At 38.8% G+C, this 288,358-nt stretch overlaps 1 non-coding gene and 1 pseudogene across 1 annotated transcript; one reads left to right on the top strand and one right to left on the bottom strand.

The window, feature by feature from the left end:
* Positions 1-150,155: 150,155 nt before the first annotated feature.
* Positions 150,156-150,255, bottom strand: LOC138804140 (U6 spliceosomal RNA; annotated as a pseudogene).
* Positions 150,256-231,614: 81,359 nt separating this feature from the next.
* LOC138804141 (U6 spliceosomal RNA) lies at positions 231,615-231,716 on the top strand. Its single transcript, XR_011365180.1, has one exon. It is a non-coding gene; the product is annotated as a U6 spliceosomal RNA (small nuclear RNA).
* The last annotated feature ends 56,642 nt before the right edge of the window (positions 231,717-288,358 follow it).

Here is a 288,358-nt window from a genome sequence, read left to right on the forward strand (position 1 = left end):
TGTTAGCCTTGAGCTGAATTGCCCAGGGACAGGGCCCAGGCTTGATACAAGACACACAACTGGAAAAAAGTAAGGGTTAATCAAAGTACTTTTCTTATCTGCTAATTAGGAGAACATTCCCTGGAAAATAAACGCTGATGTAAACCAGAATTGGAGTCAGAGCTTAAGGTTGAAGTGTAGCAGATCCACTTGTCCAGCCTCTCAGACTCTAGCATTATAACCTTGTGTGCTAAAGGGATCTGAATGGTCCAATGTTGAAAGGCTTAATATGCTCCCCAAGCCCTTTGTGATAAGCAGTTGACTTGTATTGTCAATGTCATTACAGTCCTGAACCTAGCAGAACACCAGTAGCTTACACCCATCAACCTAGCTAAGGAGGCTGAGGTCTCAGGATTACAGGGTGAAGCCAACCAGGGCAGGAAAGTCTATGACACTCTGACTTCCACTTCTGAAAGGTTAGATGTTCAACAGCTTCTTGTGTTTACCTTGGTGATGAGAAGTTACTTGAACTCTAAATGTTATTAGAATTCTTGTGCTATAGAAGAAGGAAAGAAACATCATTGACTCATCCAAGGTTCAAATGAAATTCTCAGGATTCAAGCCCTAGCCCTGTTAGCAGGAAGAACTCCAGTGTAACACTGTATTTGAAGGACAGAAAACAGTATCAAAAGCCAGGCTAGGTGAAGAGACCTAGGCTTGTAGGATTAGGAGGCAGAAGGTACACACTCAACAAGGAAGTGAGCTGCAAACCACTTCATTCATTCATTCCAGGCACACCCAGCAATGAGGGGAAACCTGAAACATTTGTTAGAGTTACACCACGGTCAGTCTTTCTCAGGCTCTTCAAACAATGAATAACCTTCCTCATTTAGGTGAAGGGAGCCTCAGGCTATCTTTAGGTTACCAATAGAGTCAGTTTAGTGAGAGAGAGGGCAGGAACAGGGTAGAAAAACTCTGCTCTCTGTTCTTAGGGAGTGGATTTGTTACATCTGTCAGATTTGAAGGCCCTTCTTACCTCTGCGAGTCCATTCTCCTTCCTTTATTCTCCACATTATTAATGCAAATCCCCAGTCCAAGGACAGGCAGGGCCGTTTCTCTTCTGTTTCCAAGCACCTGAGTTAGAACCTGGCTTTGCCTTGTTGTTTCTGGGGCCTTCATCTGCCTGAGAAGTGGGAAAGAGACAGTCTTCCTGCTCTTTGGTCATGTGAAGGCGATACTGGTATCCTGGCACACTGTAGAAGGCCTCATGACTGGGAATTGTTCCCTTCTTTCCTCCTGATATCCAAGACCAGATTCATATATCATTTTTCTATCTATCTCTCTATCTCTTTCTCCCTATCTCTCTCTCTCTCTCTCTCTCTCTCTCTCTCTCTCTCTCTCTCTCTCTCTCTCTCTCTCTCTCTCTCTCTCTCTCTCTCTCTCTCTCTCTCTCTTTCTCTCTACCTACCTACCTACCTATATATCTCTTTGACATTTCTTGGGATGAACTCAAAGCCAGGGCACTGTCTCTAGCACTCTACTACTTGAGCCACAGCACCAATTCTGGCTTTTTCTCTGTATATGCGACTGAAGAATAGAAGCCAGGGCTTCTTGCATGCTAGGCAAGCACTCTCTCACTAATCCACATTCCCTGCCCCATCTTTTTTCTTAATGATAGTTTTTACATAAGTATGCTACAGTTTGTGTCCCCTAGTGTAATTTTCTGAATACTGGTTATTTCTATAAACTCTGATCTCTTCCCTTGCCTTATTTGTGACTGTTCCTGGATTAGCTTCATAATAAAATGTAACTATAGCTGCTGAGAGCTGCAATGTGCATCTTATAAGGACAGAGGCCTGGAACCCTGGAAGAGCAAAGCAATGGGGCTGAAATAAAGACAATGATGCAGTATGCGTAACAAGCATATCTGAAAAATCAATTAGTATATGAAAGCAAAAGCTTTGCATACAGTCTGTTGGCACTCAAGGAAGTAACATACACAAGTAAGTAAGTAGGGCACTGATACGTAAACTTGGCCTTCTCTTTTTGAATTTTATTTTTTGGACATCTCAGGGCTTAAACTCAGGGTGTGATGTGTTCCTCAGGTGTTTTGCTCAAGGCTGAGCTTCTAATACTGCCATAGCTCTACTTCCAGCCACCTGGTTGTTAATTGGCCATAAGCAACTCAGACTTCCCTGCCTGGTCTGGCCTGTATCTCCTGCTAGGCTTTCTCTCCCAAAACTGGAGCTCTACCCTCTAGGCCACTGCTCCACTTCTGGTTTTCTGGTGGTTTATTGGCAATAAGAGTCTCACAGATTCCTGCTTGGGCTGGCTTTGGAAGGCGATCTCCTGAAGAGGATTCAAGCAGTTTTCTTTAGGGATTTGCCAAGGAGCCGCTCCACACAAAACTTTAATCTAAATCTCAGGAGGTACTAGATAAAAATAGAAATGTGCAGATGCTTCTAGTGTGTCCTAGATAGTTAAGGTTGGAGACACACAACATTCAAAATTATTAGATAATTTTATAGGCAAAACGATCAATGCAGACACTATGAAGATCGCTCCAGCTTTTGGTCCTCTCATCCTAAGATAGTAAATTAACTGCAGCTCATTGCTAAGTGACAGAACTGGCATGTCCTGTGGACATTTGCTCCTCAATCCTGTGACACTCATTTCTCACTTTTGACTTCAAACCTGTGACCAGAGTGGAACATGAGGAGAGAAAATCCTTCTCTGAGAAAGCAGCTATAAAGAACATTGGGTAGTCTCTTGTAAGTTCAAACCATTGGAATGACCCGCTAAAAAGTCAGATTGTCCAGATTAAAAAAATTAAGAAAAGAAAGATGTTACCAGTGGCTGCTGACTGTAATCTCAGATCCTCAGGAGGCTGAGATGTGGAGAATCTGAATTTGAATCCAGCCAGTGTAATAAAGTCCTTGACACTGTTATTTCTAAGAGATCACAGAAAAACCCAGAAATGGGCTTTGACTCAAGCTTAATGCACTACCCTTGAGTAAAAGGAGCTCAGGGACAGCACACAGGCTCATAGTTCAACCCCAGGATCTGCCCCCTCAAAAAGAGCCTTATCTCCACGTCTTTGTCTATGTATGGATGTATTCCTACAGGTGAAGCTCCAGAGTAAGAGGAGCTATGATGAATGGTACCAACTAGGAAATTTGTATTCAATACTATGACTTCATAACACAGAGGTTGCTTTTATGACATTGCATGTTCCAGGGCTCCCCTCACTGCTCCCAGTATAGCCTGAAGGTTGCTCTGCACCCCAGTCCTGCTGGAAGAAGTCTCTCTCATTGTCTGGACAGGCAGACAAAAGGCCTCAATCCTGTACAGCTGTGTAACAAGCTACTCCATATGGGCCACTTAGTGAGGAGGAGTGTGGGCAGGCTCTGAAAGACAAGCTATCCCTCTCCCCAGTGCTCAATTTTGACAGGAAGCCTTCATTTATGCCACCTCCCATGGAAGGCCAAGTTCTGTGCACTTATTCTGCCTCTGTGAGACTATATTCTGATGTTCAGATACAGGGCTCAATATAATTCAGTAGTCCTTCTGGCAGACAACTAGGGCACTGAACCTAATTAAATGTTTCATAACCTGCAATGATGGGCCTATGATGCCTCTCTTAGCTTTCCGGAAGATTCGGATATCCAAGAACATGTCAGATATCACAAAATTTCCTGTCATCTAGGGCTGGTGAAGCTCATCAGGATTTGAAACCTTTGACCTCTCCTAGTTGGGCCCTGAGAGGCTAAGTTTTGGGGTTAAAAACAGGGCATGGGTGATGACCATGATCTCAGAGCAGAAGTCTACAGCTTTCCCATTTTGTGTCACAGCTTCACTTCTACTTTCTGTGTGTGTTTGTGTGTGAGTGAGCGAGAGCACGTGTGATTGTGCATGTGCATACACTAGTCCTGGAGCTTGAACACAGGACATAAGCACTGTATCTAGTTTCTCTTGTACAATGATTGCCCTCCCCTACTTGAAACACAGAGCCATTTCAGGCTTTTTCCTAGTGATGTGGTCCAGAGTAACAAGCCTAGGGTTTCATGTATGCAAAGCACTCTACCCTTAAGGCACATTCTCAGCCCTCTACTTCAGGTTTGTTAGTTTGCTTATGTCTTTTTTGTTGTTGTCAGTTGTATGAGTTGAAGTCTGGTTCTGGGTGCTGTCCCTGAGCAATTCAGCTCTAATCTTGTGCTCTACCACTTGAGCCACCGGTTTTCTGGTGGTTCATTGGAGCTAAGTGTCTCACGGACTTTCCTGCCCAGCCTAGCTTTGAACCATGATCCTCAGATCTCATCCTACTGAGTAGCTAGGATGACTAGCATGAGCCACAAGCACCCAGCTTCCATTTCACGTTTCTTAGTGATGAATTGGAGATAATAGTCTCATGGGACCTTTTGTGTCTGGGATAGTTTGGAACCCAGATACTCTGATCTCAGCCTCCTGAGAAGCCAGGATGACAGACCTTGGCTATACAACCCTAGGCTGTGGCACTCTGCTGCAAGGGGGTCCTTGGCTCCATGTGGTGGAGTGCTGGCCATGAGTCCAAGAGGTAAGGATCAGCGCCTAGACTCTGAGTTGAAGGTTTATGACTGAGAAAAAAGCAAAACCAAACAATTGTCTGGAGTAGACAACTCACTAGACTTCAGTAATACATAATTTTGTCCCTGCCATGGGGACATATCTGAGCCTCAATATTCTTGTCTGCCTAATCATCCAAGTTGTGGAGCTATTACAAGGGCAAGATGAAAGAATGCACCCTTTGAAGGACAAAACACATTACACTCTTTACAGTATTCAGCACCCAGCACCCAGCACCCAATGCAGGACTCAGAACACTGCACATTGTGAAGGACTCAGCACATAGCATCCTGAGCAGGACTCAGCAGACAGCACCAAACGAAGGACCCAGCACCTCAGGAAGAACTCATCACATAGCTGTATCCCACAAGCTGTCATTAGTATTAGGGTGCTTTCATCAGTATCACCATTCTTTCAGAAACACATCACAAACTGCACAAAGTTCACAACTAATGATTGAGGTTGGTGGGGGTTTTTTGGGGGGGCGGAGTCAGCCATAGGGATTGCACTAAAATGTTGGGGGTAGTGTCCTAAGAACTTTTGCTTGAGCCACAGCACAGAGTTTCACAGACATCCTGCCAGGGCTGGGTTTTAAACCCATCAATGTCTGATCTCAGCCCCCGAATATCTTGGATGACAGGGGTGAGCAAGCCAGCAGCATGTGGTTCTGTGGAGCTGGGTTGCAGTGGCATACCTCTGGCTAAGTCAGGTTAGATGGCAGCTGTCAGCACCAGACTCATGGCTTGCTCTGTGATGAGGTATTTGAAGTCCTCTACTTATAGAGTTGCAGCGGTGCCAGTCCTTGGTCTTGAGTAAGAGTCTAGACACAGTCCTTATGTTTTATGCTCAAAGCTAGTGCTCAACTGCTTGAGTGACAGCACAACTTCCGGATTTTTATGTGCATGTGGTAGTGAAGAATCGAATCCAGGGCTTTGTATGTACAAGCCATCACTATACAACTGAGCCCCAGGAATGACAAGTGTATAAACAGATAAATATGTAGATTGATATTTATATATATATGTATATATATATATATGTATACATATGTATAAAACAAGAGGAAGTTGTCTGTATATTATGAAATTACATATATTACTAGTAATTATTAACAAATAAATTATTCCTTCAAGTTTTAAGAACCATGGTTGAATATATAATAAGGTATTAATTGAAAATTAGTCAAAGTAGTATAATTATTTTGTATAATTTTATAGTATACTCATACACTAACTACTAATTTAATTGTTACTTTTATAACATTCCATTTGTATGGATGTATATTGGCATGCATTTCTTAGAATCTCCCAACAATCATTAGTGGCAGACCAGGCCTAAGTTAAAGTTTCGGTTATGGCTTCCCTAATAGCCAGGCAAAGATCAGCACGCAAGGTCATGTACACTTTCTGGGCCTTTTCATTTAGGTCCAGGATTGTCAGAATGCAAAGGGAAAAAAATGTAAAACGACGTTATCGATCTTCTCTGTTTTATCCTTCTTCTTTTTATTTTTTGCCAACCCCGAGATTTGAACTTGGGTCCTAGGATCAAAGGGTCAACTGTGGCAGAGATGACAAAACCTGAGTTCAAGCCCTGTGCTTGGCCAAAGGAAAAATGCCCTGGCTTGGAATTTGGACCACTTTTCTGGCAGGCCTGGGATTTGAACTCAGGGTCTGGGTAACTCTGTGGCACTGTGGTTGAAGGGGAATCTCACCATGCTTGAATACAAGAAATTTTAGACCAGTTCCCAGGGCCTGAATAGAAGCCCCAGAACTGAAAAAAAATAATATTCATATATGAGATTTATTTACATGCATGGGTTTAGTGAGTATGACGTTTATTACACTTATTTATGTAGTATTATTACACACATAATATTTCATTTATTACAACCTATCACACAGGATATATTTGCATATAGATTATATATCATACTGAGACCCAGGATATTTTTCAGGAAAAAAAATGTGTCAAAAGTGGCTTCTTATTCCATGAATAAATTTTTGGCCATGCTGGGATTTCAACTCATGGGCTAGAATGCCCAATCCATAAGTGAGGTCACAGTCTTAGCTCACCATCCTCTGGCAAACTGAGCTGCCAGGAAATGCTGAGGACCTGTGATCAAGCCACAATAGTGCCCAATATATATACTGATAGCTGTGTGTGTATATATATATATATATATATATATATATATATATATATATATATATATATATATACACACACATTTAGAGAGAGAATGTGAGGATATCATTAAATTATATATATATATAGTTACCAATTATTAGTTTAAGTTATGTCTCCATTTAATGAAATATAATGGCTGAATACTTATAAAAGCATTAATTAAAAATTAGTCAATATCCTTCCATTTGAGGAATCATACCATGGTGCTAGAATGGAAGATTTAAGTTCAATAATTTTTCTGTGGCATTCTGAAATAGAATCATGAATTAACTACAAATTTAATTATTACTTTGATTACTTTGATAACATTCCATTAGCATTCACATAAATAGGAATGAGTTTGTCAGGATCTCCCTCCATTTGTGAGTGGCAGTCCTGGCATTCTAACTCCAGGCCTAGATGATTTATTTCAAATGTAAACAATTGGAATAACACTGTGAAGATTTCAGATTGTCATGATTTTAAAAAGAACACAAGAAGAAAAGAAAGCCAGGTGTCAGTGGCTCCTGTATTTAAAGCTAGCTCCTCAGGAGGCTGAGGTGTAGAGAATGCCAATTTGAATTCAGCCAGGGCAGGAAAGTCCTAGACACTCTTATTTCTAAGAGATCACAGGAAAATATGCCCATGGGTTGGGCCTGTGCCTCAAGGGCAGAGCTCTACCCTTGAGCAAAAGGAGATCAGGAATAGGGCCTAGTCTCATATTTCAACCTCGGACCTGCCAAAGAAATAAAAGAATTCAGTAACTCCATGTCTCTGTGTATAGTTTTGGATGATGTATGTACAATGGGCTTTCAGCAGGTTGCCCTTACCCAGAACCCCAACCTGGGCAAGCTGGGAAAAGCCCTCAGAGAGTACTAAGTATGAGCCAGTAGCTTGAACAAAGCATCCTTCTCTGCCATTTAATAAGTGAAACCCCGAAGGCTTGCCTGGGCTGCTGTATGCTACAGGTGCATAACATTCTGGCTGAGGTATCTTATTGGGACATCTAGCAGCCAGCCACTACCTCCAGGGAGGCCACAGTTCCTAGGCTGTAGGAGTTGTGGAAGGTTCTGGCTCCATATTTCTTTTCCCTCTGTAGGATGTGAGCCTAGATCTCTGGGGCCTGGTGGCTATCACACATTCATCATTCCTCATTGCCGAGTCTCAGGCTGGTCCCAAATCCTGGCAAAGATATAAAATGGCCAGCGATTTCTGTGCTGAAATACCACCCTCCTAGATCCTGTTAGAAGTGAGCCTTGGGCTGCGAATTTGGCTTTGTGATAGAGTGCTTACCTAGAGAGCATGAAGCCCGAGGTTCGATTCCTCAGTACTACATAAACAGAAAAAACCAAAAGTGGCACTGTGGCTTAAGTGATAGAATGTACCCTTGAGGAAAAGCAACTCAGGAAGATGCCCAGACCCTTAGTTCAAGTCCATGATTAGCAAAATATGTGAGCTTGGTGAGACATACTCTTCTGGGACTCAGAGGAGGGCCGAGGTTATAGGGAAGAGGGAGATGGCAGGTGCTGGTGGCTCACCCCTATACTCTTTGCTACTCTGGAGGCTGAAATCTGAGGATCATAATTGCAAGACAGTGCATGCAGGAAAGTCTATATGAGAATCTTTTCTCCAATTAAACACCCAAAAAGCCAGAAGGAGAGCTGTGTTCCAAGTAGTAGAGTTCTAGCCTTGAACATAAAAACTCAGGAATAACATCCAGGCCATGAATTTCAACCCAAGGACTGGCCCACAAACACACACAAACACACACACACACACACACACACACACACACACACACACACACACACACACACAAACACACACACCAATATAGAGCATTTGCCAGTCAGCCTACCAAGTTCCATCTCTTGGAACTCAATATTATTTTAAAAAGAGGGAGAATGGAAGGAAGGACTTGCTCCAGGAGGTGATATAACTAGTGCCAAAATTCCACTGGAGTTCTAAGATGTGGAACAGGACAAAGTGCCTCAGGCAGAAGGTACACAGCATGGACAAAGGTCCTGAGGTGTGGTGTAGAGCAGGTGGTATGGGGGGAATGAATGTTCTGTGTGTTCAGACAAGTCTGGCTGAACACTCAAGGCTGGGTCAAGGTTTGTACTTGAGTCACAGGTAGGGCAGAGGGTAGGGTCCAGAATGGGGCCCAGGGGAAGATTAGCTTGACTTTTCACAATGGACCCTAGCCATTTCCTGTGGCTGAACGCCTATTTTTCACAGCCCTTGACCCTAAGGCCTCCTTTGCATGGAGGAGTCAGGGCAAACGCAGGGAAGATCACTTGCTTAAGAAAAGCTTCTACCCAATGCCACCAGTGGCTCATCCTCTGTAAATCCTAGCTACTCAAGAGACTGAAATCAGTGCTCGTGGGTCAAAGCCAGCTCAGGGGAAGAAAGTTAGTGAGACTCTTCTTGCCAATGAACCACCAAAAGCCAGAAATGGAGCTGTGGCTCAAGTGGTAGAGTACCAGCCTTGAGGGAAAATGTTAAGAGACCAGAGCCCAGACCCTGAGTTCAAGCCCCAGTACAGGCACAGAAAAAATAAAGAAGATTTCAGAAGCTCTAAGTCCACTGTGGAGAAAGGCCATTATCAGCTGGGTGAAAGTGGCTCAAGCCTGTCATCCTAGCTACTCAAGGCTGAGACCTGAGGATCAATCAAGATTCAAAGCTAGCCTGGGCAGAATCTTATCTCCAATGACTCACCAAAAAGCTGGGAATTTGAGCTACTGTAGTTCAAGTGGAACAGCACAAACCTAGTGTAAACAAGCTAAAGGATAACATCTAGGCTCTGAGTTCTTGTCCCGGTAAACACACACACACACACACACACACACACACACACACTAACATCATTAGCAGGTGCCAGCAATCCTAGCTACTCAAGAGGCTGAGCTCTTAGGATGGTAGCTTGAAGCCAGCCCAGGCAGGAAAGTCCATGAGACCCTTATAAACAACTAAAAAGATGAAAGTTCAGCTGTGGTTCAAGTGGTAGAATGTTAGCTTTGAGTAAAGGAAGTTCAGGGACAGTGCCTAGGTCCTGAGTTACAGCTCAAAGATTTTTTTAAGACACCCTTTGCCAGCCCCGCAGGCCATAAATCCAGATTTTGGTCATCCTAGATCTCACCTCCATTTCCGCCACTTTGACAGTACTGCCACATGTGGCCAGTGTGTGGCCAACACTGGGTTAAGAAGTGAACGTACACAAGGAGGGAGGGGCATAGGCAGGTCAAGACTAATATCCCAGAACATTGAGTTTTTGGTCATACCAGTCTCATCCCCCAGCTCCTTGGCCCTGGAATCTAAAGTCTGTGCCTCTGTATTCTGGGCATCCGGAATTGTGTAGAAGGCCCAGGTGGGGCCAGAAGATAGACTTTCCTATGATAAAGTACATTTACATTTCCTAGACACTGACCAATATTTCCAAGCCACCTTAGTCTCACCTCCCATGTAGCCCTGGATCCTCCTTGCTCGGGTGGCCTTCAGTCAGCTGTCAAGCTTGAGTTAGCCAGAGCCACCAGCACCCCCCATTCCCCAGTCCACTGCCAGCCTGTTGAAAGGGATGTCATAGGCCCAGCTGAGGAAAAGGACAGGACATCGTATGACTGAGGCCCTCCCTCTGAGGCATGGGAGACCCTATGCCAGCTGGCACTGCTGTACCAGAATCTGCTGGAGGTGGCCAAATATTTGGACAGCCAGACTTGTGCCCCAGAGAAAATATGGAACACAGGCCACTGGCAATTTACGACTCATTGTAGACCCTGATAGGGAGCTAAAGGCAAGGTCAGTGTGGAGGAAGGGCACCATCTGAAGTCAGAAAGAGGAGGATAGGCACCTAAGAAGGGGACAGAGAAAGATGAGGGAAAATTACACACACACACAGACACACAGACACACAGACACATAAACAGACACACACACACACACACACACACACACACACACACACACACACACACACACACGGACATTCCTAGGCCTCAGCGGTTCCTGAGAACAGAACCACGAACTCCCTCCATTTGGATCATATCTGACCTGTGAGAAGATGGCACTATTGTACTCAGTCCAACTGTAGACACAAGATTGAGCCTCTAACATATCTGGAATGTCTCATAACCTAGCATGGAATTTCCTACCATACACACTGCTATGTTGAAAACTCAGCCACCTCTTTGTTTATTGCTGGTCATGGGGTTTGAACTCTGGGTCAGGGCACTGACTTTCAGCTCTTCAGCTGAAGATGATCACTCTACCACTTGAGCCACAGTGCCAGTTCCTGTTTTCTAGTGGTTCATTGGATATGAAGTATCACCAAGCTGGCCTTGAACTGTGGTCTTTACATCTCAGCTTTATGAGTAGCTAGGATGCCAGTTGTGAGCCACCAGCAGCACCCTGCTTTAGCCACGTTCATATACCTAGAGGAAACCCAATTTGTCAGGCCACGAACTTCTTGCAGCCCTTGACTTCAAACTTTGACACTCAGCATCCAAATCCATCCTTCAATGGAGAGAATACAGGCACAACAATCCGACCTCTGCACCCATTCACCCACTCACTGCCTGCCAAAGGCCTCATCCTCTTGAGTACTTGGTAAGGTACTGCTCATCCTACTGTGGCTTCAAACTGGGGAAAACTTGGGGAGTTCTTAGAAGTGTCTGTACAGTGAGGCCAACACCTGGTCTCTCAACCACAGCACCCCCCCCCACACCTCCACATTTTTGCAGGCAAAGATGTTTTACTTTCTTTCTTTTTTTTGGTTGTAGGGTTTGAACTCTGGGCCTGGGTGTTTTCCCTGAGCTCTTCAGCTCAAGGCTTGAGCCACAGCACCCCTTCTGGTTTTGTGCTGGTTTGTTGGATATAAGAGTCTCAGGGCTGGGCGCTGGTGGCTCATGCCTGTAATCCTAGCTACTCAGGAGGCTGAGATCTGAGGATCACGGTTCAAAGACAGCCCGGGCAGGAGAGACCGTGAGACTCCTATCTCCAATAAACCACCAGAAAACCGGAAGTGGCGCTGTAGCTCAAGTGGTAGAGCGCTCGCCTTGAGCTGAAGAGCTGAGGAACAGCGCCCAGGCCCAGAGTTCAAGCCCCACGACCGACAAAAAAAAAAAAAAAAAAAAAAAAAAAAAACTAAAAAAAGAGTCTCAGGGTCTTTCCTACCCAGGCTGGCTTTGAACTGTGATCCTCAGATCTCACCTCCTGAGTACCGAGGATGACAGTCATGAGCTACTGGCACCTGGCTAAAGAAACTTTTCCATGATTGTCATCTTATCTCCTTAGGAGATTAAGATCTGAGGACTGCAGTTGGATGCCACCCTTGGCAACAAGTCCATAAGAACTCTTTATCTCCAATTAAACCCAAAAAAGCTAGAAGTAAAGCTCTGGTTCAAATGTTAGAGTCCTATCTTGGAGCATAAAAGACAAGACAACCCCTAATTTTAAGCATTTCCTAGCAAAGATCCACTCAAGAAAGGGAAGCAGGTGGGCACACGGGTGCTCAAAGCTCACACGTAATAATCAAGACTCTCAGAACAGATCCCACCCTGCTATGATTCTCTAGATAATTTGTCCTACACCATGGCAGTCTTAGATGGGACTGACCATGCAACAAATTAGGACGTTCAAGTATGATCTCATACTGAGGATCCCCTGACATTATCAAAGACTCAGGATCTCTCAGAGTTCTGCCTCAACACTGGACAGTAAAGTGAGATGTAGTTATCCAAACACATGATATGGGAACCAAAGGGTTTCTTGGTCAAGGGACTGAGACTGGGGAGCTCTAGCTCCCTCTCTTGGGAAGGTGAAAAGGGCTGTTCTATCCCAGGAATGTTCCTCTGTTTGAGTATTATCAAAAAAGCAACCCTGCTCAGATCCCAGTGCCTCTGGTTTTCCCACCAGTCTCTACCCAGCCCTGCCCCACCTTCAGCCTGCCCTCTCTGAATCCCAAATCTGCCATCTAGATTAAAGACTGAGCCACCAAAGAGACCCCCTTCTGCCACTGAGAATGGCAGTCACAGGGCCCTAGCACCTTCTCTATGAAGTCTCAGAGCAACATGGGTCCCAACACCCGCCCTCATTCCCAGGCTGTCCTGTGCCAGTGGCATGCTTACCTCTGTCTCTCATGGAGGAATGAACACCAGGGGTGTCATCTTCAGATTGAGCCCGATTGAGCACTCAAAAGCCCCAGCCCCCAAGGATGTACTGCACAGGCATCCTGCAGTGAACAACAGCCAGGTCGTCAACGGTGAAACCAAGGTGCCAGGACTTTTAATAGCATTGTGGCTGGATGAAAGGCTCGATCACCGGTAGTCTGGTTTGTCAGGTGAGATCATAGCTAAAATATCCTGACACACCTGACCTGGGATCATCCTCCCTCTTCGTCTCCCTAATTATCACTTGCCCCAGCCCTTTACACTCCCTCACCCCAATACCTTCCTAGCCCTTGGACACTTTCTTCTTATCTGACCAGAAAATAAACTCGTTGAGGCCAGGGAAACTGGTAACCCACCCTGATCCCTAGGGTCTACTGAGGCTGCTCTGCACTCGGTTGAGCACACAGCTCCTGGATGTCATGAACTTGCTGAGGGGTCAGTCGCTTGATCCAACATACTGGCTTTAATCTCTGAAACTGTCCCTACAGAGCTTGTGAATGGTTGGCTCCCTTGATCCAGGGACACCAAACCTAGTCTTGCATGTTATCCCTTCTTTCTTCCTTTCCTCTTTTTCTCCCTCTGTCTTTCCCTCCTCTCTCTCTCTCTGTCTCTCTCTGTCTCTGTCTATGTCTCTCTCTCTCTGTTTCTCTCTCTGTCTTTCATTTCTTTGTGTCAGTCATGGGCCTTGAACTCAGAGCCTAGGTGCTATCCCTGAGCCTTTTTACTCAAGGCTAGCAGTCTATGGCTTGAGGCATACATCCACTTCTGTTGTTTTGTTTTTGGTAGTTAATTGAAGACAAGAGTCTTACAGCCATTCCTGCTTGGGCCAAAAGTTTCCATCCTTGGATCTCAGCTTCCTAAGTAAGTAGGATGACAGGCCTGAAGCACCAGCATCCAGCTCAAACCAAGGTTTCTTCATGTTCTGTGGAAACAGCCTGGAACCTTTCATTGTCTAAGACCTCCCAGAGCATGGTGCACACTGTATACGTTTGTTGGATAAATAAATGAGCATCTGTCTATGACAATACTACAGAAAAGTCCCATCTGATTCAGGTAAGTATCCCCTGTAATTATTCCTCTGATGAAGCCTGATGTAGCTCTCCCACAGTTCTCTCTCCTCACTCTTCATGCCCTCCTGGTGGCACCACACTTAACTGTTTTGACTCATAGGATGTGAGCTATGATGTACTCAATGTATTCCAGGGCCTCTAGGATGCATATCTTCTCAACGATCTCTGTGCAGTGGCTGACCAGCTCTGTGGCACTCAATTCCCCACTCAGGTATGAACAAGTTTGCCATGAGCTGAAAGACTGGCTCAAGAGGCCTCCTCTCCTCCCCCTGGGACCAGCTAGGATGGTCTACCACATCCCGCCCCCACGTTTCATGTTGCAGACAAAGGATCTTTGAGGCAGCCTGGGGTCTCTGAATCTCCCATAATCCAGTGCAGTTGCTGGGAATCCTCTTTGCTCACAGCTGGCAGGCTGGGGATGGCAAGGTCACAATCCCTGCTCCCCAGGACGTCCCCGACTTAGGTGGTCACCCTAGAGAGAACTGGAGGAGATTCAGCAGCTGCCAGAGAAAGGCTTAGTCAAGGCACAAGGTTCAAAGCAAGAAAATAATCTGGTTTGGGACCTCTGCCTGTGACGCTTTGAACGACATTTTTGGCAGCTAAAAACGTCCATCCAAGGCATTAGTGGAAATTGCCAGCTTAAATAAAAAAAACCTGGAAAATGTAGCATTTAAATTGTCCCAATCAAACTTAAAGGGTTCCAAAATCAGTGGTCCCCTTTTGCTTCCAGACAGCCTACAGCAGGTTACAGAAACTGGCATTCATCGATCCCTATCTAACTGCCATATCCTGATACCAAGCGGGCTCCAGCAGGGGGAATGGACTTGCCTACCATTGTCCAGCATGAAACGTCCCAGACAGGACACCGATTGGAGTCTGCAGGAATCCAGGGAGGATTGACCACTGGTGCACTGCCCCAGGAGAGAATCCATGCCACCAGTGGGGCCCCGGAGCCCTGGGTTTGGATGCCCACAGAGACCATAAACGCCCTAGGTAAGGTTCCCCTCTCATCCTCGGTCATGGTGAAACATCTGCCATGTCACACTGTACTCCAGCACCCAAAACCTCATAGCTTCACAGCCCCTGCCCTACCCTTTCCCCCATCTCCTTCCCTAATTATGTTTGGCAGACACATTCCCAACCCTTGAATTAGCTCCAACTATACACTGAGAGCAGAGTGTCTGTCTGGAAGATTGTGGCTGTGGACACACTTGCCTCACCAAGCTTCTGGCCTGGGATAGAAGGACAGGTGTCCACTCGAGTTCACACAGGTCTCCTAGGGGAGGGCCACGCAGGCCCAGCAGCTATTGTGGGCTACAGGAAAGGGGGAAAAGTGAGGTAGAAAGGGGAGAAAAGGAATGTCTACTGAAATCTTCCATAAAGGATCCATGAAACTGTGAAGGAGAAAACAAAAATTGTGGCTGGGCTCATACTTGGTACTGATGAAAAAAGAACAACAACAAGTACATACACACAGAGAAATAAAATGCTTTTGCTATTTTTAGACATGGTGACACACACACACACACACACACACACACACACACACACACACACACACACACACACACACACACACAAATCCAGAACAGTGACAGAAGTGTCTTCCATGCAGCACCTACAATTTGCCAAATGATCACTCACCTGAGCACAGTCAGGCTGTACAAGGAGAAAGATGATCTCTCTCTCTCTCTCTCTCTCTCTCTCTCTCTCTCTCTCTCTCTCTCTCTCTCTCTCTCTCTCTCTCTCTCTCTCTCTCTCTCTCACGCACACACACACACACAGACACACACAGACACACATACACACACTCAGACTCAGAGTAGTGCCTCTCTTAAGTTTGTTGGTTACTCATCTGGGGCAATGTACAGCTAGATCATGCATGTTCCCATTCCCCATTCCCTTTTCAGAACCAAGGGTTCCCACCCAAGGGGAGCACCACTGTAATGACACAGCACCACCCTGCCTCTCGCCTTCTCCAGGGCCAAACTCTTCCCCTTGGGAACAACCAGCCTTATATCCCCATTCACCAAAACCCTAAGCCAGGACACTGGGTGATGGAATCCCCAGACAGCTGGCTCCTCAGAGCAAGGACTGAAAACAAGCAGGGGGTCATGGGGTCCCCAAGGGAATGTCTAACCTGGGGTGGGCATGGTGTTGAGGAAATGGATGGGGTTCTAAAGGCTACATGCATGGACACACTCCCTATTTCCAGCCTAGATGCTTCTGGGAGACTGGGTGGATTCTTGGAGGGACAAGGAGAACAGATGGACCAGGAGCACCAGCAGATGCTGGAAGAGCTGGGAAATGTGACCAAACTGTGAGTACTGTTGACAGCTGGGGTGGGGGGTATAGGCCAGGTGTATATGTGTCACAGAGAGTGTGTTCCTCCCAGATATTCACCTTTCATCTGACCCCCAGCGCTGTCACCTACCTAGTGTGATTTTCTGATACCCTCCTCAGGTGAGAGGGTGACTGAGAACAGAGGACAAGAACTCACACAGCAAAGGGCCCCTATCTTCGGCATCCAATCCCCCCACCCCCAGAAAAAAGGAAAAGACCTGAGAAGGCAGGTGTGGAGTTGCTGCTCCCCACCTCTTTATAAAGCCACAAAATTCCAACCTAGGAGAGGAAGGGTGAAGATGTGGGGCTATGTGGTTCCCACTGCTCCAGGCCAGGGGTTTGGTGATGCCCCCTTCTCACCCAACCCTGCATCTCCCCATTTCCTGGGACACTGACACTAGGGATGGGGGTGGGATCCTTGAGATGACACCCACTCCCCCCCCACTCCTGGGGAGTATTTGTGGCATAGCCAGGGCTGGCCCCTGGCACAGGTGAGGCAAGGTTGGGATGTGAGAAGGGAAGTGGGAGTCGCGGGTCTGGGTGGGGTGGGGAAGGGGGGTTGGGAGAGGTCACAGGGTGCGGGTCTATGGGACAGCCACTCATGTGTGCTGCTGGCAGATGCTATAGCCTGCCATTCTGGGTGTAGCAGGCAGCAATGGCAGCATCATGGCCGATGCTCAGGCTCAGAGCAGAGGATGGGGGGCCAGGACGTGGTCAGGGCCACAAGCTGGCCTGGGGCACATCACTGGATGACTCAGAGGTCCTGCCGGTCCGAGCCAGCAGCCCATGTTTGAAACGTGATGCCACGGGGACAGCAGGAAAGGGGGCCAGGACAGGGGCAGGCGGGTGGCAGGGTTGAGCCCACCTTAGGCCCAGCTATGCTCATGGCACTGGAATCTCAGATTCAGTGCCTCCTTGGTCTCTGAGCCTCCCAGGGCCTGTGGGGGGATGTGCCTGCTGTGCTGGCTTTGTGTGCTCTGTGCTCCTGGCACAGACCCGTGATCCTACAGCAGCAGAAGCCAGCCATTGATGCCACCTTCCCTGGTGCTTGTGCCTGCTCTTCTCTCTGCTGTCTCTCTCTGACCCCCACTTTTCTCCCGGGCTGCCACACCCACGCTGCACAAGTGAGCCAGCCCCCATGTGCCCCTGGCTGCAGCAGATATGTGTCCCTTCGGCCACATCCTTTCCTCTCCTCAGTCATGCCCCCTCCCCACTCGACCACACCCGCTATCCCTGACCTTGTGGTGCCCTCACTGCCCTAAGGCTAACAGGCCTTAGGAAGAAGCAGCCTCACCTCAGCTCAGGGCTTCCTCCCAACCCCAGCAGCTGCCCATGGCATCGAACCCCTCCCTCTGCCCAACGGCTGGGAGAGACTCTTCTCTATCCACCTCACCTCACACACTAAGCAGGTGCACAGTTACCCTCTGTTAGTGTGTGTGTGTGTGTGTGTGTGTGTGTGTGTGTGTGTGTGTGTGTGTGTGTGTGTGTGTGTCTGATTTTCAGGGATACCTACCTCACAAGGACTCAGAACATAGCACCCTTTTGGATGACAGCACACAACATACTTTAAAAAAATAGCACAAAGAAACCTGTGTAATGGACTCAGCACAATGCGTCTTTTGAAGGACTCAGCACATAACAACCTTTGGGATCCTCATGGTAATCTAATGACCAATAAAATTAGACATGCCATTTTGACATCACCAAGCTTAAATATCATAAAATTATGACAGCATACATCACAGTGAAATTATAGACATATTGTGAATGCCTATTTTGTGATTTCATTCTAGTTCAAGCAAGCAATATTGGTGGATATCAGAAATCCATTGTGACCTCAAAGCCATTGGACTTGAAAATCCTTTTGTGATATCGTAGTGCCATTGTGATATCATTAACCTGTTGTGACATCACAAGGCTGTCCTGTCCATTGTGACCTCCTCACCAATGTGACATCACAAAGCCATTGTTATATCACATTGCTGTTGTGACATTACAATCACCCTGAGACCTCCCAAACCAATTATGACATCTTTAGCACCTTTGAAAAAACACATGGCCTTTGTGACACCACAGTCCCTTTTTGTATCCATATCTTCATTGTGAAATGTCAATTGAGATCAGATATGCCATTGTGATATCACAAACATTTACAATATAATCATACTGTGACATCACATTGTCATTATGACAACATCAGGTCATTATGATATCCCAAATCTATAATGATATCTTACCATTATGACATCACATTTTCATTGTGACATCATATTTACATTATGAATGCCTATTATGTGATTTCATTATATTTCAAATGTGGCATGTGGGTTCATATCAGAAACACATTTTGACTTCATAACCATTGTGACATCACAATCCCTTTGAGACAAAATGTTGCCATTGTGATATCTCTAAACAACTGTGACAACTCAAACATGTCCTGTCTTCATAAGTTTTGACATGTTGCCACTGTGTTATGTTAGGACCATTGAGAGCTCATTCTATTTTTGACCTCATATTATTTCAGGTATGTCATAAAATATTAATAATGTACTGTGACATCTTAAGTATTGTGACATCACACTGCTAGATGTAATAACCATTGTGTCACATTGTCACATTACATATCTATTGGACTTCATCACATTTGTGCCAACAAATGCCTTTGGAATCCTCACAATCCCATTCTAAACTCAGATACTCATTGTGAGCTATTGACAATTGAGGTGTCGAATGCCATTGTCACATCACCAAGCTATTGCAACGTCACAAAACTATTTTGAACTCATCACTATTATGGCATCACCAACTAATTGTGATTATAACAACACTCTTATGACATTATAATTTGACATCATATTACAATTGTGATATTACTGTACCATCATGCTTTCACAAACCTATTACGACCTCATCACATCTTAGAAAATGCATGGCCTTTGGGACATCAAGCTCCTTCTCTGAATTTGTATCATTGTGAACTTGTAGCAATTGAAATTTGAAATAAGGTGTGATATTACAAACTAGTTTGACATCACTTACACATTTTTATATCATTAACACTTTGACAAATGAAACCTGTTAGGAACCTTAGCACTTTTGACAAAAAAAAAACATGGCCTTTTTGTCATCACAGTTCATTTGTGTATGTCATTGTGACTTCATTCTCATATCCTCATTATAAACTAATGGCAGTTAAGATCTGACATGCCATTGTGACATCAAAAATCCTTTGTGACATCATCAAACTGTCATTATGATATCATCAGCTCATTGTGATATCACCAAGCTACAGTGACATCATAGCATTAAGACATCGCATTGCCATTTTGCTGTCATAGACATATTGTGAATATATATCCTGTGATTTCTTTCTATTTCAAATGTGGCATAATAGTTGATATCAGAAACACATTGTGACCTCATATCCATTGTAACATTATAAACCCGGTGTGATGTCATAACCATTGTGACACCATATTGTTGTTATCACATCTTTAGCTTATGGTGACAACACAAAATGAGAATGACATTATAGCATTTGCCATTATGTCATTGTGACATCATATTCATATTATGAATGCCAAATCTGTGATTTCATTGTATTTGAAATGTGGCATGTGGGTTGATATCAGAAACTCATTGTGATGTCATAACCATTGTCACATCAGAATCCCTTTGTGACATAAATTTGGCAATGTGACATCACAATAGCAATATGATGCTACTAAGGCACCATGATATCACAATGGTCATGAACTCACAATGGGTTTCTGATATCAACCGACATGCCACATTAGAAATAGAATCAAATAACATAATAGGCAAACACAACATGTCTATGATATCAGAATGACAATGAGATGTTACAATGCTATGATGTCATTGTAGTTTTACATGTCAAAATGAGCTGATGGTGTCATAATTGCAACATGATATCACAATTATGATAATGTAAGAAAGGATTTTTTAATGTTTAAATAGTATGTCTGATGTCAGTTGTCAGTTCCCCATGAGGATATGGATACAAAAATGTTCTGTGATGTCACAGAGGCCATGTGTGTTTTCAAAGGTGGTAAGAGGTCATAACAGGTTTCAAAGGGAACAATGTGATCCATAATGTCACAATGAAAATGAGATGTCCCATTGGGTTTTTGATGCCACAATGGTGATGAGGTCAAAATGGTTTAGTAATGTCACAGTTTGTAATATCAGAATGATACATCCAATTTCAATTACTCATAATTCAATATGAGGATACCGGGTGATAGAAGGAGCTTCATAGTATGTGGTCATACTATGTGAAAACCCAATGGAACAGTGATTTCACAATGACAATGTGATGTCTCAACATCATGTTATAATAATGTTTTGATGTCACAATTGGGATGCCATACTGATGAGGAGGTCACAATAGATTTGAGATGTCCCAAGGGGTTGATGTCACAATGGCATGTGGGATCTTAATTTTCATTAACTCACCATGAGTATATGAGTTTGGGAAGGGATTCTGATGTCACCAAAATAAATGCAGTCAAGAAAGTGAAGAACTAACAGGTCTGAGATGTCACAAAGTGACACAATGTTTATGATGTCCAGGGGTGTGATATCATGATGTTACATTGGATTTTAGATATCTCATGTCATATTTGAAATATGAAGTCGAACACAGATTTTCAACTCACAAAGGGCCTAAGATATCACAATGGCATTTCACAAAAGTTATGAGGACAGGAGAGGTATTTGATGTCACAGTGGATTAATGATATAACAAATGCAAAGTGCTGTGACAAAGACATTTTGATGTCACAAAGGTTATGAGTTCACAATGATTTCCTGATATCAACCTACATGGCACATTTGAAATAGAATGAAATCAAAGAATAGGCATTCACAATGGGTCTATGACATTAAAGTGACAAGGTGATGTCAAGGCAGCAATGTTTGATAGGATATGTACTCATTACCTTACTCATGTAACTGCAATCCCTCTGTACAGTACACTTACAATAAAAAAAACGTACAGAAGAAAAAAAGAGAAAAATGGTATTGTGTCATTGCGGTTTTGTATTGTCACAATGAGATGATGGTGTCATCATGACAATGTGATTTCACAGTCATATTTATTGTACAAAGTATTTGTGATGCTACAATGCTATGTGTGATCACAATTTTCATTAGTTCACTATGAGGATATGGGTACACAAAGGGTCTGTGATGACACAGAGGTCATGTGTATTTTAAAGGTGCGAAGAGTTCACAATTGCTTTGTGATGTCACAATGTGATTGTGAAGGCACAACAGTAATGTGATATCACAATGGGTTTGTGATGTCACAGTGATGATGAGGTCACAATGAGTTTGTGATGTCACTATGAGTTTGTAGTATTACAATGACATGTCCAATTTCAATTTCTACTAGTTCAAAATGGGATACAATTTCAAAGAAAGAATCTGAAGCTCCAAAGACCATGAACTGTTAGTCATAACGTGTGATATTCTGCCATTAGGATATTTTAGGCCTTTAGTAAGATTATATTCTGTTTTCAAACTCATAATTCAGGCATGACATCTGATATCAGAAATTGACTCTGACAATATGAACATTGTGACATCACATTGATAGACATCAAGACCAGGGTGTCACATTGTGAACTCACAAATGTGTTAGGACCATCATATTTGCCTCAACACATGACTTTGGAGACAACACAGTCCTTTTATGAACTCATATCTTCATTTTGAATTAAAGACATTTGAGAATCGGCATGTCATCGTGACATTTCCAACCAATTGTGACAGCACAAACCTATTATAGTAGAAACACATTGTGATATAATAGCCATTGTGGTAGCACAATCCCTTTGTGACCCCATATTTCCATAGTGATATCACTAACCCACTGTGAAATTCCAATCCTCTCATACCCAATCCAGGTATGAAATGTGATACCTGAATCCAGTGTGACATCTAGATCATGGCGACATCACACTGATAGATGTTATGAGCATTTTGTCATATTCTGACAACACACACCTGTTAGGATTTCATCATTTTTGAGACAATGCCTGACTTTGGAGACATTACAGTCCCTTTGTGAGCCCATATACTCATTGTGAGTTGACAATTGAGATCACATGTGTCATTTTGATGTCACCAACCCATTGTGACATCGCACACCTCTTGTAAACTCATCACCAGTATGGCATCACCAATTGTGGTAACAAAACTTTATTAAGTCATCATATTGCAACATCCCATTGCCATAGCGATATCACTGTTCCAATGTTTTTTCAAAAACCTAGCATGTCTTAGTAGCATTTTAGAAAATTCATGGCCTTTTATATTTCAGTCTTCTTCTGTGAACTTATATCCTCATTGTGAAATAGTAGCAACTGAAATTGGACATGTGAGTATGAGATGTGACTTCACAAAATGTTGATTTCATCACCAATATAACATTACAAACCCATTGTAAGCTTTCATTGCCATTTGATATCACTATCACATTGTGACATCTCAAACCTATTTGGACCTCTCAGCACATTTGAAAAAACACATGGCCTTTGTGAGATCACAGTCCCTTTGTGTAACGATACCCTGATTATGAACTGACAATTGATATAAGACATGCCATTGTAACATCATGAACTCTTTGAGACATCACCAGTGTCACATAACATTCTCATTATGACAGGATTAACTACTTTTGACATCACAAAACTATGACAAGATAGCATTATGAGATCACATTGTCATTGTGATGTTATAGAGAGATTGTGAATGCCTGATTTAATTTTTTTTGTCGGTTGTGAAGCTTGATCTCTGGGCTTTGGTTTTGTCTCTGCTCTTCAGCTCAAGGCAAGCAATCTATCGCTTCAGTCACAGCACCACTTCTGGTTTTCTAATGGTTTTTATTGGAGATAGTCTCATGGACTTCCCTGCCTAAAGTGGCTTTGAAGTGCAATTCTTAGATCTCAGCCTCCTGAGTAGCTTGGATTAGTCATGAGCCACTGGCGCCTGTCCTTTTCATTCTTTTTTCAAATTTGACATGTGTGTTGATATCAGAAACATAATGTGACCTCATAACCATTGTAACATCATAAATAAGCAGTGACATCAAATTGTCATTATGACACCTTCATCTCGTTGTGACATCACCAAACAACAATGGCATCATAGCATGATAAATCACAATGACATTGTTACATCATAGTCATAACAGTGTGAAGGCCTATTCTGTGAATTCATTCTATATCAGTAACCCATTTTGACCATATAACCATTGTGATATCACAATCTTTTGTGACGTCATTAATCTGCTGTGCCATCACAAACCAGTCCTTATAAGTTTTGTGACATGCTGCCATTGTCATATGTTAAGCCCTTTGTTAGCTCATAATCTGTTTTAAATCTCATATTTCTGGTATGACATGTGATATCAGAAATCCCTTGTGACATCATACTGCTATATATCATGAGTATTGTGTCACATTGTGACATCACAAACATGTTAGAACGGCATCACATTTGTGACAACACATGCCTTTGGAGACATTACAGTCCCTTTTTGAAATCATACATTCATTGCCAATTAATGACAATTGAGATCTGCCATGCCACTCTGACATCATGAACCCTTTCTGACATCACAAACTTATTGTGACCTCATCACAAGAATGGCATCAACAACTAATTGTGGTATCAAAGCATTATTTTGACATGATATTGTGGTATTGCCATTGTGATATCACTGTCCCATTGTGTTTTTACAAACTTATATGGCCACATCACATCTTAGAAAATTCATGGCCTTTGAGACTTCAAGCTCTTTCTGTGAACTCGTGTACTTATAACTTCTAAGGCAAATAGAAAACCAGCAAGTCACATTTAGTATAATAATCCAATTTACACTAGAAAGCGGACTGTGATTACCTTATGCTGGAACAGATACCCAGGTCCAAGAGTAGCCTTGACCACCAAACCTCAGACCTTCAATGGGCAGCCCCACCCTTTCTTTATTGGTCCGCAAACCACCAGTCAAAAAATTATGATCTCCAAAACTCCAAACCTCAATGGGCAAGGCTTTTTACTTTTCCATTCCTCCCTCCTTCACTACAGACTTGTCCTTCCTTCCTGGTCTTTCCCTATTTCCCTTCCACCACTTCCTTCTGGCCTCTCCAGTCTCCACAGGCCTGCCCTACTCTGCCCCAGTGAACACTTGCCAACCTTCTGCTCTCCCTCAACTTCCTCTCCTCTCAAGTTTTCCCTTCCTGCTGTCTCACCACTTTCTTCCATCTGGGTTGCTTTCATTTTTATGTCCCCTTCCAATGTTCTGAAAATGCACTTCATATATAGGTTGTACCCCTCCTCACTCCAATGTGTCTTCTGCCTAACAGTTTTCAACTGTCACTTCCCAAACTGCCCAATGTTCAATTACTTCTTGACAACTCACCATGTGAGGCTTGACACCTCCACCTTTGGCGATATTCCCCACACTCTCCGGTGGGCCAGGCCAAGAATTTATAATGATTATCAGCTCCCACAGATAATTCTGGCCTCACTGGTTATTACAGTATCCTCATACTGAATTAGAAGAAATTGAAATTGTATGTCATTGTTATAATACTTGATGAGACATCACTAACCCATTGTGACCTCATCACCGTGGTGACATCACAAACTCATTGTGATATCACATTGCCATTGTGTCACCATGATCACATTGTGACATCTCAATCCTATTATGACCTCAGAAGCTTTGAAAGAAAGCATGGCCATTGTGTCATCACAGGACCTTTGTTCACCCAAATCCTCATTTTGAGCTAATGACAATTGAGATCAGACATGCCATTTTAACATCTCAAAAGCTTTGTGACATCATCACCACTGTAACATCACATTGTCATTAAGACAACATCATCCCATTGTGACATCATAAAACAACAATGACATCATAGAATTATGACATCACATGGTCATTGTGATGTCACAGATACATTGGAATGTTTATTCTGTGATTTCATTCTATTTCAAATGTGGCAGGTGTGTTGATATCAGAAATAGATTGTGAACACATAACCATTATGGCATCAGAATACCTCAATGACTCTACATTGCCAGTATGATATCACTAACCCACAGTCTCTCCTATCTTCATAAATGTTTTGACATGCTGCCAGTGTGATCTCTGACCTCTCTAAGCTCATAAATTGTTTAACTCATAATTCTTCATGTATGACATGTGATATCAGAAATCCACTGTGACATCACACTGACAGATGTCATGACCACTGAGTCACATTGTGACATCACAAACCTGTTAATACTCATTCCACTTGTGCCAACATATGCCTTTGTATACATTATGCCTTGTGAACTTATGTATTTATTGTTAGAGACCTGGCATGAGATTGTGACATCAACATCCCATTGTGAAATCACAAATCTATGTGACCTCATCAGCTGTATGGCATTACCAACTATTTGTGACTTCAGAACAATACTATCCCATGTAATGGTAACATCACATTGCCAGTGGGATATCTCTGTCCCATTGCATTTTCACCAATCTCTTATGTCCGCATAATATTTTACAAAATCCATGGCCTTTCTGACTTCTTGCTCCTTATGTAAATGTGTAGCTTCATTGTGATCTAGTAGAATGAAATTAGATATATAATGGTGATATTACAAATTCATTGTGACATCACTATCCAAGTGTGACTTTATCACCACTGTGACATCACAAACCCATTGTGACATCACATTTCCACAGTGATATCACGATCACATTGTGATATCCCAAATCTGTTGTGACCTCTTAGCACCTCTTAGCAACTGACATCAGACATGCCATTGTACCATTACAAACGTTTTGTGACATCATCTCCAGAGTGAGATCACATTGTTGATAGCATACCATGAGCCCATTGTGATATCCTTAAATGACAATGACACCATAGCATTATGACATCACATATTCATTGTGAGGTCCTAGAGACAATGTGATTGCATATTCTGTGATTTCATTCTATCTCAAATGTGGCATATAGGTTGATTTCAGAAACCCATTGTGACCACATCACCATTGTGACATTACAATCCCTTTGTGACCTCATATTGACATTGTGAGATCATTAATGCAATGTAACATCACAAATCTGTCTTGTCCTTATAAATTTTATAAGAAGCGACTACCTTGACCTGGGCTGGATGCCCAGAGCTAAATGCAGCCTCAACCATGAACCCTCAGAACTCCACAGAGCAGCCCAGCCATTTGTTAACTGGTCTTCAAACAACCAACCCCAAAAATAATGATATCCAAAGCTCCACATTTCAAAGGACAAGGCTTTTTCTTATCTCCTCATCCTCCTTCACTACAGACCTGTCCGACATTTCAGGTCTTATTTTTTTTCCTTCCACCATTCCCTTCTTCTCTTCAGGCTGTTCTACTCTTGACAGGCCTGCCGTGCCCTATCCAGGTGTCCAGGTGCCATCCTTCAGCTCCTGCTCTCCCTCAATTTCCTTTCCTCCAAGCTCTTTATCCTCCTGCAGTCTCATCACTTCTTTCCTTCCAGGTCTTTCCCCTTTTTCTGTCCCCTTCTGCTGCTCTAAACATGCAGCCTATATTTAGGCCGTACCCTTCCCCTACTGCAATATGTTTCCTACATAACAGTTTTCAATCATCACTTCCCAAATGTCCATGCCCAATCACTTCTAGGCAGCTCACCATGTGGGGCTTGACATCCTATCTCCTTCAACAGCATCATACACCTCTCTCTCTGGTGGTCCAAACCAAGAGGCCATGATGACTATCTGTTCCCATGGATTATACGGGCACTGATGGTTATTACACTGTCCTCATGGTGAACTAGGAGCAATTGAAATTGGACAAATAATTGTGATATTACAAACTCGTGACATAACTAACCCATTGTGACCTCATCACCACTGTGACATCACAAAACCATTGTGACAGCACATTGATATTTTTAATACCATTATCACATTGTTATATCCCAAATCTATTATGACCTCTTATGCATTTTGAAAAAATACATAGCTTTGTGACATCGCATTCCCTTTGTGTACTCAAATCCCCACTGTGAAATATTGACAATTAAGAATCAGACATGACATTTTAACATCAAAAACAGTTTGTGAGTTTATCACAATTGTGACATCACATTGTCATTTTGACACCATCTGTTCATTGTGAAATCACAAAACTAAAATGATATGATATATTTATAATTTCACCTTTTCATGTGACATCATAGACACATTATTAATGCCTTTTCTCGTATTTCATTCTATTTAAAATGTGGCCTGTAGGTTGATATCATAAGCAAATCAAGAACTCCTAACCATTGTGACATTAAAATCCCTTTGTACATCACATTTCCATTGGGATATCTCTAACACACTGTGACATCACAAACCCATTCTGTCATCATAACTTTTGTGACATACTGCAATTCTAATACCTTTGGGTTTTTTGTCCTCATAATCTGTGGTCAACCTCATTAGATTTCACATATGACACTTGATATCACAAATTCCCAGTGACATCATGACCATGGTGAGATCACACTGCCAGATTTCATAACCATTGTGTTAAATTTTAACCTCACAAACCTTTTAGGATTTCAATATATTTGTGACAACACATACTTTTGGAGAAACCACAGTCCCTTTGTGAAATCCTATACTTATTGTAAGTTAAAGACAATTGGGAACCATCATGTCATTGTGACATGCCCAACACATTGTGACATCACTAATCTTTTGTGACCTCATCACCAATTGTGACAACACAATATTTTGACATGATGTAGTGAGTTAATATTGCCATGATGCTATCTGTCCCATTGTGTATTCACAAACCTAATATGACCTCATAACTTTAAAAAAATTCATGTCCATTAGGACTTCAAGATCCTTCTGTGAACTTGTATGCACATTGTGAAATACTAGCAATTGAAATTGGACCTGTGTTTGAGATATTACAAAATTATTATGTCATCAAAAACCCTTGGTGAACTCATCACAACAGTTTATCATAAAGCTATCATGACCGTTAAGTACCTTTGAAAACACACATGGCATTTGTGACATCACAGTCCCTTTGTATGCCCATATCCTCATTGTGAACTCATGACAATGGAATTCATACATGCCATTGTAACATCACCATTTGTTACCCCATCACAAATGAGACAACAAATATTCATTATGACACCATTATGTCCTTGCAATGTCACCAATTTATAATAACCTCATAGCATTATGACATTATATTGTCATTGTGAGGTTATAGACACATTGTAAATGCCTATTCTCTTAGTTCATTCTATTTCAAATTTGGCATGTGGGTTGATATGAAAAAACCATTATTATCTCATAAATATATGGCATCACAACCACTTTGTGACATCACAGTGCTATGGTGATATCGTTAACACCCTGTGACAACACAAACCTGCCCTGTCCTCATAAGTCTTGTGACGTGCTGCAATTGTGATGACTTAGGCCCTTTATGAGCTTGTAATCTGTTTTCAACCTTATAATATTTGTTATGATATGTGATATCAGAAATCCACTGTGACATCATGACAATTGTGACATCATACTGACAGATATCATGCACATTGTGTCACACTGTGATATCATATTCCTCCTAGGACTTCATCACACTTGTGAAAACACATGCCTTTGAAGATACCACAGTCCGTTTGTGAACTCATATTCTCTGTGATTTAATGACAAATGAGATCCTTTATGCCATTTGGATATCTCTAACAAATTGTGACATCATAGAACTACTGTGACCCCTTACCTGTATGGCATCACCAACTAATTGTGACATCAAAACCTTTTGTGATGTCATGTGACACGGTGATCATGACATCTGTCAGTGTGATGTTATCTCATGTCATACATGAAATATGAGGTTGAAAACAAATTTTGAGGGCAAAAAGGTCTAAGATATCACAATGTTAGCATGTCACAAAAGTTATAAGGACAGGAGAGTTTTGTGATGTCTCATTGTGTTAGTGATATCACAATGGCCCTGTGCTATCACAAAGTGATTATGATGTCAAAATGATTGTGTAGGCACAAACATGCGTTTCTGATATCAACTCTCATGCCACATTTGAAATACAATGAAATCACAGAACAGGCATTCACAATGTGTCTTTGATGTCACAATGAGAATTGTTGTCATAATGCGATTATGTCATTGAGTTTGGTGATGCTCTCATAATGAAAATGTGATGTCACACTGTTGAGGATGTCACAAACACTTTTTGATGTTATAATGGCATGTCTGATCTCAATTGTCATTGGTTAACAACAAGGATATGGGTACACAAAGGGACTATGATGTTGAAAAAGTCATGTGATTTTTCAAAGGAGCTAATTGATCATAATAGATTTGAGATGTTACAAAGGAATCATGATGTCACAATGACAACATTGTCACAATGGGTTTGTGATGTCGTGTTATGATGATGCCAAAATGATGTCATAATGAGTTTGTAATATCACAATCAAATTTCCAATTTCAATTGCAACTAATTTACGAGGAGGATACTGTAATAACCATCAAGGCCACGATAATCTATAGGGTCCGATAATCAGCCAGGCACCATCACCTGGACAGCTGGAGAGGACAAAGTATGCCACCAAAGAATGTGGGGCATTCTGTGGGAGGGGCTGGTGCATTAATCCCCGTCTATTGAGCTGTTAAGAAGTGATTGGGCTTTGGGCAGTTTCAGATGTGACAGTTGAAAACTGTTAGGCAGATGGAGTGTAGGATGGGTACAGATTGTTTACAGGCTAGTGTTCAGAGCAATAGAAGGAAAGAGAATAAGGGGAAAGTCCTGGAAGAAAGGAAGTGGTGTGATAGCAGAAGGGGAAAGACCTGGGAGAAGAGGAAGTTGAGAGGGGGTAGGAGGTGAAGGATGACAACTGACGACCCAGGCAAAACAGTTCAGGCATTTGGAGAATGGAGAGGCCTAAAGAGAAGAAGGAACTGTTAGAAGGGAAAAATGGAAAGACCTCGAAGGAAGTATAGTTCTGTAGCGAAGGAGAGACAAAGGGAAGGGGAAAAAAAGGCTTGCCCATTGATGTTTGGAGCTTTGGATATCATAATTTTGGGGGTTGGTGGTCTGGAGAACATTTATTATATGTGTCTCAATGGATTCTCTTCCACTATAGAGTTCCTAATTTTCAGAGACCTCATCGAGATCATCCATTTGGATGACATCAGGCCCAGGGAAAAATCTCCATAGGTGAGAGTGTCAACCCTCAGGGTTGAGAGTCTACCTCGAGTTTTTGTCTCCGGAGGACCAACATGGATAAAAGTCATTTAGACTCCACTAGGGGTGCGTCTGTGCAAGCTTGCCAGCCGGTTTTGGGGAACCCTTCTGGAGGTCATTTATGGCATCATTGGGAAGCCATCTGGGAACTCCTTGAGAGGTCATGTAGGGTTTCTTTGGGAAGCCATCTGGAACATTATCAAGAGTACATCTGTGACTTCCTTGAGAAGCCATCTGAGACCTAACCTGGAGGTCATTTGGGGCCTTCTCCAGAGGCCATATTGGGCTTTATGCTGAGGTCATCTGGTGCTTCCTCAGGAGGCCTCCTGAGACCTCTTCAAAAATAGTCATTGGGGCTTCCTTAAGAGGCAATCTAGGACCACCTCTTGAGGTCATCTGGAACTTCTTTGGGAGGTCATCTCGGGTTACCTGGATGAGAAATGTATGACCATCTTCGGACATCATGTGCGACTTCCTTGAGAAGACATATAGGGCCTTCTCTGGAGGTCATCTGTGCTTTTCTCAAGAGAGATATCTGGAACCTCCTCTGGAGTTTTTATGTCTCCTCCTTGAGTGGCCATCTGGGAGCTTCTTGAGAGGTAATCTCAGCCTCCTTGAGAGGACACTATCTTCGGGAGCCATTTTGAACCTCCATGAGAGGTTATCTCGAGCCTCCTACAGAGGACATATGTGACATCCACCAGAGGTCATCTGTGGTCTTCTCAAGAGGCAATCTGGGACATTCTCTCTGTCATCTGGGACTTCCTGTAGAGTTCAACATTGAGTGGTGTGGGACATGTAATTTAAGTGTCTGTGACTATTGGTCTGTGTGTGTATGCTGATAGTTCTGTGTCCTGTATGCACTTCTGCTTACTCTTTTTCTCAGGATGGGGGAACAAGGCCTAAACTTGCCATATCCAAAAAATATTCTCCCCCAGGGTTATAGAGTCCCTCAGAGGAAGATTCATTGATGTAATCTCTCTCCTGTTCTTTGCCATCAGCACCTCTAATGTTAAGTCCTCACATACCAAAAGTGGTTATTTGTACCAGTCTGAGGTGGTACAATGTGGTAAGTTACCCTTATTACCCTTGAGATAGGAGCATGGAGGAGATGGTGGGCAGGCCCCCTTTTTAATATATGTTCCCTTTACAACTAGTGACCTGTATAACTGGAAACAGAAAACTGCATCATTTTCAGAAAAAAAAGAGGGGCTCCTTACTTCATTAGAGACAGTAATTTTCACACACAAGCACATGTTGGATGAGTGTCAGCAAATTTTACAGGTGCTTTTCACCTGGTAGAAAAGGGAGTGAATCCTGCTCGGTGACTTGAAGGTGGTCCTTGGACCAGACATTATCCCAACTAATGTACCAGACCATTTGGAGCAAGTCTTTCCACATACTTACCCAAGCAGAGACTAACAGTGATTGCGGTATGGAAGTGTTTACCTATTATTGACAGGTTCGATTGGCAGGGATACCACAGTGGCTAGAAAGCCAAGTCATCAATCTATGGTGAGTGAGATGGTACAGTTCCTCAGTGAGTACCCAAATGTTCTTCTGAAATTTCTCTGAGAATTCTATAGGATTTATAGGCCTATAGATCTTGAAGCCCTGGAGAATCAATGAGCCTTAAATATGGCCTTTGTTACCCAGTCACCCCCAGATATTAGAAGAAAGCTTCAAAAGTTAGAAGGTTTTGAAAGAAAGGTGTATTTTAAGTTAGAAGTGGTTGGCCAGGAGGTGTTTGATAACAGAGATACCCTGGAAAAAAAGACTCTAAGAAGGGGGGTTGAGTTTTGATAGGAGTACCAGAATAGGGATCAAGAAACCCTTGGCAAAGACAGTACAATTCATTTGCAAATGGCAGTAGGGAACCTCTAGGACTAGATCAGTTTCCTTATTGCAAGCAAAATGTACATTGGGAAAAGCAATATCCAAGGAGGAGAAAGATAGAAAATGACAGCTTATGTATTCACATTAACCACCTGGAAAATGTGTTCATGTCTCTGGAGTAACATGAAAAGGAGCTTGAGGCTCTGAATTCCAATTGTGTTCAATTTAAAAATTAGCCCTCTGAATTTAAGAAATGAGGCAAAGAAAAATTCACACACTTCTATCTCAAAACACAGGCTTATAAAAGACTGAATCTCCAATATGTGCCAGTCCAAACCCACCAAGATTTTAAAAGCACTGGACACTGGAGAAAACAGGGAGAATAATTTGACCTGAAGAAAAGATTTGAAGTTATAAACTTGTGAGAGTCAAAATGAGAAGAAAATCCTCAAAAGGAACCTAGAAAACACTTAGAATAAAATGAAATTCAAGTACATTGGCCTGGGTGAGCATGAGGCAAATTAGGAGACCACAGGTCAGAGGTCGACAGAAGCACAAGACAGCAATGCTGCCATCCTTGCTAACATCAAGTGAGGCCCAAAAGAGATCCTGATGCTGCATTAAGAAATTGTGGCCATGAAAATGGAGGCAGACCTAATATAAGAATGTATTAGGGTGAAGTAAATGTCTATTATAAGCCTTGAAGAGTGTCACCAGAAATTCAAAGCAACAGAGAAAGAGGGAAAAAGTAGCTAGCAGAGAAGACGGGGAAGTGCTGTGTCATAGAAGATGAGGCCAAGAAAATTGAACAGGAAAATATCAGGCTCAAGAAAGAGAGTGTTACTCTTCAGAAAGAGTTAGAGGACCACATGCTCTGATAGACAATGCCAGGCAAAAGGAAAGAGCATTAGGAAGAAAAACAGAAAAGCTAAACAAACAGTTGAAAGATCTGTCGCAAAAATACACTGAAGTCGAAAACTAGAAAGGGAAACTAATAGAGTAAAAGGCCAAAAAGACTGCTGAGATCTTCACCATAAATGTAATGCAGAAACATCTTGTCCCAATGGAACAGGAAGAGATGGAAAAATACCTCTCAATAGCATCTTTGTGAACTTAAGTGAGGAGCTGTAGAGCAAGCAAAGGTGTTGTGAGAAGGAGCAGCAGTTGGCCAGTGAAACGAACTCTCCTGTGACCCTGGGAAAACACTTGTAGGTTAAGGAGGTCATTGACAAGGAGAGTGGGATCAAGAAAGCAAGTTTGAGAGAAAAGGAGAATAATATGGAAGAAGTCTCCAAGGTTCAGAGTACTATACAGGAGTAAAAGAACCTAGAGACCTTAAGATACAGGGAAACATATGAGCTGATCAGGTAGCTTGGGAGACCTCTCTAAAACCAGTGGGGTCTCTAGAGTTACTAGTCGTTAAGATTAAGGGAAGAAACAAATACAGTGGTAATATGTGGTCAAATGTTGACACTGGACTTGTGAAAAATGTAAACACTCTCAAGCTTTCTTTCAGTTTTTTTTTAATTTAATTTTATTTTATTTGAGAACATACTGTACAGAGGGGTTACAATTACATTGGCAGGATAATGCATACATTTCTTACCAAGCATTGCAGCCTCCTCCTTTGTTTACCCTACACCTCCCTTCCCAGCCTCCCCCCTCCCCCCCACCCAATCATACCCCCCACACACACACTGACATTGTAAATCAAGCTTTCTTTCAGTTTACGTGTAGATATTTGCACCCTGGTAAATTGCTCCAGGCAACTGCCTAAAACTGTTCAAAAACCAGTGGGGCCTCAGGCTGACAATCCTTTGTAATATGTGAATGTAATTTCCAAACAGGTAAATGCTGAAAAGCTGGAACATATGGAAAGAATTCTTATGTGAGGAACCTCAGATGGTGAATTTGGGAAAGTGGACTTCACAGAGGTTAAGCCTGGAAAGTATGGGGGTTCGCATCTGTTAGTAATAGTGGACAGTTTTTCAGGCTGAGGTGAGGCATGTAATAATTTCTTGATTTGGCTTACCCTTATTTGTGGTGTACAAAGATGGCCCTGCATTCATGGTCTAAGTTCTCAATTATTAACTAGTGCTCTAGGAATAAATTGGAAGTTACAATCCATTTATAGAACTCAGAGTTCAAGGCATTTGAAAGAATTTAATTTAGTTAAATTAAATTAAATTAAATTAAATACAGAGACTAAATTAAATACAGAGACTGTCCATGGCTAGGTGAGCCTCCTCCACTTTGCTCTCCTTCGAGCAAGATGTAGCCCTTATGTTAAAGCATTTAATCCCTTTGAAATACTTTAGGGTAGACCACCCCCTTTGGTTCCTAAATTTGGGAAGGCTATATTAACAGAAATGTCTAACTACAATCTGCAGGCTTTACAACATATTCTTTTATGTACCTATCCTTTGTTAACTAAGGCCCACCATCCACCTAAGAAAAACTCCACCTGAAGGGAAGAGGCCAAGATGGTGATGGAACAGTAGGTAAACACCACAGCTCTCCCCAACCAAGTACAGTTTGAATTTCAATGCTCAGTTTCTCCAAGTGACCCACAAAAAAAAAGGAGATTACTCAGAGAGGTACAGTAAGTGAAAAAAGAAAAGGGAAAAACCTACACAGACAGTAAAGTGGAAATAACCTTCAGCCACCCCTTGTTGGTGATAGGGTTCCATGCTGAGCAGCTTAAGTAGTGGAGCTTCTTGCCAGGCTGCTTAAGTGGCCTGGCTCTGGACCCTCGGAGGACCACATACCCATAAGCATTTCAAGACTCCCAGAAGACTCTCACCAGCTGGTGCCAACCCAGAGAATACAAACAAATCTCAGAAGGCAGAGCTGGCATGAAGACTCCCCTCAACCTCCCTGGCATGGCGCCTCTTCCTGGCTGGTGCAAGCAGCACCACCCAGTCTGGAGCAGCAGCAGCTGTCTGCAGTGGCAAACGACCCTATGCACATAGCGTGGCACCTCTGTCCTGCTGGTATAAACAACCTAGCCTACCCTGAAGCAGCAGCAGCAGCTGGCAGTAGTGGAAAAGCACTCAGACTCTGGGCACAATGATTCTTGGCTCTAGCTCACAGGAACAGCCCAGACCAGCCCAGGGCTTCAGCGATAGTTGGACAGGGACAGTTGCAGTGAACAAAGCTAGACCCATGTCGCTTTGTGCCTCTCCATACTGGCCCACATAAGCAGCCCAGCCCAGCCTGAGGCAACATCACTGGTTAACACCTGACTCCTGGTGGGGTGGAGGGCCTCTCCATACCGGCTTGCATAAGCAGCCCAGCCCAGCCCATGGTGGCAAAGTTGGTGAACAAACCCAGACATGAGGCAGGGTTTGGTGTTGAACAACCCCAGAAAAAGCCTCATGAACTTTCCTGCCTGGGGTGGCTTTGAACCTGAATACACAGATCTGAGCCACCTGAGTAGCTAGAATTACAGACATTCACACCAGCAGGGTCTTACTCTTCCCAAACCCCTAACTTTTTCTACAATAAATCACAAGGAATTTAAGCAAATACAAAAGGATCGACATAATACCCTGTATTCAATCTGACCATAGTGGAATCAAACTAGTTCTCTATAACAAGGCATAAAGAAGGAAAAACTTAAACACACGGAAATTAAACAGCACTCAGTTGAACAATACATGGGTTACAGAAGAAATTAAAGAAGAAATTAAAAAGTTCCTACAATTCAGTGAAAATGAAGAAACATCACAAAGAAACCTATGTGACCCAGCAAAAGCAGTCCTGAGGGGCAAATTTATTGTTCTCAGTGCACATATCAAGAAAACAGAGACCAAGTAAGCAATCTTATGAAGCAACCAAAACTGCTAGAGAAACAAGAAAAAATTGAACCTAAAGTTGCTCGGCAGAAAGAGATAATCGAAATAAAAGCTGAAATTAATGAGATATAGACTGAGAAAATTATAAATAAAATTAATTTTAAAAAGCTGTTTTTAAGAAAAAAATCAATAAACCTGTTGGACCACTGGCTTGAGTAACTAACAAAATAAGAGAGGAGACCCATATCAATAATATCAGAGATACCACAGGGAAAATTACAACAAACATCCAGGACATTCAAACAATCATAAAGAAATAACTCCAGACTCTACTCACAAAGGAAGGGAAACCTAGCAGAGATGGATATACAGAAATAGAAATTGCTATCCCCCCTTTCCTTTTCAGCCATGCTTCTCCACCATGTATGGTGGGGGCAGCAGTTCGGTAAATAAACGTCTTTTCCTACCTTAATAGTGTGTGGCATTCTCTTCATAGGCTACCGAATGAAACCTACCTTTTTAATATATCGTACATATGGGGCCATGACTTGGATACGGTTTTTGATTTGGAAATGTTAGAATTTCCTAACCACCCCTTTTCTGTGAACCAAACTGCCTTGAGACACCAAGCGAGACTTTTCACCAATACCATTGCTGGCCTTCCCATCCATGTCCACACCACTTCTCTACTCTGGTGAGTGAAACTACTCTCTATGGTTCTCAATCTCTGTTCGGATATGACACCACACCAGAGAACTCCTATGGCCTTTTAGCCAAAAGGCTGGTCACTTCCGAAGCAGAGGATACTTGGTTTTGGGGGCATCGCCATTAATTTCTAGTGGGCTATGGGAGAAGTCAGGACACTGCTTCTGCCTCTTCATCTCTCCTTCACTCATCAGACTGACTATCCTACACATTTAATGGGGTGTTGCGAGTCATGCCTGAACTATGAAACCCCTCTGAAATGCCTCTTGTGCTCCTTGGATAGCAGAGCACCTAATATTTTTATGTTGTTGTCTGATTTAGACAATTTTTGCCTCTGCAATGGTACATGGTCAGAAGTCTGCTTACTGTTAGGCTCTCTTTGCTCTCTGCTATTCATGTCCAACTTTCTATATCTCTTCCTTTCTTTTCTACAATTATTTTTATTGTGCCCTGAAGAGTGTGACATAGGCTAGGTTCAAGGAATCCCCTCTAGATTCCCTCTAAAAGGCTAGCCAAACTAGGCTTGATTTTTTTTTTTTTTGGTCGGCCGTGGGGCTTGAACTCTGGGCCTGGGCGCTGTCCCTCAGCTCTTCAGCTCAAGGCGAGCGCTCTACCACTTGAGCTACAGCACCACTTCCGGTTTTCTGGTGGTTTATTGGTGATAGGAGTCTCACGGTCTCTCCTTCCCCGGGCTGGCTTTGAAACGCAATCCTCAGATCTCAGCCTCCTGAGTAGCTAGGATTACAGGCGTGAGCCACCAGCGCCCGGCTAGGCTTGATTTTTTGTTCAGGCATTCTTTGCATTTTTTAAGAAATTTGCCATCTTGAGTTCGCCATCTTGGCCAAATGGTGGGTTAAGCATTTGGCCCCCTCCAATCCTGACCCTTCCACCAAGCTTATTTCTTCTACATCCATCTGTTCAAATTTGTCCTGCTCACAAGTTGCTCTTTTCACAGACTTTGGTAGCTGAGCCCCAAACATCTGATGTGCTTTGTTACCAAAGATGTCTAAACATTGTTGTCAAAAATTTTAGGTTTTGAGTTTTGCCCTTTTGGTTTTGTGTTGTGTAATCTAGAACTGACTACATGACTCTTGTTTTTTTGGGGGGGGTCTGGTTGTGGGGCCTGAACTCTGGGCCTGGGCGCTGTCCCTCAACTCTTAAGCTCAAGGCTAGTGCTCTACCACTTGAACCACAGGGCCACTTCTGGCTTTTTTTTTCTTTTTGCTTATGTGGTGCTGAGGAATTGAACCCAAGGCCTCATGCATGCAAAGCAAGCATATTAGTATATGTATGCTAAGATTCTCCCATCTAACAATTTTGTCATTGCAGAATATTTGTTGGTCAGTTCTTGATAAGGACCAGGTAAGCTCTACTTATTCCATTTGATATCCTTGTTGCTATAATGGGAAATACCAAAGGCCTTTTGTGGTAAAGATTGCAATTCAAAGCCAGCCTGGGCTGAAAATTCCCTAAAAATCCATCTCGCAACTAACTAACCTGCAAAGAGCCAGTGTGGAAGCATGGCTCGAGCCTCTTATCTCTAACCAGAAAACACTGCAAGTGTTTCTATAACTCAAAATGGTAGAGTGCTAGCCTTCAGCAGAAGTGCTCAGGGACAGTGCCCAGGCCTTGAGTTCAAACCTCCTTGAATACCAACTGGGACAAACCATCCCAGCAATGAGCACCTAGACTCAGCCAGTCTGGCGAACAAGGGAACATGAAGAGGAGTAAGAGGAGATGATATCACATCAGCCATTTTGTGCCTCCCCTTTCAAGACAAACAAGAGCCAGGAGGTCAAGAGAAGAAAGAAGACTGCCTATCTAATGTCCATATCTCTCTACCTTTCAAATGGACAGGAATTTATCTTCTTGCCTTTGTCACTTGACTTCTTCCCTACCTAGTCGCTGGGTGTCAGAAGTAACTAGGGAAATTTCTAACAACATTTCCAGCCCCAAATCCTACCTCTTGCCATTTATTTTCTCTCTAGTATTTTTTTCAGTCCCTCAATGCCTCATGAAACGTCGCCATACTTCATCCAAGAAACTTCTCTCGTCCAGACTTCATCTAAGGACTCATTGCCCAATTGACAGCTGTTGCCTTCTGCCTTCTCCCTGAGGGGATCACATCTCAGCCTTTTACACCTACTGTTGACACCCTTTGCAAAGAGGAAGTAGCTGGAGAGAATCTTCGACCTTTTTTTGGAGCGTGGAGATGATAAATTGGGGGGTTGCTGGTTTGCAAACCAATTAACTATGTGCGGGGCTGCCCATTGGACGTCTGAGATTTGGTGGTTGGGCTGGCCTGTCACAGAGTGTACAGCCTAGAACAAGGTAAATGCAAGCCCATTTCTAGTGTAAATAAAGTTATCTTCAATGTGCCTCAATGGATTGTCTTGTGTTTTATGCATCATAAGTATACAAGTTCACAAGTTAATAGTCTCAAAGGCCACGAGTTTTGAAAAATGTTATATAGTCATAATAGGTTTGAAAAACCCAAAGGGACAGTGATATTTCAATAGCAATATGACATCACAATATCAAGTTATAATAATATTTTGATGGTATAATTAGTTGGTGATGAGGTCACAATAGGTTTATGATGACACAATATGTCACAATAGGTCTATGATGTCAGCCAGAGGCTGTCACTCCCTACAGTGGCCTAGACAAACAATTGAAATTCAGCAAACATAAACCCCAAGAAAGGAACCAAGCTGGGCTCTGTGAGTGTCTCAGGAGCTAGCTCCTCAGGGAAATGCTACTGTTTGCTGAAAGGCCTCAACCCTACCCAGAACCTAGCCTCAACACAGCATCTCCATACTAGAGGAAACAGTCATCTCCCACTTTTGTGATAGTCAAAACTGATCTCCCTCCCACTGAACTAGCCTGGGAGGAGGATCACAAAATCATGCCTAACACAGAGCAGTTTCTGCCTGCCCAAACAGAAAAGAAACCAATCAAGCCATAGGAAAACCAAATATCACAAACAGACCAGAGACTCCACCAAAAAACTGGTTATGGACACAGGGGAGATACAGGTCTTCCCATTCACCCCCCCCACACACACACACAAAAAACCCAAAAAATCAAGGAACTCTTTTTTGAAACTTTTCTTAAACTTTTATTTTTATAGTGTTTTCTGTTGATCTTTTTTTCTCATAATTTTTATTTTCGGTGTAAGTGTATGTATGTATTTGTGTGGGTGTTTAATCTGTTTTGACCTTTTGGTCCGTTTTATTGTTTTCATTTTTTCTCTTTCTTTTTTTTTTGCATGACTTAATTGCTGTTTTGCTCATCCCCAGACATATACCTGTCATCAATTATTAGAACTTATCACCCATTGTGTACATACCTAATCCAGAAATTTATTACTCAATTCACAACTTCTTAGGCTTAACTTCTTTAAGTTAAATTTAAGTTAATTTAAATTTTTTTAATTTTCATGTTTCCTTTCTATCCCTTCTCTCCTCTCATCCTATCCTGTTCTTCTCTCGATATCATTTCTTTAAACTTACATAATTTTTAAGTGTTTCACTTCTTAAATATAAATTTTGTTTTTCCAATTTACTTGTTTTTTTTTTATTCTTTCCTATCAGTCTGTCTAATCCATTTCCCTCTCTGAGATTAGGACGTGGTTAAATTTACTCTCCTTTTACCTCTCCATATCCCTCTAGTCCTATTTGTCCCCACATTTCTTCCTAAAGCTAATAATTTCTGGTTTGCCAAATCCTTTTTTGCTGCTTGTAGCCCATTAATACATAGTTGTTTGATGTTGAATAGATTGTATCTGTTGAACTAGATTGTATCTGCAGCCATTTTGATTTTGCAACTAGAGAACTCTGGTTGATGCTTGCCTTAAAATAGTGTTCTAGTACAAAATTTGTGTTTCTTTCATACCAAATGGGCAGAAAAAGCCGAAAAGCACAAGAAAAAGGCAAGTCCAGGTATCTGACCTCCCACTAATGATAATCAGGTGACAGAATAGTTAATGAATAATCCAGAGGAGTTCCCAAAAAGCTGTGCAAACTCTACTGGTAAACATGGTGAATGGAATGATTGAAAACTTGAAAAGGATTCAGTGTGAGCATGCTAAGGAGCGAGAGGAGTGAAACCAAGGATTAATACAGGAATCTTGTCAGCATTAGGAAGCTACTTAAAGATTTTTTTCTTTTTTTTTTTAGGCTTTTAATATTTTTTGTGAAAATACTGTACAGTGGGGTTACAATTACATGGGCAAGATAGTGAGTACATTTCTTATCAAGCATTGTAGCCTCCTCCTTTGTTTACCCTTCCCATCCCTTCCCATCCTCCCCCCCCCCCCGCACACAATCCTCCTCACCCAAGTTGTAATGTTCGTTTTCGACATGAAAACTTGTACTTCTCATTGTTGCAACAGGTCCGCCTGTATCCTTATTTAAATGATTTTTTCCCCTTCCCCTCCACAAATTATACCGACATCAAATAGAGTGAAATCAGGGGTTATTCTGTGGGGGAGGGACATACAAAGCAACAAAGAAATAATCTTATAATTGTGTTTGAAACAAATGCATGAAAGAAAAAAACATTTAAAATACATATCTTAGGGTTCATTTTCCTAACATCACCTTATCTGAACTTTTCTGCTTGACTCATACATATAATAGATATTGCAAATAAAGGAAATCATGGGACCTATGTTACTTTGGGCTTGGCTTATTTCACTTAATATAATTTTTTCCAAGTCTTTTCATTTCCTGACAAATGGGGCAATGTCATTCTTTCTGATGGAGGCATAGAATTCCATTGTGTATATATACCACATTTTCTTGATCCATTCATCTGGGTTGATTCCAGATCTTAGCTATGGTGAATAATGCTGCAATAAACATAGTTGTGCTGGTAGCTTTAGTGTGGCCTTGTTTGTAAACATTTGGGTAAATGCCCAAACCTGGGACTGCTGGGTCATAGAGGAGCACTATGTGGAGTCTTTTGAGGAACCTCCATACTGCTTTCCAAAGTGGTTGAACAAGTTTACAGTCCCACCAACAATGCAGTCAGGTTCCCTTCTGTCCACATTCCCTCCAGCATCTGTTGTTATTAGAGTTCTTGATTTTTGCCATTCTTACTAGGGTGAGGTGATATCTCAATGTTGTTTTGATTTGCATTTCTTTTATGGCTAGTGAGGTTGACCATTTCTTCATGTGTCTATTGGCCATGCTTCTTTCTTTTTCAGAGAAGTTTCTCTTTAAGTCTTTAGCCCACTTATTAATTGGGCAGTTGTTTCTTTGAGGATTTGTTGTTGGGGGATTTAATTTAGGAAGCTACTTAAAGATTAATGCAGGAATTGCATAAGCATGTTGAGAAGAGTAAAAGAGAAATACAGGAAATGCGTGAGTAGGCTGAGCACAGTCTAGAGAATTACAGGAATTGCATGAACGTGACGAAGATAATCAAAGAGTAATACAGGGATTGAGAGAGCGGGATGAGAATAGACAAAGATCAATAGAGGCATTCATGGAATCCATAAATAGACAGCTGAAACAATTCAGGTAGACCACAAATGGAATGCTGAATGTAGCCCGACAGAAAGAATGGGTTTCCAGGGAAACCATAACCAGTCAACTAAGTGATTTGAGAATAAACACTGGACATCAAATTAAGGAAGTAAAGTTCATACAAAATCTAAAACAAAGTTCCAACAAAGAATTTGAAGCCATCCAAGCTGACCAACTATAAGGAAAATAAATAAAAAAGTAGAAAGTCTTGACAGTAGGTTAGGCCATGCAGAAGATTGAATCTCGGGATTGCAGACAGCCTAGATATTATAGAGAAAGAACATACAAATATCCAAGACAATATAAGAAATATGGTAGATCTATTCAACACTTGGAAGACAACATCAGAAATCATAATCTGAGGATAATGGGTGTAGAGGAGCACCTAGAGAAAGAAGTTAATGGTCTAGGAAATTTATTTAACAGAATGCTAGCAGATAACTTCCCAAACATGCAAAAAGGTAGGCCTATTCATATATAAGAAGCTTATAGGACCCTACATCGACCAGACCAGAGCAGGATATCCCGCCAGTAACATTATAATCTGCACAGGATCATTTCAGACCAAGGAAAGGATCCTGAAATTTCTCAAAGAGAAAAGAACAATCACCTATAAACACAAACCAATTAGAATCACCCCAGATTTTTAGCAGAGACGATTAAAGCAAGAAGAGCCTGGAATGGGAGATGCCATGCGGTAAAGACAAACAATTATCAATCAAGAATACCGAACCCAGCTAAACTCTCCTTCATAACCGAAGGTCAAATAAAAACGGTCCATAGCAAAGAAAAATTAAAACAGTATATCTCCACCAATCCAGCCCTATAAAAGACATTAAAGTTATCCTACACATTGAAAACCATCAAGAGCACAGCAAGAGCCAAGAAACAGCATCCAAGGGAATAAAATTAGAACTCAACATCGAAAGCCAACAAAGAAAGTCCTGTACAACATGGAGGCAGAACAACTGTTGAATCACCAGTGCGTCATGGAAGAGATTAGAAAGGAAATGCAAATGTTCATGATATTCAAAAATAATGAACACACAAATTACTAGCTTCTCTGGGACACAGCAAAGGCAGAACTCAGAGGCAAGTTTATAGCTCTGAGGTCCTACAACAACAAATTAGAGAGATCTGAATCCAACAATTTAATAAGACATCTGAACCTCCTTGAAAAAGAGCAGCAAGATAAACCCCAATCAAGTAAATGGAAAGAAATAATTAAAATTACATCAGAATTAAATGAATTAGAACCCAAAATCACCATAAAAAGAATCAACAAAACAAAGAGTTGGTTCTTCGAAAAAAATAACAAAATTGACATTCTCTTAGCAAATCGTTTCAAAAAGAAGAGAACATACCAAATAAACAAACTCAGAGATGAGAATGGGAATGAGAAGCAACCAAGATTCCGAACATTATAAGAGAATACTTCTCAAACATTTATGCTAATAAGTTTAAGAACCTGGCAGAAATGGACCTTTTCCTAGCCGTTTCCATGCCGTTGAGTTTCCATGACAAAACTCAACCAAGATGAGTTAAATCAACTTAACATGCCCGTATCAAGCATAGCAATAGAAACAGCAATAAGAGACATCCCATGTAAGAGAAGCCCAGGACCAGATGGATTTACAGCAGAACTTCAAAGGCCTTCAAAAAGCCTTCAAAGCAGAGCTCACACCAATACTCCTCCAACTCTTCAATGAAATTGAAAGGGAAAGTTCACTACCAAATTCATTCTATAAAGCCATCATCCCAAAAGCAAGCGGGGACTCAACAAAGAAAGAATTATAGACCGATTTCTTTGATGAACATTGATGAAAAACTTCTCAACAAAATTTTGGCCAATTGCCTTTGACAATTCCTCCAAATAATCATACAGGATTTATTTCCAGGATGCCAATCTGGTTCTATATTTGCAAATCAATTAATATAATTCATCACATCAACAAGAGCAAGAATAAGAACATGGTTATCTCAATAGATGCAGAAAAAGCCTTTGACAAGATCCAACACCCCTTTATGATGAAGGCTCTGGAAAACCTATGAATCCAGAGAACATTCCTCAATACAATAAAACCTGTATATGACAAACCTACAGACATCATTATACTTAATGGTGAAAAAATAATGCCATTTCCTCTTAACTCAGGAACAAGACAAGGATGTCCAATCTCTCCACTTCTCTTCAATTTACTCTTAGAATGCCTAGCTACAGCAATAAGACAGGATGCAAACATAAAAGGGATCAAAATATGGAAAGATGATATAAAACTCTCCCTATTTGCAGATGACATGATGTTATATTTAAATAATCCCACCGACTCAACTCTCAAATTATTCATGTTGATTCAGAACATTGGCAAATAGCAGGGGAAAAATTAACTCTCAAAAATCAATAGCTTTTCTGTATGCCAACAATGAGAAAAGCATGGCTGAAATCAGGAAAGCAATTCCATTCATTATTGCCCCACAAAAAAATAAAATACCTAGGAATTAATCGAAGAAGTGAATGATCTTTATGATGAAAACTATAAAAGCCTGAAAAAGGAAATCAAAACGGAACTTACAAAGTGGAAAACCTTCCCATGCTCGTGGATTGGAAGAAACAACATCGTGAAAATGACAATACTTCCCTAGGCTATCTAAAAATTCAATTCAATACTTATCAATCTTACAAACTCATTCCTCAAGAAAATAGAAGAGGCAATCTAATAATTCATATGGAACAATAAAAGACCCCAGATAGCAAAAATGATCCTTAACAGAAAGAACAGTGCTGCAGGAATATTAATACCAAATTTCAAACTCTACTACAAAGCCATAGTAATCAAAAGAGCTAGGTATTGGCACAAGAACAGACCTCAGGAATACTGGAATAGAATTGAAAAGCCAGAAATGAACCAACAGACCTATAGCCACCTAATCTTCGATAAGGGAGCTAAAAAAATAGAATGGAAGAAAGACAGCCTCTTCAGTATATGGTGCTGACAAAATTGGTTAATCCCTTGTAGAAAACTAAAGCTAGATCCATATATATCACACTGCACAAGAATCAACCCCAAATGGATGAAAGACCTCGGAGTCAAAGCAGACAGCCTGAAAACATTGCATGACAAACTAGGAGATAACCTATGTCTCCTTGGCACAGGCCAAAATTTTCTTAATAGATACCAGAAACACAACAAATCAAAGAAAGGTTGGACAAATGAAATTGTATGACATTGAAGAGTTTCTGCATGGCAAAGGACAAAACTAGCAAAATCAATACAAAGCCCATGGATTGGGAGAAGATCTTCACTAGCCATAAAACAGACAAGGGTCTCATATCTAAAATATACCTAGAACTCAAAAAAATTAAATCCCCCAACAACAAATCCTCAAAGAAACAAGTGCCCAATAAATAAGTGGGCTAAAGACTAAAAAGAAATCTCTCTGAAGAGCAAAGAAGGATGGCCAATAGACACATGAAGAAGTGCTCAAACTCCCTAGCAATAAAAGAAATGCAAATCTAAACTACACTGAAATACTACCTTACCCCAGTTAGAATGGCTATAATGTAATATAACAGAAGCTGGACGGGATGTTGGTGGTACTATAATCTTGTATAACCACGTTGGAAAGTAGTGTGGAGCTTCCTCAATAGACTCCACATAGAGTTCCCCTATGACACAGCAATCCCACTTTTGAGCTTTTATCCAAATAATCACAAAAAGGACCATACTAAATCTACCAGCATAACTATGTTTATTGCAGCATTATTTAACATAGTTCAGATATGGAACCAAGCCAGATGCCCCTCAGTAGATGAATGGATCAAAAAAAATATGGTATATATGCACAAAGGAATTCTTTGCCTTCATCAGAAAAAAATGGCAGGCATTGTACCGTTTGTTAGGAAATGGAAAGCCATGGAAAAAATTATATTAAGTGAAGTAATCCATGCCCAAAGAAACATAGGTTCCATGGTTTCCTTTATTTGCAATAACTAGTATATGTCGGAGATAAACACAAACTGTCAGACAAGTTGATGTTAGGTGAAATGAACACCAAGATAAGGACTCAAATGGTTTTTCTTTCTTGCTATTGTTTCTAGCATATTTACAAGATGATTTCATTGTTGCTTTGTCTGTCCCTCCCCTATGCTTTAACCTCTATTTTCACCGTATTGATGTTGGTATAATTTGGTGAGGGGAACAGAAAAACAACGTGGGATAAAGGTGGACTCATTGCCACAATGACATGTACATGGCGGGGGGGCGTGGTTTGTGGGGGGCATAAAGGGAGATGGGATGGGATGGAAAGGGGAAACAAGGGAGGAGGTAATAATGCTTGATCATACAATAGCACACTAAAGCTACCATCACAACTATGTTTATTGCAGCATTATTTACCATGGCTAAGATATGGAACCAATCCAGATGCCCTTCAGTAGATGAATGGATCAAAAAAATGTGGTATATACACACAATGGAATTCTATGCCTCCATCAGAAAGAATGACATTGCCCCATTTTTAGGAAATGGAAAAACTTGGAAAAAATCATAGTAAGTGAAGTAAGCCAGGCCCAAAGAAACAGGTCCCATGGTTTCCCTTATTTCCAATATCTAGTATATGTATGAGTCAAGCGGAAAAGGTCAGATAATGTGATGTTAGGAAAATGAACTCTTAGATATGTATTTTAAGGTTTTTTTTCTTTCATGCATTTGTTTCTAACGCATTTATAAGATTATTTCTTTGTTGCTTTGTATATCCCTCCCCCACAGTATAACCCCTGCTTTCACTATATGTGATGTCAGTATAACTTGTATAGGAGATGGGGAAAAAAAAGTCGTTAAGGATACAGGTGGAACTGTTGCAACAATGAGAAGTACAAGTTGTCATGTCGAAAATGAGCTTTACAACGTTGGTGGGAGGGGGGAAGGGGTAGGATTGGGTGGGGGGGGAGGCTGGGAAGGGATGTGAAGGGTAAACAAAGAAGGAGGTTGTAATGCTTGATAAGAAATGTACACATTATCCTGCCCATGTAATTGTAACCTCTCTCTACAGTATGTTCACAAAAATAAAATAAAATAAAATGAAATGAAAAAAAAAGAAATGTACTCATTACTTTCTTCATGTAATTTTAGAACCCTCTGTATGTTCACATTAAAAAATCATGAAATAACAAAGTTAAAATCCATGCCAATTTTTTTGTCTTTTGTGGGGCTTGAATGCTGGGTCTGGGCACTGTCCCTCAGCTCTTCAGCTTAGAGATAGCACTTTACCACTTGAGTCACAGTGCTGTTTCTAGTTTTCAAGAGATATATTGGAGATAAAAGTCTCACAGACTTTTCTGCGCAGTCTGGCTTTGAACCACTATCCTCAGATCTCAGACTTTTTTTAAAATTTATTTTATTTTATTTGTGAACATACTGTACAGAGGGTTTACAATTACATGGGCAGGATAATGCATACATTTCTTACCAAGCATTGCAGCCTCCTCCTTTGTTTACCCTTCACCTCCCTTCCCAGCTGCCCCCTTCTCCCCACCCAGTCCTTCCCTCCCCTCCCCCCCCACCGATATTGTTAAGCTCATTTTTGACATGACAATTTGTACTTCTCATTGTTGCAACAGGTCTACCTGAATCTTTAATCGACTTGTTTTTCCCCATCAGACTTTTGGGTAGCTAGGATTACAGGCATGAGCCACCAAAGCACAGATTCAAGACAATTTTTAAAAAGCAAACTTCTGGAGAGAGTTGGGGACGAAGGAGCCAGACGCAGCAGGCGAGCAGATTCTACTCAACACCAGCAAGAACCCACAAGCAGCAGACATCTTCATCCTGCATTTCGCAGACCAGAGACGACCCAGGAACAAAGACTCCGCATGAGTAAAAGCCAGACGTCCTCACTCCTTCTCAGGGAGCAGAGGAGGGAAGGCCACCCATCCCCCCCCCCAGCACCGGTGATCTCCATCCTGGATACTAACAAAGCTCGGAGGAGCTGCTAGCTCCAACTCAGGCCTTGGAAGAAAATGAGTCATTTAGCAGGTCACAAGAACTTAATGGCGGCATGACCTGCCAGACTCAGCTCCACCCAGGAAAAATTAACCCAGCTCGGGCGCCAGCCCGAGGAGTGGGTTTCTTCACTGGGTAATCAGAGCCAGAGGCTGCCCCTCACTCTAGCAGCCTCCACAAGCAATTGAAAATCAGTAAACAGAAACCCTGTGAATGGCTCCAGGATGGGCTCTGTGAGGTTTTCACAAACCAGCCCCGGAAAAGCTACCAGAACCTAGCCTCATCACTGCATCCCCCTCTTTTGTGATACTCAAAGCAGATCTGTCTCCCAATGAACTAGCCTGGGAGGAGGATCACCAAATCCTGGGTAAAACAGAGCATTTTACTGCCTGTTCGAACAAACTGACTTAAGAAACCAACCAAGCCACAGGACCACAAGCAGACCAGAGACTCCAATAAGAGGCTGGTTACGGACACAAGGGAGATATAGGATTTTTCCCACTCCTACCCCCAAAAGAAAAATGAAAGAAATTTTTGGGTTTTCTTTGTTTTTTGTTTTTTGTTTTTTTGTTGTTTTTTGTTGTTTTTTTTTCTTTTTTTTTAGTTTTTACTTTTGGTACCTTATACAAAACAATTTTTTTTCTTTTCTAAAACTTTTTTCAATCTTTAATCTTTGCCTTTTTTGATAAAAAAATGTTTTCGAGAAAGTTTCTTTTCCTCTTATAATTTTTATTTTGGGGATACTTTAGTGTGCGTTCTTGCTTTCTTTTTTTGTCTTCTCATTTTTTTTTTCTCTTTTTAAATTATCTTTTTGTTTTTTGTTTAGCTCTACTGAATTTCTCATCTTTTTCTTCTTCCTTCCTTATCTTTTTCACCTTCTCCTCTCTTTCGTTCTTCTTTATGTGACTTAATCCTTGTCCTGCACACCCTCAGATAAACTTGTAGTTGAGTATTAGACCCTATCCCCCATTGTGTACACACTTAATCCACAAATTTATTACACAAGTTAAAACCTCTAAGACATAAGTTCCCTAATAGCAGTACTACCTCTTTATACCTATATAATATTTTAAGCATTTTTATTTTTAAATTTTTCACATCTACTTTATATCCCTCCCCTTCTCTGAATAAATTCACGTTCTTATCTAAACAGATTGTTATCGAATCTACATAATTTTTATTAATTTCTACCTTTCTATTTTTTCTGGTCTCTTTTCTTTTCCGGTTCCCTTTCTTTTTTTTTTTCCTGTTTTTTCTCTCTCTCTACTTTCATCCTACCCAACCTATTTCCTGCTTTGAGATTAAGACTTAGTTAACTCCCCCAGAGCCTCCCCACATCAATCTATTCCTATTTTTTTACCCACATCTCTCCCTAACCCTAATAATTTCTGGTCTTCCTAATTCTTCTTTGCAGTCCGTAGTCCATTAACGTATATTTGTTTGATGTTGAATAGATGTATCTGTTGAACTAGATTGTATCTGTAGACTATTGACTGTGCAAATTCAGACTTGGGTTGATGCTTCCCTTAAGATAGTGTTCTAGCAAAAAACTGGTGCTATTTTCATCTCAAATGGGCAGAGTAAACTGGAAAAACACAAGAAAAATGGCAAATTCGGGTATCTCAATTCCCAATCCCGATAATCAGGGGACAGAACAGATAATGAATAATCCAGAGGAGAATTCCCAAACAGCTTTACAAACACAGCTGGCAAACATGATAAATCAAAAGATTGAAAGCATACAAAGGTCTCTGTATGAGCGTGATAAGGAGAGAGAGGAGGCATTTCAAAAGTTTATACAGAAATATCATAAGCATAAGGAAGCTACTCAAAAGCTGATATAGGATTTGTATGAGCATCTTGAGAATACTCAAAGAGAAAGACAGGAATGGCATGAACAGGCTGGGAACACTCAAAAAGAACTACAGGAATCCCACGAACAGGAGGAAGCTTATCAAAGATTAATACAGGAATTGAGAGAGAAGGAAGAGAATATACAAAGATCACTAAAGGCATTCATGGAATCCAGTAACAAAGAGCTGAAGGAAGTCAGGGAGACCACAAAGGGAATGCTGAATGGAACCCAACAGAAGGAATAGGAGTCCAAGGAAACCATAACCAATGAAGCAAGTGATCGGAGAATAAACACGGAACATCAATTTAAGGAAGTAAAGAAGTTCATACAAGATCTAAAACAAAGCTTCAACAAAGAACGTGAAGCCATCAAAGCTGACCAATTAGAAGGAAAAGAGATAAAAAACAAAGTAGAAAGACTTGACAGCAGGTTAGACCATGCAGAAGATCGAATCTCAGGGATTGAAGACAGCCTAGATATTATAGAGAAAGAACACACAACCATCCAAGACAAGTCCAAGAAATATGATAGATCTATCCAACACTTGGAAGACACCATCAGAAGGCCTAATCTAAGGATAATGGGTGTAGAGGAGCACCTAGAAACAGAAGTCAATGGCCTAGGAAATTTTTTTAACAGGCACCTAGCAGAGAACTTCCCAAACACGCAAAAAGACAGGCCTATTCAGATACAAGAAGCTTTTAGAACTCCAAACAGACGAGACAAGAATAGGACATCCCTGCGTCACATTATAATCCACACAGGTTCATTTTCCTAACATCACATTATCTGACCTTTTCCGCTTAACTCATACCTATACTAGATATTGCAAATAAGGGAAACCATGGGACCTATGCTTCTTTTGGCCTGGCTTACTTCACTTAATATAATTTTTTTCCAAGAACCCCTAAATATGTATTTTAATGCTTTCGTTTCTTTCATGCATGTGTTTCTAACGCATTTATAAGATTATTTCTTTGTTGCTTTGTATGTCCCTCCCCCACAATGTAACCCCCGCTTTCACTATATTTGATGTCATTATAACATGTGGAGGAGATGGGGACAAACAAGTCGTTTAAGGATTCAGGTGGACCTGTTGCAACAATGAGAAGTACAAAATGTCATGTCAAAACCAGCTTTACAATGTCGGTGTAGGGGGGAGGGGGGTATAATTGGGTGGGGGGGGAGGAAGCTGGGAAGGGAGGTGAAGGGTAAACAAAGGAGGAGGCTGCAATGCTTGGTAAGAATTGTATGCATTATCCTGCCCATGTAATTGTAGCCCCTCTGTACAGTATGTTCTCAAATAAAATAAAATTAAATTAAAAAAAATATATATAATCCACACAGGATCAACTCAGACCAAGGAAAAGATCCTTAAAGCTTTCAAGGAGAAAAGAATCATCACCTATAAAGGAAAACCAATTAGAATCACCTCAGATTTCTCAGCAGAGACAATCGAAGCAAGAAGAGCCTGGAACGATGTATGCCATTCCTAAAAACAAACAACTATCAACCAAGAATACTGTACCCAGCTAAACTCTCCTTCATAACTGAAGGCCAAATAAAAACCTTCCATAGCAAAGAAAAATTGAAACAATACATCTCCACCAAACCAGCCCTACAAAAGATTCTTAAAGATGTCCTACACATAGAAAACCTACAAGACCACAATAAAGGTCAAGAAACTGCACCCAAACTGAATCCAAGAACCATAGGAAGAACCCAGTTTTCGCAACCCCCAAGAAGATGGATAACATGGCAGGAACTCCCAAAAACCTCTCATTCCCTTCTCTTAACGTTAACGGACTGAACTCTCCAATTAAGCGACATAGACTGTCTAGTTGGATTAAAAAACAAGACCCTTCAATCTGCTGCCTTCAGGAGTCACATCTTACCCCTAAAAACAAACACATTTTCAATGTTAAAGGTTGGAACAAAATCTACCAAGCAAACGGCCTCCATAAACAGACAGGAGTTGCAATCCTAATATCAGATAAAATGGACTTCAAATTAAAACTCGTGAGAAGAGATAAAGAAGGTGGCTACATACTAATTAAGGGATCTCACATTAATTGTTGGGGATTTTAACACACAACTATCATGACTAGATAGATCAACTCGGCAAAAACTCAACAGAGATACTACAGTTCTAAACAGCTGCAGAGATCAACTAGATTTAACAGATATCTACCGAACATTTCAACCAGCAGCATCAGAATACACGTTTTTCTCAGCAGCACATGGTACATTTTCTAAAATAGACCACATTTTAGACCACAAAGCAAACTTGTCCAAATTCAGAAACACAGAAATTATACCTTGCATTCTCTCTGACCACAAGGGAATAAAATTAGAACTCAACACCAAAAGCCACCTAAGAAAGTCTGGTATCACATGGAGGCTGAACAACACACTGCTGAATCAAGAGTGGGTCATGGAAGAGATTAGAAAGGAAATTCAAATGTTCATGCTATTTAACAAAAATGAACACACAAATTACCAGCTCCTCTGGGACACAGCAAAGGCAGTACTCAGAGTCAAGTTTATAGCTCTGAGCTCCTACATCAACAAATTGGAGAGATCTGAAACCAATCTAATGACACATCTAAACCTCCTAGAAAAAGAGCAGCAAGATAAACCCCAATCCAGTAGACGGAAAGAAATAATCAAAATTAAATCAGAATAAAAGGAATTACAATCCAAAACAACTATAGAAAGAATCAACAAAACAAAGAGTTGGTTCTTCGAAAAAATTAACAAAATTGACAGACCCTTAGCAAATCTTATCAGAAAAAGAAGAGAACACATCCAAATAAATAAACTCAGAGACGAGAATGGAAACATCACCACGGAAACAACCAAGATTCAAAACATTATAAGGGAATACTTCTAAAACTTTATGCTAATAAGTTTGAGAACTTGACAGAAATGGACCTTTTCCTAGCAAATATTGACATGGCAAAACTAAACCAAGATGAGTTAAACCAGCTTAACAGGCCCATATCAAACGTTGAAATAGAAACAGCAGTAAGAGACCTTCCAGCTAAGAAAATTCTAGGAACCGATGTTTTTACAGCGGAATTTTACAAGGCCTTCAAAGTAGAGCTCACACCAATACTCCTCCAACTCTTCAATCAAATCGAAAGAGGAAGGTCAGTACCGAACACATTCTATGAAACCATCATAACCCTGATCCCAAAACCAGGCAGTGACTCATCAAAGAAAGAGAACTATAGACCTATTTCTTTGATGAACATTGATGCAAAACTTCTCAACAAAATATTGGCCAACCGATTTCAACAATTCATCCAAAAAAATGATACACCATGATCAAACAGGATTCATTTCAGGGATGCAAAGCTGGTTTAATATACGCAAATCAATTAATATTATTCATCACATCAACAGCAGCAAGAATAAGAACCACACGGTTATCTCAATAGATAGAGAAAAAGCATTTGACAAGATCCAACACCCCTTTATGATGAAGGTTTTGGAAAAATTAGGAATCCATGGAACATTCCTCAATACAATAAAGGCTGTATATGACAAACCTACAGCCAGCATTATACTTAATGGTGAAAAACTAAAGCCATTTCCTCTTAACTCTGGAACAAGACAAGGATGTCCACTCTCTCCACTTCTCTTCAATATAGTGTTAGAATGCCTAGCTACAGCAATAAGACAAGATGCAGACATAAGGGGGATCCAAATAGGGAAAGAAGAAATAAAACACTCCCTCTTTGCAGACGACATGATCTTGTATTTAAAGAATCCCATAGACTCCACTCCCAAATTACTCAAGCTGATTCAAAACTTTGGCAAAGTAGCAGGGTATAAAGTTAACTCCCCAAAATCAATGGCCTTTCTGTACACCAACAATGAGAATAGAGTGGCTGAAATTAGGAAAGCAACTCCATGTGTAATATCCCCACAAAAAATAAAATAACTAAGAATTAACTTAACCAAAGAAGTGAAGCAACTTTATGATGAAAACTTTAAAATCTTGAAAAAGGAAATCAACACAGAACTTAAAAAATGGCAAAACCTCTCATGCTCCTGGATTGGAAAGATTAACATCGTGAAAATGGCAATACTACCCAAGGCTATCTATAAATTCAACCCGAAATCTATCAAAATTCCAAGCTCATTCTTCAAGGAAATAGAAGAGGCATTCTAAAAATCCATATGGAACAATAAAAGACCCCGAATAGCAAAAACGCTCATCAATGGAATGAACACTGTTGGAGGAATATCAATACCAAATTGGAGACTCTACTATAAAGTCATAGTAAACAAAACAGCTTGGTACTGGCACAAGAACAGACCTCAGGACCAATGGAATAGAATTGAAAAGCCAGAAATGAACCTACAGAACTATAGCCATCTAATCTTTGATAAGGGATGTAAAAAAATAGAATGGAAGAAAGGCAGCCTCTTCAGTAAACGGTGCTGGCAAAATTGGTTAACTACTTTTACAAAACTAAAGCTAGATCCTTATATATCACCCTGCACCAGAATCAACTCCAAATGGATCAAAGACCTCGAAGTCAAAACAGACACTCTGAAAACATTACAGGATGGAATAGGAGAAACCCTAGGTCTCCTTGGCTCAGGCCGAAATTTTCTGCATAGTGACCCGGAAACACAACAAATCAAAAAAGGTTGGACAAATGGGATCGCATAAAGTTGCAGAGCTTCTGCATGGCAAAAGACATAGCTAGCAAGATCAATAGAAATCCCATGGATTTTGAAAAGATCTTTACTAGCCATACAACGGACAAGGGTCTCATATCTAAAATATACTTGGAACTCAAAAAATTAAACCCTCCAATAACAAATCCTCAAAGAAACAACTGCCCAATAAACAAGTGGTTGAAAGACTTAAAGAGAAACTTTTCTGAAGAAGAAAGAAGGATGTCCAATAGACACATGAAGAAATCCTCAACCTCCCTAGCCATAAAAGAAATGGAAATCAGAACAACATTGAGATACCACCTCACTCCAGTTAGAATGGCAAAAATCAAGAACTCTAACAACAACAGATGCTGGAGGGCATGTGGACAGAAGGGAAATTTACTTCATTGTTGTTGGGAATGTAAACTTGTTCAACCACTTTGGAAAGCAGTATGGAGGTTCCTCAAAAGACTCCACATAGAACTCCCCTATGACCCAGCAATCCCACTTTTGGGCATTTACCCAAATGTTTACAAACAAGACCACACTAAAGCTACCAGAACAACTATGTTTAGTGCAGCATTATTCACCATAGCTAATATCTGGAACCAACCCAGATGCCCCCAAGTAGATGAATGGATCATGAAAATGTGGTATATATACACAATGGAATTCTATGCCTTCATCAGAAAGAATGACATTGCCCCATTTGTTAGGAAATGGAAAGACTTGGAAAAAAATTATATTAAGCGAAGTAAGCCAGGCCCAAAGAAACATAGGCCCCCATGGTTTCCCTTATTTGCAATATGTAGTATATGTATGAGTCTAGCGGAAAAGGGCAGATAATGTGATGTTAGGAAAATGAACCCTTAGATATGTATTTTAATATTTTTTTTCTTTCTTGCATGTGTCTCTAACGCATTTATAAGATTATTTCTTTGTTGCTTTGTATATCCTTCCCCCACAGTATAACCTCTGCTTTCACTATATTTGATGTCAGTATAACTTGTGGAGGAGATGGGGAAAAACAAGTCGTTTAAGGGTATAGGTGGACCTGTTGCAACAATGTGAGAAGTACAAGTTGTCATGTCCATAAAGAGCTTTACAATGTCTGTGTGGGGGCGGGGGGGCCTTGGGGTAGAGAAGGATTGGGACTGGGGTGGGAAGGGGGGAGGCTGGGAAGGGATGTGAAGGATAAACAAAGGAGGAGGCTGCAATGCTTGGTAAGAAATGTACGCATTATCCTGCCCATGTAATTGTAACCCCTCTGTACAGTATGTTCACAAATAAAATAAAATAAATTAAAAAAAAAGTAAACTCATGGAAACTTCTGGCTTTTTCTAATAAACAATATTATATTTTCAGCATTAGTTTATAACTATGTTATTTTTAGATGTAACTTGGAATTTTTAATAGAATCAAATATAAGTTTTATTACTACTCAATATCTCACAGAAATCCACTGTAATTTACTTTCCCTAAAGTCAATTGTTACATACTGTATTACTCATTATTATTATTACACTCTATATTTCATATAATGTGAAATGAAAATAATTTGGACCATTTCGTATAAATTAGTAGTTGATACTTTAGCATTATAAATTCACATCTGTGATTTTAAATAAAGGAAAGAAGATTTTCGAGTTAAAATGAAATATGAATGTGTAATGTGTCCCAACTAAACCAAAAATTCTTAGTTTATGCAGACAAAAATACTTTCTTTCCACTAAAGACTTTGAAGTAATACCATTGGAAATAGTGAGGCAATAGGAGGAAGAATTAAAATCACATCAAACAAGTCTGTTATTCTGCTACCACCTCCATTATGAAAACCTGCCCATTCCCAGATGTCACAAAATTTCAAGTGTCTCTCTTAAAATTCTATTTGGAAAAGTTCTAAATCACTGATTCTTTTCGCAGTTTCTGTTATATGAAACAAATCATTGACACAAAACAATTGAAATAAAATGTGCACATATGTTGAAGTCACTACAACTGGAAAAACAACCAACTTAGTAGAACCCCAGGAACAAAAACATGTTTTGCCCAATTTTTTAAGCACAAAAACCTCAAATACATATTAACTTGGAGTAGAGCCGTAAAGATAACTGTGTCTCATAAATACAGTTGTGTTAATTTGTAATTAAATTCTTCTAGATTAACCTAACATAGCAAATCCCTTGAAGGGATCAAATTGTTTAAAACAAATGTGACTGTATGCGGAGTGAGATATGCACATATTTAAAAGAATAAAATAACAGAATCATAATGTACGTAAAAAAATCAGAAATTTAATGAATAAGTCCAATAGCATCTATACTGAGAACTAATGCCTACTGGTATAACAAGAAAAAATATGCAAATAATAGAATCTGAGCAGTGTCCATGAGTGTCCATAATTTTAAACTACTCCAAATTACACTTTGTAGAAGACTGAATGTGGATTATCTAAGGGAAAACATCAACACATGACATAAATGAAATTAAAAATCTCATGAAAAGAGAGAAGGAGTTTCTGGAAAATAATAGTTTAACAAATGGAAGTTAAAATATTTCTAGTACTGACAAAATTGCATACCTATTCATTTAGATCCAAAAAAGGAACCAAGTTTTTTTTAGCGGATTTGAAACTTTGGCAAAGTAGCAGGATACATCTGTAACATTATTATGGATGTTGACTCTGGCATGGAATTCATTTCCTCTTTGATCTGACAAATGAATATCTGAAAGAACATAAATTCTCTAACTAAATATCAAGACCTAACTAAACATATCACCAGAAAAGTCATCATGTAAGCCATATTGCAACTGGGGTAAAAGAAAAATCTGTCATAGTGATTCTGTATTTATTGTACATGTTGATGTTTTTCATAAATTATTTCCTTTAGTTTGCATTTTCAAACCATTGTGTTACATGATGTATATCTTGGTAACTAATTTTGGATGCCTCCTTAAATTTTGTTCTGAGTAAAATGTCTCACTTCAGTTCCTAACCCATGAAATTATGTTGATTCCAAAAACATTCAAATAACCACTGTATATAATACACAAAATCTCATAAGCATGATACCAGTAAGAATTGGTTATCATTTTGATATCAGGGTCCCATGACTTATAAGGCCTATCTGCATGAGTATCGTTGTACCGAGACTCCTAAGCCTAAATTTAGCCACTGTTAAAAAATGTTTATATCTTCATTTGTCTCCCATCAGAGATTAAATCTGAGTATAAAGCCTAAGGAAAACGATAAAGTAAGAGTTTAGCTTTTCTGGATATAAAGTAAACAAATGCAGCATAGAGTAACTCACTGGTTTAAATTCAACCTGTTTCACCAAAACATTCTAAGCATTACCTTACAATGTGTATTATTCTCATGAAGGGAATGGGGAATTTGAGAAGAGGACTAACCAAGCATTTTCTTCAAATATATATAATTTCGATTTATCTCTAAATTTCTCTATAAACATTTCTGATAAAAACTGAATAATTGATTCTCTGGTCAGCTTTAATATATTTTACTTTCATATACCAAACTATATTCAGAAAATGCAATACAACAATTAACTAAAAAAAATGTCTTGCCAGAAAAAATGACATCTCTTTATTATGTGATGCCTAATTCTTAGGTATTATGTCTCCAGTTAATGAATGTGATTGTTTAAATGCTTCATAAAGTTTTAATTAAAATCCATCATTGTACTATAATTGTGGATAATTTTATCCTAGAATCATTCATGAACTGCCCATTCAATCAAGACATACATCAAATTCATTTGGTATTCATATGCATAGTAATGAGTTTCTTAGGACCTCCTGCCATTTGGAGGTGGCAGGACCAGGATTTGAACTGTGGTCTTCAGCTCCCACCACTTCAAACCGAGGATTGGGAACTCACTTGTCTGTCCAAGAACATCAGCAAGACCAATGATTAAGCAGACACCAGTGGCTCTCAGCAGTCCTCCTTGATACTTAAAAGACTGTGATAGGAGGATCATGGTTGAAGTCACCCTAGGGAGGAAAGTCCTTGAGAGCCCTGTCCAACTTCAAGGCCAACAACGCCAGAAGTATAGCCGTATGGCTCCAGAGTTAGAGGGCTATCCTTAAGTAAAACCAGCTCACAGACTGTGCCCAGATCCTGAGTTCAAGGTCCAGGATTGGCAACAACAGACATACACAACAATCTGTGCAGCCATCCACTTAAAGCAGGTCACTCTCAACAGCCTTTATTTACATTTTATTTTGAGGCCAACGCAGGATGAATCACAAACCAGGCAGGGGAACAGAAGATCAGGTTTGTTAGAAGTAACTGGTATTATGAAAATTAAACTTGGGGACGTAAAATGGTAGCATACTTATGTAAAAATTAACATTAAGAAAAAGATGAAGGTGCTGGGAATGTGGATTAGTGGGAGAATGCTTGCCTAGCATGCAAGAAGCCCTGCGTTCAATTCCTCAGTAGCACATTCAAGAAAAAAACCAGAATTGGTGTTGTAGCTCTAGTGGTAGCTTGCTAGAGACAGTGCCAGGCCTTGCGTTCAACCCAAGAACTGGCAAAGAAATAGCTACTTAGGTAGGTAGGTAGGTAAGTAGATAGATTAGATAGATGATAGATAGATAGATAGATAGATAGATAGATAGATAGATAGATAGATAGATAGATAGATAGATAGATAGATAGATAGATAGATAGATAGATAGATAGATAGATAGATAGATAGATAGATAGATAGATAGATAGATAGATAGATAGAAAGAAAGAAAGAAATATGATAGATGAATCTGGACTTGGATGTCAGGAGGAAAGTAAGGAAGACTTCCCAGTGATTAGGCCTTCTGCAGTGTGCCAGGACACCAACATGGCCTTCACACAACCAGAGAACAGGAAGACTGTCTCTTTCCACTTCTCAGGTAGGCAAGGGCCCCAGAGTCAAGAGGGCAGAGCCAAGTTCTAACTGAGGTGCTTGGAGACAGAAGAGAAAAGGCCTTGCCTCTCCTTGGATGGGGGATTTGCATTAATGTAGTGGAGAATGAAGGAAGGAGAATGGACTGGCAGAGGTAGAAAAAGTGCCTTCAAATCTGACAGATGGAGAGTCAAAGACCCACTCCCTAAGACCAAAGAGCAAGGTTTTCTACTCTGTTCCTGCCCTCTCTCCCAATAAAATGGCTCTCTATTGTCAACTTAAAGATAGCCTGAGGCTCCCTTCACCTGAGGGAGGAAGGTTAGTCATTGTGTGAAGAGGCTGAGAAAAGCCTGATCCTTGTGTAACTCTGACAAATGTTTCATGTTTCCCCTCATTGCTGGCCATGCCTGGAATGTTGAGTGTGTACATTCTGCCTCCTAACCCTGCATGCCTTTTTCTCTTCACCTAGCCTGGCTTTTGTAACTGATTTCTGCATTCAAATATTGTTACATTGGAGTACTTCCTGCAAACAGGACTAGTGCTTGGATGCTGAGAACTTCATTTGAACCCAGGATGGGTCAATGATGTTTCTTTCCTGCTTCTATAGCTCAAGAACTCTAAGAACCTTTAGCGTATGAGTAACGTCTCATCACCAATGGAAACACAGGAAGCTCTTGAACATCTGCCCTTTCAGAAGTGGAATTCAGAGTTTCAGACTTTCCTACCCTGACTGGCTTCACCCTGTGATCCTCAGACTTCAGCCTCCTGAGCTAGGGTGACAGGCGTTAGCTACTGGTGCTCTGCTAGGTTCAGAACTGTAATTACATTGGCATTACAAGTCAACTGCTTATCACAAAGGGCTTGGGCAGCATATTAAGCCTTTCAACAATGGACCTTTCAGAACCCTGTAAGACACAAGGTTATAATGCTAGAGTCTGAAAGGCTGTGTATATGGATGGGCTACACTTGAACCTTGAGCTCTGACTCCAATTCTGGTGTACATGAGCATTCATTTTCCATAGAATGATATCCTAATTAGCAAATAAAAAAAGTACTTCGCTTAACCCTCACTTTTTCCACTTTTGTGTCTCAAACTCAAGGCTGGGCACTGTCCCTGAGGCCTTCAGCTTAAGGCAAACTCTCTACCACTTGCCCCAAAGCACCAAATGTGGTCTTTTTGTGGTTCATTGGAGATAAGAGCCTAACAGGTTTTCCTTGCCTAGGCTGTCTTTGAACTGTGGTCTTTAGATCTCAGTCTCCTGAGAAGTTATGGTTCCAGTTGTGAGCCACAGGCATCTGGCCTATTGTTTTTGACAGTCCAGGCACTTGATCTTAGGCCCTGGGTATGGTTTCTGAGCTCCTTCTTCTCAAGCCTAAGGCTGTGCTACTTGAGCCACTCTGATTACGTTGCACTGAGGATTCAAACCCTAGCATTCATGCATCCTGAGCCAGCTCTCTACCACTAAGCCACATTTCTAGCCCCACTCTTACAATTTTATCCCTCAACTTGCCTATCCCCAAGAAAAGGCTTCTGAGTAAAAGTCATCTAAAAAAATTCCAATAGCAAGGTTCCAAAGATAAAGAACACAAAGCTCATACTTGGGAGAGACTCTAAAATATGAAGACTGTGACAAATGCTTCCATTATTTATGTATCATGTTTCAACACTTAAAATATTAATGAAAAACGAGTCAATGACCTAAATTGTTCTGTATAAATTTATAATAGATGCACAACATGTACTAAATATTATGTGTATAATAATACTAAATACAATGTATACAATAAATAAATGAATCAAGTAAAAAATAAAATAAATACAAAAATCAATAATAAAAATCATAATATGTAATACACATACATATGTATATATATATCATATATTACCCATATATAGAAATATTTTTTTCCATTGCAGGGCCTTCATTCAGACCCTTGTAAATCTAGCCTGAATTTCTTTTCCTCAAGGACAGTAAGCTATGTCTTCACCCATGGTGCAAAAGAGTTACCTGGAGGGTAAGATCAATTCCCAGCAATGATGGAAATACTGGCTCAACTTCCAAGATAGTGACAATTTTTTTAATGGAAGCAGTTATGTTTATTCAGTGACATACTGAACATTTTTTAAAAAGCAGTGTAACATTTTGTACATCTATTCAGACATCTTTCTCTTACCCCCAAAATGCTTCTTTTGAGCACTACTTTTCTTCATTTTTTTTGTTGTAAAAATGTTGTACAGACAGATTACAGCTAAATGAGCATGGTAATGAGTACGTTTCCTATTGAGCATTGTTGTCTCCTCCTTTGTTTTCCCTCCCATCTCACAACTACTCCCTCTGCCAACCTCAGTGACTTAATTTTTATTTTTGGATTTGTATGGGGTTTGAACTCAAGTAGTGGCAACTCTGCACTTTCCCTCACATTGCTACATATTTACCAAGACCCTGAGTTCAAATCCCAGGCTAGGAAAGAAAACTGGTAGAAATTTCAAACCAGGGAGCTTTGTTTCTTTTTTAATTTAAATGATTATTTTTTTATTTATTCTTTATTTTGCCAACATGGGGCTTGAGCTCAGGTACTGGCAACTCTCCCTCAGCTTCAATTGCCCTAGGGTGGGGTACACCCTCGGACCCATAGACAATCCAGGGATCCTAGGTCCAGAGGGATTGCATAAAGAAAAATAAGTAACATAGCCTTAAAAGTGGCGAGCTGCAGAGTGCTGGGTGTTTTACCTTTTTTTATTTGCAGGGTGACCATCCTGGGTCTGAATGACATGGCTACAAAGTGAACCTGACCTGCCATATCTGAATGCTGGAGTGCTATCAGGGAATCCATAGGCCAACTTGTCAACATAGGCCCTGGGTTTAAATCCCGGTCCTGACACCTACCAATGGCAGGAGACCACAAAAGACTCATTCCTATGCATAGGAATACCAGTTGAGAGTATTTCATGCTTTTTTCTAGTCTAAAATTGGAAGCAATAATCCTAGGATGCTGATTGATCTTAATTAATAGATTATTATTCATGGAAAGAATAATATTCCTTCAATGGTGGTATAATAAATGCCTAAGAGTTGGTAGGAACATAGTAAGTGTCCTTCAATCATAGATAGATGGCTGTGGTGCTGTTTACCAATACATATTTATTTGTATACCACCCTCTGCCTATCCATGTATCACTGTTTTGGCCAAACCTGGGACTGGTTCTAAGCACCTGACAGCTTCATTGATTAGAGGCTGCTGTGCTCACACTCATCCATTCATGAATTGGGCTTGCTAATCCCTGAGATCATATCCCAGCATTGCCAAAAATTTAATCTTGGAGTAAGAATCCAAGTATGACACATGTTTTCCTTTTTTGGGAAAGTCCTCGGTGTCAGGCATGATGGAGAACGTATAGACAAATCTGGATGCTGTGATATAAGATGTAAACAATGTAATAAATGTTAGAGGGGTCATCAGAGTCAATAAAATAAATGGAAAATAAATGAATAAAACAAGAAATAAAATGAATAACCACACCCAACAAAATATGGAATATCTGTATGGAAGTATAAATCCTCTCTTTAAAATGGATATAAGGAGTATGTTTTCCAGGCCTGAGGCTTGAATTCAGGCCTAGGGAACAGGCCTGCCTTTCTTGTCTTCAAGCATGGTGAGATTCCCTTCCCTCACGGTGTTGCATATTTATGCAGACCTTGAGTTCAAATCCCAGGCCTGGCAGAAAAAAAATGGCATGAATTGCAAACTAGGGAGCTAAATATGTTTTTTTTTTAATTGCAGGCCATTGGAGAAGCCATAGTCCCTCCCAGCAACATGGGCCTACATTTCGAATACTAGTCATGCCACTTCTGGATGGTGGGAGATACTAAGAGGCTCGTTCCTATCCACAGGAATAACGTTGGAATATTATCAATGTCACAGTTGAATGAGATGCTCATGAATGATATTTGTATACAATTAGACATCATGATTTCAGTCGGTTGATTGATTTTATTTAATATCTTATGAAGCATTAAAAGAAAATTATTTCTCACAAGGTTACAATAATTTCAGGACACTGATTTACTTAATAGTTTATTAAAGATGAAAATAATAACATAAATTACCTGGAGGCATAATAAATACCCAAGAATTTGTAGGAATGTAGTCTATATAAATGAACAATGGATAGACATCTCTGGCACTCCATATATATATATATATATATATATATATATATATATATATATATATATATATATATATATATATATTAACATACTACAATCTGCAAGTCAATCTGTACTTGTTTTGTCAACCCCTTGTTCTCGATCTCAGATCTTGGGAACTGCCTATCAGCTCAATTTGCCCCAGGATGGCATGCTGACACACACCCTTTCATGAATTTGTCCCTGTAGGCCATGAGTTCAGATGCCAGCACACCCAAACAATGAATCATGGAGTAAGAAACTGATGGTGACACGTTTTCCTTTTCTGTGAAAGTCCGGGGTGTCAGGTATAAGTGGAATACATATGCAGACCTATATCCTATTTAATCAATGTAATCAATGTTCTATGTGCCATATTAGTCAATTAAATAGTCAATACATGTTGGATCTTTGTCCACCCTAATAAAAATGGATGGGGTCCAAGGAAATATAAGTGCACTTGCTAGCTGGTTACCCTCCCCCCCCCCTTAGCCCGGGAGACATTCAGACAAAGCTGGGAGACAAGTCATGCAACAACTCATATATTACCACTCAGAAAGCATCTTTTAAAGGGAAAAACAGCGTGGCATGGAAGGGGAGGGAAAGGAACCAACCAATCACTGAAAAGGTCACACCCTATCATGCGCCTAAGCTTTATCCAATCAGATTTTAAGGTAAACAACTAGGGCTGTGACCACTCAACTTCCTCTCACCGCCATCTTTTCTGCCCATGTGCACCACAAATACATGAATCAAACAAAAAATAAAATGAATAACTACACTGAACACAATATGGAGTCAACCTATGAATGTAAATATAAATTATATATTTAAAATGTACACAAATATGATGTATTCTAGTGCTGGGGATCTATTTCAGACCTAAGGAACAGACATGAATTTCTTGACTTCAAGAAGGCTAGCTTCCCCTTTCCACACAGTGCAACAAAGTTACCCAGACCATGAGTTCCGACCCCAGTCATGGCAGAAAAAATGGCACCTTTATACTATGTGACACCCAATTCTTAGGTATTTCATTATGCCTCCAGTTAATGAATGTGATTGTTTAAATGCTTCATAAAATATTGATTAAAATCTATCAGTGTTCTCTAATATAATTGTGTATAAATTTATCCGAGAATTATTTAAGAACTGTCCCTTCAGTCATAACGTACATCACATTCCACTGGTATTCATATAGATAGGAATGAGTTTCTAAGGATGTCTTTCCATTTGCAGGTGGCAGGACCAGGATTCCAACTGTGGGCTTCTGCTCCCACCATTTAATCCCAAGGATAGGGAACTCACTGGTCTGTCCAAGAACAGAATGACCAATGATTAGGCAGGCACCAGTGGCTCTCAGCAGTCCTCATTGATGCTAACAAGGCTGTGATAGGAGGATCATGGTCAAAGTCACTTTAGGCAGGAAAGTCCTTGAGACCCCTGTCCAACTTTAGTGCCAACAAAGCCAGAAGTAGAGCCATGTGGCTCCAGTGGTAGAGGGCTAGCCTTGATCAAAAGCAGTTCACAGACTGCACAGATCCTGAGTTCAAGATCTGGGACTGGCAACAAACAGACATACACAACAATCTGTGCAGCCACCCTCTTGTCCCCAGATCACCCTCTTGTCCTCAACTGAATTGGACAGATTTCCCTGGGAAAAGGGCTGGGGGAGCCTCTGTCATCTTGACTCCACCCATTTGCCTGCATCACAGGTTCCCAACACACCCCCATGCTTTCATTGTTCTTTCTGAGCAAGGGGATACAACAATTGTGGCCACGCCCACATTCCATGATGTCTAGCACCAGGATTCCCTCTGTTGGTTGACACCACCACCAGCAGTTGAGGAAGGTAGAGGTGACTGAGTGGTGAACAAGAGCTCTAGTCCACTTTGGAGTAGAGTCGAAATTGACGTCCTAGTCAGTGAGTGGGAGAGTAGAGGATTTCCCAGGCCCTGGGAACCTGGCCAGCCCATCTTTCCCATCCCAGAACTCAGATGTCTGAAACAACAAGATTTCGTGAGAGCTGTGGGCAAGAAACTACTGCCAGAACACCGGCAGAAGAATTCTCCCATCAGACCTGCAACATTCAAGAAAACAAAGAACAAAAAAAAGAGGGATCTTCAAGACAAACACCAGTGGGGAAGGTGATTCACCAGAGGGTCCAGCCAAAGATGATGCTGACCTTGGGCCTCCCTTACCTTTGGACACAGTCACAGTCACCAGGGTCCAGAGTGTCAAGGGTCCCTATAGCACCAAGGATCTTTAGAGTTGCTACCGACACATGGTGCCTGCCCTGGACCACAGCAAAAGAAGAAACCAGGTACGCTGTGCCAAGATCCAACCACTGAAGCTGGAAATGACAGACCTGCAGGATCGATGGGAGAAAGAGAGGGAGAAGATAGCCCAGGTGCACGAAGCACCAAAAACAGAGCTAGACATCCACAAGCCACCCATACAGAGGTTGGTTTCGGCAGAAAGCAATTTACAATTTGCACTGGGCTAGTGAAACAGGAGGCCAATGACAGAGAAATGGAGCAAGAAGCTCTCACCTGCCACCTCCAGGCCACAGGGTGTAACGTGTTGGAGCTGGAGATGGCAGTCGCTGCTGCACAGAAGGAGACCGAAATGTTCTTTGAACAGCTGAATGATGTGACACTTCAGCTCAAGGAAAAGACCAGAAGCTTCAATGACCTGGAGCAAGTGAACACAGAGTTGCAGGAGAAGCTGGAAGCGATCTGGTCAAAGAAGAGCAACAAGAAAAACAGAATCTGCAAGTTTCAACAAGTGCTGGTGGGGCATGAGGTAAAGAGACTACTGGAAAACCTGAGCTGGATGGTGACCTCAGCAATTCTGGAAAGAGACCCTTGATGGAGAGCCTGAGCATTGAGAGGTCCACATGGAAGGAGGAGGCTCAGTGGCTGACCAAGCAGGTGAACCAACTGACAGAGGAGAAGGAGCAAAGGGCGAGGCAGGTGCTGGCCCTAGAGAATGAGCTGGAGGAAATGAGAAGGACGCTGGCAGAGCCTCGGCCCACCGCAGGACCATCTCAGGCCGAGTGGCAGTTGCAGGCCCAGGCTTACTGCATGCAGATGGAGTTGGAAAACCTGGAGGAACAACTTCACATCCAGGTCCAGGAAAACCTGAGGCTCGGTCTCCAGAATGTGGAGCAGTGGGAGCAACTATGGAGACTGGATGAGAAGGCCAAGGATTGGCAGTAGATCCCTGAGACCCCACAATGCGCATGTGTGTGTGACCCATAGATAGAGCTGGCCCTGCTGTGGGATGCTCTCCACAAGGTGAGCTATGAGAAGGAATTGCTCACCAGAATTCTGGAGCTCAGAGCCACCTGTGAGCAACACATTGCCTCCAATGAGCAGCTGAACTCTAAGAAGGAGGCCTTGCAGCAGCACTTGAAGAGGCAGGCCCAGCTGCTAGAGTAGCTGAAGCAAGTGCAGGGCCGACCAACTGGGGGGAGCAGGTGGTGCCCCCAAACTGGAAGGATACTCCCAAGTTCCTAGAAGTGACCAGACCACAGGAGGAGCGCCTGCAGGCCCAGCTGAGCCTGGCTTTCACCTGGGAGGGGAAGTTGTGAGCCCTGGAGAAGCAAAAGTTGAGGAGGTGACTCCTCCACAAAGTGAGCATTGCAGAGGATGGATACCTGCCCCAGACCTACAAGGATGTGGCTCTGCAAGCGCTCTCAGAGGCTGAGATCCACAGGGGGAAACTCCTGCTGAAGTAGCAGTGACCCCAGTGCAGTTGCATGGCCAACCCGGCAGCTCAGTGTCAGACAGAGATGGAGGCACAGGCACCCCCGCCCCATGAGCTGCCACCACAGCAGGCTTGGGGATGGTAATTGGGACACGTGGGTGTCCGAGAAGAAAATCTGCCTCGTCCATGACTTGTATGATGAAGTGGACATCCATAGTCCAACGGATGAGCTCCACAATCGATGCAGCCAGTTGTTGTAACACATCCACAAATGTCAAGGAGTCCCTTGTGGCATGTAAGGAGCAAATGTTTGTCCTGGATGAGCTGTGTCAAGAGAAAGCCAAGCATGTGTGAAGATGGAGAAGAAGAGAGAGCTTCAGGAGCTGCTGTTACTCCTCGCAGGGGAAGGAGTGGACAGCAGGCTCCAGATCCCAGCACAGGCTGAGCCCTCCCCCCTACTGCTCCAGATGCCTCAGCCTCCAGGGTGGGCAAAATGAGTGAGCAGCACAAAGGTTTTGAAGAATTGCAACTTTAAGACAACTTGGACACTGCCAGAGTAGTGGTCGGGGTTCACTACCTCATAGATGACTCCCCCACAGAGCACGTTCTACAACAGATAACCCACACCCAGAGCAGCCTAGAGCTTGTGGACTTGGTCTAGGAGCACTCCCTCCCATTCTTCTGTAGACTGATGTGGATGATGACTCTCTATGTGAAATACTGACTCTCAAAAGCCAAGGCAGCCACCAGAAGTGGGTGGCCTGGTGGCCTTCTCTCAGGCCTCCATCTGCTGTGAGATGGGAAGGGTAAACTTCAGGTCAGGTAGGGCAGAGGCTACCGGGAAGCGGCCCAAATTCAAGGGACATCTAATGGCCCATTGGTGGCCAGGGAAGAGACCCATGTTATACTTATCCCAAACAATAAATTGTTTTCAAGGGGAAGAAAAGCCTACAACAAAGATTTGTTCTTCCAGTCCTGGGGCTTGAACTCAGGGCCTGGCTACTCTCCCTGAGCTCTTTTTGATCAAAGCTGGCACTCTACCCATTGAGCCCCACCTCCCCTTCCAGCTTTTTCTGTGTGGAATTGAACCCAGGGTGTCAGGCATGCTAGGCGACCACTCTACCACTGAGCCACATTCTCAGCTAGGATGATTCTCTCCCCTCCCAAACCCATATGGCCATTCCTCAGATAAATAGGAAGTAGAGGCTAGGATGAATATGAAGCACAAGTATGGTTCACAGAGAAATACTCCCCTGTCCCCTCTTTGACCCCCTTAGTTGCTTCTACCATTTAGGGATGAGAGAGGGAGAGGGAGTCCCGAGAGAGGAGTACTAAGAATAGTCCCCTGAGCCACACAGCCTACCCCACACAAGTGGTCCTCTAGACTTCAATATTACCTGATTCAATGTGGAGTCTACACTGTCTATCACTTCAATGCTCAGGATGAAATAAAGGTCAGCTTTGTCCTTAGCCCACACACATGGAAGAAGCTCCTAGTCCCAGACCAACTTCCACCTCTGACTGCCCAGCCACAATGATGGCGGTGATGACCTCATGCATAGATTCCAGGAAGAAGGTCTATGGCAAAGGGCAAAAGCAGCAGGGTGAGCAGGGGGAAGGAGCTGGGGCAAGTGTTCTGGGATCTTCCTCCTTGGAGCCCTCCCATCAAGCCTAAGCCATGCTGACCCAAAGCAGGGCCAAGGCCAGAGTGTGAGAAAAGATGGAGGAGCATGGTACTAAAGGAGGTACTGCTTTGTCTTGGAGCACTTGAAAATTCCAATTATATTGGCCCATGCCAACTGGGATTGGCAACATGCAATGCCTCTCCTTGTTGTTGTTGTCCCTGAGTGTTGTCCCTGAGCTCTTTTTCTCAAGGTTGGCACTTTATCACTTGAGCCACAGGGACTCTTCTTGTTTTCTGATGATTCATCGAGGATAAGAGTCTCACACACTTTCTTTCCCAGGCTGTCTTGGCACCATGATCCTCCAGATCTCAGCTTCCTGAGTATCTCAGATGACAGGTATGAGCCACCAGTGCCCAGCATGTGATGCCTTTTGAAGGCATCTTGGCAAGTCTGTAAAAGCAGCCAAAAAGGACCTGAATAGACCATGACCCAATCAAGGAACTGGGATGGGGGAAGACTGACCTTCTAGCCATCCTGTTCCCCAAAATTAAAGAGTGTCGAAATCTCTGATTTTGCATGCATGTGGTGTGTGTTTGTGTGTGTGTGTGTGTGTGTGTGTGTGTGTGTGTGTCTGTGTGTGTCTGTGTGTCTGTGTGTGTGTGTCTCTGTGTGTGTGTGTGTGAGAACTCAGGGCCTAGGCTCTATCCCTGAGTTTTCTTGCTCAAGGCAAGTGCTCTGCCACTTGAGCCACAGCCCCACTTGCTTTTTGAGATTTAATTGTAGGTAAGAGTGTCAAGGACTTTCCTGTCCAGGGTGGCTTTGTAGTATGATCATGGCCCCAGGGAATCAAGAGTAAACAAAACTCATAGGAAAATCCCTATGGAGGGAGACTCCTGCTCCCTGGTGGCCAGATGGGGGACATGCGGGCCCTTACCATAATCCTCTAGAGTTCAATTGGGGGAAGTGACCATGGCTAAGCTGACTCTTGCTCACCCTGAGTGCTGATGCCAGAGCAGATCTGTTCCAATCTAGCCAAAGAGCAGGCATTACCTGGTGTGACAGGTTGCAGCTCTTGCCCCTCCTGGCCCAGAACCATGGTCTGAGACGTCGATTTACTACTGCTCAGATCCATATTGTACCCATGACATGCCATTCTGATGTTCTCCATGCCCCAGACTCTACCCTTCTCTGGTAGTGTGGCCGACTCTGTAGGCAATGGCCTCCAAACAGACTACAAGACTTGTACGACACCTAGACATTGGGAGACCCTCAGGGGACCACTGGAAAGTACTCTGCCTAGAGCCACAGAGCGAGGTCCAAGCAGGCCAAAGGTTGGTCATGGGGCTTGAACTCTGGGCCTGGACTCTGTCCCCCAGCTCTTCAGCTTACCACTTGAACTACAGAGCCCTTCTGGTTTTCTGGAGGTTGCTTGGAGGTCAGAGGCTCCAAGACATCCTCCCCAGGCTGGCTTGGAACCGCAATTCTCACATCTCAGCCTCCTGAGGAGCTAGGAAGACAGGCATAAGCCACCAGTGCCCAGCTGATCTGGCCTTTCACTACAGTGTGCTAGGAGCTCCTGAAAGCTTTTCTTTATTTTTTCTTGCCAGTACTGGGGCTTGAACTCAGAGTCTGGGCTCTGGTCTCAACTTTTTCCCTCAAAGTTAGCACTCTGCCACTGACCCACAGCTCCACTTCTGGCTTTTGGTAGTTAATCAGCAAGAAGAGTTTCACTAACTTTCCTCCCCTGAGCTGGCTTGACCCATGATCTCTGATTTCAGTTTCCTGAGTAGCTAGGATTTACAGCGGTTGAGCCACTGCTGGCATTGGGCTAGAAGCTTTGCTTAAGCAATGGTCCTTCCCTGTGTTTGCCCTGACTCCTCCATGCAAAGGAGGTCTAAGGGACAGGAGCTGTAAAAAATAGGCTTCCAGCCACAGGAAATGGCTAGGGTCCATGGTGAAAAGTCAAGTTGATCTTTCCCCTGGGCCTAATTCTGGGACCCTACCCTCTGCCCTGTGACTCAAGTACAAACGTTGACCCAGCATTGAACGTCCTGCCAGACTTTTCAGTAGTCACAGAACCTTCATTCCACCCATACCACCTGCTCTACAGCATACCTCAGGACCTTTTCCCATGCTGTAACTTCTGCCTGAGGCTTTCTGTCCTGTATCCACATCTTAAAAGTCCTGTTGAATTTTGGCCTTGGTTATATCACCTCCTGGAGCAAGTCTTTCCTTCCCTTCTCCCTCTTTTTAAATATTGAGTTGCTAGAAATGGAAATGGAACTTGTGCAGGCTGACTGGCAAATGCTCTATCATGGTGTGTGTGTGTGTGTGTGTGTGTGTGTGTGTGTGTGTGTGTGTGTGTGTGTGTGAGTACCAGTCCTGGGGTTTGAATTCATGGCCTGGATGCTATCCTATCCCTGAGCTTTTATAATCAAGTCTAGCCTTCTACTACTTGAACCACAGCTCTATTTCTGGCTTCTTGGGTTTTTAATTGGAGAATAGTGTCTCATATAAACTTTCCTGCTTGCAATGGGGATCCTCAGATCTCAGCCTCCTGAGTAGCTTACAGGGGTGAGCCACCAGCACCAGCCCTCTACCCTACTGCTTACCTATATCCTCGGCCCTCCTCTGAGTCCCAGAAAAATATGTCTCACCAGGCTCATTTTTTTGACAGTCTTGGGGCTTGAAATCAGGTTCTGTGCATGTCCCTGAGCTTATTTACTCAAGGCTAGCACTCTATCAATTAAGCCACAGTGCCACTTTTGGCTTTTTCTCTTTCAGTGGTACTGAGGAATTGAACCCAGGACTTAGTGCATACTAGGTAAGCACTCTACCACTAAGCCACATTCGCAGCCCAAATCCCACTTCTATGAGAGTGGGATTTATTGGCATACCTCTTTTGGCATAGAAATAGCTTATTATTTTCTATCTTTGCCAAGATTTGGGACCAGCCTATGACTTAGCAATGAGGAATGATTAATTAGTGATAGCCACCAGGCCCCAGAGGTCTAGGCTCACATCCTACAGAGGGATAGAGAATATGGAGCCAGAACCCTCGACAACTACAATCTAGGAACTGTGCTCTCCTTGGAGGCAGTGACTGTCTGCTATGTGTCCCGATGGGACACCTCAGCCAGAACATAAGACTTCAGTTATTAAATGGCAGAGAAGGATGCTTTGTTCAAGCTGCTGGCTCAGACTTAGTTCTCTCTGAGGGCTTTTCCCTGCTTGCCCACTTTGGGGGGCTGGGCATGGGCAACCTGCTGAATATCCATCATCCATACATCATCATCCATACACAGAAACATGGAGTTATTGCCTCCTTTTGGGGGGGAGGGGGCAGTTCTGGGTTTGTACTATGAGCTTAGGCCCTGTCCCTGAGCTCCTTTTTCTCAAGTGTAGTGCTCTGCCCTTGAGCCACAGCCCCATTCATGTTTTCCTTTCCTGTGATCTCTTAGAAATTAGAGTGTCACAGGCTTTCCTGCCCTGGCTCAGTTCAAATTGGCATTCTCTACATCTCAGCCTCCTGAGGAGCTAGGATTACAGGCAAGAGTCCCTGGCTCCTGGGTTTCGTTTCTTCTTGTTCTTTTTTGTAATTGTAACAATCTGAAATCTTCATGGTGTCAATCCAATGGTTTGCATCCGAAGTAAACTACCCAGGCCTGGAGTTCGAATGCCAGGACTGCCACCCACAAATGGAAGGAGATTCTGACAAAGTCATTCCTATTCACGTGAATGCTAATGGACTGTTATACAAGTAATAAATAAATTTTCAGTTAATTCATGATTCTATTTTAGAATGTCACACAAAAATTATTGGATTTATATCTTCCATTCTAGCTCCATGGTATGATTCCCCTAATGGAAAGATATTGACTAATTTTTAATTAATGCTTTCCTAAGTATTATATGGAGGCATAATTTAATAACTAATAATTGGTATATATATACAATTTAATATCTGCACGTTCCCTGTTTCTCTATGCATGAATATGCTATTGGGAACACCTGTGGATTGATCACAGGTACTCAGAACTTTCTGGCAGCTCAGTTTGCCGGAGGCTGGTGTGCTAAGATTGTGACCCCATTTTTGGATTGGCAATTGTAGGCCGTGAGTTGAAATCCCAGCATGGCCAAAAATTTATTCCTGGAGTCAGAAGCCAATCTTGACACATTTTTTTCCTTCTCTGTGAAAGTCCTGGGTCTCAATATTATGTATAATCCATATGCAAATATATCCTATGTGATATGATGTAATAAAAGAAACATATATATGTAATAATATTAAATATATAAGAGTAATAAACAACATATGCAGTATACCTATGTATGTAAATAGATCTTATATATGAATATTACTTTTTCCAGAGCTGGGGCTTCAATTCAAGCCCTGGGAACCGATCTGAATTTCTTGTAGTCAAAGACGGTGATCCTTTCCCCTTCACCCGCAGTGTCACAGAGTTATCCAGGCCCTGATTTCAAATACAAGGCTTCCAGAAAAATTGTGCACATTCCAAACCAGGGCCTTATTATTATTATTATTATTATTATTATTATTATTATTATTATTATTATTATTAGCCGAGCACAGGGCTTGCACTCAGGTCTTGGCATCTTTGCCACAGCCGACCCTTATATCCCAGGACCCGAGTTCAATTCTTGGGCCTGGGAAAAAAATAAAAATTAGAAGCATAAAACTGAGAAGTTCAAGAAGGTGGTTTTACATTTATTTTCCTTTGTATTGTGGCCTTCCTGAGTGCAAATGACAAGGCCCAGAAAGTGAATATAACCTAACATTGCTGATGTTTGGTGGGCTATTAAGGAAGCCATAGCCAAAACTGGCAACTTAGGTATGGAGGTCGAATCCCGGGATTGCCTCTAATGAATGGCGAGATTCTAAGAAACTCATTCCCATATAAATCCATACAAATGGAATAGTATAATTGTAACAATTAAATTAGTAATGCATGATTATATTATAAAATTATACACAACAATTATACTACATTGACTAATTTTCAATTAGTACTTTATTATGTATTCAATCATGATATTTTGAAAAGGAAGGAATAATATAATTTCCAATAATGGTGAGTAATATGGTATATGCAATTTCATAGTATACAGACATCTCTCTCTTGTTTTATGCAACTACATCTATCTATCTATCTATCTATCTATCTATCTATCTATCTATCTATCTATCTATCTATCTATCTATCTATCTATCTATCTATCTATCTATCTTGTCTGTTTGTCTGTCTGTCTGATTATCTACGAATCTACACATTTATCTGTTTATACACTTGTCACTCCTGGGGCTCAGTTGTAGAGTGCTCACCTAGTATGTACAAAGCCCTGGATTCCTCACTACCATGTGCACACAGAAATCCAGAAGTTGTGCTGTTGCTCAAGCAGCTGAGCACTAGCTTTGAATATGAAAGCTTAGGGACTGTGTCTAGTCTCTTACTCAAGACCCAGGAATGGTACCAAAAAAAGATGGAATGTTCTGACTGCAACTATATAAGGATAGCACTCCAAATACCTCATCACAGAGCAAGCCTTGAGTCTGGTGCTGACAGCTGCCATCTAACCTGACTTAGCCAGAGGTAAACTGCTGCAACCCAGCTCCATAGAACCAGATGCTGCTGGCTTGCTCACCCCTGGCATCCAATATACTTGGAGGCTAAGATCTGACACTGGTGGGTTTAAAACCCGCTCTGGCAGGAAGTCTCTGAAACTCTGAGCTGTGGCTCGAAGTGGTAGAGCTCTAACCTTGAGCAAACTATCTTAGGACAGTACCCCCAACCTTTCAGTGCAATCCCCGTGTCTCACTCCACCGCCCCACAAAAAAGCCACCCCTCTAAATCATTAGATGTGAACTTTATGTGGCTTGGGATGTGTTTCTGAAAGAACGATAATACTGATGAAAACACCCTAATTCTAATGACAGTGTGTGGAATACAGCTATGTGATGAGTCCTTCAGGAGGTGTTGTGTGCTGAGTCCTTCACAGGGTGCATTTTTTCATCTGTTTCTTATAAGAGCTCCACAAGTAAGATGATTGTGTAGATGAGAAACTTGAGGCTCAGATATGTCCCCATGTCAGGGTCAAAATTATGTATGTACCTAACTCTAGTGAGTTGTCTCCTGCAGATAATTGTTTTGGTTTATTTTTCTCAGTCATTAACCTAAAACTTAGGGCTTAGCCACTGACCATTCCCTGTTGGGCTCATGGCTAGCACCTTACCACGTGGAGCCAAGAACTGCCTTGCAACAGAGTGTTACAGTCTAGGTATCTGTAGCTCAGGTTTGTCATCCTTCCTACTCAGGAAGCTTAGATATGATGACCTCCATTCCAAACTCTCCCAGACACAAAAGGTCCCATAAGTCTATTGTCTCCTATTCACCACTTCGAAATTTGAAGTAGAAGCTGGGCGCTGGTGACTTGCACCTGTCATCCTAGCCACTCAAGAGCCTGAGAGCTGAGGATCACAGTCCAAAGCCAGGCTGGGAGGAAATTCCTTGAGAGGCTTCTCTCCAGTGAACTACCAAAATCCTGCAGGGGTGCTGTAGCTCAGGTGGTAGGGTGCTTGGCTTTAACTGAAGAGCTCAAGGATAGCTCCCAGGCCTAGACTTCAATTCCTCCAACTTTCAAGAAAAGAAAGAAAGAAACTTGAAGTGCAGTGCTGGGACTGTTTCTTAGGAGTAGAGTGTTTTGCAGGTATGAATCCCTGGGTTTGATTCCTTAGTAAAACATCACTAGAAAAATGCCTGAAGTAGCTCTGTGGCTCAAGTGGTAGAGTGCTATCCTTGCACAGGAGAAACTCAGGTACAGTGTTCAGGTCCTGAGTTCAAACTCCAGGACAAGTGTATGCACACACACACATGCACACACAGGCACACACACACACACACACACACACACACACAGAGATACCAGAATTGAAGCTGTGATAGCAAATGGTAAAATTCTGAGCTCATGGTCAGCACCCAGGCCCCGTGTTCAACCCCAAAACCTAGCCACCCAGGGCCCATTTAGAAGAGGTAAAAGGTTTCAAAACCTGATGAGCTTCAACAGCCCTAAATAACAGGAAGCATTGTGATATTAGACATATGCTTGGATTTAGCAAGCTTCCAGAAATCTAGGAAGGCACTGTTGCCAATAATGAATCATTGTATTAGGGTCAGCTCCCTTATTGTCTGCCAGAAGGACCGTTGAATTAATTGTAGTAGGTTATTTCAACACTGGAACATCGTATAACAAAGACAGGACAAGTACAGGGAAGTTGGCCTGCCACGGGAAGTGGCACAAATGAAGGCTTCCTGTCAAAACAAAGCACTGGGGAGAGTGAGAGCTTGGGGTACAAAGAGGAATTTTTCTCCTAGCCTTCAGAGCCTGCCCACACTCCTCCTCACTAATTGTCCTAGATGGAGTTTTTTGTTACACAGCTGTACAGGAGTGAGGCTTTTTGTCTGCCTGTTCCAACAATGAAGCAGATTTTCTCCAGCAGCCTGGGGTATGGAGAAAACCTCAGGCTCCTCTGAGAACAGTGAGGAGAGCCCCAGAACATGCACTGTCTTGTAAACACTCTCTGTGCTATGAAATCATTCTATTTAAAGCAAATTTCCTAGCTGGGTGCCTTTCATCATAGGGACTCTGGACATTCACAGATAGAAATGCATGCATACATACAAGGGGAGACATGGAGTTACTTGTGTTTTGTTTTTGTTTTTGGCAGGTCCGGGGGTTGTATTATGAGCCTAAGCACTGTCTTTGAGCTCATTTTGCTCAAGGGTAGCCCTCTGCCCTTTAGTCACAACCCCATTCATGGCTATCTTTTATTCCTGTGATCCCTCAGAAGTAAGAGTGCTGTAGACTTTCCTGTCCTGGCTAAATTCAAACTGGCATTCTCTACCGCTCATAATCCTGAAGAACTAGGATTATAGGCAGGAACCTCTGACCCCTGGCTTTCTTTTCTTCTTGTTCTTTTTTGTTCATTGTGACAAAATGAAATCTTCACAGTGTCATTCTAATGGTTTGCATTTCGAAGTAAACTACCCAGGCCTTGAGTTCAAGTGCCAGGACTCGCACCTACACATGGAGGGAGATCTTGAAGAAAGCTTTCTTATTCATGTGAATGCTTAATGGAATGTTATAAAAATAACAATTAAATTTGCAGTTAGTTCATGTATATTATTTAATTATATATACACTACTACCAATTATTGATAAATTATCCCTTACTTTATTTAAGTATTATGGTTGAATACATAACAAATATTAATTGCAAATTAGTTATTGTACTATAATTATTGTGTAAAATTTTATAATGTAGTCATACATTACTAATGTAATTGTTACTTTATAACATTCCATTCATATTGATATATAAAAAAGTAGTGGATTATGTCTTTCATTCTAGCACCATGGTATGATTATCCCAATTAAAGAATACTGACTACTTTTACATTAATGCTTTAATAAATATTCAACCATTATACTTCATTAAATGGGGGCATAATTTAATAATAATTCACAATATATATAATTTAATATCCTCACATTGTCTCTCTCTTATATATATTGCAAACTACACATCTATCTATTTATCTAACCATCTATATCTATACCTACATCTACATCTATATCTATATATATCAGTCACAATTATGGCTTGTTCCCAGGTTCTCAGAACTGGCTGGTAGCTGTTTGCCAAAGGCTTTTGTTCTACAACTGACCCATTTATAAGTTCGGCATTGTGGGCTGTGAGTTCAAATCCCAGCATGGCCACAATTTTATATGTGGAGTCAGAAGCCAATTTTGACACATACTTTTTCCTTCTCTGTGAAAGTCTTGGGTCTTAGTGTGATGTATAATCCACATGCAAATATATCCATGTGATAATATGTAATAAATATGATAAATGGTTTATATGTAATAAACTAAAATAAAACATAAGGTTAATAAATGTCATATGGAGTAACCCCATGTATGTAAATAGATCTCATATATGAATATTATTTTTATCAGTGCTGGGGCTGAATTTGGTCCCTGGAAACTGGGCTGAAATTCTTGTCTTCAATGATGGTGAGCTTCCTCTGCCCCACAGTGCCACAGAGTTACCTAGACCCTGAATTCTAATCCCAGACCTGCCAGAAAAATGATCAAAATTCCAAGCAAGACCCTTAATTTCTTTTGGCCAGGATTAGGGCTTGAACTCAGTTCATGGCAACTCTGCCTCAGCTTCTATCATCCTAGGCTGGGGTGCAGCATCTGGACCCACAGTCCATCCTGAGATCCTAGGACCCGAGTTCAAATCTTGGGACTGGCAAAAAAAAAACAACAACGGAGAAGCGCTGGGAAGGTGGCTCAGTTATAGATTGCTTGCCTTGCATGCATAAGACCCTGGGTTCCATTCCTCAGCACAACATAAGCAGAAAAAAGCAGGAAGTAGTGTTATGGCTCAAGTGATAGAGAGATAGCCTTGAGCTGAAGAGTTGGGGGATAGCACCCAGACCCAGAGTTCTGGCCCCAAACCGAAAAAAAAGAAAGAAAAAATATTGCCAGGAAAAAAAGGGAGAAGGATAAAACTGGGAAGTTCCAGAAGGCGGTTTTACATTTTTTCCTTTACAACCATCCTGGGTCTAAATATCAGGGACCGTAAAGTGTACATGACCTTGCACTGTTGAACTTTGGTGGGCTATCAGGGAAGCCATACCCCAAACCAGCAACCTAGGCCGGGCGTGCGAATCCCAGGACTGCCACCTATCAAGGGCGGGAGATCCAAAGAAAAGCATTCCGATATACATCCATATGAATGGAATGTTGTAAAGTAACAATTACATTAGTAGTGTATGATTACATTATAAAATTATACAAAATAATTATAGTACATTGACTAATTTACAATTAATACTTTGTTATGTATTCAACCATAATACTTAAATAAATTAAGGGATAATTTATCAATAATTGGTAGTAATATCGTATATATAATTAAATAATATACAGACATCTCTGTCTTGTTTTTATATACATACATACATACATACATACATATATACATACCTACATATATACTTATATATATATATGTATGTAACAATCTATCTATCTATCTATCTATCTATGTATCTATCTATCTATATATCTATATCTATATATATATATATATATATATATATTTCTACACTTGTCATTCCTGGAGATCAGTAGTAGAGTGCTTGCCTAGTATGTATGAAGCCCTGAGTTCGATTCCACACTATCACATGCACAGAAAAAGCCAGAAGTAGTGCTGTTACTCAACCAGTTGGGCACTGGCTTTGAACATGAAAGCTTAGAGACTGTGTCTAGGCCCATACTCAAGCCCCAGGACTGGCACCAAAAACAAGTTAGAATGTTCTAACTGCAAGAATAGAAGGCCAAGATTTCAAATACCTCCTCACAGATCAAGCTGGTAGTCTGAAGCTGATGGCTGTCATCTGAATTGACTTAGCCAGAGGTCAACAGCTGCAACCCAGCATCATGGAACCAGACACTGCTGGCTCACCCCTAGCTGCTCAGAGGGTGAGATCAGACACTGGTGGGTTGAAAACTCAGCCCTGCCATGGAATCTGCTAGACTCTGAGCTGTGCCTCAAAGTGGTAGAGCTATAGCCTTGAGGAAAAGGTCTTAGGACAGTACGTTCAACCTATGAGCGAAATCTCCTAGGCTGATGGCCCTCCCTACAAAAAAAAACACCCCTCTAAACTGGTAGATGTAAGCTTGTGCAGTTTGTGACCTGTATCTGAAAGAATGGTGATAAACACCCTAATTCTAATGACAGTTTGTGGGATACAGCCATGTTATGAGTCTTTCCTGGGGTGTTGGGTGTTGAGTCCTTCACGGGGTACTGGGTTGTTCATGGGGTATTGTGTGCTGACTCATTCACAGGGTACTATGTGCTGAGTCCTTCACGAGTTGTATTCTTTCATCTGGTCCTTATAAGATCTACACAAGTAAGATGATTTTGCAGATGAGAAAGTCGAGGCTCAGATATGTCCCCAAGGCAGAGCCAAATTAATGTATATCCTGAGCTCTAGTGACTTGTCTCCTGTAGACAATTGTTTTGGTTTAGTTTTCTATATCATGAACCTTGAACTCAGAGCCTAGGTGTTGACTTTCTTCTTGGGTTCATGGCTAACGTTCTACTATGTGGAGCCAAGGACCCCCTTGCAGCAAAGTGCCACGGCTTAGGTCTCTTTAGCTGAGATCTATCATCCTGCCTGATCAGGAAGCTGAGGATCTTGGTACCTTTTCCCTTTGGTGGTTGAGTGGCTCTGATGCTCCTTTAGTCTTGATGTAATGATGCCAGAGAGATGTTTGTATCTGGAAATGAGCACATCTCTATCCAAGGACTTTTAAAGTACCTTTTAAGAATACTTTTGAAGGTGATTTTAAAATATTCTAATGAAATTTTCAAAAAGCTTGTTAATTTCTGCTCTTGAAATTAAAGTCACTAAATTATGGAGTTAAAAAAAATTATCCCAGATCACAGGCAAAAGTCAGCCTGGGCAGGAAATTCCTTGAGATGGTTATATCCAATAAACCATTAGAAAGCCTAAAGAGGTGCTGTAGCGCAAGTTGCAGTGCACTAGACTTGAGCTGAAGAGCTCAGAGACAACACCCAGGCCCTGATTTGAACTCCTCCAACTTACAAGAAAAGAAAGAAACCTGAAGTGGAGAGCTAGGATTGTTTCTTAGGGGTAGACTGCTTTACATGTGTGAAACACTGGGTTTGATCCACATCCCTAGAAAAAAAGGCTGAAGTGGCTGTGTTACTCAAGTGGTAGAGTGCTGTCCTTGGACAAGAGAAACTCAGGTACAGTGGTTAGGTCCTGAGTTCAAGCACACACACACACACACACACACACACACACACACACACACACACACACACACACACACACACACACACACGGAGGCACCATTGCCAATAATGAATCATTTTATTAGGTTCAGCTCCCTAATTATCTGCCAGAAGGACTCTTGAATTAATGTTAGCAGTTTGGTTCAACACTGAAACACAATCTTACAATGACAGGATGAGTGCAGGAACTTGGCCTGCCATTGATTTTGCACAAATGAATGCTTCCTGTCAAAACAGAGCACTGGGCTTGGCGCTGGTGCCTCACACTTCTAATCCTAGCTACTCAGGAGGCTGAGATCTGAGGATCATGGTTCAAAGCCAGTTTGGGCAGGAAAGACTATGAGATTCCTATCTCCAATAAACCACTAGAAAACCGGAAGTGGCTCTGTAGCTCAAGTGGTAGAGCACTCGCCTTGAGCTGAAGAGTGCAGGGACAGCGCCTAAGCCCAGAGTTCAAGCCCCATGACCAACCAAAAAACAAAAACAAAAACAAAAAAAAAAAACATAGCACTGGGGAGAGAGATAGTTTGGGGTACAAAGAGGCCTTTTTCTCCTGACCTTCAGAGCCTGCCTGCACACATCCTCAATAATTGGCCCGGATTAATTGTTTGTTACACAGCAATACAGGAGTGAGGCTTTTTGTCTGCCTGTTCCAACAATGAGTCAGACTTACTCAGAACCCCTCAGGCTACACTGGGAACAATAAGGGGAGCCCCAGAACATGCACTGTCTTGAAAGCACTCGCTGTGCTAAGAAATCATTCTATTCAAAGCAAATTTCCTAGCTGGGTACATTTCTTCATAGAGACTCTGATGTTCACTGATATAAATACATGCATATATACACAGACACATGGAGTTACTGGCTCTTTTTTTGTGGTATGTCCTGAGACTTGAACTGTGAGCCTAGACATTTTCATTGAGCTCCTTTTGCTCAAGGAAGCATTTTATTGTGTCTTAAACCATGATTACCCTAGGCTGGGGTGCAGCTTTTACACCCACAGATAATCCAGGGATACTAAGACCTGAGTTCAACTCCCAGCGCTGGCAAAAATACAACAAACCAACAAAAATGGAGGAGGAAAAATCAGGAAGTTTTACACAACAGTTTTACCTTTGTTTCCTTAGCACTGTGACCCTCTTGGGTCTCAATGACTCAGCTTGAAAATTGTACGTGAGCTTGCATTGATGAAGGCTTAGGGCTCTCAGTGAAGCCTGAGCCCAACCTAGACACCTAGGCCCTGAGTTCAATCCTGGGAGTTCAATCCTGGGACTGCCACCTACACATGGCTGAAGATCCTAGGAAACTTATTCCTATTTATAGGAACACTAATAGAATGTTTGAAATGTACTAACTAAATTACTAATTAGCTAGTCATTCCAGTTTAAGATTGTTTTCAGTAAATATAGGTCATTGATTAATACTTTATAAGTCTTCTTCTATAATTGATTAATGGAGGCATAATTTTATACTAAATAATTGGTAGTAATATATAGAAATAAGATATAGAGATCACCCTTTATATAGGGTTATACACTAGAGTCTACATAAATGTCTATCTGTCTCTCTCTGTATACATTTATAGATGCACACACATTTGTAAATACACACACACACACATACACACACACACACACACACACACACACACACACACACACACAGTGCAATCTAAACATCTATCTGTTTTTATATTGGCCATTCCTAGGGCTTGATCTCAGGTCCTCAAATTTGCCCGCCAACGTCTCTTGAATCAGACTGGTGTGCTAACATTTACCCATTCATGAAGTGGGCCTACTAGGCCCTGAGTTTAAGTCACAAAACTTCCAAAAACTTAATCCTGGTGGAGAGCCAATTGTCCAACTTGTTTTCCTTATCGGTGAAATTTCTGGGACTCAGGAATGATGTAGAATACATAGGCATATCTACTTCTTATGTAATAGGATGCAAAAAATGTTATAAGTGTAGTCATACTCACGAAAGTGCATAAGAAACAAATAAAACACAAAATAAAATGAATACACTAACCGTAATATGCAGTAAACATGTGTAGGTAAATATAAATCATATATTTAAAATATATATGAATATTAATTTTTCGAGTGCTAGGACTTGAATTCAGGCCCTAGGAACAGGCCTGAATTTCTTGTCTTCCAGAAAGGTGATCTTCCCCATCCCTCACAATGCTGCAGATTTACCCAGACCCTGAGTTCAATTCCCAGGCCTGGCAGAAAAAAATTGTGTGAATTCCAAGCCAAGGAGCCTCATAATTTTTAAAATATTTTTAATGTATGTATGTATGTATTTTTATTTTGTCAAGCATAGGTCTTGAACTCATGTTGTGGCAATTCTGCCTCAGCTTTGATCACTCTAGGCTGGGGTGTAGCCACTGGACCCACAGCCGAACCTGGGTTCCTGGGCACTAAAGTCTGACAAGAAAAAAAAAAAGTTAATGCGATACAGGAAAAAAAAAAAACTGGCAACTTGCAGTTGGCTGCCGGTTTTACATTTGTTTTCTTTGCAAGGTGACCATTCTGTCTGAATGACACTGTTGAAAAATGTTGGTAACCTGGCATTGCTGAAGGCTGGCGGGCTACCAAGGAAGCCATAGGCCAACATGGCAACATAGGCCCTGTGTTTGAAGTCCGGTCGTGACCCCTACCAAAGGTGGGAAATCCTAAGAATCTCCTTCCTATTCATAGGAATACCGATGGAAGATTATGAATGGCAAGGTTGAATACGTTGTTTCTGAATACTACTATATAAATAGAGTGATTTTAGGAAGCAAATGGATTTTAATGAATATTTTTGACATATTCAAAGAATAGTATTAATTACATGGACGCAATAGTTTTGGAACAGTGGTTGATTTCATTAATAATTCATTAAGGATGAAAACAATAATATTAATTGCATGGAGAGGCAACAGCCCTAGGGGTCTATAGCTGAGGTCTCTCATCCTGCTTTCTCAGGAAGCTTAGATCTGAGGACATGGGTTCCAAACTATCCCAGACACAAAAGGTCTCATGAGCCTATTATCTCCAATTCACCACTAAGAAACCTGAAGTGGAAGCTAGGTGCTTGTCACTCATGTCTGTCATCCAAGCTATTCAGGAGGATGAGATCTGAGGATCATGGTTCAAAGCCAGTATGGACAGGAAAGTCCTTGAGACACTTAGCTCCATTGGACCACCAGAAAAGCTGAAGAGGCGTTTGGCTCAAGTGGTAAAGCACAAGACTTGAGCTGAAGAGCTCAAGGACAGCACCCAGGCCCAGACATCATCTTCTACAACAATAAAAAAAGACAGAAACAAACAAACAAACCTGAAGTAGAGGGCTGGGAATGTGTCTTAGGGTTAGAGTGCTTTGCAAATATGAAACCCTGAGTTTGATCTCTCAGGACTACAACCCTAAAAAAAGCCTGAAGTGGCTCTGTGGCTCAAGTAGGAGAGGGCTATACTTAAAAAGAGAAACTAGGTACAGTGCTCAGGTCCTGAGTTCAACCTCCAAGAATCGTGTATGTGCCTATGCGCCCTCTCCCACGTGTGCGCGCACACACACACTCTCACACATACACAGACAAGAAGTAATGCTGTTATACAAAATGGTAATGCACCAGGCTTCTGCACTGAGCTCATGGTCAGCACCCAGGCCCTGTGTTTAACCCCAAAACCTGGCTACCCAGGGCCCAACTAGGAGAGGTCAAATGTTTCAAAACCTGATTAGGTTCACCAGCCCTAGATGACAGGAAGCTTTGTGATACCAGATATATGCTTGGATTTCCCAAGCTTCCTGAAATCTAGGAGAGGCATCATAGGCCCATCATCACAGGCAATGAAACATTTCATTAGGTTCAATGCCTTACTTGTCCGCCAGAAGGACTCTTGAATTATATTGAGCACTGTATCTGAACACTGGAATATAGTCTCACAAAACCAAGGTAAGTGCACAGGACATGGACTGTCACAGAAGGTGGCACATATGAAGGTTTCCTGTCAAACAAGAGCACTGGGGAAATAGTTTGGGGTACAAAGAGACCTATTTCTCCTGAACTTCAGAGCCCACCCACACTCATCCTCACTATCTGACCCAGACGGAGTTGTTTGCTACACAGTTGTACAGGACTGAGGTCTTTGGTCTGCCTGTCCAGACAACGAGAGAGACTTCTTCCAGCAGACCTGGGATACAGAGAAACCCTCAGGTTACACTTGGAACAGTGAGGGGAGCCCCGGAACATGCACTATCATGAAAGCAGTCTCTGTTGTGAAATCATTTTATTGAATATAAATTACCTAGTTTGGTGCCATTCATCATAGCTACTCTGGAGCTTCACCTATAGGAATTTATCCATACATACCCAAAGACATGGAAGTACAGGCTTTTTTTGAGGGGGCAGGTCTTGCGGTGGAACTATGAGCCTAGAACTTGTCCCTGGGCTCATTTTGCTCAAGGGTAGTGCATTAAGCTTGAGTCACATTCCCACTTCTCGGTTTTTCTGTGATCTCTTAGAAATAAGTGTTATGGACTTTCCTAATCTGGCTGGAATCAAATTCAGATTATCTACATCTCACCCTCTGAGGAGCTGGGATTACAGTGAAAAGCCATTAGCACCTTCTTTCTTTTCTTCTTCATTTTTAATCTGGACAATCTGACTTCTTAGCAGGGTCATTCCAATGGTTTGAATTTATAAATTAAGTACCCAATATTCTTTAGAACTGCTTTACCTGAGAAAGATTTTCTCTCCTCATCTTCTCCTCTGGGACACATGTTTGAAGCCAAAAGTGAGAAATGAGTGTCACAGGATATGGGAGCAAATGTCCATGGGACTTGTCAATTCTGTCACTTAGCATTGAGCTGCAGTGAATTTGCTGTCTCAAGATGAGAAGACCAAAAGCTGGAGCGATCTTCATACTGTCTGCATGACTCCTTTTGTCTATAACATGATCTAGTAATTATTAGTGTTGTGTGTCTACAACCTTAAGTATCTAGAACCCACTAGAAGCATCTTCATGTATCTCTTTTTCTCTAGTGCCTCTCGAGATTTAGACTAAGGGTTTGTGTGGAGGGACTCCTTGGTGTATCCCTGAGGAAAGCTGCTTGAATCTTGTTTGGAAGATTACCGTTCAAATTCAGCCTGAGCAAGAATTCTGTGAAACTCTTATCTCCATAAACCACCAGAAAACCAGAAGTGGAACAGTGGTCCAGAGGGCAGAGTTCCAGCTTTGAGAGAGAAAGCCAAGAAGGAGACACAGGCCAGACCAGGCAGGAAAGCCTGGGAGGTGCTTATGTCCAATTAATGACCAGATGGCTGAAAGTGGAGCTGTGGCAGTGATAAAGCCTCAGCTTTGGGAAAAACAGCAGAGGAATGCATTGGGCCCTGAGGTTAAGCCCTGGGATGTCCACAAAAAAATTTCAAAAAGAGAAGGCCAATTTTGTGTATCAGTGCCCTACCTACTTTTGTCTGTATATTACCTCCCTGAATGCAAACAGACCTTATGCAGTACTTCTCCTTTTATTTACTGATTTATATTTCAGATATGCTCCTTTCATATGCTGCATCATTCTCTTCATTTCAGGCCCATGGCTTTTCTCTTCCAGGGTTCCAGGCCTGTGTCCTTATATGATACACTGACGCTCTCAGGAGCCTTTATTTACATTTTGTTATGAGGCCAATGCAGGAACCATAACAAACTAGGCAGGGGAAAAGTATACCAGGTTTCATAGAAGTATCCAGTATTCAGAAAATTAAACTTGGGGAGGTAAAATGGCAACATACTTTTCTAAAAAACTACCATTAAGGAAAAGATGAGGGAGCTGGGAATGTGGATTACTGAGAGAGTGCTTGTCTAGCATGCAAAAAGCCCTGGGTATGATTCCCCGGTAGCACATACATAGAATAATCCACAATTGGGGCTGTGGCTCAAGTAGTAGAGTGCTACAGACTGTGCCCAGGCCTTGAGTTCAACCCAAGAACTGGCAAAGAGATACCTAGGTAGAATGGTAGGTAGGTAGATAGATAGATAGACAGACTTAGGATAGATAGAAAGATAGATAGATAGATAGATAGATAGATAGATAGATAGATAGATAGATAGATAGATAGATAGGAAGATGATAGATGAATCTGGTCTTGTATTTCAGGAGGAAAGAAGGGAACAATTCCCAGTCATTAGGCCTTCTGCAGTGTGCCAGGACACCAGCATTGCCTTCACACAACCAGAGAGCAAGAAAACTCTCTCTTTCCCACTTCTCAGGCAGCCAAGGGCACCAGAGCCAATTGGGCAGAGCCAGGTTCTAACTCAGATGCTTGGAGAAAGAAGAGAAAGTACCTTGACTCTAGTTGGTCTGGGGATTTGAATTAATTATGTGGAGAATGAAGGAAGGAGAAAGGACAGGCAGAGGTAGAAGAATGGCTTTCAAATCTGAAAGATGGAGAGTCAAAAACCCACTCCCTAAAACCAGAGGTCAGGGATTTTCTACTCTGTTCCTCCCCTTTCCCCGATTAAACTGGCTCTATTGGTAACCTAAGATAGCCTGATTCTCCCTTCACTTGTGGGAAGAATGTTAATTAGTCATTGTTTGAAGAGGCTGAGAAAAGCCTGACCCTAGTGTAACTCTAACGAGTGTTTTAGGTTTCCTCCCATTGCTGGAATGGCCTGGAATATATGAAGTGGTTTTACTGCTCACTTATCTGTTGAATGTGTACATTCTGCCTCCGAATCCTGTAGGCCTGGTCTCTGCACCTAGCCTGGTTTTGAAACTGTTTCCTGTCCTTCAATTACAGTGTTACACTGGAGTTCTTTCTGCTAACGGGGCTAGGGTTTGGAGCTAAGAACTTCATGTGAACCCAAGATGGGTCAATGTTTCTTTCCTGCTTCTATAGCTCAAGAATTCTAAGAACATTTAGAGTGCAAGTTCTTCTCATCACCAAGGGAAACAAAGGAAGCTCTTGAACATCTGACCTTTCAGAAGTGCAAGTCAGAGTCTCATAGACTTTCCTGCCCTGGCTGGCTTCATCTTGTAATCCTCAAACCTCAGTATCCTGAGCTAGGGTGACAGGCCTGAACTACTGGTGCTCTGCTAGGCTCAGAGCTGTAATGACCTTGACAGTACAAATCAACTGCTATCACAATGGGCTTGGGGAGCATATTAAGCCTTTCAACATTGGACCTTTCAGAACCCTGTAGGACACAAGATTACAATGCTAGAGTCTGAGAGGCTGGGCATATGGATGTGTTACACTTGAACTTTAAGCTCTGATTCCAATTCTGGTATACATCAGTGTTCATTTTCCAAAGAATGATCTCATAATTAACAAATAGGAAAAGTGCCTGGATTAACACTCACTTTTTTCCCAATAGTGTTTCTTGAGCTCAAGACTGGGCACTGTCCCTTAGCCCCTCAGGTCAAGTCAAACACTCTACCACTTGAGTAATAGCAACACATGGGGTCTTTGGGTGGTTCACTGGAGATAAGAGTCTAACAGGCTTTCCTTGGCTAAGCTGTCTTTGAACTGTGGTCTTCAGCTCTCAGCCTCCTGAGAAGCTATATTTCCATGTGTGAGACACTGGCATCTGGTCTATTGTTTTTGACAGTACTGGGGCTTGATCTTAGGGCCTGGGTACTGTCTCTGAGCTCCTTTATCTCAAGGCTAGCCTCTTGAGCCACTCCACAGTTTCTACCGTTTTCTGAGTATGTGGCACTGAGGATTCAAACCCTGGCATTCATGCATGCTAAGCGAGCTCTTTACCACTAAGCCACATTTCTAGCTCCATCCTTTCAATTTTACCCCTCACTTGCCTATGCTCAGGAAAAGGTTTCTGACTATAAATCATCTAAAGAAATCCCAATAGGAAAAAGTCCAAAGATTGGACAAAGCTCATACTTGGAAGAAACTCTAAACATGTGAAAACTGTGACAAATGCATCCATTTAATTACGTATTATGTTTCAATACTTAATAAAATATTAATGAAAAATGAATCAATGTCCTAAATTGTTGCATAGAATTTTATTATAGGTGTGCAAAATGTAATAAATATTATGTGTATAATACGCTAAATACAATAATCAATCAATTAATGAATCAAAGAAAAATAAAATACAAAATTAATAAAATCATAATATGAAATTAACATGTATAAGTGTATATCATATACTACACATGTATAGAAATATTTTTTCAATTGCAGGGCCTTCATTCAGGCCCTGGGAACTCTAGCTGGAATTTCTTCTCCTCAAAGACAGTGAGCTTCGCCTTCACCCATGGTGTAAGAGTTACCTGAATGGTGAGCTCAAATGCTAGCGATGGCAGAAATACTGGCCCAAGTTTTGATAGTGACGTACTTTTTTTAATGGAAGCAATCATGTTTACTCAGTTCCATACTGAACATTAAAAAAAAGCAGTGTAGAATTTTGTACAGCTATTCAGACATACTTTCCTCACCTCTAAAGTGCTTCTCTGAGAACTATATTGTTTCTCTTTTTTGTACTTTTTTATTGCAAAAATGTTTTACAGAGGGGTTACAGTTATAGGAGCAAAGTAATGAGTACGTTTCCAATTAAGCATTGTTGACTCCTCCTTTGTTTTAGCCCTACCATCCCTTGCCTCCCATCTCCCCAACTACTTCACCCTGCCGAGGTCAGTGATTTAGTTTTTCATTTTTGTGTGGTTTTGAACTCAAGCTGTGGCGACTCTTCCCTCACATTGCTACAAGTTTACCAAGACCCTGAGTTCAAATCCCAGGCTAGGAAAGAAAACTGGCAGAAATTCCAAACCAGGGAGCTTTATTTTTTTTAATTTACTTAAATAATGTTTTTTCTTTCTTTCTTTATTTTTTTTACAACCATAGGGCTTGAACTCAGTTCGTTTCAACTCTGCCTCAGCTTGGATCTCCCATAGCCGACCCTGAGATCCTAGGCTCAGAGTTCTTGCAGGTAGAAAAAAAAAAAACCTGGAAAGCACAAAAAGTGGCATGCTGTAGAGGGCTGGGTCTGAGTGACATGGCTGCAAGGTGGACCTGACCTGCCCTTGCTGATGACTGGTGGGTTATCAGTGAAGCCATAGGCCAACCTGTCAACATATGCCCTGGGTTCAAATCCCAGTCCTGATACCAATGGCAGGAGATCACAAGAGACTCATTCCTATGCATAAGAATAGTGATTAAAAGAGTAGTTCATGCATCGGTCTTGTCTAAAATTGGAATCAATAATCCTAGAATGCTGATTGGTCTTAATGTTATTAAGCATGAAAAGGATAATATTCCTTCAATGGTGGGATAATAAATACCTAACAATTGGTAGGAACGTAGTAGTTGTCATTCAATCATAGATAGACGGCTCTGGCACTCTTTACCAATATATATATATATATTTGTGTACCACCGTCTGCCTATCCATGTATTGCTGTTTTGGCCAAACCTGGGGGTTGATCTCAGTGCTGGGCAAACACCTGACAGCTTCATTGTCTAGAGGCTGCCATGCTGAAACTCACCCATTCATGAATTGGGTCTGCTAGACACCGAGCTCTCAGATCCTCACCCTGTCAGACATGATGGAGAACATATCTAAAATCTAGATTTTCTGTGATAGGATGTAAGCAATGTAATAAATGGTATAGGTGTCATCAGAGTCAATAAAATAAATGGTAAATAAATGAATAAAACTAGAAATAAAATGAATAACCACACCAAACACAATATGGACTGAACATCTGTATGGAATTATAAATCCCATCGATAAAATGTATATAAAGAGTATCTTTTCCAGGCATGAGGCTTGAATTCAGCCCTCCTATGAAGAGGGAATAGAGGGAGATCCTGAGATACTCATTTCTGGACCTAGGCAGAGTCATGGAATGCAATCGATCTCATCCTTTAATGAGTAATTCGTGCATGATGCAAGTAGGAAATGATAAGCAAGACTCATGGGGTATTGATTATTTGTAAAGGAGAGTTGATGAAGCGTGACAATAATAATCACAGTCATGAAATGGAGGCATCAGGAAAGATCCAAGAATCAGTAGTCACACAGATTGGATTCCATCACAGGTCACCATCAATCCTACTCTATACAAATATATACTTATTTGCATACTACCTTCAGCTTATGGATGGGTGACTATTGTGCTCACCACTCTCCCCCCACGGGGGCTCAAACTCAGGTACTGGGAAGGCCTAGATCCTTCGTTCCTAACAGGCTGGTCTGATCAGGTGTTACCATTCACCAATGGTGCCTGCTAGGCCTGAGTTCAGATCCCAGCTCTGCCAAAAGATTCATCTTGATGCCAGAAGCCAATCATTAAACCTGGATAATTTCCTGTGCAAGTACTGGGTCACAGCTAGGATGGCGAATGCATGGGTCACCCTGTGGTCATGGGAATAAGTTGTTATACATGTTAGCCCAGTTATACCTGTCATCATATACTCAAGAAATTACACAATACATTCATAAATAGCATACAAAATAAAGACAATAAGTACACTCAATGCATGATGCAGTCCACACACGGATGTGAATATACATCCCATGTTTCAATGATGCATTGAGGACTATTTTGGCCTCACTAGAGCTCGATCTCAGTTCCTGGGAACAACCCAGCTCCTTACTGGCTCACAGTCTGGTGTGATCACGTGGACCCACTGTGCAGTTGGGCCTCTTAAGCCCCGAGTTTGAGTCCCAGCACTGCAAAAATTCACCCTGATGTGAGAAGACAGTTGTTGCACCTGTTTTCCTGTGCTGCACAAATTCTGGGTCTCTGCTAGATGGAGAAGGTATAGGCAATTCTATACTCATGGGAACAGGGTGTCATCCAGTTCACCACAATTATATCTCTCAACCTATATTTAAGAACATACACAATACATCAATGAATAAGACACAAAATAAAGAGAATGACTATACCAAATGCAAGATGCCGCCCACCCATGTTTGGAAATATAGATCCTCTGTTTAATTATGAATTTATGACTATATTGGCCCCCACCAGGGATCAATCTCAGGTCCCGGGAATGGTCTAGCTCCTTAGAGGCTCATAGGCTGGTGTGCTTACCATGACCCATTCACCAATTGTGCCTGCTAGGTTTTAAGTTCAAATTCCAGCATTGCCAAAATATTCATTCTGATGTGAAAAGCCTAGGGTTGCACATGTTTTCATGTTCTGTGCATGTCCTGGATGTCATTGAGGATGGAGAATGCTATAGCCATGGGAATAGGTTGTCATCCATGTCAGCACAGTTATATCTGTCACCATACTCAATAAAATGCACAATTCATCAATGAATAAGACACAAAATAAAAAGAATAACTACACTGAATGCAAGATGCATACCACACCTGTAGGTAAAGAGAGGACCTATGTTTAAAAAAGGTGGGCTTGTTATTTTGTCCAGTGCTGGGCTTCTAATCAGGCCCTGGACCAGGTCTGACATTCTAGTCTTCAAGGATGATGAGCTTCCCCTTCCCCCACAGTGCAACAGAGCTACCCACACCTGAGTTCAAATCCTAGCACTGACAAAAGACTCATCCTGATGTCAGAAGCCAGTTGTTGCACATGTTTTCTTCTCCTGTGAAAGTCCTGACTATCAACTAAGAAGGGGAATTCATAGACAACCCTATAACCATGGGAACCTTTTGTCATTCATGTCAGCACAGTTATACCTGTCACCATACTTAGTAAAATACACAATACCTCCATGATGTAGATACAAAATAAGGAGAAGTTCACTAAACACAATATGCTGTTGACAGATGTATGTCAATATAGATTGTATGTTTAAATTATGAACTTATGACTATAGTCTACCACCTTGGGGATCAATGTCAAATCCTGGGACTGGCTTAGCTCCTAAGTTGCTCACAGGTTGGTGTGTTAACCTTGACTTATTGGCCAATTGGTCCTACTAGGCCCTGAGTTCAGATCCCAACACTACCAACAAGTGGATCATGGAGTAAGAAGACAAGTGTGAAACTTGTTTTCCTTTTTTCTGAATATCCTGTGTGATCCTGAGAATCCTGTCATGGTGGAGAACATTTCTACAAATCTAGATGCTCGGTGATAGGATGTCATCAATGAAATAAACAGAATGGGTTTCATTACAGTACAATCAATGGTAAATAAATGAATAAAACAAAAATTACAAAGAACAACCACACCAAACATCTATGGACTGAACATCTACAGGTAATTATAAATCCTATCTTTACAATGTATATAATTAGTATGTTTTCCAGAGCTTGGGCTTGAATTCAGGACTAGTGAACAGGCCTGACTTTCTCATCTTCAAGTACGGTGATCTTCCCCTTCATCCACATTGCTGCAGATTTACCCACATCCTGAGTTCAAATACAAAGCCTAGAAGAGTAAACGGCATGAATTGCAAGCCAAGGAGCTTTTTTTTTTTAAATTTTACTTTTCTCAATATGGGCCTTAACCTCAGGTTGTAGCAACTCTGCTCAGCTTTGATCACCCTAGGCTGGGTTGCAGCCACTAGACCTATAGCTGTTCCTGGGATCCTAGACCCCCAGGCCTTGCAGGGAAAGCAATGCACAGAAAAAATGTGGGTCTGAATGACAATGTTGCAAATGGTACTTCATCTTGCATTGGTGAAGGCTGCCAGACTATTGGGGAGGCCATAGGCCCATGTGGCAACATCGTCCCTGATTTCGAGTACCTGTCCTTACTCCAACCAATGGCAGGAGATACTAAGAAAATGGTCCCCCATCCATAGGAATAACAATGGAATGTTTTCAATGTCACGGTTGAATGAGTTGATCGTGAATGATGCTCGTATAAAATTAGACAGCACCATTTCAGGAGGCTGATAGACTTTATTTAATATTTATGAAGCATTAAGAGAATATTATTACTTACAGGAACACAATAATTTCAGGACACTCATTTCATTAAGGATGAAAACAATAATATTAATTACATGGATGCATAATTAAAACCCAAGAATTGGTAGGAATGTAATCTATATAACAATAATATATAGATATCTCTTACACTCGATAAAGATATATATTTATTAATGTACTGCCATCTTCATATCAATGTTATTATTTTGTTAACCCCTGGGGCTTGGTATCAGGTCCTGGGAAAAGCCTGTCAGCTCAATTTGCCCCAGGATGGAGTGCTGACACTCACCCATTCATGAATTGGGCCTTGTAGGCTTGTAGGCCATGAGTTCAGATGCCAGCACTGCCAAAAAATGAATTGTGGAGTAAGAAGCTGATGGTGACACATGTTTTCCCTTTCTGTGAAAGTCCTGGGTGTCAGGTATGAAGTGGAATACATATGCAGACATATATCCTATGTAATTAATGTAATAAATGCTTTTTGTGTGTGGGGGCGTCTTGTCCTGGGGCTTGAATTCTGGGCCTGGGCGCTGTCCTTCAGCTCTTCAGCTCAAGGCTAGCACTCTACCACTTGAGCCAGAGTGCCACTTCTGCCTTTTTTCTTTTTGCTTATGAGGAATCGAACCCAGGGCCTCATGCATGCAAGGCAAAAGTTCTACCACTGAGCTACCTTCCCAGGCCCATGTAATCAATGTTTTATGTGACATAATAGTCAATAAAATAAATGTTCAATGCAATGCATGAATAAAACAAAAAATTAAATAACTGCACTGAATGAAATATAGTCAACATATGTTTATAAATATAAATCATATATGTAAATTGTACATGAATAGGATGTTTTCTAGTTGTGGGGATCTATTTCAGGCCTAAGGAACAGACTTGAATTTCTTGACTTCAAGGAAACCAGCTTTCCCTTCCCACAAAGTGCATCAGAGTTACCAAGACCATGAGTTCCAAAACCAGTCCTGGCAGAAAAATGGCTCCTTTATAGTATGTGAGACCCAATTCTTAGTTATTTCATTATGCCTCCATTTTATTAATGTGAATGTTTAAATGATCAATAAAATATTAACTAACATAGATCAGTGTCCTATAATATAATTGTGTATGATTTTATATTGGAATCATTCAAGAACTGCTCATTCAATGATGACACACATCACATTCTGTTGTTAATCATATGGATAGGAGTAAGCTTTTTGGATCTTCTGCCATTTGGAGGTGGCAGGACCAGGATTCGAACTGTGGGCTACAGCTCCCAACACTTAAACCCAAGGATAGGGAACTAACCTGTTTGTCCAAGAACATCAGCAACACCAGTGATTAAGCAGGCACCAGTGGCTCTCATAGTCCTCCTTGATACTTACAAGGCTGTGATTGGAGGATCATGGTTGAAGTCATCCTTGGCAGGAAAGTCCTTGAGACCCCTTTCCAACTTCAGTGACAACAAAGCCAGAAGTGCTGTGGCTCTAGGTTGGAGGGCCAGGCTTGAGCAAAAGTAGCTCACAGACTGTGCCCAGATCCTGAGTTCAAGGTGCAGGACTGGCAACAAGCAGACATCCGGTTAAAGCTGGTCACCCTCTTGTCTCCAACTGAATTGACATTGTTCCCTGGGAAAAGGGCTGGGGAGATGCTAACTTCTTGACTCTGCCCATGCTGCTTGCATCACAGGATTCCTGCCACACCCCCATTCTTTCATGGTTCTTTCTCACCAATGGGATACAAGAATGATAGCCACGCCCACATTCCATGTTGCCTAGTAGCACCGGGATTCCCACTGTTAGTTTACACCACTAACAGCAGTTGAGGAAGGTGAGGTGTTTGAGTAGTGAGGAAGAGACTCAAGGCGACAAGTAGGAAATTGAGAAGCCTGCCTTCGCCCCAGCAGCTTTCCCCCTTTCCTAAGTTTCGAGATTTCAAATATCAGGCAATGTCATGCTGCCAGCCCAATTAAAGCCCCAACCTGATCCCTGGACCAGGTTCTCTACTTTGGGCCCATTTGTCCACAATACCACCGCCATCACTGCTCGATCCACCCGGAGCAGCCTCCAGCAGCTTCTCCCAGCAGCACAGGTGAGTGGCCACCCCCAAATCATCCCTACCGAGGTCAGACCCCCCCTGGGGGAACCATGACCCCTGCTTGTTTCCTCTCTCTGGCTCTGAGGAGCCAACTTTCTGTCTTGGGCATTTCTGAAACAGAGACTCAATATATGCTCTGGCTGGACGGGATCGAGGTCCTCCTACATGTGACAGGTATGCTCCTCCAGGCCTGGTCCTCTGTAGTTGGGATGGTAGACATATAGCAACATGCACAGTCATCAATTTAGATGGCTTATTCCCAACTTTTAGTCCAATCCCAATCCTTCTCCTTCTCCCCCCCTCAACCCCCCCCCACCCGCACAGACGTTGTAAAGCTCGTTTTGGACATGACAACTTGTACTTCTCATTGTTGCCAAAGGTCCACCTGTATCCTTAAACAACTGGTTTTTCCCCATCTCCTCCACAAGTTATACTGACATCAAATATAGTGAAAGCAGGGGTTATACTGTGGGGGAGGGACATACAAAGCAACAAAGAGATAATCTTATAAATGCTTTAGAAACACATACATGAAAGATAAAAACATTAAAACACATATCTAAGGGTTCATTTTCCTGATATCACATTATCTGACCTTTTCCGCTTGACTCATACGTATACTAGATATTACAAATAAGGGAAACCATCGGACCTATGTTTCTTTGGGCCTGGCTTACTTCACTTAATATAATTTTTTCCAAATTTTTCCATTTCCTAACAAATGGGGCAATGTCATTCTTTCTGATGGAGGCATAGAATTCCATTGTGTATATATACCACATTTTCTTGATCCATTCATCTACTGAGGGGCATCTGGGTTGGTTCCATATCTTAGCTATGGTAAATAATGCTGCAATAAACATAGTTGTGCTGGTAGCTTTAGTGTGGTATTGTTTGTAAACATTTGGGTAAATGCCCAAAAGTGGGATTGCTGGGTCATAGGGGAGTTCTATGTGAAGTCTTTTGAGGAACCTACATACTGCTTTCCAAAGTGGTTGAACATGTTTACATTCCCACCAACAATGAAGTAAGGTTCCTTTCTGTCCACATCCCCTCCAGCATCTGTTGTTGTTAGAGTTCTTGATTTTTGCCATTCTAACTGGAGTAAGGTGATATCTCAATGTTGTTTTGATTTGCATTTCTTTTATGGCTAGGGATGTTGAACATTTCTTCATGTGTGTATTGGCCATCCTTCTTTCTTCAGAGAAGTTTCTCTTTAAGTCTTTCGCCCACTTATTTATTGGGCAGTTGTTTCTTTGAGGATTTGTTGTTGGGGGGTTTAATTTTTTGAGTTCCAAGTATATTTTAGATATGAGACCCTTGTCCGTTGTATGGCTAGAAATATCTTCTCCCAATCCGTGGGCTTTCTATTGATCTTGCTAGCTATGTCATTTGCCCTGCAGAAGCTCTGCAACTTTATGCAATCCCATTTGTCCAACCTTTCTTTGATTTGTTGTGTTTCCGAGTCTCTATTCAGAAAATTTCGGCCTGAGCCAAGGAGACCTAGGGTTTCTCCTATTCCATCCTGTAATGTTTTCAGAGTGTCTGCTTTGAGTTCAAGGTCTTTGATCCATTTGGAGTTGATTCTGGTGCAGGGTGATATATAAGGTTCTAGCTTTAGTTTACTAATGTAGTTAACCAATTTTGCCAGCACCTTTTAGTGAAGAGGTTGTCTTTCTTCCATTCTATTGTTTTAGCTCCCTTATCGAAGATTAGATGGCTATAAGTCTGTAGGTTCATTTCTGGGTTTTCAATTCTATTCCATTGGTCCTGAGGTCTGTTGTTATGCCAATACCAAGCTGTTTTGATTACTATGGCTTTATAGTAGAGTTTGAAGATTGGTATTGATATTCCTCCAGCAGTGTTCTTTCCATTGAGGAACGTTTTTGCTATTCGGGGTCTTTTATTGTTCCATATGAATTTTTGGATTGCCTCCTCTATTTCCTTGAAGAATGAGGTTGGAATTTTGATAGGTATCGGGTTGAATTTGTAGATAGCCTAGGCAAGTATTGCCATTTTCACGATGTTAAACTTTCCAATCCAGGAGCATGGGAGGTTTTGCCATTTTTTAAGTTCTGTGTTGATTTCCTTTTTTAAGTTTAAAGTTTTCATCATAGAGGTCCTTCACTTCTTTAGTTAATTCCTAGGTATTTTATTTTTGTTGGGCTATTACAAATGGAGTTGCTTTCCTAATTTCAGCCACACTTTTCTCATTGTTGGCATACAGAAAAGCCATTGAAATTTGGGGGTTAATTTTATAACCTGCTACTTTGCCAAAATTTTGAATCAGCTTGAGTAATTTGGGAGTGGAGTCTATGGGATTCTTTAAATACAAGATCATGTCATCTGCAAAGAGGGAGAGTTTTATTTCTTCTTTCCCTATTTGGATCCCCTTTATGTCTGCATCTTGTCTTATTGCTCTAGCTAGGCATTCTAATACTAGATTGAAGAGAAGTGGAGAGAGTGGGCATCCTTGTCTTGTTCCTGAGTTAAGAGGAAATGGCTTTAGTTTTTCACCATTGAGTATAATGCTGGCTGTAGGTTTGTCATATACAGCCTTTATTGTATTGAGGAATGTTCCATGGATTCCTAATTTTTCCAAAACCTTTATCATAAATAGGTGTTGGATCTTGTCGAATGCTTTTTCTGCATATATTGAGATAACCATGTGGTCCTTATTCTTGCTCCTGTTGATGTGATGAATAATATTAATTGGTTTGCGTATATTGAACCAACTTTGCATCCCTTAAATGAATCCTGTTTGATCATGGTGTATGATTTTTTGGATGAATTGTTGAAGTCGATTGGCCAAAATTTTGTTGAGAAGTTTTGCATCAATGTTCATCAAAGAAATGGGTCTATACTTCTCATTCTTTGATGAGTCCCTGCCTCTTTTGGCATGAGGGTTATGACAGCTTCATAGAATGTGTTCGGTAGTGAGCTTTCTCTTTCAATTTCATTGAAGAGTTGGAGGAGTATTGGTGTGAGCTCTGCTTTGAAGGCCTTTTAAAATTCCGCTGTAAAACCATCTGGTCCTGGACTTTTCTTAGCTGGGAGGTCTCTTATTATTGTTTCTATTTCAATGCTTGATATGGGCCTGTTAAGCTGGTTTAACTCATCTTGGTTTAGTTTTGGCATGTCAATATTTGCTAGGAAAAGGTCCATTTCTGTCAAGTTCTCAAACGTATTAGCGTAAAGTTTTTAGAAGTATTCCCTTATAATGTTTTGAATCTTGGTTGTTTCCTTGGTGATGTTTCCATTCTCGTCTATGAGTTTATTTATTTGGATGTGTTCTCATCTTTTTCTGATAAGATTTGCTAAGGGTCTGTCAATTTTGTTAATTTTTTCGAAGAACCAACTCTTTGTTTTGTTGATTCTTTCTATAGTTGTTTTGGATTGTAATTCCTTTAATTCTGATTTAATTTTGATTATTTATTTCTGTCTACTGGATTGGGGTTTATCTTGCTGCTCTTTTTCTAGGAGGTTTAGATGTGTCAATAGATTGTTGGTTTCAGATCTCTCCAATTTGTTGATGTAGGATCTCAGAGGTATAAACTTGCCTCTGAGTACTGCCTTTGCTGTGTCCCAGAGGAGCTGGTAATTTGTGTGTTCATTTTTGTTGAATAGCATGAACTTTTGAATTTCCTTTCTAATCTCTTCCATGACCCACTCGATTCAGCAGTGTTTTGTTCAGCCTCCATGTGATACCGGACTTTCTTTGGTGGCTTTTGGTGTTGAGTACTAATTTTATTCCCTTGTGGTCAGAGAGAATGCAAGGTATAACTTCAGTGTTTCTGAATTTAGACAAGTTTGCTTTGTGGCCTAAAATGTGGTCTATTTTTGAAAATGTTCCATGTGCTGCTGAGAAAAATGTGTATTCTGATGCTGCTGGGTGAAACGTTCAGTAGATGTCTGTTAAGTCTAGTTGATCTATGCAGCTGTTTAGATCTGCGGTTTCTCTGTTGAGTTGTTGCCGAGTTGATCTATCTAGTGGGGAGAGTGGTGTGTTAAAATCCCCAACAATTAATGTCTTTGCATCTATGTGGGATTTGAAGGAACGTAGTGTTTCTTTGATAAATTTGGGTGCTCCATTTTTTGTCGAATAAATATTTAGAATTGTAATATCCTCCTGAAGGAGAGATCCTTTAATTAGTATCTAGCAACTTTCTTTATCTATTCTCACGAATTTTAATTTGAAGTCTATTTTATCTGATATTAGGATTGCAACTCCCACCTGTTTATGGGGGCCGTTTGCTTGGTAGATTTTGGTTCAACCTTTATCATTGAAAATGTATTTGTTTTTACGGGAAAGATGTGACTCCTGAAGGCAGCAGATAGAAGGGTCTTGTTTTTTAATCCAGCTAGACAGACTATGTCGCTTAATTGGAGAGTTCAGTCCATTAATGTTAAGAGATAGGACTGAGTGGTATTTGGGAGTTCCTGCCATGTTATCTACATTCTTGGGGGCTGTAAAAACTGGGTTCAGCCTATGGTTCTTGGATTCTCAGTTTGGGTGCAGTTTCTTGGTCTTTGTTGCGGTCTTGTTGGTTTTCTATGTGTAGGACATCTTTAAGAATCTTTTGTAGGGCTGGTTTGGTGGAGATGTATTGTTTCAATTTTTCTTTGCTATGGAAGGTTTTTATTTGGCCTTCAGTTTTGAAGGAGAGTTTAGCTGGGTACAGTATTCTTGGTTGATAGTTGCTTGTTTTTAGGGCATGGCATACATCATTCCAGGCTCTTCTTGCTTTGATTGTCTCTGCTAAGAAATCTGAGGTGATTCTAATTGGTTTCCCTTTATACGTGATTACCCTTTTCTCCTTGACAGCTTTAAGGATCTTTTCCTTGGTCTGAGTTGATCCTGTGTGGATTATAATGTGACGGGGGGATGTCCTATTCTGGTCTGGTCTATTTGGGGTTCTAAAAGCTTCTTGTATCTGAACAGGCCTATCTTTTTGTATGTTTGGGAAGTTCTCTGCTAGGATCCTGTTAAACACATTTCCTAGACCATTAACTTCTATTTCTAGGTGCTCCTCTACACCCATTATCCTTAGATTAGGCCTTCTGATGGTGTCTTCCAGGTGTTGGATAGATCTATCATATTTCTTGGACTTGTCTTGGATGGTTGCATGTCCTTTCTCTATAATATGTAGGCTCTCTTCAATCCCTGAGTTTCGATCATCTGAATGGTCTATCCTGCTGTCAAGACTCTCTACTTTGTTTTTTTTATCTCTTTTCCTTCTAATTGTTTAGCCTTGATGGCTTCAAGTTCTTTGTTGAAGCTCTGTTTTAGGTCTTGTATGAATTTCTTTACTTCCTTAATTTGGTGTTCAGTGTTTGTTCTCAAATCACTTAGTTGATTGGTTATGGTTTCTTTGGACTCCCATTCCTTCTGTTGGGTTCCATTCAGCATTCCCTTTGTGGTCTCCCTGACTTCCTTCAGCTCTTTGTTAATGGATTCCATGAATGCCTTTAGTGATCTTTGTGTATTCTCTACCTGGTCTCTCAATTCCTGAATTACTCTTTGATTAGCTTCCTCCCGTCTGTGGGATTGCTGCAGTTCTCTCTCTTCCCGTTCGTGGGATTCCTGCAGTTCTCTTTGAGTGTTCTTAGCCTGCTCACGCCATTCCTCCCTTTCTCTTTGAGTATTCTCAAGTTGTTCACGCAAATCCTGTATCAGTTTTTGAGTAGCTTCCTCACGCTTATGATATTCTTGTATAAACTTTTGGGATGCCTCCTCTCTCTCCCTATCACGCTCATACAGAGTCTTGTGTAAGTTGTCAAACTTCTCATTTATCATGTTTGCCACCAGTGTTTGTAGAGCTATTTGGTAACTCTCCCCTGGATTGTTCATTATCTGATCTGACCCCTGATTATCAAGATTGGGAATTGAGATACCCGAATTTGCCATTTTTCTTGTGTTTTTCTGGCTTACTCTGCCCATTTGAGATGAAAATAGGACCAGTTTTGTGCTAGAACACTATCTTAAGGCAACCATCAACCAACATTTGCATTTATACAGTCAATAGTCTACAGATACAATCTAGTTCAACAGATACATATATTCAACATCAAACAACTATGTTAATAGGCTTCGAACCACAGAGAAGAATTTGGAAAACCAGAAATTATTAGGGTTAGGGAGAGATGTGGGTAAGAAATAGGAATAGATTGGTGTGGGGAGGCACAGGAAGAGTTAACTATATCCTAATCTCAATGCAGGAAGTAGGTTGGGTTGGATGCAAGTAGAGAGAGAGAGAGAAAGAAGGAAGGGAAAGGGAAATTAAAAGAGACCAGAAAAAAATAGAAACGTAAAAATTAATATAGTTATGGAGATTGAAAGACCATTTATTTAGAGAAGAATGTGAATATATTGAGAAAACAGGAGGGAGATAGAGGAGTTGTGAAAAACTTTAAAAAATGCTTAAAATATTATATAGGTAAAAATAGGTAGTACTGCTATGTGGGACTTTAAGTCTCAGAGGTTTTGGATTGAGTAATAAATTTGTGGATTAAGTGTGTACACAATTGGGGATAGGGTCTACTAGTTATCTATGGGTTTATCTGAGGATGTGCAGGACAAGAGTTAAGTCACATACAGAAGAACAAAAGAGAGCAAAAGGTGAAAAAGATAAGAAAGGGAGAAAAAAAGTTCAGTTCAGTAGAGCTAGACAAAAAACAAAAAGTTAATTAAGAAAGAAAAAGAAAGAAAACAAGAAAAGAAAGGAAAACGCACATTCACGTATTCCTAAAAAAAAATTATGAAGGAAAAAATTGCTGGAAAACAATTATTTTTTCAAAAAAGGCAAAAATTAAAGATTAATAAAAGTTTTAGAAAAGGAAAAAATATATATATATATGGTACCAAAAAAAAAAAAAAGAAAGAAAAAGGAAAAGAAGAAGATAAAAAAAGTTCTTTGATTTTTTTTTTTATTTTTTTGGGAGGGATGGGAAGAATCCTGTATCTCCCTTTTGTCTGTAACCAGTCTCTAGTCAGCCTGAGGTCCTGTGGCTTGATTGGTTTCTTAAGTCAGTTTGTTCAAACAGGCAGAAAAATGCTCTGCTTTACCCAAGATTTTGAGATCCCCCTCCCAGGTTATTTAATGGGAGGGTGATCTGCTTTGAGAATCACAAAAGAGGTGTGATGAGGCTAGGTTCTGGTAGAGTTGAGGCCTTTCAACAAACAGTAGCTTTTCCCTGGGGCTATTTTGTGAAAAACTCACAGAGCCCAGCCTGGAGCCATTCTCAGGGTTTCTGTTTTTCAATTGATTGTGGAGGCTGCTAGAGGGAGGGGCAGCCTCTGGCTCTGGTTACCCAGTGAGGAAAGCCACTCCAATGGCTCGTGCCTGAGCTGGGAGACTTTTCCCTGGGTGGAGTTGAGTCTGGCAGGTCACTTCACGTTAAGTTCTTGTGACCTGCTAAATGACTCGTTTTATTCCAAGGCCTGAGTTGGAGCTAGCAGCTCCTCTGAGCTTTGTCGGTATCCAAGATGGAGATCACCGGTGGTGATGGGGGGGGAGGGTGGCCTTCCCTCCTCTGCTCGCTGAGAAGGAGTGAGGACGTCGGGCTTGTACTCACGCTGAGTCGTGGATCCTGGGTCGTCTCTGGTCTGCAAACTGCAGGATGAAGATGTCCGCTCCTTGTCGGTTCTTGCTGGTGTTGAGTAGAATCCGCTCGCCTGCTGCGTCTGGCTCCTTCATCCCGGACTCTCGGTATGAGGGCTCAGGTATGGCCGCAGTCGCCGCGGCGACCCTGCCACCCCCGCGGTGGCTGCTGGCAGGCGCTCAGTTATGTCTCCTTGTCTTGGCTTCCCCTCTCTGTCCTCTAATGGCACACTTGGTTTGATACTCTGGTTTAGGACTGTTCACTGGAACTCAAAAACTGCTTTCTTTCTTTCTTTTTTTTTTTTTTTTTTTGGGTCCAGTTGTGGGGCCTGAACTCTGGGGCTGGGTGCTGTCCCTCAGCTCTTCAGCTCAAGGCTAGTGCTCTACCACTTGAGCCACAGCACCACTTCCGGCTTTTTTCTTTTTGCTTATGTGGTGCTGGGGAATTGAACCCAGGGCCTCAGGCATGCAAGGCAAGCGCTCTACCACTGAGCCACCTTCACAGCCCTCGAAAACTGCTTTCTATGCGAGAGCTTGTTAAGATTCCAGCTTCTCCTCCGCCATCTTCTGTATCTTTATTTAAAGGACTATTTTTTCCCTTTCCCCTCCACAATTTATAGCGACATCAAATACAGTGAAAGTAGGATTTATAATGTGGGGCAGGAACATAAAAAGCAACAGAGAAATAATCTTATAAATGCGTTAGAAACAAATGCATGAAAGAAAAAAAACTTTTAAATATATATCTTAGGGTTCATTTTCCTAACATCACCTTATCTGACCTGTTCTGATTGACTCATACATATACTAGATATTGGAAATAAGGGAAACCATCGGACCTATGTTTCTTTGAGTTTGGCTTTCTTCACTTAATATAATTGTTTCCAAGTTTTTCCATTTCCTAACAAATGGGGCAATGTCATTCTTTCTGATGGAGGCATAGAATTCCATTGTGTATATATACCACATTTTCTTGATCCATTCATCTACTGAGGGGCATCTGAGTTGGTTCCATATCTTAGCTATGGTAAATAATGCTGCAATAAACATAGTTGTGCTGGTAGCTTTAGTGTGGTCTTGTTTGTAAACATTTGGGTACATGTCCAAAAGTGGGATTGCTAGGTCATAGGGGAGCTTTATGTGGAGTCTTTTGAGGAACCTCCATACTACTTTCCAAAGTGGTTGAACAAGTTTACACTCACACCAACAATGAAGTAAGGTTCCCATCTGTCCACATCTCCTCCAGCATCTGTTGTTATTAGAGTTCTTGATTTTTGCCATTCTAACTGGGGTGAAGTAGTATCTTAATGTTGTTTTGATTTGCATTTCTTTTATAGCTAGGGAGGTTGAGCATTTCTTCATGTGTCTATTGGCCATCCTTCTTTCTTCTTCAGAGAAGTTTCTCTTTAAGTCATTAGCCCACTTATTTATAGGGCAGTTGTTTCTTTGAGGATTTGTTGTTGGCAGATTTAATTTTTTGAGTTCTAAGTATATTTTAGATATGAGACCCTTTTCCGTTTTATGGCTAGTGAAGATCTTCTCCCAATCCGTGGACTTTATATTGATCTAGCTAGCTATGTCCTTTGCCATGCAGAAGCTCTGCAAGTTCATGCAATCTTATTTGTCCAACCTTTCTTTGATTTGTTGTGTTTCCATGACTCTATTAAGAGAATTTGGGCCTGGGTCAAGGAGACCTAGGTTTTCTCCTCTTCCATCATGTAATGTTTTCAGAGTGTCTGCTTTGACTCCGAGGTCTTTGATCCATTTGGTGTTGATTCTGGTGCAGGGTGATATATAAGGGTCTAGCTTTAGATTTCTACAAGTAGTTAACCACTTTTTCCAGCACCATTTACTGAAGAGGCTGCCTTTCTTCCATTCTATTTTTTTACATCCCTTATCAAAGATTAGATGGCTATAGTTCTGTAGGTTCATTTCTGGCTTTTCAATTCTATTCCATTGGTCCTGAGGTCTGTTCTTGTGCCAGTACCAAGCTGTTTTGTTTACTATGACCTTATAGTAGAGTCTCCAATTTGGTATTGATATTCCTCCAGCAGCGTTCTTTCTGTTGATGAGCGTTTTTGCTATTCGGGGTCTTTTATTGTTCCATATGAATTTTTGGATTGCCTCTTCTATTTCCTTGAAGAATGAGGTTGGAATTTTGATAGGTATCGGGTTGAATTTGTAGATAGCCTTGGGAAGTATTGCCATTTTCACGATGTTAATCTTTCCAATCCAGGAGCAGGGGAGGTTTTGCCATTTTCTAGGTTCTGTTTTGATTTCCTTTTTCAAGTTTTTAAAGTTTAGATCATAGAGTTCCTTCACTTCTTTGGTTATGTTAATTCCTAGGTATTTTATTTTTTGTGGGGCTATTACAAATGGAGTTGCCTTCCTAATTTCAGCCACACCTTTCTCATTGTTGGCATACAGAAAAGCCATTGATTTTGGAGGGTTAATTTTATACCCTGCTACTTTCCCAAAGTTTTGAATCAGCTTGAATAATTTGGGAGTGGAGTCTATGGGATTCTTTAAATACAAGATCATGTCATCTGCAAAGAGGGAGAGTTTATTTCTTCTTTCCCTATTTGGATCCCCTTTATGTTTGCATCTTATCTTATTGCCGTAGCTATGCATTCTTATACTAGATTGAAGAGAAGTGTAAAGAATGGACATCCTTGTCTTGTTCCTGAGTTAACAGGAAATGGCTTCAGTTTTTCATCATTAAATATAATGTTGGCTGTAGGTTTGTCATATACAGCCTTTATTGTATTGAGGAATGTTCCATGGATTCCTAATTTTTCCAAAACCTTCGTCATAAAGGGGCGTTGGATCTTGTCGAATGCTTTTTCTGTATCTATTGAGATAACCATGTGGTTCTTATCCTTGCTCCTGTTGATGTGATGAATAATATTAATTGATTTGGGTATATTGAAAGAGCTATGCATCCTTGAAATGAATCCTGTTTGATCGTTGTGTTGATTGGCCAAAATTTTGTTGAGAAGTTTGTCATCAATATTCATCAAAGAAATGGGTTCATAGTTTTCTTTCTTTGATGAGTCCCTGCCTGGTTTTGGGATGAGGGTTTAATGGCTTCATAAAATGTGTTCGGTAGTGAACTTTCTCTTTCAATTTCATTGAAGAGTTGGACGATTATTGGTGTGTGCTCTGCTATGAAGGAGTAAAAAAAAAATTATAGAAGGTGCAAAAAAAATGAAAAAAAGTTTTTTGATTTTTTTTGGGAGGGGTGGGAAAAATCCTGTATCTCCCTCGTGTCCATAACCAGCCTCTTGTTGGATTCTCTTATCTGCTTGTGGTGTTTGAATTTCCTGTGGCTTAGTGAGTTTCTTAAGTCAATATGTTTGCACAGGCAGATAAATGCTCTGCTTTACCCTGGATTTTGTGACCCTCTTCCCAGGCTAGTTCAATGAGAGGGAGATCTGCTTTGAGTGTCACAAAAGAGGGAGATGGCTTTTCCTGAAGTTTGGAGATGCTGTGATGAGGCTAGGTTCTGCGTAGAGTTGAGGACTTTCAGCAAACAGTAGCTTTTCCCAAGGGTTAGTTTGTGAGAAACACACATAGCCCAGCCAGGAGCCACTCTCTGGGTTTATGTCTACTAAATTTCAATAGATTGTCAAGGCTGCTAAAGGGAAGGGCAACCTCTGTCTCTGATTACCCAGTGAAGAAAGCCATTCCTGGGTTTGGCGCTTGAGCTGAGTAACTTTTCCCTGGGTGGAGCTGAGTCTGGCAGTTCACTTTAGGTTCTTGTGACCTGCTAAATGACTCTAGTTTTCTTCCAATGCCTGAGTTGGAGCTAGCAGCTCCACCGAGCTTTGTCAATATCCAAGATGGAGATCTCTGGTACTGGGGGTGGGGGGAATGGCCTTCCTTCCTCTGCTCCCTGAGAGGAAGTGAGGACGTTAGGCCTCTACTCACGCCCCGTCTTGTTTCCTGGGTCATCTCTGGTCTGCGAACTACAGGATGAATATGTCTGCTCCTTGTCAGTTCTTGCTGGCTCCTTCTCCTGGACCATCTCTCTTTCAGGTATGGTTGGTATGGCCGCCCCTGACACAGCTGCTGCAGCAGTGGCATCTCCTGGCAAGTGCTCTGATCTGTCTCCTTGCCTGGATTTTCCCTCTCTGGCCTAACTCTTTGTCCTGTGATGGCACACTTGGTGTGATTCTCTGGCTTAGGACTTTTCACTGGAACTTTAAATCTGCTTTCTATGTGAGAGCTTGTTTAGCCTCTAGCTTCTCCTCCGCCATCTTACTGGAACTTCCCGGCAAATTATTTCTTTCTGTAATACTGTCAACTAGAAGTTTACAGAAAAGTTATGTATGAGTAAAAACACACTCAAAAAAGTGAGGGACAGAATTTCCTTCAAGCGTTCGGATTCTTTTCTTTTTTTATTTTTTATTGTAAAGATACTCTACAGAGAGTTACAGTTACATGAGCAAGGTAATGAGTACACTTCCTATTGAGTTTTGTTACCCCCTCCATTGTTTTCCCCCTACCATCCCTTCACTCCCTAACTTCGCTGAGGTTCTTTTTTTTAATGGTGGTTAAGTGATTACATAATGACAATTGTTCCCTTCTGATCCCTAAAAATAAGGGATTCAATTATCACTATGTATACAGACAATACCTTAGTTAATAGTTGTAACCACAGCTAGATTGATGCCTTAGTTTGTGGACCTACCTGTAGCCACTCATTCCACTTCCCCTGTAGTAGAATGAATATAAAGCATGTTAAGTGGGATTTGGGGTTCTGGAACCTGGCAATGAGGCTTGGGTCCTCTGGTGTCTTCTTTCCTATCACTTCCTGTGATTTCTCAGTTCTTTGGCCAGGTATCCCTTCATCTTTGCTGTTCCATGGTTGTGGTTAGTGACAGTACTGATATTTTGAACACCTCAAAACAAACTATGGGAAACACTTCCTCAAACAAAATTCACAAATGTATAGGAGCACCTGAAAAGATACCAAATATCAGCAGTCACTCTGTGATCCTCTAGCAAGGAAGTATAATTCAGGAGTATCTTATCTTCTGATAATATAAGCGATGGACAATTGTCCCTTTTGTATATTTGGTATTTGGTATTGCATAAATTTTCAGAAACGCATATACATTGTGAAATAATGTTATTTATTTCATAGGTCACAAACCACGTCACTGGAGTGATGATCCTAATGTGTTATCTCAGTTGCCTGATTCAGACTTAGATGAGTGTGAATTGCATAATTATGAACATTTCTCCATGAAACTTCACCACACAGAATGAAGTGTGAGGGTCAGGGCACTCCATACCTATAAAGATTTTACATATATTACAGTAATACACACCTAAGCTGCTCAGCAATCACAGCACATTGGTTTGTTATAATTGTCTTCAGATCAGAAATACTCTAGAGTTTAAAGTAGAATGATGGGCTGTACATTTTCAACGCAAAAGTGATGATTACCCCCTGCAATTATTCTCAGTGGAAAATCCTTCCTATACATTTTACTGGCTTAGCTTCTACTCTGTGCTTTACCATTATCAGGCAGGGTCACACTGTATTGAGCTACAATACAGCAGCAACCTTAGCTGCCTTTGAAATTTACCTCCAATCTTGATATCAAGGTCAACTCCGCATCTCTAATCACATAGTTAGTGGACACCTGAACTTTCCAAACTTGGTTAAAAATTCAGCTATCATTGCTCATTGCGAGTGTAAAGATCTCACTCCCTTAGATTTATTGTGTATAATCTTGTATTTTCACCATTGCCTTAGATGTTGGTTTTTGATATAGAGCTTTTAGTTTGCACTTGATTTATAGATGTGTTAGTGATGCCAGTTAAACTGCATATATTATAATGTAAGTAATTTGATGTTTTGACATATGAATTTAATTTTGGCAATTGAGGAAGTCAACACACCACTCACAAAAGTTTCTTTATATGTACTGGTATTGCTTTATTGTGAACTTCCTAAGAGCCAGTCATAGGAGTACATGCCCTAATCCCATCACTTCTGTCAGTGAGACAAGGCTTCAAAGGTCCCGACCACTTGGCACTTCATATTGAGAAGGTTTCTACAATGAAGGGTGAGAGAATAGCAAAAAGAGCAAATGAATCTTCCAACTCTTTTGTTACATGTTCTTGACACTTAACCATTAAGACACAATAATAATGTTTTTATGACTTCTTACCTACTCTTTTCCTGTTCTGAGATGTTTTATTTATGGATCTCTAAGAAATCATATAAGAATCATATAATAAATCATATAAGAAACATAAAAATAATTTGTTTGGGATATATAACCTAAAAGAAATAATTTCAGGAAAGTATTAAGCACATAAATGTAATGCAGACCTAAAATTGTCTCTTTATTTCAAACTTCAGCAGTTGTAGTTTATTTATTCTGATAACAAAGATTATAAACTAAGTTACAATAATATTCCAAATGGAACACAGAACTAGAAACATGAAGGGTAGCACTAAAGAATGCTACTGCTACCACTAATAGAGTAAGAATAAAATTTAGGCAAAACTCATTCAGAGTAAAAGCCACAGGACAGCCCAACATTACTTTAATTGTTTCATATGAAGAAAAGACCTTTTTTTGTAAAGACAAATTTTCACCCATATTAATATCAGTTGGGTATATAATACTTAAGGCTTTCAGATAAGATGCTGTGCCTATGTTGATGGAAGCTGACTTCTTTGGGACCTACTACACAATGTTAAGACTCCATTCCAAGCACTGCACCTGCATTAGGGTAATTTGAGTGCTCATGATAGTTCTTCCCGTTAGGAAATGAATTGTTTTATTAAAAACAGAAGTAGGCAACAAGGCCAAACAAATTTCCCAAGTACCTAATACTGATCAACTGTAGACCCATAATACAAATCCAGGTTTCCACCAGGCATATCTGAGGATATGCTGTAAGTTTCACATTCATTACCTTTCACAATGTATGGAACAGATAAACCTACATTATCTTCCTAATTATGGTTATAATGGCAATAACATTGCTACAGAATATACATATTTTTTAAATGAAAAAGGTGTGGGTAATGACATTGTAGGTGATCTGTATACCAAATAAAGCCTGAGCAAAATAGTAAAGTAAGGAGCTGGGAAGGTGGCTGAGTGGTAGAGTGATTGCCTTGAATGCATGAAGTCCTGGGTTCAATTCCTCAGCACCGCATAAGCAAAAAAAAAAAAAGTTGGAAGTGGATCTGTGGCTCAAGTGGTAGAGTACTAGTCTTGTGTTGAAGAGCTGAAGAACAGCACCCATGCCCAGAGTTCAGGCCCCACAACCGGACCCCCACCCATAAAAAGAAAAATAAAAGAACCTAGTTCCTAAATTTAAGTCATAGTACTAGCACTCATATACCATATATATGGTTCCTAAAATATACAGTGAGTTAATTTGTCCATACCTGGTCATAGATTAAATATGAGGTGTCAAAAAGTGTGTAAGTCTGAAATGACTCCAAGTTATTTTGACAAGAGAGCTGGAAGAGTTATCACTTAATCAAATAGTAATGAGGGATTGGTTTGTAGACAGAGATCAAAGCTCACATTGGGATCTTTTGAGTTTACTAAAATCAGTAGCTAGGAGTTGTCAGTAGACAGGATGCTATTAACGACTTGAATTAAAGAAAACAAAACTGGAGAAAATACAGAAATAATTACTGTACTCAGTAGTAACAACCATGAGAAGGAATATTACAAATCTAAGCCCTGGGATACACAAATATGTAAAACATGACAAATGAAGAAAAACTAATAAGTATGTAATGCAGACTTATATGGGTAGGTATTTTTCATGTTTAAGGGCTATTAAGTGATTGTGTGATGACCTAAAATTTAAATAATTGGTAAGTTCAACTGTCCCTTGCGCCAACCATAGCTAAAAGTTTAAGTAAAATGGGGCCACAATAGTGTTTATAGTGTGTCTTGATATACCAAAGTGAAAATAGGCCAATATTTGGAAAGCCACTTTTTGGACATGTGGTTGGAGTGGCAATTACTGCAGTTTGTTCAAGTGTTAGTAGAAAGCTACAGGTTTAGCACAATGATAGAAATCTTTCAGGGATCTGGTAGATTTTCCCTCTGTCTTCAATTTCCCTGTTTTTCTGAGACCTAAAATATCATTACTGGAAGCCTGTTCAAATTGTGCCTTTGACAAGTTAACAGAGACTCAGTCTATCACAGGCCCAAATAAAAGAGAATGGGAACAGGTCTACATTGAGCACTCACAGTAGACCGGTCTCTGGACTTTCTCAGGAAGAGCCTTCTGCCATTGTTGGATGGATAGGGCTGGATAATATGTAAAATAGACACCATATATAGAAAGTATTCTGCTAAGTTGACACTTGAGATATCGGATGTTTTATGTGCATTGTATTGATTTCTATGAATCAGTTAATCAGAATCTTCATACCATATGATGTTACTAGATTAAAAATGCATGCTTATTGCATTTCCTTTGGATAACAGATAGTATGTTTTGAAATTTGGTATAAAACATTCGTCTTTTCATTTATTTATTTTTAATATGGATTACTCTAGTTCTCAAGAGTAGGGAAATGCCCTGGAACTTTGTAATTTGATGTCATATGTAATTTTTTTATTTTTATTTATTGTCTATTGCAGTACCCGGCTTTCTAATAAATATGTAATCTATTCAATTTTGAAAAGTCCTGCTGTACCTCCCACTTATTTGTGGCATTTCTGAAATCCAAGTTGCTCTGTGTGTCAGGGTGGATACTTTTGCCTGTAACAGTTTTGTTATTGAATACAAATCATCTGGCTACATAGGGAACAAAGGATGTGAAGCTACAGTATCCCAAAAAAGAACTTCCAAGACAATTCAAGGGCAACTCATGTACTCTCTGTGTAGGTGATTAGGAGCATAGAAAAGAAATTCTTATACATGAAAGTGACTGAGATTGTGTGCACATAGCTGTTCACTTATTTATCTGTTGCTATAGTTTAACATATTCACTATTATTAAATGATATGTCATATATATGATATATATCATATATATATATATATATATATATATGATATATATCATATATATATGACCACAGTTTCCAAATCCAGAGAACCACATCCATGGGCATCTCCTTCCTATGTTGCTCTTTGGGTAATTAGAATGAAACCTGGTATTGCCCTGTGGTAGAGAAATAACTCAGAGATTCAAACATTTTTCTTTCAATATGTTGCTTGCTCCTAACTCTAAAATTAGGAAGTCTGTTAATATATAATACATGTTATAACATATTTGATCTATTATATAATGTCTAATATATTCTATATTATAACATATATTATATATAATAACTGACAGTATTATATATTTATAAGGAAAAATACAACAAACGTATCGATATCCATACTTTCCTAGCCATGATTAGGTTCAGTAGAGTTAGGTGCATTACATCTCAACAAAATAAGTCTGCTGAAGTTTTGATGACCTTGAGCTAGATAAGGAGAATTTCTGTAAAAAGAGCCTCTCTTCAATTATAAGAAAAGATAAGTTTTTCTTTTGTTTTATTTTTTTGTTTTTATTTAGGCCAGACAGCGGGCCTGAACTCTGGGCCTGGGCACTGTCCCTCACCTCTTCAATTCATGGCTCGTGCTCTACCACTCGAGCCATAGCAGCACTTCTGGCTTTTTCTGCTTATGTGGTGCTGAAGAATCGAACCCAAGGCCTCATGCATGCAAGGCAAGCACTCTACCACTGAATCACATTCCCAGGCCAAGTTTGGGAGTTTTTGAGAAGAGGTATTTGGCATTTACTTTCCATCCTTGATTAGTAAAGAATAGATATATTTTGCTCCAAATTTTGTCTCCTTTTATGTTCCCTAAAGAGTTACACATGATCATCATTACATAGCATATATTTAAGTCCTTCTTTTATTTTTTATCATTATTGTTTTCTTGTTGTTGTTTTGCTGATCCTAAAGCTTGCACTCAAGGCCTAGGCATTGTTCCTGAACTCAAAGCTCTTGCTTTTCCACTTGAGCCACAGCACCACTTCTGGCTTTTTCTGCCTGGGCTTGCTTTGAATCATAAGACTTAGATCTCAGCCTCCTGGTTAGCTAGGATTACAGGTGTGAGACAACATTGGCCAGCAAGTCTTTTAGTTATTATTCTAAAAGCCTCCTATCCACGGTCACTCTTAAGATAGTAAATGAACCTATGCCAATAGTTTCTTCATACTCACATCTCCTGTTATGGCTATGGTGTCTTTTCCATCGTATCCTGAACCTACTTCACTGTTCTCTTCCTAATCCATGATTCTGGATGTATTTCTAATAATTACCTAAATCTTGTGGCTATAAACCCTAAATTACTCAACTATTAATTTCATTTAATTTTTTTCAATATGATTGTTGTTCTGTACAAATCTGAGCTTATATTCACCTCTTGCATCTACCTCTTGGCATGAGCAAAGCCTGGGCCAATTCTACCTTAAATGCAAGAGGGTAGACAAAGAATAGCCTGCAGTATTCCTCCTGAGAAGTCAGGACAAGTAGTTGAGTGCCTGAAAGAAGCAATGCATTCCTGACATGAGAAGGGGTGAGAGAGACAACAGCCTAGAGAGTAAACTGGCAGTCACAACATTTAACAACTTCTCCTTTGGGGAAACTGACCTCCTGCAAAATGGCAGTGAGATAACTTACCTAGTCAATTTTCTTATATGAAGGAAATTGTCATGTCTCACTACACTACTCCCTTGTATTCAAAGAGAAGGTCATTCTTTTGTGTCCTCGTTAGGCCCAGGCTCAGTTTATCTCCATCTTAGACTTTGCTCAGGCTCTATTCCTACCAGAAAATCCCTGATGAGGAGAAAAGTGTGATCTCTTGGCTTCTGACTGGTCCTTTCAGACCTGAGGCCACTTTTAGTTTTCAACCTGTTCCTTCTGACAATGGGAAAGCTCATTCTCTGAATTGTGCCCTAGTATCAAATCTCTTCAGAGAAAGTCAAGGAATGACAGATTCTACATGATGGAATTAGTTTCTCCATCCAAAGAGGCCAATTGATATCTGATTCTGAGACCCAGGTGGAAGTCCTTCACCAGATCCTCCAAGCTGGAGTGGATGTTAGCTCAGTCCAAGCCATCCTCATATTTCTCCAGCTCTTTCTCATGAACCAAAAGGTTACAAGAGTTTAGTTCAGAACCAAGGAGAAATGAGAGTAGCAGAAGGACCATTGGCAGGGTGAGGAATTAGAAACTTTGGATGAAAAAAAGGGCTCAGAAAATCTAGGATCACTCACATCATTTGGGAATCACATCATAAGATTTGGGAATAAAAGTAATAAATTACTACTTAAATTAGTAACTCCACTACTTTACATTACAAGTGTTCTGTCAAAATTTACCTGTCCTAGCTCTATTTTAATCAGAAAAATGGAGCACATTCTTTCCTCACTAAGTTCTACTGAGTATCTTTATCCATACCCCAGGTTGTTCTTACTCTCTACTTCTCTGTTACTTTTCTTTGTTGGATTCAGTCAATGACACTTGAAAGTGTTAGCATATTCAGACATGTAATTACACTTCCTTCTAATCCATTTGTTATAAAGTAAAACAAATTATGGGGAAACGTATGACTATGGTACATTTTCTTCCAAGGCATATTTATTTGATTTTATTAAGTATAATTTTAATAGTTTCATTGTTAAAACTTGAGAAAAATGTTTTACTATTAGCAGTAATTACTTGCACATTTTTTGTATTTTTCCATGTCTGTGTATTTGTTAAGCTTCTAACATCGACTTTTCCCCCAACTGTTGCCTTCTTAAAATTGCTTCAAATTATATACTATATATTATGGTATTCTATGTGTTCATTGATATATTTAAATTTTGATCTAATATCCACATATTATAGGATATCTTCAACCTATTGTAACTGGTCTGAAAATCAATATGGACGTTCCTCATTAAAGCAAATACACAATGCCACAAAATCCAGTGAAATTAGGATTAGTTATATATTCAAAATATTTAACAATGATACAGTAGAAACATTCACTTCTCACATACAAGAGCATGTTTATAGCTATGAATAGCACATTTTCTTCATTCCCTCTTTCTGGTGCATCTAGGTTGATTACACAGCTTGGTTGCTATAGAATATTGCTGCCATGAACATGGATGTTCATGTTGATTTATATTCCTTCAATATGTATCCAATTGCGGTAAAGGTCATCAACATATCTGACTTTTTGGTATTGTGTAAACTTCCATTAAGATATTCCTATGGGTTGCACTAGTTTACAATGCCACAAAACCAAATATAGTTCCTGATTTATTTCAACCTATCAAGCAGTTTATTTATTTGAGTGGTAATAGCTATTCTGGTGTGTAAGCTAGGATTTCATTGACTTTCCTCTTTATTTTACTTCGTCTTCACTATGTGGATATGAATTTTTAACATTTCATTTATTTATAAAACACTTATGTTTGTACTTCATTCCTGATCAGTGTCTTTCTTTTTCTTTTGGTATTTCACCAATTTTTAAGATTTATAAGTTTTTAATTTTTTCCCATTACAAATACTCACTTTAGTTAGTAAAAAGATTTTTTTTTCATTACAGTGGCGCACAATTAACTAAAAACAACATATTGTACTTTTATATCACTGGATGTTTTTGTTTGTATTTACAACCAGGAAATTCTTTCAATAAAGATGCTGAACTTCTTTCACTGATATTCTGAAAGTATATTATCTCATAAACTAATCTCTGAATTAACAGTCACAGCATGGACCACCACAGTCTGGGCTAAGTAAAAACACTAACACAGCAAAAACTGGATTTAAAGAGAGCAAAAAGCTTCAAAAAAGTTAGAAGAAAGGTATCACCTTCATGAAGCAAATGTGGAAGTTCACAAGAAGACCTTGGGAATCTGAATATCAAGAAGATCAAAGGATAAAAAGTATTTAGAAGGACAACTTTAGAACTCCAGATTGGGGAGGTGGGACAAACAATATATACCCAAACTCATTGCTGAAGGGAAGGAGTGTTTTATTCCAAACCTCATCTTTGTCTGACTCTCTCACACAACACACACACAAAAACACACACACACATACACACACAAACACACACATACACACACACACACACACACACACACACACACACACACACACACACACACATCTAGTGAGAGGCCTTTGCCAAAGTACAGGCATTCTGGACTTAGACTCCGAATAATCAGAAATTATCCCTTGTGAAGACATTTACTGAAAGTAAACATTGTAAGTAGACTTTTACTGAAAGTTAGAACTCAGGTTCCTGGAAAAACTGTGAAATGTCATAATAATGTTCTTCCCACAACTCCCCTAGCAATAGCCATCAGCGGATGAAGGGAAGTACCTAAAGTTACAGATTTTTTTTAATGTTTTACTTTTTTTAACTTTTTTATTGTGAAAATACTGTACAGAGGGGTTACAATTACATGGGCAAGATAATGAGTACATTTCCTATCAAACATTGTAGCCTCCTCCTTTGTTTCCCCCTCCCATCCCTTCCCATCATCCCCCCGCCCCCCCCATCGAATCATCCTCCCCCTCCCCCCCACCAAAGTTGTAAAGTTCATTTTTCTCCATAAGAACTTGTACATCTCATTGTTGCAATGGGTCCACCTGTATCCTTATTTAAACGATTTGTTTTTTCCCTTCTCTTCCACAAATTATTGCTTATTGCTTAGCCTGCACTTGCTAGCCAATAAGATTGTTATAAAATTACCCATTTAACTGAAGGGTCGGGGCTCTCAACTCTGACACACTGCAATGGTGACAGTTGTGACTCCAGGCTCAAGCTGGCAATAAATGACTCTAATGTGGTCGCATGAGAACTGGCTCCGTGGTGGTCTTGGGGATCCTTATCTAACACAAGACTAGTGTACACAGAGAACACCAGGGGCAGCTGTATCTTGGACAATGCAGCTTTTTTTCCTCTTCTTTTTAGATAATCAAACATGATGTTGCAGTTGGCTCCACAGCTGCTCCACACCTGAGCAAGAGGAAGGAAAGGGTGCCTTAGACTGCAGGACGGCCTTGTGTACCCTAGTTTTCTGTGCAAGAATGCAATTCGTGGTCCCTTAGGCAGAGGTGGCCAAGCTGAAATGGGGGTATGCTTTGCCTAGAGGATGGCACCCTGTGAGCCCTGCATGCATGGTGAAGCAGCCTGGAAAGCCCTGTGAGCATCTCCGCAATGGCCTCTCAGTGTCTTGGAGAAGTTGACTCCTGTAGTTGGACAAGGCAGGAGGCAGGAGGAGAGCAAGAATCCAGAAGATGGGAGAGGCACAGAAGCAAATGCACCTCTTCATTGAGCATCCTCGGCCATTCTAAGGAGGTTCACAACCCACACGTGGCGGCCACTGCACAAGTCCCCAGAGGCCCTACTTGTTTAGGGAGCAATGGCTGGTCCTGATGGTCCTGATCCAGAGCTGGAACTTCCCAAGTGGCCCTGAGCTTGGCTGGGCTGGAGCAGAGCCTACCAAATATGCTTCCTCTGCCCTGCTGTGTATAGTCTCCTAGCAGCTGCCCAGGCTACAGCACCCACAACAGGCCACCTCCTTGGGGCAGGCTGAGGCTGTGCTGACAATTCCTAGTGCCTGCTTCAAGGCAAGAGTGAGGCCTAGCCCACAGCAGAGCTAGCCCTCACTTCCAAGGGCATTGAGAGAGGCATGACAACCACAGGCCCAACCTTGCTGTCCTCACTGCCCCTAGAGGTTTCCTATAAGTCCCTGCCTTTGTTCTTGAAATTCTTCAGCCACTGGTTGCCTCATTTTTCACTATCTGTTTGGGTGGGACTCGAGACTTCTTCCTCTCCTCACCAAGCAAACAGGCCCTAGCAAATCCACCCCAAATTCCACACCTCACAGACACTCCCCATAACCCAGCTACCTTTAGGGCTGTTGCATGAGCTGTTGGCCAACTGCCTCTTCCTCCCTTCACAGCCTCCTTCAGGGCCTCCCCACCATCCTCTCCCCACCGCCCTCAGCCCCAACCAAAGCTTGGCTTCTCCTGTGGCCTCTTTCCGCTCCACACAGCCCCCATCCCCAACCCCAGAAGGCCCACTGCTGTAGGGAAAAGAACTCTGGGCCTGGCACAGCAGAATCAAAGGTGTCACAATGTGCAGCCTGCTGGGAATTGGAGGCAGCATAGGTCTCTGATCATTGTCTTTCACTTCATCTACACATGTATTAATTGTATTAATTTGGTATTTAATATTAGATCTCATAATTTCTTATTAAGCCTTTGCAGAATAGTTGTGGTAGAAATAGAGTCCCAAATTTGTATTGTCTCTTGTTTAATTCTTTCGAGATTGAGAGATATTTTAAGTAGACATAACCATTATAAATTCTCATTTACATAACAGAGTTTTATTCAGAAAATATTTTCTTATGCATCTGTTATCAACTATTTACAAGACTAGAAACATTTAAAGTTCTAAATATTATAGGAAGATCTTTGATTCATGTTGAATGAATGTGAGTAGGTTGAGCTATTGCATACATTCGTGTGTGTGTGTGTGTGTGTGTGTGTGTGTGTGTGTGTGTGCGTGCGTGTGTGTGTGTGCAGGGGGGTTATATGTATCATTGAAATCAAGGACAAGGAATTTTTTCCTTTTTCTGAGATATGAATTATGGTGTTTCTTTGTTGGTGGTAGGCTCTGATTTCTTGCTTTTGTTTGATGTGCACATTCCAGGTCAATTTTTCAATTAAACCTTCTTATTTAATATTGAGCATATAGTGCTCTGATATTGCTCTGTCTTTAGTTTGTCGTCTAGGATCTTCTTTTCCTCTAACTATTAACATTCAATATAAATTTTAGCTCCTGACTGTTTTTCCCCTTTAATTTGCATTTTGAAATAAGAATAATAAGACCTTTGATCTCTGTATTCATGAAGAAAAACTATTTTGAATTGTCTATTTAATGTAATAATACCTGGACACATTTGTTAGCAACAAGATCTTAAAATTTCTTTTGTAGTTTTAGTTTAAAATACCCTCCTCCATGTTTTTAGTATGGGGAGACAAACACTTACTAGTATCAATGATAACAGTTTTATTCATTAAAATATCTGTTAATTCATAATTTTGAATATGTCTAGTGGCAAATGTATACATATGCTCAATAGATTTAGTTGATAGACCCGTGCACAAACATACCACTCATAGGGGCTGAGAAGGTGGATCAGTTGTAGACACTCATAAGGGCTGAGAAGGTGCATCAGTTGTAGACAGCTTGCCTTATTAAATGCACGAGACCCTGGGTTTGATTCCTCAGCACCACCTAAGCAGAAAAAGATAGAAGTGGTACTGTGGCTCAAGTGGTAGAGCACTAGTCTTGAGCTGAGGAGCTGAAGAATGGCATCAAGGCCCAGAATTCACCACCACCGACAAATTAAATCAATAAATAAAACTCATACTCAAGTACATTAATTTCAAAGATTAATTACCATTTTAGTTAAGGGGAGGGTGCCAAGATATAGCAAAGCTTTAAGAAGAATTCAACACCTGACAAGTACTAAAAACAAAAAGTAAAAATTTAGCTATTACAACAACATATATAATCACCACTCAAAGAGAAAGAGGCACTAAGAATGAAATCCTTTTTATAACATTTCTTAAGAGATTCAGGCTCTACATTAATTATCATATAATGAGACCTTCAAAAACTCGAGGTGAGCCTGAGTCTTAAGGGCCTCTACAAAAATTGGAAGAGAGAATAATCAGCCTGGATTTTTCAAATGGTTTTTGTTAAGGTAGTGTACATACAGATCACCATTTTATAAGTCGCTAACAAGTTCACTTCTTGTTTGACAATCTCATCACTTTGTTCTCTCTCTGATTTTCCCTCCTGTCCCTGTCCACAAGAGGTATAGCTCATTGTGAATATAATATCTACAGAGTACAACTGCTGCATTTATTTCCCTGTTCTCCTTGAATTTCTGTGGCTCCTTCAATGTCCATAAAAAGATAAACAAGAACAGAAAAATCCCTCTTGTTTCCAATTCCTGGAATTCATTTAAATATAAATACCAGTAGTTTTATGAGCGTGTCAGACTCTGTCCACTCATCCTGAACACTTATACTTCCTGCACCCAGTCATAACTCCAACTGGATTCTTAGGTACACAAAGTAATTCTTTTCACTTTCCACACAGGAAGAACCTGAGTGTCAGAAAGATTAAGTAACTTACTGGAAATACTGGGCTGAGCATAGTGGCTCAGATCTGAAGATCATAGTTTGAAACTAACTCATGTTGACATATCCATTACATGTTTATCTCCAGTTTAAGGCCACCTGGACATCAAAGTAACCCATCTTAGCTACAAGAGTCTGGCTATTCTGAGCCACAGAGAGAAGTTGGAAGAGCATCAGCAAATGCTCTTGCCCAATTTCTAGGGAGTGGCTTGGTGCCAGATTAGTAAGGTATAGCTACTCCAGTGAAGGGGAGTAAAACAGAAGTGTTTATAAATAAAAACACTGGTCTGAAGCCTCAAAATAAGGACCCCAGTCTGTGTGGACCAAAAAGTCTCTAGCATGAGGTTCTTTTAAAATTAACAAGCACGATTTTAGATTTTTTCAGAGTGGGATGGTGTATAGTTACAGGCAATGTCTGCTATGTCAGGTAATCCAGTCTGCTCTTTCACATGTTACCCAATAGCCAGATTTCAACACAAATAACTTCAATGAGATTGTTCAAATTATACTGTGACTTTTACCTCTCATGAATCAAAATTCTGTCAAATGATTTCTGAATTCCAGATGTTCACACACGTTTCTCATGATCTTTTCTACTATTTTGTCTTTATTATTGATGTTCATATCACTTTTTTGTTGTTGTCTTTTATGTACTTGCCATTTTTAGGGCTTGAACTCAATGTTTAATAGTCTCTGTTGTATTCTTTGCTAATGGCTTATGACACGCTATTCCTTGAGCCACATCCTCAACTTCTGCTTCCTGCTAGATAATTGGAGATAAGTTTTCACATTTTTGTCTGTTTGGACTGATATTGAATTAAAATATTCAGGTCTTAGCCTCCTAAGTTTCTATGATTCTACACATGAACAGCTAACACCAAACTTTCCTATACTGTTATTTTAATCATGTGTTAGAAGAAAGTGGAAGTATATTTGTGTTAAGTGTACAATTTTTAAATACAAGTTTGATTCAACTAGATATGATGTAATTGCTATCAATTTTAAGTTAAATCAATGAATATTACACATTCCAAAGAAATATAATTGAAAAAATGCATTATCATTTTCTTTAAACAAGGAATGAAACTATGAATTTCTGTCACTTTACAATTCATGTTTTATATAACTTTAATTATCAGACTTCTGTGACTAAAAGTAAATATATTAATTTTATACTACAAGAGGCAAAGTGATTATAGTTAAGAATAGATATTTCATCAGCCAGAAGATAAGTTTTTGAGCATTCTCACTATAAAGAAATGTTACACGCAGAAATTAATGGATACGATGTAGCTTGATCAATAAGCAACATATAAATGAATGGGATTGCCACTTCATACTTCATAAATGTGTAAAAAATAATTATGTAGCTAGGCGCCAATGCTCATGCTTGTAACCCTAACTACTAAGGAGGCTGACAGGTGAGAATCATATTTCAAATCCAGCATAGGCAGGAAAGTCCATGAGACATATCTAGACTATGACTTCTCATGTTGGAGACGAGGAAAGGTATGAAAAAGTTCAAGATTGTTTGACTATTCCCAAGATCATTCTTCTTTATCAGCTATAGCAATGCAAGTAGCCTTGGTTACTCTTAGTATCATGCTTGTTTATATATAGAAACATTATTTGTTGCTGGGTTATAAGCTGCAAACACTTGAGTATTAATAAAGAATCATTTCCTAGAGAGTAAAGTTGCTGTGTAAACAAACCTAAAATATAAAGACTTAGCATTGTAGAAACTAATTTCTAGCTATATCACAATGTGTAGGTGTAGATTTTGTTTCCCATTGTTCCAGGGGACCCATTCTTGTTACTTTTTTTCACCATCTAGTGAATCTATAACATCCTATATCATCCTGGGATTGCTGTACCTTTACTGGATTCTCTAATGTCTGTTGGAATGTTAGGAAAGATATAAAATTGACTTACTGTTTCTGTTTTACCTTATTTTTCATTACCTTACAACTGTAAATCAAAGTGACATAAATCATCTTTATAACATTAGAAGACATATTTCATTTCTATATTCTTACCTTAGTCTTCTACATAACTTTGGTACTTAGTGATTCCCAAATGTGAAAATGAAGAAAAGGACCTTCTTATTTAAATATTATTTAGAATTTCAAGACTTCATTAATGCAAGGCCCTTAGTAGTATGTATATCATACATGTGTACAAACCTGGTGGCAACTTTTTCTTATTCTCAGAAACTAGGACATGTGGTAACCTTGCGGTTGCATCTGGAGAGGCTGTAGTTGAGTTAGTTTACTAAATCAAATCTTCTGTAAAATATTTCTACAAGTTAATTGGCTTGAACAATCCGTATTTATCATTTTACAGTTCTAATGGACAAAAATCTAAAATAATTCTCACTAGATTAAAATTGAGCCCCCTACAGAACTGAAATATTTTTCAGATGATTCTAGTGGAAAACACATTTACTTCCTGTTCCGCTTTCCAGAAACTTCAGAATCTCGATTGTTGTCTTTTCCTTTATCTTCTAATGTAGCATATTTACATCTTTCTGATGGTTCTTACCTAATAATGTCCCTCTCGAACTACAGCTTGGACTTTTGAGTATACTTTCCCCATCTGATAATTATTCAAATTTGTGTTCCTTAGATAATGAAAGGTGATTATTTTACAAACATATATAAAATGTAAATCTACATTTGATGGATTAGATATGTCAGGACTATAGATATTTTGGAAAAGTATTTTACTGCCTACCACAATGAGTGTGTAAGCATTCTTTCTACTAAAACCTGCTATCTTTTCATTAATTTTGAAAAGGTATTTCTTCAACGAAATATAACTAAAAAAATTAGTTCCTGAAAGCCTTTAATCCTGATTAAAACATTGTCATGTACTAGAAATCTTAAATGTCAGAGAGCAGTTCCTGAAGCAGTTCTAGCACTATCACTCTGTATATGTTGCTTACAATCTCCTCTTTTCAAGAGCATTTGTTTGTTATTATTTTGGAATTATGGTTAATAGTTATTTGACTGAAATTTTTAAAGAATGCGCCACCAATCCTGGTTCTCTTCTTCTAACTTTTTTATGTCTAATCTATTTCTGAAATAAACACAGCTATTTGAATTACATGAACTGCTTATTGAACTGTGGAGAGGAAAAGAAGAAAAAAATGTCCCTGTGTGTATGTCATGTAGAAAATGTACCTAAACGCTATTTAACTTAACATCATATATTTTTCATTTTGTTTAGATTCAGATAAAATTTAGCCTTTCAACTCACACAATGTTAATGCAGTCTTATTTCACGCCTACCAAAAGCAAACAACAAATTACTATATATTTAATTTTTAAAATTATTTATTTTAAAACACTATATTTTTAAAAATTAGCCAAAGCAAATGGTTTATTAAATATTTACAGTTGTGTTCAGACTCTATTGTTGAAACTAGTAAGGGGAAAAAATCATGTTTCCCTTCTTCCTTGAGCCATTCTGATTTACTTCATCTATTTCTGAAAGAATAAAATTCTGGCTTTGAAGCCTTTTGCTTGATATGCACAATGTCTCATTCTTCCTTTATTAATAGGAGAATTTGGAGAAAGGATGAGAATTCTCACTAAAAAAAGGAGAAGAGGAAAAGAGAAGTGAGAAATATAGATATTTTGTTCTTCCTCATCTCAATCACAAGGTCTGGATAATGATTGTAGGTGTTAAATACAGTGCTCTAGAGTGATTATACACATTTATAGAAAAATTTAATGCCTCAAGTGACCACATATATAATGCTTATTTATTTAAAAAATAAATGTAATAAATGTAATAGTATCAAACAGGAAGTGTTATCTGTTTAGTACTTGCTTAGTATTTCTAAAATGCTGAAGTGCTCTAGGAAACTATCATAAAGGTATACAAGAATAGTAAGAAACTAATATCTTAGTATCATATTCTAATATTAGCTTAATTCTTCCTGTGTTTGAGTTTTGCCTCAATTTCACATGCTATATTCTTTCAGTATATAAGTTGAAAAAAAGATTCCCTCTGGAAATATGCTATTTTTATAGCTAAGGGAAAAGAAGTTAACTCTTAGACCCAGACAATGGGATAGAAATCTTCCCCTAGAAATAAATAGCCTTTCACCACTTCTGGTTCATTTTTGTAAGCTGAAGTAAGTCACATGCTCCATCTTGACATTGCAGAGTAGAGGTAAATCTCACCTACAGGGAGCTGATGCAGGACAGATTAATATGCCAAAATATGCAACATGAGATGAAGAGGAAAAAAAAAGATAATTACAATACGATCAGTCATACATGCCATCACATGCCTCTGCATGAAGGAAGCTACTATGTACCTTTGTTTCTAAAACTACTGAGATCTTCAAATCAGATCTTTTATGCTTGTATATTACTGGAATTAGAGAACATCTTGATACTGAGACAGCATAAAATCTCAAAGAAAGCTGGAATAATCATTTCAATACTGCATTTTGTTCTGCTAGGACAAGAAACCATTTTATAGTCAATACTTTATACTAGTAATTTTTTTTTGCAGAACTGGATTTTGTTAATATATGTGATGATCCACCAGAATAAATGTCTTCCTTTATCTGCATCTTGTGCAGACAGCATAGTCAAGAAGATGTAGGTGTTCATCAGTAATATTTTTTAAAAATGCAAAAAATGTGGACTGGGAGCCAATATAAATATTTTTCCAACATCACCTTCCACATCCTCATTCTTCCTTCCTAGGAAACACATCTAATCAATAAAAAGGCTTAAATTTTTGGCTCTTGAACTTGAAAGTGGAAGCAGAATGTTATGGATGTTGGAGATGACTGTTAATGTTTTTTTACATAATAATGTAAAATATTATGTAATAATGTAAACTAATAATGTCACATGCAAGAGCCCTATGAGTCCTAAAGGTCTTAACACTGTACTTCCTTAATGATGTGACAGTAATGTCAGCCTTACTGGGCTTAGTATTGTTTTTCACTTCCTTTTCTACCACCTAACCTAAATTATAATACATAGTAATGGAATGAAAAAGCAAAGTCATCTTAAGAAAGTCATTTAAGGCTCTGGGAATGTGGCTTCATGGTACAGTGATTGCTTAGCATGCACGAAACCCTGGGTGCAATTCCTCAGTACCACATAAACAGAAAAAGAAGTGGTGCTATGCCTCAAGTGGTAGAGTACTAGCCTTAAGCAAAACAAGAAAAATATCAGGAAGACTTCCCTGGCCCTGAGTTCAAGACCCAGGACTGGCAAAAAATTCACTTAACTAGTAAATGACAAATGAAGAAACTATACTTGGAATATATTATTACTCCTTCCAACTATGACCTAACAATAGTTCTTAATTCATGTACTTTACCTATATTAGAAGACTGCATTGAGGAAAAAAAACATTTTGTTAGCAGGTCATGGCAATTAATGTCAAGAATGTGCTTAGATATCAGGTGAGGATTAATCTAAATCTAAGTGAGATTTGGAAAATTTTTGGTCGGTTTTGGCACCAAAAATGCACCAGCTAATTAATAGTTGTGATAGAAGTGAAGGAATAAATCCAGATGCAAGAAATAAATGATAATAATAACTAAATTATACCAGAAACTGTTCTAGGGAACCATATTTGGTTATTAAAGAACTAGTTATCAAGTAGGCTTATTCCTCATTCCTTTAGCATTCTAAATCACTTAAGGTAGTTCTTAATCTCTGTGAGATAAGTTTTATCCCATTCTATGTTGTTGTTTCATATCTGATCTCCTTTGCTTTCTAAAAATCTCAGTCTTTCTCTATTTATCTACTAAAAGTTAATTATACTAAGTACACAAATGCAGACCTCAGAGGATGCTAAATTAAGAGTCCAATGGCTCATGAGTCATTAATGTAACAACATGGAAAAGGATGACATATTTATTGCTACCTCAAATTTTCTGAAAAGATGCAAGGTCATCACTTGATTCAAATTTCCATTATTTGTCTACAGTGTCATTAAGTGCACATACATGCAAATATGAGACGGGTGCTGGTGGCTCACACTTGTCCTCCTAGGTACTCAGGAGGTTCAGACCAGAGGACTGTGGTTCAAAGCTAGCCTGGTGAGGAAAGTCCATGAGACACATCTTCAATTAGCTACCAGAAACCCGGAAGTGGTGCTGTAACTAAAGTGGCAGAGTACCCAACTTGATCTGAAGAGCTGAGGCACATGCCAAGGATCAGAATTCATGCCCCACGACCAATGATAATGTGAAATGTACTTGAAGTTTCCCCAAAAGAAACTACGAAGTCAATAGTAATCTTCCCAAGCAGAAAAAATTTTCCAATATGACTCAGTGCACCTACTTTTGCTGAGTTATTTAAGCTATGGCTTCTTTGCTGCACATATTCTCTTCTTTTAAAAATTGTCAAATATTACCTTTATAAAAAACTTCATCTAGTATTTCTTGGTTCAAGAGAGAAGTCCATACAGTTGATGTGACTTGATTTTCTTACTGTCTTAGTTCAAAGCCAACTCAGGAAGGAGAGTCAAACTGTTATCTGTAATTAAACACCAAAAATCCAGAAGTGGAGTTTTGGCTCAAGCAGTAGAGTACTCTCTTTGGGGGCAGTTGTGCAGGAAAGACAACTGTTCAGGGACAGGGTCCAGCCTCTGAGTTCAAGCCCCAGAAGTGGCACAAAGTAAACAAACAAACAAGAAACAAAAAAACCCACATATTTCTTTGGGACCATCCTTAAAGCACTGCTTTGAAAAGAGGCTCCTTTTGCTGATCATACTCACTGGATCCTGCTTTTTGGAATCCTTATTTATATGGCAAACTCAGGACCAGAATAAAGGAATGGATATCTGACTTTTGCAACAAGAGAATCATCTCAGGAGTTAAATATTCATGCATAAGACATTTTAAAACCTCAATGTCTTTGTTTCTTTGTAGTAGAACACTGTAAAACAATGTTATTTCCTTTTTTTTCATGCTGGCCTTCAAATGGCATATTGTTTCCTTTTGTAATACTGTCAACTAGAAGTTTACAGACAAGTTTTATGGCTAAAGTGCACACTCGAAAAAGATAGGGACAGAGTTCCCTTCAAGCCTTAGATTATATTCTTGTACAGTAAAAATGAGAGCACAAATTAACTTGAACTTTTTCATTTCTCTATGTTCAATTTCTCTCCTGGATTCAGTTTCTACTTCCGGTAAAAGTTCGTTTCACTTACTTCCGGTAACAATCTATGGTATTGCTCCTGGAAAATGAATGTTTTCTGGCTTCATTGAGATAGCACAAAGGCATCTTTAGACACGAGGTAACACGTGTTTCAGAGACAACTTAGTAATGAGAAAATATGGAATTTACATGGCTTATAAAACATTATCCACGTACATATGGCTGTATAAGACGATCTTAAGTGAAATGAACCCCAAATACGGACACAACTTGTTTTTTCTTTCTTACTATTGTTTTTAATGTATCTACCATGTATTATGTGATTTTTTTGTTTCTCTTCTATTTTCTTCCTCCATGGTATAAACCGTTTCCACTGTATTTGAGGTCGGTGAGCTGCAACTTGCATATACATTTTTCTAATGTGGGGAGGGGAAGGGAAATAAAATGCTGAAAGAAGTATACAGTATGACCCGTTGTTACAATGAGATGAACAAGACACTATGTTGAAAATGAACTTTACTAGTTGGGTATGGGAGGGGAGAGTTGGGGCAGTGTGGAGAAAAGGGATGACAGGGGAAAAACAAAAGAGGAAGTAACAATGTTCCGTAGATTATGTACTCATTAACTTACTTATGTAACTCTAACCCCTCTGTCCACCATTTTCACCATAAAAAAAACATTATCCTGGAGTACATTAAGTTCAAATTTCCTAAGTGCTCTGTAAATTAAGACCAATTATAAGTGGAAAGAAGGTTCTCAGAAACATTTTTTGTCAGTGTTTGTGTTGTGCATTATTACCCAAGTGTACATAAATTAACAGAAGGAGAAACAATAGGAATAGGAGAAAGAGAAGTTCTGTGTTTAAGTATAATGGTTCAATACTCTATAGAAGACTCTGCAAATAAGACAGCGTTGAAATAAAAAAGCCAAGGCCAGTATGTAGATCTGTGGGAGTGACATAGAGAAAGCATTACTACAAAGTGGAACATGAAGGATGAGACCACTTTCTTTCTCCTACTAGCTCTAAATCATGATAGGTAATCATGCAAATTTGTAAAAAGTAGAATGGAAGAATAATTCTGGTTCCAAGCCAGTCAGATATAAGACCATGGACTTAACTGGAAAAAAGTCCTTTTCGAGAGAGCAGGAATTATACTAGCAATGAACTAGTGGCTAAGATCATATTTCTTTTTCTTTTAATTTTCTTTATATTCTAGACATTTCCTACTTATTACAAATGAGGAAACCACGGAATCTGTTTCTTTGTTTCTTGTTTATTTTACTTCGTAGGATTTTTCCAAGTCTTTCCAGTTCCATATGAATTTGAAGTATAGAATTCTAAACCACATTTTGTCAATTCGTTCATCTACTGAGTGGCATATTGGTTTAAAACATGACTTCATATAAGTATCACTTCATGTCATTCAAAAATGAGAGATGTCACCTCCCCAGACATTCTAAAAACATGATTTCTAAGTAAGATAGGATTTTATGGTGGTATGAGTTTTGAGATATCTGGATGAGTCTCATGTATATCTTGCACTGAATTAGGCAGGAAGATATCCAATATCGTACAGGATAAAAATGGTAGTGTCAAAAATATTTCCTTTGAGAAAGATATAGGAGCCTCCCAGAAGTATAAAATAGTTCAGATAATTTTGAAGAATTTAGAAATGCAAGGTCAAGTATGTCTCTTTAAATAATAATTATGTAAGTGGAAAGGCAAAAGAAGGGGAAGAGAAAAAATAAGTGACAGCAGATCATTGTCCCAATAGAATATAAAAAAAACATAATCTATAACTTTCAAGTTAAAGAGAGACCAATAGAATAAATGCAAAATATTTACTTGACTTTATCCTACTTTAATGCTCCAATGGCTTTCATAAAATGCAGATGCATAGTTTTGTGTCGTCTGTCATTTGCTAAACGTTTCGTCCAGAAAAGGTTATCAATTACTTATAAATGATGCATAATTCCTAGGTGTTCCAGTTATCACATACCCTCTTGATTGAGCTATCTCTGTATGAACTCAAAATAACGGACAAAAAATCCCTTAAAATAAACAGAAATCACATGTTTGTTTTAAACGCTGTATTTTACAGCGCTTTTAGCTAAAACCAAAAACCTCTATTTAGATATTCTGCATTTTGTGTGAAGGATTTTTAACAATAGTTTATTTGCTGACATGTAATTCACTTGCAATATGCTATCTCCTTTTATTGTATACACTTTAGTGCTTTGGAAGTGAATTGTACCTTCATAGGTTTTCAAAGCCTAATTTTCACAAACTTGCATTTCTTCAAATAGAAATGCTAAAAATTTTAGAACAGACATTAAAATAGATAAAAAATTCTGTTACTAGAATTTGTCCAGCAAACATGCTCTGTAGTGTGTATTTTCAAAATTTTGGGTATTTTTTCCAGGGTCTCACACATATTATTTAAGTGCACTGTCAATGAACTACAATTCCCTGTCCAAATACTTTTTTTTACTTCTCTTTAATACATTCATAGAAGTATAATGAATTGATCCTATACAAATCTTTTTGACCTTTGAGACTTGAAAACTTGCTTGCTAAAATGATTGCAGTATTATACAAATGGATCACTATGAGTAGTTTATCAATTCCTCCACAATGCATTACTATATTTTGTGTCATCTTTTTATATTAGAGTCATACTAGTGATTTTTCTTTTTCTTTTTTCTAAGATACTAAAGAGGAACTTATTTCATATGCTCCTCTTATTGACTATTAATTTACACATGTTCTTTAAAGAAATATCCTATTCAGGAAAAATTATATAGAAATAGAAGATATAAAAATACTTAAGATTAAGAATCATTGTAGCATTCACATTTTAGCATTAACAAATATGTTACCTCTATATGTTGGATATGTTTTCACTTCGGTTATAGTGTCCTTTGAATTATGAGTATAGTGTCCTTTGAATTATGAAAGGCTATCAGTTGATATAATCCAGTATATTCTTGCTTTTCGTTAGCAACTAATGCTTTCCATTTAGAAACCTTAGGGATACAATGTCATGAATTTTTACGTTTATCTCTTATAGGTTTTTACATCTCACATTTAGTTTGATAATCATTTTTTATTTTAAATTTTTGTATAAGAATTGAGGTAGACCAGGTGCCTAAAGGTCACCCCTTTAATCCTAGCTAATCAGGAGTCTGAAATCTGAGGATCACGGTTTAAAGCCAGCCCGGGCAGGAAAGTCCATGAGACTCGTATTTCTAATAAACCACTAGAAAGCCAGAAGTGGTGCGGTGGCTCAAGTGGTAGGGTGCTCACATTGATCTGCAGAGCACATGGACAGCGCCTAATCCCAGAGTTCAAGCTCCATGAGTGACAAAAAACAAAACAAAAGAAACAAAAAAAGGGATTGAGGTAGTAGTCTAAGATCATTCTTTAAATCTCGAGAGAAAATAGTGCCAATACACCCATTTAAGATTCTATTTTTTATTTCATAAATCATAGGCTAGTTTTCAAAATCAATTAACCATAAACTGAGAATTTATTTTTGACAAATCTGTTACATTCTTCTATGTGTCTGCTCTTGTAGTAGAACTATGTTGTCTTTACTACTAAACATGGTAAAAAGATTCAAAGCTAGTATGAAGGCTGAAGCTACACCATTTTACAAGATTGTTCTAACTGACCTGTATTCCTTGAATTTACATACGAGTTTATTGAGCAGGTGGACCAATATTCTACAGAGATATCTAGATGTTTGAAAGTGACTCATATTTTGTACCTTGTCAAAGCACAAGACCCCAGATATTATATATAGAAAAATGTCTTCAGAGAATACTCGAAACAATTAAAATTAATTCAAGAATGAGTTGCAATTTAGATAACACTGTAACATAACAAAGCTGAGTGATAACAACTTGAGCTGTACAACAGAGGAAAGTGAGAGGAGAAAGAATGATGGACCACATAGGAGCTATATGTGATTGCTATTGTGTTTTCAAAACCAGAAAGACTTCAGAGAAGAGAAGGAGAAAAATAAGGTTTCCTGAGACAAGTTTCTTTTTAATCCATCTAATAGTTTGTACTAAAAGTCAGTGAAAATGGGAAAAATTAAAATAGAAATTAAAGCATTGTATATACCTGTTACAATGTAAAGAAATTGTAATAGGAATATGATAATTAATTTCCAAAGAAATAAGAGAAAGAATAGTTAAACTCTAAAGGGAAAAATAATGAAGAGACAAAAGAAGCAAAGTAAAACCTTTATCAATAACAAATACAAGAGTTTGGAAGTGGAAAGGCAGTGGAAATATTCTAAATAACAATAAAAATTGCTAACGTGGATAGAATATGGATCACATGTTATCATATATAATTTTGAAAGGCCATACTAGGAATGAAAGTTTGAAAGTCATGGTTTAAAACACTATTTGGATTATAACTAGACAGAATATCTCAGTGGTAAACCATTGGCCTTGCATATGTGAAGCAATGGTGTGATCTCGCAAGCATTACAAAGTACACACAAAGCACACACACACACACACACACAAACCACATAAACACACATACACACACACACACACACACACACACCACATAACCACATACACACATTTGGAATATTGATTTTATTATATTAAACGGAGGAAATTATCACAAACAGTAAAAGTATGTTAATGTATGAAATCATAATATTGCTCATACTATTTAAAAGTTTAGTAGAAATAAAATAGTCACAATATACTTGGATTTTAATAGATTAAGTAAATCGAAAATTAATAGAAGACATGAGAACCTTTGCAAATAAGTTTTAAATAATAATCATTTTGAAACAAGTGTCCTTTTATTTTGACAAAAGCTTGATGTTACTGGTGTTTTAACTCAAGGTTTAGAATGTGATAGCGAGGTGCTCTATATAACACTAGCGATCACTACATCTCTAATCAGTTCACTCCGAATAGTTTTATAATAAGGTCTCATAGTTTCCCAGTCTCTCCTGAATTACAAACCCTATTTACAATTCCCACCATAGCTAGAAAATGGATTCAACAAATCACCATGCTGAGCTCAAACTTTTTTTTAAATTCAAGTACAAATATTTCCAAAAAGTGATCAGGTAATGAAGGCTTTCTTAATAAAGTAAGTGCTTCTTGAAAATACAGTAAATATTTGTTACCTGGACAAGTATGTTTATAAATATAAGAAAATAAATGTATTTAAATTCACTAACCATATAAAAATTAAGAAAATAATTTCAAATAGCCACATGTTACATATTTTAAAAGCAAAATATATGTGACTGAATAATATACATGTGTAGAAATCATGCAAAATTATATTAACTGATCCTACAACTCGAAAAAAGAATTACCCTAAAGAAACAAAAGGAAACATTTAAGCTCAAAATTTGAAAATTAGAAAATAAAATGAAGTAGGGGCTGGGACGGTAGCTCAGTGGTAGAGTGATTGCCTTCCATGCATGAAGCCCTGGGTTCGATCCTCAGCACCATATAAGCAAAAAGGAAAAAGCTGGAAGTGGTGCTGTGGTTCAAGTGGTAGAGCACTAGCCTTGAGCTGAAGAGCTGAGGGACGGGGACCAGGCACAGAGTTCAGGCTCCACAACCGAACCCCCCCCAAAAAAAATAAAAGAAAATGAAGTGTACACTTTAGTTGACTTAATTAAGTGGAAAAGCTCTGTGTATCAATTTTATAATAAAAAATGCATTAAAAAAAGTTAGCAAAAGTACCGATTGATCAATAGCAACAGCAAAAGCATCAGTAGTTCTTGTTTTGAGTGTACAAAAATATCGATGGAAGATATAACAATGTTCCTTCCATAAGAAATGTATTCATTACCTCATTTATGTAACTTTAACCCCTGTGTACCTTACCATTACAATAAATTTAATTGAAATTAAAAATAAGCCTATATATATATATATATATATATATATATATATATATATATATATATATATATATATATATACCAATTAAGAATTCTTAGAAGCCATTGGTTAAAATTTTTGTAAAAAACTTCCCTAAATACCCAAGGAATATACTTTGATGATACTATTTAAATACTTCAACCTCAGCAGAAAAGCAAAAATTTTAAAAACTGTTACAAAGTAAAGTAATAAATCAGAATATATTACTATTAATAATAATCATAAGATGATTTTGTAGTGGTAGTCAAATATGTAAGAAATGAGGCAATTTGCCATTCATCTGCACTTAATAAGTGAGAAAGAATTTTCTAGGTCTTCTTAACTTATCATAAGTTTAATGAAATTATTCTGTCACATCATATGATAATCAGATAAAGCTGATATTAGAGCAAAGAACAGATTGTATTAAGTTTTTGAATGTTAATGTATATACTTATCTTGGTTGTGGGAAAATGTGGAGATTTCAACTTGGGGTATATTGTTCTTGCAGGCCGGGATTCCCTTTCCACAAGAACATGCATCTCATCTGTCCTTTTAGCCTTCCCATCATCAGTGGCATCAGAGTTGCACACTAACTTGTCTAGCTTGCTACCTTGACTGACCAGGATCCACAGTCCTTCCAATCTTAGTGTCTAGATAGTGCAGGTTGGTAGAAATGATCCAATTCACCCAGCTATAGATTGAGAAGTAAGTCCACTAAACTTTTGGTTTGCGTTCTGTTCTCAAGCCTCCAAAATAGTTAAGAGTACACATGGGATCCCCTGTTGCCAAGCAATAAGAATATTTTAAAGCAACTAGACATACATATGACTTAGGCTTGTGAATACCTCGGGAAAAGTATAAAAGGGCAGTGAAGCATAGAGGACAGCCAGAATTTTAACTACCTACTCAGAGGCTGAATAAGCAGAGCTAGCTACTCGGGAGTCTGAGATCTGAAGACCACTGTTCAATCATGAAAATACAAGCGATTATCTCAAAAAAAAAAAACAGAATTGTAGCATCTCAAAAAAAAAAAAAACCAGAATTGTAGCAGAGGCTGAAGTGGTAGACCACTATCCTTGGGCACAGAAGCTGAGGAATAGTTTCCATGGCACTATCAAGCCTCAAGAATGATGAATGCATGCATGAGCACATGCACATGTGCGTGTGTGTACTCACACATGCATGCACACATACACAAACACAAATGAGTATTTCAATGTGAAGTTTTTATTTTTTTATCTTGCTGTACTTTATTTCTCTGTATTAGTTCACAAATTAACAAAATCAGCTAAGGACCTATTTACATAAAATGCATCATGTTTCTCTAAAATCTACTCTCTTTTTGGAAGTCTGCTTTTATTTGACCCAAAAGTAAATTATTCAGGAAGTCAATTCATCACTCTCAAGTTTATAGTATTAGATGATTGTTTAGGTTCCTCCTAGCAATATGATTTTGTGAAATCCTGCATCAAGTAATATATTTCTTTCACTAGAAGAGAAACCTCTGTCAAACAATTAATAATAGCTTATTCTCCTGCTGGCATTCATCTGTAGTTTTATTTTCTTCATATATTTCATGATCAGTCTGTGTATGCCAAAGACTGCTGTGAAAATAAAAACACCCTTCTCAGTGCTTAGCATGTGTATACCATTCATAGATACTGAAATTGCTTTGGAATAAATAATGTTCACCCTATCTTGAGAAAGAAGAATTGGTTTCTCAGCACTTTAGGTAAGAACTTGAGGGAAAGAAACAAAAGGAAAAGTGAGGAACAACTCAACACATAGATTCAAATGAAACAAACAACCTAAGAAAACACAAATTAATTCAGTACTCAAGAACCTGCAGGAAATGAAAGATTTAAAAAAATCAGCTATGACAAGCTTATGAAATTCGTGACTACATGGGAGTGCAATGTTGTGCCGATAGTGGCAAAAGCCCAGACTGAACAGAAAGTTCTGTACACAATGCCATGCACCTGGTGTTCTAAATTCCAGGAAGAATAACATCAAGTGGACTGAGGCCAAGTTCATACACAAGTAGGAAGCCAGTTTCTAGCTGAAAAATAATCAGGATAACTTGGGGCTCGGGGCATGACAAAGTGGTAAGAACACACATTTAAGGGGACAAAACACTCAATTCAAACTCTAATATTAGGAGTATGAAAGAAAAAAGCTATGATTTTAAATAATTAGAACAATTGTAACACTTGAGTATTTGAGTGGAGAAAAATCCATTAGAGAGATAGAATGAACCCACGTTCCAATGCTCCTTTAGTGATAATGTTTAGTCGTACTTCAGACAAAACAGAGTTACCTTGCAAATGAGCATGGATGTGCATTTGGGTGATGGAAATACTCTACTTACACAGGTGTAAATTAAATAGATTTTTGGGGGTAGATTGTAGTTCTTGAACTAAGAGCGTGGGTGTTGTCCATGAGCTTTTTCTCTCAAGGCTACCACTCTAATACTTGGAGCCACAGTTCCAATTCTGATTTTCTGTTGGTTGTTTGGAGATAAGAATGCCCAGGATGGCTTCAAACCAAGATCGTCAGATCTCAGCCTCCTGAGTAATCCTGATTCCAGGCATGAGCCGTCGATGTTTTTAATAATTTAGTTAATTGTATAGTTACAGAAGTTATAAATTATGATTGTAACCTGTGTAATATATGTGTGTATGTATAGATCAATGCATACAGTTAGAAATACATTAAAATATTTTTTTTGTCGGTCATGGGGCTTGAACTCTGGGCCTGAGCGCTGTCCCTCAGCTCTTCAGCTCAAGGCGAGCACTCTACCACTTGAGCTACAGCGCCACTTCCGGTTTTCTGGTGGTTTATTGGAGATAGGAGTCTCACGGTCTCTCCTGCCCGGGCTTGCTTTGAACCGCGATCCTCAGATCTCAGCCTCCTGAGTAGCTAGGATTACAGGCGTGAGCCACCAGCACCTGGCTACATTAAAATATTTTTGCATCTAAAGTAGATTTATGAAATCATCCTTCATTAAAAGTATAATGGAAACAAAAGTTAATAAGGAGCAAAACAAAGGTAATTGTTACACGTTTCTTTTTGTTGAATGGAATATGAATTGTGAGAATCAGTTTGGGAAAACCATCTCTACATTAACAAAATGGATAATTGCTATTAATTCCAATCCATCTCTTTGCCCATATTGTGCATCCTCACACATGAGTGTCAAAATCAAACCACACTTTTTGCCTTTGTTTTTAACTCACCTGTTATAATTTAGGGGCTAGATGAAGTAATCAAATAAAGATTAAAATAATAGTAAGTGAGGCTATTAGAACTGAAAAACATTTTAAATATGATAACTAAATAAATTACATATTTCTTAGTTTTACTCTGTTGTTATGTCCCTCATTCCCACATTAGGAAAGTACATAGAAGGTTCTCACTAAATTATATGTAATTATTAAAAATTTATTGAGGGCTGGGAAGGTGGCTCAGTGGTAGAGCACTTGCCTTGCATGCTCGAGGCCCTGGGTTCAATTCCTCAGCACCACATAAGCAAAAAAAGAAAAAAGCCAGAAGTGGTGCTGTGGCTCAAGTGGTAGAGCGCTAGCCTTGAGCTGAAGAGCTGAGGGACAGCACCCAGGCCCAGAGTTCAGGCCCCATGACCGGAAAATAAATAAATAAATAAATAATTTAAAAAAAATTAAAAAAATTAAAAAAAATTATTGAAAGAATATGGGCACAGTGTGGTTTTAGCTTATTGAAAACTGTATGGGGTAGTGTGTTTTTGAGGACTTGCAATACGTTGTGATGGAGATGAAGGGAGGGATGTGCTTATTCTGGAAAACTGGCTAGAGGATTGCTCCCAGAAAGATAGTGATGAATTCTTCCAAAAGGACAGTAAAATCACTTTCACAACCATGTTCACTACTGCAGTCTTCACTGTAGCCAAGTTATGGAAACAGCCCAGATGCCCTTTGGCGAAGGGATGGTTGGCAAAAGTGTGTCATATATACATAAGTGGAATGTACTTATCCATTATGAAGACTGTTACGTTATTTGCAAATAAATGGATAGATCTAAAAATATGTTAAATAAACAATGTCAAAGCTAGACACACAAAGGACCCATGTTCTGTCTCATATTTGGAAGCTAGAACTTTATACAATTTTACACAGCAATATTAACCAAATCATGCTATTTGTAGAGGAGTATTTAAAAGATGTAATTTTTTATAAAATTGAACTTTTAATCCAACAAAATAAATACCAGGAAACTATCACTTTGAAGATGTGAGAGGAAGTCAAAGGGAAAGAATAAAAAGAGTTATGGAGGAAGAAAGTGAAGACATGATATTCAATGCAGATAGTATGAAACTAGAAAAAATTAAAGTGTGGTGAGGTTTAGAAAGACAGGGAAAAGTTATATAAGGATCCATTATACTTAAAAGCATTATTTATTGAATGTAAATTCCCTTGTGCAACTAGTTATGATAATAAAAATATAATTTAAAACAATTGAGCCATCTGATCTTAAACTGTGTTCTCTTAAACCATGAGTCAATATAATAGTTTCCTCCTCAGAAATTTTCTTTGCAGGTATTTTCCTTTTAGTGACAGAAAAATGATCAATGCAATGAATATCAATACATCACATTGCACATCATAAAGAGACACAATAAAAATCACAGTAAAAATGTTAGAATTAACCACATGATAAAATAACAGGTAGAATATGCCAAATGATCATTGATTGTTTTTCCAAGTACTATACCAATGGTATATAATTTAATCCTCACAATAATTCCATAAAGTGGAACTATTTACATTTTTAATTCTCAGATGATGATATTGAAGTCTTCAGAGTTGGAATTACTAGTACAACATTGCACACATGTTAAGTGTTAGCCTGAGGTTCATCTCCCACTGTATCAATTAACCTCATTCTATTTTATGACTAAAATACCAGCACTTAGTCTACAAATTCTAGGAAAATTTCCCAGAATTATTATGTACACTCATAATATTTCACTTTATCTTTGTTAGAAAATAGGGAACTGTAATATGAATACTCAAAGTTCATAATCAGTGCATACCTCCCTGGTGAAAGGAAATGCTAAAGTAGAACATTCTTGATTTCTAGGTCAAAATAGCAGAAATCATATTCTATCCCTTCACTGAACACTGCACTGCCTGGGGACCCTATCTCTGTTTAACACTGTATTTCGGAAAGAATGACCTCCCAATTCCTGATGGAAACAGACTGCAGGTCTTATGGAACAATCATTTCCACATTGTAGCTCAACTAAGTTGTTTACCATTAGAAATATTTTGATTGCTTTTTATACCAACATTTTGAGAGAAAGGTACTACTTTAAAATGCTATTAAAGTAAGACATATAAAAATCACCTTTGACCCTAGATAAATATTTTACCTTTCTTGTACCCAAAAATGCAGTCTCACATATCATTAATGAATTAAAGCCTCTCCAACTTGTGAGTACAATTGGTTTAAAAAGACATAAAGGGCTGGGAAGGTGGCTCAATGGTAGAGCGCTTGCCTTGCATGCGTGAAGCCCTGGATTTGATTCCTCAGCACCACATTAAAAAAAGAAAAGAAAAAAAGCTGCAAGTGGCACTGTGGCTCAAGTTGAAGAGCGCTATCCTTGAGCTGAAAAGCTGAAGGACAGCGCCCAGGCCCAGAGTTCAGGCCCCACTACCAGACTCCCTCCCCCCGCCCAAAAAGACATCAATACTACTATATTTGTTCAAAATTTATGATACTGAAGATTCAATTGTAAACTGTTAACACTTGAAAATAACTCTTTTTCTTGGGAGTAGGAAACAAAACACAAGATTAATCCTAATCATTTCCAAAGACATTTATTTATACTACAAATTCACTCTTAAAACTACAAAGATTCTAAAACTAACTGAAGCATAGTGTCACAAAGTGCATAATTTAACTTCATCATGTACATTTAAAGGACTGTGCTAATAGAAAACAAAGTTATACTAAAAATTAGCTCACACAATTCACTTCCATTATTTTATTCTATATACTTTAGTTTCATAAAAACTGTCTTTTGATAAAATGATGCATAAAAAGCCTATATACCCACTTACATTTTCAGATTTTAACAATGTTTATTTTAGAAATGTCTTTAGCTGTATAGTCAATGAACTGAAATAACACTAAAGTATTCAAAGGGTTTTCAGAAATTGCAAGACTCGCTTTTGCATGTTATTTATATTGGAAAAGATATTCAAAAAGCCTTATTTGTTAAAGTTGTGATAGTTACTTCCACAAAAGTACTATTAATGAAGAAACCTTTGTATGTAAAATACAACTTAAAATGCATCCACAATCTGGAGGTGACACATGCTTTTTTTGTTTATTTGTTTTTGCAATGTATAGCTAACAAACATATACACAATACTGTTTTTCAGTCAATATGATCGGATATTCAAACCTAAAAAATATGGGATTTATTCTTAGTGTGAATAGATACTATCTTATAAAGAATGTTATTTTCAACAGAAATCCGGAAAGAGTTAATCCACCTTGAGTTTCACAGGAATAACCAGAGTGTAATACCTGTTTGGTCAAGTCAGTCAAACTCACTCCATGAGTATATCTTAAAAGTATAGCCAATTTAAGAGGTCAAATACATATTTTGTACTGACAGTCATCTTACAGCAATAACTTACTACTTAAATATATGTGTATCTTCTTGCCTAACATATACAAAGAGCTGAAAGTGATCTCTTTTATCTAACTTAATGTTGTAAATGCTTTAATTATGATGATGTTATTATTTGATGAATATAATGTACAGAAGGGTGGTTCCACTGAAATGACAGTATGGAACACTGATAAATAACAACATTGCAAAATAGTACTTTTCAGCCTCTCTCTGTCCTCATTGGCAAGCAACATGGCAACCGCACACACTTACACACACACACACACACACACACACACACACACACACATTTGTGCACATGTACACACACATTTACATGCAAGGCAAATTCAGGGTTTATTGTACAATAAAGTTCAAATAAAATATTAGTGATAAGGCTAAGGATAATGGGTGTAGAGGAACACATAGAAAAGGAAGTTATTGGTATAGGAAATTTGTTTAACAGGATCCTAACAGAGAACTTCCCAAACATGCAAAAAGACAGGCCTATTCAGATACAAGAAGCTTTTAGAATTCCAAATAGACCAGAAAAGAATAGGACATCCCACCGTCACATTACAATCCACACAGGATCAACTCAGACCAAGAAAAGATCCTTAAAGCTGTGAAGGAGAAAAGATTAATCACCTATGAAGGAAAACCATTTAGAATCACATCAGATTTTTCAGCAGAGACAATCAAAGCAAGAAGAGCCTGGAATGATGTATCCCATGCCCTAAAAACAAACAACTATCAACCAAGAATACTGTACCCAGCTAAACTCTCCTTCATAACTGAAGGCCAAATAAAAACCTTCCATAGCAAAGAAAAATTGAAACAATACATCTCCACCAAACTAGCCCTGCAAAAGATTCTTAAAGATGTCCTACACATAGAAAACCAAGAAGAACGCAACAAAGGCCAAGAAACTGCACCCAAACTGAGAATCCAAGAACCATAGAAAGAACCTAGTTTTCACAGCCCCCGAGAAGGTGGATACATGGCAGGAAGTGCCAAATACCACTCAGTCCTTTTTATCAACATTAACGGACTTAACTCTCCAATTAAGAGACATAGACTGTCTAGTTGTATTAAAAAAAAAGTTCCTTCTATCTGCTGCCTTCAGGAGTCACATCTTGCCCATAAAAACAAACACATTTTCAATGCTAAAGGCTGGAACAAAATCTACCAAGCAAATGGCCCCCATAAAAAGGCAGGAGTTGCAATCCTAATATCAGATAAAATAGACTTCATATTAAAATTTGTGACAAGCGATAAAGAAGGTCGCTACATACTAATTAAGGGTTCTCTCCTGCAGGAGGATATTACAATTCTAAATATCTATTCGACAAAAAATGTAGCACCCAAATTTATCCAAGAAACACTTCTTTCCCTCAAATCCCACATAGATGCAAATACATTAATAGTTGGGGATTATAAAACACCACTCTCCCCACTAGATAGATCAACTCGGCAAAAACTAAACAGAGAAACCACAGATCTAAACAGCTGCAGAGATCAACAAGATTTAACAGACATCTACTGAATATTTCACCCAGCAGCATTAGAATACACATTTTTCTCAGCAGCACAAGGTACATTTTCTAAAATAGACCACATTTTAGGCTACAAAGCAAACTTGTCTAAATTCAGAAACAGAAGTTATACCTTACATTCTCTCTGACCACAAGGAAATAAAACTAGAACTCAACACCAAAAGCCACCAAAGAAAGGACGGTAACACATGGAGGCTGAACTACACACTGTTGAATCACGAGTGGGTCATGGAAGAGATTAAAAAGGAAATTCAAATGTTCATGCTATTCAACAAAAATGAACACACAAATTACCAGCTCCTTTGGGACACAGCAAAGGCAGTACTCAGAGGCAAGTTTATAGCTCTGAACTGCTACATCAACAAATTGGGGAGATCTGAAACCAACAATTTAATGACATATCTAAACCTCCTTGAAAAGAGCAGCAAGATAAACCCCAATCCAGTAGACAGAAAGAAATAATTAAAATTAAATCAGAATTAAATGAATTAGAATCCAAAAAAACTATAGAAAGAATCAACAAAACAGAGTTGGTTCTTCGAAAAAATTAACAAAATTGACAGACCCTTAGCAAATCTTATCAGGAAAAGAAGAGAATACACCCAAATAAATAAACTCAGAAATGAGAATGGAAACATCACCACAGAAACAACCAAGATTCAGAATATTATAAGGGAATATTTCTCAAAACTTTATGCTAATAAGTTTGAGAACTTGACAGAAAGGGACCTTTCCCTAGCAAATGTTGACATTCCAAAACTAAACCAAGATTAGTTAAACCATCTTAACAGATCCATATCAAGCATTGAAATAGAAACAGCAATATGAGACTTCCCAGCTAAGAAAAGTCCAGGACCAGATGGATTTACAGCGGAATTCTACAAGGCCTTCAAAGCAGAGCTCACACCAATACGCCTCTAACTCTTCAATGAAATTGAAAGAAAAAGTTCACTACCGAACACATTCTATGCAGACATCATAATCCTCATCCCAAAACCAGGCAGCAACTCATCAAAGAAAGAAAACTGTAGACCCATTTCTTTGATGAACATTGATGCAAAACTTCTCAACAAAATTTTGGCCAATCGACTTCAACAATTCATCCAAAAAATCATAAACCAATATCATACAGGATTCATTTCAGGAATGCAAAGCTGGTTCAATATATGCGTATCAATTAATATAATTCATCACATCAACAGGAGCAAGGATAAGAACCCCATGGTTATCTCAATAGATGCAGAAAAAGCATTCGAGAAGATTAAACACCCTTTTATGATGAAGGTTTTGGAACAATTAGGAATCCATGGAACATTCCTCAATACAATAAAGGCTGGATATGACAAACCTACAGCCAGCATTATACTCAATGGTGAAAAACTAAAGCCATTTCCTCTTAACTCAGGAAAAAGACAAGGATGTCCACACTCTCCACGTCTGTTCAAGCTAGTATTAGAATGCCTAGCTACAGCAATAAGACAAGATGCAAACATAAAGGGGATCCAAATAGGGAAAGAAGAAATAAAACTCTCCTTCTTTGCAGATGACATGATCTTGTATTTAAAGAATCCCATAGACTCCACTCCCAAATTACTCAAGCTGATTCAAAACTTTGGCAAAGTAGACTGGTATAAAATTAAGCCCCCAAAATCAATGGCTTTTCTGTATGCCAACAATGAGAAAAGTCTGGCTGAAATTATGAAAGTAACTCCATTTGTAATATCCCCTCAAAAAATAAAATACCTAGGAATTAACTTAACCAAAGGAGTGAAGGACATTTACGATGAAAACTTTAAAATCTTGGAAAAGGAAATCAAAACAGAACTTAGAAAATGGCAAAACATTTCATGAACCTGGATTGGAAAGATTAACATCGTGAAAATGGCAATACTTCCCAAGGCTATCTACAAATTCAATGAGATACCTATCAAAATTCCAACCTGGTTCTTCAAGAAAATAGAAGAGGCATTCTAAAAATTCATATGGAACAATAAAAGACCCCGAATAGCAAAAACGATCCTCAATGGAAAGAACACTACTGGAGGAATATCAATACCAAATTTCAAACTCTACTATTAAGCCATAGTAATCAAAACAGCTTGGTACTGGCATAAGAACAGACCTCAGTACCAATGGAATAGAATTGAAAACCCAGAAATGAACCTACAGACTTATAGCCATCTAATATTTGATAAGGGAGGTAAAAAAATAGAATGGAAGAAACACAACCTCTTCAGTAAATTGTGCTGTCAAAATTGGTTAACTACTTGTAGAAAACTAAAGCTAGATCCTTTTATATCACCCAGCAGAAGAATCAATTCCAAATGGATCAAAGACCTCGGAGTCAAACCAGACACTCTGAAAACATTACAGGATGGAATAGGAGAAACCTTAGGTCTCCTTGCTCAGGCCGAAATTTTCTTTATAGAGACCCGGAAACACAAGAAATCACAGAAAGGTTGGACAAATGGGATTGCATGAAGTTTCAGAGCTTCTGCATGGCAAAGGACATAGGTAGCAAGATCAATAGAAAGGCCACAGATTGGGATAAGATCTTCAATAGCCATACAATGGACAAGGGTCTCATATCTAAAATATACTTGGAACTTAAAGAATTAAATCCGCCACCAACAAATCCTCAAAGAAACATCTGCCCAATAAATAAGTGGGCTAAAGACATAAAGAGAAACTTCTCTGAAGAAGAAAGAAGGATGGCCAATAGAAACATGAAGAAATGCTCAATCTCCCTAGCCATAAAAGAATTGCAAATCAAAACAAAATTGAGATACCACCTCACCCCAGTTAGAATGGCAAAAATCAAGAACTCTAACAACAGATGCTGGAGGGGATATGGACAGAAGGGAACCTTACTGAATTGTTGGTGTGAGTGTAAACTTGTTCAACCACTTTGGAAAGCAGTATGGAGGTATTTCAAAAGAGTTCATATTGACCTCCCCTATGACCCAGCAAAATACCACTTTTGGGTATTTACCCAAATGTTTACAAACAAGACCACACTAAAGCTACCAGCACAACTATGTTTATTGCAGCATTATTTACCATAGCTAAGATATGGAACCAACCCAGATGCCCCTCAGTAGATGAATGGATCAAGAAAAAGTTGTATATATCCACAATGGAATTCTATGCCTCCATCAGAAAGAATGACATTGCCCCATTTTTTAGGAAATGGAAAGACTTGGAAAAATTTATATTAAGTTAAGTAAGCCAAGCCCAAAGAAACATAGGTCCCATGGTTTCCCTTATTTCCAATATCTAGTATATGTATGTGTCAAGAAGAAAAGGTCAGATAATGTGATATTAGAAAAATGAACCCTTAGATATGTATTTTAATGTTTTTTTTCTTTCATGCATTTTTTTCTAACGCATTTATAAGATTATTTCTTTGTTGCTTTGTATCTCCCTCCCCCACAGTATAACACCTGCTTTCACTATATTTGATGTTGGTACAATTTGTAGAGGAGAGGTGGAAAAACAAGTCGTTTAAGGATACAGTTGGACCCGTTGCAACAATGAGAAATACATGTTGTCATGTCGAAAACGAACTTTACAACTTTGGTGCCGGGGGGGGGGGAGGGAGGACGGGGGCAGAGGATTGGGGGGGTCGGGGGGAATCTGGGAAGGGATGTGAAGGGCAAAGAAAGGAGGAATATGCAATGCTTGATAAGAAATGTACTCATTATCTTGCCCATGTAATTGTAATCCCTCTGTGCAGTATGTTCACAAAAAAATAAAAAATAAAAGAAAAGAACCTAAGGGATATGAGAACCAAATTATTATGATATTTCACTAGATATCCTATGAGAAAGCAAAACAAAATGCACAAGAAGAAAGCTCAGAAAATCTGAATATAATACAGGCCTATTTGTCCTCACTAAGTGTCATAAATGTATATGTTAATTCTAAGGAGACTTAAGTTCTAATAGCATTCGAACTACTGGAAGACACTCATGATTTACCGATACAAATTATGTCCATACAGGTAGACCCATGGCAACAGTGAAATGTACGAGTGGTTATGTTGAAAATGAACTTTACAACTTTCGTGCAGGGGGTGGGGAGGAGAGGGGAGAAGGGAAGGTGGGGAGGATTGGGTGGGGAGGATGGAAAGGGACAGGAAGGGGAAACAACGGAGGAGGCTACAATGCTTGATAAGAAATGTACTCACTATCTTGCCCATGTAATTGTAACTCCTCTGTACAGTATTTTCACAATAAAAAAACAAAGTATGTCCAAAAAATATTAGTGGTTAGGAAAAATGATAATTTGCCTTATTACAAAATAATTCATAATCCACTCACCACGGTGGTTACATTTTCCCTGTCTCTGCACATGTGACCATTTAATTTATTTTTAGTTCATTCATTCATTCATTAGTTTGGTGCTAATACTAGAGCTTGAACTCAGGGCCTGGCTCGGTCTCAGAATTTGTTATTTATTCTGATTTAGTTTTCTCAAGGCTAGCATCTTACTGCTTATAAGAAAGCTCCATTTCTAGCTTTTGCTGGTTACTTTCAAACCAGAATCTAATGGGCTATTTTTCTTTGTCTGGTTTCAAACCACAATCATCAGATTTTGTCTTTCTGATTAGCTAGGAATAAAGACATGAGCCACCAGTGTGGCTCCTACTTTTTCCTATACTTATCTATTGCACATACTTAGATAGCAATTTAATATTGAGAGTATAGAAGGAAGATGTACAGTGATTATATTGTTCTGTCAGAAATTCAAGTTAGTAATGTAAATTTCTTCTTAAGACCATACACAAAAAATACTTAAGAAGAAATCTGATGATTTGTTTGTGTGTGTGTGTGTGTGTGTGTGTGTGTGTGTGTGTGTGTGTGTGTGTGTGTGCTGTTGCAATATGTTCCACATATAAGCACTGTGCAGGTGTGTCCAGCCATTCACAGTTATTGGATAAATATCTGCCTTGAGATACCAACTGATGGACAATGTCTATGTGTCCACTCTAGGCTTCCCGATGAAGAGGATTATACTTATCCTCATACATAGTATTCATATGAGTGGCCTTTTTGGAAAGTAGTGTCTGCACTGTAGTAAGCTGCAAGTCAAGCACTCTACACTGAGCCACCTTCCCAGGCCAAGGATTAAGATTCTTATCTGTAATTTGGTCAAAGCTATGTCTCTTTATGTAGGCGACTAACAATGTATTTACTAATTTCAAGTAAATACATAAATTCTATTTCCATCTTTTTTAAAAAAATAAAAAAAACTTGTTTGCTCTGTAAATTGAGTAGAAGCATGGATTTTCTGGCTAGCTAGGTCATTGCACATCTGTATCTCTTTTCCTCTCTCTGTTTTATGGTTCTCATAGACAATATGATTGCTCCATAATTATCCTAATTTATTTTGCTTTTCTATTTTTGGTTGCATCATTTCACTTTCTGCTCTGCCATTTCCCAAAACAGCACCACATGAATAGAAAAATATAGAAGTGGTGCTGTGGCTCAAGTGGTAGAGCGCTTGCCTTGATTTGAAGAGCTCAAGGACAGTGCCCAGGCATAGAGTTCAGGCCCCACAACTAATTTAAAAAAAAAAAGAATCTCAATACTTGATAATTCTACTAACAGATCTGACTGAAATCAGTTGATTCACACTTTTCCTGTAAAATGAAAGAATAGATCCAGGCTAGGAAAGCAGCTAGAGAAGGCAGGCAGATTGTATCTGTAACAAAACTTTGTGGAAAATGGAATCGAGGATTACTTACTGGTGATTCACTTGTACTTGACGCATGATTCTGAATTATTGCTTGCTGATTCTGAACTATTGCTTTGATCATTATATTCTCCAAGAAGAAAAAGTGAAATTTAGAAAAAGTGAAATTTAATTGATAGCAAAGGACTACTAATACATTTTGACTTCTCATTAAGCATCTTCAATCATCAAAATCACCTGAAGACAATAGATAGGCCTATTTTTAGATGAAAACAAGTGTCTTTAAAAAAAAAACACCAAGAATTTAGGTAGTCATACAAAGGACTTCTATTTTATTACTGCATTATACATTTTTTCTAATGTTGGATACCAACATTAGAAAGCTATTAGAAAGCTCATAAATCCCATATGTTGAATAGTGAGTTCTCGTACACTATAACATGGTATTTCCCAAATCATTTACATAGAAGGCATTGTTTCCTATTTTCTCTTTCCTAGAATAAGCTGCACATGAAGACACCACTGGTCCTGATTTTCAGTCTGTACCTTTGAATACTGAGGAAAATCTTTCCTCTGCTCCCTATAATTCACTACTCTCCAGTTAGAATAATTTAGAATAGTAAAAATGGAAAAAGACAAAATATATCATGGTGAAAAAACATATGCAGAACATTCACCAGTTTTTTCTGACCAGTTCAACCAATGTGAACTATTGGGGAAATACATGGACACCTCATTCCCACTGGTACTCAAAATCTCTGGTTAGGCAATTCTGACGAAGACAAGGAACAAGATGAAAAATGAGGAATGGTATCAATTGCAAGAAAAAAATGGAGTAGGATCCAAGAAAATTTCTTCTTTGGGATGTTGAAATGTATCGACTTACTGTGGTGTGAACACTGCTTTCCAAAATGGCCACCCAGATGAATTCTAGGGATGAGGATGAGTATACCCTCTTCATTGGGAAGCCTAGAGTGGACACTTAGACATTGTCCATTAGTTGGTAGCTCAAGGCAGATATTCATGCAATAACTCTGAATGCCTGGACACGCCTGCACAGTACTTATATGTGGAATAATATCAGAATGGCTTCTTTATTACTTCATCATGATGCAGATACCAATCCCCAAACTAAAGGCCTCTTGACCTCCTTGCATCTTGCTGCTGGGAATAGAAATAGCAAAGATACTCTGTATCTCCTTGTGTTGAACCATTATATCAAACCAGGTCTGAAGAACAATTTTGAAGAAACTGCATTTGATATTTCCAAAAGGATAAGTATGTATCACTACCTCTTTGAAGTTGTCGAAGGCTGTACAAATTGTTCTCCTAAGTCGTAATGGTTTGATTTCTTAAATTTCAAAAATGCCAGTCCATCTTTGGTGTCCCTACAAATTTTTTTCACAATGCAAAGCAGCAGCAATATCTTACAATAAATATTTATGTATTCCATGGTATACTTCCAAGTGAATTGCATGACTTTGATATCAAAATGTATTCAAGAGATGTTTGTATACATCTATAATGATTTCTGCAGAGTTTGTGATTCTTTAAATCAGAAATAATTTTAACTTATCTGTTGAAATGAATAGTATAGAAACTAAAGATGTTCCGGGTGCTTTTCTGAAAAAAGAATATCTATGTTTGTGTAATATCCATAATCTATTTCATTCTCTCCTAGATATAATACTTTGAATTCTACATTGTTATATAATGTATGGATTCATTGATAAATGTGACCTTTCAGATTGCATTCCACATAGAAGAATTTTAAGACTCCTTTTTTTCGTAGTTTCTTATATTATTTTATTTCTTTGGGATAAAATGGCAATATTATCTAATTTCAAGTTTTGTAAAGGTTATACTATGTAAAGGCCTTTCTAAGGTGAAAATTTAATACACTGATGTCAAACTAACCTTTAATTCTATGAATTACATGTATTGTTACACTTGTATTTTTGTAATCAACTTTTTAATAACTGTTTTTCATATCTTGCATCAGAAGAATGAAAAATATGGAATACTTCACAAATTTTCATATCATCCTTGTGCAAGTGCCATGTTAATCTCTGTATTGTTGTAATTTGGGTAGACCTGCTGCTGAAGCATGTAGTATCCTCTAAATTTAAGTAAGTAATGATACAATCTTTATACAGGCATTTATCCATGGTTGCCTATTTGTAACAAGGAACCCTTATTCTTCCTAAAAATGCTATTGATCTTATTTCTCTAAGTACAGTGGAAAAAAACTTATATAGTTCGGTCGATTGCTCACATTTACAATTTTTTTGTCAATGACTATTTTGTCATTTTCATTTTAAATTTGATCATACTTTGAAGCCTTTACAGCTAAGTCCAAAGGTGGTGGCTTTTCAAGTACTTATTTATCAACTGAGTTAGCTTTGTGGAGCTAATGGATTCAAAGTAAGCCTTGCTTAAGAGCTACTTCTAACTTTCTGCAGCTTAAAATTTCCCAAATGAGCTCTTGCTGGGACAAATGTCTACCTGAACTGTGAAGACTCAGGGTCTATGTTGAGGGGGCAGAATGATGCAGGCTCCAGCCTCGGGATTATCTGAGGACTGTGTTTGGGATTAGGAAAGCTCTTGGAACGCCAGGCTACAGAGGGAAAATGTTCCCTCTCCCTTTCTCAAAACATGTCACAGACTCCTGGGAGCTGAGGAAGTGGCTCTTCTGCTTGCTTAAGCATAGATGAACAGCTGGTCAAGCATTTTCCTGAGATTGGAGAAGTGGTTTGAGCTTGCTCTAAAATAGTTTAGATAATAATATACCTAGACATTCTCTCATAGGTTAAGTAAAAATGTATCTGTGGAAATCTTTTGTGTGAATGTTTTCTGACCAAATCTTGGAAAATATTATGCTTGCTAGTCTTTAAATACCCACTAACAATAAAGCACAGCATGCAGTGGCAATTGCTCTTTGCACTCTGCATCCCCTGTGTCCTGGTGATTTTGTGACCCTTACCCAGGGACCCCAACGCACTAGACATTGACACTGAACCTTTACCTTTCTTCCATGTAGGAACAGACCAACCAGAATATCTTACCTTGACAGCATGGATTGTCTTACTGGAACAAAAATAATCTTAGTTACAAGGGATCATAGAGAGATAAACAGTTCAGACAGAATTGTTCAGAATGGAAGGTATTTTATCAAAACATAATTGTTTATTATACGTATCATTTCAAAAGTAGCTAAAGCCAAGAAAGTGAAAAAATTGTTCATAGGCATGATTACCTACTGTCCTGACCTATCATCCAACCAAGCAGGAACTTACACTACTGACATTCTATCACCAAATATTGCAATAGCTCCTGGAGAAGTCCATATGTTTCTCCTCGATATTAGACCTTAAATTTGTAATGTTTTAATCACAGTGTTTCCTCTTGCCTCTAGGCTGCCTGTCTACAAATGGTAAAGCTTTAAGTCTAACTCTACCAAAAACTGAGGTAGAGATAATGGAATAATACTTTAAAACAGAGTTGCCTTTGATTCCCTAAACACAATACAACAATGCAAAACAATTTTTATATTATATGTACTTATATATTTTATATTTATATGTGCTGATTTTAAATTTCATACAGTGAATCTTACTAGAATTGATAATTTGACAAATATATTTACATTTATTCCCATAAATAGATTGGAATATAAATAATTGGGTTTAGAATATATATTAGAATATAAAAAGTATCAATGCAATATCTTCAGTATAAGCTTGTGATACCTTCTAAGTCGTCGTGGTCTTCTGAATACACATGGTAAAATAACAGTATTGTTTTCTGCTAATCTATAAGGGATTTTAGTCTGATGCTCTGTGTATTGTTTTAACTTGCTGGTCCCAAAGTGTTTTTCTCCATATTTCTGAAGCATTCTTACTGATTATACCCAAATTTTGCTGATATGATGTCTAAAAGCTATTATTCTTCTGCAGGACCCACGGGTCCTAGGATAACAGATCCCAGTTATCTGCATCATCAGATAACAAGGGCATGACTTCTCACATAGGCCCAGGCAACATGCCAACAGAAAATAATTAAAGACTCATCTCAATTTTTCATTTCCTATAATATTTCAGGGCCCCAATTGCTTACAAGAATTAGCAGTAATCAATTGTGAAATGCAAGGCAAGTTAAAATGAAAGATGAGATCACAAAATCTGAGAGAAAGTTCTGTAATTCAAACATTCAATTGACAGATGACCAGTCCATATGAGTGAACAAAATCACAAATGAACAAGGTTATTTTTAATACCTTTCTCCTAATGATGAATGAAAAATTTCAGTGCAGCCAAAAAAATAGTTTCTGGAATGATAGATCGTAATTGGTCTACCAAGACTAGGAAAACTTGATTTAGAGGTCAAATATAATTTAGAAAAACATTAATTGAGAAGACCCTTAGTGCTTCAAAACACTGGTACTTCAGTAAAACTTGGTTCTGTAGTATAAAAATGTCATTCTCAAACCAATGTAACGTACATTTAATCTCCTGAAAGTATATTCCTTTTCAAATAAACTTTTAAAAATCATATTCACCAAAATAACACTTGACAAGTAGATGATAGTGACATTACAAGGTTTTCAAGTGTAGGGAGCTAGTTACAATAGAGTTGATTTACGTACCCAGCACTAATACCAAACAAGTTCAACCATTCATTAAAGTGCAGAAATTCTACCCCCCACCATTTGTGTTGTTCAGTAGGTGCCTTCCAGAAATGTGTTAAATAGATCAGCCTCCCATAATTCAAACCCAAATATTAGCTAATAAAGTAAATTTCATCACATAAGAAGGTACATTTTAAAGTCACTAATATAGTTGCCTTATCATGTGTTGCCTTATCATATATTTTCCCTATCTGTCTAACATAGTAAGAAATATGACTTTAAGTCTTGAATATGGGTACTGATGAGAGATTTGGCAAACATAAAATCTGTCTTCTATTTCTATCATATTCCTTTAAATAGTAAATTTTAGTTTTCTTCTTTTTCCAAAACTTATAGGTAGTAGAAAAAATCATCCTATGTAAAATAAAATAATCACATACCATTGTACAAAGCCATTTATAAAAACTGGTAGGAATAAATTCTAAGCCATTTTTAAACGTTCCTTTTGACTAAAGATTAATCTTCCAAATGAACGAGAATAAAATCATGTCTAAGTGCTTCACATCTCCAGTCTTGCAAATTGTTATTGCAGATGAATGAATTATGGAAATATAAGCTGACATCACTTGCCTATATATTCTCCATGCTGGCTGAGACTCAGAATTTGCACAGCACAGGAAAACAGGTGCAATGACTGGCTTCTCACATCAGGGTGAATTTTTGGCATTGCTGGGCTTTGAACTCAGGTCCTAGGAGGCCCAACTGCCCAATTGGTCCACGTGATCACACCAGACTTTGAGCCACTAAGAAGATGGGCTCTTCCCAGGAACTGAGATCGAGCCACATGGAGGCCAAAATAGTGCTCAATGCATCATTTAAACATGGGATGTATATTCACATCCGTGTGGGGACTGCATCGTGCATTGAGTGTACATATTGTGTTTATTTTGTATTCTATTCATGGATTATTGTGTATTTTCTCATGTATATAATGACACGTATAACTGGGCTGATATGGATAACAACTTATTCCCATGACCACAGGGTGGCCCATGCATTCTTCATCCTAGCTGAGACCCAAGACTTGCACAGGAAAGGAAAACATATGCAACCATTGGTGTCTTACATCAAGATGAATCTTTTGGCACGGCTGGGATCTTAACTCGGGGCCTAGCAGGCCCAAATGGTGAATGGGTCCATATGAGCACAACAGCCTGTGAGTGACAAAGAAGCTAGGCCTTCCCAGTACCTGAATTTGAGCCCCCCTGGGGGGAGAGTGGGGAGCACAATAGTCATCCATTCATAAGTAGAAGGTAGAATGCAAATAAGTACATATTTGTATAGAGTAGGATTGATGGTGACTTGTGATGGAATCCAATCTGTGTGTACCTATATTTGGGTATTTTCTGATGCATTCATTTCATGTCTGTGATGATTATTGTCATGCTTCATTAACTCTTCTTTACAAATAATCTATACCACATGAGTCTTGCATATCATTTCCTACTCGCATCATGCACAAACTACTCATTCAAGGATGAGATAGATCGCATGCCATGACTCTTCCTAGGTCCAGAAGCAAGTATCTCAGTATCTCCCGCCATTCCCTCCTCCTAGGGGGACTGAATTCAAGCCTCAGTCCTGGAAAAGTTACTCCTTATATACATCTCAACAATAGGATTTATACTTCTTTTCAGATGTTCAGTCCATATTGTGTTTGGCGCGTTTATTCATTTTATTTCTTGTTTTATTAATTTATTTACCATTTATTTTATTGACTCTGATGACACTTATACCATTTATTACATTGTTTACATCCTATCACATAGAATCTAGATTTTAGATGTATGTGTTCTCCATCATGCCTGGCAGTGCTAGAATCTGATCTCAGGGCCTAGCAGGCCCAATTCATGAATGGGTGAGCTTGAGCATGGGAGCCTCTAGCCAATGAAGCTGTCAAGTGGTTCCCACGCGCTGAGATTGACCCCCAGTTTTGGCCAAAACAGCGATACATGGATAGGCAGACGGTGATATACAAAGAAATATATATTGTTAAAGAGTGCCAGAGCCGTCTATCTATGATTGAATGACACCTACTACATTCCTACCAACTCTTAGGTATTTATTATACCACCATTGAAGGAATATTATTCTTTTAATGCTTAATAAACTATACATTACGATCAATCAGCATTTTAGGACTATTGCATCCAATTTTAGACTAGACGGATGCATGAACTACTCTTTCAATGGATATTCCCATGCATAGGAATGAGTCTCTTGTGATCTCCTGCCATTGGTGTCAGGACTGGATTTGAACCCAGGGCCTATGTTCACAGGTTATCCTATGGCTTCACTGATAGCCCACAAGCCATCAGCAATGGCAGGTCATATCTACTTTGCAGCCATGTCATTCAAACCCAGGATGGTCATTGTGCAAAGAAAAAAATAATAAAACCCCAGCCCCCTGAAGGTTGCCACTTTTTCTACTTTCCAGGTTTTTTTTTTTCTAGAAAGTCCCCTGGGCCTAGGATCTTAGGATCAGCTATGGTTCTGGAGGCTGCACCCAAGCCGAGAGAGATCTAAGCTGAGGCAGAGTTTCCATGACCTGAGATCAAGCCCCATGGTTGGCCAAAAGAAAAAAAGGAAAAAGAATAAAGAAAATATAATTATTTAACTAAATTAAAAAAAATAAAGCTACCTAGTTTGGAATTTCTGCTAGTTTTCTTTCCTAGCCTGGGATTTGAACTCAGGGTCTTGGTAAATCTGTAGCAATGTGAGGGAAGATTTGCTACTACTTGAGTTCAAACCTTGTGCCAACCAAAAATGAAACCTAAGTCACTGACCTAAGCAGGGGGAGGTAGTTGTGGAGATGGGAGGGAAAGTATAGTAGGGGGAAAACAAAGGAGGAGGTAACAATGCTCAATATGAAATTTACTCATTACCTTGCTCCTGTAAAATATTTTTGCAATAAAAAACGAACAAAGACAAACAATGTAGTTCTCAGAGAAGCATTTTGGAGGTAAGGGAAGGATCTCTGAATGAATAGCTGTACAAAATTCTACACTTTTTTAAATGTTCAGTATGGAACTGAATAAACATAACTGCTTCCATTAAAAAATTATGTCAGTGTCTTGGAACTGGGGCCAGTATTTCTGCCATTGCTAGGATTTGAGCTCACCGTCCAGATAACTATTTTGCATCATGGGTGAAGGCAAAGCTCACTGTCCATGAGGAAAGAAATTCAGGCTAGAGTTCCCAGGGCCTGAATGAAGGCCCTGAAATGGAAAAAAAAATCTCTATACATGTGTAATATATGATATATATATACTTACATATGTATGTTAATTTCATATTATGATTCAGGTGGATCAGTGGTAGAGCACTTGCCTTGCATGCCTGAGTCCCTGGGTTCGATTCCTCAGCACCACATAAGCAAAAAGAAAAAATCCGGAAGTGGCGCTGTGGCTCAAGTGGTAGAGTGCTAGCCTTGAGCTGAACAGCTGAGGAAGAGCACCCAGGCCCAGAGTTCAAGCCACAAAACCGGACCCCCACAGAAAAAGAATGATTTTGTACTTTATTTTCCTTTGATTCATTTATTTATTGATTATTGTATTTAGTAATTTTTACACATAATATTTATTACATTTTGCACATCTATTATAAAATTATACCCAATAATTGAGGACATTGACTCATTTTCATTAATATTTGATTAAGTGTTGAAACATAATACATAATTAAATGGAAGCATTTTTCACAGTATTCACATGATTAGAGTCTCTCACAAGTATGAGCTTTGTCTTATTTATCTTTGGAAACTTCCTATCGGGTTTTCTTTAGATGATTTATACTCAGAAGCCTTTTCTTGAAGATAGGCAAGTGAGGTATAACATTGTGAGGGTGGGGCTAGAAATGTGGCTTAGTGGTAAAGTGCTTGCTCAGCATGCATGAATGCCAGGGTTTGAATCTTCAGTGCCACATACTCAGAAAAAGCCAGAAGCTATGGAGTAGCTCAAGTGGCTAGCCTTGAGAAAAAGAAGCTCAGAGAGAGTACCCAGGCCCTAAAATCAAGCCCAGGACTGTCTAAAACCATAGGCCAGATGCCAGTGGTTCATAAGTGGAACCGTAGCTTCTCGGGAGGCTGAGAGCTGAAGACCACAGTCCAAAGGAAAGCCTGTTAGATTCTTATCTCCAGTGAACCACCAAAAGAACCCATCTGGCATTTTGGATTAAGTGCTAGAGTGTTCACCTTGAGCTGAAGGGCTCAGGGTCAGTGCCCAGGCTAGAGTTCGAGACACACAACTGGAAAAAGAGTGAGGGTTAATTAAAATACTTTTCCTATTTGCTAATTACGAGAACATTCTTTGGAAGATGATATACACCAGAATTGGACTCAGAGCTCATGGTTCAAGTGTAGCACATATATATGTCCATCCTCTCAGACTGTAGCATTGTAATATTGTGTCCTACAGGGTTTTTAAAGGTCCAAGGTTAAAAGGCTTAATATGCTCCACAAGCCTTTTTTGATAAGCAATTGACTTGTATTGTCAATGTCATTACAGTTCTGAACCTAGCAGAGCACAAGTAGCTCATGCCCATCACCCTAGCTCAGGAGGCTGAGGACTCAGGATCACAGGGTGAAGCCAGCCAGGGCAGGAAATCGATGACAAAATGACTTCCACTTCTGAAAGGTCAGATATTCAATAGCTTCTTGTGTCTCCCTTGGTGATGAGAATTTACTTGCACATTAAATGTTCTTATAGTACTCGAGTTATAGAAGAAGGAAAGAACCATTATTGACCTATCCTGGATTCAGATGAAGTTCTCAGGATCCAAGCCCTAGCTCTGTTAGCAGGAAGAACTCCAGTGTAACTCTGTAATTGAAGGACAGAAAACAGTTTCAAAATCCAGGCTAGGTGCAGAGACCAGGCATACATGATTAGGAGGCAGAACGTACACACTCAACAGGGAAGTGAGCTGCAAAACCACTTCATTTATTCCAGGCACAACCAGCAATGGGGAAAACCTGTAACATTTGTTAAAGTTACACCAGGGTCAGGCTTTACTCGGCCTCTTCAAATAATGACTAATTAACCTTCCTCCCTCATGTGAAGGGAGCCTCAGGCTACCTTTAGGTTACCAATAGACAGCCAGTTTAGTGGGGGAGAGGGGAGTAACAGAGTAGAGAAACCCTACTCTCTGGTCTTAGGGAGTGGGTTTTTGACTCTCCAACTATCAGATTTGAAGACCCTTCTACCTCTGCCAGTCCATTCTCCTTCCTTCATTCTCCACATAATTAATACAAATCCCCAGACTAACTAGAGGCAGGACTGTTTCTATTTTGTCTCCAAGCACATGATTTAGAACCTAGCTCTGCCCTCTTGACTCTGGGGCCCTTGGTTGCCTGAGAAGTGGGAAAGAGACAGTCTTCCTGCTCTGTGGTTATGTGAAGGCACACTGCAAAAGGCCTCCTGACTGGGAAGTGTTCCCTTCTTTCCTCCTGACGTCCAAAGATTAAACTATCATATTTCTTTCTTTCTTTCTTTCTTTCTTTCTTTCTTTCTTTCTTTCTTTCTTTCTTTCTTTCTTTCTTTCTTTCTTTCTTTCTTTCTTTCTTTCTTTCTTTCTTTCTTTCTTTCTTTCTTTCTTTCTTTCTTTCTTTCTTTCTTCCTTCCTATCTATCTACCTACCTACCTAGGTACCTCTTTGCCAGGTCTTGGGTTGAACTTAAGGCCTGGGCACTGTCTGTAGCACTCTGCTACTTGAACCACAACACCAATTATGGCCTTTTCTGTGTATGTGCTCCCGAGGAATCGTACCCAGGGCTTCTTGCATGCTATGCAAGCACTCTCTCACTAATCCACATTCCCAGCCTCCTCATATTTTTCTTAATGGTAGTTTTTACATAAGTATGCTACCATTTTACTTCCTCAAGTTTAATTTTCTGAAGACTGGTTACTTCTAAGAAACCCTATCTTGTGTACCCCTGCCTGATTTGTGACTGTTCCTGCATTGTCCTCATAATAAAATGTAAATAAAGACTGCTGAGATCTTCAGTGTGCATCATATAAGGACACAGGCCTGGAACCCTGGAAGAGAAAGCAATGGGTCTGACATGAAGAGGATGATGCAGTAGGCGCAAGGATCATATCTGAAAAATAAATAAATACATAAATAAATAAATAAATAAATAAATAAATAAATAAATAAATAAATAAATAAATAAATAAATTAGAGAAGCATCATTGCATACAGTATGTTTGAACTCAGGGAGGTAATATACACACATAAGTAAGTATGGCACTGATTCATAAACGTGGCCTTCTCTTTTTGAAAACGTTTTTGAGGCTATCACATGGCTTAAACTCAGGGCATGATGCGTTCCTCAGCTGTTTTTCCCAAGGCTGAGGCTTTACCACCACCACAGCTCCACTTCCATCCATCTGGTCATTAATCGGACATAAGTGCCTCCCAGGCTTTCCAGCCTGGTCTAGCCTGTTTCTTCTGCTTGGCTTTCTCTCTCAAAGCTCCATTTCTACCTTCTGGTCCACTGCTCCACTTCTGGTTTTCTGGTGGTTTATTGGACATAAGAGTCTCACAGACTTCCTGCTCAGGCTGACTTTGAAGGGCTATCTCTCAAAAAGGTTTTAAGCAGCTTTCCTCAGGGATTCACCAAGGAGCATCTCCACACAAACCTGGAGTCTAAATCTCGAGAGACACTAGAAAAGTGATGCATGAAGATGCTTCTAGTATATTCTAGATACTCAAGGTTGGAGACACACTACACTCCTAATTATTAGATCATTTTATAGGCAGACAATATAAGGATCGCTCTAGCTTTTGGTCCTCCCATCTTGAGACAGTAAATTGCTGTAGCTCAATGCTAACTGGCAGAGCTGGCATGTCCTGTGGACATTTGCACAGAAATTCTCTGACACTCATTTCTCACTTTTGGTTTCAAACCTATGAACAGATGTTAAGATGAGGAAGGAAAATCCTTCTTAGAGAAAGCAGCTATAATGGACATTGGGTAGTTAACTTATAAATTCATAACACTGGTATGACCATGTTGACAAGTCAGGTTTCCAGATTAAAAAATGAAGAAGAAAAGAAAGAAGGTGCCAGTGGCTTCTCATTGTAATCTGAGCTCCTCAGGAGTCTGAGATGTAGACAATCTGAGTTTGAATCCAGCCAGCGTAGGAAAGTCTATGACAATGTTATTTCTAAGAGATCACAGAAAAACCCAGAAATGTGGTTTTGACTCAAGGTTAATGCACTACCCTTTAGCACAAGGATCTCAGGAACAATGCCTAGGCTCATAGTTCAACACCAGGACCTGCCCCCTCAAAAATAACCTGCACCTCCATATCTTTGTATATGTATGTATGTATTCCTATAGGTGAAGCTCCAGAGTAGTTACGATGAATGGCACCAAGCTAGAAAATTTGTATCCAATAAAATGATTTCATAACAGAGACTGATTTCATGAAAGTGCATGTTCTGCGGCTCCCCTCACTGTTCCCAGTATAGCCTGAGGGTTTCTCTGCATCCCAGGCCTGCTGGAAGAAGTCTCCCTCATTGTCTGGACAGGCAGACAAAAGGCCTCACTTCTGTACAGCTATGTAACAAACAGCTCCATCTGTGTCAGATTGTGAGAATGAGTGTGAGTGGGCTCCGAAGGTCAGGATAAAGGTCTAATTTTAGCCCAATCTATTTCTTTCCCCAGTGCTCTGGTTTGACAGGAAGCCATTTGTGCCACCTCCCGTGGCCGGCCAAGTCCTGTGCACTTATCCTGCCATTGTGAGACTATATTCCGGTGTTCAGATACAGTGCTCAATATAATTCAGCAGTCCTTCTGGCAGACAACTGGGGCACTGAAACCCATGAAATGTTTCATTGAGGACGATGATGGGCCTATGTTGTCTCTCCTAGGTTTCTGGAAGCTTGGGAAATCCAAGCACATATCTGATATCACAAAGCTTCCTGTCATCTAGGACTGTTAAGCTCTTCAGGTTTTGAAACATTTGACCTCTCCAAGTTGGGCCCTGGCTGGCTATGTTTGGGGGTTGAAAGCAGGGCTGGGGTGCTGACCATGAGCTCAGTGTAGAAGCCCGGTGCTTTACCATTTTGTCTAACAGCATCACTTCTAGTCTGTGTGTGTGTGTGTGTGTGTGTGTGTGTGTGTGTGTGTGTGTGTGTGTGTGTGTGTGTGTGTGTGTGTGTGTGTGTGAGTGTGAGCCCGTGCGTGCACAGGAGGTTGAACTCAGGTCCTGAGCACTGCACATATTTTCTCTTGTACAAGGATACCCCTCTTCCACTTGAGCAACAGAGACACTTCAGGCTTCTTTTTAGTGATATGGTCCTGAGAAATCAAACCCAGGGTTTCATATATTCATATATGCAAAGCAATCTACACTCTACACATTCCCAGCCCTCTACTTTAGGTTTGTTAGTTTGTTTCTCTCTTCTCTTTATTGTTGTAGGAGTTGAAATCTGGGCCTAGGTACTGTCCTTGAACTCTTCTCCTCAAGTCTTGTGCTCTACCACTTGAGCCAAACACCACTTCAGCTTTTTGAGGGGTCCATCGGAGCTAAGTGTCTCAAGGACTTTCCTGCCCAGGCTAGCTTTGAACCATGATCCTCAGATCTCATCCTCCTGGGTAGCTAGGATGACAGACATGAGCAACAAGCACCCAGATTCCACTTCGGGTTTCTTAGTGGTGAATTGGAAATAATAGGCTCATGGAGATAATTGGAGATAATAGGCTTTTGTGTCTGGGATAGTTTGGAACCCAGATCTCAGCTTTCTGAGAAGGCAGGATGACAAACCTTAGCTATAGACCCCTAGGCTGTGGCCTCTGCTATAAGGGGATCCATGTCTCCACGTGGTAGAGCGCTAGTCATAAGCCCAAGAGGTAAGGGCCAGCACCTAGACCATGAGTTCAAGGTTCATGACTGAGAAAAAACAAAACAAAACAATTGTCTGCAGGAGACAACTTACTAGTCTTCAGTAATACATCTTTGTCCCTGCCATGGGGACATAAATGAGCCTCAATATTCTTGTCTGCTTAATCATCTCAGTTGTGGAGATCTTATAAGGACCCGAAGAAAGAATGCACCCTGTGAAGGACACAGCACATTGCACTCTTTGCATGACTCAGCACACAGCATCCTTTGAAAGACTCAGCACACAGCACCCAATGCAGGATGCAGCAAACTGCACCCTGTGAAGGACTCAGCAACTAGCTCTATTCCACAAGCTTTCATTAGAATTAGGGTGCTTTTTATCAGTATCACCATTCTTGGAGGAACAGTTCACAAACCACACAAGTTCACATCTAATGGTTTAGTGTGGTGTTTTTTTGGGGGGGAGTGGGGTTAGCCATGGGGCTTGAACTCAAAACATGAGGATACTATTCTAATAACATTTGATCAAGACTAGAGCTCTACCACTTCAAGCCATATTTCAAAGATTCTAGCAGACTTCCTGCCAAGTTTTAAAGGCCCTGAGCATCCAGGATATGGGGATAAGCCAGGGTAACTAGGATGATGGGGATAACCCATGGATCTGGGTTGCAGCAGTTTACATCTGGCTAAGTCAGGTTAGGTGGAAGCTGTCAGGTCCAGACTCCTAGATTGCCCTGTGATGAGGTATTTGAAGTCCTGTCCTTCTTGCCCTTCTATAGTTGCAGTTAAGACATTCTACTTTTTTTTGGCGGCAGTCCTGGGGCTTGAGTATACGCTTTGACCCTGTTCCTAAGCATTTGTGCTCAAGGCTAGCACACAATTGAATGAAAGACAGCAGAACGTCTGGGTTTTCTGTTTATGTGCACTGAGGAATCGAACTCAGAGCTTCATGCTTCCTCGGTGAACATTCAACCACTGAGCCCCAGGAGTGAATGAGATATAAATAGATAGAGATTGTTGTATAAAAATATTATATACACAAAACGAGAGATGTCTGCATATTATTAAATTATAGATAGTATTACTACCAATTATTAGGCATTAAATTATGTCTCCATTTAATGATGTGTCCCAGTTAACAATTAGTAAAGCATTAATTAAAATTACTCAATATCCTGTTATTGTTTATCACATATGTACATACATTCCTACTATAATTATGTATTTTATAGAATGAGACATATTCCTATATATTATTAAATTATGCATCGTGTGTTACTACCAATTATTAGGTATTTGTGTTTCCATGAAATTTTTATTCTGTTAATGATTAATAAAATATTAAACTTAATCCGCGTCCTATAATTTTTGTGTCTAATTTTATCCTAGAATGATTCCCTACTAATTCAATCTGTTTTTCATTTATTGTAATGACAATTCTTCCACCTACGACATTTTTTTACATTTATTACATCCTATTACATAGCATATAGATTTGCATCTGAATTATACATGCTACCTGTCACCGAGCATTTTCAAAGAAAAGAAAACATGTTTCACGCTCGGCTTCTCACATCTGAACTCACAGTCTACAAAGCCCAATTCATTAATGGGTAAGTGTCAGCATGCCAGCCTGGAGCATATTAAGCTGACTAGCATTTCCAGCACCTGAGATTGAGCCCTAAGAGTTGACAAAATAAGAACACATTGATATGCAGATATTTTAAATTGTATTTTATTTTATTTGAGAACATACTGTACAGAGGGGCTACAATTACATGGGCAGGATAATGCATACATTTCTTACCAAGCATTGCAGCCTCCTCCTTTGTTTACCCTTCACTACCCTTCCCCGCCTCCCCCCTCCCCCCACCCAATTTTACCCCCCTCCCCCCACCCAATTATACCCCCCTCCCCCCCCACACCGACATTGTAAAGTTCGTTTTGACATGACATTTTGTACTTCTCATTGTTGCAACAGGTCCACCTGAATCCTTAAACGACTTGTTTGTCCCCATCTCCTCCACATGTTATACTGACATCAAATATAGTGAAAGCGGGGGTTACACTGTGGGGGAGGGACATACAAAGCAACAAAGAAATAATCTTATAAATGCGTTAGAAACACATGCATGAAAGAAACGAAAACATTAAAAGACATATTTAAGGGTTCATTTTCCTAACATCACATTATCTGACCTTTTCCGCTTGACTCATACCTATACTAGATATTGCAAATAAAGGAAACCATGGGACCTATGCTTCTTTGGGCCTGGCTTACTTCACTTAATATAATTTTTTCCAAACCTTTCCATTTCCTAACAAATGGGGAAATGTCATTCTTTCTGATGGAGGCATCGAATTCCATTGTGTATATATACCACATTTTCTTGATCCATTCATCTACTGAGGGGCATCTGGGTTGGTTCCATATCTTAGCTATGGTAAATAATGCTGCAATAAACATAGTTGTGCTGGTAGCTTTAGTGTTGTCTTGTTTGTAAACATTTGGGTAAATGCCCAAAAGTGGGTTTGCTGGATCATAGGGGAGATCTATGTGAAGTCTTTTGAGGAACATCCATACTGCTTTCCAAAGTGGTTGAACAAGTTTACATTCCCACCAACAATGAAGTAAGGTTCCTTTCTGTCCACATCCCCTCCAGCATCTGTTTTTGTTAGAGTTCTTGATTTTTGCTGTTCTAACTGGAGTGAGGTGATATCTCAATGTTGTTTTGATTTGCATTTCTTTTATGGCTAGGGATGTTGAACATTTCTTCTATTGGCCATTCTCCTTTCTTCTTCAGAGAAGCTTCTCTTTAAGTCTTTCGCCCACTTATTTATTGGGCAGTTGTTTCTTTGAGGATTTGTTTTTGGGTGTTTTAATTTTTTGAGTTCCAAGTATATTTTAGATATGAGACCCTTGTCCCTTGTATGGCTAGTAAAGATCTTCTCCCAATCGGTGGGCTTTCTATTGATCTTGCCAGCTATGTCATTTGCCCTGCAGAAGCTCTGCAACCTTATGCAATCTCATTTGTCCAACCTTTCTTTGATTTGTTGTGCTTCTGGGTCTCTATTCAGAAAATTTCGACCTGAGCCAAGGAGACCTAGGATTTCTCCTATTCCATCCTGTAATGTTTTCAGAGTGTCTGCTTTGAGTTCAAGGTCTTTGATCCATTTGGAGTTGATTCTGGTGCAGGGTGATATATAAGGATCTAGCTTTAGTTTTCTACATGTAGTTAACCAATTTTGCCAGCACCATTTACTGAAGAGGCTGTCTTTCTTCCATTCTATTGTTTTAGCTTCTTTATCGAAGATTAGATGGCTATAGGTCTGTAGGTTCATTTCTGGGTTTTCAATTCTATTCCATTGGTCCTGAGGTCTGTTGTTATGCCAATACCAAGCTGTTTTGATTACTATGGCTTAATAGTAGAGTTTGAAATTTGGTATTGATATTCCTCCAGCAGTGTTCTTTCCGTTGAGGAGCGTTTTTGCTATTCGGGGTCTTTTATTGTTCCATATGAATTTTTGGATTGCCTCCTCTATTTCCTTGAAGAATGAGGGTGGAATTTTGATAGGTATCGCGTTGAATTTGTAGATAGCCTTGGGAAGTATTGCCATTTTCATGATGTTGATGTTGCCAATCCAGGAGCATGGGAGGTTTTGCCATTTTTTAAGTTCTGTGTTGATTTCCTTTTTCAAGATTTTAAAGTTTTCATCATAGAGGTCCTTCACTTCTTTGGTTAAGTTAATTCCTAGGTATTTTATTTTTTGTGGGGCTATTACAAATGGAGTTGCTTTCCTAATTTCAGCCACACTTTTCTCGTTGTTGGCATATAGATAAGCCATTGATTTTTGGGGGTTAATTTTATAACCTGCTACTTTGCCAAAGTTTTGAATCAGCTTGAGTAATTTGGGAGTGGAGTCTATGGGATTCTTTAAATACAAGATCATGTCATCTGCAAAGAGGGAGAGTTTTATTTCTTCTTTCCCTATTTGGATCCCCTTTATGTCTGCATCTTGTCTTATTGCTGTAGCTAGGCATTCTAATACTAGATTGAAGAGAAGTGGAGAGAGTGGGCATCCTTGTCTTGTTCCTGAGTTAAGAGGAAATGGCTTTAGTTTTTCACCATTGAGTATAATGCTGGCTGTAGGTTTGTCATATACAGCCTTTATTGTATTGAGGAATGTTCCATGGATTCCTAATTTTTCCAGAACCTTCATCATAAAGGGGTGTTGGATCTTGTCAAATGCTTTTTCTGCATCTATTGAGATAACCATGTGGTTCTTATTCTTGCTCCTGTTGATGTGATGAATAATATTAATTGATTTGCGTATATTGAACCAGCTTTGCATCCCTGAAATGAATCCTGTTTGATCATGGTGTATGATTTTTTGGATGAATTGTTGAAGTCGATTGGCCAAAATTTTGTTGAGAAGTTTTGCATCAATATTCATCAAAGAAATGGGTCTATAGTTCTCTTTCTTTGATGAGTCCCTGCCTGGTTTTGGGATGAGGGTGTTGATGGCTTCATAGAATGTATTCGGTAGTGAGCTTTCTCTTTCAATTTCATTGAAGAGTTGGAGGAGTATTGGTGTGATCTCTGCTTTGAAGGCCTTTTAAAATTCCGCTGTAAAACCATCTGGTCCTGGACTTTTCTTAGCTGGGAGGTCTCTTATTGCTGTTTCTATTTCAATGCTTGATATCGGCCTGTTAAGCTGGTTTAACTCATCTTGGTTTAGTTTTGGCATGTCAATATTTGCTAGGAAAAGGTCCGTTTCTGTCAAGTTTTCAAAATTATTAGCATAAAGTTTTGAGAAGTATTCCCTTATAATGTTCTGAATCTTGGTTGTTTCCGTGGTGATGTTTCCATTCTCATCTCTGAGTTTATTAATTTAGGTGTGTTCTCTCCTTTTTCTGATAAGGTTTGCTATGGGTCTGTCAATTTTGTTAAGTTTTTCGAAGAACCAACTCTTTGTTTTGTTGATTCTTTCTATAGTTTTTTTGGATTCTAATTCATTTAATTCTGATTTAATTTTGATTATTTCTTTCCGTCTACTGGATTGGGGTTTATCTTGCTGCTCTTTTTCAAGGAGGTTTAGATGTGTCATTAAATTGCTAGTTTCCGATCTGTCCAATTTGTTGATGTAGGAGCTCAGAGCTATAAACTTGCCTCTGAGTACTGCCTTTGCTGTGTCCCAGAGGAGCTGGTAATTTGTGTGTTCATTTTTGTTGAATAGCATGAACATTTGAATGTCCTTTCTAATCTCTTCCATGACCCACTCATGATTCAGCAGTGTGTTGTTGAGCCTCCATGTGATACCGGACTTTCTTTGGTGGCTTTTGGTGTTGAGTTCTACTTTTATTCCCTTGTGGTCAGAGAGAATGCAAGGTATAACTTCAATGTTTCTGAATTTAGACAAGTTTGCTTTGTGGCCTAAAATGTGGTCTATTTTAGAAAACGTTCCATGTGCTGCTGAGAAGAACGTGTATTCTGATGCTGCTGGGTGAAATGTTTGGTAAATGTCTGTTAAGTCTAGTTGATCTATGCAGCTGTTTAGATCTGCGGTTTCTCTGTTGAGTTTTTGCCGAGTTGATCTACCTAGTGGGGAGAGTGGTGTGTTAAAATCCCCAACAATTAATGTCTTTCGATCTATATGGGATTTGAGGGAAAGTAGTGTTTCTTTGATAAATTTGGGTGCTCCATTGTTTGGCGAATAGATATTCAGAATTGTAATATCCTCCTGAAGGAGAGATCCTTTAATTAGTATGTAGAGACCTTCTTTATCTCTTCTCACGAATTTTAATTTGAAGTCTATTTAACTGATATTAGGATTGCAACTCCCGCCTGTTTATGAGGGCCGTTTGCTTGGTAGATTTTGTTCCAGCCTTTGACATTGAAAATGTGTTTGTTTTCACGGGCAAGATGTGACTCCTGCCGGCAGCAGATAGAAGGGTCTTGTTTTTTAATCCAACTAGACAGTCTATGTCGCTTAATTGGAGAGTTCAGTCCGTTAACGTTAAGACATAGGACTGAGAGGTATTTGGGAGTTCCTGCCATGTTATCCACCTTCTTGGGGGCTGTGAAAACTGGGTTCTTCCTAAGGTTCTTGGATTCTCAGTTTGGGTGCAGTTTCTTGGACTTTGTTGCGTTCTTCTTGGTTTTCTATGTGTAGGACATCTTTAAGAATCTTTTGCAGGGCTGGTTTGGTGGAGATGTATTGTTTCAATTTTTCTTTGCTATGGAAGGTTTTTATTTGGCCTTCAGTTATGAAGGAGAGTTTAGCTGGGTACAGTATTCTTGGTTGATAGTTGTTTGTTTTGAGGGCATGGCATACGTCATTCCAGGCTCTTCTTGCTTTGATTGTCTCTGCTGAGAAATCTGAGGTGATTCTAATTGGTTTCCCTTTATAGGTGATTAACCTTTTCTCCTTGACAGCTTTAAGGATCTTTTCCTTGGTCTGGGTTGATCCTGTGTGGATTATAATATGACGGTGGGATGTCCTATTCTGGTCTGGTCTATTTGGGGTTCTAAAAGCTTCTTGTATCTGAATAGGCCTATCTTTTTGTATGTTTGGGAAGTTCTCTGCTAGGATCCTGTTAAACAAATTTCCTAGACCATTAACTTCTGTTTCTAGGTGCTCCTCTACACCCATTATCCTTAGATTGGGCCTTCTGATGGTGTCTTCCAGGTGTTGGATAGACCTATCATATTTCTTGGACTTGTCTTGGATGGTTGTATGTTCTTTCTCTATAATATCTAGGCTATTTCAATCCCTGAGATTCGATCTTCTGCATGGTCTAACCTGCTGTCAAGACTCTCTACTTTGTTTTTTATCTCTTTTCCTTCTAATTGGTCAGCTTTGATGGCTTCAAGTTCTTTCTTGAAGCTCTGTTTTAGGTCTTGTATGAATTTCTTTACTTCCTTAATTTGGTGTTCAGTGTTTGTTCTCAAATCACTTAGTTGATTGGTTATGGTTTCTTTGGACTCCCATTCCTTCTGTTGGGTTCCATTCAGCATTCCCTTTGTGGTCTCCCTGACTTCCTTCAGCTCTTTGTTAATGGATTCCATGAATGCCTTTAGTGATCTTTGTGTATTCTCTACCTGGTCTCTTAATTCGTGAATTACTCTTTGATTAGTTTCCTCCCTTCTGTGGGATTCCTGCAGTTCTCTTTGAGTGTTCTCTGCCTGCTCACGCCATTCCTCCCTTTCTCTGAGTATTCTCAAGTTGTTCATGCAAATCCTGTATCAGATTTTGAGAAGCTTCCTCACGCTTATGATATTCCTGTATAAACTTCTGGGATGCCTCCTCTCTCTCCCTATCACGCTCATACAGAGTCCTTTGTACATTGTCAAACTTCTCATTTATCATGTTTGCTATTAGTGTTTGTAGAGCTATTTGGGAACTCTCCTCTGGATTATTCTTTATCTGTTCTAATCCCTGATTATCAAGTTTGGGAATTGAGATACCCGAATTTGCCATTTTTCTTGTGTTTTTCCGGCTTATTCGGCCCATTTGAGATGAAGATTGCACCAGTTTTGTGCTTGAACACTATCTTAAGGCAACCATCAACCAAAGTTTGCATTTGTACAGTCAATAGACTACAGATACAATATAGTTCAACAGATACATCTATTCAACATGAAACGACTATATGTTAAAGGACTTCGAACCGCAGAAAAGAATTTGGAAAACCAGAAATTATTAGGATTAGGGAGAGATGTGGGTAAAAAATAGGAATAGATTGGTGTGGGGAGGCACAGGGAGAGATAATTATGTCCTAATCACAGTGCAGGAAATGGGTTGGGTAGGATGCAAGTTGAGAGAGAGAGAAAAAGAAGAGACGGAAAGGGGAATAAAGAGAGACCAGAAAAAGAATAGAAACATAAAAATTAATGTTATTATAGAGGTTAAAAGACCGTCTATTTAGAGAGGAATGTGAATATGTTCAGAGAAGGGGAGGGACATAGAGGAGATGTGAAAAACTTTAAGGATGGGAAAGGGAGAAGAAAAGATCAGAAGTTCAGTAGAGCTAGATAAAAAACAAAAAGATAATTAAGAAAGAAAGAAAAAGAGAAAGAAGACAAGAAAAGAAATGAAAACTCTCATTCACGTATTCCTAAAATAAAAATCATAAGATGATAAAAAAAAAAGTTACTGGAAAACAATTATTTTTTCAGAAGAGGCAAAAATTAAAGATTAATGAAAGTTTTAGAAGGGAAAAAATTTATATATATATATATATATATATATATTTATATATATATATGGTAACAAAAAACAAAAAACAAGCAAAAAAAAGAAAAGAAGAAGAAGAAGAAAAAAAAAGTCTTTTCATTTTTTTGGGGGGGGGGAGGAGGGGGAAGAATCCTGTATCTCCCTTTTGTCTGCAACCAATCTCTTGTTGGAGTCTCTTGTTGGAGTCTCTGGTCAGCTTGAGGTCCTGTGGCTTGATTGGTTTCTTAAGTCGGTTGGTTGGAAGAGGCAGAAAAATGCTCTGCTTTACCCAAGATTTTGAGATCCCCCTCCCAGGTTAGTTTTCTGGGAGGGTGGTCTGCTTTGAGAGACAAAAGAGGGGTATGTGGTGATGAGGCTAGGTTCTGGGTAGAGTTGAGGCCTTTCAACAAACAGTAGCTTTTCCCTGGGGCTATTTTGTGATAAAGCTCACAGCGCCCAGCCTGGAGCCATTCTCAGGGTTTCTGTTTTTCAATTGATTGTGGTGGCTGCTAGAGGGAGGGGCAGCCTCTGGCTCTGGTTACCCAGTGAGGCAAGGCACTCCGATGGCTGGCGCCTGAGCTGGGTGACTTTTCCCTGGATGGAGCTGAGTCTGGCAGGTCACTTCGCCGTTAAGTTCTTGTGACCTGCTAAATGACTCATTTTATTCCAAGGCCTGAGCTGGAGCTAGCAGCTCCTCCGAGCTTTGTCGGTATCCAAGATGGAGATCACCGGTGCTGGGGGGGGAGGGGTGGCCTTCCCTCCTCTGCTCCCTGAGGAGTGAGAATGTGGGGCTTGTACTCACGCCGAGTCTTGGATCCTGGGTCGTTTCTGGTCTGCAAACAGCAGGATGAAGATGTACGCTCCTTGTCGGTTCTTGTTGGTGTTGAGTAGAATCCGCTCATCCGCTGCGTCTGGCTCCTTCGTCCCCGACTCTCTGTGTCTCAGGTATGACTCCGCGGCGGTGGTTGCCGCCGCGACCCCGCCGCCAGAGCGGCAGCTGATGCGTTTCCTTGGCTTCCCCTCTCTTGTCTAACTCTCTGTCCTGTGATGGCACACTTGGTGTGATTCTCTGGCTTAAGACTGTTCACTGGAACTCTAAAACTACTTTCTATGCGAGAGCTTGTTCAGATTCCAGCTTCTCCTCTGCCATCTTCCCGGAACTCTTCCCTGATATGCAGATTGTAGTACACAAATAAATATAGATCATTATAGAGTGCAGGTAATGTCTACACATTATTCAGCTATATAGGCTACATTCCTGCCAATTCTTGGGTGTTTGTTATGCCTTCATGTAATTAATATTATTGTTTTCAGACTTAATGAATTATTAATTAAATCAACCACTGTCCTGAAACTATAGCATACATGTAATTAATAGTATTCTTTGAATGTGTCAAAAAGCATTCATTAAAATCCATTGGCCTCCTAAAATCACTCTAATTGTATAGTAGTATTCAGAAATAACTAATTCAACCTTGCTATTCATAATCTTCCATCGGTATTCCTATGACTAGGAATGAGACTCTTAGATCTCTTAGGGGTCAGGACCGGGCTTCAAACACAGGGCCTATGTTGCTGTGTTGGCCTATGGCTTCCCTGGTAGCCTGCTAGCTTTCAGCAATGCCAGGTTACCAACATTTTTCAACCGTGTCATTCAGACCCAGTATGGTCACCTAGCAAAGAAAAAAATGTTAAATTGGCAGCCATCTGCAAATTGCCAGTGTTTTTTTCTGTTTTGCATTAAATTTTTTTTCCTGTCAGCCATTGGGACCCAGGAACCCAGATTCGGCTATGGGTCCAGTGGCTGCACCCCAGCCTAGAGTGATCAAACCTGAGGCAGAACTGCCACTACCTGAGTTCAAGCTCAGTGCTTGACAAAATAAAAATACATACGGGAGTTCCAGGAAGATGGCAGAGGACAAGCTGGAGGCTAAACAAGCTCTCACATAGAAAGCAGTTTTAGTGCTCCAGTGAACAGTCCTAAGCCAGAGAATCACACCAAGTGTGCCATCACAGTACAAAGAATTAGGCCAGAGAGAGAAAATCCAGGCAAGGAAACAGAACTGTCCACTTGTCAGCAGCCACCGCTGTGGCAGCGGTGGCTGCGGTGGCGGCTCTGGCCGCCATACCTGCAACACAGAGCGTCCAGGACAACAATTCCAGATGCAGCAGGCCAGATGATTCTACTCAACACCAGGAAGAACTGACAAGGAACAGACACCTTCATCCTGCAGATTGCATACCAGAGACGACCCAAGAACCAAGACTCTGGTATGAGTAGAAGCCTGACATCTTCACTCCTTCTCAGGGAGCAGAGGAGGTAAGAACATCCCTCCCCTCCCCACTACCAGAGATCTCAATCTTTGATACTGACAAAGGCTTGGCTGAGCAGCTAGCTCCAACTCAGGCCTTGAAATAAAACAAAAGTAATTTACCAGGTCACAGGAACTTATTCTGACATTCCAGGCTCAGCTACACCCAGCGGAAAGTGACCCAGCACAGCTGAGAAAGCTCCACCAGCCCCAGGAGTGGCTTTCTTCACTGGGGAAACAGAGCCAGAGGCTGCCCCTCCCTATAATAGCCTTGACAATCAATTGACATTCAGTAAACATAAACCCTGAGAATGGCTCCAGGCTGTGCTCTGTCAGTGTCTCAGAAGCTAGCCCTCCAGGGAAAAGCTACTGTTTGCTAAAAGGCCTCCACCCTACCAGAAACTAGCCTCATCACAGCATCTCCAAACTAGAAGAAACAGCCATCTCCCTCTTTTGTGAAACTCAAAGCAGATCTCCTTCTCATTGAACTAGCCTGGGAGGAGGATCACAAAATTCTGGGTAAACAGAGCATTTTTCTGCCTGCTCAAACAAACTGACTTAAGAGACCAACCAAGACACAGGAAAATCAAACACCACAAGCAGACCAGAGACTCCAACAAGAGACAGTTACAGACACAAGGGAGATACAGGATCTACCCATCCCCACCAAAAAATATCAAAGAATTCTTTTTTTGTACATTATATAATTTTTTTAAACTTTTTAAAATGTTAATTTTTATCTTTAAAAATATTTTTTATTAACTCTTTTTTTCTTGCTCTTATCCTTTTTATTTTAAGGGTATATGTGTGTGCGTGTGATTTTTTTTTCTTTTTATTCATTTTTTTGTTTAGCTCTACAGACTTTTGATCCTTTTCTTTCTTTCTACTTTCTTTCTTTCTTCTTTTCTTCCTTCCTTTCTTTCTTTGTTTCTCATTCTTTCCACTTTTCCTCTCTTTCGTTCAACTTTGTGTGACTTAATTGCTGTTCTGCTCATCCTCAGATATACCTGTAGTCGATTATTAGACATTATCCCCCATTTTGAACACACTTAATCCAGAAATTTATTACTCAGTTCAAAACCTCTTAGACTTAAATTCCTTAATAGCAGTATTACTTCTATGTACCTATATGATATTTTAAGCATTTTTATTTTTAAGTTTTTCACATCTCATTCTATCCCTCCTCTTCTCTTATCCTATCCTCGTTCTTCTCTGAATATTACTTTGTTAATTTGCATAATTTATATGTTTCACTTTTAATTTTTAATTTTTGTTTCTATTTTTTCTTGCTCTTTTTTCTTTCTTTCTTTTTTTCTCTCTCTCTACTATCATTCTATCCAACCTATTTCCCACTTAGATATTAGTATTTAGTCAAGTTAACTCTCCCTCTACATTTCCACATCCCTCTATTACTATTTTTACCCACATATCTCCCTTAACCTAATAATGTCTGCTTTGCCAAAATCTTCTTTGCAGTTCACAGCACACTAATACATAGTTGTTTGATGTTCAATAGATATATCTGTTGAACTAGATTGTATCTGCAGACTTTTTACTTTGCAACTACAGACTTTGGTTGATGCTTGCCTTAAGATAGTGTTCTAGCACAAAACTGGTGTTTCATTCATACCAAATGGGCAGAACAAACCTGAAAAACACAAGAAAAATGGTAAATCCAGGTATCTCAATTCCCACTCTTGGTAATCAGGGGACAGAACAGAAAATGAATAATCCAGACGAGAGCTCCCAAAAAGCTCTGCAAACACTACTGGTAAACATGGTAAATGAAAAGATTGAAAACATGCAAAGACTTCATGTGAGCGTGATAGTGAGAGAGAAAACAAACGAAAGATCAATACAGGAATATCATGAGCCTGAGGAAGCTACTCAAAGATTGATACAGGAATTGTATGAGCAGTTTGAGAATACTCAAAGAGAAATAAAAGAATGGTGTGAGCAGGCTGAGATCAGTCAAAGAGATAGACTGGAATTGCGGGAGTTGGCGTAGAAGAGACAAAGAGAAAGTCAGGAATGGTGTTAGGAGGCTGAGAACACTCAAAGAGAACTACAGGAATTGAGTTAACATAAGGAAGCTAATCAAAGAGTGATACAGGAATTGAGAGAGCAGCATGAGAATACACAAAGATCACTAAAGGCATCCATGGAATCTATAAACAGAGAGCTGAAAGAAGTCAGGAAGTCCACAAAGGGAACACTGACTGGAACCCAACAGAAGGAATGGGAGTCCAAGGAAAGCATAACCAATCAACTAAGTGACTTGAGAATAAACACTGAACATTAAATTAAGGAAGTAAATAAGTTCATAGAAGATCTAAAACAAAGCTCTAACAAAGAACTGGAAGCCATCAAAGCCAACCAACTAGAAGGAAAAGAAATAAATAACAAAGTAGAAAGTCTTGACAGTAGGTTAGACCATGCCTAAGATCGAATCTAGGCGGTTGAAGACAGCCTAGATATTATAGAGAAAGAACATACAACCATTCAAGAAAAATCCAGGAAATACGATAGATCTATTCAACACACGGAAGACACCATCAGAAAGCCTAATCTGAGGATAATGGGTGTAGAGGAGCACCTAGAAACAGAAGTTAATTGTCTAGCAAATTTGTTTAACAGGATCCTAGCAGAGAACTTCCCAAACATGCAAAAAGATAGGCCTATTAAGATACAAGAAGCTTTTAGAAATACAAATAGACATGGCCAAAACAGGACATCCCACTCTCACAGTATAATCCTTGCAGGATCAACTCAGACCAAGGAAAAGATCCTTAAAGCTGTCAAGGAGAAAATATCAATCACCTATAAAGGGAAACCAATTAGAATCACCTCAGATTTCTCAGCAGAGACAATTCAAGCAGGAAGACCTTGGAATGATGTATGCCATGCCCTAATGACAAACAAATATCAACCAAGAATACTATACCCAGCTAAACTCTCATTCATAACCCAAGGTCAATGAAAAATTTAAACAATTTATCTCCACCAAACCAGCCCTACAAAATATTCTTAAAGATGTCCTACACGTAGAAAACCAACAAGACCACAATAAAGGCCAAGAAACTAAACCCAAACTGAGAATCCAAGAAGCATAGGAAGAACTCAGTTGCCTCAGCCCCCAAGAAGGTGGGTAAATTGGCAGGAACTCCCTAATACCTCTCAGTCCTATCTCTCAACATTGATGAACTTAACTCTCCAATTAAGCTGAATAGACTGTCTAGTTCCATTAAAAAGCAAGATCCTTCCATCTGCTGCCTTCAGGATTCACGTCTTGCTCATAAAAACAAAAACATTTTCAATATGAAAGTCTGGAACAAAATCTACCAAGCAAATGGCCCCCATTATCAAGTGGGAGTTGCAATACTAATATCAGATAAAATACACTTCAAATTAAAACTAGTGAGAAGAAATAAAGAAGGTCACTACAAACTAATTAAGGGATATATCCTTCTAAATATCTTTTCACCAAACAACGACGCACCCAAATTTATCCAAGAAACACTACTTTCCCTCAAATCCCAAATAGATCCAAGGACATTAATTGTTGGGGACGTTAGCACACCACTTTCCCCACTAGATAGATCAACTCGGCAAAAACTCAAAAGAGAAACTGCGGACCTAAACAACTGCATAGGTAAATTAGATTTAACAGACACCTACCGAATATTTCAACCAGCAGCATCAGAATACATGGTTTTCTCAGCAGCACATGGAACATTTTCCAAAATAGACCACATTTTAGTCCACAAAGCAAACTTGTCCAAATCCAGATACATTGAATTTATACCTTGCTTTCTCTCAGAACACAAGGGAATAAAATTAGAACTCAACACTAAAAACCACCAAAGAGGGTCCTGTAACAACGCAAGGACCCAGAACAACACACTGCTGAATCACGATTGGTTCATGGAAGAGATTAGAAAGGAAATTCAAGTGTTCATGTTGTTCAACAAAAATGAGCATACAAACTACCAGCTCCTCTGTGAAACAGCAATGGCAGTACTCAGAGGCAAGTTTATAGCTCTCAGTTCTTACATCAACAAATTGGAGAGATCTGAAACCAAAAATTTAATGAGACATCTGGGCCTCCTTGCAAAAGAGCAGTAAAATAAACCCCAATGCGGTAGACGAAAACAAATAATTAAAATTAAATCAGCATTAAATGAATTAGAATAAAAAAAAACACAGAAAGAATCAACACAACAAAGATTTCATTCTTTGAAAAAATCAAAGTGATTGACAGACGCTTAGCAAATCTTATCAGAAAAAGAAGAGAACACACCCATAATATGTATTATAATTTAGGTCAGGTGGTAGGAAAGGAAGTGGAAAACAATACTACATCCAGTAAAGCTGACATTCCTATTACATCACTAAGGAAGTAGTGTTAAGACCTGCAGGACTCATAGGGTTGTTGCATGTGACATTACTATGTAAAACACCATTAACTATCATCTCAGACATCCTTAACATTCTGCTTTCATTTTCAAGATCAAGAGCCGAATATCTATGACTTTTTATTAATTGGGTGTGTTTCTTAGGAAGGAAGAAGGAGGATTTGGTAGTTGATGATGGAAAAAATATATGTATTATCTCCTTGTCCAAATTTTTTGCAGTTTTATTTATTTATTTTTCTTCTTTATATTATTTTTTATTGTGAAAATACTGTTCAGAGGGGTTACAATTACATGGGCAAAATAATGAGTACATTTCTTAGCAAGCATTGTAGTCTCCTCTTTTGATTCCCCTTCCCATCCTTTCCCATCCTCCCCCTGTCCCTCCACACAATCCTCCCCGCTACCCTCCCCCACCAAAGTTGTAAAGTTCATTTTTCGACATAACGTCTTGTATATCTCATTGTTACAATGGGTCCACCTGTATCTCTATTTAAACGAAGTTTTGCAGTTTGAAAAAGTGCTACTGATGAACTCACACTTACATCTAATTGACTTGCTGTCTGCACAAGATGCATATAAATGAAGATATTTATTCTGTTGGATAGTCACATATATTAACAAAATCTATTTCTGGAAAATAAAAGATACTAGGTAAGAAATTATAAAGTATTGTCCTTAAAATGGTTTATTTTCTTGGAGAACAAAAAGTAGTATTGAAATGATTAGTCCAGCTTTCTTCGAGATTTTATGCTGTCTCAGTATCAAAATGTTCTCTAATTCCTGTAACATCCAAGCATATAAAACATGATTTGAAGATCTCAGTAGTTTTAGAAACAAAGGTACATAATACCTTCCTTCCTGCAGAGACCTGTGAGCACAAGTATGATTGCTTGTATTATAGTTCTCTTTTTTTCTCTTTATCTCAAGTGTTGCAAATCTTGGTATATTACTCTATGTGTTGCATCAGCTTCTGTAGGTGAGATTTACCTCTACCTGCAATGTCAAAATGGGTTATGTGAGTTATTTCAGCTTACAAAAGTGAACCAGAATTGGAGAAAGATTATTTCTAGGGGAAGATTTCTATCTCATTGTCTGTGTCTAAAAGCTAACTTGTGTTCCCTAAGCCATAAAAATAGCATATTTCAGAAGGAGTCTTCCTTCAATTTATATACTGGAAGAATATAGCATGTGAAATTGAAGCAAAACTCAAATACAGCCTCATACATATAACACAGGCAGAATTATGCTAATATTACAATGTGATATTAAGATGTTAGTTTCTTACCATCTTTGTATACCATTATGATAGTTGACTATAGCACACCAGAATTAAACAAATCCTAACCAAGAACTTAACAAATAGATAACATTTTCTGTAGGAAATTATTACAATATTTTATAAATAAGCATTGTCCATGTGATCACTTGTAGGGTTATCTTTTCTATAGATGGGTTTAATCACTCTAGAGCATTGTATCTAATATCCATTATCATTATCCAGACCTTGTGATTGTGACGAGGAAGAATAAAATATCTAGATTTCTTTTTCTCTTTCCCTCTTCTCCTATTTCTACTGTGAATTCTCATCCTTTCTCCAAATTCGATTAATAATGGAAGAATGACACATTGTGGATATCAAGCAAAAGGCTTCAAATCAAGAATTTCATTCTTTCAGAAACAGATGAAGTAAATCAGAGTGGCCCAAGGAAGAATAAAATCAGGATTCTTTCCCCTCTCTGGCTTTCACCTTAGAGTCTGAACATGACTGTAAATATCTAATAAACCATTTCCCTCAACTAATTTTTTAAAAATATATGTTTTTAAATAAGTGATAATTTAAAAATAAATAGTAATTTAGTGTTTGTTTTTGGGAGGCATGAAATAAGACTGCATTAACAATGTGTGAGTTGAGAGACTAATTTATTTCAGAATCTTATATAATGAAAAATAGACAATTTTAAGATAAATAGCTTGTAGATACATTTTTAATGTGATATACCCACAAGGTCATCAATTTTCTTCCTTTCCTCTCCATGCTGATTCAACTTCAATAAACAGTTCATGTAATTCAAATGGCTGCCTTTCTTTCAAAAATAGATTAGACCCAAAAAAGTTAGGAAAAGAGAACCAGTATTGGGTGATGCATTCCTTAAAAATAGCAGTCAAATAAATAATAACCATAATTCCAAAATAATAACAATCAAATGCTCTTGAAAAGAGAAGATTGTATGCAGAATATATAAAATGTGATAGTTCCAGAACTGCTTCAGGCATTCATGATTTCTAGTACATGACAATGTTTTAATCAGGATTAATTGCTTTCAGGGACTAAATTTTTTCTAGTTATATTTCATTGAAGAAATATCTTGTTCAGGTTAATGAAAGGATAATAGGTTAGAATAGAAAGAATGCTACACAAACATTGTACATAGCAAAATACCTTCACAGAATATCTGTCTTTCCCACATACCTAATCCTTCAAATGTAGATTTGTATTATAATATGTTTGTAAAATAATAACCTCTCATTACCTAAGGAGAACAAATTTGAATAATTATCATATAGGGAAAGTATACTCAAAGGTAGTTAAAAGTCCCAGGTGTAGTTCAAAAGGGACATGATTAGGTAAGAACCATCAGAAAGATATAAAGATGCCACATTAGAAGATAAAGGAAAAAATAACAACCCAGATTCTGAATTTCTGGGAAGCAGAACAGGAGATAAATGTCTTTTCCATTAGAATCATTTGAAAAATATTTTAGCTCTGTGGGTGTCTCTATTTTAATCTAGTGAGACTTCTTTTAGATTTCTGTCCTTTAGAACTGTAAAATGGTAAATACGGATTATTTAAGCCAAATAACTTGTAGAAATACTTTACAGCAGATTTGGTTTAGTAAATTAATTCAACTACAGCCTTTTCCTAATGAAACTACAGGGACACCATATTTCCTAGTTTCTGAGAATAAGAAAAAGTTGCCACCAGCTTAGTACACATGTATGATGTATATACTACTAAGGGCCTTGAATTAATGAAGTCTCGAAATACTAAATAATATCTAAATAAGAAGCTCCCTATCTTTATTTTCATATTTGAGGATCACTAAGTACCAATATTATGTAGAAGGCTAAGGTAAGAATATGGAAATGAAATCTGTTTGCTAATATTATAAAGATAATTTATGTCATGTTGAGTTAGAATTTCTAAAGTAATTAAAAAAGGTAAAACAGAAACAGAGAAATTAGAGAATCCACTAAAGTTATGGTCATCAAAGGATGGTATAGAATATTATAGGAACATTAGATGGTGAAAAAGAAGATAACAAAAATGAGTCCCCTGGAACAATGTGAAACAAAATCTACACCACAGATTGTCATATAGCTAGAAAATAGTTTCCACTATGCTGTCTTTGATATTTAAGGTTTGCTTACACAGCAACTTTCACCTCTTAGGAAATGACCTTTATTAATACTCAAGGCTTTGCGGCTTATAACCCAGAAACAAATAATGCTTCTAAATTTAAACAAGCATGATACTAAGTGTAACCTAGGCTATAGCTGATAAATAAGAATGATCTTCGGGAATAGTGAAACAGTCTTGAAATTTTTCATACCTTTCCTCTTCTCCAACATGAGAAGTTCTAATCAAGATATGTAAAACATTAATAAAGGATTTTTATATTTTTTATTGTTCACTCCAAAGCAAATACACTTTCCTCTTTGCAAGCCTGACTTTGGAAGAGTCACACCCTCACGATTATTTTATAGACAAAATTTTACTGCTTTGGCTTAGGTGTTTTCCTGCCTTTGGGTGTTGGTCTCTATTATTTTGGCAACTCCATGGAAAAACAAGATAAATCCATTACGCTTATATTGAATTGTTCAAAGTCAAGATGTCTTCAAACACAGTTTTCTGTTATCTTCTTCATTGCTAATTAAAGTTTAATTATTGCTCTTTAAATGCAACAAAAACGTGATACTTTAATGTATATTCTCATTGAAACTGGTGATTAGAGGAGTATCTGTGATTGCTTTTTTAATTGTTTTCAAGTATTTTCTATGTTGCCTTTGTTGCGGTCTTCTATCAGGAACAGAGGGTTACCCAAAAAGATCTTCCTAAGATATAAGATGTTAGGCAGAAAAAACTAGATGTATAATTAAAGATTTTCATCTCTTAAGAGACTGCAAAGCTCAGAAGACATTTTGCTATTATTGACATGGTTAAGATGACTTGAATGTTTTGGATCTTAAACTAAGTGAAATTCATGTAAAATGTTACAGTTTTTCCAAACAATGATTATAGCTTATACTTTTTTGCTCCAATGAGATGAAATCTCTGATAAGGTTGGAGGGTATATCGATTTTAGGGTACAAGGGTTAATGTTAAAAAGCAAAGTGAAATTCCTAAAACAGCACTGCCTAACACATATCATTTAATTATACTTACGGTATATAAGTATTTAAACATACAAATATGAATTGAGTGACAAATATGTGATTTACAAAATTCAATGACAACTAAATCCAGAAAAAAAGTCTCTATATTTATATAAACTAGTATATCTAGTGAGGATTTAAAATTTTTAGAATAGATATTTTAACATTTATGTCAAAATATTTATTTTAATTGTTTATTTTTAGTCAGTTGTGGGGCTTGAAATCTGGGCCTGGACACTGTCCCTCAGCTCTTTAGCTCAAGACTAGTGCTCTACCCCTTGAGCCACTGTCAGTTTTTTGGTGGCTCATTGGAGATAAGAGGGTCGTCGACTTTCCTGCCTAGGCTGGCTTTGAACCATGATTCTAAGCTTTCAGCCTCCTTAGTAGCTAGAGTTACAAGCATGAGCTACTGGCTCCTAGATACATAATTATTTTTTACATATTTCTAAAGTATTGAGTGGTAATCCCATTTATTTATATATTGTGTAATGATAAACTCCATCATACCCATTAATTTCTGCATGTAACGTTTCTTTTTAGTGAGAATATACTAAAACGTATCTTCTGGGTGTGATGAAATATTTATTCTTAACTATAATAACTTTGTTTCTTGTGGTATACAATTAATATATTTACTTTTACTCAAAGAAGTCTGCTAATTTAAGTTAAATCAAACGTGATTTGTAAAGTGAAAGTAATTTATGGTTTCATTGATTGTTTTAAGAAAACAATTATGCCTTTTGCTTTCAATTATATTTCTGTGGGAATGTGTGACACTCATTGATTTAACTTTAAAATTAATAACAGTTATATTATATCAAGTTGATTCAAACTTGTATTTGAAAATTGTACACTTAATACAAGTATACTTCCACTTTCCTCTACCACATAATTAAAATAACAGTAAAGTAAAGATTGGTGTTAGCCATTCATGTGTATAATCCTAGAACTCAGGAGGCTGAGACCTGAATATTTTAGTTCAATGTCATTCCAAACAGATAAAATGTGAAAACTTATCTCCAATTATCCAGCAAGAAACATAAGGTGAGCATGTGACTCAAGGATAGAGTGTCATCAGCCATGAAAAAAAAATACAAGGGAGACCATTAAACATCTAGTTCAAGCCCTAAAAATGACATATACACACAACAACAACAAAATGTACTATGATTATCAATAATGAAGACAAAATAGTAAAAAAAGATCCTGAGAAATATGTAAACATCTGGAAGACAGAAATCATTTGACAGAATTTTGATTCATGAGAGGGAAAAGTCACAGCCTCATTAGTACAATCTCATTGTAGTCATTTGTGTTGAAACCTGGATACTGGGTAACATGTGAAAGAGTAGATTGGATTACCTGACATAGGAGAAATTGCCTGTGACTATGTACCATCCCACTCGGCAAAATTTAAAATAGTGCTTGTTAATTTAAATAAAACTTATTGTTAGAGACTGTTTGGTCCACACAGACTGAGGTCCTTATTTTCAGGCTTCAGACCAGTGCTTTTGTTTATAACCACTCCTGTTTTACCCCTCTTCCCTTGTGCAGCTATACCTTACTTAGCTGGCACCAAGCCAAGTCTTTGAACTAGACACTCCTGCCTTAATGCCACCCTTTCTCCAGCTACAACTCATTTCACATACTATCTCTGTCTTAGCATTATTTGTTTGCTGACTAATCCCCATCAGAAAACACTTATATTCATGTAAACCCACTATAAATAACCTAGTTAGAAAAGGGAGAAAGGGTTTAGCATTGGCTGAGGCTCTTATCTGTAGGTTTGCTCCCTAATAAATCTGTGCTACACTATCTCTTTTTTTCATGGCTTTTGAGTCTGACAAATGATTGATTTGGTTTGATGTAATCCCATTAATCCAGATTTACTTTGGAAATTTTGACCTATTCCAAGGAGCCCTCATGTTTCCCCTAACTCTTCCTGTAAGATTCCTAAGGCATCTGGACTTACATTGAGCTCTTCAATCCATTTGGAATTGATTCTGGTGCAGGAGGATATAAAATGATCTAATTTCAGTTTTCTTTGTACAGCCAGTTAAACCAATTTTTTGAAGAGGCTGTTTTTCTTCCATCCTGTGTTTCTGGCTTCCTTATTAAAGATTATGTGCCTATAGGAGTGGATTCATTTCTGGATCTTGAATTCTGTTGCATTGATGGAATTCTGTGCTTCCATGGGAAAGAATGGTATTACCCAATTCTGAAGAAATGGAAAGACTGGGGGGGGGGTGGAATGTTATTAAGTGAAATAAACAAGATCCAATTAAATATATGCTGCATGGTTTTCCTCATTTCTAATAACTAGATATGCCCATAAATCTACAAGTTAATCCAATAGATAGTAAAAGACAAATAATTAAACTTGGATATGATTAACAGCACTCTAAGCATTCACATGGCAAGAACAAGGGAAGCTATTCTTAGGAGAGGATCACAATGGCTTAATAGCTATGTGCATATGAACAGATAAATGTTGTTTATTGCAATGAACTCTAAGAATCAATTATATATATGAAATACTTATATCTATATATAATTTTAAAATATGTCACAAATAACTGACTTCTCTGTAAACTCAAAAGCAAATTTCTAAGTTTAGAAGATAAAATTGAGTTTTCAACACATAAAATAAAATACATAGGGGAAAAGGTGGGAGAGAAAATATAAGATGAAAAGTATAATAGCTAACTATTGAAGAATTCATAAACAATTTTCAAAACTATACAAGAGAGCTTAAGTACAGCTAAGTTGTAGAACGAGATTAATATATACAAAGCCATGATTTCAATCTCCAAACCTAAAGGTCTAATGATAAGTTAATAAATAATAATAATACAATATTTACTTGAAATAAATGCTTTTATATTAGAGAGGCCTGAATCCTGAAACAGTAAACAAAATACTGTCAATTCTTCTATCCAATGAAATGAAACCAAGAATGAAGAGAAAATATTTTCTTTTTATCCATTCCTTTCATTTTCTGTTTTCTTCTTTTCTTTTTCCTTTGGCACTACTGGTGCTTGAAATTGCTAAGGCTCTCACCACTTTAGATTATTTTTCAGGCAAAGCCTCCCTTGAGCAATGATCTGTTACCTATGGCTTCCACATCGTGAGATTACAGGAATATTACACTATATCTAGCTTTCTTTGTTTTTGTAGTTGTTTTACGAATTTTTTTGTCAAAACTGTCCATTATATCAGTCTTCTAAATCTCTGCCTCCTAATTAGCAAGGAATATTTCATCTCAAGTTTGGGAGCAAACTTGTTTTTAATGTAAACATTCAATATTGACATCTGTTTTCTAGATATCATTAAATTATATTGAGGTTAGTATGGATCTTTATGATGTTGTAAGAACACACATAATTCCCTTGAATTTTTTTCCAATTTATTTAAGTATTTCTATTATACATCACAAATACGACATTAATATTTCACAAGTACCTTATGGACACTTCAGTTACTTTATTTTGTGACATATTAACCTTAATATAATTTTATCAAGTCTATATGAATATACAATATTTACAGATACATTATTTAGAGAATTAATTCATAATGTTTACTTTTAATATTTTTTGGTAAGTACTTGGGTTCAAATTCAGAGCCTTGCATTTGCCAGGCAGGCACCTTACCACTTGAATCATGCCACATCCAGTAATTTTTGCTTTGATAATTTTTGATATAGAATCTTGCATTTGTTTATTCCTAGGCTACCTAGATACTGAAATTCCTAGTTGTATGTCCAGTAATAGGTAGGATGACATCCACACATTGGCACACCCAGATTTTATTGATTGAGATGGAGGTCTCTTGTATGTTTTTCAGTTTGACCTTGAACTGCGACTATCCAAGTTTCTATTTTCAGAGTAGCTAGGATTATAGGTATAAATCACCTCATTTGGCTTCTATTATTTATGTTTATGAAAAGTCTGAAAATATGAGAAAATCATCTAGAGGTTACTGCCATACCAGATTCTAAGTTATTCATTTGTTTGTTCTTTCACAAACTGTTATGTGGCAAACTATTTTATATAGCAATATGGCACATCAATAATACAAATATATATTGCTAATGCCATTTTAAACAGCTGTGATGATCTAATTTCTACTTGTGGATTTGTTTCCTGGGAAAACATCCTGAGTACATAGGTCAAAAATTTGACATTCCTAACAAACAAAAATTTGCTTCCATTATGATCAGCAGTTTGCAAAGAGGGGTTCCATGCCTGTAGAGGAGACTGGTCACAGGGGAATTCCCTGCTGTAACTCTAAAATATATCTTATCTTTTCAAACTAGCAGAATGGTAAAATTTGTCAAAATTATTATATGGGAACATTCTTGATCTGATAAAGAGTACTGCATTAGAATGAAAGTATTCCCAGTTGCTCTGAAATCAGGCAAAGATGTCATTAATTTTTATTCAAACACATAGGGGTTCCGTGAAGATGGCGGAGGAGAAGCTGGAGTCTAAACAAGCTCTTGCATACAAAGCAGTTTTAGAGTTCCAGTGAAGAGTCCTAAGCCAGAGAACACACCAAGTATGCCATCACAGTACAGACAGTCAGGCCAGAGAGGGAAAATCCAGTCAAGGAGACACATCTGAGCTCTTGCCAGCTGCCGCTGCAGCAGTGGCAGCAGTGGCAGCAGCGATCGCAGGCACCATACCTGAACCACAGAGAGTCCAGGACGAAGGAGCCAGAAGCAGCAGGCGAGCGGAATCTACTCAACACCAGCAAGAACCGACAAGGAGCAGACATCTTCATCCTGCAGTTCACAGACCAGAGATGATCCAGGAACCAAGACTCGGCATAAGTATAAGCTTAACATCCTCACTCCTTCTCAGGGAGCAGAGGAGGGAAGGCCACCCCTCCACCTCCCAGTACCGGAGATCTCCATCTTGGATACCAACAAAGCTCGGCGGAGCTGCTAGCTCCAACTCAAGCCTTGGAATAAAACGAGTCATTTAGCAGATCACAAGAACTTAACGGCGGCGTGACTTGCCAGACTCAGCTCCACCCAGGGAAAAGTCACCCAACTCCGGCTCTAGCCCAAGGAGTGGCTTTCTTCACTGGGTAATCAGACCCAGAGGCTGACCCTCCCTCTAGCAGCCACGACAATCAATTGAAATTCAGTAAACAGAAACCCTGAGAATGGCTCCAGGCTGGGCTCTGTGAGTTTTTCACAAACTAGCCCCCGGGAAAAGCCACTGTTTGTTGAAAGGCCTCAATTCTACCCAGAACGTAGCCTCATCACTGCATCCCCCTCTTTGGTGATATTCAAAGTAGATCTGCCTCCCATTGAACTAGCCTGGCAGGAGGATCGCAAAATCATGGGTAAAGCATAGCATTTTTCTGCCTGTTCGAACAAACTGACTTAAGAAACCAACCAAGCAGCAGAACCACAAGCAGACCAGAGACTCCAACAAGAGGCTGTTTATGGACACAAGGGAGATACAGGATTTTTCCCACCCCTCCCAAAAAAATCAAAGAAGTTTCTTCTTCTTTTTTTTTTGGTACCTTATATAAATTTTTTTCTCTTTTCTAAAACTCTTTTTAATCTTTAATTTTTGCCTTTTTTGAAAAAAAATTGTTTTCCAGTAACTTTTTTTCCTCTTATAATTTTTATTTTAGGGATATGTGTGTGTGTTTTTCTTTCTTTTTTTGTTTTCTTTCTCTTTTTTTTCTTTTTAAATTATCTTTTTGTTTTTTGTTTAGTTCTACTGAACTTCTGTTCTTTTTTCTTCCTTTCTTATCCTTTTCACCTTTTTCTCTCTTTCGTTCTACTTTATGTGACTTAATTCTTGTCCTGCACATCCTCAGATAAACCCGTAGTCTATTCAAACACAAAGCAATGAAGAAAAATATAAAATTCTTGTCAAATAGCTTTTATTCATAATATATAAAGAACTCTTAATACATGAATCATACAATAAATAACCCAATTAAGCAGATACAGAGAGAAGGCAAATAAGCACATCAAAAACCCATACATTACAATACTATTGTAGAAATTCTTCCAAATGGGTTCAAATAATGCTTTCTGGAATGTAAGGAATGTTAATAATTTCACTATCTTGAGTCTTAAAAATGATAATTTAAAGGGAAATACATAAAGAACTTCAGAATTCAGGGAATTCTTGTTTCATGTTCTGTCCATAATACTTCACAAAACGTATATTCTTTTTTTTTGGGGGGGGTCCATTTGTGGGGCCTGAACTCGGATTGGGAGCTGTCCCTCAGCTCTTCAGCTCAAGGCTAGTGCTCTACCACTTGAGCCACATGCCACTTGCAGCTTTTTTTCTTTTTGCATATTTGGTGCTGAGGAATCGAACCCAGGGCCTCAGGCATGTAAGTCAAGTGCTCAACCACTGCACCACCTTCCAAGGTATATTCTTTAATTCTTAAAAACAGATGACTACTCTAAGAAACATGTAAAATGTCACCCAGCTAACACAAGAGTTTTAGATATTAGTATGGTCACGGGGTTTCCAAATCATGAATTAAATCTGAGCCATGGATCCTGGTTCTGCTCAAACTCAATTGTCATTTACACATCAGCCTTCAGAAACACACCAACTCTCCTCGTGCATCCATTTCTGCATTTTTAAAATGAAGATAACATTCTTCCAACCCTAGAAGATGAGATAGGTAACACCATCAGATGACACAGAACACATTTTTGCATTATTGTGATTTATCCAACAATTGTTGAATAGCTTCTATAAAAATCTATGAAAAAATTATCTTACAGCTTTTATAAAAATCTCAACCATAATTTTATTGGTTTAACACCTTGCTTGAAATTGTATACCAAATAGCAACAGAATTTACCGTAATTTTTCAAGTTGATAAATCAACTTAATCCTCCTCTTCTCTTAAGAAATAAATCCTCTTTATGAGCTCCTCACATTCTGACACATAGCTATGAAGTGCAATTTCATGAGCCCACTATCTCTCATTTTCAGCTCATTGAAATCTGATTGACAAAATTGCTCTGTTACAAAGCTGGTTGCAAAGAATTCCTTGAGATTTCCCCAAATGATGGTAGTCATTTTTGTAAGTGACTTTGTAAACATTTTAAGGCAATTGAAGAAGGAAATTATAGCAGAAAGTTGCAAAGGAAATATCTTGAAAATTGTGTTATAATCTTTCTTCCTTTTTCTTGTCTCTTTTTCTCAGGAGAAGGGATTGAACTCAGGGCCTCAAACTTGCTGGATAATTGTTCTTGATCCATACACCTAGCACTTTGTTTAGCTTTAGATTGATTTTCAGATAGTTTCTTATTAACTGCCTAGGCTGGCCTCAAACCATGACCCTCCTACTTCTGCCTGTCTTATCACCATGTGTCACCAGTGTGTTTTAAATATTGAAGTCTCAGTATTATACTTTTACCATACCAACTGCAAACCTACTATACTTTCCAGAGTCTAGCTCATAAGTATTTAGAATTATTGACATGTGCCACTATATTAAGCTGAATTTTCTTAAAGAGAAATCTTCAGTAGCTCTTCTAACAAAGAACTATTCACTCACTTCTCTTTAGTCTCCAATTCTCTGCCTCTGTAAATTCTTTCTCATTTTTCTCCTCACTGATGCAGGCAAGTTTGTGATAACTTCAGTTTTGTTAATGTTTTCAAAATATTCCTTATTAGTCTAAATTCTTGATTCCTCATGTTCTATATCATAGTGATTTTCCATACCAAAAATATTTGATGCCTGCAATCCTATGTACTCTGGAGGCTGAGATGTAAAGATTTTCGTTGGAAGCCAGATAAATATTTTCTATCGAAAAGGAAACTGGGTTTCTCCTATAAAAATAAAAAAAAATTATTTCATATTTTTTATAATAACAGCTTACAAATGTAAAGTTATTCAGTTGATAAGCTTAATAGAAACAAGGAATCAAACATGAATTTCTCTCAGGAAATCCAAGTCATTCATTACAACCCTTACTTGATTTGTGAAAGAGATGAAATCTCATTCAGAAAACATAATTATGTTTCATTGTTACATTCTCATTTCTGTCTTTATCAAAGATGATTCAGAGGAAGCAGACGTAAACAGATATGAGTCCTGGAACATATTGTAAATGCCAGCATTGAATGATCTCTCCATGGTTAGAAAGACAATCTTCACAAATTTTCACGCACCTGAACAACTCTTAATGATGCTTCGCTCTGAGCCTGGATGAGTTTTCCCATTTGTCCTTCTGTGGCACTGCTTCTGTGTCAGGTGTGTGTCTTTCATTTTATTTGGCCTAAGTGGACTCTTATTTCTGCTTGCAAACATTCTGAGAAGCTTTTGCCAGGCCAAAAGAAGTACAAATAAAATTTTCATCCCATATTCTCCTCTCACAGTTCTCCTGTCCTGAAAAGTTGTTTACTGAACAAAATGGAACAGTGATTGCACAGTGATATAAACCTGAGCAAGCATTATCACACTATTAATAACAACAGAAAGGAACAAGTAGAGGAATCATTATCTGAGTGTCACCAGTATCAAATGACCTATTGCTCCACATGTTTAATTGGGACAACTAAGATGTTTTGCTAGCTGCCAGTGACTCACACCAGCAATCATAGCTACTCAGGAGACTGAGGTCTGAAGATTGTGGTTTAAAATGAGCCCAAGATAGAAAATCCATGAGATTCCTACCTCCAGTTGACTACCATAAAGCTGGAAGTGGTACTGTGGCTCAAATGGTAGAGTACTAACCTTTAGCAAAGCAGCTCAGGGACAGCACTCAGGCCCCAAAACCAGCACACACACAAAGATAGATGCTTCTAGTTCCTGGCCATGCTCTTTTTTATAATGCTTCTTTTGGTGAAGATTTTGTAAGTCAAATAATCTCGATGCAAAGTAATAGCTATGCTGTCTTGGGCTTGTAGTCCTCTTCATCTTCTTTATATGTACAATGAAGAAATTTCTTTGCCAAACTGGTTCAGTGGGAGAATCCAGTCATAATATTCAATGTACATTTGTGAAAATGTGACCACGTAAATGGAGGGGGTGAGATAGAGAAGACAAGATCAAAAAAGAGAAGAGAAGAATGATCAAAAAGATGACATCGATCAAGATGGACTCACAAACCGACATATTAAATTAAAACTCCTTTGTACACTACTTATGTATCATTTTGTAAGTAGAAAAAAATGAAACAAGTGCTTCAGTGCAATCCACACATCTTAGGTATAGATTGCTCAACGCTATTTCTTTTAAAGAATACAGGACAGAGAAGAGTGGAACAAATCATTTCCAGAATAAAACTGATCAACTCTACCCCAAAGTTAACATCAATAGTGATGTTGACCATAGACCCTTGATTTCATGCACTGAGAACACATTTCCTCTCATCCCCCAATCCTGGGTTTAAATTCAGGACCAAGATTCTGCCCCCCCCGCCCCCGCCACTCATAGCTAATGCTCTAACATTTGAGCCACAAATCCAATTCTGGCTCTTTTTCTTTAATTGGAGATGAGTCTCATGTATTTTCCTGCCCAGACTGACTTCAAATCAAAATCCTCAGATCTCAGGCTCGGAATATAGTTGTCAGCCATCAGTACCCAGCTTGAGAACTCACTTTTCCATTGTAATTCTCCTTTCTGAAACTTCATAGCCACAGTCTTGAGAGAAAAGATTCAGAGAGCTGCCACGCCTACTCCAGTGGAGTCTGCTTAGCATGGGAAACCAGCTTTCAGACCTGAGAATGGGGTTTCAGAGACCCATCTCTGAGTATTGGGACTTCACTGATGTCTACCTCAGAGAACGGGGCTTTACAGAGACCTATCTCTGAGTATTGGGACTTCACCGAAGTCTACCTCGGAGAATAGGGCTTCAAAGAGGCCTACTCCTGGAAAGGCTGGCAAACCCCTGGGAAAGATGTGGTTCTGCTTTTCTTTTCTTTTCTTCACTGTATAAGAGTGCCTATTAATCTTTTACTGTTTCTGCTGCTCATTGTACTTACTCATGCTCAACGTTCCTTTATTCAAAGCTCTTTCTTAAGAGTGTTGACAACTCCAACATCTGATGAGTGTCTTAAAAATATGACTAACTCACCAGAGTTAAGTGCTACCCTGAAACCCCTCTTAATTAGGCGAGTAGACAAGTCATAAGTAAATGGGTTTCATGAAGTCACTTCAGCAGAAGGAATTGTCTGTAAGAGATTTACAAGAAGCTGTAGGCGTGGCTAGAACAGAAAGAATGTATGGCAATTGCTGAGATAACTACTTAGGAGAAAGAACTTCCTGTTACTCTCTTTTATTTACTAAGAGACTTGCTAGATCTAGGCCTCCGTAACCTTACTATTAAAGAAGGAACAGCAAAGATCTTATGGGACAATTAAGGCCTCTATAGAAATAAGGTAATGGTTAGATGGTGACAAACATTGAAAACCATTATAGTTCTTAGAGATAAGCCGGAAACAAGTGCCTTTCAGGCGACCAGCTGGTGACCACCCAGGAATGAAGTCCTGCAGCAAGACTGTGTAACCTTTTGCCTTTTCAGGCGACCAGCTGGTGACCACCCAAGAATGAAGCCCTGCAGCAAGATTGTGTAATCTTTTGCCATTTCTTATGGAGACTTTTGCTATAAAAGTTTGTTATCCTCTGCATTAAATCGCACTCAGCATCCACTCCTAATGTGTGTGAGTTGTCTGTTTGCCATCTCCCCCCCATTCCAGGTTCCTCCCCTAAGTATCATCCATCGTCCCGACAGAGCCGGTCCGCGGCAGAGAGCCCCCAATTGAAGAAGATTCTATAGAATGCCCTGTCCCATACTCCTAAAAAGGGAGAAATGCTATCTCTCTCCCTTTGATGAAATAATAGATGTTAGATTATTATATGATAATAATAGTAGATATTATTTTAATGCTCTCAATATCTACTCCCATCCCCATTGATACCAGGCTTGGTTGTAGAACTTACTTTGACAAATGACATGTGAGAAGTGATGACATGTGTCTTTTCTGAGCTTTAGCCCTTTGGTTTTCACTCTTTGCATCCCCTGGGAACCTCCAGCAATCAGTCTGGATCCCAGAATGGACACCATGGTGAGTGGAAGATCTGGAATAGGCTTTGTAGCATGAGAGAGAGTAATCAAAATTGCATCCTTGGGTCTGGTTTCCCATATTAAAATTAAGCTCACATTGAGGTCCCAGTTCTAGGTAGTCTAGGTCTCTTTCTCTCTATTCCCTCCCATTCTTCCTGAATATTTCCTTCTCATTCTTCCTGAATATTTCCTCTTTCTCCTCAGGTGACACCAGTTCTTGAGTCTCCTTATCCTAGAAACTGGTTTTAGGGTTGAACATTGTGGCTTTCTGTTTTACATTTTCTCTTAAGTGTTTCTTCACTTTTGTCTTTCTGGAGTTTTCAGCCAGAAGCTTCCAAGTGTGATGGATCGTCAGATAAAAACCCTCTGCCAGGGCTGAGAATGTGGCACAGTGGTAGAGTGCTTGCTTTACATGCATGAGGCCCTAGGTTCGATTCCTCAGCCCCACATAAGCTGAAAGCGACACTGTAAAAGCTGGAAGTGACATTGTTGCTCAAGTGGGATAGTGCTAGCCTTGAGCTGAAGAGTTGAGGGGCAATGCGCAGGCCCAGAGTTCAAACCCCAAAACCGACCAAAAAATTTTTAAACGAAGTAAGCCAGGCCCAAAGAAGCATAGGTCCCATGGTTTCTCTTATTTTCAATATTTAGTACATGTCTGAGACAAGCAGAAACTGTCAGATAAGTTGATGTTAGGCTAAATGTCCCCAAGATAAGAACTCAAATTTTTTTTCTTTCTTGTGATTGTTTCTATCATATTTATAAGATGATTTCTTTGTTGCTTTGTATGTCCCTCCGCCACGGTATGCCCCCTGTGTTCACTGCACTTGATGTTGTCATACTTTGTGCAGGAGAAGTGGAAAAAAAACAAATTATTTAAATTGGGATACAGGTGGATCCATTGCAGCAATGAGAGTGCAAGACGTTATGTTGAAAAACGAACTTTACAACTTTGGCGGGAGGGAGGTCTGAGGAGGGACCGCTGGGTGGGGGCGGGGAGTTGGGAAGGGATGGGAAGGGGAATCAAAGGAGGCCGCCACAATGCTTGATAAGATATGTACTCATTACCTTGCCCATGTAATTGTAACCCATCTGTATGGTATTTACACAATTTTAAAAAATAAATTCCTCTGCCACATCTGCCTTGCTTGCTTTCACTCCCCTCATGTTGGCATTCTAGGAGGCAAGAATAACATGAAGCTCCAGAAACATTTCGGATAGAAAAAGAAACCGCTGCATGGACGTGAGCAGTGTATTACAAGAGATTGGGGGCTGAACACAAGTAGAAGGGATCACAGCTTCAGCCTCAGCTGTGTTCTGAATCATTGCCCTGTTACCAGCTGTAACCCTTTGCTCCAAAATCTATGTGGCGAATTCTGCAATTCTTACTGAATCATCCACACACAGACTTATTTAGGCATCCAGTATGACATAAAATATACAATTCTTAAATCAGAGAAATCTGTACCGGAGAAAATGTGCAGAAAGAACTTCATTTTATCAGGTTCACTTCATTTTTACATGCTTATAATTTGACTGAGAGAACAATATCAATTTCTCTTAGCCTTCACAAAATCAAAATATCCAAACAATACACCACTGTAATGAAAAAAATCTTTTTACTAAAGTGAGTATTTGGAATGGGAAAAATCAAATATTATAAAACTTAAAAATTGATCAAATACCAAAAGAAAAAGAAAGACATTGATCAATAATGAACTACCAATGTGTTTAGTAAATAAATGAAATGTTTGAGATTCTTATCCATATAGGAAATACATAGGAAAATAAAAAGGAAAGTCACTGCGATCCCATCTTACACACCAGAATAGCTATCACCATGCAAATAAACAAACTCGTGGAGAGGTTGAAATAAATCAGGAACTGTGTTTGGTGGTGTGGCATTGTAAACTAGTGCAACCCATATGGAGACCATGATGGAAGTTTACTCGATACAAAAAAGACACATATCTTGAAGACCATTATTGCAAATTGTATCTATACTGAAAGAATATAAATCAATATGAACAAACATGTTCATGGCAGCAATATTCATAGCAACCAAAGGAGAAGTTGTTAAATATTGTGACTGTCAGGTTGCTCTCTAGGCTGTTGTCTCTCCCACCCCTTCCCATGCCAGGAATGCATTGCTTCTTTTAGGCACTCAACTACTTGTCCTGACTCTTAGGCAGCAATACGGTAGGCTATTCTTTTGCCAACTTCTTGCATTTGAGGTAGAATAGGCCCAGGCACTGCTCATGCCAAGGGGTAAATTCAAGAAGGTGAGTATAAGCTCATATTTGTATTGAAAAATAATCATATTCAAAGAATTAAAGAAATTAATAATTGAGAGATTTAGGGGTTATAGCCGTTAAATTTAAGTAATTATTATTAACACATCTAGAATCATGGATTAGGAAGAGAACAGTGAAGTAGTTTCAATATAATTTGCAAAAGATACACCATAGCCATAACAGGAGATGAGAGTGTGAAGGAACTATTGGCATAGGTGCATTTACTATCTTAGGAGTGACATTGGATAGGAGGCTTTTAGAATAATAACTAAAACAGAGGAACTTGCTTGGCACTGGTGGCTCATACCTGTGATCCTAGCTATCCTGGAGGCTGACATCTGAGTATTATGATTCAAAGCATGTCCAGACAGAAAAAGCCAGAAGTGGTACATGGCTCAAGTCGTAGAGCACTAGCATTGAGCTCCGGGACACTGCCTAGGCCATGAGTTCAAGCTTCAGCATCAGAAATGCAACAACAACAAAACAATAATGATAAAAAGAAATAAAAGAAGGACTTAAAGATATGTGATGGAATGAAGCTGATGTGTAACTGCTTATGGAACCTACAAGGAGACAAAATTTGGAGCAAAATGATATCTATTCATGACTAATCAAGGATGCAAAGCAAATGCCAAATTCCTCTTCTCAAAAACTTGCAAATGTGGGCTGGGTTGGTGGTTCAGTGGTAGAATGCGTGCCTGGCATGCATGAGGCCTTGGGTTCTATTTCTCAGCACCACATAAGCTGAAAAAGCCAGAAGTGGAGCTATTGCTCAAGTAGTAGAGCAATAACCTTGAGCTGAAGAGGTGAGGGACAGCGCCCAGGCCCAGAGTTCAGGCCCCATAAATGGCCATAAAAACAAAAAAAAAAAAAACTAAACTAAACTTCCAAACATATCTTTTCTTTTACAGGAATTCTTATCTAGCTCAAGGTGATCAGAACTTCTGTAGAATTTTCCTGTTGAGATGTAATGTGCCTAACTGTACTGAAGCTAATCATGGCTAGGAAAGTATGGACTGATACGTTTGTTGTATTTTTCCTCATAAATATGTAATATTCTCAGGTATTATATGAAATATATTTCATAATAAACAATATATTATACATTATATATAATATATTAAATATAGTATAATATAACATATATATTAACAGACTTCCTAATTTTAGAGTTAGGAACAAGCAACATATTAAAAGAAAAATGCTTTAATCTCTGAGTAATTTCTCTACCACAGGACAATTCCAAGTTTCATTCTTATTACCCAAAGAGCAACCTAGGAAAGCGATGCCCATGGAGGTGTTTCCCTGGATTTTGGAAACTGTTATTGCATATATATATATATATATATATATATGAAATATTGTTTTATACTAGTGAATATATCTAAAACTATAATAACAGATAAATAAGTGAACACCTATGTGCACACACACTCAATCACTTTCAAATATAAGAATTTCTTTTCTATGCTGCCTATTCACCTACAGAGAGAGTACATGAGTTGCCATTGAATTGTCCTGGAAGTTCTTTATCTGGCTACTCTAGCTTCACATCCTTTGTTCTGTAAGTAGCCAGATGTTATGTGTTCAACATACTTATTACAGGCAAAAGTATCCACCCTGACACACAGAGAAACTTGGATTTCCGAAATGCCACAAAGAAGTGGGAGGTACACAGTACTTTTCAAAATTGAATAGATTACATATTTGTTCTTAAGCTTGTAAGAAAAAATATTCAATGTAGGATGAAACACTTCAGAAACTACAGTTAAAATTACGTATAACCGGGTGGAGGTAGCTCATGCCTGTAATATTTGCTAATCTGGAGGCTGGAATATGAGGATCACAGTTCAAAGCCAGGTTGAGAAAAGTCCCCGCGGGACACATATCACCAATTAATCATTGAAATCTAAAATTGATTCTGTGCCTCGAAGTTGTAGAGAGCTAACCTTGAGCAAAAGTCATCAGAAGCAGTGCCCAGGCTCTGAGTTCAAATTCTGTAATAGATAAGAAATAAAATAAAAAATAAATTACATATAATTTTTTACCAACTCTGTAAAAGGAAAATAGGATATGATACATGGCAACATAAGACTTCAAGTTACAAAGTTCCAGGGCATTTCCTCCCTATTGATAACTAGGAGTAATCCATATCCAAAAAAAAAAAAAGATGAATGTTTTATACCAAATTTCAAAATACGTTATACAAAGTAAATGCAATAAACATGCATTCCACAGTCTAGTAACATCATATTGTGTAAAGAATCTGATTAACTGATTCATGAAAACCAATACTACGCAGTTAAAAAATCCAATATCTCAGGTGTCAACTTAGCACAATACTTTCAATCTATGATGTCTGTTTTGTATATTATCCACCCCAATCCATCCCACAATGGCAGAAAGCTCTTCCTGAGAAAGTTCAGCGACCTGTCTACTGTGAGTGCTCAATGTAGACCTGTTCCCATTCTCTATTATTTGGGCATGTGATGGACTGAATATCTGATAACTTGGAAAAGGCACAATTTGGGACTGGCTTCCAGTAATGATATTTTAGTTCTCAGAAAAAAAGGAAATTGAAGACAGAGGGAAAATTTACCAGATCCCTGAAAGATTTCTATCATTGTGCTAAAACTGTACCCTTCTACTGACACTTGAACAAACGTCAGTAATTGTCACACCAACCACATGTCCAAAAAATAACTTTCCAAATATTGACCTGTTTTACTTTGGTAAATCAAGACACAATATTGTGGCCATGTTTTACTTAAACTATTAGCTATATTTGGCCCAAGGGATAATTGACCTTACCAATTTCTTAAATTTTAGGTCATCACATACTCACTTCGTAGCCCTTAATCATTAAAACTACCTATCCATATAAGACTGCATTACATACTTATTACTGTTTTTCTTCATTTGTCATGTTTTACATATTTGTGTATCCCAGGGCTTAGTTCTGTAATGTTCATTCTCATGGTTGTTATCACTGAATACATGTAATTATTTCTGTTTTTTTTCTCTCCAGCTCTGTTTTTTTCTTTAATTCAAGTCCTTAATAGAATCCTGTTTACTGACAACTAGCTACTGATTTTAACAAACTAAAAAGATCCCAAAGTGAGCTTTGATATTTATATACATACCTATTCCACGTTACTATTTAATTAAGTGTTAACTCTTCTAGTTGTCTTGTCAAAATAGCTGGCAGTCATTTCAAACTTACATACTTTTCACACCTCATATTTAATCTATGACCAGGTTTCAACAAATTAACTCACAGAATATTTTAGGAACCATCCATACATAAAATATGTTTGCTAGTATATGAGTTAAATTCAGAGCCTAGGTTCTTTTACTTTTCCTTTTTGCTCAGGCTGGCAGGGTTCCATTTGAATCACAGCTCAACTTTTAGCTTTTTTGGTTTTTAGTTGAAGATAAGTGTGTCGTGGTCCATTTAACTAGTCTAGCTTGAAACTATGATCCTCTGTTTTCAGCCTTCTAAATAGCTAGATTTAAAGGCATGCACCACGAAAATCACCCCTATTATGTTTGAATGAAAAATGAATTTAAAGAATTAATATTTCCTGGGACCTATGTTTCTTTAGGCTTGGGTTACTTCACTTAATACAATTTTTCCAAGTCTTTCCATTTCCTAACAAATGAGGCAATGTCATTCTTTCTGATGGAGGCATAGATTTCCATTGTGTATATATACCACATTTTCTTGATCCATTCATCTACTGAGGGGCATCCCATGGTTTCCCTGATTTGCAATATCTAGTATATGTAGGAGTCAAGCAGAAAAGGTCAGATAAAAAGTGGATTCAGGTGGACCTGTTGCAACAATGAGAAGTACAAATTGTCATGTCAAAAAGGAGCTTTACAATGTCGGTGGGGGGAGAGCGGGGGGGGGGGAGGATTGGGTGGGGGGGGTGGGGGGAGGCTGGGAAGGGAGGTGAAGGGTAAACAAAGGAAGAGGCTGCAATGCTTGGTAAGAAATGTATGCATTATCTTGCCCATGTAATTGTAACCCCTCCGTACAGTATGCTCACAAATAAAATAAAATTAAAAAAAAGTGATGTTAGGAAAATGAACCCTAAGATATGTATTCAAATGTTTTTTTTTCTTTCATGCATTTGTTTCTAAACCATTTATAAGATTATTTCTTTGTTGCTTTGTATGTCCCTCCCCCACAGTATAACCCCTGCTTTCACTGTATTTGATGTCGGTATAATTTGTGGAGGGGAAGGGGAAAAACAAGTCGGTTCAATAAGGATAAATGTGGACCCGTTGCAACAATGAGAAATACAAGTTGTCATGTCAAAAACGAACTTTACATCTTTTATGGGGGAGGAGGATTAGGTAGGGGGCGGGGGGAGGCTTGGAAGAATGGGAAGGGGAAACAAAGGAGGAGTCTACAATGCTTCATAAGAAATGTACTCATTATCTTGCCCATGTAATTGTAACCCCTCTGTACAGTATTTTCACAATAAAAAAGAACGAATATTTCTAATATTTTCAAATCAGTATGTTTTCATTTACACTAAAACACATTGCCTTAAATGCTTTTTGTTATTCCAGCTCTCTCACCAAGAAAGGAAAGGAAAAAATTCACAACCAAAGAAGCTCTGAATGTACAAATGGTCAAGCCTGCAAGCCACAATTTCTTTGCTGGGAAATAACAAAGGATGATATCGTCTAAGGCAAAGCAGGAGAAAATGCTCTTCACTGAAGTTACTGGAAGTTGATGAAGATGAGGAGGAGCAACTTTATACAGAAAGTATAACAGTGTTTGCTGTTGTAGGATGATTCTAGTGGATAAGTGTAGCCAATCTTAGAGGATGTTTATAATGATGAGGAGAATATTTGAAGGTGCATATGTGATTACAAAGGTGAGCTTTCTTGAAGATATATGTTTGTAGCATAGTTTGTATACTGTTGAAAAAGAGGCAAGATAGGGATGTTGACATTCCTTGTATCTTTCACAGTATTAAATTAAAACCAGTTTTATACAAATATTATTCATAGTAATTATAGAATATCACTAATTATGCAAATTTTACAAATATATCGTTTATGTTATGTAATATACAAATACATATATTATGCACACATAATTTAATTTTTCTACTTGTCTGTCCAGGAATTAAACTAGGAATTTCTTTGAAAATGGATAGCAAAGTATGGTCCTTAGAATTTTATGTAACATATAGTTTTATCTAATAATTAGTTATTTGTCCTGAATTGGTTTAGAAATGAAATTTTGTAATATAATTGAACATTCAAAAATAATTATGTAAGAACATGCCATGGATGGAATTAAAAATATAACATGACTCATGTCTGTAATCCCAGCTACTTAGGTGCCAAGATCTGAGGATAGATATATGAAGACACTCTGAGTGAAATGGCTCAGGGACAACATCCAGAGCATAGTTCAAACCTCAGTACTGGCACAAAAATAAATTATGTGACTAAAACATACAAATACATGTATTTAAATACAGATGTCATTCCTTGTATCCTTCACAGTATAATACTAAAACCAGTTTATACATATATTATTTATAGTATTTATAAAATATCAGTAATTATTCATATATTATATATATCATTCTTATGTTATGTAATATATTGCATATATTATGCACACCAATTTTATACTGATAACACTAATATCCATTAAATTGATATATGTTTTAGAATAGGGAATAAATTTTCTTTGGTACAACAAGGAAGAAACTAGTCACAAAAATTATTCATTTTGTATTATATATCCATAGCAAACTATTCCTTGTGTATTCAAGGTACTTAATGATAAAAGCCTGTGTTCATCATCAATACAGCTGTCTTTGACATGGATTTGTTCTCCTTAAGCAATTACTCCTGGAATAATAAACAGTGGAAACTGAATGATGTTCATTCAGTTATTTCATTTGGAATAAAAATCACTTCCAATGTCATTACCCAGACCCTTTCATTTAAAATACTTATATTCTGTAGCAATGTTATTGCCATTATAACCATAATTAGGAAGAAAATGTGAGATCATCTACTCAATAGCTCTTGAAAGGTCAGAATATTCTCAGATATGCCTGGTAAAAAACCTGGATTTGAATTATGGGTCTACATCTGGACAGTCTTAGGTACTTGGAAAATTTGTTTGGCCTTGTTGCCTACTTCTGATTTTAATAAAATACTTAGGGCTGGGAAGGTGGCTCAGGGGTAGTGTGCTTGCCTTGCATGCATGAGGCTCTGGGTTCGATTCCTCAGCACCACATAAACAGAAAAAGCCGGAAGTGGTGCTGTAGCTCAAGTGGTAGAGTGCTAGCATTAAGCTGAAGAACTGAGGGACAGCACCCAGAGTTTAGGTCCCATGACTGACTAAAAGATAATAATAAAAAATAAAAAATAATTAATTTCCTAACTTGAAGAACTGTCATAAGCATAAAATTACACTAATGCAGGTGCAGTGCTTGGAATGGTGTCTGCACATTTTGTACTAGGTCCCAGAGAAGTCAACTTCCATCAACATGGTCACAGCATCCTTCCTGCAGGCCTTAAGAAATATATACCCAATTGATATTAATATCTGTGAAAATTAGTCTTTATTAAAAAAAAGTCTTGTCTTCATATGAAACGAAGAAATAATGTTAGGGCTGTCCTATGGCTTTTACTCTGAAGTAGTTTTGCCTAAATTTCATTCTTACTCTATTAGTGGTAGCAGTAGCATTCTTTAATACTACCCTTCATATTTCTAGTTGTGTGTTCCTTTTGGAATACTATTGTAACTTAGTTTATAATCTTTGTTATCAGAATAAATAAACTAAAACTGCTGATGTTTTCAACAAAGAGAAAATATTAGGTGTGCATTATATTTTATGTTCTTAATAGTTTCCTGAAATTATTCCTTTTGGATTATATATCCCTATCAATCTACTTTTTATGATTTCTTATATGATTTATATAGATTTCTTATATGATTCTTACATGATTTCTTAGATATCCATAAATAAAACAGCTCAGAACAGGAAAAGAGTAGGTAAGAAGTCATAAAAAATAGTATTATGGTGGTCTTAATGGCTACGTGTAAAGCACATATAACAAAACTGTTGGAAGATTCAATTTCTCTTTTTGTTATTATCTCACCTTCTTTATAGCAAGGTTCTCACTATGAAGAGCCAAGTGGTCTGGACATTTCAAGCCTTGTCTCAGTGACAGAAGTGATGGGATTAGGGACATGTTCTCTCATGACTGGCTTTTAGGAAGCTCACAATAAAGCAATACCAATGCACATAAATAAACTTTTGTGAGTGATGTGTATTCACTTCCTCAACTGCCAAAATTAAATTCATATACCAAAACAGCAAATTACTTACATTATAATATATGCGGTTCAATTGGCATCACTAACACCTCCATAAATCAAATGCAAACTAAAAGCTCTACTTCAAAAACCAACTTCAAAGGCAGTGTTGGAAATATAAGAAGATAAACAACACATCTAAAGTAGTGAGATCTTTAACCCTGGCAATGAGCAATGATAGCTGAAATTTTAACCAGGCTTGAAAAGTTCGAGTGACCACTAACTATGTGATTAGTGTTGCAGAGTTGACCTTGGGAGCAAGATTGGAGGCAAAATTCAAAGGCAGTAAGGTTGCCGCAGTATTGTAGCTCGATACAGTGTGACCCTCCCTGATAATGGTAAAGCATAGAGTAGAAGCTAAGTCAGTAAAATGTATAGGAAGGATTCTCCACTGAGAATAATTGCAGGGGGTGATCATCACTCTTGCTTTGAAAATGTACAGCCCATCATTCTACTTTAAGCTCTAGCGTAATTCTGATATAAAGACAATTATGACACAACAATGTGCCATTAGTGCTGAGCAGTGTGGGTGTATATTACGCTAACATATGTAAAATCCTTAGAGGTATGGAATGGCCTGACCCTCACACTTCGTTCTATGTTGTTGAGTTTCATGGAGAAATGTTCATAATTAGGCAATTCACACTCATCTAAATCTGATTCAGTCAACTGAGTTAAGACATTAGGGTCATTACTCCAGTGACGTGGTTTTGTAACCTATGAATAAATTAACATTATTTCACAATGTATATATTTTCTGAAAAAATATGCAATATCAAGTACAAAATATACAAAAAGACAATTATCCATCTCTTTATATTATTAAAAATAAAGATACATCTGAATTGTACTTTCTTGCTAGAAAATCACAGGATGACTGCTGATGTTTGCTATCTTTCGAGGTGCTCCTATACACTTCTGAATCTTGTTCAAGGAGGTGTTTTTCCATAGTTTGTTTTGAGGTGATCAGAATATCAATACTGTAACTAACAACAACCATGGAACAGCAAAGATGATGGGATACCTGGCCAAAAATCTGAGAAATCACAGGAAGTGATAGGAAAGAAGACACCAGAGGACCCACAGCCTCATTGCCAGCTTCTGGATCCCAAAATCCTGCTTAACATGCTTTATATTCATTCTACTACAGGGGTGGGAGGTGGTCAGTGCCTACAGGTATGTCCACAAACTAAGGCATCAATCTAGCTTGTGGTTACAACTATTAACATGAGGTATTGTTTGTATACAAAATGATAAATCCCTTTTTGTTAGAGAGCCGAAGGGAGCAATAGTCATTACAACCATAGCAGACATCCATCCCGTCTCCAAATTCTTAATCTTTTAGTGTCCAACAGCTCTAACTTAAATACTCGAGGTAATAACTCATACCCTTGTCTTCCCTTGACTGTTTGACCTTACCAGAGCACAGTTCTCAGCTTTTTGATTGCTGTTTGAGATGGCTTCCCAATCTATCCTTTCCAGGACTAACAGTTTGACTGTAGTTTCCGTCACAAGTACTGTTACAGTCAATAGTCAGGAACCTGAAACATGAGAATTAGGAGTTGAAGAAAGCCTGGTCTAAACTGCAGAATCTTGTCTCCAAAGAAAAGAAATTTTATAAATTTATATAATGGAACAAATAGATCATTGTTAATGGAAATAAAATTTTGGCAGAAGTTTTAAACACGTACATATGTATGTATATTTAAAATTGGAGAAATAAAATTTCAAGTGGTATTATATGCAAGTTTCAGTCTACCTGCCACCTACCTATTTACCGACACACTTATTTCTGGTTAGTCTTCACAAAACACTGTTTTCTTACATAAGTACCAAAAAATTGCAAAACAAAAAGTACAAAAATTGCAGTATCATAATACAAGTGTAGTTTAATCCCTACCAAAATAATTTAGAGAAAACATGCATTAAGTTAATGGCATTGAGTACTGCTCAAGAAGGAGAGTCTAGAAGAATGTGTATATTTTGTAAATTGTGTGTGTGTTTGTGTGTGTGTGTGTGTGAGTGTGTGTGAGTGTTCCATAAGAAAATAATGGAATCAGAAGTAGACATATTATTCTTGCTTAGTCTTTTTGCTCAAAACTGACACTCTATTACTTGAGCCACATCTCCACTTCTGGATTTTTTTTTTTGCCGGTTGTGGACCTGAACTCTGGGCCTAGGCTCTATCCCTCAGCTCTTCGGCTCAAGGCGAGCGCTCGACTGCTTGAGCCCACAACACCACTTCCGGCTTTTTCTGTTTATGTGGTGTGAGGACTCGAACCCAGGGACTCATGCATGCAAGGCAAGCACTCTACCACTGAGCCACCTTCCCAGCCCTGGATTTTGGTTTCTTTTTTTTTTTAATTTAATTTTATTTTATTTGTGAACATGCTGTACAGAGGAGTTACAAAATATTGCAGCATTATTTACCATAGCTAAGATATGGAACCAACCCAGATGCCCCTCAGTAGATGAATGGATCAAGAAAATGTGGTATATATACACAATGGAATTCTATGCCTCCATCAGAAAGAATGACATTGCCCCATTTGTTAGGAAATGGAAAAACTTGGAAAAAATTATATTACGTGAAGTAAGCGAGGCCCAAAGAAACATAGGTCCCATGGTTTCCCTTATTTGTAATATCTAGTATATGTATGAGTCAAGCGGAAAAGGTCAGATAATGTGATGTCAGGAAAATGAACCCTTAGATGTGTATTTTAATGTTTTTTTCTTTCATGCATGTGTTTCTAACGCATGTATAAGATTATCTCTTTGTTGCTTTGTATATCGCTCCCCACAGTATAACCCCAGCTTTCACTATATTTGATGTCAGTATAACTTGTGGATTTTGGTTTCTTAATGGGAGAAATATCTCACAATTTTCTGCATGGGCTGTTTTAAACCAGAATCCTCAGTTTTTGACCTCTAAAGTAGCTAGGTTTTAAAACATGAGCCACTGTGGACAGCACTACAATAACTTTTTGCATGTTTGAATATATTTTGAAGTAAGACATATATGTTACTTGTGAGAATGACGAAATAGTAATTAATGTTTAACAGAATTTAAAGCATACAAAACTGAGAATGGCAAGTAGTTGAGAATTGTATGGAATAAATCAAAATTACCTGTGACAGTTTTCATCCAGTGCACAGTAATGATTGCATTGTTGGACCCTAAGGCCATTAGATAGCTGAGCTCCAGCTGGCTGCCATGCTCATTAGGCCAGCTAGTGCTTTTCACAAAATGTGATGTTGGATGGCAAGGACCATTTTCAAGATCAGAACCTGAAATATTTCTATTGATCTAGAAGGGGCAACATACCAGGACAAGAAATGTGATTAATAGTGATTAACAGCAAAAACCATCCAATCCAAGGAAGACAGAATAACTCTTTCTATATCTGAAAAGAGTATCACAAAGAATCATGGGCTGAATGTGATGGTCAATGTCAATAATCTCTGAATTTGGGAGGCTGATTTAGGAGTAGGCTTGGGACTAGTCTAAATTTTAGGCCAACAGAAGGACACATAGTAAAATGCTATCTTAAAACAACAACAACAAAAGACTCAATGACTGGGAATGTAGTAGAGTGCTAGGGTAGCATGCATAAAGCACTTGATTTGATTCCTCAGTATGACATAAGCAGAAAAACTGGAAGCGGTGCTATGGCTCAATTGGTAATGTGCTAGCCTTAAGCAAAAGATGCTCAGAGAGAGTGCCTATGCCCTGATTTCAAGCACCAGAGCTAAAGAATTCTTTATACTCCATAGAAAATTGTGCTGTTGTACATTCATAATAAACTTTGTTAGGAAAAAGTAAAATAAATTAATGTAATATTATCTGGCATTGGACAGGACATAGTGAGATCTGAAAATGATTGCTGCCGATGGTTCCTTGATACAACTTACGTTACAGATACACTTGCCATATTGTGAATTTTTAAGGATACAATCGTGGGTTTTTTTCTTTTTCAAAATAATTGTACTGGCAGGTGCTAGTGGCTTACACCTGTAATCCTAGCTACTAAGGAGGCTGAGATTGAAGGTCTCTTTTCAAAGCTAGCACTGGTAGGAAAGTCTGTGAGACCCTTATCTCCAACTTAAGGGTCAGAAAATGTGAACTGGCACTTTTGCAAGCCTTGAGCTGAAGAACTGAGGGAAAATGCCCAGGCCTAGCGTTCAAGTCCCACAACTGACAAAAAAATACTAGTAATAATAGTAATTATATAATTACTATTAAGGTGTTATATATAAGGGCTACCAATTCATAATTTTTTTCTTTGCTAAAAGAAACACATATCCATATACATTACCAACAGTCAGGATTTGGCCATCTACTTTACTGCTGATCTCTGGGTGTAGAGGCAATGTGTAATACAAAACAATACAAACCAGTTCTGACTATAAATAATTTTTCTCTACACATCTTAAAAATCAATGCTGACAACATGAAATAAAAAATCCCTAAGTTTAAAACATTCTTCTAAACAAGTTAGAGAAATCCTGATAAGAATAATTTCAGAGAGCTTGAACTCAGGGCCTGGGTTCTGTCTCTGAGGTTTATTACTCAAGGCTAGTGCTGCCACTTTGAGCCACAGTGCCCCTTCTACTTTTCTTGTGGTTAATTGAAAAGAAACGACTCACCAGCTTTCCTCTCCAAATTGGCTTTGAACTAGGATCTAGAGATCTCAGCCCTCTGTGTAGCTAGGAATATAGGCATGAGTTCCTGGCACCTTGTTAGAATAATAGCTTACCTGAGACAGAGGCCAGTTAATATCAAATGTCAATCATGTTTTACTTTGTAAAATAAAGTTAACTGAAATGACTTCCACTAGAAATAAGGAATCAAGTGTATAGGTGGGTTACAAAGTTCTTACCAGAAGCTACATATTTTCCTTTTTCTTTCTTCCAAAATTGTGTGGTTTCCAGAATCATACCTTATCTTTCCTTGTGATTTCTTTAATTTATTTCATACATGTCCACAGCTTATTCAACTATAATTTATTTATGTGAAGAGCTTTGAAATATCTATTTTCAGTACAAACTCCTTGTATGCATCTTTCATTCATATACTCAACTGTCATAAAAACTTGAGAAACAGTATTCATCTCTTTTCATTACTGGATATTATTAATGAGTAAGTAAAATTTAGGAAAATAAAGAATAACATCAATAAATATAACATGATTTTAATACTACTGTTAAACATAAATATAATGTTGCTATTTTCTGAGCAATTTAATAAAAACCTCAAAGAAAGAAATAAACTTATTTGAGTGCTGATATTGTGGTTCAAACTCTGATATTGTGGTTAAACCTTACCTTCTCACTTAAGCTTTTTCCCTAACTGGTGGTGCTCTATACTTGAACCACAACTCACTTCCAAATTTATGTGGGGGATTATATAAAGATAAGAAGCTTGTGGAATAAAAATCATTTGTGTCCCTATCTTGGGGTTCATTTCACTTAACAGCATCTTATATGATTATATGGTACCCTGTATTAGTTATTTCAAGTAAGGGAAACCATGGGACCTATGGATATTTGGGCCTGGCTTATTTCACTTACTATATTTTTTTCACATCTTTCCAATTCCTAACAAATGGGATGATGTCATTCTTTCTGATGCAGGAATAGAATTCATATACATATATATATATATGTATGTATACATACATACATACATGTGTATGTATATATCTGTATGTATATACATACACATATATGTATGTATGTATATACATACAGATATATACATATACATATATGTGTACATATATATGTATGTGCATATATATACAAGAAAGTGTGGCACACATATATGTATATATATATATATATATATATACACATAGGTATATATGTATATATTCCATACATATGTATATAAGTATATATCCATTCATCTACTGAGGTGCGTCTGAGTCCGTTTGATATCTTAGCTATTGTAAATAATGCTGCATTATACATAGTTGTGCTGGTAGCTTAGTATGTTCTTGTTTTTGATCATTTGGTAAATGCCCAAAAGTGGGATATCTGGGTGAGCTCTAAGTGGAGTCTTGGAAAAAATTATATTAACTGAAATAAGTCAGACCCAAAAAATCATAGGTCCTATACTTTCCCTTATTTGCAATAAGTAGTATATATCTGGGACAAGAATAAAAGTTCAAATAGTATGTACATATGACCAGATAAGATATTCTTAAGCAAATTGAACTACAAGATAGGGATTTATAATATAACATCTGATTTTTTTGTTTCTTTGTATGTTCCTCCACCATGGTATAACCCCTGTTTTCTCTGTATTCAGTGTCAGTGCCCTGTATCTTGTATACACAATTCTCTAGCTTTGGGCGGGGAAGGGAAAAAACAAGTTGTTAAAATAGGGATACAGGCTGACCCATTGTAGCAATGAGATACACAATACACTATGTTGAAAAAGGAACTTTGCAATTTAGGCAGGGAAGAGGGGAAGGTGGGAGTGGAGGAGTAATTGTGCAGGTTGGAAGGAAGGAAGGGTAGGGGAAAACAAAGGAGGAGGTAGCAAGGCTTAATAGAAAATTACTCATTACCTTGCTCATGTAACTATAACCCCTATATACTTTATTTTTCAATATAAACCTCTTTTAAAAAAAGGTGTCATGTACACCTAATAGAGTAGCCTACATCTGTAAACCCAGCTGATCAGGAAGCAGAAATGAGGCTAGGCCAGAGAAAAAACTGCCAAGACATCCATCTCAACAAATGAGCTGGCCATAGTGGTTCACATCTGCAATCCTAGCTAATTGTGTGGGAGACATAAGAAGCAATCTAAGATCATTCAGTCAATCTAAGATCAGACCGGGCAAAAAGTTCAAAACTTCAAGTAAATAAAATGGAGTAGAAGTATGGCAAAAGTAATTGAGCTGCTTGTTGCTATAAAAATAAAGTCCTATCTAGCAAGCAGAGAACACCTGAACAGAACCCTAGTAATACTCCTCTCTTCCACCAAAAAGCCTAAATAACTTTTTCTCATTTGAACATCTAATTTCAAGGCCACTGAAAGATTAGAGATGGTGATATTCTCTTTAAAATTATGTATTCAAAGGAGACAAAGTTATTTAGGCTTTGAAAGAATTGACTAAGAAGTAAAATGCATGTGATTTTTGTTAGCTCCATAATTCTCAAAAATATAAATTTTATTCAAGTATTTAATATATACCTATATGTGTACAAATATCCATGTATGTATGTATATACATGTATGTGCATATATGTATATATATATATATACACGTGGTTCATCTCTTTTCTGTGTAGCAAATGGTAAAAATGAAACTGCAATCACTACTCAAAGGCATGAATAAACAAAGAGAATGAGCATAGAACTCATATTTAGGAATCTATGGCTAGGCAATAACACTGACAATCTTTTACATCACTTTGCATGTGTCACTTACTGCAGTACAGGGACAGTACAACAACAATGGGATACCAGGCAGAAGAAAGGAGAAATGAGAGATACAAATAGTACAATACTCTTTCTGATGGGTAAGTAGGATTTCCTCTGTGTGTGTGTGTGTGTGTGTGTGTGTGTGTGTGTATTACATTTTCTTGAATCATTTCTCTCTTGAGGGGTATCTGGGTTGATTCAGTAAGCATGGTTGTGCTGAAATATTTACTATATCCTGGTTTGTATTCTTTCAAGTAAATGCCTAGGAGTAGAGTTGCTGGATCATATGTAAGTGGCTAGTCAAAACAGGGGTGAAGGGGGAAAAGGTACAAGAATGACCAGGAGAAAATGGAGGAAGTGCTCAGAGTAATCTAGTAAATATCCTACAAAATTAAGAAGAGTGAAGGAAGAGGTACATAGAGGAAGGATGTGAATGTTGAAAGGGTTAGCATTGATCAAGGTATATTGTACACAGAAACTGCCTTGTTTACTAACTCCTTTGCTACTTGAAATAATAATTAAAAAATCATGTCCCCAAAATTAGAAGCGAACCATAAGAATCTGCTCAGATCACCTCTAGGGTCTACAAATCTGTTTTGGTTAGGATAATTTTTAGAACAACACTAATGATACATATCATCTGAAGAAAATTTAATGATTTCCAGCTATTTAAGATAATCATTTTTGGAGATATGGCTCAAGGGGCAACTTGTTACCTAGTGAGCAATGCTTTCAGATATTGAATTCAATGTTGATCTTGAACAAAAGTAAAAACAATCAATAAAAGTCAGGCACTTTCCATGGCACTTGTAGCTCATGAGTTTAATCCTACCTTTAATCATAAGGCAGAGATCTGGGAATCTCAGTTCAATGTCAGTTTGGATAGGAAAATCTGTGAGACTCTCATCTCCAATTCACTGCCAAAGAAAGATGGAAGTGGAATCATGGCTCAAGTGGTAGAATGCTAGCCTACAGCATAATGCTCAGGGATAGAACCCAAACCTTGACTTCTAGCCTTAGAAAAGTGCATATACATACACAAAGGAAGTAAATCACTCAAGTTCTCAACCTTCCATTTCCATAATCCTAACTCTAATCCTGGTGAGAACCCTGAGAGTAACCTTGATGATAATAGTAACCCAATCCTAAAATTAATGGAATATATATCCTAACAGATACTCATGGTCTTTGAAATGATTTATTTGCACTTTGCACCAAATCCTACAGATTCCCTGAATTGGACTCTGAAATCGTTCCCTATTATGAATATTAACCTCAAATCTTCAAATCATGAAAACTATCATAGATTCCACTGATCTTAACTTTTACTGAACTCCTATATCTCTAAAAAGAAGTTGCAGGTTTACTTAAATTATACTCTACTTCCTAACCCTAACTATATATCTAAACCTTACTAGAAACCTAACTCTAAATTTAACCCTATTGAACCTTGAACAGGAAAACTCTGTAGTTTTTGTTAAATTTCACAATTATTTTACTTGAAAATGTTAGCAGAAAACTCTCAGTTTTACGTTAAAGCTTACCCTTCCCTACCCCTAAGTCTAACCTGAACTAGAACAGTAACCATAACCATAATAATAATAGCCTTTGGATTCTAAAAGCCATACAAATACATTAGAATTATTCATCCTAACTTTGATTCAACTAATCTCTCTAAAAATAGTTTGTAGTTTTACTCATTATCTTGCCATTTTTGTAACCCTAACCTTAAATGGAATATTGAGGCTAACCCTCACACTAACCATATCCTAATCTTAATATAATTAGCAGGTTCATATTTCACATTCGTCCTAATTCTCACATGACTTGTTATTCAAAGATAGTTTCAGTTTTACACTAAACTTATCATTGCCCTAATGCTAACACTAACCACAGCTGCAACTGAAACCTCACTTTCACCCTAATGATAGTCCAATTCTAATGTTTAAGAAAAATAGTCTAGTTTTAATCAGTTTGCACTCTGGAAATGAGTTTCAGATTGCCCTGATTCCCACAAATTTTCTGACTCTTCCTCTGAAGTTATCTTGTTCCCTAACATGAACCATTATAAAATAACTTGCCCTCAAATTCTATTATCAGGAAAAATACTGTAGTATCCATTGATCCTACATTTTCCTGAACGCCTGTAGCCTAAAACATTTTCGGATTTACTTACCATCTAGTCCATTACTTAACGATCTTAACCTAAACTGGATGGAAATGTCTCATTTATTCATTAAAAAATGATCACTAAGGGGGAGTTCCGGGAAGATGGCGGAGGAGAAGCTGGAATCTGAACAAGCTCTCGCATAGAAAGCAGCTTTAGAGTTCCAGTGAACAGTCCTAAGCCAGAGAATCACACCAAGTGTGCCATCACAGGACAGAGAGTTAGACAAGAGAGGGGAAGCCAAGGCAAGTGGTCGCCAGCAGCCGCCACGGCGGCGGCGGCGGCGACAGGGTCGCAAGCGGCAGAGACCACAGCCGGGGGCCATACCTGAGCGCTCACACAGAGAGTCCGGGAAGAAGGAGCCAGACGCAGCGGCCGAGCGGATTCTACTCAACACCAGCAAGAACCAACAAAGAGCGGACATCTTCACCCTGCAGCTTGCAGACCAGAGACGACCCAGGATCCAAGACTCGACACCAGAGACGACCCAGGACCCAAGACTCAGCGTGAGTACAAGCCCGACATCCTCACTCCTCAGGGAGCAGAGGAAGGAAGGCCACCCCTCCCCCCCCAGCACCGGTGATCTCCATCTTGGATACCGACAAAGCTCGGAGTTGCTGCTAGCTTCAGCTCAGGCCTTGGAATAAAATGAGTCATTTAGCAGGTCACAAGAACTTAACGCCGAAGTGACCTGCCAGACTCAGCTCCATCCAGGGAAAAGTCACCCAGCAAAGGCGCCAGCCTAGCCTCACTGGGTAACCAGAGCCAGAGGCTGCCCCTCCCTCTAGCAGCCACCACAATCAATTGAAAAACAGAAACCCTGAGAATGGCTCCAGGCTGGGCGCTGTGAGTTATCACAAAATAGCCCCCGGGAAAAGCTACTGTTTGCTGAAAGGCCTCAACTCCACCCAGAACCTAGCCTCATCACCACATCCCCCTCTTTTGTGACTCTCAAAGCAGACCACCCTCCCAGAAAACTAACCTGGGAGGGGGATCTCAAAATCTCGGGTAAAGCAGAGCATTTTTCTGCCTCTTCCAACCAACTGACTTAAGAAACCAATCAAGCCACAGGACCTCAAGCTGACCAGAGACTCCAAGAGACTGGTTGCAGACAAAAGGGAGATACAGGATTCTTCCCACTCCTCCCCCCCCAAAAACAAAAAAACAAAAAAAAAAATCAAAAGACTTTTTTTTTTTTCTTCTTTTTTTTTTTTTTTTTCTTTTTTTTTTTCTCTTTTTTTTCTTCTCCTTCTTTTCTTTTTTTTGCTTGTTTTTTGTTTTTTGTTACCTTATATATATATATATATATATATATATATATATATGTATATAAATTTTTTTCCCTTCTAAAACTTTTATCAATCTTTAATTTTTGCCTCTTCTGAAAAAATAATTGTTTTCCAGTAACTTTTTTTTCTCATCTTATAATTTTTATTTCAGAATTACGTGAATGAGAGTTTTCCTTTCTTTTCTTGTCTTCTTTCTCTTTTTCTTTCTTTCTTAATTATCTTTTTGTTTTTTATCTAGCTCTACTGAACTTCTGATCTTTTCTTCTCCCTTAAAGCTTTTCACATCTCCTCAATGTCCCTCCCCTTCTCTGAACATATTCACATTCCTCTCTAAATAGACGGTCTTTTAACCTCTATAATAACATTAATTTTTACGTTTCTATTCTTTTTCTGGTCTCTCTTTATTCCCCTTTCCGTCTCTTCTTTTTCTCTCTCTCTCTACTTGCATCCTACCCAACCCATTTCCTGCACTGTGAGTAGGACATAGTTAACTCTCCTTGTGCCTCCCCACACCAATCTATTCCTATTTTTTACCCACATCTCTCACTAATCCTAATAATTTCTGGTTTTCCAAATTCTTTTCTGCGGTTCGAAGTCCTTTAACATATAGTCGTTTGATGTTGAATAGATGTATCTGTTGAACTAGATTGTATCTGTAGACTATTGACTGTACAAATGCAAACTTTGGTTGATGGTTGCCTTAAGATAGTGTTCTAGCACAAAACTGGTGCAATCTTTATCTCAAATGGGCCGAGTAAGCCGGAAAAACACAAGAAAAATGGCAAATTCGGGTATCTCAATTCCCAACCTTGATAATCAGGGATTAGAACAGATAAAGAATAACCCAGAGGAGAGTTCCCAAATAGCTCTACAAACACTAATAGCAAACATGATAAATGAGAAGTTTGACAATGTACAAGGACTCTGTATGAGCGTGATAGGGAGAGAGAGGAGGCATCCCAGAAGTTTATACAGGAATATCATAAGCGTGAGGAAGCTTCTCAAAAACTGATACAGGATTTGCATGAACAACTTGAGAATACTCAAAGAGAAAGGGAGGAATGGCGTGAGCAGGCAGAGAACACTCAAAGAGAACTGCAGGAATCCCACAGAAGGGAGGAAACTAATCAAAGAGTAATTCACGAATTAAGAGACCAGGTAGAGAATACACAAAGATCACTAAAGACATTCATGGAATCCATTAACAAAGAGCTGAAGGAAGTCAGGGAGACCACAAAGGGAATGTTGAATGGAACCCAACAGAAGGAATGGGAGTCCAAAGAAACCATAACCAATCAACTAAGTGATTTGAGAACAAACACTGAACACCAAATTAAGGAAGTAAAGAAATTCATACAAGACCTAAAACAGAGCTTCAACAAAGAACTTGAAGCCATCAAAGCTGACCAAGTAGAAGGAAAAGAGATAAAAAACAAAGTAGAGAGTCTTGACAGCAGGTTAGACCATGCAGAAGATCGAATCTCAGGGATTGAAGACAGCCTAGATATTATAGAGAAAGAACATACAACCATCCAAGACAAGTCCAAGAAATATGATAGGTCTATCCAACACCTGGAGGACACCATCAGAAGGCCCAATTTAAGGATAATGGGTGTAGAGGAGCACCTAGAAACAGAAGTTAATGGTCTAGGAAATTTGTTTAACAGGATCCTAGCAGAGAACTTCCCAAACATACAAAAAGATAGGCCTATTCAGATACAAGAAGCTTTTAGAACCCCAAATAGACCAGACCAGAATAGGACATCCCACCGTCACATTATAATCCACACAGGATCAACCCAGACCAAGGAAAAGATCCTTAAAGCTGTCAAGGAGAAAAGATTAATCACCTATAAAGGGAAACCAATTAGAATTACCTCAGATCTCTCAGCAGAGACAATCAAAGCAAGAAGAGCCTGGAATGACGTATGCCATGCCCTAAAAACAAACAACTATCAACCAAGAATACTGTACCCAGCTAAACTCTCCTTCATAACTGAAGGCCAAATAAAAACCTTCCATAGCAAAGAAAAATTGAAACAATACATCTCCACCAAACCAGCCCTGCAAAAGATTCTTAAAGATGTCCTACACATAGAAAACCAACAAGAACGCAACAAAGGCCAAGAAACTGCACACAAACGGAGAATCCAAGAACCTTAGGAAGAACCCAGTTTTCACAGCCCCCAAGAAGATGAATAACATGGCAGGAACTCCCAAATACCTCTCAGTCCTATCTCTTAACGTTAACGGACTGAACTCTCCAATTAAGCGACATAGACTGTCTAGTTGGATTAAAAAACAAGACCCTTCTATCTGCTGCCTGCAGGAGTCACATCTTGCCTGTAAAAACAAACATATTTTCAAGGTTAAAGGCTGGAACAAAATCTACCAAGCAAACGGCCCTCATAAACAGGCGGGAGTTGCAATCCTAATATCAGATAAAATAGACTTCAAATTAAAATTCGTGAGAAGAGATAAAGAAGGTCGCTACATACTAATTAAAGGATCTCTCCTTCAGGAGGATATTACAATTCTAAATATCTATTCGCCAAACAATGGAGCACCCAAATTTATCAAAGAAACACTACTTTCCCTCAAATCCCAGATAGATCCAAAGACATTAATCCTTGGGGATTTTAACACACCACTCTCCCCACTAGATAGATCAACTCGGCAAAAACTCAACAGAGAAACCGCAGATCTAAACAGCTGCATAGATCAACTAGACTTAACAGACATTTACCGAACATTTCACCCAGCAGCATCAGAATACACGTTCTTCTCAGCAGCACATGGAACGTTTTCTAAAATAGACCACATTTTAGGCCACAAAGCAAACTTGTCTAAATTCAGAAACATTGAAGTTATACCTTGCATTCTCTCTGACCACAAGGGAATAAAATTAGAACTCAACACCAAAAGCCACCAAAGAAAGTCCGGTATCACATGGAGGCTGAACAACACACTACTGAATCATGAGTGGGTCATGGAAGAGATTAGAAAGGAAATTCAAATGTTCATGCTATTCAACAAAAATGAACACACAAATTACCAGCTCCTCTGGGACACAGAAAAGGCAGTACTCAGAGGAAAGTTTATAGCTCTGAGCTCCTACATCAACAAATTGGAGAGATCGGAAACTAACAATTTAATGACACATCTAAACCTCCTTGAAAAAGAGCAGCAAGATAAACCCCAATCCAGTAGACGGAAAGAAATAATCAAAATTAAATCAGAATTAAATGAATTAGAATCCAAAAAAACTATAGAAAGAATCAACAAAACAAAGAGTTGGTTCTTCGAAAAACTTAACAAAATTGACAGACCCTTAGCAAACCTTATCAGAAAAAGGAGAGAGCACACCCAAATTAATAAACTCAGAGATGAGAATGGAAACATCACCACGGAAACAACCAAGATTCAGAACATTATAAGGGAATACTTCTCAAAACTTTATGCTAATAAGTTTGAGAACTTGACAGAAATGGACCTTTTCCTAGCAAATATTGACATGCCAAAACTAAACCAAGATGAGTTAAACCAGCTTAACAGGCCCATATCAAGCATTGAAATAGAAACAGCAATAAGAGACCTCCCAGCTAAGAAAAGTCCAGGACCAGATGGTTTTACAGCGGAATTTTACAAGGCCTTCAAAGCAGAGCTCACACCAATACTCCTCCAACTCTTCAATGAAATTGAAAGAGAAAGCTCACTACCAAACACATTCTATGAAGCCATCATAACCCTCATCCCAAAACCAGGCAGGGACTCATCAAAGAAAGAAAACTATAGACCCATTTCTTTGATGAACATTGATGCAAAACTTCTCAACAAAATTTTGGCCAATCGACTTCAACAATTCATCCAAAAAATCATACACCATGATCAAACAGGATTCATTTCAGGGATGCAAAGCTGGTTCAATATACGCAAATCAATTAATATTATTCATCACATCAACAGGAGCAAGAATAAGAACCACATGGTTATCTCAATAGATGCAGAAAAAGCAATTGACAAGATCCAACACCCCTTTATGATGAAGGTTCTGGAAAAATTAGGAATCCATGGAACATTCCTCAATACAATAAAGGCTGTATATGACAAACCTACAGCCAGCATTATACTCAATGGTGAAAAACTAAAGCCATTTCCTCTTAACTCAGGAACAAGACAAGGATGCCCACTCTCTCCACTTCTCTTCAATCTAGTATTAGAATGCCTAGCTACAGCAATAAGGCAAGATGCAGACATAAAAGGGATCCAAATAGGGAAAGAAGAAATAAAACTTTCCCTCTTTGCAGATGACATGATCTTGTATTTAAAGAATCCCATAGACTCCACTCCCAAATTACTCAAGCTGATTCAAAACTTTGGCAAAGTAGCAGGTTATAAAATTAACCCCCAAAAATCAATGGCTTTTCTATATGCCAACAACGAGAAAAGTGTGGCTGAAATTAGGAAAGCAACTCCATTTGTAATAGCCCCACAAAAAATAAAATACCTAGGAATTAACTTAACCAAAGAAGTGAAGGACCTCTATGATGAAAACTTTAAAATCTTGAAAAAGGAAATCAACACAGAACTTAAAAAATGGCAAAACCTCCCATGCTCCTGGATTGGCAAGATTAACATCGTGAAAATGGCAATACTTCCCAAGGCTATCTACAAATTCAACGCGATACCTATCAAAATTCCACCCTCATTCTTCAAGGAAATAGAGGAGGCAATCCAAAAATTCATATGGAACAATAAAAGACCCCGAATAGCAAAAACGCTCCTCAACGGAAAGAACACTGCTGGAGGAATATCAATACCAAATTTCAAACTCTACTATAAAGCCATAGTAATCAAAACAGCTTGGTATTGGCATAAGAACAGACCTCAGGACCAATGGAATAGAATTGAAAACCCAGAAATGAACCTACAGACCTATAGCCATCTAATCTTCGATAAGGAAGCTAAAACAATAGAATGGAACAAAGACAGCCTCTTCAGTAAATGGTGCTGGCAAAATTGGTTAACTACATGTAGAAAACTAAAGCTAGATCCTTATATATCACCCTGCACCAGAATCAACTCCAAATGGATCAAAGACCTTGAACTCAAAGCAGACACTCTGAAAACATTACAGGATGGAATAGGAGAAACCCTAGGTCTCCTTGGCTCAGGTCGAAATTTTCTGAATAGAGACCCGGAAGCACAACAAATCAAAGAAAGGTTGGACAAATGGGATTGCATAAGATTGCAGAGCTTCTGCAGGGCAAATGACATAGCTGGCAAGATCAATAGAAAGCCCACCGATTGGGAGAAGATCTTTACTAGCCATACAACGGACAAAGGTCTCATATCAAAAATATACTTGGAACTCAAAAAATTAAACCACCCAACAACAAATCCTCAAAGAAACAACTGCCCAATAAATAAGTGGGCGAAAGACTTAAAGAGAAGCTTCTCTGAAGAAGAAAGAAGGATGGCCAATAGACACATGAAGAAATGTTCAACATCCCTAGCCATAAAAGAAATGCAAATCAAAACAACATTGAGATATCACCTCACTCCAGTTAGAACAGCAAAAATCAAGAACTCTAATAACAACAGATGCTGGAGGGGATGTGGACAGAAAGGAACCTTACTTCATTGTTGGTGGGAATGTAAACTTGTTCAACCACTTTGGAAAGCAGTATGGAGGTTCCTCAAAAGACTTCACATAGATCTCCCCTATGATCCAGCAATCCCACTTTTGGGCATTTACCCAAATGTTTACAAACAAGACCACACTAAAGCTACCAGCACAACTATGTTTATTGCAGCATTATTTACCATAGCTAAGACATGGAACCAACCCAGATGCCCCTCAGTAGATGAATGGATCAAGAAAATGTGGTATATATACACAATGGAATTCTATGCCTCCATCAGAAAGAATGACATTTCCCCATTTGTTAGGAAATGGAAAGGTTTGGAAAAAATTATATTAAGTGAAGTAAGCCAGGCCCAAAGAAGCATAGGTCCCATGGTTTCCCTTATATGCAATATCTAGTATAGGTATGAGTCAAGCGGAAAAGGCCAGATAATGTGATGTTAGGAAAATGAACCCTTAAATATGTATTTTAATGTTTTCGTTTCTTTCATGCATGTATTTCTAATGCATTTATAAGATTATTCCTTTATTGCTTTGTATGTCCCTCCCCCACAGTGTAACCCCCGCTTTCACTATATTTGATATCAGTATATCATGTGGAGGAGATGGGGACAAACAAATCGTTTAAGGATTCAGGTGGACCTGTTGCAACAATGAGAAGTACAAAATGTCATGTCAAAACCAGCTTTACAATTTCGGTGTGGGGGGGGGAGGGGGTATAATTGGGTGGGGGGAGGGGGGTAAAATTGGGTGGGGGGAGGGGGGAGGCAGGGAAGGGAAGTGAAGGGTAAACAAAGGAGGAGGCTGCAATGCTTGGTAAGAAATGTATGCATTATTCTGCCCATGTAATTGTAGCCCCTCTGTACAGTATGTTCTCAAATAAAATAAAATACAATTTAAAAAAAAAAATAAAATAAAAGAGAAAAAAAAAAAAAGATCACTAAGAAATAAATATAATGAAAATACTTTAGTTGCATCTCAATCTACTTAAAATAGATTGGTTACTATTATCATCAAGGTTACTACAGTCTCAATTTGTTACCAAAATATTAGTGTTCAGGAATATCACTCATTTTAAGAAAATGACTAGTCAAACAAAGCTTATATTATATTTGAAATTTAAAAAATGAAAAGGATACCCAGATTAATGACCTTACTCAGACATTCAGAGATTCAAAAAATGTAGAAATATCCTCATTTATGTAAGTCAAACATGGAAGAGAGGATATGGCAAGCCCAAAGTCACATACCAATGGCAGAGATATTTAACAAAATCCCATGAAGTTGAAATCAGTCTTAAAAGGGAGATTTGGGCATAAAGGGAGTAGGACAGAAGAATGGAGATGGAAATGGTGGAATAATACAGTCATATAACTCAATATACATAACTGAAAATATAAGTAGGAAACTTGAAGGGATATGTGGGGTTGGGGTAAAGGAAGAAAGAAAAATAGAAAGGTTGACAATTATCCAGATGCATTGTACATTGAAATGCACATATTCTCTATTCAACACTGACATGATGAAGCAAAACCCCTTTGGACAATTAGCTAAAAATTAATTTTTTTGAAATTTTAATGTTAATGGACCAGATGCATAAAATTTTAGAGATAAATAAGAGGATAGCACTTACATATTGTTGAGGCTTGTACTCCTTTCAATATACAAAAATTAGTGTGACAAGTCTACTCCGAATGTTAATTGTGTTTTGCCAATTCTTCTTGCAAGTTGCTTAAAATATAGAGAACCAATTTCCAATATCCCTACACTTCCAATAAAAAAAATCATATAGACCTTTGGGTTTTTCACTTGTTTCTAAATATCTTAATGTAATGTATTGGAACTAATTTCATTCCACATTTAAATTTAAATTTTAGGTCACTAAATTCTTTTCAAATCCTCTCACTCCATCACAGGTATGGTTAGATAACTGATGTGGGCAGAATCAGAACTATTCAGAAGGTTGTAAATAGATGCTTACCTAGTTTTCTCTCTTCTGGAGCATAGAATATAGATTGTCTTAACTGGAAAAAGTTTGCCTTCCCAGGTTTTCTGCATATGAACATTCCATCAACATTTGGTTATTAGAGGATTATTCAAGATTAGCTAAATGTTGATTGATAATGACTGAGCTTGACAGAAAGGTGAGGGAAAACAATCTATACTTCAATGAGGTTCTGACTTGTGTTTCACAAAGGGTTATGAAAGCTCTCCATTAGAAATCTAGCAGCTGTGCTTTTAAAAATACTTGCATGGTTAGACTTTCTGATAATGTCACAATTCAAGTACTTAGCAGTTCCATACTATTCAAGATGCTATATTAGATCCTTTTACATTTTGCAGACAGCTCTTGGTGATGAAATTTGAGCTTTTCAAAATTGCTCTCCCAATTCCATCCACAAAATACAGACAAAAAAGACAAAAAAAAATTGAAAAAATGTTTATCTGTTGATAGTGCATATACTTTTATTTTCCATTACAAACATAAAATGTAGTAAAATGTTTCATAGCAATTACTCTGAACTAGGTTGTGTACACATTTTAATGTAAATAATATACTGTGTTCAAGAAAAAGTTTGAGGATCCAACATTTTAATATGCCTGTGGTCCTAAAACCAATATCTTACCGATATTGACTGATAAATACAACTTCCCATAAGTACAGAAGTTTTCCTTGTATCTTTTTAATATATATATTTATTGTAAAGACACTGTACACAGGGGTTACAGTTACATAAGGAAGGAAGTGAGTACATTTCTTATTGAGCATTGTTACCAAATCCTTTGTTTTTCCCCTACCATCCCTTCCCTTCACATCACCCACATCCTCCATCCAACGCCCCCCCCATAGTATATACTCTGATAGGATACTCTCCTGCTACTTTGGTTGTTGAGAGTCTACAAGAGCAAGCATTCCATGGGGAGCAGGGTGACACCATACGACCTTTACTTACTGAGATTTCCGAATGACTTCCTATCACTTGTACTGCATTTTTCAAGTCGAATCTCATGTCTTAAAACATACCAGTTTTAAGAGATAAGAGGAGTGGTAAAAGAACTCTTAGAGACAAATACATCTTCAACATATTTGGTTCCAAGAATTCCATCTAAGGCATATTCAACAACTAGTGAAACTTATGTTGACTGTAACTATGTGTCTTTCTCCATGTGTGCATATATACATGGGTATATGTATGTGTGTATTTGTGAGTAGAGTAACATACACGTGTACATATATAAGGGCACATACATATATGCATATATAAACAAATGTAAATATATAAATATATTTGCATATATATATCAAGTGTTCAGTGATTTAATGTATAGTTCCTAACACATTGTCATTCTCACAAAGTGTACATGATAAACTGCTCTGAGGATCTGTGCTCTATGACGGGTATCCTTTGTACTCACGTCCCCATTATCTTGTTTTTCAGTCTACTTTCCATAGGATAGCTTTGTTTTCATTACATGTAGTTACTCACTGATACTCAAAGGAAAAGGTTGTTTGTAAAAGGAAACGTACTTTTAGGTCACAGGTTAAAAGTATCTTATCCATCCCAATTATTCTTATGAGATAAAATTTATAATAGTAATAAAATTGAGAAGGAATTCCTAGATCTGTTGTTTTACCATTTAGAATGGCAAATAATAATATCACATCACAGTTGTAACTCTTCAATAAGGCAAAGGTAACTGATTGTCCATATCATGTTCCCACAAATCAGTGGATCCTGAAGGATGATAGTAGACCACCAGAAATTCTAAGCAGCAGACATGAAGCATGAAAGAGAAAGTGAGGAAATGATAGAGAGTATAAGAGAGAGAGAAATATCATAATAGTGAAAGTGCATAACAGATAAATAAGAGCTGTATGAGAATATTCATATGCCTATCTTTTGACACTACATGTACATTTGAAGGTATTTGTTGCATAAAAACCAATCAACATAAAATATAAAGCATTTCATGGAGGTCGGAGGAAGATGGTAGAGGAGAACCTGGAGGCTAAACAAGCTCTCACATACAAAGCAGTTTTAGTATTCCAGTGAACAGTACTAGCCTAGATAATCACACCAAGTGTGCCAACACTGTACACAGAGTTTGACTAGAGAGGGAAGATCCAGGCAAGAAGACAGATCTGAGCACTTGCCAGTAGCCACGGTTGTGGCAGCATCTGTGGCTCCCATAGCCACCATATCTACAACAGAGTGTCCAGGACAAAGGCGCCATATGCAGTGGGTGAGCGGATTCTGCTCAACACCAATAAGAACTGAAAAGGAGCAGATAAATTCATCCTGCAGATCACAGACCAGAGATAACCAGGAACAAAGACTCCTGCCTGAGTAGAATCCTGACATCCTCACTCCTTCTCATGGAGCAGAGGTGGGAAGGCTGCCCCTCCCCCTCCCACCAGACATCATCTTTGATACTGAGAAAGGCCAGGTTGAGCAACTAGCTCCAACTCAGGTCTTGTAAGAAAACAAAGGAGTCATTTAAAAGGTCATAGGTATCTGACCTGACCTTCCAGGCTCAGATCCACCCAGGAGAAAGTCACCTAGCCCAAGCAGAGAGAGTTCTGCCCCCCAGAGGAGTGACTATCTTCACTGGGTTAACAGAACCAGAGGCTGCCCCTACCTACAGCAGCCTAGACAATCAATTGAAATTCAATAAACATAAACCTTGAGAATGGCTCCAGGCTGGGGTCTGGGAGTGTCTCAGGAGCTAGCCCCTCAGGGAAAAGCTACTGTTTGCTGAAACGCCTCAACCCTACCCAGAACGTAGCCTCATCACAGCATATCCAAACTAGAGGAAACAGCCATATTTCTCTTTCGTGATACTCAAAACAGATCTCCCTCCCACTGAACGAGCCTGAAGGAGGATCACAAGATCCTGGATAAAGCGGAGCATTTTATTGACTGCTCAAACAAACTGATGTAAGAAATCAATCAGGCCACAGGAAAACCAAACACCACAAGCAGACCAAAGACTCCACGAAGAGACTGGTTACAGATACCGGGGAGATACAGGATCTTCCCATTCCTCACACACACACACCCCCGAAAATTAAACAACTCTTTTTGGTACCATTTTTTTAAATTTTTTAATTGTTTTCTATTAATCATTTTTTTCTTCTTCTCCTAATTTTTATTTTAGGTGTGTGTGTGTGTGTGTGTGTGTGTGTGTGTGTGTGTGTGTGTGTGTGTGTGTGTGTGTGTGTGTGTGTGTGTGTGTGTGTGTTGTGTGTGCTTTTTTAAAAAATCGATATTGACATTTTGGTCCTTTTTAAATTGTTTTTATTTTTTTGATTCTTTTCATTTTTTTGTCTTTCTTTTTTTTTTTTTTTGCGTGACTTAATTGCTGTTTTGCCTCATCCCCAGATAAATACCCTTCATCAATTATTAGAACTTATCCCCCATTGTGTACATAATTAATCCAGAAATGTATTACTTAATTCACAAACTTTTAGGCTTAAATGTTTAATAGCAGTATTATATCTTTATACCATATAATTTTTAAGTAAATATTTTAAGAATTTTTATTTTTTAGTTTTTCATGTCTCCTTTCTATCATCCCCTCCTGTCATCCTATCCTTTTCTTCTTTCAATATCACTTCTTTAAAGTTACATAATTTTTAAATGTTTCACTTTTTAAATTTAAATTTTTGTTTTTCCATTTTTGATTATCTTCTCTTTAATTTCTCTCCTATCATTCTGTCCAATACCTTTCCCTCTCTGAGATTAGGACTTGATTAAATTTACTTTAATTTCTCCACATATTTCTAATCCTATTTTCCCCCACATTTCTCCTTAAACATAATAATTTCTGATTTGAAAAATTCATCTTTGCTGTTCTTAGCCCATTAATGCATAGTTTTTTGATGTTGAATAGATTGTATCTGTTACACTAGGTTCTTTCTGCAGCCATTTTGACTATGCAACTACAGGACTTTGGTTGATGCTTGCCTTAAAATAGTGTTTTAACAAAAAAATTGGTGTCACTTTCATATCAACTGTGCAGAACAAGCCGGAAAACACGAGAAAAATGGCAAGTCTGGGTATCTCAACTCCCATTCATGATAATCCAGTGACAGAACAGTTAATGAATAATCCGGAGGAGAGTTCCTGCAAAGAGCACTATAAACACTACTGGTAAACGTGGTGAATGAAAAGAATGAAAGCTTGCAAAGGACTCAGTTTGAACGTGAGAGGGAGAGAGAGAGGAGGCAAACCAAACGTTAGTACAGGAATTTCGTGACTGTGAGGAAACTACTCAAAGACTGATACAGTAATTGCGTGAACAGGTTGAGAACAGTCAAAGAGAAATAAAGGAATTGCGTGAGCAGGCTGAGAACAGTCAAAGAGAAAGAAAGGAATTGCGTGAGCAGGCAGAGAACAGATGAAGAGAGACACAGGAATTGTGTGAGTAGGCTGAGAACAGTCAAAGGTAACTACAGGAATTGCATGAACGTGAGGAAGCTAATTAAAGCATAACACAGGAATTGTGACATTGGGATGAGAATAGACAAAGATCAATAGAGGCATTCATGGAATCCATAAACAGACAGCTGAAAGAATTCAGGGCGACCACACAGGGAATGCTGAATGGAGCCCGACAGCAGGAATGGGAGTCCACGTAATCCATAACCAATCAACTAAGTGATTTGAGAACACCAAATTAAGGAAGTAAAGAAGTTCATAGAAGATCGAAAACAAGGCTCCAACAAAGAATTTGAAGCCATCAAGGCCAACAAATTAGAAGGAAAAGAAATAAACCAAGTAGAAAGACAACAGTAGATTAGAGCATGCAGAAGATCGAATCTTGGGGATTGAAGACAGCCTAGGTATTATAGAGAAAGAACATACAACTATCCAAGACAAATCCAAGAAATATGATAGATCTATTCAACATTTGGAATACACAATCAGAAGGCCTACTCTGAGGACAAATGGTGTAGAGGAGCAGGTAGAGACAGAAGTTAATTGTTGAGGAAATCTGTTTAACAGGATCCTAGTAGAGAACTTCCCAAACATACAAAAAGATAGGCCTATTCAGATACAAGATGCTTGTAGAATCCCAAATAGACCAGAACAGAACAGCACTTCCCATTGTCACATTATAATCCACACAGGACCAATTCAGATCAAGAATAAGTTCTTAAAAATGTCAAGGAGAAAAAATCAATCATCTAGAAAGGAAAACCAATTAGAATCACCTCATATTTTTCAGCATTAATAAGTAAAGCAAGAAGAGCCTGGCAGGCTGTATGCCATGCCCTGAAGACAAACAATTTTCAACCAAGAATACTGTACCCAACTAAACTCTCCTTCATAACTGAAGGTCAAATAAAAACCTTCCATAGCAAAGAAAAACTGAAAAATATATCTCCACCAAACCAGCCCTATAAAAAATACTTAAAGATGACCTACACACAGAAAACCAACAAGACCACAATAATGGCTAAGAAACCACACCCAAACTGAGAATCCAAGAACCATAGGAAAAACCAAGTTTCCACAGCCCCCAAGGAGGTTACCAAACACCTCTCAGTCCTACCTCTCAACATTAACTTAAAGCTCGAATTTAGCAAAATAGACTGTCTAGTTGGATTAAAAAGCAAGATAATTCTATCTCCTGCCTTCAGGAGGCACACTTTACCTATAAAAGCAAACACATTTTGTTAATGAAAGGATGGAATAAAATCTACGAAGCAAACGGCTGCCATAAAGAGGAAGGAGTTGCAATAATAATATCAGATAAAATATGCCTCGAATTAAAATTACTGTAAAGAGATAAAGAAGGTCGCTACATGAGACTTATGGGTTCTCTACTTCAGGAGAATATTACAATTCTAAATATGGAATTGCCAAACAATAGAGCACCAAAATTTATCCAAGAGACACTATTTTCCCTCAGATCTCACATAGGTCCAACGACATTAATTGTTGAGGATTTTAAACACCACCATCCCCACTATATAGATCAAATCAGCAAAAAAAAAATCAACAGGGAAACCGCAGATTTAAACAACTGCATAGAGCAAATAGATTTAACAGACATCTACTGAATATTTCACCCATTAGCATCAGAATACTCATTTTACTCTGCAGTTCATGGAACATTTTCCAAAAGAGATCACATTTTAGGTCACAAAACAAACTTGTTCAAATTCAGAAAAATTGAAGTTACACCTTGAATCCTCTCAGACCACAAGGGAATAAAATTAGAACTCAACACCAAAAAAGTCTTGTAACACATGGAGGCTGGACGACACACTGTTGAATAACCAGGCGGTCATGGAAGAGATTAGAAAGGAAATTCAAATGTCCATGATATTCCACAAAAATGAACACACAAATTACCAGCTCCTCTGGGACACTGGAAAGGCAGTACTCAGAGGTAAGTTTATAGCTCTGAGTTCCTACACCAACAAATTAGACTGATCTGAAACCAACCACTTAATGAGACATCTGAACCACCTTGACAAAGAGCACCAAGATAAACCCCAATTCAATAGATGGAAAGAAATAATTAACATTAAATCCCAGTTAAATGAATTAGAAATTTAAAAAAAAGAGAATGAATCAACAAAACAAAGATTTGGTTCTATGAAAAAATTAACAAAATTGACAAACCCTTAGCAAATCTTATCAGAAAAAGAAGGAACACACCCAAATAGATAAACTCAGATGTGAGAATGGAAACATCACCACAGAAAACAACCAAGATTCTGAACATTATAAGGGAGTATTTTCAAATCTTTATGCTAATAACTTTGAAAACTTGGCAGAAATGGACCTTTTGCTAGCAATTATCAACATGCAAATACTAAACCAAGATGAGTTAAAGCATATTAAGGGGCCCACATCAAGCATTGAAATAGACACAGCAAAAAGAGACCTCCCATGTAAGAAAATCCCAGGACCTGTACAAGAGCTTCAAAATAGAGCTCACACCAATACTACTCCAACTCTTCGATGAAATTGAAAGAGATAGTTCACTACCGAACACATTCTATGAAGCCATCATAACCCTCATCCCAAAACCAGACACGGACTCATCAAAGAAAGAGAAGTATAGACCCATTTCTTTGATGGACATTGATGCAAAACTTCTCAACAAAATTTTGGCCAATCGACTTCAAAAATTCATCCAAAAATCATACACCAATATACAGGATTTATTTCAGGGATGCAAACCTGTTTCAATATACACAAATCAATTAATATAATTTATCACATCAACAAGAGCAAGGATTAAAACCATATGGTTATCTCAACAGATGCACAAAAAGCATTGGACCAGATCCAACACCCCTTTATGATGAAGGTTCTGGAAAAATTAGGAATCCATGGAACATTCCTCAATACAATAAAAACTATATGGAAAACGTACAACCAGCATTATAATTAATGGTGAAAAACTAAAGCCATTTCTGCTTAACTCGGGAATGAGACAAGGATGTCCACTCTCTCAACTTCTCTTCAACCTAGTATTAGAATGCCTAGCTACAGAAATAAGGGATCCAAATAAGGAAAGAAGAATTAAAATTCTCCCTCTTTGCAGATGACATGATCTTGTACTTAAAGAATCCCACGGACACCACTCCCAAATTACTCATGCTGATTCAAACCTGGAAAAATAGCAGGGTATAAAATTAACCCTCAAAAATTAATGGCTTTTCTGTACGCCAACAATGAGAAAAGTGTGGCTCAAATCAAGAAAGCGTTTCCATTTGTAATAGCGCCACAAAAAATAAAATACCTAGGAATTAACCAAAGAAGTGAAGGACTTCTATGATGAAAACTTTAAAATCTGAAAAAGGAAATCAAAACAGAACTTAGAAAGTTGCAAAAACCTCCCATGTTCCTCGATAGGAAGGATGAACCTTGTGAAAATGGCAATATTTCCCAAGGCTATCTACAAGTTCAATGTCATACCTATCAATATTCCAACCGCATTCTTCAAGGAAATAGAAGAGGCAATCCAAAAATTCATATTGAACAACAAAAGACCCCCAATTGAAATAAGCGATCCTTAACAGAAAGAACAGTGTTGGAGGAATATCAATACCAAATTTCAAACTCTCCTACAAAGCCATAGTAATTAAAACAGTTTTGTACTGGCACAAGAAAAGATCTCAGGAACAATGGAATAGAATTGAAAACCCAGAAATGAACCTACAGACCCATAATCATCTAATATTTGATAAAGGGTCTAAAAAGATAAAATCGAGGAAAGGCTGTTCAGTAAATGGTACTGGCAAAATTGGTTAATCACTTGTAGAAAATTAAGGCTAGACCCTTACATATCACCCTGTACCAGAATCAAGTCCAAATGGATCAAAGACCTCGGAGTCAAAGCAGATATTTTGAAAACATTACAGGATGGAATAGGAGAAACACTAGGTCTCCTTGACAAAGGCTGGAATTTTCTGAAAAGAAATGCAAAAGCACAACAAATGAAAGAAAGGTTGGACAAATGGGATTGCATGTAATTGCAGAGCTTCTGCATGGCAAAGGACATAGCTAGCAGGATCAATGAAAAGCCCACGGAATCGGAGAGGATCTTCACTAGCCATACAACCGACAAGGGTTTCATATCTAAAACAGATGTGGAAATCAAAATTTAAATCCCCCAACAACAAATACTCAAAGAAAATACTGCCCAATAAATAAGTGGGCTAAAGACATAAAGAGAAACTTCTCTGAAGAGGAAAGGAGGGTGACCAATAAAGACATGCAGAAATGCTCAACCTCCCTAGCCATAAAAGAAATGCAAATCAATCAACACTGAGATATCACCTCACCCAAGTTAGAATGGCTATAATCAAGAACTCTAATAACAACAGATGCTGGAGGGAATGTGGACAGAAGGGAACCTTACTTCATTGTTAGTGAGAGTGTAATCTTTTTCAACCACATTGGAAAGTAGTATGGAGGTTCCTCCAAAGACTCCACATAGAGCTCCCCTATGACCCAGCAATCCGACTTTTGGGCATTTACCCAAATGATCACAAACAAGACCATACTAAAGCTACCACACAGATATATTTATTGCAGCATTACCATAGCTAAGATATGGAACCAACCCAGATGTCCCTCAGTAGATGAATGGATCAAGAAAATGTTGTATATATACACAATGGAATTCTATGTCTTTATCTGAAAGAATGATATTGCCCCATTTGTTAGGAAATGGAAAACTTGGAAAAAATTATATTACGTGAAGTAAGCCAGGCCCAAAGAAACATAGGTCCCATGGTTTCCCTTATTAGCAATTACTAGTGTATGTCTGAGACATGCAGGAATTGTTAGATAAGTTGATGTTAGGTGAAGTGAACCCCAAGATAAGAATTCAATTTTTTTTTCTTTTCTGTAATTATTTCTAACATATTTATAAGAAGACTTCTTTGTTACTTTTTATGTCCGTCCCACATGGTATAACCCCTGTTTTCGCTGTATTTGATGTTGGTATAATTTGTGGAGGGGAAGGGGAAAAATTTTTTAAATAGGGATACAGGTGGATCAATTGCAACAATGAGATATACAAGACATTATGTCGAAAAACAAATTTTACAACTTTGGTTGGGGAAAGGGGAGGGGAAAATGAGACGTAAGGGGGGTGAGATGGGAAGAGATAGTAAGGAGAAACAAAGGAGTATGCAACAATGCTTGATAAGAAATGTACTCATTACCTTGCCCATTTAATTGTAACCCCTCTGTCTGGTATTTTCACACTTAAAAAAACACAAAACACCATACAATATAAAGTGATTTTGATAAAAAATAAAAATGATTCAAAATAAATTATCAATGCAAAAACAATCTTTACAGAAGCAAACTCTGAGATATTACATGACTTTGAAAAGGATAAAGTGACTGAATTTAATATAAATTTAGAAGCATGACCATTCAAAAATACAAAAAGATATTCTTTATTTCATTATATAACACAAAACAGAAAGTAAATGTTGTTTAGATGATTTTTTAAAACACAGTCTCTCTGGTGTTGGGAGGGTGGTTCAGTGTAGAGTGCTTGCCTTGCATGCATGAGGTCCTGGGTTTGATTCCTCAGCACCACATAAGCAGAAAAAGATGGAAGAGCTGCTGTGACTCAAGTAGTATCACTAGCCTTGAGCTGAAGAGCTGAGAGACAGCACCCAGGACCCAGAGTTCAAGCCCCAAAACCAACAAAAACAAAACAAAACACAGTCTCTCACTTTTGTGTGCTCAACATTGTAACACTAGTGCTTCAGTCTAGGGCTAAGATTTTAGGTGTGGACATTTATCAACACTCCTGATTCAGATTCTAATTGATAAAATTTTAATCAATATTTTGTTCTTATTAATTTTGCTCTTTGTAAATTCACATATACCTATAAAAAAACAGTGTGGCCATCCCAATAACATTCTCAAAGTACTTCCTAATGATGACTTACATAAAGTTGTTTTATATTACAACAAGGAAAACAATGCTACAAATAAGGAAAACCAATACATAAATATTAATGATTAATAAAATAAAAAAAACAATTACCACTGTTTCCAGTATTTGAAATGTATTACATATTCGATTTATTATTTTCTCATATTGCTGTACATTTAAAACTGCCTAAGTCTATGATGTTCAACAAGAATTTTATAGGCTATGAGTAGTCTTTAAAGATTACTATTATTATTATTATTATTATTATTATTAAGATTATTATTTATGGTTCATCTCATCATTTGTATATGGCTTATACCATCATTTGTTCCTCACTAATATATAAAGTAAAGAAGCCTTTAAATTTTAACAGAAACTGTGCAGTTAATGTCTTAAATCTGCTTCTTTACACAAACACTTTGCAACTTCTCATTAGTAATGTTTCTATAAACTCTGAAATGTACATATTTAGTAGTATGTACCATGAATCTTAAATGCTTTATGAAAAAGTTTTATAACCTGCTAAATAGTCTTAATTTTGGCATATATGAGCAAATTCCCAAAATTAAACATATTTAAAACATTAAAACTTTTAACAAACCTTAACACTTTCTATAGTGTTCATTATGGCAGGTTCCTTGTACAGATTAATTGAATTCCTTCTCCTACACATCTGTTGAACAACAAATATCTGGTATTATTTTGTTTTTGACATGTCAAACTTGACTTTATTCTTAAATGTGTTCTTATGTAAGAAATACATGATTCTAAAATTTCACGACAATTCTTTTGAATTAAATTTTTGTGGAATTGTCTAGTTTAAGAAAATCAATTACACTTTATGTATAAAAAATGTTCTGTGCTCAATTCAGTAGCACATACACTAACATTGGAACAATAAAGAGAAGAATAGCCCCTGACTGAGGATGACACTCAACTTCGTGAAGCATTCTAGATTTTTAAAAGAACAGATGCTGGAGGGGATGTGGACAGAAGGGAACCTTAATGCATTGTTGTTGGGAGTTTAAACTTGTTCGAAGAGTTTGGAAAGTAGTATGGCGGTTCCTCAAAAGACTACAATAGAGCGCCCCTAAGTCCCAGCAATCCCATTTTGGCATTCACCCAAATGATCACAAACAAGACCATACTAAAACTACCAGCAAAACTATGTTCATTGCAGCATTATTTACCAAAGCTAAGATACAGAACCAAACCCGAGGCCCCACAGTAAACTAATGGATCAAGAAAATGTGTGTGTGTGTGTGTGTGTGTGTGTGTGTGTGTGTGTGTGTGTGTGTGTGTGTGTGTGTGTGTGTGTGTGTGTGTACTGGAATTCTATGCCTCCATCAGAAAGAATGACATCACCCAGTTAGGAAATGGAAAGACATGGAAAAATTTATATTAAGTGAATTAAGCCAGGCTCAAAGAATTGAAGTAAGCCAGGCCCAAAGAAAGATAGGTCCCATGGATTCCTTAATTGCAATAACTAGTATGTGTCTGCTACAAGCAGAAAACATCATATAAGTTGATGTTAGGCAAAATGAACCCCAAGATAAGGATTCAAATAGTTTTTATTTCTTGCGATTGTTTCTAAGATATTTATAAGATGAATTCTTTGTTGCTTTGTATGTTCCTCCTGCAAGCTAAAGCCCCTGTTTTCACTGTATTTGATGTTGGTATACTTTGTGCAGTGGAAGGGAAACACAAATCGTTGAAAAAGGGATGCAGGTGGACCCATTGCAACAATGAGATGAACAAGTCGTTATGTCAAAAAATGATTTTGGCCAGGTATTGAGGGATGTGGACAGTGGGGGGGGATGGGGGGGAGGGGTTGGTGGGTGTAGGGGGTGGGAGATGGGCAGGGATGGGAAGGGGAAACAAAGGAGGAGCAAGTGGACTCATTGCAACAATGAGATATACAAGTTATTATGTCAAAAAATGAACTTTACAACTTTGGGGGGAGGAGGACAGGGTGGGAAAAGTGGGGGAGTGTGGGAAGGGATGGGAAGGGGAAACAAAGGGGAGGCAACAATGTTTGATAAGAAATGTACTCATTATCTTGCCCATGTAATTGTAACTCCTCTGTCAGTATTCTCACAATAAAAAAAATGTACTCAATAACTCACGCATGTAATTGTAACACCTCTGTATGGCATTTTCACAATAAAAAAAAGAATCATAGGTCCTGTGGTATCCCTTATTTGCAATAACTAATGCATATCTGGGATAAGCAAAGAAGGTATGGTAAGGCGAAAAAAAGGAGTAGGCAACAATGCTTGATAAGAAATGTACTCATTACATTTTCCACGTAATTGTAACTCCTCTGTATGGTATTTTCACAATTAAAAAAAAAAGGTCAAAAGCATGTGCATATGAATAGATAAGATGATGTTAAGGTAAATGAACCCCATGATAAGGACACAAGTGGTTTTGTATTCCTTCCTGTGGTTTCTAATATATTTATAATGTATGATGTGATTTTTATATGTGCATCCCACACAGTTAAAGCCCTGTTTTCACTGTATCTGATGTTGGTGCACCTCCATCTTGTATATACACTTCTCTAATTTGGGGATGGAAAGGGAAAAAACAAAATAGTAAAATAAGGATACAGTATGACCCATTGCAACAATGTGACGCACAAGACAGTATGTTGAAAAACGAACTTTACAATTTAGGAGGGTGGGGGAGGGGAGTGTACTTGTGGAGCTGGGAGGGAAGGGATGGCGGGGGGAAAACAAAGGAGGAGGTAACAATGTTTGATAGGAAATGAACTATTCATGTAACTGTAACCACTCTGTACAGTACTTTTACAATAAAAAATATAAAAATGTTATGGGATGGAAGAGAATATTTCCCCTATTTTACCCATATAATATCGTTAACAAAGAAATTAATACAAAACACTGATATGCAGATATTTTGAATAAATGTGTGTTTGTGTATGTGTGTGTGTGTGCATGCCTGCGCATTTTTGTTCTCAGAGTTTGAATTCAGTGTATCAAGGACCCGCTAGGCCATTCCTCTCTAGATTGATGAGCTACTATATAAGCTACATCTCCATTCTTGGCTCTTTGCTAGTTCATTAATTTTTTTTAATATTTTCATTATTTTTATTGTGAACATACTGTACAGAGGGGGTACAATTACATGGGCAAGATAATGAGTACATTTCTTATCAAGCATTGCAGCCTCCTCCTTTGTTTACCCTTCACTTCCCTTCCCAGCCTCCCCCCACCCCCCACCCCATACTCCCCCCCACACCAAATTTGTAAAATTCGTTTTTGACAGGACAACTTGTACTTCTCATTTCTGCAACGTGTCCACCTGTATCCTTAAATGACTTGTTTTTCCCCTTCTCCTCCACAAATTATAACGACATCAAATATAGTGAAAGCAGGGGTTATACTGTGGGGGAGGGATATACAAAGCAAGAAAGAAATAATTTTATAAATGCGTTAGAAAAAAATTCATGAAAGAAAAAATCATTTAAATACATATGTAAGGGTTCATTTTCCTAACATCACATTATCTGACCTTTGCTGCTTGACTCATACATATACTAGATATTGCAAATAAGGGAAACCATGGAACCTATGTTTCTTTGGGCCTGGCTTACTTCACTTAATATAATTTTTTCCAAGCCTTTCCATTTCCTAACAAATGGGCAATGTCATTCTTTCTGATGGAGGCATAGAATTCCATTGTAATTTTTTTTAAATAATCTCATGAATATTTTTTGTCCTGATTGGCTTCGAACGGTTATCCACAGATCTCAAGTTCCTGAGCAGATACCCGAGTAGACAGGATTACAGGTGTGACCAACCAGCACAAGGCTTTCAGAATAATTTAAAAAATAGAAGAAAATTTACTTCATGGAGGCTTGTTTATCATCTCCCACTTTTAAAGCATTTTGGAGTGATTATATGTGAATTTATTTCATTTTTGGATTCTTAAAAGACAGTAAGTGATGGTATTTAAAAGTTTTAATCTTTTTTTTTAAAATTTGGTCATGCGGCATGAACTCTGGACTTGGGCACTCTCCCTGGGCCTTTCAGCTAAAGGTTAGTCCTCTACCCCTTGAGCCACAGTGCCACTTCTGCTTTCCTGGTAGTTTATTGTAGATAAGAGTCTCACAGATTTTCCAGCCTGGGCTTGCTTTGTAGCGCATTCCTCAGATCTCAGCTTCCTCTGTAGCCAGGATTGTAAGTGTGAGCCACCAGCTACCAGCTAGTTTTAGTACTTTTTTTTGGGGGGGGGTCCAGTCATGGGGCCTGAACTCTGGGCCTGGGCACTGTCCCTCAGCTCTTCAGCTCAAGGCTAGTGCTCTACCACTTGAGACACAGCGCCACTTCCGCCTTTTTTCTTTTTTGCTTATGTGGTGCTGAGGAATCGAACCCAGGGCCTCATGCATGCAAGGCAGTCGCTCTACCACTGAGCCACCTTCCCAGCCCTTTAGTACTTTTTAAAATGTATACAGGAACTGTGGAACAGAAGAAATTTGTCTCTCTTTAGACTTCAATTTATGAGCTCAGCTCTGAGCATGATAACCCAATGTTACCAACACTGTGTTGAAGACAAAATGTGACAGAAAACAATTACCGTGGGCTCTGAAGGAGAGGACAGCAATTCAGAACAAGATTCATATAGCCATTCTTGGGTTTATCATAATGAATTAAATGTGTCCCATCAGTTTAGTCATTTTAATGTTCTTACTCATCAGACATTTTTGGGGACACCATATGCCCTTTCATCAATTCAGTCTCAAGAAAATGAAAAATTTTATCTTCTTACAAAAAGCTTCACTAGAGAGAAATCTCCATTAAGTTAAGGGGGAAAATGATTGTTTTTTTTTAATAGGTTATTGTGAACTTTGTTTCTTAAAAGTGAATGAACAATTTATATTTCAGTCTTTAAACAAAAGGTTCTTATCCTTTCTAAAATGTTTTTCCCTCATATTTAAATCATGATGGCCTGTAACATCTGAAGCATCTAAAAACTGAAATAAATATATATTTTTTAACAAAAAAAAACAATTAACGTGGGCAATAATTGCTATGCTATTATTTCTTGGACAGCATGAATATTGAGTTGAGAGAGTAAGGGAATGGAGAGGATTTTACCTACTTTTTTATTGTTTACTTTTTGAAATTTTGAATCATTTCCTTCCCCACTGTGTGTCTTTGGGCCATGAACTTAGTGCCTTTAATTACAATATTTCCTAACACTAAAATGGTAATAATATTAGAATTATAGCAAATGTTTTCTTAAGAATTAAGAGAAAAAAAAACTTGTGAAATACTTAGCATAAATTTCTAGGAATAACAATTACAATTACATGGGCAAGATAATGAGTATATTTTTTATCAAGCATTGTTGCCTCCTTTGCTTCTTGTTCCCATCCCTTCGCATCTCCCCCCACACTCCCCATCCCACCAAGGTTGTAAAGTTCATTTTTCGAAATAAGGATTTGTACATCTCATTATTACAATGAGTCCACCTGCATCCCTATTTAAATGATTTGTTTTTTTCCCTTCCCCTCCACAAGTTATACCAACAACAAATACAGTGAAAGCATGGGTTATACCATGGGGGATGGACATACAAATCAACAAAGAAATCATCTGGTAAATGTTTGAAACAATTGCAATAAAGAAAAAAAACAATTGAATCCTTATCTTGGGGTTCATTTCATCTAACATCAACTTATCTGCCCTTTTCTGCTTGTCTCAGACATATACTAGTTTTTGCAAATAAGGGAAACCATGGGACCTATTACCTATGTTTTTTTGGGCCTGGCTTAATATATTTTTTGTAAGTCTTTCCATTTCCTAACAAATGGGGCATTGTTATTCTTTCTGATGGAGGCATAGAATTCCATTGTGTATATATATATATATATATATCACATTTTCTTCATCCTTTCATCTAGTGAGGGACATCTGGGTTTGTTTCATATTTTAGCCATGATAAATAATGCTTCAATAAACATAGTTGTGCTGGTAATTGACAAGGGTCTCATATCTAAAATATACCTGGAACCAAAAAACTAAATCCCCCAACGACAAATCCTCAAAGAAACAACTGCCCAATAAATAAGTGTGCTAAAGACTTAAAGAGAAACTTTTCTGAAGAGGAAAACAGTATGGCCAATAGACACATGAAGAAATGCTCAACCTCTCTAGCCATAAAAGAAATGCAAATCAAAACAACATTGAGATGCCACATCACCCCAGTTAGAGTGGCTATAATCATGAACTCTAAAAACAACAGATGCTGGTGGTGATGTGGACAGAATGGAACCTTAAAGCATTATTGTTGGGAGTGTAAACTTGTTCAACAGCTTTAGAAATTAGTATGGAGTTTCCTCCAAAGACTCCACATAGAGCTCCTCTATGATCCAACAATACCACTTTGGGGCATTTACCCAAATGGTCACAAACTAGCCAGCAGTTTTTTTAAAATACTAAATAGAATGCAATCATTACAAAAGCCATTACATGTAATGAGAAACCAGAAGGCATCTTCTCTATTGACCATGCTCTGCTTCAAAGTCAGCCAGGTGGATAACTTCTCATGCTGTAAATCAAACTGGTTTTATTATGTCTTGACAGTATAAAAACATCAGGGACAGAATAATGAAGGAATGTTGTAGACTGAGGTGAAGTCCATATGAAAATGTTTGGGATGAGGGTTATGATGGTTTCATAGAATGTGTTCAGTAGTGATTTACTCTTTCAATTTCATTGAAGAGGTGGAGGAGTATTGGTGTGAGTTCTGCTTTGATGGCTTGAAGAATTCTGCTGTCAAACCATCTGGTCCTGGACTTTTCTTAGCTGACCAATTAGAAGGAAAAGAAATAAAAACCAAAGTAGAAATTCTTGACAGCAGGGTAGACCATGCAGAAGACCAAATCTCGGGGATTGAAGACAGCCTAAATATTATAGAGAAAGACCATACAAGCATCCAAGACAAGTCCAAGAAATACGATAGATCTATCCAACACTTGGAAGACACCATCAGAAGGCTTAATCTAAGGAGAATGGGTGTAGAGGTGCACCTAGAAACAGAAGGTAATGGTCTAGGAAATTTTTTTAACAGGATCCTAACAGAGAACTTCTCAAACATGCAAAAAGATAAGCCTATTCAGATACAAGAAGCTTTTAGAACCCCAAATAAACTAGATCATAATAGGACATCCGACCATCACATTATAATCCACACAGGATCAACTCAGACCAAGGAAAAGATCCTTAAAGCTGTCAAGGAGAAAAGATTAATCATCTATAAAGCGAAACCAATTAGAATCACCTCAGATTTCTCAGCAGAGACAATCAAAGCAAGAAGAGCCTGGAATGATGTATGCCAAGCTGTAAAAATCAAACAACTATCAACCAAGAATACTGTACCCAGCTAAACTCTCCTTCATAACTGAAGGCCAAATAAAAACCTTCCATAGCAAAGAAAAATTGAAACAGTACATCTCCACCAAGCCAGCCCTACAAAAGATTCTTAAAGATGCCCTATAAAGAGAAAGTCAACAAGACCACAATAAAGGCCAAGAAACTGCACCCAAACTGAGAATCCAAGAACCATAGGAAGAACCCAGTTTTTGCAGCCCCCAAGAAGGTGGATAAAATGGCAGGAACTCTCAAATACCTCTCAGTCCTATCTCTTATCATTAACGGACTGAACTCTCCAATTAAGCGGCATAGACTGTCTAGTTGGATTATAAAACAAGATCCTTCTATCTGCTGCCTTCGGGAGTCACATCTTGCCTGTAAAAACAAACACATTTTCGATGTTAAAGGCTGGAGCAAAATCTACCAAGCAAACGGCCCCCCAAAACAGACGGGAGTTGCAATCCTAATATCAGATAAAATAGACTTCAAATAGAAATTGGTTAGAAGAGATAACGCTACATACTAATTAAGGGATCTCTCCTTCAGGAGGATATTACAATTCTAAATATCTATTCGCCAAACAATGGAGCACCCAAATTTATCAAAGAAACACTACTTTCCCTCAAATCCCACATAGATCCAAAGACATTAATTGTTGGGGATTTTAACACACCACTCTCCCCACTAGATAGATCAACTCGGCAAAAACTCAACAGAGAAACCGCAGATCTAAACAGCTGCATAGATCAACTAGATTTAAGAGACATCTACCAAATATTTCACTCAGCAGCATAATAATACACGTCTTTCTCAGTAGCACATGACTACATTTTATCAAACAATGACTAACTGATTTATATTTTTTATCATGGAATTTTATTTGATATATATTTATTGATTAAGTTAAATAATTGGCCAATGGCAATATGAATTATGCATGAACAAAGTTTATTTAACACAAATATTTTATTCACAAGACATATTATGGCTCTCTTAAAGAACACTAGATGGCAGTGTGTTATTTATTTATTTATTTTTAGTTATTTTGTTAATGGTTATTAATTATCAGAAGTGACAGTTTCCTTAGGCTCTTTCCAAAATATATTTAAAGCATTTGATTATACTCCCTCTATTTCCTTTTCATTACTCCTTCCTCCAAAGATTTCTGTTTTTCACATAAAATAACATCTTTAAATACGCACATATAATCTAATTTGGAAGATTTAAGGTGAACTGCAGCTTAATTCAATATGTACAGTGAATCAACAGGATGAATAAAAACTTTAATATTTTTTCTTATCTTTTGAATTGGGCCATTGTTATTATTATGGTTAGGGTTAGGATCCCAGACAGAATTAGAATTAGGGTTAGAGAAAAAGAAAATTTAGGTTCAACACAAGATGACCCATTGCAACAATGATACTCACAACACACTATATTGAAAATGAACTTTACACCATTGGGAAAGAGGAGTGAGAGAGGTGGGAGAGGGAAGTTATAGTGGGAGAACAACAAAGAAGAGGGTAACAATGTTCATCAAGAAGTGTACTCATTACTTTACACATATAACCATAATCCCTCTGTCAGCCTATTTTACAATAACTAAAATTTTAAAAAATGCAAAATAAAACCTGACAGGAAATAGGAAAACACTTTAAAAACTTTAGGTTCAAAATGCAAGTACAATTTAGACCTACATACCTAGCAAGAGTTGGGATAAATGTGAAATAGAGGCTTGCTATTAACATTTTGATTCAGTTATCTGTAGGTTTAGGATTCAACAAGGTGTTCCAGGTAGAGCTGGGGTTTGGATGAGAAAAAGATGTAAGATATTGTGTAAAACTGCAATATGTTTTAAGAAGAATGAATGATATCAAAGTTAGAATGAATGAAAACCAACGTCTGTGTTACTTTTAACATTCAGATATTATTTGGTTTAAATTGTGAATTGCTGTTTTAGTTCTTGTTAGGGTTAGCGAAGGATAGGATTAGGGTAAAATTTAGTTTTTCACTAAGAAGCAGAAGCAATAAAATGTGTGATTGAATAGAATCCAGACAATTTTCCTTACATTAACCATTTGGTGTTAATTTAGATTGTGATTAAGATTAGGTTTCTGGTTAAAGGGGGTTGAGGAAAGAGTAAAGAACTTGGTTAAACTGGTGGCTTGCACCTATTATCACAGCTGCTCAGGAATCTGATTTCTGAGGAATGCAGTTCAAAGCCAGCCCTGGCAGGAAAGTCTGTGAGACTCTTATGTCCAATTAACCACCAGAAAACCTGAAAGTGGTGCTGTGGCTCAAGTGGTAAAGTGCACACCTTGAGCTAAAGAACTCGGGATCTTGCCCATGCCTAGTGCTCAGGGATCCTGCCCAGGCCCAGAGACCAATCTGCACGCCCAACAAAAAGAAAAAAAAGGAATGGGTTAAATGTTAAGTAAATTTGAACTTATTTTAGGTTCTAGGAATTCAGGAATAGCTGGGATAATGGAAGTACAATGTATTTCATAATATTAGGATTTGAGATCAATGGGTATAATGATTCCTCTTATGGAACAAGATAGGTTCAAAGTTAAGAATGAGAAAATCTATAGGGTTTAGGAAAACCTGCAATTTATTTTAAGAATTACAAGTGGAATTTCAGTTAGAATGACACAAACAAGCGTTTTTCATAAATTTTAGATTTGAGATACCATTAGTGTCAAGGTTATGGTTAGGATTCTAGCCATGGTTAGGGTTAGAATGTAAGAGAAAAAAATGAGGGTCAAATTGAAGGTAAATTTCTTTTTTTTTTTTTTGGGTCCGGTCATGGGGCCTGAACTCTGGGCCTGGGTGCTGTCCCTCAGCTCTTCAGCTCAAGGCTAGCACTCTATCACTTGAGCCACAGCACCACTTCCGGCTTTTTTCTTTTTACTTATGTAGTGCTGAGGAATCGAACCCAGGGCCTCGAGCATGCAAGGCAAGCGCTCTACCACTGAGCCACATTCCCAGCCCCTGATAGTAAATTTCATATTAAGCCAGGTAAGAATTAGAATGAATGTGAACTAGAGTATTGCTATTAATTTTAGAATCTACTTACACTTAGGCTTATGGTTATTCTCAATGTTCCAGTTAAGATTAAATAATGGTTAGTAACGAGTGTGGTCAAAAACATTTCCTGAATTCTAAATTTTAAATCTACTCAGTTTTAGCCTTTGATTATATCATTTGTTGTCTCTTCAGAGCAATCAAGCTAAACTAAATACTACTTTTTAATCATTTTGCTTACATTGTAAATAATATCAACACAGGTCACAAAGAGACTGATTATTTCAGACTCATCATATTTGGTAAAGTTAGTGTGAAGAATATAGAGAGCAGAAGGTTCTTATACTCAATAAATATTTTTGGCTAATTTGAATTAAATATCTGGATTTCTAATTTGGAGGTTAATCACATGGAAACGGGAAAAAAATTTAAAAAATAATTACTTTGAGACGATTTTTCTTCTTAAAATATGAAGCAAAATATCTCTAAGAAATATATATTTTTCAATAAAATGTTTCAACCCTTAGTAAAGTGCTTTATATTTTAATATAAAGTCTGTCTCAAAATAGAAATTCTGCAACTAATCTAATGTATTTTTTTCATGCACAAAATTCTGTGACTTCTAGTCTTATGTGATTTTAATTATATTTTATAGTTGTGACATGATCCCTACTTATATTTATTACAAACTTCTGTAATTATACAAATCATGCCGGTACACACTAACTTACATAAGATAATATTCAAACAAAATTATCTTTTTTTCCTGTCTCCAACAGGGAAGAATGATGTGCTAAAGTATATTAAATGAAAGCATTCTAACAAAGGCTCTTTATGGAATTGAAATTTGCCACATGAGGATGGGAACATAAGCACTTTCTACTTGGCTGAACAGGAACTTTGTTTCTATAGTACTTTCTTGCCATTTATTCACACAGGGAAAGCCATGAAATTTGAAATTCATATGAAGGAACTGCATTCCTAAAAGATGTGGCAACCCTGCTCAAAAGCTCGATCTTATCTCTAATTTTTTGTGCTTGCTGGCTGATCTATTTCTCTATCATGTGTTTCATATTATTAAACATACTAATAATTCAGCAGTAAGTACATTACAGGAGATTCCTGAAAATCACAGCTATTGTGGTTTAATAATCAGAAGAGAGGAAAAAGATTATATTAATCTCCAATTTCTCCCTTTGGCCTTCAATTTGCCAATTAATTTTCAAAACAATCATCTAAGATGTTAGTTTATTTTTCCCTTTTTAATTAGAGATTAAGCAAGTGGTTTTTTTGCAGTAAAAAGTGATGACAGTGGTATCGGAGCTCTGGTAAAGGCACCTTCTCCTTAGCAAGTAATGCTCTACGGACTGTAAATATAGAAGCCACACTAAAATTCTCTACACACACACACATACACACACACACACACACACACACACACACACACACACACACACACAAACACGCACACACACAACTGCCAACCAGACACATCAGAGATAAGTTCCATTCCCTTGTAATGATAGTTGATTGATGTTTGCTGCATTGCTTTATCTCAGCTTCAAGATCTTGCCTGGACCTTTATCTTTCCCCGAGATCAAGTCCCTAATTCTTAGTATCCCGTGTGTCTGTGTATTCACAATAAGTTCCTGGCTGCTACAGGCCAATTAATACCCTGAATACAGTATCCTCAAACTTCACATCCAAGTCAAACTCCATGACTTTAGACACCGTTGCAAAATACTAAAATTTATTGGATGTGGAAACCAAGAGAACACCCACCTTTTTACTTTAGTAGCAATTGACATCATGAAAGTAGAATAATATTGATCAAGGACTTAGGGAAGACAATGGGAGTATGTCTAAAATACTGGATGTGTGTTACAGATACAAAATCATCATCTATAGGCTTATTTATTGAAAACGTCATCATATATTGAAAGCACTATTTACAAATACAGGTTTCCAGTTACTTTGCTTACTTATCACTTCTTATCACAAATCTGCTCATGAATTTCTATAGTATCTTTGAATAAATGACATGATTTTCATGTATGTATCATCTTAAGGAAAGACATTATGCTTTACATCTTTCTTTCTATATGACAAACCCTTATATTTTTGTTTCCCTGTTTGCTGAATAAATGTATTCCTGGAAACAGGATATTCACATCAAATCTGGGTGTAATTTTTATTTTTTAAATTTGAAATATAAACTTTGTTGTGACTAGTCATTTTCTAAAAATGAGTGATATTCATGAACAATGTGCCTTTAAGTAAATTGAGACTTGATGTGGTATGATAGTTCTTGTGTCTAATTGACTTAACCATTAGATGATTCATGTATAAACATGTGCATTGCACTTAGTTATTTTTATATATAAAATAGTCCCCAAGGATATACTTTAAAGTGATAAGGGGGGGTTGTCTCCATGTGACATACTTTATATTTATTTCAGTAAAAGTACTAGAAATAAATGATGTTTACTGGAACAATATAAAAGAACATATTTTCTTTAGAATATATTTCTAAAGATAATAGATTTATTGTTTAAAGAACAGAAAAGAGTAAAATAGGTTTCTTGCTTGAAACTGCATAAATTACATATGAATGTAGCTCAAGATGAGACTCAGAGATAAATTCATATTAATATTACTGAGATTTATATCACAATATAAGCAATATAGGTATTTTAAGGAACGGGTCATACCAAGTCCTAGATACCTAATGGATGAAGAATGGTATTGAAAATAGCAGAGGAAAATAAATCAACATGCAGATGTTATGATTTTATGATACTAATATGAAAAAAATGGAGCATTTGCCTTTCTGAAGAAGAATGTTTAGCCAGTAATTTCTGTGAAAGGCATCAATTGTAATCAGTCTACAGTCTTTTCCTCCAAGTTATCCAAGAGTACTATACTCAACCTCTGAAGAGTAAATAAGAGTTAATTAGCTTTGTTTAATATTAATTTACTTGTAGCAAATAGGTTAAAATATCTGCTCTCTTTCTTTCAATGTAATAACTTACATTTGTCTTACCTATACTCAAGACCACCCGAAGACCACCAGAGACCTCGACCAATGCAAATAACAAAGGAGTCTTTTATTTGCAAGCTCCAGGCTGGTACTCTGTGCAATCGGTAACCCATGACACTAAGAGACCCAAAACATAGAATCAGCACAGTTTTTAGAGTATTGAACAAACTACTTTGAGGAAGATTTACATGAGCAATTACTTGGTTGATTAACATTTTAAGCAAACTAAGTTATACATATGTGATTGGCTAATATTATTGAGGTGGGATTGACAGGAAGTGTCTGGCCACTGGGTCACCGTGTCCTGCATGGCTAACCAATGTTTGGTAAATGCATTTGGAGAAAATTTCTGTGACTTTACCAAGGATTGTTTATGTCTCAGTTGTCCAGGAATTGATTTCCTTTTTGTGTCATTTCTGGGTCCAACCCATGGTTATTTTCATAATTCATACCTCACAAGATGTTTGCTAGCCTGTAATGAAGTTACTTAGGCCTTCATTGTGCCTCTTTAAGCTTTAAGCCCTTCACATTTCATATTATTACTGTCTCTTCATAGAAGCCTGAAATCACTATTTCAAAGTAACACAAACAGAAAAACAAAAATAACTTGATACAACCATCACAAATCCTAAATTATGTCACAAAAATCCACAATATCATAAATAAACCAGAGGAAGAGGATAAACAGTGGCAGAATAACAACAGAAAATTACCCTAGATTTCTCTAATGAAACAGAGATTTAGAATCCTAGAAGGTACTCCATTTCTAGAGTGTCACACTAAGTTAGGTATAATTATATATAGATACACAATTCAAAAGAATATTTTATACTGTCTTCACAAGAAAACAGAAATCTATGAAAAGTTACCCAGCCAGGAAGGTGACTGCTGTGACTGTATTGACCAACATATTCAAAAACACAACTGCAGTGTGGAACTGAAAGGGCCACGTGAGAAAAAAATTCATGAACAGAGACACTCACATATAAACACACATAATTCACCTTACCAATGGATAGTCGGAACTTTCGTTGGAAGCATTAGTATTCATTTGACAACTCTCTCAGGACTGATCTCTTCTCCTACACTTAATGGTCTAGACAAAAACCTAATTCCAGAAAAGCAAATCACAACAGAAGAACAAAGCAACACTTGGCATATCAACCAAGAACATAGATAGTCACCTATTAAGATCATAGATCCCCTAAATTGAAGCCAAGAAATACTTCAAATGGACAGAACAAATCAGAAAAATATGACAAAAGTCATGCCAAGGTAACAAAATTCACACAGTAAATAAACAGGCATTAGAACAATCAATTACCTAGAAGATAGTTTTCAAAATACATTAAAAATACTGCTGGAAATTGTGATTAATGAAAAGATACAAAACCTCTACAAGGAAATTTGTGAACAAGATGAGACCAAGCAAAGATCAGCAAAATAATTCATGGAGACTCCAAACACAAAGAAAAATAAATTCTGAGAAGGCAAGAGAGTCCAAGGGAAAAATGGATGCCTAGTTAAAAGATATGAGAGAAGACATCGCTAAAACACATACCTCCCAAGTCCCCACCCAATAAAAAGTTGTAAAGAAAACCCATACAAGACCAAAATAAAGCTTTAATAAAGAGATAGAAGCCCTAAAACAATAACCAATTGTAAGACAGAGAAATCAAAGAGATAGGCTCATTCAGATAAGAGAAGCCTTTAGAACACCAGAGTGTACCAGAACAGAACAAACCACCATCACATCATAATCCATTAGAGGATCATTAGACATCAATGAATGGACTCTTAAATCTGTCAGGAGAAAAGACTGATTATTTATAAAGGATATACAGTCAGAATAAATACAAATTTCTTAGCTGATATGGTAAAAAGGGGAGCCTTGCATGATATATGACAAATATTAAAGGCAAACAATACCAACCGTGAATATGGTCCCAAACCAAACTCTCCTTTACATTAAAAGGATATATAAAAATATTTCATGACAAAGAAAACTTTAAACAATGTATCTCCACCAATCAGCAGGATAGAAGTTAATCAAATATATCCTACATAGAGAAGATCATAAAGAACAGAAAATGGTTATATAAAATGCTCCCTACCAGTGAACAAGGTAAATGTATTAAGAGTAGATTAGACACAGAGGCTAAGAACAGGTGAATAACATGGCAGGACTTATGAGATATTTCACAGTCTTAACTCTCAATATAAATGGAATTAACTTTCGAAATAATAAACAGATTAAATAGTAGTATAATAAAACAAGACGCATGCATGTAGTATCTACAAGAGACACATTTTATTGACAAAAACAAACACTTACTCAAACTGAAAGGCTGGAAGGAAAATTTTCAAGCAAATGAACACCATAAACAGGCCATAGTACAAACATAAGATGAAATAGAATTCAAAATAAAATTACTAGGAAGAGACATTATATATTGATAAAGACACATCTCCATTAGGTGGGTATATCATGTCTAAGTATCAATGTCCTGAATCCTGGAGCACCCCATTTCATCAACCAAATACTACTTAACCTAAAAACACATCGCAACACATCATTGAAATGCATGGATAAGTTATCCAGGAAAAACACAATCAAGAAACTGAAGACCTAAATAACTACATTGAACGCTTCTCCTTAACAGACATAGACAGAATATACATTCAGCATGAGTATACAAATTCTTCCCAGCAGCTCATGGAAGAATCTCCAAAATACAACATATCCTATGTCACATAGAAATTCTATCCGAATTGAAAGAAAAATTATTTGAATTCCCATATCTTGTCAGACCACAACAGAATAAACTTAGAATTAAAAAGCTAAAGCAAAAAAAAAAAAAACCCTAACCCATGAAGAGTGAACAACACATTGCTGAATGACCAGTGAGGCACTGAATACATTAGAATGAAAATCTGAAAGTTTCTGAAAATTAACAAATTGAACACACAAAATACCAACTCTTCAAAACAGTAAGTGCAGTACTTAGAGGAAAATTTATAGCTCTAAATGCCTACATCAAGCAATTGGGGAAATCTGAAGTCTGTATTTTAATTATATAACTCAAAATTCTTGAAAACAGGAACAAGCCCAAACCCAAAGCATAAGACAGAAACAAATAAAAAAATCAGAAATAACTAAATAAAGATGAACTAAAACATAAAAAGATCAACAAAACAGAATTGGTTGTTTCAATAAATTAACAGACTTGACAGACACCAAATCTAAGAAGATTTAGATAGAAAGATAAATAGAAAGCCCACAGATTGGGAGAAGTTCGTTACTTGCTCTGCAATAGGCAATGGCCTTACATCTCAAATATATTTAGAGCCCCAAATGTTAACTCCCCCCCTAAAAACAAATCTTCAAAGAATCAACCCTCTTAATAAGTTGGCTAAAGATTTAAAGAGAGACCTCTCTGAAGAAGAAATATGAATGGTGAATTGAAACATGAAGAAATATGCCACATTTCTGGCCATAGAAATACAAATAAAAGCAACATTGAGATTCCACCTTCCCCCAGTTTGATAACCATTATGAAGAAAACTAATAATAACAGATGCTGGTCTGGTGGGAATATAGCCAAAAGGGAATGTTACTGCACTATTGGTTGAAAAGTATACTTGTTCAAATACTCCATAAAGAAGTATACATGTTCCTCAGAAGATCTCCCCTATGACCCAGCAATCCCACTCCTGGGCATTTACCCAAATGACCACAGACAAGGCCACACTAAAGTTACTATCACAACTATGTCAATTGTAGCATTATTTACCATAGGTAAGATATGGAACCAACACGGATGCCCCTCAGTAGATGAATCAATCAAGAAAATGCCATATATATTCACAACAAAATTCTATGCTTCCATCAGAAGAATGACATTGCCCCATTTGTAAGGAAATGGAAAGATTTGGAAAACATAATGCGTCAAACAAGCCACACCTAAAGAATCATAGGCTACATGTTTTCACTCATTTAAAAAAACTAGAATATGTCTAGGATATTCTTATAAAAGATCACAACAGCTCTATAGCTATATGCATGTCACCATAGAAAATGATGATTATTGAAATGAGCTCCAAGAAATGGATACAAGATGATTGTATAGTGAACTGCTTTTATGTATTTCGATTTACTGTTTCCATTTTGGTTTATTCCCTGTAGTCACTGTTTTTTTTTATTGCTATACCCTTTGTCTTATTTACAAGTTTATCTGATTTGGGGAAGGGAAGGGAAATCACAGAAATGTTCGGACAAAGATTAACCAAAGCAATAGTGGTATACACTAAACACTGTTAGAAATGAACTTTACAACTTTCGGTAAATGGGATATCAGGGTTGGGGGAAGCAGGAAAAAATGAGGAAGTGGTAACACTGTAAAAAAAAGTACTTATTACTTATGTAACTGTGACCCACCCCTTGGAATATCACCTTCATATTAAAATAAAAAGAGAGAGCTGACAGGAAGCTCGGCCTGACTTCTCTGCCATGCTCCCTAGGACAATGGGTGCTATTCAGTCCACTTCTTGTGGTGGGAAGTCCACTTCTTGTCAGTCGTGGGGCTTGAACTCTGGGCCTGTGCACTGTCCCCGAGCTCCTCAGCTCAAGGCTAGTGCTCTACTACGTGAGTCATAGCACCACTTCCGGTTTTCTGGTGGTTCTTTGGAGATAAGAGTCTCACAGATGTTCCTGCCCAGGCTGTCTATAAACCATGGTCCTCATATCTCAGTCCCCTGTGTACTTAGGATTATAGGCCTGTGCCCCCATCACCTGACTTAAGTGTAATTCTGACGCTCTCTCTCTCTCTCTCTCTCTCTCTCTCTCTCTCTCTCTCTCTCTCTCTCTCTCTCTCTCTCTCTCTCTCTCTCTCTCTCTCTCTCTCTCTCAAGAACTTATTGAATGGGTGCTGGAGGAGGTGGCCCAGCATCCCCATGGGGCTGGAACCAATGTGGCCCTCTCATTCTGGTGGTGGGCTGTGGGTCAGGAGTTGTCTCACTCAGTCTGTTGTTCCAGCTCCATGAGGTAAGCCCCTCTGTGCTCTGGCTAGACCGTGACGGTTATTCATTGTCCATCTAGCCTTACTGGACTCAGTATTGTGTTCAATGACCTTTTCTAGCAAAAATTTCTGGCTAAAATTTTGATACATAGTTACGGAATGAAAAAGTAATGCCATCTTAAGAAAGTCATTTAGGGCTCTGGGAATGTGGCTTCACAGTATGGTGATTGATTAGCATGCATGAAAACTTCGGTTCAATTCATCAGTACTACATAAACAGAGAAAGAATCACTGGAAATGGTGCTGTGTCTCAAGTGGTAGAGGGTTAGCCTTGAACAACAACAACAACAACAAAAAAAGCTGAGGAATAATTCCCTATCACTGAGTTTAAGCCCCAGGACTGGCAAAACAACAACAACAACAACAACAAACGTTTAGTTAGTAAATGCAAAATAAACAACTCATACTTGGAATATAACATTGCTCCTTCCATACTGATACCTGACATTAGTCCCTAATTCATATACTTTACCTATATTAGTATACAATTTTGAAAAAAAAAGTCTAAAAACTTTTGTTCATTAAATCACGGCAATTAATGCCAGGAATGTGCTTAGATGTCAGGTGAAGATTAATTCTGGAAATTCAAAGATTCCAGGCTTTTGGGTGGTCATTGCTAATCACAATCAGAAGCGTAGTATAAGTGAGATTTGGAAATCTTTTTGGTAAGTCATGGCACCAAAAAGGCAGAGGCTAATTAATAGTTTTTACAGAAGAGAAGGAATAACTCCAGATGGAAGGAATAAATGATAATAACTAAGTTATACCACAAAGTGTTCTTGTGAACCAGTTTTGGTTATTAAAGAACTAGTCATCAATTAGGATTATTCCTCATTGCCTTTAGCATTCCAGTAATTAGGCTAATTCTTAATCTCTGTGTGATAGGTTGTATATCCTTCTATGCTGTATACCTGAACTCCTTTGCTTTCTAAAAATCTCAGTCTTTTATATTTCTCTATGAACAATTTCTGATACTAAGTTGACCAATGCAGACAGCAGAGGATGCTAATGTAAGAGTCCCATGACATATGAATCATTAATGTAACAACATGGAAAAGGAGGATAAATTTATTGCTACCTCAATTTTTCTGAAAACTTGCAATGTCATCATTTGATTCAAATTTCCATTCTTTGCCTACATAGTGTCAATAAGTGCACATAAATGCAAATATAAGATGGATGCTCATGGCTCACACCTGTAATCCTAGCTACTCAGAAATTTGAGACCAATGGATTGTGGTTCAAAACCAGCCTGGTCAGGAAAGTCCATGAGACTCTTATCTTTAATTAAACAAATGAAACCCAGAAGTGGTGCTGTACCAAAAGTGGCAGAGTGTTCAACTTGAGCTGAAGAACTGAGCAACAGGGTCCAGTGTCAGAGTTAAAGACTCACGCCCCCCAAAAAAAGTGCAAATTTGACTTTAAGTTTCCCCAAAAGGAACCACAAAGTCAATAGTAATCTTTCCAAGTAGAAAAAATAATTCCAAAATGATTCAGTGCACCTATTTTTGTTGAGTTATTTAAGTTATGGTTTCTTTGCTGGACATATTCTCTTCTTTTAAAAATTGTCAAATATTAGCTTTATAATAAACTTCACCTAATATTTCTTGGTTCAAAAGAGAAGTCCATACAGTTGAAATCAATTGGATTTATTACTATTTCAGTTCAAAGCCATCCCAGGCAGGAGAGTCTGTCTAACTCTTATCTGTAATTAAATACTAAAAAAGCCAGAAGTGGATTTTAGGCTCAAGCAATAGAGTACTAGCTTTGGGGGCAGGTGGACAGGAAAGGCAACTGTACAGGGACAGGGTCCACCCTCTGGGTTCAAGCCCCCATACCAGCACAAACTAAACAAACAAACAAGCAAATGAAAAAAACCACATATTTCTTTGAGACTATCCTTAAAGCACTGGTTTGAGAAGAGGCTCCTTTTGCTGATCGTACTCACTGGATCCTGCTTTTTGGAATCCTTATTGCTATGGAGAACTCAGGACCAGACTAAAGAATTGGGTAACTGACTCCTGCAACAGGAGAATCATCTCAGGAATGAAATATCCGTGCATGTCTCTTTAAAACCCCCAAATCTTTGTTTTTTGGCAGGAGAACACTTTTAAAACAAATTTATTTCCTTTTATTCTATGCTGGTCTTCAAATGGCATATTGTTTCCTTTTGTTATACTCTCAACTAGAAGTTTACAGAAAAGTTTTATGTAAGTAAAGACACACTTGACAAACTCAGGGACAGAGTTTCCTTCAGGCCTTTGATTCTTTTCTTGTACCATAAAAGGACAGCACAAATTACCTTGAAATTTGTCATTTCTTTATGTTCAATTCCTCTCTTGGGATCAATTTCCACTTGCAATAACAGTTCCTTCCACTTAGTTCCAGTAACAATCTATGGTGCTGCTCCAGGTAAAATGAATATTTTCTGGCTTCATAGAAATAGCAGAAGTTATATCTTTGGACATGAGGTAACATGTGTTTCAGAGATAACTTCATAACGAGAAAATATGGAATTTGCATGGCTTATAAAACCTTATCCATGTACATATGGCCATATAAGATGATGTTAAGTGAAATGGAACCCAAGATATGGACACAACTTGCTTGTTCTTGCTTGTCATTTTTTCAATGTATCTAACAAATAGTATGTGATTTTTTTTGTTTCTCTTCTATTTTCTTCCTCCATGGTATAACCCCTGTTTTCACTATATTTATTGTCAGAGACCTGCATCTTTCATATACATTTTTCTAATGTGGGGAGGGAAAGGGAAATAACAGAATGCTTAAAGAAGTATACAATATGACCTATTGTAACAATGAGTTGTACATGGCACTATGTAGAAAATTAGCTTTACAACTTGAGGAGGGGAGAAGGGAGTTAGTTTGGTGGGGAGGGAAAGGATTGTAGGAGAAAAACAAAAGGGGAGGTAACAATGCTTGATAGATAATGTACTCATTAACTTTCTTATGTAACTCTAGCCCCTCTTTAAACCATTTTTACAAAAATAAACATGAAAAAAACATCCTGGACTACTTTAAGTTCAAATTTTCTAAGTGCTCTTTAATTAAGACCAATTTTATGTGGGAAGAATGTTCTCAGAAACATTTTTGTGAGTGTGTTTTGTGCATTATTTCCCAAGTGTACATAAGTTAGCAGTAGGAGAAACAATAGGAATAATAGGAGAAAAAGAAGTTATGTGCTTAAGTATAATGGTTCAATACACTATAGAAAACTCTTCAAGTAAGACAACTTTGAAACAATAAATCCAAGGCCAGTATGTAGATCTATGGGAGTGATATAGGGAAAGCATTACTACTAAGTGGAACATGAAGGATGAGGCCACTCTTGTTTTCTACTAGATCTAAATCATGGTATCTAAGCATGCAAATATGTAAAAAGTAGAACAGAAGAGTAATTCTGGTTCCAAAACGAGTCAGATATAAGAGCATGGACTTAACTGGAAAAAAAGGCAATGTTGAGAGAGCAGGAAATATAGTAGCAATGAGCTAGTGGATAAGATCACATTTGTTTTTCTTTTTCAGTTTATTTTTATGGTTGTGGGTCTTGAACTCTGGGCCTGGACGATGTCCCTCCCCTCTTCAGCTCAAGGCTAGAACTCTACCACTTGAGCCACAGTGCCAATTCCAGTTTTCTAGTGGTTAATTGGAGTTAAGTGCCTCAGAAAACTTTCGCACTGGTGTTTGATCTGAACTGCAATCCTCAGATCTCAACCTCCTGAGTAACTAGGATTAAAATTTTGAGACACCAGTACCAGGATTAAGATCACATTTGTAGCAGTGTACACTCAGGATGTGTAATGCGTATGTTCATCTATCTTTGTATGAATTCGTGAGTTAAAAATCTAGGCAACAGGTTAGACTTTACATTCACAAAAATGTTTGTAGTTTAAAACCATACTCCTGGAAAAAATAAAAACTAAGAATATAAAAGAGTCTGGAAAGTTCAGTTTGCATCCAGCCTCGGCAGAACAGTCTTTGCAACACTACCTATAATTAACCAGCCAAAAGCTGCATTGGATGAATGGCTCAAGTGATGGGATACTAGTTATGAAAAAGAGTGCTGAATAATAGCCTGAGGATTTTGCATACATACATACTAACATTTACATGCACACAGAAGCACTTATATGTGCAAACACACATATGAAACAATTCTCAAAATGTGTAGAAAAGTTAGAAAACAATAGAAAATATGTCCTGAGTAAGACTAGAATCAAGTGATAATTTTTAATATTAGAAAGTCGTCAAGTGAACTTTCCCCCCAAAAGCATGAGACTATTACATAAGTAGTGACCAGAGATAGTAAAAGAGCCAAGTAATAATTATTAAAGGGATCGGATCCATGGAAGAATGAATCAGAGACCCCTGCAGGTGCATCTGAAAATGTTCATGTTTTGTGTCAAATGTTAGAACATCTTTGAAAATTGTACAGAAACAGTTTGAACAGTCAGTTGTGGATAAGATCATCGGAGAAGTTCAGAATTACTAGTAGGTTTCTCGATCAAATAAACCAAGAAACTATGGCAGGGCAATGCTATACAAGTCTGGAATTCTAGCACTCAGACTAATACAGGAGATTAGAGAGTGGATTAAATAGTAATACGTTCCCTGGACTAGGTAGTATAATTTTGCCTCAATAAAACAAACCAAAGTACAAGAAAGGATTCATAGTTGGAATTTTGGGCAAATTTTTTCATGTTTTGAGAAGTCAAGTTTCCTGTTGAAATACAACTCATATATCATCCTCAGTCATGTTTTAAATGCTCTCTTCATTACAGAATACTTCTAGATGCAAAATCGGTCATGATTCCGAACCAAAAATTTGAAAAATTTAGCATCATTCTGTTGGATTCCAAAGAAATAATGAAGGAATACAAAAGCTTAAGCCAGGAGAAACAGCAAAGTTATCTAATGTAGGACTTTGTAGACCTTACTAAATTAGAATTTAGATTTAAAATAAATATCTTTTGCTTGTAATTTCATATTCTATAGGATACTACAAAATACTTTTTAAATAGAAGTTTTAATTTACCAATTCACAAATGATTCTGGCATTCTATTTGTCTAGAATATTCATTCAAGAGAGTTGTAATTAGGACTTAGTTTATAGATAATTCCAACAGTAGATGTATAACATGATAATGTGAATAATCTAGAAAAAGTTGACAATAAATGGATGCTATTAATTTATAAATTTAGAAAAAGAGCCATGTTTTGTGACTTTTGTGTAACATGGTATGAAGAGAATTACTATTTGAAATCTTTTTTCTTCTACCTGTACATAACATAGGAAGAAATTTCCTGAATTATATACCTCTGTATACAATGAAAAAAATCCTAGGTTTGGAGTTTGTCTTCATTTTGTTTTTGTTGCTTTGTTTGCCCTAGGGTTTGACGTCTGGGCACTGGGCACTGTCCCTGAGCCTGTTTTTTGCTCAAGGATACTGCTCTACCACTAGAACCTCAGTACTACTTGTGTCTGGCTTTTCCTGAGCACTTTATTGGAGATAAGAATCTAAGGAACCTTCCTGGCTGGGTGGCCTTTGAACCATAATATACAGATCTTTCCCTCTTGAATATTTATGGTAGACGAAAAGATAAGTATAAATAATATTTTCAAGTTTTCTGATCTCAAGAATACCACTTGAGAGTTCCGGGAAGATGGCAGAAGAGAAGCTGGAATCTGAACAAGCTCTCCCATAGAAAGCAGTTTTAGAGTTCCAGTGAACAGTCCTAAGACAGAGAATCACACCAAGTGTGCCATCACAGGACAGAGAGTTAGACAAGAGAGGGGAAGCCAAGGAAACACATCAGCTGCCGCTGCGGCCGCAGGGTCGCGGCGGTGAACACCACCATGGGGTCATTCCTGAGACACAGAGAGTCCGGGACGAAGGAGCCAGACTCAGCGGATGAGCGGATTCTACTCAACAACAACAAGAACCGACAAGGAGCGTACATCTTCATCCTGCAGTTTGCAGACCAGAGACGAACCAGGATCCAAGACTCGGCGTGAGTACAAGCCTGACGCCCTCACTCCTTCTCAGGGAGCAGAGGAGGGAAGGCCACCCCTCCCCCCCCCAGCACCGGTGATCTCCATCTTGGATACCGACAAAGCTCAGAGGAGCTGCTAGCTCCAGCTCAGGCCTTGGAATAAAAAGAGTCATTTAGCAGGTCACAAGAACTTAACGGAGAAGTGAACTGCCAGACTCAGCTCCATCCAGGGAAAAGTCACCCAGCTCAGGCGCCAGCCATCGGAGTGCCTTACTTCACTGGGTAACCAGAGCCAGAGGCTGCCCCTCCCTCTAGCAGCCTCGACAATCAATTGAAAAACAGAAACCCTGAGAATGGCTCCAGGCTGGGCGCTGTGAGCTTTATCACAAAATAGCCCCAGGGAAAAGTTACTGTTTGTTGAAAGGCCTCAACACTACCCAGAACCTAGCCTCAACACCACATCCCCCTCTTTTGTGATTCTCAAAGCAGATCACCCTCCCAGGAAACTAATCTGGGAAGAGGATCTCAAAATCTTGGGTAAAGCAGAGCATTTTTCTGCCTCTTCCAACCAACCAACTTAAGAAACCAATTAAGCCACAGGACCTCAAGCTGACCAGAGACTCCAACAAGAGACTGGTTACAGACAAAAGGGAGATACAGGATTCTTCCCACTCCTCCCCCCCCCAATAAAAAATCAAAAGAATTTTTTTTCTTTTTTTTTCTTCTTCTTCTTTTCTTTTTTTTGCTTGTTTTTTTGTTTTTTGTTACCTTATATACATATATATATATATATATAATATTTTCCCTTCTAAAACTTTTATTAATGTTTAATTTTTGCTTCTTCTGAAAAAAAATTGTTTTCCAGTAACTTTTTTTTTTCTCACCTTATAATTTTTATTTTAGGAATATGTGAATGAGCGTTTTCCTTCCTTTTCTTGTCTTCTTTCTCTTTTTCTTTCTTTCTTAATTATCTTTTTGTTTTTTGTCTAGCTCTACTGAACTTCTGATCTTTCCTTCTCCCTTTCCCATCCTTAAAGTTTTTCACATCTGCTCTATGTCCCTCCCCTTCTCTGAACATATTCACATTCCTCTCTAAATAGACGGTCTTTTAACATCTATAATAACATTAATTTTTACATTTCTATTTTTTTTCTGGTCTCTCTTCATTCCCCTTTCCATCTCTTCTTTTTCTCTCTCTTTCTACTTGCTTCCTACCCAACCCATTTCCTGCATTGTGATTAGGACATAGTTAACTCTCCCTGTGCCTCCCCACACCAATCTATTTCTATTTTTTACCCACATCTCTCCCTAATCCTAATAATTTCTGGTTTTCCAAATTCTTTTCTGCGGTTTGAAGTCCTTTAACATAGAGTTGTTTGATGTTGAATAGGTGTATCTGTTGAACTAAATTGTATCTGTAGACTATTGACTGTACAAATGCAAACTTTGGTTGATGGTTGCCTTAAGATAGTGTTCTAGCACAAAACTGGTGCAATCTTCATCTCAAATCGGCCGAGTAAGCCGGAAAAACACAAGAAAAATGGCAAATTCGGGTATCTCAATTCCCAATCTGGATAATCAGGGATTAGAACAGATAAAGAATAATCCAGAGGAGAGTTCCCAAATAGCTCTACAAACACTAATAGCAAACATGATAAAAAAGAAGTTTGACAATGTACAAAGGACTCTGTATGAGCGTGATAGGGAGAGAGAGGAGGCATCCCAGAAGTTTATACAGGAATATCATAAGCGTGAGGAAGCTACTCAAAAACTGATACAGGATTTGCGTGAACAACTTGAGAATACTCAAAGAGAAAGGGAGGAATGGTGTGAGCAGGCAGACAACACTCAAAGAGAACTGCAAGAATCCCATGAACGGGAAGAAAGAGAACTGCAGGAATCCCACAGACGGGAGGAAGCTAATCAAAGAGTAATTCACGAATTGAGAGACCAGGTAGAGAATACACAAAGATCACTAAAGGCATTCATGGAATCCATTAACAAAGAGCTGAAGGAAGTCAGGGAGACCACAAAGGGAATGCTGAATGGAACCCAACAGAAGGAATGGTGGTCCAAAGAAACCATAACCAATCAACTAAGTGATTTGAGAACAAACACTGAACACCAAATTAAGGAAGTAAAGAAATTCATACAAGACCTAAAACAGAGCTTCAACAAAGAACTTGAAGCCATCAAAGCTGACCAATTAGAAGGAAAAGAGATAAAAAACAAAGTAGAGAGTCTTGACAACAGGTTAGACCATGCAGAAGATCGAATCTCAGGGATTGAAGACAGCCTAGATATTATAGAGAAAGAACATACAACCATCCAAGACAAGTCCAAGAAATATGATAGGTCTATCCAACACCTGGAAGACACCATCAGAAGGCCCAATCTAAGGATAATGGGTGTAGAGGAGCACCTAGAAACAGAAGTTAATGGTCTAGGAAATTTGTTTAACAGGATCCTAGCAGAGAACTTCCCAAACATACAAAAAGATAGGCCTATGCAGATACAAGAAGCTTTTAGAACCCCAAATAGACCAGACCAGAATAGGACATCCCACCGTCACATTATAATCCACACAGGATCAACCCAGACCAAGGAAAAGATCCTTAAAGCTGTCAAGGAGAAAAGGGTAATCACCTATAAAGGGAAACCAATTAGAATCACCTCAGATTTCTCAGCAGAGACAATCAAAGCAAGAAGAGCCTGGAATGACGTATGCCATGCACTAAAAACAAACAACTATCAACCAAGAATACTGTACCCAGCTAAACTCTCCTTCATAACTGAAGGCCAAATAAAAACCTTCCATAGTAAAGAAAAATTGAAACAATACATCTCGACGAAACCAGCCCTACAAAAGATTCTTAAGGATGTCCTACACATAGAAAACCAACAAGACCGCAACAAAGGCCAAGAAACTGCACCCAAACTGAGAATCCAAGAACCATAGGAAGAACCCAGTTTTCACAGCCCCCAAGAAGGTGGATAACATGGCAGGAACTCCCAAATAACTCTCAGTCCTATGTCTTAACCTTAACGGACTGAACTCTCCAATTAAGCGACATAGACTGTCTAGTTGGATTAAAAAACAAGACCCTTCTATCTGCTGCCGGCAGGAGTCACATCTTGCCGAGAAAACAAACACATTTTCAATGTCAAAGGCTGGAACAAAATCTACCAAGCAAAGGGCCCTCATAAACAGGCGGGAGTTGCAATCCTAATATCAGAAAAAATAGACTTCAAATTAAAATTCGTGACAAGGGATAAAGAAGGTCGCTACATACTAATTAAAGGATCTCTCCTTCAGGAGGATATTAGAATTCTAAATATCTATTCGCCAAACAATGGAGCACCCAAATTTATCAAAGAAACACTACTTTCCCTCAAATCCCATATAGATCCAAAGACATTAATTGTTGGGGGTTTTAACACACCACTCTCCCCACTAGATAGATCAACTCGGCAAAAACATAACAGAGAAACCGCAGATCTAAACAGCTTCATAGATCAACTAGACTTAACAGACATTTACCAAACATTTCACCCAGCAGCATCAGAATACACGTTCTTCTCAGCAGCACATGGAACGTTTTCTAAAATAGACCACATTTTAGGCCACAAAGTAAACTTGTCTAAATTCAGAAACGTTGAAGTTATACCTTGCATTCTCTCTGACCACAAGGGAATAAAATTAGAACAGAACACCAAAAGCCACCAAAGAAAGTCCGGTATCACATGGAGGCTGAAGAACACACTGCTGAATCATGAGTGGGTCATGGAAGAGATTAGAAAGGAAATTCAAATGTTCATGCTATTTAACAAAAATGAACACACAAATTACCAGCTCCTCTGGGACACAGCAAAGGCAGTACTCAGAGGCAAGTTTATAGCTCTGAGCTCCTACATCAACAAATTGGAGATATCTGAAACTAATAATTTAATGACACATCTAAACCTCCTTGAAAAAGAGCAGCAAGATAAACCCCAATCCAGTAGACGGAAAGAAATAATCAAAATTAAATCAGAATTAAATGAATTATTATCCAAAAACTATAGAAAGAATCAACAAAACAAAGAGTTGGTTCTTCAAAAAAATTAACAAAATTGACAAACCCTTAGCAAACCTTATCAGAAAAAGGAGAGAACACACCCAAATTAATAAACTCAGAGATGAGAATGGAAACATCACCACGGAAACAACCAAGATTCAGAACATTATAAGGGAATACTTCTCAAAACTTTATGCTAATAAGTTTGAGAACTTGACAGAAACGGAGCTTTTCCTAGCAAATATTGACATGCCAAAACTAAACCAAGATGAGTTAAATCAGCTTAATAGGCCCATATCAAGCATTGAAATAGAAACAGCAATAAGAGACCTCCCAGCTAAGAAAAGTCCAGGACCAGATGGTTTTACATCGGAATTTTACAAGGCCTTCAAAGCAGAGCTCACACCAATACTCCTCCAACTCTTCAATGAAATTGAAAGACAAAGCTCACTACCAAACACATTTTATGAAGCCATCATAACCCTCATCCCAAAACCAGGCAGGGACTCATCAAAGAAAGAGAACTATAGACCCATTTCTTTGATGAACATTGATGCAAAACTTCTCAACAAAATTTTGGCCAATCGACTTCAACAATTCATCCAAAAAATCATACACCATGATCAAACAGGATTCATTTCAGGGATGCAAAACTGGTTCAATATATGCAAATGAATTAATATTATTCATCACATCAACAGGAGCAAGAATAAGAACCACATAGTTATCTCAATAGATGCAGAAAAATCATTTGACAAGATCCAACACCCCTTTATGATGAAGGTTCTGGAAAAATTAGGAATCCATGGATCATTCCTCAATACAATAAAGGCTGTATATGACAAACCTACAGCCAGCATTATACTCAATGGTGAAAAACTAAAGCCATTTCCTCTTAACTCAGGAACAAGACAAGGATGTCCACTCTCTCCACTTCTCTTCAATCTAGTATTAGAATGCCTAGCTACAGCAATAAGAAAAGATGCACACATAAAGGGGATCCAAATAGGGAAAGAAGAAATAAAACTCTCCCTCTTTGCAGATGACATGATCTTGTATTTAAAGAATCCCATAGACTCCACTCCCAAATTACTCAAGCTGATTCAAAACTTTGGCAAAGTAGCAGGTTATAAAATTAACCCCCCAAAATCAATCGCTTTTCAATATGCCAACAATGAGAAAAGTGTGGCTGAAATTAGGAAAGCAACTCCATTTGTAATAGCCCCACAAAAAATAAAATACCTAGGAATTAACTTAACCAAAGAAGTGAAGGACCTCTATGATGAAAACTTTAAAATCTTGAAAAAGGAAATCAACACAGAACTTAAAAAATGGCAAAACCTCCCATGCTCCTGGATTGGCAACATCAACATCGTGAAAATGGCAATACATCCCAAGGCTATCTACAAGTTCAACGTGATATCTATCAAAATTCCACCCTCATTCTTCAAGGAAATAGAAGAGGCAATCCAAAAATTCATATGGAACAATAAAAGACCCCGAATAGCAAAAACGCTCCTCAATGGAAAGAACACTGCTGGAGTAATATCAATACTAAATTTTGAACTCTACTATAAAGCCATAGTAATCAAAACAGCTTGGTATTGGCATAAGAACAGACCTCAGGACCAATGGAATAGAATTGAAAACCCAGAAATGAACCTACAGACCTATAGCCATCTAATCTTCGATAAGGAAGCTAAAACAATAGAATGGAAGAAAGACAGCCTCCTCAGTAAATGGTGCTTGCAAAATTGGTTAACTACATGTAGAAAACTAAAGCTAGATCCTTATATATCACCCTGCACCAGAATCAACTCCAAATGGATCAAAGACCTTGAACTCAAAGCAGACACTCTGAAAACATTACAGGATGGAATAGGAGAATCCCTAGATCTCCTTGGCTCAGGCCGAAATTTTCTGAATAGAGACCCGGAAGCACAACAAATCAAAGAAAGGTTGGACAAATGGGATTGCATAAGGTTGCAGAGCTTTTGCAGGGCAAATGACATAGCTAGCAAGATCAATAGAAAGCCCACCGATTGGGAGAAGATCTTTACTAGCCATACAACGGACAAGGGTCTCATATCTAAAATATACTTGGAACTCAAAAAATTAAACCACCCAAAAACAAATCCTCAAAGAAACAACTGCCCAATAAATAAGTGGGCGAAAGACTTAAAGAGAAGCTTCTCTGAAGAAGAAAGAAGGAATGCCAATAGACACATGAAGAAATGTTCAACATCCCTAGCCATAAAAGAAATGCAAATCAAAACAACATTGAGATATCACCTCACTCCAGTTAGAACAGCAAAAATCAAGAACACTAACAACAACAGATGCTGGAGGGGATGTGGACAGAAAGGAACCTTACTTCATTGTTGGTGGGAATGTAAACTTGTTCAACCACTTTGGAAAGCAGTATGGAGGTTCCTCAAAAGACTTCACATAGATCTCCCCTATGATCCAGCAATCCCACTTTTGGGCATTTACCCAAATGTTTACAAACAAGACCACACTAAAGCTACCAGCACAACTATGTTTATTGCAGCATTATTTACCATAGCTAAGATATGGAACCAACCCAGATGCCCCTCAGTAGATGAATGGATCAAGAAAATGTGGTATATATACACAATGGAATTCTATGCCTCCATCAGAAAGAATGACATTTCCCCATTTGTTAGGAAATGGAAAGGTTTGGAAAAAATTATACTAAGTGAAGTAAGCCAGGCCCAAAGAAGCCTAGGTCCCATGGTTTCCCTTGCTTGCAATGTCTAGTATGGGTATGAGTCAAGCGGAAAAGGTCAGATAATGTGATTTTAGGAAAATGAACCCTTAAATATGTATCTTAATGTTTTCGTTTCTTTCATGCATGTGTTTCTCACGCATTTATAAGATTATTTCTTTGTTGCTTTGTATGTCCCTCCCCCACAGTGTAACCCCCGCTTTCACTACATTTGATGTCAGTATAACATGTGGAGGAGATGGGGACAAACAAGTCGTTTAATGAATCAGGTGGACCTGTTGCAACAATGAGAAGTACAAAATATCATGTCAAAACCAACTTTACAATGTCGGTGTCGGGGAGGAGGGGGGTATAACTGGGTGGGGGGAGGGGGGAAGCTGGAAAGGGAGGTGAAGGGTAAACAAAGGAGGATGCTGCAATGCTTGGTAAGAAATGTATGCATTTTCCTGCCCATGTAATTGTAGCCCCTCTGTACAGTATGTTCTCAAATAAAATAAAATAAAAATTAAAAAAAAAAAAGAATACCACTTGAGGGAAAACGATGCAGCAAAGTTTAGTGTAGTGTTCTTTCAACAATAAAAAGGGCATAACATCAGCAGAATTGTAGAATTTTTTCACAATAGTGATAAGCTAGTCATGCTGTGAATTTAGGGAATTTTAAGGTGCAGCTTACAAGGTGGAAACTGTTGGGCTAGAATGACTTTACTGCATAAAATGTTGGTATTGATTTTCATTGAAATAATAGCTTACTATGATGAACAAATGTTTACTCTAGAGGAATTAATTATTATAGATACTTCATAGTTTTATCTTCTACCAGAATGTGGCTAGTTTCTCTGTTGACATATAAATATGTAATGTCTCATTGGAAACTGCATCTCTTGCAGAATTACATAAAATGCGTACAAGCACTGTTTTAAATGTCTCTGGTATGGCATACTCAGAATTTAAAAATGAGTGGTTAGTAGAACACATATATTCTGTCCTCTTAACAAATATTCAGTTTTAATAATTAGGAGTTTTCAGGGAATTGAACTCTTTTCTATTTAGTATGAGACAATATTAAAATAATGTTTTCAAAAAAAATAATGGCAAGTATATTCTGAAAAGTTTGTATAGTTTGATAGCATTCAAGTTGATGACCATCTGAAAAAGAAAGGGGCAATTAATTCAAATTAGAAGCCAAATATTGTTCATTTGTTAAAAAATGTAATACACATAGAATATCATTTACTATAGAAATATAGTGAAATTATATTTTATGTAGCTTATATTTAAATTTAATTTTATTGTCAAGGTGGAATATAGAAGGTGTTGCAGTAATTGTAAGGTAGTGAATATCTAAAAGTTGAACTTTTTATGCCCTCCCTCATTTTTCTCACACTTTTACTTCACCCCAATATCCCTCACAAGTTGTAATGTGAATATCCTACATGTTTTCTTGTGAGTATTGCTATTGCATTGGTTGGCCCTTTGTCATAAAAGAAATCACATAGTACTGTAAAAACAATAACCACAAAGAAAAACCTCTGTTTCCATGTCTAGGAGTTCATTTTGCTCAGCATCCTCTTATATGGTTATATATACATAGCCATTCTGCTCATCCGCTAGGACTATCTTAGCCATTACCTAATTATTACACATGAGGAACACCATGGAATCTGTTTCTTTGTGTCTTGCTTATTTTTCTTAGTAGGATTTTTCCAAGTCTTTCCATTTCCTTATTAATTGGAAGCATAGAATTCCACGGTGTGTGTGCTTAATGGATTTGTTCATCTTCTGAGTGGCATATTGGTTTAAATCATGATTGCATGTAAGTATCATTAGGGTCATACAAAAATGACAGATGCCACCTCCCAAGATATACTAAAATCACGATTTCTAAGTAAGATAGTTTTTGATGGTGGGACAAGTATTGAGATACCTGAATAAGTCTAATGTATTTCTTGCACTGAGTTAGGCAGGAAGACATCATATAGGATAGAAATGGTACTGACAAAATATTCTCTTGAGAAAGATTTAGGAGGCTTCCAGAAATATGAAGAAATTCAGATAATTTGGAAGAATTTAGAAATGCAAGTTCAAGTATGTCTCTTTAAATAAAAATTATGTAAGTGGAAGGGCAAAAGAAGAGGAAGGGAAGAAATAACCGACAGCAGATCATTGTTCCAAGTTAGAGTATAAAAAGAAATAATCTATAACTTCCCAGTTAAAAGGAGACCAATATAATACGTCCCACTTAATTTAGGTACATGCAAAATATTTACTTGGCTTTTTCCTACTTTAATGCTCCAAAATAAAGACTTATAAGAAAATTTATGTGATTGCCATTACTTCAACCAGAACACTAATTGTGATGAGCCCTCTTTTTCTCACATTGCACTTGGAAAATAGTCCATAAGTTGAAGATGTTGTGGCTGATTAGAATCAGAGTTAGGGGCTTCTACTTGTACAAGTATCCCAAAATAGTTTAAAGCAGTCTTTCCCCCAAGATATCCAACTGCATTGTCTGAAGCTGTACTTTGAACACACCCTCAAACGTGAGTACGTAATTTGAAATTATACTTCAGCATTTCCTTGGCACATTCTACTTTGTGCCTTTATCTTTTTTGCACATTCCTTTTGAGTTCATAGTTGCTCTATTTCAATTTCATCTTTATATACAACTAAGAACATTGTTCAACTACCACTTCTTGTTTGCACACACCCAGTGTATGTATCAAGGTACTTTGTCTATGATAAACAATAGGGTAGTACTCACTCTCTGAGGAAAAAATTGCACAGTATAACCCTATGCCCACATTAGAGGGTGTAGAATTTAAAGCAGTTTGAGACAAACAGTGATATTAGAAGTGAAAGCCTCCCTAGGGACATTTGCTTGGAGCTCATTAGTTTTCCCAGGAGAAATATAAATATCCACAAAATTTGGAGCTAATTAGTAAGTAATCAATTTAATACTAGATCCTAGAAGTTGTGTTAATTCAAGTCAGCATTGTATTATTGTTATATCAGAATTTTTCCCTATTTGCCAATGTGTATGAGAAAATGAAAGATTTGGATTAAATGGTGAGGCTAATGTCTGAACTCTTCCATTCAATAAAAGTTTGAAGTTTATTATAGCAGTTCCTACATATAAGAATTTGTGGCAGGGGCTGGGAATGTGGCTCAGTGGTAGAGTGCTTGCCTTGCATGCATGAGGCCCTGTGTTCGATTCCTCAGCACCACATAAGCAAAAAGAAAAAAGCCAGAAGTGGTGCTGTGGTTCAAGTGATAGCGCTAGCCATGAGCTGAAGAGCTGAGGGACAGCGCCCAGGCCTAGAGTTCAGGCCCCACGACCGGACTCCCCCCCCCAAAAAAAAAAGAAAAAAGAATTTGTGGCAGGTTGATTGACAGGGTTACTTAAGCATGGAGATATCCCTAACAAGAATTAGATTTCAATAAGTTATATTGCAGTTATGATTTGTTAATGTTTATTGAGGCATTTTCTGTTATAAAGAAGAATCAATTCAAGTGAAGTAAGCCAAGCCCAAAGAAACATAGGTCACATGATTTCCCTTATTTGCAATATCTAGTATGTGTGTGTGTGTGTGTGTGTGTGTGTGTGTGTGTGTGTGTGTGAGAGAGAGAGCACATGACGGTGTGTGTGTGCGCGGGTGTGTGTGTGCGTGCACACATACATGAGTCCTGAAACTTGACCTCAGGACCTGAGCACCGTACCTAGTTTCTCTTGTATAATGATATCCCTATCTCACTTGAGCCACAGAGCCTCTTCAGGCTTTGTCCTAGTGATGTGCTCCTGAGAAATGAAGCCCAGGATTTCATATATGGAAAGCACTCTACCACTAAAGCACATTCCCAGCCCTCTACTTCAGCTTTGTTAGTTTAGTTCTGTCTTTTTTTATTGTTGTTGTTGTCGGTTGAATGAGATGAAGTCTTGGCCTGGGTGCTGTCCCTAACCTCTTTAGTTCAAATCTTGTGCTCTACCACTTGAGCCACAGAGCTTCTTCCGGTTTTCTGGTTGTTCATTGGAGCTATGTTTCTCAAGGGCTTTCCTGCCTAGGCTAGCTTTGAACCATGATCCTCAGATCTCATCCTCCTGAGTAGCAAAGATGAGAGACATCAGCCAAAAGCACCCAGCTTCCCGTTCAGGTTCTTAGTAGTGAATTGGAGATAATAGTCTTATGGACTTTAGAACTCAGCTTCCTGAGAAGGCAGGATGAGAGACTTCAGCTACTGACCCCTTGGCTGTGGCCTCTGTTGCAAGGGAATCCATGGCTCCACATGGTAGAGTGCTAGCCATGAGCCCAAGACATAAGGGTCAGCCCTTAAGCCCTGAGTTCAAGGTTCATGACCGAGAAAAAACAAAACAATACCATTGTCTGCTGTAGACAACTCACTAATCTTCGGTAACACATAACTTTATCCCTGACATGGGGATCTATCTGAGCCTCAATATTCTTGTCTGTATAATCATCTAAGTTGTGGAGCTCTTACATAGACAAGATGTAAGAATGCACCCGGTTACGGACACAGCACATGGCACTCGTTGTACCACTCAGCACACAACATCCTGTTAAAGACTCAGCACCCAGCACCCAATGCAGGACTCAGCACACTGCATCCTATGAAAGACTCAGCACAAAGCACCCTGTGCGGGACTCAGAATAGAGCAGCCTATGGAGGACTCAGCACATAGCTCCATTCCACAAGCTGTCATTAGAATTAGGGTGCTTTCATCAGTATCACCATTCTTTGAGGAAAATTTTACAAACCATACAAGTTCACATCTAATGGTTTAGTGGGGTGTTTTGGGGGGGGGGAGGGGTTGTTAGCCATGGGGCTTGAACTCAAAGCATGGGGTACTGTTCCAATAACATTTGCTCAAGGCTAGAGCTCTACCTCTTGGAGCCACATTTTGAGGTGTCTCAGACTTCCTGCAAAGACTGGGTTTTAAAGCTCCTGAGCAGCCAGGATGATGGGCATAAGCCAGGATGATATAGGTAACCCGTGGAGCTGGGTTGCAGCGGTTTACATGTGGTTAAGTCAGGTTAGGTGGCTGCTATCAGCACCAGTCTCCTAGCTTGATCTGTAATGAGGTATTTGAAGTTCTGTCCTTCTATAATTGCAGTTAGACCATTCTACCTTTTTTGTTATCAGACCTGGGGCATGAGTAAGAGCTTAGACACTGTCCCTAAACGTTTGTGCTCAAGGCTAGCACTCAATTGATTGAAAGACAGCAGAACTTCTGGGTTTTCTGTTTTGTGGCACTGAGGAATCGAACCCAGAGCTTCGTGCTTATTAGGGGATCACTCAACCACTGAGCCCCAGGAGTGGATGAGGTACAAATAGATAGAGATTGCTGTATATAAATATAATATATACAAAATGAGATTTCTGCATATTATTAAATTATAGATAATATTGCTACCAATTATTTGGTATTAAATTATGTCTAGCATTAATTAATAATTACTCAATATCCCATTATTGTTTATCATATATGTACATATATAATTAGATATTTCATAGAATGAGACCAATGTCTATATATTATTAAATTATGCATCATGTGTTACTACCAATTATTAGTTATTTAATTATGTCTCCATGTAATTTTTATTCTGTTAATGCTTAATAAAATAGCAATTAAACTTAGTGCACATCCTACACTTATTGCATCTAATTTTATCCTAGAATGATTCACTACTAATTCAATCTGTTTATTATTTACTGTAGTGGCAATTCTTCAACCTATGATGTTTTTTTACCTTTATTACATCCTATTACATAGAATATAGATTTGCATCCAAATTATACACCCTACCTGACACAGAGCACATTCACAGAAAAGGAAAACATGTGTCATGCTCAGCTTCTCACTCCAAAATTACATTTTGGCAGTGCTGGGATCTAAACTCAGGCAAAGAAGGCTCAGTTCATGAATGGGTTAATGCCAGCACAGCAGCCACTAGTCAATTCAGCTGCCAGGCAGTTCCCAGGCCCTGAGATAGAGCCCTGTATGTTGACTCCAAATTGTGCGTAATGAAATTATTCAATTTTTATTCATTTATCATTTATTTTATTGACTGCTACAACACATGGAATATTTACTACATTTATTAAATAAGATATAGAATTGCCTATTCATGAAACTTCACACCTGACACTCAGGACTTTCACAGAAAAAGAAAACATGTGTCACCCTGTGTCTTACTGCACGATTCAATTTTTGTGAGTACTGGCATCTGAACTCACAGGCTACAAGGCCCAATTCATGAATGGGTGAGTGTCAGCATGCCAGCCTGGGGCATATTGAACTGACAAGCAGTTCCCAGCACCTGAGATTGAGCCCCAGGGGTTGACAAAACAAGAACAGATTGACATGTAGATGGTAATACACAAATAAATACAGATCTTTATAGAGTGCCAGAGATGTCTGTACATTATTCAGTTATATAGGCTACATTCCTATTAATTCTTGGGTATTTATTATGCCTCCATGTAATTAATATTACTGTTTTCATCCTTAATGAATTATTAATTAAATCGACCACTGTCCCAAAACTATTGTGTCCACATAATTAATAGTATTCTTTTAATGTGCCAAAAAATATTCATTAAAATCCTTCAGACTCCTAAAATCACTCTCTAATTTTATACTAGTATCATTCAGGAACAACCAATTAAACCTTGACATTCATAATCTTTCATCGGTATTCCTATGAATAAGAACGAGACTCTTAGGATCTCCCTTCACTGGTAGGGTTCAGGACCCAGCTTCGAACACAGGGCCTATGTTGTGGTGTTGGCCCATTACTTCCCTGAAAGCCCAACAGCATTCAGCAATGGCAGGTTACCAACACTTTTCAGCCCTGTCTTTTAGATCCAGGATGGTCACCTTGAAAAGAGAACAAATGTAAAACCGGCAGACATCTGAAAGTTACTGGGTTTTTTTCTGTGTCTTTTTATTTATTTATTTTTTCTGTCAGCCTTTTAGGCCCAGGAACCTAGGTTCGGATGTGGGTCCAGTGGCTACAACCCAGCCTAGAGTGATCAAAGCTGAGGCAGAGCTGCCATTGAGCTTGACAAAATAAAAATACATAATACATACATGCATACATACATATATACATAGATACATTAAAAATATTTAAATAATTATGAGGCTACTTGGCGTAATTGAGCCATTTTTTCTGCCGAGCCTGGGATTTGAACTCAGGGTCTGGGTAAATCTGCAGTACTGTGGGGGAAGGGAAAGCTCACAATGCTGGAAGACAAAAAAGACAGGCCTGTTCCCAGGGTCTGAATTCAAGCCCTAGCACTGGCAAAAATAATATTCGTATACATTTTAAAAACATGATTTATATTTACATATGCATGTTTATGACATATTGCATTTAGGGTAGGTATTAATTTTATTTTGTTTTTTATTTATTTATTATATATTTTAGAGAGTATGATTACATGTATAACATTATTTACATCCTATTAAATAGGACACAGATTTGCCTATGTATTATACATCACTCCTGAGACCCAGGACTTTCACTGATAAGGAAAACAAGTGGGACAATTGGCTTCTTCTACCATGATTAAGTTCTTGGCAGTTCTGTGATTTAAACTCTGGCCCTAGAAGGCCCACTTCATGAATGTGTCAATGTTAGCACACCAGTCTGATGCAAGTGAAGTTGTCAGGCAAATTTGAGGACCTGAGATAAAGCCCTAGGAGTGGCCAATATATAAACAGATATGTATATTGCAGGGTGTGTATTTACATATGTATATGAATCTATAAATAAAGTTATAGAGAGAGACAGATAGACATTTATATAGATTCTACTGTATAATGATGTCTATATCTTATTTTTATATACTCTATTATTATGGATTATTTGGTCTAAAATTATGCCTCCATTAATTAATCACAGTGGGAGACAATAAAATATTAAATTAATCAATGACCTATATTTATTGCATACAATCTTATACTACAATGACTAGCTAATTAGTAGTTCAATTTGTACATTACAAAGATTCTATTATTGTTCCTATAGATAGGAATGAGTAGGTGAAAGTCCCAGCATCAAACTCAGGGCCTAGGTGTCTTGGTTGGGCTCAGGCTTCACTGACAGCTTGCCAGCCTTCGGCCATGCAAGGACATGTGCAATTTTCAAGCCGAGTCATTGAGAGCCAGGATGGTCACAGTGCAAAGGAAACAAAGGTAAAACTGTTGTCTAAAATTTCCTGGTTTTTCCTCCTCAATCTTGGTTGCTTTACTTTTTTGCCAGAGCTGGGAGTTGAACACAGGTCCTAGGATCCCTGGATCATCTGTGGGTTTAAAAGCTGCACCCCAGCCTAGGGTAATCAGGGCTGAGTCAGAGTTCTGGCGACCTGAGTTCAACCCCCGTGCCTGCCCCCCCAAAAAAGTTAAGGTCCTGGCTAGGAGTTTGGGCCAATTTATCTGCCATACCTTTAATTTGAACTCAGAGACTAGGTAACACTATTGTGCTCTGGGTAAAGTGAAAGCTAACCTAGAAGAAAAAAATAACCGGAGCATTTCCCAGTGTGTGAATTCCAGCCCTAGAACTGGCAAAAATAATATTTATATACATGTATAATATATATCATACATATGTATTTGCATAGATATTACATATTGTACCTAGGGCACAATATTTCCACGGAAAGGAAATTAGGTCAACATTGGCTTCTTACTCCACCAATTGACTTCAGCACTCCTGAGATTTGAACTCAGGGCCTGGAATGTCCAATTCATCAAGGGGTCAGTTTAAGCACAGCAGCCTCAAACAAATTCAATGCCAGGCAGTTCCCAAGACCTGAGTTCTAGCCCCAGGAGTGGTCAGTATATAAATAGATAGATGTGTAAATTGGTGCAAATACATGTATATTTATATATATAGAGAGAGAGAGAGAGAGAGAGATGTATATGTATATTCCACTGTACATTTAAATATACATATATTATAGAATGTGAGATGTCTGTATATTATTAAATGACATTTAACATATTACTAATAATTATTAGGTATTAAATTATTCCTCCATTTAATGAAGTATCATTGATTAAGGCACAATAAAGTATTGCCTTGTGTAAATGGACCTCAGAGATAATTTCTAGGCTCATAGTTCAAACCTCAGGATCTGCACTAAAAAGAAAGAGCCAGTAATTCCATGTGTCTGTGTATATATGCATGTATTTCTATCAGTGAACAACCATAGTCATTAGGAAAAATAGCACCCAGCTAAGAAATTTGCTTTGAATAGAATGATATCATAGCACAGAGAGTGCTTTCAAGATAGTGCATGTCCCTGGTCAAAAAATTAAGACACTGGCTTGGAATTTGCACCATTTTTCTGGCAGGCCTGGGATTTCAACTCAGGGTCTGATTAACTCTTTGGCACTGTAGGGGAGGAGAAACTCACCATCGTTGAAGACAAGAATTTCAGACCAGTTTCCAGGGCCTGAATTCAAGCACTAGCCCTGGAAAAAATAATATTCATACATGAGATCTATTTACATACATGTGTTTACTCCCTATGACATTTATTACCCTTATTTATTTTTTATTTATTTTATTTTGTATTATTACATATATCACATTTATTTCATTTATTACATCTTATCACATGGATTTATTTGCATATGGATTATACATCATCCTGAGACCCACAACTTTCACAGAGAAGGACAAAAATGGATCAAAATTGGCTTCTGACTCCACATATAAACTTTTGGCCATGCTGGGATTTGAACTCACAGCCCACAATGCACAAATCATGAATGGGTCAGTTGTAAAACAAAAGCCTTTGGCAAACTGAACTGCCAGCCAGTTCTGAATACCTGTGATCAAGCAATAGTAGTGGCGGATAGATAGATAGATAGATAGATAGATAGATAGATAGATAGATAGATAGATAGATAGATAGATAGATAGATAGATAGATAGATAGATAGATAGATAGATAGATAGATAGATGTGTAGTTTGCTATGTATATGAGAGAGAATGTGAGAATATTGAATTATATATATTATGAATTATTAATTATTAAATTATGCCTCCTTTTAATGAAGTATCATGGTTGAATACTTATTAAAGTATTAATGTAAAAGTAGTCAGTATTCCATAATTGGGAGAATCAAACCATGTTGCTAGAATGGAAGACATTATCCAATACTTTTTGTGTGGCATTCTATAAGAGAATTATTAACTAATTGCAAATTTAATTGCTACTTTTATAACATTTCATTAGGCATTCCCACGGATATGAATGATTTTCTCAAGATCTCCCTCCATTTGTAGGTGGCAGTACTGTCACTTTAACTCCAGGCCTGGATATTTTACTTTGAAATGCAAACCATTGGAATTACACTGTGAAGATTTCAGATTGTCATGGTGAAAGAAAAGAATGAGAAGGAAAGAAAGCCAAGTGTCAGTGGATCCTACCTGTAATCCTAGCTCTTCAGGAGGCTGAGAGGTAGAGAATGCCAGTTTGAATTCAGCCAGGACAGGAAAATCCACCACACTCTTATTTCTGAGGGATTACAGGAATAAAAAATCCCCATGAATGGGGCTATGGCTCAAGGGCAGAGCATTAACCTTAAGCACAAGAACTCAGGGACAGTGCCTAGGCTCATAGTAAAACTCCCGAGCCTGGCAATTAAAAGAAAAGCCAGTAACAACATGTCTCCCCATGTATGTACACATGTATTTCTATTGGTGAAGGTCCAAAATCCCTATAATGAAAGGCATCCAGCTAGGATATTTGCTTTGAATAAAATGATTTCATAGCACAGAGAGAGTTTTCAAGACAGTGCATCTTCCGGGGCTCCTCTCACTGTTCCCATTGTAGCCTGGGACTGCTGGAAGAAGACTTCCTCATTATTGGAACAGGCAGACAAAAGGCCTCACTCCTGTAGAGCTGAGTGACAAAAAACTCTTTCTAGGCCAATTAGTGAGGAGTGTGGGTGGGCTCTGAAGGCCAGGAGAAAAAGGCCGCTTTGTATCTCAAGCTATCTCTCTGCTGAGAGATCTGTTGTGACAGGAAGACTTCATTTGTGCCACCTCCCGTGGCAGGCCAAGTTCCCTGCACTTATCCTGTATTTGTTAGACTATGTTCCAGTGTTGAAAAAACCTGCTACAATTAATTCAAGGGTCCTTTTGGCAGACAACTAAGGAGCTGAACCTAATAAAATGATCCATTATTGGCAATGATGCTTCCCTGGGTTTCCAGAAGCTTGCTAAATCAAAGTACATGTGTAATATTACTATGCTTCATGTCATCTATGGCTGGTGAAACTTAGCAGGTTTTGAAACTTTGACCTCTCCTAGTTGGGCCCTGGGTGGCTGTGTTTCAGGGTTGAACACAGGACCTGGATACTGACCATGAGCTCAGAGCAGAAGCTCAGTGTTTTATCATTTCTTGTCACAGCTTCACTTCTGTTATCTCTGTGTGTGTGTGTGTGTGTGTGTGTGTGTGTGTGTGGGTGCATGTATGTGTGTTCATACACTTGTCCTGGAGCTTCAACTCAGGACTTGAACAATGTACCTGAGTTTCTCCTGTACAAGGATAGCACTCTACCACTTGAGGCACACAGCCACTTCAGGATTTTTTCTAGTGTAGTACTAAGGAATCAAACCCAGGGATTCATACATGCAAAGCACTCTACTCCTAAGACACATTCCCAGCACTCTATTTCAGGTTTCTTTCTTTCTTTTGTTGGAAGTTGGAGGAATTTAAGTCTAGGCCTGGGTGCTGTCCTTGAGCTCTTTAGCTAAAGCCAATCACTCTACCACTTGAGCAACAGCACCCCTTGAGGTTTTTGGTGTGTCACTAGAGAAAAGCATCTCAAGGAATTTCCTGCCCAGGCTGGCTTTGGACCGTGATCCTCAGCTCTCAGCATCCGGAGTACCTAGGATGACAGGCACAAGTCAGCAGCAACTAGCTTCCACTTCAAGTTCCTAAGTAGTGAATAGGAGATAAAAGTCTCATGGGACCTTTTGTGTCTGGGATAGTTTTGAACCCAGACCGTCAGATCTCAGCTTCCTGAGTAGACAGGATGACACAACTCATCTACTGCACGCCTAGACTGTAACACTCTGTTGCAAGGGGGTCCTTGCCTCCTTGTGGTAAGGTGCTACCCATGATCCCCAAATGTAAAAGTCAGTGGCTAGGCCCTGAGTTCAAGGTTCATTATCAAGAAATATAATACAAAACAATTGTCTGCAGGAGACAACTCACTACAGTTAGGTACATACATAATTTTGGCCATGAAATGGTGCCACAAGTTTCTCATCTGCACAATCATCTTACTTGTGGAGCTCTTACAAGAACCAGATGAAAAAATGCACTCCAAGAAGTACTCAGCACACAACACCTCATGAAATTCTCATCACATAGCTGAAGCCCACATAATATCATTAGAATTAGGGTGCTTTCATCAGTATCATCATTCTTTCAGAAACACACCACAAACAGTCCAAATTTAGATTTTGGAGGGGTGAGGTTTTTTGGGGGGAGGAGTCAGCCACGGGGATTGCACTGAAATTTTGGGGGTACTGTCCTAAGGTCTTTTGATCAGGCTAGAACTCTGCGACTTTAAGTCACAGCTCAGAGTTTCACAGACTTCCTGCCAAGCCTAGGTTTTAAACCCACCAGTGTAGGATCTCAGCCCCCTAGTATCTTGGATGACAGGGTGAGCAAGCCAGCAGCATCTAGTCCATGGAACTGGGTTCAAGCAGTTTACCTCTGTCTAATTCAGGTTAGATGGCAAACGTCAGCACTAGATTCCCAGCTTGCTCTGTGATGAGGTATTTGCAGCCCTATCCATATGTAGTTGCAGTCAGAACATTCTAAATTTTCCTTTTTTATTTTTTGTTTTGGTGCCAGTCCTGGCTCTTGAGTAAGGGTCTAGTCACAGTCCCTAAGCCTTTATGCTCAAAGCTAGTGCTGGAGTGTTTGAGCTACAGCAAAACTTCTGGATTTTTCTATGCAAATGGTAGTGAGGAATTGAACCCAAGGCTTCGTAATTACTAGGCGAGCACTCTACCATGGAGCCCCAGTAGTCACAAGTGTATAAACAGATAAATGTGTAGATTGGTAGACAGACAGACAGATAGATAGATAGATAGATAGATAGATAGATAGATAGATAGATAGATAGATAGATAGATGTAGATATATTTAATGAGAGATATCTGTAAATTATGAAATTGCATATATGATATTTCTATCAAATATTGCCAATTAAATTAAATATTGCCAATTAAATTATTCCTTCCTTTTTTAGGTATCATGATTGACTACATAATAAAGTGTTAATTGAAAATTAGTCAATGTAGTATACCTGTTGTGTATAATTTTCTAATATAATTGTACACTAACTACTAATGTAATTGTTACTTTTATAACATTCCACTTGTACAGATGTCTATTGGAAAGCGTTTCTTAGAATCTCCCGACAGCCATTCATTAGTGGGAGTCCCGGGATTCAAGCTCCAGGCCTAAGTTGCCGATTTCAGCTTGGCTTCGCTAATAGCCTGCCAAACATCAGCAATGTAAGGTCATGTACATTGTCTGGGCATTGTTATTTAGACCCAGGATGGTACAATACAAAGGAAAAAACGTGTAATCACCTCATTGAACTTCTCAGTTTTATTTTTTTCCTTTTTATTTTTATTTTTTTGCCAGCCCTGAGATTTGAACTCGGGACCTAGGATCCCAGGATTGGCTTTGGCAGAGATGCCAAGACTTGAGTTCAAGCTCGGTACTTGGCCTAAAACCAAATAATAATAATAATGATAACAACAACAACAATAACAATAATAATATGGCCCTGGCTTGGTATTTGCACCATTATACTGGCAGGCCTGGCATTTAAACTCAGAGTCTGGGTAACTCTGTGGCACTGTGGGTGAAGGGGAAGATTGCCTTCCTTGAAGACTAGTTCAGAAAAGTTCCAAGCGCCTGAATTGAAGCCCCAGTACTGAAAAAAATGATACTCACATATGAGATCTATTTACATACATGGGTTTACTCCATATGACAGTTATTACCCTTATTTATTTAGTATTATTGCACATAAATCATTTATTTTATTACATCATATCACATATACTGAGACCCAGAACTTTCACAGAGAAGGAAAAAAATGTGTCAAAATTGGCTTCTTACTCCATGCATACGTTATTGGCCATGCTGGGATTTCAACGCATGGCCTAAAATGCCCAATCCATAAATGGGGTCACAGATTTAGCACACCAGCCTCCAGAAAACTGAGCTGCCAGGAAGTTCTGAGGACCTGTGATCAAGCCACAGTAACGCCAAATATATATATATATATGTATGTATGTATATATATATATATATATATATATATATACATACATACATATATATAGAGAGAGACAGGAAATGTGAGGATATTATTAAATTATATATTATTACAAATTATTAGTTATTAAATTATGCTTCCATTTAATGAAGTATTGAAGAGTTAAAGTAACTCCATTTTGAGGCGGCAGCCATTCTGTCCTTTATGTTAAATTATGAGTGACCCAGAGCAAACATAAATTCCAGGAACTGACTTGTCCATGTTGAAGTTAACCAGAGCTCACATAAATCCCAAGGACAGAGTTATCTGTGGCCACAAACTTCCCTTGCTTCACAGATAACCCCTGCCCTTTATTGCCCTAGCCCAAATGGTATGATAACCCCCTGCCCTTTATTGTCCTAGCCCAAATGGTCTGATAACACCCTGCCCTTTAATGCCCTAGCCCAAATGGTCTGATCACCCCCTATCACCCCTTATCAACCTAGGATGTCCTGTTAACACATCTGGTTACTGTAACTTTGTAGTTTTTGTCTTTATAAGCCCTATGAAATTTCAGCTCGGGGCTTCCTCCTAAAGCTCCACTGTGTCGGTGTGTAAGACGTGGCCTGAGCTGCAGCCTGACTGAATGAAGCCTTGTTTTTGTATTTCAGAACGTCCGACTCTCGGCGGTCTTCTTGGTGGGGGTCCTGCGACGGGGGCACTTCAGTATCATCATTTAATACTTATAAAATCATTAATAAAAATCAGTCAATATCCTTAATCATACCATGGTGCTAGAATGGAAGATATAAATTCAATAATTTTTGTGTGGCATTCTAAAGTAGAATCATGAATTAACTGCAAATTTAATTATTACTTTCATAACATTCCATTAGCATTCGCATGAATAGGAATGAGTTTGTTAGGATCTCCCTCCATTTGTGGGTGGTAGTCCTAGCATTCGAATTCCAGGCCTGGGAAGTTTACTTCTAATACAAACCATTGGAATGACACCTTGAAGATTTCAGATTGTCACGAAAAAAAAAAGAACAACAAGATGAAAAGGAAGCCAAGTGTCAGTGGCTCTTGCCTGTAATCCTATCTCCTCAGGAGGCTGAGATGCCAAGTTGAATTCAGCCTGGGTAGGACAGACTGGGACACTCATATTTCTTAAGAGATCACAGGAAATCAAAATAAAATAACAACAAAAACACCCTGAGTGGCCCTGTGGCTCAAGTTGCAGAGCACTACCCTTGAGCAAAAGTCTCCGGGACAGGGCCAGGATGATGGGCATTCAGCAGGTTGGCCATGCCCAGCCCCCCAAACTGGGCAAGCTGGAACAGGCCCTCAGAGAGTACTAAGTCTGAGCAGGCAGCTTGAATAAGCATCCTTCACTGGAATTTAAGAACTGAAGCCATGAAGGCTTTGCCTGGGCTGGTGTGTGCAACTGGTGTGTACAACGGGTGCATTATGTCCTGGCACTTCTCAAGGGAAACCACAATTCTTAGGCTGTAGAAGTTGTTGAAGGTTGTGGCTCTAAATCCTCTATCCCTCATTAAGATGTGAGCCTAGGTCTCTGGGGCCTGGTGGCCATCACTCATTCATCATTCTTCATTGTTGAGTCTCAGGCTGGTCCCAAATCCTGGGAAAGATAGGAAATAGCCAGCAATTTCTGTGCCAAAAGGGGTAATCCAAAATCCCACCATCATAACTCCCATTAGAAGTAAGCTTTGGGCTTCGAATGTGGCTTACTGGTAGAGTGCTTACTTAGCACACATGAAGCCCTGAGTTCGATTCCTTCCTAACACAGAAACAGAAAAAGCCAAAAGTGAAACTGTGGCTTAAGCAATAAAAGTGCTAACCTTGAGCAAAAAAAGGTCAGGAACATGCCCAGACCCTGAGTTCAAGCCCTAAGATTAGCAACAACAACAACAACAGCAACAAAAAACGTGAGCATAGTGAGACATATTCTTCTTGGATTTAGAGGAGGGCCGAGGTTATGGGTAATAGGTAGAGGGCAGATGCTGTTTGCTCACTCCTGTAACCTTAGCTACTCAGGAGGCTGAGATCTGAGGATGCCAAATTCAAGCAGGAAAGTCTATATGAGATTCTTTTCTCCAATTAAACACCCACAAAGCCAGAAGTAGAGCTGTGGTTGAAGTAGTAGAGTGCTAGTCTTGAGCACAAAAGATCAGGGATAGCATCCAGGCCCTGAATTCAAACCCTAGGAGTTGCACAGGCACAGGCACACACACACACATACACACACACACACACACACACACACACACACACACACACACACACACACACACACCCCAAGATAGAGAATTTGACAGTCAACCTGCACAAATTCCACCTCTAGAAACTCAGTATTTTTTTAAAAAAAAGATGGAGAAGGAAAGGAAAGACTTGCTCCAGGAAGTGATATAACCAGTGCCAAAATTCCATAGGAGTTCTAAGTTGTGGAACAGGACAGAGAGCCTCAGGCACAAGGTACACCATGGGCAAAGGTCCTGAGGTGTGGTGTAGAGCAGGTTGTGTGGATGGAATGATGGTTCTGTGGCTTCAGACAAGTCTGGCAGAACACTGAAGGCTGGGTCAAGATTTGTACTTGAGTCACAAGTAGGGCAGAGGGTGAGGTCCCAGAATGAGGCCCAGGGAAATATTAGCTTGACATTTCACCAAAGACCCCAGCCAATTTCTGTGGCTGGAAGCCTATTTTTCACAGCTCCTGACCCTCAGGCCCTCTTTGCAGGGAGGACTCAGGGCAAATGCAGGGAAGAACTCTCTTAAGAAAAGCTTCTAGCCCAATGCCACCAGTGGCTCAACCCCCGTAAATCCTAGCTACTCAGGAGACTGAGATCAGAGATTGTGGGTCAAAGCCATCTCAAGGGAGGAAAGTTAGTGAGACTTTCTTGCCCATGAACTAACAAAAGCCAGAAATGGAGCTTTGGCTCAAGTGGTAGCATGTCCTCATTGAGAGAAAATGTTAAGAAACTACAGGCCAGACCATGAGTTCAGGCCCCAGTACTGGCACCTACAAAATAAAGAAAAGCTTTCAGGAGCTCCTAGTCCACTGTGGTGAATGGACAGATAGGCCAGGCATGGGTGGCTTATGCTGGTCCTCCTAGCACATCAGGAGGCTTAGATGTGAGGATTGCCATTCAAAGCCATCCTGGGCAGGAATGTCCGGGAGATTCTGATCTCCAAAGATCCACCAGAAAACCAGAAGCGGCTGAAGTGCTAAGCTGAAGAGCTGAGAGACGGTGCCCAGGCCCAGACTTAGAGCCCCATGACCAATACCTGGCCTGCTTTGACCTCATGTTATGGCTCTAGCAAGTACTTTCCAGTGTGCTCCTGATGGTCTTCCAATGTCTATGTGTCCTACAAGTCTTGAGAGCAGCCTCCTTGAAGGCCTTTGCCTACAGAGCAGGACACAGTACCAGAAAAGGTCATGCCTTGTGGCATGCAGGTCATCCGCCGTTCATCAGAAGGGCATCTGTCATGAGCGCAGTGTGGATCTAAGCACTAAATCAACGTCTCAGACCACGGTTCTGGGCCAGAAGGGGTAGACCAGTTAAGGCCAGCTCACAAGGGAATCACAAGAATGTGAATTTGTCAGGCACACCTTGGGCAGGTTTTGAGTTGGGCTCATGAAAGACTTGTAGGCTGAGGAACAAAAGCAGGTTGGCTGCTGCTTGTAGCAGTCGCTATATTCCAGGAGTCCCAGGACTCGGAGCCCTGCTTAACTCACCAGTGTTCAGGGCAGATGAAGGTCTGCAATCATGGGACAACTACAAAGGAGCATCCATAGTGGCCTTCCCTTGGTTCTATGTCCCCGTGCTGGGATGGAGGGGCTGGTTCCATGCAATTTACTGCCATAGCCCAGACCCCTCAGCCCAAGAAGCACTTAAGGAGAAACAACTGATGTGGCTTGAGAGTTTATTATGATTATGCCTCAGGACTGCCCCCAGTTCTAGCTCAGCTTATCATTACTACCTTCCTCTCTCTGTGTGTGTGTGTGTGTGTGTGTGTGTGTGTGTGTGTGTGTGTGTGTGTGTGTGTGTGCATGTGCATGAGTGTATCTTAGTAGTAGGGCTTGAATCCAGGGCCCATGCTCTGTCCCTCAGTTTTTTCATTCAAGGATACCACTCTACCACTTAAGCCAGAGCTTTTCTTCCAGCTTTCAGGTGGTTCTTGGGAGAGGAGAGTTTCACAGACAATTCTTGCTGGGCTGCATCTGAACGTTAATCCTCCAATCTCAGCCTGCTGAACGAGCTAGGATTATGAGAGCATGAGCCATTAGCATCTGGGCACGCATTCCTTTTTGGATAAAACAGAGTACCTATTTCCTAGCCGAGCACCCATCTACAGCTATCCCTCGTACCCCTTCCCTTACCCCTCCGGTCTTCAGAGGAGACATACCCTCCCCTGAGGACAAAGAAATAGGATGCACTGACAATTTTTGAACATTATGGTCTCAACACAGTCAGGTGCTGCTGGGAGCTGATGTGGAGGTCAGCGATCTAGGCCAAGGCAAGTAGACAGCTGTTAGAACAGAAAGTATGAAAAGACATCCATGCAGCTGGATGTCAGTGGCACATGCCTATAATCCTAGCTACTCAAGGCTGACACTGGAAGATCAATCAAGATTCAAACCTAGCCTGGGCATACTCTTATCTCCAAAGAATCACCAAAAAGCTGGGAAGAAGTAATACTATACTTCAAGTGTTAGAGCACCAAACTTGTGCAAACAAGCTAAAGGTTACCACATAAGCTCTTCAAACCTTGGTAAACACACACATACACACAAACACACACACACACAAACACATACACACACACACATACACACACACACACACACACACACCCATATGCATGCAAAATCAGAGATTTCTACACTGTAACCTTTGGGTATTCTATACCTTTTTCCCACTAAGTCTGGTGGTTGTTGGCCTAGTAGTTAGATGCATCCAACACCACCTGACATCTATAATTTTGGGGAACAGAATGGCTAGAATGTCAGCCTTCCCCAGTCCCAGCTCCTTGATTGGGTCTTGGTCTATCCAGGCCCTTTAGGGTTCCATTTACAGACTTGCCAAGATCCTTTAAAAAGGCAGCATATGCTGGGCAGTTGTGGCTCACGACTGACATCCTTGCTACTCAGGAAGGTAAGATCTGGCTTCCAAGCCAGCTTGGGCAGGAAAGTGTGTGAGACTCTTATCCTCTATGAACCATCAGAAAACAAGAACTGTCCCTTGGCTAAAGTGGTAGAGTGCAAGCCTTGAGAAAAAGAGCTCAGGGACAACACTCATGGATAATAACAAGGAGAGGCATTGCATGTTGGCTTTGGGATTGGCATGGGCCAAATATTGGAAATTTCAAGTGCGCCAAGATAAAGCAGTACCTCCTCTAGTCCCGTGCTCCTCTATCTTCTCCACCCCCTGCCCTTGGCTGGGTTTTGGGTCAGGATGGCTCTGGCTTGACAGGAGGACTCCAAGGAGGAAGATCCCAGACCAATTGCCCTGGGTCCTTCCTGCCTGCTTACCCTGCTGCATCTGCTCTTTTCCATAAACCTTCTTCCTGAAATCCATCCATGAGATCATTGACACCAACACAGTGGTGAGTGGTGGGTCCAGCCTAACTCTGGGAAGTCAGAGGTGGAAGTCAGTTTGGGACTAGGAGCTTCTACCCTGGGTGTGGGATGAGGCTAGGGCTGACATTTATTTCATTCTGAGCTTTGCAGGAGTAGGGAGACAGTGTAGACACAACATTGAGTCAGGTAAGATGGGAATCTGTAGGACGACTTGTGTGGGGGAAGCTGTGGGGCTCAGGGGGCCACTGTTCTTGGTACTCCTCGCTCAGATGTCCCTCTCCCTCTCTCATCCCTCAATAGTAAAAGAGAAACTTTAAATAAGGGTGTCGAAGAGGGGGCAGGGGATTGTTTCTGTGTGAACCAGACTTGTGCTTCATATTCATCCTAGCCCCTACTTCCTATTTATCTGAGGAATGGCCATATGGGTTTGGGGGCAGGAGATCATCCTAGCTGAGAATGTGGCTCAGTGATAGAATGGTTGCCTAGCAAGCCTGAAGCCCTGGGTTCGATTCCACAAAGAAAAAGCTGGAAGGGGAGATGGTGCTCAACTTGTAGACCACCAGTCTTGATCAAATAGAGCTCAAGGACAGTGGACAGGCCCTGAGTTCAAGCCCCATAACTGGAAGAACAAATCTTTGTGGAGGCATTTTTTCCCCTTTGGAAACAATTTATTCTTTTTGATAAGCATAACACGGGCCTCTTCCCTGGCCACCAATGAGCCATTAGATGTTCCTGGAATTTGGGCCTCCTCCCAGCAGCCTCTGCTCTATCAGGCCCATAGTTTACCCTTCCTATCACCAGGCAGATGGAGGCCTAGAGAAGCCCACCTGGCCACCTAGTTCTGGTGGCTGCTGAGGATTTTGGGACTCAGTAAGTCACATAGGGAGTCATCATCCCCATCTGTCTACAGAAAAAAGGTACAGAGCAATGCAAGCCTGAGCACACCAGCTGTGGGCAGTTCTGCATGTGGGGATCTGCAGTAGGACATGCTCTGTGGGGGAGTCCTGTACGGGGCAGGGAAACTTGACCTCTCCTCTTGCAGTTTCCACACTATCCTGAATTTGCAATTCTTCAAAACCTTTCTGCTTCTCCCTGATTTTGACTCCCCAGGACCCTGAGGCCTCTGAAGCAGCTGCACTGGTGGGGAGCTCAGCCTGTGTCAGCATCTGGAGCCCCGTGTAGGAGCGACAGAAGCTCTGGCAGCTATCTACTCTTCATATTCTCCTGGGATAGCTGGCACATGCACTCGGCTTTCTCCTGACACAGCTGATCCAGAATGAACATCTGTCCTTTACATGTCAGGAGGGACTCCTGGATGGTGCAGATATGTGCCGACAGCTGGTTGCATCGATGGTGGAGCTCATCTGCAGGACTCTGGAAGTCCACCTCATCAGGCAGGTTGTGGATGAAGAAGATTTTCTTCTTGGACGCCCACGTGTCCCACTTCCCATCCTCACACATGCTGTGGTGGCAGCTCATTGGGCGGGGGACCTGTGGCTCCAGCTCTATCTGGCACTGAGCTGTCGGTGGGAGGGGGAGTGCCTGCAGCAGTCTCGCTGCTCCTGTGGCAGGAGTATCCCCCTGTGGATCTCAGCCTCCGAGAGTGCTAAGAGCTCCACGTCCCTCTGAGTTTGGGGGACATCTCCATCCTCTGCCATGGGCACATCGAGGAGAGTCGCTTCCTCAGCTTTTGCTTCTCCAGGGTTCACAGCTTCTCCTTCCCCAGGGAAAGCCAGGAAGCTCAGCTGGGCCTGCATGTGCTCCTCCTCTGGACTGGTCACATCCAGGCACTTGAAACTGTCCTGCCACTTTGGGGGCACCATCTTGTCCCCCCAGTTGGTTGGACCCTGCACTTGTTTCAGGTGCTCCAACAGCTGGGTCTGCCTCTGCAGGTGCTACTGCAGGACCTACTACTTGGAGCACAGCTGCTCATTGAAGGTGATGTGCTGCTCACAGGTGACTCTGAGCTCCTGAAGCTGGGCCAGAGACTGCTCCTGCTGCTCCCGGAGATCCTGAGTCACTTGGCTTTCTCTCTCAGCTACCTCTTTCCCTTTCTATATCTTCTCCTCTCAGCAGTACAGCTATTCCTGTAGATGTTTCTTCACCTGCTGCTCTGAGTCCACGATGCTGGTGAGATCCTCCTTCTCACTGCTCACCCTGTAGAGAGCGTCCTGCAGCAAGGCCAGCTGTTCCTCCAGCTGTGGGTTTCATACACATGCACATCGTGGGGTCTCGGGGATTTCCTGTGGATCCTTGGTTTTCTCTTCCAATCCTCCCACTTGCTCCCGCTGCTCTGCATAATGGAGACGGAGTTTCTAGTTTTCCTGTACCTGGATGTGAAGTTGTTTCTCCAGGTTTTTCAACCCCATCTGCGTGCTGTAGGTGTGGGCCCGCAGGTGCTGCTCCTCCTGAGATGGACCCGCAGAGGGCCATGGCTTTGCCAACTTCCTTCTCAGTTCCCCCAGCTCATTCTCTAGGTGCAGCACCTAGCTTCATCCTCACTCCTTTTCCTCTGCCAGTTGGTTCACCTGCTCGGTCTGCCACCAGGGCTCCTCCTTTTGCGTGGACCTCTCAATGCTCAGGTTCTGCAAGAATGTGTCTGTCTCCAGATTCGCTGCAGACACCATTCAACTCAGGTTGTCCTGAAGTCTCCTTAGTACCTCACACCCCTACAGCACTTGTTGGAACTTGCAGATTCTGTTCTTCCTGTTGCTCCTCTATGTCCAGAATGCTTACACCTTCTCCTAAAATTCTGTGTTCACTTGCTGCAGGTCATAGAAGCTTCTCTTCTTTTTCTTGAGCTGAAGTGTTACATCATTTAGCTGTTTGAACATTTTGGTCACCTTCTGTAAGTAGTAACCACAGAAGCCACCATCTCCAGCTCTGCCATGCGCTGCTCTGCGGCCTGTAGGCAGCTGGTGAGAGCTTCATGCTCCATTTCGCTGTCATCGGCCATGAGCTGCATGTGGGCTGGTGCTGATTGTAAATCACTTTCTGCAGAAACCAACCTCTATATGGGTGGCTTGTGGATGTCTAGCTCTGTTTTTGTTGCTTTGTGTACTTTGGCTACCTTCTCCTTCTCTTTCTCTCGTCAATCCTGCAGGTCTGTCTTTTCCTGTTTCAGTGGTTGGATCTTGGCATAGAGCACCTGGTTTCTCCTTTTGCTGTGGTCCAGGGCAGGCACCACATGTTGCTAGCACCTCTGCATATTCTTGGTGGTATTGGGACCCTTGACAATCTGGACCCTGGTGGCTGTGACTGTGTCCAAAGGCAGGGGAGGCCAGTGGTCAGCATCACCCATGGCCAGACCCTTGGTTGAATCACCCTTCCCAGAGGTATTTGTCTTTGGGATCCTTCCCTTTTATGTATTCTTTGTTTTCTTGAATGCTGAAGGTCTAATGGGAGGATTTCTTCTGCTGGTGTTCTGGCAGTAGTTTATTGCCCACAGCTCTCTCACGGAGTCTTGTTGTTTCAGATATCTGAGCGCTGGGATGGGAAAGATGGGCTGGCCACATTCCCAGGCTCTGGGAAATCCTCTATTCTCCCACTCTCTTACTAGGTTGTCAATTTCCTATTGTACTCCAAATTCGCCTCGAGACTCTTGTTTATCACTCAGTTACCTCTACCTTCCTCAACTGCTGGTAGTGGTGTCACCCAACAGAGGGAATCTTGGTGCTACAGGGCAGCATGGAATGTGGGTGGCCACGATTCTTGTATCCCATTGGTCAGAAAGAACCATAAGAAAAAGGGGGTATGGCTGGTATCCTGTGATGCAGGCAGAATGGGCGGAGTCAAGATGACAGCAGCCCCTTTCCCAGGGAACTCTGTGCAATCCAGTTGGGAACAAGAGGGAGACCTGCTTTAGCCATATAGCTGCACAGATTTTTGTGTGTATGCCTGTTTGTTGCCAGTCCCGGACATTGAACTCAGGACCTAGGCACAGTTGGTGAGCTGCTTTTGTTCAATGCTACCCTTCTACCACTGGAGCCACACGGCTCTACTTCTGGCTTTGTTGACACTGAAGTTGGACAGGCGTCTCAAGTACTTTCCAGCCTAGGGTGACTTTGACCATGAATCTCCTTTCACAGCCTTGTAAGTATCATGGAGGTCTGCTGATAGCCACTGGTGCCTGCTTAAGCATTGGTCTTGCTGATGTTCTTGGACAGACTGGTAAATTCCCTATCTTCGGGGTTAAGTAGTGGGAGCTGGAGCCCACAATTCAAATCCTGGTCCTGCCACCTCCAAATGGCAGAAGATCCTAAAAACTCATTTCTATCCATATGAATACCAATGGAATGTGATGTATATCATGATTGAATGGACAGTTTTTGAATGATTCTAGGATAAAATCATACACAATTATATTCTAGGACACTGATTGATTTTAATCAATACTTTATGAAGCATTTAAAAAATTACATTCATTAAATGGAGAAATAATGAAATACCTAAGAATTTGGCATCACATAGCACAGAGATGCCATTTTTTTCTGCCAGGACTGAGATTGGAACTCATGGTCTGGGTAAATCTGTTGCACTGTGTAGCAAGGGGAGGCTTGCTTTTTTGAAGTCAAGAAATTCAAGTCTGTTCCTTAAGCCTGAAATTGGTCCCCACGCCTAGAATACATCATATTTGTGTACATTTTAAGTATATGATTTATATTTACATACATATATTGACTCCATATTGCATTTAATGTAGTTATTCATTTTATTTTTTGTTTTGTTCATGTAGTGACCATTTATTTTATTGACTATTATGGCACATATAATATTGATTAATAGGATATAGGTCTGCATATGTATTTCACTTCATACCTGACACACAGGACTTTCACAGAAAAGGAAAACATGTGTCACCATCTGCTTCTTACTCCATGATTTCTTGTTTGGGAGTGCTGGCATTTGAACTCATGGCCTACAGGGCCAAATTCATGAATGATTGTCAGCATGACATACTGACAGGCATTTCCCAGGACCTGAGATTGAGCCCCAGGGGTTGACAAAATAAAAACAGATTGACACACAGATGTTAGTATGCTAATAAATATATATCTTTATAGTGTGCCAGAGATGTCTATCCATTATTCAGTTATATACACTACATTCTTAACAATTCTTGGGTATTTATTATGTCTCCATATAATTAATATTATTGTTTTCATCCTTAATAAACTATTAAGTAAATAAGTGTTCTGAAATTAATGTGTCCCTGTAAGAAATAGTAGTCTTTTCAAAAACATAAACTCTGGGCTTGGCGCTGTCCCTGCACTATTCAGCTCAAAGCGAGCACTCTATCACTTGAGCCACAGAGCCACTTCCAAAAATAGTAGTCTTTTAATGCTTCATATTAAATAAAATTAGTCAGCCTACTGAAATCATAATGTCTAATTTTATACGAGTATCACTCATGAGCAACTCATTCAACCGTGACACTTACAACATTCAATCATTATTCCTATAAATGGGAATGGGTCTCTTAGGATCTCCCACCATCTGGAAGTGACATGACTTAGATTCGACTCTAGGCTTATATTGCCGTGCAGGACTATGTCTTCCCCAGTACCCTGCCAGCCTTCAGCAATACAAAGTGAAGTACCCTTTGGAGCCGTATCATTCAGACCCAAATGGTCATGGTGCAAAATGGTAAAACTTCATCCCACCACTTATTCTCTGTGCATTTTTCCCCTCCAGAAGGCCTGGAGGTCTAGGATCCCAGGATTGCCTGTGGTTCCAGTGGCTGCACCCCAGACTAGAGTGATGGAAGATGAGGCAGAGTTGCCATGACCTGAGTTCAAGACCTTGCTTCGCACAAAATAAATAAATAAATAGATTGATAGATAAATAAATAAATAAATAATCTCCCTGGCTTGCAATTGGTGCCGTTTTTCTGCCAGGCTTTGGATTTGAACTCAGGGTCTGGGAAACTTTGCAGCACTGTGGACAAAGGAGAAGCTCACCGTGCTTGAAGTCAAGAAAGTCAGGCTTGCTCTCTAGGCTTGAATTCAAGCCCCAGCTCTGGGAAACATACTATTTATATATATTGTAATGATAAGATTTATACTTACTTATAGATGTTCAGTACATATCCTGTTTGTTGTGGTTATTTATTGTATTGCTGTTTTATTCATTAACCATTTATTTTATTGACTGTGATAACCTTATTCCATTTATTATTTTGATGACATCCTATCACATAGTATTTAGATTTGTAGAAGTGTTCTCAATCATGTCTGACATCCAGAACGCTCAGAACAAAGGAAAACAGGTGTCACGCTTGGCTTCTTACACCATGATCCAA

This window comes from Dipodomys merriami, unplaced genomic scaffold, assembly GCF_024711535.1.
Source record: "Dipodomys merriami isolate MVZ:Mamm:240054 unplaced genomic scaffold, mDipMer1.0.p SCAF_358, whole genome shotgun sequence".
NCBI lineage: Eukaryota > Metazoa > Chordata > Mammalia > Rodentia > Heteromyidae > Dipodomys > Dipodomys merriami.